This window comes from Falco peregrinus, chromosome Z (assembly GCF_023634155.1).
Source record: "Falco peregrinus isolate bFalPer1 chromosome Z, bFalPer1.pri, whole genome shotgun sequence".
Classification (NCBI taxonomy): domain Eukaryota; kingdom Metazoa; phylum Chordata; class Aves; order Falconiformes; family Falconidae; genus Falco; species Falco peregrinus.
In genome coordinates, this window is record NC_073739.1 from 85,525,705 (window position 1) to 85,795,466 (window position 269,762).

Consider the following 269,762-nt stretch of genomic DNA (forward strand, 5'->3'; position numbering starts at 1 on the left):
GATGTGTCACAGAGGAGTCCGTGGCTGTGTTGGCTGTAGTTAAATGTTTCTCCTCAAACCAAGGCCTTGTTCCCACTGTTCTAAGATTTTTACAGGGTTTATTCCCCCACCCGACTCCTCTCTCTCCCTCCATAGAGCTGCTCCCGGCTCTCTGGCTGCCTCAGCGCCAGGGGCTCACGCCGGCAGCAGGTCTCTGCCTCCGAGTCAGATGCTCAGCTTTTCCGTTTCAATTGGGTAAAGCAAAACCCTGACCGGTTCCCTCACACTGTCAGCAGCGCCGGAGCGTGACCTCCCGGGCTGAGGGAAGACAATTCCCTTTCCGAAGTGCCACAAGCCCTCCAGCAACGGGCACGGCGAGGCTTCCCTCAAGGAAGGGCGGGAAGCCGCGCGGCGCGCGAGGGGAGCAGCCGCGCCGCACCGTGCGGCTGCGCTCCGCGCGTTCTTCCGGCCAGGGGCGCCGCCCCGGGTGGGCCGTGGCGCGCCGCCGCGGAGGAGGCAGGAGGGTGGCGATGTCGGGGCCGGTGCGGAGCATGGTGGGGTCCGTGCCCCTCAGCCGCCTGGCCGAGCCGCTGCTGCGGAGGCTCAGCGAGCTGCTGGACCGGGCAGCGCCAGGCAAGGGCTGGCGGGATCTGGCGCAGCGAGTGGGGAGCCACGGCAGGGTCCGGCTGAGGTGAGGGCAGCCTGCGGGAGCGGGTGGGGAGCGCGGCAGGCGGCGGGAGCAGGCTGCGGGGCGGCCGGCGGCTTGGGGTTGACGGGGCCGCGGGGGGCCGGGCTCCTGCGGTGGGAAGCCGCGGGGCCGAGGCGGCGGAGCACGGGTGGCGAGGCCGGGCGCCTTGGCGGAGCCGAAGCCATGGTGTCCCGGCGGGGTGGAGGGCAGGGGCGCGTCGGCCTTGGGCTCCCCTCGCGGAGCCTTCCCTGAGGTTGCGGGCTAGGGCTGCTCGTGCTAAAAAGCGGGGTCGCGGGCGGCCGGCGATGTCGGTCCCGTTCAGTGGCGGGGCAATGAGGGCAGAGTAGGTCCGGGTTCGGCTCTGCCTGCCCGCTCCTTCGCGAGCCGGTACTCGAGCGAAGAGCTGAACGCTGCGGCTGTTGGGTCGCCGCTGCTCTCTGCAGTCCGCGTTACCCGGCCCGCGCCGGGCCTGCCGCGTCCTGCCAGGGAAGGGGCGGCCCCCGCCCGGGCCGCTGCGCTGCGGCAGGGGAGGTCGGGGACGCTTGGCCCGGCTCTGGGAGATGTCTGCTTAGCCACAGCGAAGAGTAGCTGAGTGCGAGTGGCGCGGCTTTTCGCTTTGCCACTTTTCTAGTTGGGGAGCACCCCTGCACCTCACCCAACTTCCCTCGGCGCCGGCTGCCTCCCCCGGGCGGGGAACACGGGGAATATTTGCTGACTCCCTGTGGCTCTTCCAGCCTATATTAGGGTAAAAGTATTGTTTTTCTTCAACTCTTTTTTCCTAGGTCGCTTTCTCTAGATTGCTTCCTGATCGTTTTACTTCCTGTGTTTTTTCAAGATTTTGTTTAGAGGAGCGTATCTCAAGAATCGGGCATTTCAAGTGCAGCACTGAATGTACATTATGCAGATGTGTCCTTTTTCTGTTATGACTGTATTTATTCATATAGAGAAATAGAGCCTGAGGACTACAACATGACGCCTCTGTAGGGCCTTCTCTTTATTATCCAATAAAATACTGTGAAGGTCTGCTTGATAAGTGAAAATATCTCACCTTTGGTTTGCACGGCACTGTAATTTAATGAAAGAAACATTGATGAAACTTTTTAGTGGGAATGCGTAAACTTGCATTCCTTTTCCATAGCTGTATTCATTTCTTTACTATCTGTGTTATTTTAATCTGTTGTGATTGAAAGTACACAAAGGCTTAACACCAGAATTTAAAACTATGTATGTTTATACCTGGAGATGAATTTATTGAAGCAGTTAACTAACCTGTAGCAGTAGATGTGTGTATCAGTTAAGCTGCAGCAGCAGTCACTTTTAACAACTACTCTGAAAATCAATGTCTTCCTGAACTTTCAAGTTAGGTTCTGACTCAGTCTTTACCGCTTCTGAATTAGGCACATGAAAATGAAAGGTGCTGTACTTGTTTTTCTGCTGAGCCTTTAAAAAGTGAAAAATAGAAGATTACTTTGTACATTTGGTCAGAATTGTTAGGTACAAGCATCGCTTGTTTTGAAGCAACTCACTGCTACCACTTTCTGTCTGTGGAGGTGTCACTGTATAACCTCTGAACTCCTGAAACTTGAAGGAAATGTTGCACATATGTCCAAATCAGCTAGGAATTTTCCATCTGTATTTTTTTTAATCTTTTTGCTTGTCTACAAGTGATTTTGAGCTCAGCTCCTTTCTGAGGAAAAAGTACTAAAGTAATGCTATGTCTTTCTCACATTATTTTGTAGCCCTCTGGATTTAGAACAGTGTTCCCTCAAGGTGCTGGAGCCAGAAGGAAGTCCCAGCTGGAGTCTCCTAAAACTACTGGGAGATCGCGGGTGCACAGTGGTAGAGCTTGTGGAGTTCTTGCAGGCCCTGGAGCATACAGAGGCTCTCCAGTGTCTCAGCCATTCAGGTCAGTTCTGGTTTGGGCTTTCACTTCGGCCATGTGTTTTACACTGGAAACACTGAGGTATTCGTTTTCTACAGTAAGTAAAAACATCTTTGATGTTTGAATGCTAATAATTTGTATTCGTACAATTACCATAGTAATTGTTTCATATGTTTCTGAGATTAAGAGTAAGCCAAGTGGATAAGCAGACTTAATGCAGTATTGTTGTAGACTTGGACTTGGCTGCATGGATATGACAGGTGCTGACCTGAGTTCTGTGTCGAACTATGCCTTTGGGAGATGCTTACAGAACTGAAATGGTTGAGTTAGAAAGACATGTAGTGTTTCCAGCCATCTGTTCAGGCTACAGGTTTCGTTAACTGCATTTCATAGCTTACCCTAATTGAAGGGGAAGGGTCCAATTAGTTCCAGTTCTGGTGCATATTGGATGCAGTCCAACTTGCTAATTGGACAGAAAAACAGACTAACAGGATAGAACTGGATTATTTTCTACTAACACATTCAGCTTGCTTCTTCACAAAAGGTGTAGGAAGTGGGGCAGCGCAAGGGAGTGCACAGGTAAGACCATGTAGACCAAGTGCTTCTTGCTATAGTACCAAAGCAGGGCCCTTTCTTACATCCTCCTCCTTCAGGATGTGGTGAAATTCAGCCTACTTGAAAGTTACAAAAGCTTCTTTTCAGATCAGGGAGTGGAGGTGAGACTAGCAGGCACCCTGCTGTACTGATAGCTGTCCTGTTGTTTGGACAGTGTGAGGAAAGAAGCCATGGGCTCAGAATCATTGTTAAGACAACCTTGGAATTTTTCAAGTAAATTATGGTAATGCTTTGCAGCTGTTTCATCTAGTTAAGGCTGCTGCTTGTTACTGTACTAGGACCACCATGGTGTGTGGAATGAGGTGTGACTGAGTTACATGATAGCTTTGTCTAGCTGAAGTATAGCACAGTAGGCTTGGCAGGGGGAGGGGAATTGGTGTTATATCAGTGTGAGCGGATTGTGCTTGTAAGGGCAAGAGTCGAGGTGGAAGCATAGGCAGTAGTATGCTGTCCTGCACTGTGAACACTTGTTCCTTTTTATTGTTCTCAATCTGGTGGTTACTGGGGGAGTACTGAAAACAAGAACATCCTGGTTCACATTTGTACTGCAGAGTGCCTGCACTGAGCCAAAATGTGCTTGCCTGATCTGTGATCATCTCAAGTATCGCTGCCGTTGCATTGAGGATTTTTTTGTGGCTGTCAGTCAAGTTAAGTTTTGAAATATGTAAAGAAAACGAAATCCTGGGTAAGCCAGGAACTTGTTAAACAGCAGAATTGTGAGATACTGGTATCAGCTAGGGAACTAGATAGATGGCTAAAATATTGGCTTGTTCTCCTCAATACAAGGATAAGTAGATTTTTGTCAAGACCCCTTGGAACTGCAGAGATGGTGTTGTTATAAATGAATCTCTTGCAGAACAGTACGGTCTGTGATAGAATGGATTCAGCCTCTAAGGACTAAGCTTAATAGAGACTGAGAAACTGGAACCAAGAGAAACCAAAGCAAAGGGTATTTGAAGACAATTTGGGTCAAAAAGAATTTTAAACTATTTAAAAAAAGTGGTAGGCCTTGGTGTGTGCAATGAATTTATATGTTCGGGGTGGCTGATGCTTCAAGTCAAAGTACAAATTCATAACTGACTGTTCTAACTCACTGATAAGAGCTTAAGTGTTGCTCATGTTCCTTTAGGAACAGATCGTTTAATGTGAGACCTCTGTAGCTGTCGTACTGTTTTGTTAGACTGTTTTCTACCAGTTAAAAAAGGCTCACAAAGCCATGAATGTACTGGTTAATGGGTGTACAGTTTTGATGCTGCTTAGTGGTCTGTTTTGGCAGTGATACTACTTCAGTACCTGTATGGCAGAGATGTATTGTTACAAGCTGGGACATCACTTTGTTTGCAACAATAAAGGATCTCTCGGAGAAGCATAGACTTTCAGAAGTTCTGCACCTTGTTTGTCTCTCAGAGCTTAGAGACTTGCCTGTCACATTGGATTTACTCTACAGAAGACTGTCTTCCTGTAAAGACACAAATTAGTAGTTATTACAAACTTTTAAATTTCTCCTTTTATGGTAGTGAGAAAGCCTAGACATCTTGTTCCTTGGGTCACCTCTTTGTCCCTTTTCTCCACTTTTTTTATATTGTCATGTGAACTTACTGGAAATGAATGAAATGCAAAGAGTTTTCTCCCAGGCTAGGGAGGAAAAAAAGGCTTTATACACAATTTGTGGTATTACAGTCTAGTCCCTAGTCCTTGTGCAACCTCACTGAGTTGTGGTGATTGAAACAAGAGCAAGGAAGTGTTTTTCCTCTGCAGGTGGGTCTCTTACTGCAGCAGTTTAGGCACTTCAGTCTGAATGTGACAACTGAGGCTGAGTTTGTAGAAATGGTGGAGAACATTTACCAGTCTGTAAATTAAGAATGGAACAGTTGGATTGTAGTTAAGATTATGAGAAATTAATTTGCACTAGGTGTTTCAAAGTCTGGTAACCATAAATGTCAGCTTGCCATCCTCAAAGGTAAAACTTAAGCTTTGCGTTTTCCAAGGAAAATCGAAGTTTTTATGTATCTTTGTAATCATTCAGAAAATTGAGCCAGAAGGTTTTGATTTTGAACCATTGAATTCTGTGATGCTTGCAGGAAGTAGCTATATAGCGCTGAGTGAATTGCAGGAAAATTAATGAGACTGTGAAGAAATTATGAATAAATTTCCTAGAACTTGTTTGTAATGCTTCCAAGGAGTGCAAAACACTAATATTTCAGATAATTTGTTTTTCTCAACTACTTTCTTAAGAGATATTGGTGATGCAAATCAGGAGAGATTTTAAGAAGAAAAGAAGAATGTGGAAGTCTTTGGAAAGAGCAAATTTTTCTGTCCTTTAAAGTGAAATATAATTCCTGTTGGCTTGGTTAATGTTAGGTGATTGTAATGCTCAAAAACTGTACTTGATGCACTGTCTGTAACTGTGAAAAACAGCAGAGGAAGTGTTAAATGACAAACTGAGGTAGCAATCTTCAGGGCTAGGGTACAGAGGGAAGTCATTTTAGAGAAGGAAAGGCTGGGAATTTACCAGTCCTGTATCTACCTTGGAGTAGCTGCCAGTGTGATCAACTATTTCAGATTGTTGAATTAAGATTGTGTGCAAAGGAAGTTAATATAGCTCACTTCCCTGCTAGACAAAGATTATGTGATTTCCAAATGTTGTCATCTCTATTTCAGTCTGTTGACCATGTGGATTTCTGCTCAGGTTTCAGCCCATTGATCAAATTGTTATGGTTTCTTTCCTCAAACATTCTCTGTTAGGAAAAAGTACTGATGTGCAGCTAAGCTGTTAAACAGGAGGGAGCAAAAAAAGCAGACAAAAAGAAAACCACTGACAGAGTGTAGTAAGAAGGCTTGGACCAAAGGATATTCTTGAGTCTTGTACTGGGGTACTTGTGATCTCTTTGCAGATACCTTTTTACACAGCTTCTGATTTACTCTATACTATTCTGTGTCTACCCACAGGAGGTGGTGAGTGATTGCCTTTGTGCCGCTTGTTTTCTACACTATTCTTCCACTCATCCTTCACTTATTAAACAATTATTTTTTGTTTGTTCATATTATCTTGACCTGCAAGTTTTCTTGGTTTTATTCTTCCTTTCTCTCTTACCCCATCCCATGGGGTTGGGGGACTGTGTGGTGCTTATCTGCCCAGGGGGTTAGCCCACAATGCTAGTATTGTAGCAGCTAGTTATTAATGTGTAGTATTGCTTATGGTCCCACTGGGGTGGTTAAATGTCTTTTACCATCCATAGCAAATAATAATTTAAACTGACAATTTTTTTGGTGGCTTATCACCTCAGTGTTGCTGAACACCTTGGTCATGGATCTGTGTATTTTTTGACAGCAATGTAAGGTTAAACTCTGTTCTACAGTTGACTCCCTGCTCCCACCCCCCCTTTCTTCTGATGACCTTGTTGTACCAGTGAATCTGGTTTTGGAGTCATGGTGTAACAAGATCTCTGGAATGGTCTAGGTTAAGAAAATAACTGGATCGTATCAGACTGGTGTCAGAATTTCGCTCATGCTATTTCCTGGCAGTTAAATTTGAAGTGGAAAATTTGACCTTGTATATTGACAAAAGAAAACCCCAGCCCTGTGTTCTACAGGAGTCAAAGGCATAAAGCTGAAACCATGTTTCAGCTAATAAGGTTGCGTGAGCAATAATAGAAAAATGCACTATGTTGTAGTTAAGGTAACTCTTGCTGTTTTGATCCATCCCTTAGGCTGTGCCTAATCTTAATCTGAAGATTAATAACTCAAAGAAATTGTTGGGAGTGAGCAAACTCTTAAAACTGGGAATACTTTTCCCAGAAGTGATGCCACTGGAAGTATTATTTGCTTTAGTGAGTAGAGAGCAAGAGGGATTGAAGTATCTAAAACTAAAATGTCTGAATAATCTACTTTAAATCTTTGATAAATCATGTAGAGTACTGATCAGTTTGAGCATGGGTTTTGTATAATGGATGACAATTTTGAATGTCTTAAAGTCATAACTAGTTGGAACTGTGTGTGTACACAGTACAAACAAATTATTTTCAAGTATATTTAATGACAGAAACCTTCTTCGCTCAAAGGACAATTCGAACCCAAATTTAAATTGTGAAATAGTATTTCTTAATAACTTTCATATGTGTAAATTCTTTTTTAAAGGTATAAAGATTGTTGTACAGCCAGACTCTCAAGCAGTGCTCTCTGGTCAGGTTGTCAAGCTGTGCTGTTGGGCAACAGGACACCCATTTGTGCAGTACCAGTGGTTCAAGCAGGAAAAAGAGGTAATAGTTGACACAGAATATAGGGGGTTTAAATGGTGAAAATAATAGGTAAAGATTTTGGATGATACTTTTTTTTTTTTAAGACTTACTCTTATTTACAATGAGGGAAGATTACTATATATACGAGTAACAGTAGAAGTTTAAGAAATGCTGCATAATGACCCTATCAGTGTGCTAAAACAATAATATTGTTACTTATATTCAGACCACTTTATCCTTGGAGGCTGATCTTGGAATGTGACAGTAAGGAAACTGTAAGTTTAGTTGTGTCTCAGCCTACCAAAAAGTTTAACACAGGCCACTGAGAAACTGCTACACTGGAACAAATGCCAGTCACTGTTGGTCTTGGACAGATGGAAACTGGTTTCCTAAGAACGGACAGTTGAAGGCCTGAACTCAGTGTTGCCACAGACTTACGTGGTAAAATATTGGCATGTGTGTGAGCTGGTATCTCTGGAATTTGAATGACAGCACTTAATGCCCATATTTCTGTTCCTGGTTATCTTTCTACAAGATGAATGCACATTTTTCTTGATGTTGTTTTATTGTAAGTACTGTTTCAAAAAATGCAGTAAGTTTGTGTATTTTAAATTGCTGGTAGGACTGAAATTTCACTCATTTCTTACACCTTCTGAAAGTTTATCTAGATCATCCAAAACATGGCTTACAAAATGTTTACAGTCATTTCCTGCTTATTACAGTTAAAGTGTAATGTAGTAAAAAAATATTTTTCTGTGTAAGAATGTTACAGTTTCCCGGTCATAGTTGAATATATCTTAAGACTAGAGCTGAATGTAACACACATGCTGGTTGGCGTAGTGCTTAAGAAATTATTCAGAGTTATTTGTGGAAAAAGGTAAAAATTACTAATTTCAGGAAGAGCTTGTCAGCTGGCTTAAAAGCTCAGAATTGTCTTAAATAGAGGCATATGAATTATTCTTGGAGGAAAGCCTATCTCTGAGCTGCTAAATACATAGAACAAAACTTCTTCATCCAAAAGTTTCAGGTAAATGAAGGAGCTGAGGCTGGTGTTTTGGACATTGAAATACATATTCTAATGTTTGATCCTGGTTTAGATTAAATCAGTCTAAATTTAAATATATCTTCGTTCACCTGTCATTCAGGTTCCCCATGGCAATTCTCCAGAGCTGGTTTTGAATCCAGTGAACGTAAATGACTCTGGCTTTTACATCTGTCGAGTGAACAGTGAATCTTCCTTTGTGTTCAGTCAGTGGGCAGAACTTGAAGTTTGTGATCTCAAGGGTACATCTCATGGTGAGTGGCAAAACCATTGTCTTCCGGAAGTCTATCTTCCCACTTGTTAGAGGAACTTTACTTCCAGTAAAAGATCAAAACCTATTGCAGTTTCATTTGAGGTGACCTTTGTACATTTTAATCTCTAACATATTTTTGGTCCTCTATCTCAGCAGTGATTTCTTCTGCTTTTCCTTTGCTCCTGCTTCAGGTTCTGTTCAATTAGAAATCTGCAGTTTTAGATCTTGCTGATTGCACCAGGTGATGAATAACATTGTAATGACTACTTTAAAAAAATAATAATCTGAGAAAAACAGCAGTATGTTGTTTCACACTTGTGGCAAAAGTTTTGGTGCCTAAAAGGCAGCAAGTGTCCATGGGCTAGTGCCTTGCTGTATGTTCCATGACTGTTGACCAACCAGTGAATTTTAGCATGTGTAGGTCTTGGTGATGGGTAAAAGGGTGAGCAATAGGATGGATTGTTCCTTCCTGTGACTTTCGCTTTCAGGGTCCTTACAAAGAAAGCTAAAAGGGGTATGTAGTGCTTGCACTGAATGAATGCTCTCTACCTCCTGTAACATGTGGCCTGGGATCTGGTGTTTCAGTTGAACTAGATGATGCTGACAGTACCATTTCTGCAAATGTTGACCAAGTATGAAATCTTCTACTTCAGCTGCTAAGTTTTTTTTCTTCCTTTCCATGTCCCTTTGTTGCTTTCTTGTTTCAGATACTTGTTTCCTCCTCTCTTTTCATTGCTTTCTGCTTGTTGAGAGATCGGCCATTCTCCATTCTGTTAAAGCTGTCTTTCATAGCTGTCGTGAACTTGTGATCAGTAAGGCAGCCAGACACAATTCTGGAGGATACTAGTACAGGTTCGTTGTTGTACCACTCACAAAATACACTAATGGACTGTACCAATGAGACCCTATAAATGAGTTGGCAGTTAAGAGGCCCCACTGGAGACAGAAACAATGTTACTGTTCAATCTTACGTTCTCTTTCACTGTCTGTAACTTCTGTATTCTTTGTCTTAAAGACCAATCCTGTTTAATTTGACTACAACAGCAGTTCCTTTCCATCTTATCTTATTTCTTTCTTTCTGCCCTGAAGGGAAATTAATTCTTTATGTTTTGTTGAAAGATTCTGATATCAAACTGGAACATTGAGAGGGAGAAAGGGGGAAGGTTCTGTAAACAGCTGAGTGAAAGCAAGTAAAGTTTATTTTGACATGTTAAAAATGTTTTCTATGATAGAAATTAAATAAAACAAATCCCCTTGTAAGAAAAAAAAACCCCAAAACCAAAACACTACCATTACAGAAGTTGATAGAGAACATGGTAAGCCAGGGTCTCTATTTTTGAAATGCCATACAGCAGTGGTCATAGAACCAGAGTATTTACTCATGCATCTGTCAGTCACAGCTTTCTTTTAAAAATGCGAGTCAACATTGATCATAAATATGAAACTTCTGTTTGTAAAATCTCTGAAATGCATGTTTATAATGCTCCAAGAAGCTCAGACACTATTAGAACAGAGATACCTGTATCATTGTCTCCCTTTATTTTACTATGCAAAGGAAAATGTCATCACCCGCTAACTGTCAGTCATGAATAGCTCTGCTGACAGAAAGTGTCTACATGTGTAATCTAAAAGTAAAGATGAGTGACCTTGCAGCTGAGATAAAAGATCACTTGCATGACCTTTACAAGTAGGTCTGTGCTGGTGTTGGTATGTGTCAGGTAATGGAACTGTTCAGTACACAGAGATTGGAAACCTTTTCAGTGTAGCACTCTTGTGTGTTTAGTGGATGTTTTAAAAATTAATTTCAATACTGTTTCAATAAATTCTATCATATATAAACTTAGATTTCATAAGCTGGACAAGTTTTTAATGTATTTAGGGTTTTCTGAATAGGTTTCTTTTCCAGTGACATTTCTATATGGGCACATGTCAGTGGCTGATATTTCTTAAGTGTTTTTAGCTTTGGTCTAGTTTACTATATTTACCCTAAGGTTTGATGCTCAGTTTACAATGAGAAGACTAGTAATATGCTAGATCTAACTGATTTCAATTTTGGAATTCTTATTCCTGTGTATATACTTGCACACAAGTTGGATCCTCAATCAGTCCTTCAGTAGCCATTTTTCTTTGTACTTGCTCTTTTCTCTGGACTGTTTATAATCCTACGGGCAGGAATAAATAACGCAAAAAGGGCTTAAGTTTGTTTTTTTTTTACTTCTGGGATATATTTAATGTCCATTGCTTTTTGCTTTTCAGCTGAAGAACTGGAAAGCTGTAGCTACTCATTTTTAGCTTACTCTTAAAAACAACTTAATCTCATTGCCATTAAAACAGTCTTGTAGTTCCAGAAAGATGTGGCCATATGTCATCAGTTCATATTAATCTATATGTGATTAGATTGTCTCACTTTCTTTTTTCTTCCCCTTTTGTTTTTTGATAAAGGGAGCTTAGTTGGTTTGCCTGAAAATAAGTTGCACATTTGTGTTCAGCCTCAGCCACAAAACCTGACAGTGGGAGATGCTTTGGTACTAGAATGTGGAGCTGTTGGAAACCCAATTCCTCGTTACCAGTGGTTCAGGAATGGATTTCCCTTGGCAAATGGGAGCAAAAATGTCTACATGGTAAGTTACTGCAAAGTGGCAGCCTTGGGGGAGCTAATGTGTAACCAACCTTAACCTTACACATAAAGCTTCTTTGAAGAAAATAACTTTTTTATAGCCCTGATAACCTCATGTGGAAATGCTCCCTGTAAGTTGTACTCCTGTTCTTGTTACTTATTTGCTCATACTGTTCTGAGGCGCTCGGGTGCATAATTTTAATCCTGAACACGTTTCAGGTAGTAGTCATGAGATGTAAGTCTATAGTGTATTTTAGATTGGTGTGACATACTGACATAACAAAGTATCAGTAAAAATTTAATCTTCTCTTTCTGTCTTGCCCTGCAAAGCACTCAGATTTGTATGAGCTGGTGCATTTGTGGATTTGTAATCTGTCTTCAATTCTTGAAAGCATTTCTAGAACACATGTGCTGTCCAGCTTACTGAAGAATGAGGGTTTCAGTAGCTTTTGGATTTGTTTAGGCTTTGCTTTTAGTTTTTACTCTTTCCTGCATGTGGGCTTAAATGAAACTGATACGGGTGCTCTTTTGGGGTCTGGTGGGTGACTATGATGATGCTTGCATAGGTAACTCATGTGAATGTGGAACATCAAGGGACATATTGGTGTCATGTATTCAATGACCAGGAAGATCAAGACAGCAAGAAGATAGAAGTTGTAATAGGTAAGGAGTTTTTCTCTGATACGGGTCATCTGATTTATCGATTTCTTATCATTAGAATTTACTTTTGAAGCGTTCAGTATTGAGCTAAGAACAGGCTTTCTGCATATTTTTTTTTTTTTTTTTAGTTTATCCAGTTGTTAAAATAGCTGTGCTTGCCTGCAGCAAATGGAATTTTAGAGCTTTATCAGTTATAAAGGGCTTTGAGGTTTTATGGTAACCAGCATAGGAATGCTATCACTTTTTGGCACTGCTAACATGTATGTGGCTTGTCAGCAGATTGCAAGCTGATCTCTTTGTGTTTTTTGACAACTAAAATATGGTTTAACCCTTGCTGGTGATGTGAACTGTGTTACGCTGAGTCCTTTAGCAATCAGAACAGGTGAGATTATTCATAGCAAGCAAAATAAATGAATATAACACAGTTTAGTGTATGTGTGTATATTTGCAATATACTAAAGAAAAGAGCTGTTTGTATAGCTTTCAGATCTAGCTGGGAATACTATTACATAATTCATATGAAAAGGTGTTTCCTATCCTAAGAAATAGTCTAGTTTAATACTCCTGAGTTGTAGTAATAATTACTATACAGTGTTGTGGTCAGTACTGATTTGTACTGCTATAAAATGAGCCAGATTGTAGAGAAGCTTGGACGTGACCTTTGTCTTCCACTTTGTATGCTAACTCTCATAACCGAGAGAAATTGTCTTCCAATTTCCCCCCCCGCCCTGTCTTAAAACCCAAGGAAGGAAAGCTATGGCAGTGGAGTGCACAGAAGGTAAAGTAAATCTTTAGTTGTGAATTGATTTTTAAAAATTAGTGATGGGGATGATAGATTGTTGAGTGTGTTACTGAAAAGCATGTGTGGGTTAAGAGCTTCAGTCTTTTTTAAAACATTGACGTGTGATACAACGTTCCTTCTGCATGTGCTTCTGTCTTCTTTGCCTTGATATCATGATCTAGAGCACATGGGAGAAAAAGCAAACTACTTCCTTCTTCTGTAGTATTCAGTTGTTTGATTTTTGCACTGATTTTTGTCCTGTGCTTGCAGTTTCTTGTGAAATGTAAAGATCTAGAGATTCCTTTGCTGGGCTCAGGAGGCAACATCCTTGCAAGAAAACCTAAAAGTGTTTAGGAACCTGGGTGACCTTAGAGAGCTGGATAGAGCTAGTTCCACTGTCAGCTCTGTGTCTGCAAGAGGTATTTCTAGCAACCTTATTAGGACAATTTCTGCTTTCCTTTGCATTGCTGCAGTGGGGAGGAAGAAGTGCATTGTGAACTTTAGTGTTGATGCCATCCCTTGATTGCTAAGCATCTCAAAGCCTGTAATATTTACATCATGGGGGGATCATGTATAAAGATGTGAGGCTGCTCATAGCAGCCTCCCCCTGCCCCACCCCCCCCAACCCCCCAGCTTATCCACCAACAATGAAAAAAACAAATGGATTTGCAAAGTACAATAAATGAGACTCTACCCAGTTTTTTCATAGAATTGTAGAATTTTCTTGGAATCAAACTGCTCTGCATCATTTCTTGTTCAGATTTTAACCAGAACTCAGAGCTGATGTTCCCCTTTAGCTCTTTTGTTAAAGGTTTAACATTGTGAGGCGACTGTATACTGTCACTTGCTGGAACATGCAAGAGAGACACATTTCGGTATCAGCCGCTTCCATGGCATAGCTTCTGTGACTGGTGGTCTCTTTGAGCCTTCACATCTTTTCTAGCTTGGGGGTGTGTGTATTACCTGGTAGAGCGCTATGCAGAAACCTCCTTGTTGCCTGTGATTCAACCACTGTTTGAAGCAGAAGGTAACCACCATATTTGTTGTTGTCTACACCCAAACTACAGTTTGCTTGGATGCAACATCATTCTGCTACTAAGCTATATTAACACCTACAGTAATATTGCCCTGGGTTACTACAGTCTCTCACGTGGATATATGAGCCTGCTTTTTGTGGCTAAGAGGTCTGCCTAGGGCTCTGCTGGATGGAGCAGGCCTGTTCTAAGAGACCTCTGGTGCTTCAGGTAAATTATTTTTCTTTTCCATAGTTTCTAATGTCTTCAGAATAAACAGGTGAAACCTGTCGTAGCTTAGAATGTTTGAAAATTTTATCTGAAGTCTTCTGAATACACATGGCTTTACAAAGTAAGATTTCTTGCTCAGGATGTTGCTTTTACAGCAGTCCTTCAAACATCTATTTTTCAATTGGGTGATTCTGCTATCTTGTTCCTTGTTCATTCCAGCTGCTTGCATGTCTGTGGGACTGGGGCATAGTATGAGTTTCTCTCTTTGATTTGATATATGCTATGTTATAATGCTGTTTCTAGGATAGCTTCGTGTACTGATACAGGATTTTCTCTTCTCTCTGAGTGAAAGATTATATGAAATATAATGAAATATATATATGAAAATATATATGAAAGATTAGATTTACAGAAATGCAAAGCCAAAAGTATTTTAGAAAGGTAGTTTGTTTTCTAACGCTCAGCTTCTATTAATAATGGCAAGACAATTATATTTTTATTAGTAAAACTGTATCTTTTTGCTTCTCATTTAAACTATGATTTTACTTGTATTTCTTCACAGAAGATCTAACTGATCTTCAAAGACCAGGTAAGTGATAAGTTTTGAAAAACTTTAATTTTGCATCTTCATCTTATGTTACAAATCACTGAAGCCTAGCAGGGTTACAATATATAGTTTAATATATAGTTACAGTATGTAGCTTAATAGAGGTTCATATCATGTTAAGAACAGCACAGCTTTCTGGTTCCAATACATTAACTTGAAGAGTATAGCGAATCATAGGGTTGCTATTATCTTTGTAAAATCACACAAGGCTGGTCTTCTATACTGCATGTATACTTGTACAAATATAGAAGGAATTATCTTTTGCATTCTTGTCTGTGGCTGCTTTGGATTCTAAGTTTTAGTATGCTGTTGCTTTTTCACATGATTAAGGTGAAAAAGATGTAAGATGACTGTCACATGATAGATTGAATTGCTATATTTCCTAAATTCATGTTGGAGTGAGCTAATGTGATTTGAAGCCTGTTTGATGTTTGTTATAGGAACACAGATCTGGAGTAGTGCTCCATAAAAGATTATCCCAGATATAGAGTTCCCAAAATCTTGAATCACAAAGGTCGTATAATTTCCTAGGTTAGATATCAAAGATATGTTTAGTTTTGCCAAGAGTTAGTTTTAGTCACTGAAATGGTACTGTCATGACACATAACATGTAACCCAAAGTGTACCACTTTGGCATATCACTTACCTGTTCCTCTTGGCACAGCATTGGCTCTACCAGCCCTCTGTGAAGTACAAAATAAAAGACTTTTCACCTACAGATGGTCATCTCTGCTAAACATCTCCCATCTTACGTGTCTGCTTTCATTTGGAGAGGATGAACTGTTTTGGAAGTTACTAAAAATGCTGATGTGCAGTTTATGAGATTCAAAATTATACTGTAATCATCTGTCATTTCTTGACTTGTAGAACTAGCTATTCATATCCTGTTAGGCTATGCTGGAAGAGGGTGACAGAAATCAGGTCAACAATGACAAAAACAACACCCTAAAACTTCACCAGAAAAAAAAGCACGCTTTTTTTTTCTTAAACTAGTAACATATTAAGCAAAGCAGTACCAATAGACTATGGCTGTATGGAACATGCAGTTCTTCTTCTGATGCTGGCAACTATGACTGTAGTTACTGATGATCTGCTCTTTCAATCTATTTCAAGCAGGCTTACAAGAACAATCAAATCACAGATCTGTTGGTAAGTAGTTTTGTGTAGCGGTAATGAACATATGTATTTCATATCTAGGTAATACATTTAGCTTCTGAATATTGCTTCTTCTGCCCCTGCTAGTGAAATAACTGTAATGCATTCAAATAGCTGCAGGGAGGGAGACTTCTGTGTATTTTTATAGTCCTTTTATAATGCTTGGCTGCCCTTTCAGTAGTAAACTGTGGTGAGGACACCCAGTATTTTTAGTGACTCAGTGGAGCGTCTACAACTTCTCATCTGTTTCAGTTTACTGTTTCAAATTCCTCTGGCCACAACCTTAGCTAGTGTGTTACTCCATTACTTTGACTACTTCGGCAGTTGGAGATAGAGGTATTAGGATGATAGGATTGAAAAGGATTGGTAGTCTGTCTGCTAAGGGTATGCTCTCCCTGCAAGCTTAGCTCTTATGCACGGTGTGAGGATGTTTTGATCCTGAACTGGAGCTCATAAAGATGGATGTGTTATGAAGAATAGTTGCTGGGGTTTAACTGCATTCTTAAATTTGCATGGTAGACTTGACTATGGTCAGGCATGTTGTCTTGTTGATGCTAAACCAGGTGGAAAGGCTGCTGGCCTCTGTCAAAATTTTACCACTCTTTCAGGTTCAGCTGTGTGAGAGGGGGTAGAAGTGCTCCCCAGTTCTGGTTCATCTTTTATAAAGCACTTCTAAAGCCTGTACTTTTAGAAGTGTTTTTCAGTGACAGTATGCCATTGTTAATCGGTCTCTGCTGTTTAAAATAGTTTACACTGTTCAAAACCTTGGAGGTTTTCCAGCTGCAAAAATGTTGGAAACATCTTGTTTGAAGGAGGTGAAATGTTAAACTTGGAAGCTATGGACAGACGTGCTCTTCTGAATCTAGCTGTGAAGGGTTACTGATTCTGAAGATGATTTTGGGCGTTCATATGACGTCATTTGCCACCAGAGCTGTGGGACTATAATACCTATTGGAGAGGAGAAGTAAGAAACCAGGGAGGAAATGCGTTGCTTTGAATAAGTGCCTTTCTGTAACTTAGTTGCAATTTTTTGCATAAAAATCAGGCTAGTGGTCTCTAAAGCATTTCTGTTCATGTGACTTTTTTTTTTCCTGTTTCATTGCTGCTTTGTTTACTTATGACAGAATTACTTTAGACTATATTAAAATCAAAATGAACATATCTCACTATGAGAGAATATACTCACAGAAGGAGTAGACTTTCCTCCAAATTTTGTAACTTTCTTATATCTCTGTATAATTGTTTTTAACCAAAGCAACAGTAAAAAGAAACCTTAACAAACAGAAAAAAGACTTAACTTCTGACCTGTAAAAGTTTCCACCTAAATGTACTGTGGTTTAGAGAGACGGGACATGTGAAAGTGTGTTTTTGTGTGTGGTGGGGTTTTTTGTTTGTTTTTACAGAACCATAAGAAAATTTGAGGCTATTGGAAAAGTATACGGGCTGTAGCTTTGGCCACTTGCCATGAGATTTTTCATGTTTATTAACTTTCTTCTTGCATGGGGGAATTCAATAATTGTACTTTCAGAAAAATGAAAGAAATGGGAGATAGCCTTAGTGACTCACTTCTTGACAGATTATCCAGCCTGAGATGCGTCACAGGTCAGATATGTGAACTGTCAGACCTTGGTGAAATGTTTTTTTGGATGAGAAGAGAGTTGACCTGTATTATTGATGTAGGATGATTTCTAAAATCGTATAAAATCTTGTGGCTGAAGTGAGATTGGATGCTATTTTCACTTTGGAAGAAATTAAATGTAAAGGTATTGAACCCATGGAATATATAAACCTGATGTGGTTTTGTTTTTCCCTTGTCTTTGCAGCAACAGATAAGGTAGCTCTGTTAATAGGAAATATGAGCTACTGGAATCACCCCCAACTCAAGGCTCCAATGGTCGATGTTTATGAATTGACCAATTTGCTAAGACAGCTGGATTTCAAAGTTGTTTCTTTGCTGGATCTTACTGAGTCTGAGATGCGAAATGCAGTGGATGAATTTTTACTTCTCCTGGACAAAGGAGTATATGGTAAGAACATGCGACATCCCTTCTGAAGTAGGTCAGTTTTATGATGCATCAAGTACACAAACATCTGGTATTTACCTCTGCCAGCTCACCATATGCAATAGCAAAACAAACTTCATGGTAAATGGCATGTATGTAGAATGGGAAAAGTGAAGAATGCACACCAGCATGCCTTTTGACTGGTTAAAGTGTTTTTCTTTCTTTATTCTTAGAACAAATACAATGTTTGAACTTTTTTCTTTAAACTGTTTTCTGCCTAAAACTGCAGTGCACTTCCTTGTTTGGTAGTACTGATGTGTTTTGTCTGCTAAAACCTGCTGCATGCTCTGCAGAAGATGCACATTTGTACTAGAAGTCATTAGTCTTTGAAGCAAGAGCAAGAATAATCTGTTCTATTACCTGTATTAGTGTATTCTGGAAATGAGCTGGTAGTTGAGAACTGTGTAACTGCAGTATACAAGACTACCTGTAGTCTTGGGCAGCAGTCCTTGGTGCCTTTAGGAGACCTTTTAAACATCTTCTTTGTAAACTTTTATTGTGTTCTTCTCTGTGCCTGCAAATGAATGATTTGATTCACACTGGCCAGTCCCTTGGCTTACTTAGACTGTTAGGTTGCACTTCTGTTGGGGAGGTGGGGAACAGCCTTAAGCACAGCATGAATGTTATGGGCTTGCCTTCTGTTTATCCCCTGTCTTTCTACTGGATGTCTGCAGAGTGCTTTTTCCTTCTGGATTTCCATCCTTCTGGTGCTCTTTGGGAGGGGCTGCTCTGTTCTCTTAGTCCTCACTTGCCAGCTCTGTAAAGAACAGAGGAAGAGGAGTGCTTTCCTTTGCCTTGACAGTGAGCTGCACTCTGATACCAGGTGTGTTGCCGGGGGAGGAGAGTGGGACATCTTTTTTGCCCTCTTTTTCGCCAGGTTTTCAGGTTCAGTAGAAATTCTTATTTTGAATTGCTGCTTCCTTTCAGTTATTGTGATACTGGCCTGGCAAGCACAGTTTTTCATAATGTCCTTGAAAGGGAATGAGAGAGAGTTATGCAAACCTGCATTTCCACTTCAAAAAGAAAATTGAAAATAAGTTTGTTTATGTGAAATGAAAATGTAGTTCTCTTATGTCTGTGCACTTTAAAGAACTAAAATAAAACAGAGGGGAATTCACATTATCCTTTGCAGAATATACCTTGCTTAAGGAAAGGCATTAATTGAGAAATTAATGAGCTGTGGACTTAAGGTTCTGACTGGCTGCAGTCGTCAATAATGAAGAACTTTTCACTGAGTTGAATACTAAGATTCCTGTTCAGGCAGAACTACAACTATTGTTTCTGAGTTCTGTGGAAGATCTGAATTTATAGTAAAAATTTACTCTTCCCGTGTGTCTTTGCACATTAGATGGAAAGCTTAATAGGGGTTATGCTGCTTAAGCAGGCAGCAGCCCTTATCTATTTTTTTGTTAAACTCTTCAGACTTAAAAATAACACCCCACAAAATTCCAAGACTCCCACCTCTAAATTGCAGCATCGCTTTCATAATTGTACTGCAGCATCTTGTTAGTATTGGTTTAAGTTATAGGAAGACAAATTAAGCAAAGTATATGTACTAAAAGATATGTGGTTAACACATTTCTCTTTTCTTTTTGTCATTTGAGTCACATCCATTTATAAGATACCTGTAATAAAATATTAATAAAAATTTTAAGCTTTCCTCCACATGCACAGGAGGTGCCTTCTGCTTGGATAATGACTAACCAATTGGGTTCGGTATGCATTGCTACTACTGATATGCATTGATTCTTAGATGGTTACTCTTGTATTGGAATACCTTGTCTTGCATAAACTTGATTTTGAGGGACAAACACAAGACAGAACTGGTGGTGTGCTAGCTCAGGGAGGGCATGGTGGAATTGATACACAGAACAGAAACTTTCATGTCTTTCACGGAAAAAGACTAGAATGACCTGGTTTGGAGTGTAAGAAACAGTTGTTCTGCTGTGGCTTTTGAGGAGTTTGCTACCGACTGCCACTGTTTTTGTCATTTTTCTAAAAGCTAAGATAGCATAAATAGCTCCAGAAATTCTTTAGAGCAGAGACCAAAAAGTTCTGCCAGTTGCCCTACTTAAATTGCAGAATGCCTATAGTAATGCCCATCCAAGAAAACATTATTTGATTCTTTTTTGGAACACAAGGTCAGGTTATTTCTTAGAATGACTTTTTTAATGGTGTGTTACCTGATGCTCTGTCTGTGCAGAACTGGCTGATCTGACATTTGCGTATTAATATCACAGCCAAAACTTGTATGACATGAAAACTAAGTATGGCAGTAAAGTTTAGTAGACTTTCTGATAGCAGTTTTCTTCTTCTGTTGTTCTCTGGGAAATAATGTGCTTATACATTTGAGAGAGCTTTTAGATTCTTGTACTTCCTCAATTTTTTTCTATAATTGTTGACATGAATTTAGAAAGTACAGTACTGAAAATCTATAAAGAGTTTCTCACCAGCACCATATGAAAGCTTTTATAAGGCTTATTTTTGAAGGTGTTTTTTTCCAGCAAGTTGATATTTCAGAAAGGTAAGCAGAGTATTCTTTCAGTGTTTGGCAATAACTACTTCAATTTAAATGGTCACTTGGTTCTTTCTGGATAGTGGCTATTAATGGCTTAAAGCATATAAAACATGCTGTCAGTGCACAAATAGATAATGATTTATTGTATTTTTAGTAGGCATAGCTCCAAATAGAAGACACACAGTGGCTACTTCTGTTTTAGTCCTTGTTACACATATTCGTGGTGCCTAATATGACATTGTGTAATTCTTGCTTGTGACCAGGAAAGTGGCATTTGAGATAGCATTCTTTAAGAGCAGAAGCAGTAAACGCAGTGATGATGTCTCCTCTGATACCTTAGTTTATGTTATTCTAGATGTAAGGTGTAATTAATATTGTATTCCACAAAAGGTAAAAGCATAGACCCATATGTTTTAAAGGCTAGAAATAGTTAGGCTGCTTTCTTTTTTTACAAAAAAAAGAGGGGGGTGGGGGCAGGGCGGGCAGATATTGCTTAAATGCTGATATCTACGAGGAACTTGAGCCTACTTAAAATTGTTGTGTCACAGTGTCTAATGAGGCACTCCAAACATGTTTACTCTGCTTACTCTGGGTATGCAGAGATTTATTTCTGGTCTTGAGCTCAACATGTTAACTGTTGCAGGTACTCATCAAATAAGCATAGCATGGTCATCTGCCAAGGATATAAAAGAAATGTGGTTGTTATTTCTGAGACATTTCTATTCATTGAGGAAATACTCTGATAAATCATGCTTTACATTAAAGAAACAGTCAGTCCAATTAGTTATCTAACATACACTCATATATATATATAATTTCAAATATGACCTTGATTTAGGTCCAGATCCAAACTCTGTGGAAATCAAATATAAGCGTTTCCTTTTAACTTAGGACCTAACATGGAGTCAGCCACTTGGCACTTCATTTTTAACTCTCTTGAAACTACCTAGTCTCAGGTAACCATAAATAGCCCAATATCTTATAAATAGCCCCATAGTACCTTTATTTGTTTAGGTTTTTAATCATACACTTTCAATTCTGTGCCCTTTAGAAATCTGACTTTTAACTGAATAAAGCTCTTGCCATTTTCCAAGACTCTGGCAGATGAATAACCGTTAGGCTCTTTGTTTAAGTGAAACCTTGTATCCTGGAGTTTACCTTGTATGCACTTGCTGTGTGCTTATCTTGACTATGCGTGTTTCCCATAAAAAGAAATTCAGCGCTGTTGATTGAATGGAGCAGTTTGCAAGGTCTTGGCATAGTTGTTAATGACTTGAGAGCTTACAAGTAAGAGAACCAAAGGCTTAATTTAAAGTGCTATATTCCCTTACAAAAAGTACAGGGCTGTGTGAGAGAAGTGTTTTCATTCGTTGTAGCTATCTGTAATGAAAAGGTAAAAACATCTAGCATACCGACCCATTCAACCTGATTTAAATATAGATCATTTTAGTATGTTAGGATGGGCCTTATTTTGTTATTTCTGAATATTCAAGTTTTCTAGTGACATAAATTTCACAGCTATTTTTAGTAAGAGTAATGACATAAGACCATTTCTCTAGCATAAATCGTCATATCTCTGTTGAATTTTATTCAGCTGCAGCACTATATATTATTTGAATATCTGATCAATAGGCTACTTTGTACAGTTAAATAAAAATTCTTTTTAGAAGATGGAACTTGCCATAGATATGCAAAATCAGTACTGGGAGCAGACAATAGGAAAATTGCATTTAATCATACAAGTGTCTCGTAACTGCATTTTACAGCAGTGGAGGTTATTAATGCTAAAATCTTAAGGCAAATTGATATGATTTTAATATTTTACATTTTTAGTCATATAAGTAAAATCTAAGCCCTAGGTTACGGTTCCCTTTTACAGGGTTAAGAAAAGCTTTTTAAAATTTCATTATTGTGTTTTCTTTATACAAAACATTGCATGTTTTATTGAGGATTTTAAATCTTAAAATACTGTAGGCCATTGTGTATTGACACCTGATGGAGGTGATTATAGGATAATCTTTTGTATATAGGTAAGCGTGCAAAGTATTTGTTTGTTTAATAGAACCTCAAGAGTCACAAGGCTGTAACTGTACAGAGATGTAGATACAATCAACTAAAAATCAGTTGTTGGTAGTTTAGTAATGGGAATGTGCTCTGGAATCCTACCAAACATGCTCATGGAATAATCTTCCCTCCCCCCTCCACCCAAATTTAAAAATCTTTCTTATCCCTTTTTACCCTCTCTATAAAAAAGACAAAAACAACTGTAGGAAGTGACGGTACAGAGGAAACAGCAAAACAAAAAACTTGCAAAATGCTCTCATAGTGCAAGCAAGGTTTTTCTCTTGATTTTTTTTCTACTTGAAGTTCTTTTAAGAACTGCCAGTGCTTAATGGTAAGTAAAAAAATGCCAAAATTTAAGGGAGAATAATTTTAAAGATGACAGCATCTCTCATCTAAAAAAAATTAAAAATCCATCTATACTGTTCAGTGTAATTTTTTTTTTTTCCATCTAGAAAATCTCCAATGACTTGCTGCTGCTCCAAGCTTTGTGATTGCACATGTGGAGAATATGTTTTACAGTTGGCACATTTCCTTGTTCGTGTCTCTGAGTTATATATCATACATAAAAGATTATTTCTGTTACAGGTTGTAATTCTACTTAAAGCATTTAAAGAGTATTTAACTTTGTGTTTGATGCCAGTATGCATGAGTGATTTTTTTAAATATTTTTTTTTTCAAAATGTGTGGTGTCTGTGTATTGTGAAGTTGATGATAACGTGGTTCCCCCACTGTCTCTCCTTTCTTCCTGTATTAGCAAAGGCATATTGATACCAAAAAAAACCCACAACTGCTTGGAGTAGCTTGAATGATCTTAATCTCCCACAGACACATAGTGTAGATGTAGTGCATTAAGTTTTTGACTCTGCTATAATTTATAGAAATGTACTCTTGAACTGTGTTTTCAGTCACGTGTATTTTGAACTCTCAGGTTTGTTATATTATGCTGGCCATGGCTACGAAAACTATGGAAACAGTTTTATGGTTCCTATTGATGCTCCAAATCCCTACCGATCTGCCAACTGTCTGTGCGTGCAGAACATCCTCAAACTAATGCAGGAAAAAGAGACGGGACTTAATATATTCCTACTGGATATGTGTCGGAAAAGGTATAATCTCATAATTCATGAATAGTGCAAACTGACATTAAATGTTTGAGGAATTATTTTGTTTCACGATAGAAGGAAAGGTATGACTGTGGTTTTGAGAACCAACTGTGAAGTTCAGTTCATTCGCTGCAGCAACAGATTGAAACTGAGCGTATCTTAAAAATGAACAAATAAAACTGAACAGCCACTTTGTGAGAATAGCAAGAGATCTTGAGAGAAAGCTGGACTTCACACTGAGGAGAAGACTTTAGTCTAGGCTGAGAATTCACTGTACTTGAAAGTTCATGGTTCTGAGAATTCACAGCCTGTACTTGAGTACTTTTAATAGGATTCATTCATAGATTTGTTTTGCCTTTGGCCTTGGATGGGAATGTGAAGCTGGCAATTAGACTTTCTGTTTCGATGGGTAGATACTTGCCTCTTGATTTGAATGACACTTATTTCTTCTTCTTCTTTTGTTTAAAAGTTATAGTTAATGTTAAAAGTTTAAAAGTTATGAAGTGTCACTCTTAGATAAAAATAAAATTAGGCATCTTAAAAAAGGAAAATGACCCTTCCCCCTTGCATCATTTATTATCTTCATCATTACAGGGAGGAAGGAGAATCCATGATGAAAGGCATGTTAATTTGAAAGAAGGGCTCAAGTGAAGTGCTTATTTTAGAACTCTTCAAAGACATGGATTTTGCAGACTGCTTTTATGCTGGGGATGTTGTATCTTTATTTGGAGCTAAAAATCAACTGGTTTACTGGATTTTTCTAAACAAACTACTGCTTTCCTTCCATGTTAAAAGATTACTATATCCAATTAAAGTTGCACTTGAAACCAACTCTTCAGTCAGCACGTCTGAAATTTGGTCACTAAGGAATCTTTCATAATAGAAAATTGCTAATGCTTTAATGTTTGTAGAGCTTCTAAACGTCACTGCTAATGAAATGCCAGTGACCCAGTTCAGTTTACAATCTGCTGTCCACATAGAAAGTACAGCTACATAAGCCTCATGTTAACTACACAGACACCATGTTGGGGGAGGGGAGGGTGACGGAATTCATACAGGTTTTGTTATAACCTCAAATGGCTAGTTATCAGAAATCGTTTTTTAAGAAATTGTAACCAAACTCTATATTGGTTAATACAGCCTGCCCTCAGCTGGGTAACATGTGACACTTGACTATGTCTGCGTTGTCTTCATGAAGACTGATGATGATGCTGGGTTTTGTCTTTTAGCAGTCAGGATTCATTCCACAATTGCAGGAGAGAATAAAATTGCTGTTTCTGAAATATGCTGTTTCAATATTTTGAACAACTCTAGAGTTTGTTACCATTGTTAGTTCTCACATTATTGTTTTTCTTTTTTGTCTTTCCATTTATTGCAGAAATGAATATGATGACACAATTCCTATCTTAGATGCTCTGAAGGTTACAGCCAACATCGTTTTTGGATATGCAACGTAAGGAAATTTTTCTTCTGCTGTGATACAGGGATTTTGAAGCCAGCATTGAGCACTGAGATTGTATAGCTAATTTTTTACAGACAAAATACTAACTGTGGTGTTAAAGGACCAATACTTCATATCCGTATCTGTGTCCTCACACTATCTTTTTTGCTTCTTTCTTTGAATCATTCCACAGTCTGACTGTGGAAATGCGTACGTAGTGATTCCCAGTATAGTAGTGTTCCCATTCATATGTGGGGTAATGGCAGAGAGAGAATTGCATTCAGCAAACCAGAAACTGCTGGACAGTGTTCCTGATCTTTTCCTAATGGTTACTTGTAGGAGTGCTCTACTCGTCAAAGTATTATTTATTAGAGATGAAAAAAAACCCAGAGAAGAAAAAAGCAAATTTTACCCTCAGACCATAGTGTTTGATTTTATTTTTTTTTTTTATGTTTATGCTGATGGGGAAGGGGGAGTTATGTCCTGTGTGTTTCTAATGGTACTTACTGCACTGTGAACTCAAGTACTGTGGAGCAGTTTATGAGCTATAACCTACATGCTGTACCCTCTTTGGTCATGTGTTAATGCAAGTTAAATTTATAGAAAAAAATAGAAATGTAAGTTAAAGAGTTATGGGAGAAGTAGCATATAGATTGGTCCCTGTGTTTGTTATTCTTGGTGTAAAGAATAAAGTTACGACTGCAATTTAAACTATTTGAAGAGACTACTTAAGCAGAAAGCTAAATAACCTCTATCAATTTTCAATTCAAATGTAAAAGCTGTTGAACAAAAGTAGTACAGCTTTAATGAAGTCTTCTATAAGAAATTTGAGCTCCTCATATAAGCAGTTTGACATCAACTCTGGTCTGTGGCTTGACTGTAAGTGAAATCTTCCCAGGATAGGTTGCTTGCAAATGAATGTGAAAAGGCAGCTGGTGTTAGACATAACCTGGTTTTCAAATTGTAGGGTTTCTTTCCCCCATTCCCAACATAACTTTACTCCTTTTGTCCTCATGTTGATGTTAATCATACAGACGTTTCAGTGGTTTTCTCTTGTCTGATATTGGTGATCTCGTAGGTGCCAAGGAGCAGAAGCTTTTGAAATTCAGCAGCTGGGGTTGGCCAATGGAATCTTCATGAAGTTCTTGAAGAACCGTTTGTTAGAAGACAAGAAGATTACTGTACTGCTTGATGAGGTTGCAGAAGGTGAACTCTAGCTTACTGTACTCACAGTCTTCACAGCTTGCATTACTAAAAAGTTCTTTAAATGTTGTTCTTCTCATGGTGAATGTGTTACATGTTTAAGCTCTTTCTTGTTGCATTTTGTTAAAATAGCAGCTTTTATCAAGAGGCAGGTGCTACTGGGCAGCACATTAACAAAGATCGTGGTATTATAAAGGGATTTTAGCTTCTTTAATAGTGATCGATTTTATACTCTCCTTTTTAAAAAGTGAGCCTCACTTGTTCTGAGTGTCCTTCTGCATGAAGCTTTGATCTGTCCATCCACAAAAACTACTCTTCTGTCTTGTGTCAGCTGCTGGTGATAGTCCAGTCATTGCCATGTTTGTTTAAGCAATTAACTGAGTCCTCAGAAGGACCTGCTTGAACTGGTTTTTGAATAACATGTGAGCATGTTGACTAGGACACGTGCAAAACTCTCAGGATTCTCTGCAGGCATCTGGCATGCTGTTTTAGCTTTAACTGAATGAATAGCTGAGCAATGAATACTTCTAAAGCTACAAGTTTCTATGGACATGCTGACACTGGCATAACCATAGCAACCACACAGCAATGCAGTGATGTACTTAATTCAGTTACAATTTCAGCAGCATTGAGTTTTGAAAGAAGCTGTATGCATCTTATTTTTAGATATGGGCAAGTGTCACCTTACCAAAGGCAAGCAAGCTTTGGAGATCCGCAGCAGTTTGTCTGAGAAAAGGGCATTAACTGATCCCATTCAACAAACGACAGCTTCTGCAGAGTCTCTGGCCCGGAACCTACAGTGGGCTAAAGCTCATGGTATAGTACAGTCTACTTTTGGATGGTCCTGCTGGCATGATGGAAAAAATTAGAGGGCATACTTCCTTAATAATCTCTAGTCTGTGGGTTGCGATATTGAATGGAAGAAATTCAAGTTTGTATTTGAATTTTCATTAGTACATTCAGGTCTTCGAAATTTTTGTGCTGGGGTTTACCTCTACATGAGATCGTCATGAACAAGGTGACATATAGAATTCACCCTGAGTAAGTGTATTTAAAACTGCTCAAACGCTGTTGGGAGACTTATATGATGTCTACCTCCTGGGATAATTTCCCAGTAGTCTGTTTGGGTCTAACAATGATGCTTTTAAGACATCGCTAATCTCATTCTAAAGCCATCACTTAAAATAGCCAGGTGAACTGTATGGTGAAAGCGCATGACAAAAAGGAGATTTCCATGTATACAAACTAAGAAAACTAAAATAGGGTGTGATTGGTTTCAGGCTTTCTAGACTTCTTTTAAGAAGGGCAGTGAGGTTATGATCTTTGTATCTTTTTCACCTAAACAGGTTGGAGTACGTTTTCAAATTTCTTAGAAAGGTTGGACAGAGGGTCAGGGGTGGCATTTTTAAGACAACTAGTCATGTAGGCAGAGTCTTTCACAGATGTGGATTTTTATTTGTGGAATCAAGCCCTTAATTCTTGGTTGTTAAATGATTGAAATGCAAAACAAAAATTATAAAGGTATAATGTTATCTTATGGTTTATTTGTTTTAAGCCATGCATAGAAGAGAATGTGTTTGGAATTTGGGAAGAGAATAACCTTTATATTTGTATAAACGTATGTCTATGATAATGTTAAACAATCCACTTCCAGTGGGAGTAGAAAAATCAGTACAAAGCATACAGACACAGAATGATGTCATTGACTCTTGAGTGCTTTCAGATATATTACTATGGATTGAGAGAGAACCAAAATATAGAGAAGAAAAATGCTGCGGGCTAGGCTTTGGGAATGTGTGCATAGGCTTCGTGAAAGGGAAAAAATGAACCTGAAACTTGTTCTGCTGTCAGATTCAGTTCTTACAATGCTATAGCTGTGTCTCATTGAATATAGACCATATTAACCTTACTGGTTGGATTACAGATATTTAAACAAGTTCTTGGGTCAGTAAGCTATACCCTAGTTAAAGTAAATGTTACCTTGCTAGTTGCAGAGATTGGAAAGAAACTGATGAAGCAGGAGTTGAGTCAGCTCTCTGGCAGTGTCTGCAGGTTACCATGTGATACTAGCAAACACTGTTGCTGCCTGATTAGCTTCCAACCTGGTTTGCCTCAGTGTAAATATGTGATAGGTAGTGGGAGGGCAACAGGAAGAGGTCTATACCTTTTAAAACGTTTGAATTTAAAACCAAAATAAAAATAATAGAAAATATATATGCTAAGTTTGATTTAGAACTTAATGATGTGTTATTTATTTGCAGAGCTTCCAGAAAGTATGTATCTTGAATTCAAATGTGGTGTTCAGATTCAGTTGGGGTTTGCAGCTGAGTTTTCAAATGTCATGATAATCTACACACGAATAGTAAAGAAGCCACCTGAAATAGTAGTTTGCAGAGCCTACGTTACAGACTTCGCACTTGTAAGTGCTTCCTATTGGTCTCAGTGATCTCCCTCCACTGAAGCTGAAAATTATCTGGTCTGTCCATGTCAGGCTGCATCTTTTGTCATAAAATAGGTCCAAATGTTGAAATCAGGTGCTTGCATATGTGTGCTGTACAAACACACACATTAAAAAAAAATGACTTTTTAAAATCATATTTTTAAATATATAAAATACATTAAAATTAATCTGGGGTCATCTCTTTCAAAGTCTCATTTCTTTTTTATCATATATTTGTTATATTTAATTAAAGAAGTTAAATGTCAGTAGCTCCTATGTGAGCTGAGGAGACATCTGCCTTGCAGAACAAGGTTTCTTAGGCTTTAGTTTTACAGTTCTTTGCACCTGGGTGATCCTGTCCAGTTCCATTGATGTTACTTAGCTGATCACAGTGAAGTGAAGGATAAGACTAAAACAGAAAGCTCCTTGGGGCAAAAAACTGTCTTTTTTGATGTCTCTGAAAGAGGACATGGGGCAGGAAACCTTTTTAGACAGAACAAACAGGACACTTCTGATGCTTTATGAATAAAATATTTGAGTTAATGTGCATAATAAACGCAGGTATTTTTAGCTCATAGAATTAGTGGTATAGTACTGTACTTCATGGTAGAAGTTAACATGCAAAAAAAGCAGCCCTGAAGCAAGCCTGACAGGAACCATCAGCAAAAGAGGGTAACCTACTCAGATGTAACCTTTGCTGCCTGTGACTAACAGCAGTTTCAGCAGCTTTTGCAAGTAATCTAAGATTGGTGTTTTATTTCCTTTTAAGAAGAAGAAAATGCTGACTTTATAAAAAGAAATACTGCTAACTATTATGATCTACAAATTCTGTACCTTCAATTGAGTTCTCATTTCTTTCTTGTAACAGGACCTGGATGTGGATCCTAAAGAGGCCAATAAAGGAACTCCTGAGGAAACCGGAAGCTATTTAGTATCAAAGGACCTTCCCAAACACTGCCTCTACACTAGGCTAAGTTCACTGCAAAAACTAAGGGTTAATATATATATTATTCCTCACAAGTTTGTTCAGATAATTTACGTCGATCGCGTTGCTTCTTTGCAGTTCTGTTGAGATAGCTGTGTATTATCTGCATAATAACATGTTCTTTGGATGGGAAAAATGGCTAGTAGTGCAACTCAGTGACTTTAGTTTCTTAATTGAATCAATGCATATGTGATGCTGATACCATCGTGCAAGATACTTTATATTTTTTAGGCCCATACTGAATTTCGACAAGATTATTATTTTTGAAAAGATCATGTATTGCACACTGTGGAGATGTGACCTGAAGCAGAGCTGCATCTTACAAAGTCATTCATAGGAGATGAAAATGTTATGTATCATCGCCTTCCATTCCAATCTGTGCTCTTGGGCATGCAGTTTCTGGAAGGTTCTCACTTCAACATACTGTGGCACCGTTGAGTTTATCGCCGTATCTGTATCACAAACATCTGTGTTGGACATTACTTGGTATCTCTTCCTTAGTGCTTTTGGCAGCAGGTATAACACAAGTGCTTCTAGAAACAGACTATCAGATGAGCAGGTATTAAGCAAGAGAGGCCTTCAGTAAACAAGTCTTCCCTAATATATGTCTTTAGCTCCTAAAAAAGATTAGTGTCTTTCTCCAGTAGACTGTGCCTCTTTAAGTGTTTCCTATATTGTTTATCTGGGGAGGAAGTGTAACTTTTCTCCACCCACCCCCTGCCCCCCTTTTCTCTTTTGCAGGAACACTTGATCTTTACTGTTTGCTTGCACTATGAGTATCCAGGAATAGAAGATAAAATGGATGAAAGAAAGGAAGTTAATGTTGGGAAGCCCCTTATTGCTAAATTAGGACTTCATCATGGATTCAAAAATAATAACTATTTCCAGACTTGCTGCATTGCTAATGATTCTTTTCATGTAGACTCAAGCCCGTTGACAACTAAATACTACATCCCTAGTCATCACCAAACAACTTCCTGTCCAGGCATTTACCATCCTAACCATATTTGCTCGGACAGCATCAGACAACCAGAAGCATGTTCTTGCAATAGGAGTTCAAGGATATTGGCTTCAAGACATGAAGTACAGAATTACTCAAGCCCTGTGGAAAAGAGCAATGTACCAGTAGAGACCACTGATGATACTGTTGAACTGGAATTCCTTCTGTCTGACAACCTCAGATTCTCTAAACAGCCATAGCTGTGATTTGTTCAGAATGGACCAGAGTATCATCCTTGAGTAGCAGACCCTCCACACTGCTTATCCATCCTCTGGAGTCTGGGGGCTTCAGGACAAAGGGATTGAAGAGTCTAGAGGTGGTACTGGAAATGAGGTTGTGATGAAAATTTTCAGATCCAAAGAGACAGAACTGGACTGACAGATTTAGGAACAAAAAAGGCATGATTGGTTCATTTTTTTCCTCCTACCATTTGATGTTTGATACGGGAAAAACCTGAACTCTGATCAGAGTTTTCTGTTTCACTCTCTGGCAGTCAAGTAGCCAACACACAGAAGCAGTCATGCATTTCTGGGAGGAAGCTGTCTATCTCCATTAGGGCGTGAATGCATGAAAGCCTGGCTATAGTGTCAGAGCTTCTCTTGAGATAGTAAAGCCTTGGATCTTCCCAGCTACTTCTCTAGTACCTACGGGAGTTACAAGATTTCCTGTAAATGCATTTTTCATACATCTTCTGTTTTCAGAGAGAAATTGCTCATCCTATACAAGACCAAGATAAACATGCATAGCTTCAGAGGAAAAAATGGTGACAGAATTAAGCAAGAAGATGAATTTCCACGTCCTCTATGATTTAACATGATTTTAAAAAATCCATTAGCCCCATACCTTTCTCTTTTCCATCTTTCAGTTTCAGTTGTTCAATATCCAGGGATTTCTTTTTACATACTACATTAAAATAAGGTTTTATGTGTTTATATATATATATTGTAACAGCCTCCTATTGAGTACATAAGATGACACATAATGTAAATTAACTGAGCAGAGAGGGAGCTTTTACAGAAGTGAAGACGCCATGGTTTAATACTCCAGTGCTTCTTCAAGCTTCACTTTATTTCCCTCCTCATGTATGCATTGGGATCAGTCACTGATATTCCGGTCCCTTGGATGTAGCTAATTATCAGCTTTGACTGCGTTCTCTCTCATGGTCAGATGTTCAGTGTCTGGCAGCAACTGACAGATGGATGGAGAGCTGTGCAAGGAAAACAAAACCTGAACTGAGCTAGTAAACTAATGTTATCCGTTTTTGGAGGGTTTTGTTTTGTTTTTTTAAGAGAACTACAAATAGTCAAGAGGGAGCAATTCAGAGATTCATACTGTGGTGCATTGTTCTTACTATGATAATCTTTCTCCTATGTAACACACGTAAGATTTTTACTGATCTGATTTCCAGCAAGGTAGTTTTTTCATGTTCTGGAAGAACACTAAATGGATGTGTGAAGAAAAATGCCTGTTCATAGCAAGCAAAGTATTGTATAGTTAGTCATGCAGTAAGGCATGCTGAAGGCTAAAAATGAATGAGCAAGATGAGTAAAAATTTGAGGATTCTTCAGGCTGAAATGTAGAATGGTTTTTCCTGGGCACCAGACACTGCTTTTCTGAGGTGATTTTAAGAAACAAAAACCCCCTACTGAGTTGTTTTTCAGGCCAAATTAATTAATATTCATGCAAATAGAAGTGCCAGAAGTCTACCATAAAACTGTGAAAATCCAAAGTAAAGCTTCCAGCACACACAAACTTATAAAAGATAAAGCAACTTTAAATGCAGTGTGCCAAAGGTGAGGGATGTTTGCCTCATGTCACAAACTGACACTTCTTATATAGCCCTGCATGTGTGTGTTTGCTCTGGAGCTCAAAAGTGGTGTTCGCCTCTCCACAGACTAGATGCCAGAAGTAAGCTGGTCTTCTAGGTCCTTTAGCCTCTGAACCCCAGAATCTTGCTGTTGGAGTTAGTGGCATAGGCATCTTCAGAAGACAGCTGATCCTCTACTGAAAGGCAAACAGCTACTTTCATATGGTGCTTTATTGCTTCATTGAACAAAGGGAATAGATAGACCTAGCTTGGGCTAACTGCCAAGCTTTTTACATGATGTACAATGTATTGATCTTGTGTTTGGGAAAGGGCAGTTTTGTTCACCAAACTGTTTTGCATATTCAGGTTGAATAGTTTGCTCAAAAAAGACACATCAGGGGTTTTTTTTAATGTTTGATTTTGGTTAAAAATGCTGAAGAATCTGTGACTTGCCTATGCATATCTGCAGATAAGTGTGAGAACGCTGATGTTTTGTTAGGTCTTTAAATGTCTTGATACTTTGAAAGCATGAAAATACTGGGGTGTGAGGTAATGAAAATTCAAGGGAGTTTTCAGATATGGGTAGTAGCCTCTCCTGCCCTGGTAATATTGATAAGCAGTATTGTTTTAAGATCCCCATCATTAAATACATTTTTATTTTAGCAAAATTATCATAATCTTTTCATGAAGCAGGTAGCAAAAAATAAAAATAAAATAACTGAATCTCATTGATGTGGCGGATAGACCAGTTTAAAACTTCAGCTGAGAGTGCTGCCTTCTGGTGGGATCTGGTAGTCTTATAGCATGTTGACTGGACACAGAAGGAGGTGCTGTATGTGGTCATAACAGATTTCAGATGGGAATGTTAACACATCATTAACTAGATCTGTTGATCTTCACATACATCTGTGCTGAAAGATGGATATATGTACATGAGTATTAATGTAGTTATTTCCAGAATGACAGCCATGCTCAAAGTAATCTGGAAATGAGCTTGAGTTTCTGATTTTCTCCTTTCTTCTGGAGGTTATTGAATAGTGAAATATTGGTGAATGAGATCTACCTGTGCGTTAACTATCCTGTGCATTTGACTTATAAATCAAAAATTATAGCTTGAGACATGGTCTAGTACTGTAACATTTAGCTAATACTTTGCAGTTTCCTGACTTGTATAAAAGCTTATTCTTTTTCTTACTGTGTAATAAATTGTCCACAAAGCAATATAGCTGTGCATACGTAGTTGCTATACTCTCCTACTCCTTCCAGTTTTAAAAAGCCCACAACTTTATTAAAGCAATATATATAGTAGAATGATTTTCTTAACAAAAAAGAAGGGGAAATCTGAATCATAAGCTTCAGCTCAAGTTAAACATATCTGCACGCTGGGCCTATACAGCTTTCTAACTATGCACTTCAAAGATTTTTATTTACTTTTTTTTCCCCACAAGTTTCACTTTGCTGCTAGCTATACCTAAGTGATCCTTCTCCATTGTCTCACAAAGATACTCAAAACAAGTTTCGGTAATATTTTGTCAGTTTCCTTGGGAAATGTGGTTAGAGAGAGAATCCCGTTATTTTATTAAACCTTAAAAGATGTCCAGAGAAAGGTAGGGGAACTTGCTAACTGTATTTGCTTGTCTATTTGTAGGTGCACTCCTTCATGGCACAGGAAGGGCTTCCAGGAGCAGCAGTGCTGATGTGTGAGTCGCTGTCTCCCAGCGTAATTTTAAATTGGCTGTTAGCAGTCAGCTGGTGCAAGTATAGCAGAATAGCTGGTCAGTGCTTAGTGGATTTAGTGCTACTAGAGAGCTCTAACGTACGTTGATTAATTCTGAAGTCTAGTATGTTGTTGGATGGTAGTCTTTGTCAGCCTAGGTAGGAACTGATTAAACTTTGTGGATCTGTACCTAAGATGCTTGAAATGTAACTGTATACGAACATGATAAAGAGAACATCACAAGAACGGTAGAGATTGGAGAAGGACTTCTTCAGAATGTCTGACAAAACTACCTGTGGCAGTAGGGTATGTGGAAGAATATTGTTCTGAGCTCTCCTTAAAAAGGGAATGGTGATGGAAAGGTACTTTCATATTTTATTGCTGCCTTCAGGAACCTCTTTAACAGTTTTAATCATTGATGTTAAGCGGAAATATTCTGGTTCTTAAGGGCAAGCTGCAAGAAGCATCCATTTCTTTTGGCCCATATGCAGTAAAGCACCTTACAAGATCAGCATGCATAAATTAAACCAACATTTAAATCCCAGTGAAATCAGTGGAATTAAAATACATGAATAAACCTAGGCATTTGTTAAAGCTTTCTTTGGCTTGTGATGCTCTTTTTGAACCAAAGCCTTGGGTTTGTTTTTTTCCTGAGGTGCAATTGTTTGGGGATAATACTTATTTTTTGCTTGAAGTATCTGCTAGGCTAAGTTACTTTGCTGTCTGCTTTATCCACAGCTGTAGGTTTTTGTATAGCTTAGGGTTTTGTTAGTTGGTTTTGGATGTTGAATAGGCTTGGAAGAAAGGTTTTGAGGTAATCCAAATAACCTTAGGCGTCTCTGGCAAAGGAAGAGTTCTTGTGCTTCCAAAAGACCAATACACTTCCATTTTCCCTCCCCACACTGCATTAAGGTGGGGTAATTTAAATGCAAGAAGATATTGTTAATGCAATGTTAGATTTCTGAGAGTGATCCCATTTCTAGCAAGTGATAGGAATAGAGGAGCATGAGAGGTTTTTAACAAAAGAGGTCTCCAAAATTAATGGCTTGAAATTCTTTTGGTCTTTTGGTTTGACATTTTGAATTTTGTGTCCTTGGCCTTGCTAACTATGCTGGCCATGCCTTTCTGTGATCTATAGAAGACAGTGCTGGGAGTTACCATAGCAGCAACTGCCACTGGCTTTTGGTAAGCATCCTTTTGTGTATTTCTGTGTTGTGGCAAACCACCAAAGGAGATCTATAACATTATAAGCAGTAAGACATTTGTATAGTCCTGTATCTTTCTCTGCCACTCCACTTTGTTCTCTGTCTTCTCCACTTTGTACAAGTTCTGTAAGGCAGAAGATTTCTCTCTTGAGGTGTTTCTGGAATAGCACTCTAAAATCATGATGCTGTTGGTAGGTTTGGTAGGAAGGATTTTACAGTCCTGCATAACTCTGTACTAGTGTGCTGTTAACCACTTGTCATGCTGTGGGAACGTCAGAACAGTTGTTACATCATGAAGGCGTCAAACAGCTAGAATATCGGCTTGGACCTAAAGTTTACCCTAGTTAGAAGTATTAAGCCATGTAATTCTCTGACCTGATTTTTGGCACAGCTGAGTTTTGAATCCTTCTTGCAGTAGAGATGATCAGCTGAATTGCACTATTTAACACCAGAGGTCACAGAAACCAGTGAACGTCATACCTAACATTGAGATTGTGGAAAGACAATAGCCAGATACCATGGGTAAAGGTTTATCCTCAGTCTGGTTCATGTAGTGCGTTGACTTAATGAAGTTTTTCAAGTTTTCCTTGCCCAGCATGAGACATGGCTATTTCTCTCAAAATGCAACTGATTGAACAGCAGGAGGTATTTGAATAGTGCCACCTTTTGACTTGCTCAAGCAATCTCCTCTTGCAATCCAGTCAAAGCACTGTTCATACTGCATCAGAGAAATACCCTCCGGAGAAATGGTAGGGTTGAATTTACTTTCTGTATCTATATAAAGCTCTGCAAGCTACCTCCTCAGTAAAACCCCCTTTTATCTTGAGAGTCCTTAAACCGTCTCTTTGGCTATGGAAGACCATCTGCACTGTGTTAACTCTTCACTAAGATTGCAAGGCTGGCTTTACTGTCATTCTAGTTACTGTTTTTCTTAATGCATCAACTACTTTCCCTCATTCTGGCAACTAATTAATAACTTTGGCAGCTCTCACATACATTAAGCTTCAGGGCTACGTTCACCTTGATATATTTTCCTGACTCCTGTAAGTATAATGCATTTCTGTATTACTCCTTCCTTGCACAGAATTTTAATTCGGCCGTAGTAAGATCTCCGTGCTTTGTGAAGTGTGGTATTTTGAGATCTATGGTGTTTGCCATGAATTGGAGATAGGTTTAGGGTATCAGGTGTGGGAGGAAGGGTTGGGAATTTGAGTTTGAAAGTTTGGTCATCCTTTTAGTTTAGTAATTGCAATAGTCTAGAAATGGAGTTAAAACACCTGTGTTGTTTGAAATTAAACAGTTACTTAATTTCTAAGGTACTACTGCTGCAATTTAGCCATACCAGGCTTATTTTAAGAGCTAATAAGAAAAAATGCTGCCTTTCATCCTTGTTGCCATACACTGTTAGCATGGGACCAGGATCCATGTGGGTGAGTGTTACCACAGTGACCAGCCTCCACACCTGCATCTGCAGCGGATGCCAGAGGACGTGACTAGGACATCCCCATCCGTTCTTTAGACAGAATCAGTCATTTGATAGCACGCTGCTTCCATTTTTCAAAGTCAATTGAAATTAGTATGAAAAGTTTTAAACCTGTTATGCAAATGACTGCACTACACATAAGATCAGACAGCTCTCAAATGTTTCCTGGGCATTCTTATGTCTTTATGTGGCAGTTAGGATTTATTTCACCTCTCTAGAGTGAGGCAGCTCTACTTTATGATATCCTGTAAAAGGGTGTACTTTGGGTGTGCATGCTAGGACAGCACAAGTTACCCTGTGGGGGCAGGTGCCTCTCCTATTGATTACCATCAGGCAGCCTAGAGACCTAGAGAAGCCTGTCTACCCTCTGCAGAGCTGAATCTGCTCAGATTAATTTCTCTCTGAATGTGGTGGTTTTCAGTGCTGTAGGTATTTAAAGTGGTCCCAGGATTCTTCTCTATTCACATCTTGTCTTCTTTATGTCTGCCAGCTTTTCTCCTTTCTTTTCCCTTCTGTTGAATGCCAGTAGTACCCATGATACTTGCCTCACAGGACCAAGTGAGGATTGGTACAGAAATTCCTAAGAACTGCTTTGAGGTGGTCAGAATGTACCAAATTTGATATTTTTTTTTCTTGTAAGAAGCATTACAGTCTTTCAAGGAAGTACAGAGTAGCTATAAAACAGTGATTTGCAGATTCTCAGAGATCTGTAGGTTTTGCTTTATGCCTGCCTTAGTGATACGCAGAAGGCTGCTGCAGACTCTTGTTTCAATGTTGTAGCTGCAAAGAAAATATTTTATTTGGAACACCTATTAGATTATCAGCTCTGCTTTTACTGGAAATAATGGGTTCATTTTAATCAGAAAATAGCTGTTTCATGCCAAGCCACTTACCTGTCCTGGCAGGTAGAGAACTGCAGCCGTTTGCACACTATGCTGTAATCATAGAAATTATTTGCTGGTTAAAGGTGGAGTGGGTTTTGCAGCACATAAATCAGAGATGGGGCTTGTTACACATTACAGTGGGAGACTCCCTGCTAATTTCTGTCATACTATCTTCACTGGCATGATCCTGGTTATAATAGGGCAGCCCCGTCATGTTAAAACACACTTTCCCCTGATGAGATATATGGGAGCAAACCATTTGCTAGCTGTGCACAATATATTTTGTTTGGCTCTTCTTTTTTGAGGAGTGTTTCTTTTTCTTGTGGGGTCAGATGAGACACTGTAAGCCCAACAGAGGTAGTTTATAAATGTTAGTGAAACCCACATTAAAATACTTTGTACTTTATGAAGTATAGAAAGAGAAAAAACCTGTGTTGCTGTAACCCTTCAGAAGCAATGGCAACACGCAGCTGGCATAAAACTGGGGATGAGCTCAGACCTGTGCAGGCTGCAATTCCTCTGGAAACTGCTCTAACCTTAGCCTGAGATCAGCGAGGCACAGCCCATTTCCTGTGCCCCTCCTGGGCTTTTCCTAGGGCAGCCTTCAGAGTGATGGAGAAACAGGTACTTAACACTTTCCCACTAGAAATGCTGACTTTGGAGGCACAAAAATTGCAAGTGCTAGAGCTTGCCTGCTTGCTGGGAGCCAGATTTTGTTAAACACAGCAGGAGAAAAATGCTGGCAGAATTGCATGATTAACAGAGGGACATAAGTGAAATAAATATTCACTTGAGTGCACAGAGCTAATTAAGTCATGAACTCTTTTACTTGGTGAGCCAAAGTGATAAATCTCCTAGTACCAACTAAAGCCATAAATTCTAAGGATGCTTTCAGAGGAGCTCTGTAGATTGTTAATAAGTTAAATTTAAAATTATGGAAATATTTTTGCATTATAACTCTTAGTTAGTGCATACCATGCTTCTTTAAAAGTATGAAGTTTATGTGCACATATATGTATGATTTTCACTGTTTTAAATGGGCCTCAACAGTACTATATTTTCCCTGAATGGAAGCATAGAAAATGTAGTATGAGATGTAGAGTATTAGAAGGGTACTGCGAACAGCCACCAAACTCTCATCGTCCTTTCCATCATGGTCTGTTTTTTTAATTTACAGAATTCACATCTGTGCACCTAAGTTTGTTTCTGCTGCCTAAGCATTCATTGATTTAGCAAGCACCAGCACCGTTCCATTTGAGAAGCCCCAGGACACTTTTAGGTGATCTGTTTATCCACTGAGTTTCCAAGTTCTTTTTGACGTTCTTTCTCCAGCCGTAATGCTTGAGTCTAGCACACTGGGCTCACATTACGGGGACTACATTCAAATTCCTGCTTGAGAGTTTGTATGTCATCTTCTGTTTGTGGTGGATGCATGAATATTTGGCAGTGCAACCACTTCTTCTAAGGCTGAGCTGGAGACAGTTTTCTGCAGTTAGTGAATAGTTACAAAATACCCTAGTCTGTCTGGTGTTTTAAACTCTGCCATTTAATTTCACAATAAATGGCACTTAGAACACTCCTTTTTCCACAAGACTTGTCTGCATAGGCTTTAGCTGAAGAAGTTTTTTTGGCTTACAGTCGTCCTGCATAAAAGAAACACTTGACTAAAGTAGTTATATTCACTAAACTTCGGATCATGGATGGATGGAAGAGGTCGCAATTCATCTGCACCTTATTCTCTAGCATCCTTTCTCAGATGTAGTGCTACTTTATATAAAGATAATAGATAAACAGATGTCCATTGCTTTTGATTTGGCCACATTCAGCTCACATCTTCAGCACCAAATAATCTACAATAAATTAAACTCTGAAATTTTTGTGGATCTGTAATTTTTCATTCACTGATGGTCCTCCAAATTTGGTCTCTAGCTTTGGACTGATGATTCTATGTGGAATTTCTTGGGGGTTTGGCTTCCATTCAACTTCACAACTGTTTGTGAGGTCATTCATTCTCTGGGATGCAAAAAGATATTTCTAGAGTGCACATTCTACTTAGCATGTAGCAGTTTTTATTTCAGTTCTCATGTGAGAAATTACTACTACTAAAACACTCCCTGAAGCAGCACCAATAAATTGGTCAGATTCAGACTGTATTACTGAGGTTGACACCAGTTACTTTGCTATTTATGAAGTTATTTATGATGAAGACAAGAGCTAGTAAAAAAAAAAATTTAGCAAGAAGCTTTTCTATCAAACAGACATTTCTGCCTACATCTGTGTTCTGCCAAAAAACATACTGCTTGTGATGAAAAATTGTCATTATCTTCAACCCAAAAGCAAATATCTGTAAAGGGAGAGAATAGTTCAGGTTGAACAAAGAAGTCTGAGTCCAGTTCTCTGAGACCTTGCTGCCTGCAAGGAGGCTTGGGCAGCTAGGGCCTACGGAGCTGCCCACTGAGGTTGTACTCACCCGAGAGTTCACGTGCTGGATTTAGCTGTGTCCAGGATACCTAGGCTGTAGAAGGGTCTTGAATGAGCATTTGGCTTGCTTACTGCTATATTAAGTAATGACACTGTGTTCTGTATCTTACATGTCCTCTCTGGAGATTAAAGTACAAAGCTGCTTTTGTTCCCATCATAGCAAGTTTTGAAGCTGCAGCACTTCACAAAAGAAAGCTCTTGGACCCTGGTCTGCACTGGTCCACAGCTCTGCTCTCTTCTACAGCTTGCATGGCAGAGGCCAGCAAATGTTGTCTTTTTGGAGAGTTTCTCACTTCTGCATTGCCCATTCATGTTGCTTTTAGTCATTTGAAGTGACTGTTAATCCTAATTGACTGATGTCTTCAGCACAGAGCCCACAAGCAGCATTCCAGCAGCCAGGCTGAAGTAACAGCAGCAAAAAGCCTCTGCCCTCACTCCCTCAACCCTGGGCATCAGAGACCAGAAACAGTGAAAAGTGGCCAGCGTGAGGCAATTAATACCACTGCAACCAGCTTGCAGAAAAATTAACCAGAACGTTTTTCCTTTTTCCTGATACACTTCTTTTAAATAAGCTTTCAAAAAGACTTGTTTTATACTGTGTCTGTGAACGTATAGTTTAATAGCCCATCATTCTTAAGAGTACATGGCATTTAAATATGCCTAAAAAATAAATGCCAAGAGATAGAGATGCCCTAAATGGTATATAAAGTAAATGCTGCTACATGTTAACTTAAAATATCACTCCATTTCACTGTGTTGCAAAATTACTCCTGCAGATTTTGATCCCTGAAACAGTCACATAATAAAATTGCCTCATAGAGCCAATTGTGAAATTATTCTGATAACATACTTGTACATCAAAAGGAAATTTCTTTCCATCTTTGCTGTTTTAAGTGTCATTGCACAGAGGTCCGTGTTCTGTCACTGTCTCTAAGAATATCAGCAAGATCCTGGTGCAAAATTTCAGGCCTGGGAGTCAGGGTACCTGCATCCACTTGAGACGGGACCAGATGTCCTAGGAAATTGTGTAGCCACTAAAACAAGAGGTGCTTTTGGTGTGTGGGTTTGTAACAGTCCCTTTCTTTTCATAGAATACACGGTGTTGCATGTCTCTGGAAAAATATGATCTTTTATGAGACTGAATTTGTTGCTGTGTGGGTTTTGTGCAGCCACATGCTCTCTAGTGGGTGAACAGAAGTATACAGCTGCTGACCAAAGGGACAGACCTGTAAGGGTCTCCTTCACCAGCTGTGATGCTAAATCCATATTTTTTGGCACCTGTTGCCAATAGCAGGCTGCAAGGGAGCTCAGCCCCTCCCCAAACCTGCCTGTTCTCTGTAGGGCATGGTTCCCAGCCAGGCGGGACTTGCTGACCCTACTGCGGGTTCAGGGTGAGAATGTGTTGTGGGGAGTAGGCTGAAGGGTGCAAGACTGAGAGGATAGAGTGAGATGTGAAGGGAAAGGTGAAAACAGAAATGAAAAAGAAATGCTGGGTCAAATTCTGCTTGTAGGCATGCCACCCGAAATGCAGGAGATCCCTTTTGTGAAGAATGAAAGAGGGCAGGGCAGCAGGTGCTCATGTCAGGTGAAGCTACTTGAGAGAAACTGCAGAGCTGGCAAAATCTGAAGAGCAGAGGATGTGGCTGTCTCCTCATGCCAGCTGACACAGCTTGACAAGACAGACTGGTCTGACAGCTCCTGAGGGGTCTAAGGGGTGCATCTGACTTTCATACGTAAGAAAATATTAATGACCTTTAGGAAAATTTAAGGGTGTGCAGGCACGCTGTTTGAGCGTACCTGGTTCTTTGTGGGTGGTAGGGTAGTAACTGCTTGGGACACAAATGTATCTTTGCTTTTGGTTGTAAAACATCAAGTCTTCTGGTACTTTCCTGGGGCAAGGAAACAAGACCAAATCCAGCCAGTGAGATGGGAAGAGTAGTGCAGGTACTTGGTGTGCAGAGGTGCAGTGCACTGGGCAGTGGGAAGGAAAAGCGGTGCTAATTAATAAATAAATAATAATTAGCTAAGGCTAATTCATTGTCTGTCTGCTGGGGCAAAATCAGGATTGGCTTGTGGTTTGGTTATATGTGTATGTGTGATAGAATTCAAGTCATGCAAGCCCTCCTGGTGTACAGGGTCATTTTTACTTGTTTAGCGGCTGTGAAGAATGAGGGGTTTTTACTCTTTGCTCAGTTGTCATCTTCCCATCAGCTTATTTTTACCTTCTGTAATCCCGATGAGATGAGGCATGTGCTGAGCAGGCCCCTGGTGCCCCATGCATGCTGGGACACCTTTATACCTCGTGGTCTCCCATTAGCTTGTTTTATAAAACAAATAATTGTGACTCTTTGTCTCTGCTGCTGGCAGTTCTTTATAAACTCTGATAAACAAAACTTATGTTTGTGTGAAACTGTAAGTTTCCACAAGTGGAAAAGCTCTGTCTGGTGTCAAGCAACAAACATTTCCCTATCTGAACAGAATACGATAAAAAAGAAGAATGAAAACCAGGTTTGCTATCTAAAGGTTCCCAAGAGAAATAATTGCCCTTTCTCAACTAATTCTATTTATTTTCCTTTTAGACTCATTAGTTGCAATATTTTCTTACTGCTATCATTTTGGTGCTAGTTCTAATAAACTTAACATATAATAATAGCTGCCTTGAGAATGATATTAGTAATATTTCCATATATACAAGTGATACTGAGTCATCAGTGACAGCAGCTTCTCAAATTAGCAGATGGTGGCTCTGTAAGAAAACATGTTTTCTTGCCTTACTCCTCAATTTATTCCCAGGCTGAGCAAAGATAACTAGGTAGTAGCATCTGTTGATGTAATAGTTCCTGTTAAACTCTATCTGCCTGCCAGATCTGAAGATGTTCAAACTATGGTGTGCATATAAGGTAGAAAAGTATAATTAGAATTTTGATGTATCAAAAACTGGAGTTGGTTTTAATCCTGTAAGACAGACATTTTTGGACAGCTCTAAGTAGAAGTAATAAAAAAAACATAATGAGTAGAGAGATGGTGCTCAGCAGTTGACTTTGCTACCTAGATTATTATTTGCGTGCATGCAGTACAAAATGTAAATTTTTGCCTTATCTGAAGCCAAGCCATTTCTCACACGTTGGGCTTGTAAAATTGTTTTGTTCCCACAGAAGGGAGGGTGGGGAAAGGCTTTCAGAATTGGGTCACGGTTTCTCTGCCTGCAGAGATTGTGCGGTGGCTTTTGAGCCTAGCTCATGGGAATGACAGACTAAACAGGGTTCAGATCAGGTTTTGCTGTTTACCATTCTGTTGTTATCACAAGTCCACAGCTCACTTACTGAATAATTTTTATCCATCTTTAATGGACAGAATGATAAAAATAAGGCTGTGAGGTTATTTTCTCTCCTGAAATTGTAAGGGGCTCTGAAGTGGACCCTGCTGCCAGCCCTGGCTCTGCCTGCCAGGGTCAGAGGTGGGATTGTGCCTGTGGATGAGGGCAGTGCCCATGCTGGGGTCCCCCACACATCCCCTCTGGCCTGAGCCCCCGGTGTGGCCAGCCCTGACCCTGCTGCACCCCAACAGCTACTTCTACAACTGCCTCCTGATGTTTGGTTTTTTTAAACCTTGCTTTACTGTGAGTGTAAACACTGGATGCCTATTGAACCTTTAGGGTGGGAATTCAGTAGACTATCTCATACTGTGTGCTTTCATATCAAACTTAAGTTTTTATTCAGCTATTTAATTTTCAGTATGATTTCAACAAGGGGTGGTTTTTTTGCCTTTATACTTCCTTCAAAGTATTCACCAGGCTCACAGTGATTGCAATGTGCCACCAGCTGCAAGAGCAGGACCCAAGGCAAAGGCCATGCCAGAGGAAGCTCCATCCTCTGCCGCGGGTTCTGCTGCAATGCTGTGGAGAGGTTGCTACAGTCTGGTGCCACTCCGTGCCTCTCCCTGACACCTGGGATGTTGCAGTGAAACCTTCTCTTCCCTTGGACTCTGTAGGCCAAGATCTGGGAGGAAGCAAGCAAAGGTCTGTTGCGTATGTAACTCTCTTGTGCATGTGTAACTGCACACAGAGGTGCAGGGCTCACCCAGGTGATGGGACCCTGGGAAGCTCTTGCTCTGCTTCTCCACCTACCCTTGCCTACAGGGCTGCTTTTAGTGCGTGCATGTTTGTTGAACACATTGTGCCTGTTGAGGCTGGGGACAAGTCCGTCAAGGCTCATTAACAGAAACTCTGGTTCTGGTGGTCCTCCAAGTGTGTACACATACACCCCTTCTGTCACACAGATACGTACAGGATAGCACATAGTTAATGCGAGTAAAGCTGTACTTCTTTCTCTAATTGTTTAATTGTTCAGTTCCCTGTTAACGGAAGCCCTCGGCAGGGCTGCAGGCCGCCACCTGAGCAGTTGGCTGGAGCAGCCACCAGGTGTCAACGTTCTTCTGCAGAGAACTTCAGTTCCACTAAAATCTTGTGAAAAGGTCTTTCTGTGCAGCCAAAACCTGAAGAGTTTCCTCAGTGTTACTGCCCCAAGGGCAACGGCATCCCCCACCCACCACTGGGTCACATTGGCCACATTGGGACATGCCGGTGGGCATGTGATGGAGGTGATGCAGAGGAGTGGCGTGGCAGCATGGTGAGGTCCAGGCTGGAACGAAGCCACAGATGCTGAGCCCCTGGTGTAGGCAGGCATCGGTGAGGGAGCAGCAGCTGCATGGGAGCATAATTTCTGAGGCAGAGGTTTTTGAGAGGTGAAGGGACAAAGAGGCAAGATACCCCAAGTCTGAAATGGTGGATTAGCCCCTGTAGACAATGTGTGCAGATGCTGGAGGAGCCAGTGCCCACGACGTGCTTGTAATCTCCCTGAGCAGCCTGCCATTAAACACAATCTAATCAAGGCTGCAGCAGGTGCAGTCAGACCCAAGTATTGTCACCAGTGACAGCAATGGTTGTCTTACCTGTGGATAATGGTTAGCCATCACGTTGCATGAGAAAAACATGCTGATTTTACGGGGAGGTGACCAGGCCAGAGCAGCTGGAGCTGGGGGGTATGCTGCCAGCCCACCTTGCATCCCAGGGGAATAATTCTCTGTCACTAGGGGACCCCTTCCCACGAGATAACTATCCTGTATCTGTTTCTTTCACATGAAACAAACCAAAAGAGCCTCACCGCCTGCCCTTTTGTACAAAAGAGGGGAAAGCCAGCAGAGATTGCTAATCTGTCTCGAGGAAGGTTTATACAGCCGTGAGCACAGGCTGCTCTGTGTTCGGCTCAAATACACTGAATTTTGAAACCCTTGCAGCTGGGTCTGTGCCTGGTCTGGGTGCTGCCCTGGTTCCTCCCCTCCCTCTTCTGTAGCACTTGATCCTCCTGCATCTCCTGCCTTCATTTGTCAAACCGCAGAGGGGTGTTTCCAGCACCAGGTACTTCAGATTAGCAGTGGGGCATGCCACAAGGTGATGCCTTGTGTGAGCAGAAGCGTTTCCCTACCCCAGATGTGTTCTAAAGCATTTTTAGTGGTTTAGATTGTTGGGTGTTTTTAAGGCTTTTGTAGGGCAGTAGCATGCTCACCAGGCAGGGAGCAGGTGGTTCCAGTGCAGAACAATTTTGTTCCCTTTTGCCATGCTAATACACACAAAGTTATCGAGAACAGAGCGTGCATATGTGGGTAATGCCAAAGCCCAGTAAACATTTACACCTTACTTTTTTTTAAAATGTAAAAATTATTTACAGTAGTCATTTACACATTACTGAAAAGTTAATTATTTTCAGTGGTGAGTTCACCATTGACTTAAGTGGCAACTGTGTAGAGAGACTCAGTTTTTTTGCTGCACCCTCCTGCTGTCAGTAATTCTTGGGACAGAAGCAGATATTGCTGAAACTCTGCGGCTTATGCTCATTCTTGATTTATTTCCCAGACAGCTGTTAGTACAGAAACCAGCTCAGTTGTTATTAAATGGTGTTCAGTGGAAGAATCACCATAGAGGCAGCAATATTTGCAGTCTAAAAAAAAATGGAAATGGTGATTATATCACCTGTCTTTTCTAGGAAGGAATCGTTTTCCCCCCTTGAGCCAAGCTGCAGGCAGTGAACTAAGTGGACCTCTCGACAGTCAGTATAGCATTTTGAGGAATTTAGATGTCTCCTAGCCATTTGTAAAATCGTATTTTCCTTAAATGATCACTAGGGAAAATTACGTATATAAGAGCAAAGCTTGCTTGTTAAGGGGTTTGGGGATTATTTGTTGTTATTATTATTAACTGTTTAACATAAATATGAGCTTGCCAATATTTTAAATATTCTGGATTTAATCCAAGGGTTTACATCAGTATATACATATTAATACTCAAATGCAAAACTATACATGCATTTCTCATGTCTTATGAAAAGCTGTGATCAAAGTTATTTTTTGGTTTGACTCATCACAGGGTCTGGGTGTCTATTACCATTTCTGGAAGGCTTTTCATCAACCTGATACACTTCTCTGCCAACAAGCTTTTCTGACGCTTGAGTTTGTTTGCTTTCCTCAACGCCAGCCCCCTCCAGCTGGCCCCTTCCCCACTGCTCCCACACTCCCTTGCAGCCCAGACCACACAAATACCCAAAAACGGTCGCACACTTTGGGTGACAGTTTGCTAATTGATGCATTTAGGGTTTTGTTCAGCAGGTATTTTTGTGGCAGCAGCAAAGGAAGTTTTCAACACAAAAAGTAGTGTTCTTACACAAGCTAAATGGAATTTGTATAATCCTGACTCATCTCCTGTAGCTTTTGGTGGCAATGAATCCAATGTCCTTCCTCCAGCAGGAGATACCAAGTACCAGCACCGAAAGTCTGAGATTGCTTGAAAGACTCCCAAGCTGTGCTAGCTGTGAATCAGCAAGCCACCTTTATTTTTATTTTTGCTTCGATTTTTGGAAGAACATCACGGGCAGCTCAAAATCAGCAACCACAGACAGGCTGAGCTGCTGCTGATGTCCTCCTCCGTGAGGACAGCGTTTCCCGAGGTAAACAGAGGAAAAGGAGCAGAAAAATCGCTGCTGCTGGAAACAACACTGCACCTGACTGAGCTTTTTCCAGCTGCAAAGGTTTCTTAATTGGCTGCTAGGGTCTTCAACTTAGTTCTTCTGATGTCTTGCTCAGAGTCCAGCTCTGGATGTTTTGGATTCCCCTTTATCCCTATTTTATTATGTGCTTATTCCATTTTACAGGGTGGGCTGTGGAAAGACAGAAGTAAAAGCACTGCTGCTGCCAGTACCAAATGCCTGGTTGAACTTTCCTACAGAGGTGCAGGTATGCCTTGCTACCAGTGACAGCGGGTGGCTGCTTGTTGCAGGGCATCACCTCTGGGTGCCCGGTCCCCAGCTGTTTCGGTGCCAGGCTGCCTGGCTGGTCCTAAGGGCACCAGCAGGAGCCCTGCCAAGCAGGCATGTATGAGCATGCTTTGTATTCTGGGTTGAATTTCTCAAGCTCATTGGCTCCGTGAGCTATGCAGCATTCCCAGTTCAATAAAGTCTTCCAACATCTGCAAAGACCTTCCCAAAGCAAGGGTGCACCTGTGCCAGTTACACCTTTCTCAGTCCACTAGCTTGGATTATCTAGTACAGTGTCTTCTTTCACTTCTTAGTTTCTAACTTTAGGAGAAAGAAATATCTGGAGCACACAGACAACATCTGCCTCTGCCCATGCAGCTGAGCCATGGCTCTGAAATGGAAGCAGTGACCAAACCTTGCAGGACATATTGGTGTAGAAAGATACATAAATGATCACAACTAGCAATGCTAGCAATTTCTTTTTATATACTTCATTGCTTGAAGTGAGGTAATCAGTAGTTTAGTAGGATATATACTCAAACTACACAGATTTTCTATTCTGAGAAAATTGTGTTAGATACTGTCTTAAAAATTTAAGCATTGCAAAAATACTTTCTCTCCCTGTCCAGTTTGTAGGATTCCAGCCTTGAGGGAAGGTGCATCCACTGTCAGAAGGTGCCCTGTGGAAATGCCACCTATAGCTCCTGTTAGGGAGTGCCTAGTGAGGCCATCCCATGGACTCTTAACAGTGAGTGAGCCAGGGAGCATTGTACATGACATGGCACTTAATGGATATTACAGTAAACAAATCATCTTCCAGCCCTGTGTTTACGTTCAGCTCCATCCTTTTGCTCACAGTGCTGCATAAATGCAGGTGAACACATAGCATTCAAATAGCTGTTGATAGCACCATCTGCAAAAGGCTAACAGCTCATTCATTAAGCAGTGGGAGCCAGCACAGCCACAGCCTAATCAGATATTGTACAAAGAATAATTCAGAAATAATCCTCATATACTTGAATAAATATCAGGAGAAGGAAGGAAAAAAAACCATACATATGGCACGTTACGGGAACAAAACAGACATTTTTCTATGTGTCCTAGGCTGATGAGCTTTGTTGTACTGGATGTTAATCACGCAGGTGGCTAATGCATGAGGAGGAAGCTGACTGAGGGGTTTCTGGCCCAGCATTTGGAAGGTGTTAGTAAGCGGAAGAGACTGTAGTGCTCATGGGAAAATCCATTAGCCTTACATGTTGCAATATGCATGTGGTCCTGTTGTGTAACTTGCTGGTGATACAGGCAGAGGATTGAGTTTGTGAGGCTGGGAAAACCCAGGTTCTGGTCTGGCTTTCTGCATTCTGTCCCGCTGAGGAACTCGTTTATCAGGTGTGTGCGGTTCCTCACACAGCTCCTGCCTGCATGCTCACACACCTTCCACCAGAGTGTTTTACCCTTAACTACTTGTTTTGCTGGCATACATGGTGTGGTACATTCACAATACTGACCAGCCACCAGACAACTGTTCAGTGGGGCTCTGTGTGGCTAGTGTAGGTGCTATAAGCAATTTCCTTTGAGGGTTATCTTAGTGTGGAACAAAACAGGACTGTGTGAGCTGGCACTGTGCACTTGCAGCCCAGAAAGCTAACTGTGTCTGGGGCTGCGTTACCAGTAGCATGGCCAGCAGATCCAAGGAGGTGATTCTCCTGCTCTGGTGAGATGCCCCCTCCCGCCCCTGGAGCACCACGTCCAGCTCTGGGATCCCCAGCACATGAAAGATACGGACCTACTGGAGCAGGTCCAGAGGAGGCCACAGATGATCTGAGGGCTGAAGCACATCTCCAATGAAGACAGGCTGAGGGAGTTAGGACTGTTCAGCGTGGAGAAGAGACAGTTTGTATATGTGCATATTTTGAACAAAACCATTTTTTCTTACTAATAATATGCTTGGGACCTCACTCTATAGTGCATGTGTAGGTGTGAGAGCGCCCAAGGTGCACGTGCTCTCCCTGTGGCAGGAAAACTGCTCTTCTGGTCTGAGTAAGATCCATGTTCCCTTCAGATCCAAAAGCAGTCTGCATCAGCTGTTAGTGAAAACAGAAGGCCTGACCATCACCAGATCACTCTGGCCAGAAGTCTGTGTCCAGTACTGACGTAACCAGGGGCTGCACCAAACCTCAGCAGCAGATGAGAAGCCAGAGCGCTACGTAGAAAGTCACACCGTGAAGGCACCAGGGCTGCTGGGGGGCACTGCCTGGATCTGGAGATCTGGGTGTCCTGTGTGGGGTACCTCTTCAATGAGGGACACCTCGCCTTTATTTTCTGCCCTTCCTCTGTGAGGACTCAGCGTTTTACAGATGCTCAGGTTCTTCTCTTTGCCCTTATTTGGGCAAAAGACCATTCCTGCCATAGAAGTGAGCATAGTGCCCGCAGGATGCCCTGGGAGGAGTGGGGTGGCCACCATGCCCGGCCCTTGTTAAGCGGGTGCTGCTGCTGGGGCTGGCAATGCAGGCATGGCTGAACCTAGCACTGCTCCAGGGCACGCACAGGCTCTGAAGAACATCTCTCCTGCTCAGTCGCACCCAGTCACACCCCACAAGGCCTCATCCCAGCGTGCCCCACCACAGGGAAGGCATGGGTCCCTGGAGGGGCGGCCAGGCTCTTCCCACCAGCTGTGGAGGCGGCCCTCCAGCACGCAGGGCCGCAGCCACGTTGGGCCTTGTCCTGCTCGCGGCTCTCGCTGCACACATCCCCTGGACGCCGCGGCAATGCTGTGCCTGCAGCTGCCTGCCCCTCAGCCTGCAGCCAGCCGGGAAGGGCCCCCAGTAGGGCACAGCAGCCCTGGCCTCGGAGGTGGGGGACACCTGCTAGAATAGCCTGGCCAGCTGGCCTGAGCAAGGTGATTGCAGCCCCTGCCTACACACAGCACATCAGAGGGGATGTGCTCAGAAAATCAGCCATGAGATACTGGTGGTACAGCAAGCTGGGGGCCACTCCCACGGGCTCCAGGCAAGCCCCAGGGTGGGGGCTGTCCCCATCGCAGGGGCTCTCCCAGGCAGGGTCCTTGGTGCCAGCATGGGTTATGGCATTGCAGACACCTCTGCTCATCTTTCCAGCTGGTGCTTGGGGCCCAAAAGGCTGTTGAGACACAACACGAAGGGCAGCCACAAAGCCTTTCCACAGCAGAGTGCCTTTGGCTACAGCAAACACACAGGGAGGGCTGCTCTGTGCCTGCAGCTGAGGCAGGGCACCCCACTGCCCACCCTAGCAGGTTAGCTGTGGCTGCCTGCGGCGGGGACAGAGCTGCTGGCACAGTGCTGCCTGGCCACTGCGGCTGCTGCCTGTGCCGACGCCTGGAGACCAAGGGCTGTGGCTGTCCCAGCTGAGGCAGGAAGAGGCCAAACTGCCCCAGCACCACGGTGGGAAGCTCTGTGCTGCTGCCGTTTTCAGAGATGCTGTTCAGAGGAGCTGTGACCTCTGCAGCACAGCATTATGCTAATACCACTCAGTGTATGTGGAAAAGCTGGGGTATTGACTGTATTGCCCACCCTTAAGGAACCATTTTAAGCCCACGATCCTTGCTAACTAACCGTGATTTCTTTGGATAATGGTTAATTTGCTCTGGCTTGTCAACAGCCGGAAAAAAAGAATTGTTAAGCCCTGTCAAATCCTCCTGGCTTTGCGTCGTATCAGAACTCAGCATCTCTTCTACAGATGATTAAAAATCTGAGTCTCTTGCTGTTCAAGACATTACCGTTTTCTGTTTTTTCCAGCATTTAACATCCTGAGAGTTACTACAGTGTCTCACTCTTCATGCTACTTGGGCATTGCAAATATTCACCATGTAGTTAGAGATTCTCTTCTGCAGATGGGTAACAAGAGTTACCAACTTCTGTGTAGCCATCAGCCTTTGTCCAACACATATTTTAAACGCAGGGGAAATTGCCTGTTAGGGAGATGTTTCGTAGCTGTGGGCAGTGTCTGCTGGAGGCACAAGCACAGATCACACAGCAGTTGTGACCTGAATGTTGTCTGCCCCACGGAGAGTGCCCTAACATTGTATTCTTGCATTCTCCCTGCCCTGAGACTATATCTGTTTATCCTGGGTTTTGTCTGCTTCTTAGGCACTCATCTTTTCCTCTTCTTTGTCTCGTTTCTCTGAAAGACAATCTTCAAAGCCAGCTCTAACAGGGAGAAAAGGCCATGGAAGACAGCTCAACACTGATGAAAAAATCTGTAGTTGGGAATGGGTTTCAACAGATTTCTCACTTTCCGACCATAAATCTAGTTCAGCACCATTTTCAAACGTGTATGCTCTACATGGGCATATATATAGAAATATTTATGGGTTACACTTGCCCTGTGCAGGTTTTAACTATAGTTTGTTGTGGCCTGCACTGAATTTAAACTGTGTGTAAAAACTGGCTTTGTTCTGAGCAAGGTGCTGGTTATTTTGGTTGGTAAGTGCCTGTATCCAGAGCAACAGTGATATAAAACTGGTTGCTAGCTGCTGAGTGTACACCCAGCCAGCAAAGGCAGCAACAGGGACCACTGAAAGAGGTACCCACCGAAGGAGGGAAGCATCCCCCACAGACTGGAGCAGCGGGAGGGACTCTCCCCGTGCCATGCCCCTCTCTTTGCTTACCTCTGTGACCGTCCACTCCAAGTCTATGGTGGCCAGTGGCTGCTGTTCCAAAACTAGCTGACAGCTTCTCAATAACTAGGAGGAAATCCTGAACAGTCATGCTTGGCAGTTTTCACAGTGTAAGCAGACCCTAGAAAAGACCAAAAATGGATCCAGTAATTAATCTTCTCCAATGGAAAAATAGCTCTAATTTTTATGTTGCAATATTGGCATTGCCACAAAATTATCCACATGGAGTTGGACAATTTTCAGATTAAACGTCCTCTTGCTTCCTAAATTAAGCAGCTATTCATACATTTATGCAAGTACATTCTTCATTAACCTCTAATGAGTAGAGTAAAAGCCATTTCACTACCCACCAGATTTAAAACTAACTTGTAAATCATATTTATTAAATAGTAAGACCTCTCTCATCAGACCATAGCTTACACTTCAAGGCTTAGGAGTTAGAATATGTCTGCACGTGTTTTCTTTCTCTGTAGTTTTGCTATCACTGACACGTCCATGCTCTTTTCCTGAGCTAATCCCAGTGGAAAATGCAAACTGCCTTGCTTCTGCAGAATATTCTGGACAAGAATTGCCAAGCAGTGCTTCAAAAGTCTGGCAGAATTGGCACACATTTTAATTTTTTCAGTTTTAAAAGATGAAAGCTAAAAAACAAGTCATCCATCCTCAGTCTGTTTACTTTTGGGTGACCGCCCAGGCTCCACCTTCCAGGGAGCAGCAAACCTTTCCGTGTAGCACAGGGGTCAGTTGTTGGTGACACCCAGCCTCAAAGAATGGTGGTTTCACCACAGACCTCAAGTGCTGCTCAGCAGGAGGGACCAGCTCACACTGCTGCTGGCAGGGTCTGGGCTCTCCCCCTCCTTCCTCTCTTTGATGCAGGATGACAAGGGCAGAAGCAAAACACCATCTACCAGAATATCCTTCCAGCCGTGTGTATCGCAGGAGGTAGGAAATGAAGGTTTGGTGATTGCAAAGGAGCAAACCTGAACCCCCCATATCCTGGGAATAACCCAGCCACCGAGTAACAGGGAGGTCTCAGCCGCTGCTGCTGCACGAGTGCCCTTCAGCCCAGATGCAGACCAGTGCCACTTCCAAGCAGTGCTGCAGCAAAGGCACAAGATGGGGTTTAATGCAGCCCCCCAAAGCTAGCTGGGGATGGTGTGGCAAATTGCAGATTAGATCCAGGCATCCAGAGCAAGAATTAGGTGAATTTTAACTCACCCATCCGCCTGTGGGTCGAGCCTTGGCTATAAATCAGAACTCCAGAGTCTACCAGATGGCCAGGTGCCACAACGCTACAGTGCTTTGATAAACACGTCGCATGACAAACGTAGGTTTTAACATGCTATTGGGCCAGAAGCTATCTGAATAGAAGAAACATGTAATTTAGAGCCTACAGATGTTGATGCAAGTTTGTGTGCATCTATTATATATTTGTCTGTCTACTAGAACGAGAGACATTTTTCATTCAAAATCTAGATTTTAATTTTTACTTGACCTCAATAGTAGTTAAGATGTATTTTGAGTCCGGTTTAGTTTCTCCTTAGCAAAGTCCTTAATCTTATATCATAAGAGATCCCTTTCTTTTAATAAATCTCATCTTTCTAAAAGCAATCCTAGAGCTTTTAGTCCAAAATATAATATGAGGCTTATTTTAATAACCAGGAAAGGAAATTGATTTTTCTTTTTTCCCCAAGAAAATATTTAGAGAATAGTAATAGAAGCATCTGAAAAGGGGAAGTTTAGTTGTAAGCTGTCTTTTTTTAATACTGAATGTAAACGTAGCAGTTAAAGAAAAGTACCATTGCATTCTAAACAGTGATAAAAAGGAAAATACAAGTATTCTGAAACAAGAAATGCAGGCTTCTGCTCTGGTCCTGTGGATAATATGAAACAGGAAATTTTAAGGTGAAAGCCTGGAAAAGCAACTGATACAATAGACAGTATTAAGGTTTTGCCAAAAGTTGTAAAGCTATTAGTCTGAAAGAGAAACTTAGGATTGGAAATATGGAATCTGTATCTTACCCTTCTTGCTTAAGCTAAGGATGTTTCACTAGCCAGGAAGAAAATGTTCTGTTACTGAGTTAAAAAACCAACAAACAAAACTGGGAGTTGACATAAAGGGCATCATTTAGTCTGACATAGAAAAAGTGAATCTAAATTCACCTTATTTTTTATGGTGTCAATCCACCTGCAAAATCATCTTTGACCTCTGGAAATGCTGGAGTAACATAAAACCACCTGTTGCCTTCCCAGCAGCTAACTGAAACAGCTTTACCTGCAGAGTCTTGAAACGCTCTTGAAATCACTTAAGGACTAAATTCTGAGATCTAAGACGTAAGGTCAACCTGCTAAAAAAATTACCAAACCCTCACAAAGCAAAAGGGACATTGTAGGGACACTTGCATTGCAATTGCCTGTCATTTTGTGTTTGAACTAAAAAGCCATTGGAGAAAAGCTATCAGCCTGGCACCACTTGTAAATGATACTTAAAATTCTCTTCATTTTAGTTTTTTAAAGTCAAATACTTAGGGTGACAGACTTTTTCTGCCATGGAGATGTCAGGGGCACCTGGCTGGAAGGCAAACAAGTAAATCTGCCTGAAAGGCAGCATGCACAAGGACCTTTATGCCACGTATAAACTGTGAAATCAATTAACATTTCAGATATTAATACCGAAGTAGTAGCAACAGCTGCCATCTTTTTTATACGATTGTGCAAGCCAACCACAGAAATGCAATGTAAGAAAACAGACTGTAGTTTTCACTTTTTAAGTCAAATTAGTTTACTAGTTAATTGGGAAGAAATAGGGTGTTACAAATATTACAGCCTCATTCTACAAGTCACTTGCAGGATGAGCCCTAGACTTGTGTGAGCTAAATTTCATGGCCCTTCTTAAACATTAAAATTGGTGCAGACCACAAATCCATTTGTTTATATATAAATTACCAAATCAATTTATTATATTCAAATTCCATAAACTTGTCAGACTCAACAATTGCCACAGTAGGCAGCAGAGCAGTTTGCCACTCTTCTGGTTAACTGGAAGCACATGGGCCTGGTCCCCAGTGCAGGCCGGGGCACTGGGGCGTAGGGAGCCGGGGTGCAGGGAGCTGACGTGTGAGCATCCGGGGCACGGGGAGCCGGGATGCGGGGAGCTGGGATGCAGGGAGCTGGGGCGCAGGGAGCTGGGATGGAGGGAGCTGGGATGCAGGGAGGTGGGGCACAGGGAGACGGGATGCGGGGAGCTGGGGCACGGGGAGCCAGGGTGCAGGCCTGCCCAGCCCATACCTGCACACGCAGCCGCTAGCAGGGCACACGCCCATGGGGGACCGTGTTAACTGCAATGCAGTAGGCCTCTGCCGCCTCACCAACAGGCTTCTAAGCAATGTGAATAAAACATCATTATTTCAACCATAATATGTAGTTATTGTCTACACGGTCTGTAAAAAAACAAGCTAATAGCATAAACTTGAGGTAGGTGTTACATATTCAAAGCCACTGATGTGAGCCAATAAAGCAATTCACATCCAAAACTCTGAATTCTAGGTATTTTGCCACACACCTATCAAATATGCTGTCTCACAGCAGAAAGGGAAGAAATTTTGTTATTAAAATTCGTGACAATGGCATTAATACCAGGTTGCTTTGCAGCACACAGAAGTCTGTTACCAAATGTAGGTTCTCACAAGAGGCAACAGCCCAAACTGCCAAAGTACCCCCAGGAAGGCCGCAGTCATGCCATGTTCATCATTCCTAGTGAGGTACAAGAGCAGCAGCAGCGGACAAAGTCCTAGGCAGTGATACTTATTTTCTTTTTAGTGCTACACTATGACTCGCACCCCTGAAGCACATGGCGGGGAAGGTGTCGGCCTGCCACGGCCCGTCTGGAGGCCAGACCGACACACCTGTGGCCGCCATAGTGTGAGCGCCCAGAGCCCGCAGCCCGCACAGAGGCCGTGCAGCACGGCCGCCCTGCCGAACCAAGTAGAGCCCCCGAGCCAGCAACGAGCGCTGCCTGCTGCCGCTGCTGATGGAGAGCTGGCGGCCGAGGGGGGGCGCGGCGGCTGCGGCGGGCCCCAAGGCGCAGGGCACCCGGGCAGGGCTTTCCCGGGCACCTGCCCCGTCTCTACCCGCAGGGCCGCGGCGAGGACCCGACGGAGGGATCGGAACCGACCCGGCGCCTTCCCGTTCTGGGCGAGATCCCCCGGCCGCCTGGGCTCGGCGAGCGCAGCCGGCTGAGCGGGGCACCACCTCCCCCGCCCCGGGATGCGGGAGGCCGCGACCTGCCCGGTCCCGGCCCCTGCCCCTGCCCGCGGAGCTCTCGGCGGCAGCGGCAGCCCTCCCCGCCCCCGGCACACTCCAGGGAACCGTTTCACACGGAATCACACGGGAGCGTCTCCCCCATCTGTGCAAGCCGAGGCACCCCCACCCCCACCTTCTCCTCAGTCCCGGCAGAGCCTCCCTGCCATTATGTTCCACCATCTCTTAGCCAGGCCGCTCCGCGGGCGGCCGAGGCAGCGCGGACCTTAGCCATGCTCGCCTGAGGCCGCCGGCCGGAGCAGCCGCGGCCGGGCCGCGGGGCCGCAGCAGGTGTGTTTGCATGGGGGTGCGGAGTTTGCATGCGGTGGGGGTCGCCTTCCTGCCGGCCCGGCACCCGCCTCGCCTGCGCGCAGGCCCCGCCGCGCCGCGGGCCGGCTGCGGCGGAGCGGCCTGCCGGGCCTGCTCGGCTCGGCGCGGCTTACTCGGCTCGGGCCGCTCCGGGGCTGGGGCGCTGCCCGGGCGGCGGCCGCCGGAGCCCCGGGGCTGGCAGGGCCCGCGGCCCGGCTCTGCGGGAAGCGGGGTGGGTGGGGGGTGTCGCTCGGACGTAGCCGTCCCGCCACCCCCCCACTCCGTTCCCCGCGCCCGGCCGCCCTTCCTGTCGCCGGCGGGGCCGCGGCCTCCCCTTCCCGGGCGCCTCCCGCGCGTAGCGGGGGCCGCTTCTCTCGCCCGCGTCTCGGCGCCTCGGCAGGGCCCGCTCGGGTAGGGCCGAGCCCGGGCCGCGGGGCTGGTGGGCCCGGCGGGGGCGGCGCGGGCGCCGCGCTGAGGGGAGGGGGCCGCGGTCCGTCAGCGAGGTGCCCGCGGCCACGGCGGCCCGCAGAGGCGGGAGCAGCCCACCCGGGCTGAGGGGCTGAGGGAGGGCCGGCCTCAGCTGCCTGTGCGGAGAAGACGTGGCTGAGGCAGCGGAATGGTCCTTTTCCCGAGAATGGGGTGGGGATGAGGGATATGGAGAAAGTGCCAGATCTCAGCTCTCTCCACAGGGGAAGGGGGGTGAAGGGTTGTGCCCAAGACCTCTGCTAACAGTTACAGGTGCAGCCCGGAGAGCAGAGGGGCTGGCTGGTGTAGCCTAGCTGGCAGCTGGCTCGGAGGAAAGCCTTGCAGAAGAGCCATCTCACGGCTGATCCTGGAGAGGATGGGGCTTGGCGCGTAGGCGGAGGTAGTTACTGGTTGTGCCAGTGTGAGGGTGAGTAGCCAAAAAAGAGCGGGGCGAACGATGTCTTGGTTTGGGGTGACTGGGCAGCCACGCAGGAGAAAGGCCCTGGGTGGCAGAGAAGAAGGAGGGGGAGTGGGCTAGGAGCAGAGCTGCCATGGCGCAGGTGGGCGCGGTCCCCTGCTCTCGAGGGACTTGGGCATTGCCAGGGAGTCGTGACCTTGCTCAGGAATCGCCCCAGAGAGAGGTGTGGGGCCGAGCAAGCGGCTGCAGCCAGCAGCCATCTTTGCAGGGTTGGAGCCGAGCAGGCTGCACAGAGCGTGTCCTGGCCTCCCCCCTCAGCAGCGGGTGTGAGAGGCAGGGGGGGCCGGTCAGGCATGGGTCTGCAGCTTTCTTCTTTTCAGTGCCTCAAGGATAGTTGAGTAGCAAAATTAAAGAGAAAGAAAAAAAATTGGAGCTCAGCAGCCAACTCGGTGCTCCGAGGAGGGGACAAGGGAACTATTTTGCAGGCATCTCGCTGCTGCGGAAATGGATTTCTTGAGGGGAGGGAAGTGTGTGGGTAATCTTTGTGGTAACGCCGTGCAGAGGAGAGAAAATGCCACCTGAGCGGCCCCAGGTGCAGCAAGGCGTGGGGAGGGCGGGTGGGAGAAGCCTCTGCTCAGCCACCCCACGGCCGTGGGCATGAGGGGGCAGATGTGACACTGAACCGCGGCCACCCCGTATGCTGTGGGGAGCAGCCCTTGGTTAGCAGCCTGTCTCCCAGTGCTGTGGCCGAGCCTGCCTGGTGCTGCAAGAGAGATCCTGTGAGGATTTTTATTGCGGTCTCTTTGTTAGCTACAGACAGGCACGCACACACTCACAGCTTTCAGCCAGGTTGTGGGAGGTAAGTGGGGGAGGAGAGGAAGGGAGCGCGTGGGCGGCACTGGGGAGCAAGGGGGCTGTGTGGGTCGGGCACCAGGGGAGCAGGGGGACAGGGCTGCGGCCGTCCCCGCAACCACAGAAAAAAGAGCCCCAGCGATTTTCAGTGACTTGTTGGCAACTCAGCGAGGGTTGCCATAGCTTTTTATGTAGGGTGACCAGAACCGGCTGGAACTGGTTTGAGGCAGATCAGCTCCTGAACACAATGCAGTCACTGAGCTACTACAGTGGGATAGCTTCCTCCCTTCATGGCAGCCAAAAGCAGAGGAGCTTGCAGAAAGATACCATCCCAAAACAGTATGTGAATGCACACTTTAGACACACAGCACTGGTATGTGGCTAATATAGTCATAAAGGATTCTGTATATAAATGTACATATTTGCAGTAACTGAGATTACTTTGGCTTTTCATGCCTTTTTATGCTTAAGGAATGGGCAAGAGCTGAGATTTATGACCCTTATTAAAATATTTTTGCTTTGCAAGGGTGGGACACTGGCTATGCAGTCTATTTTAAAACTAAACTAAATAAAATTGACTGAATGATTTGTAATTGTAGTTATGCTTGTGACTGAAGAATGCTGCTTTGCATGCTGTTTTATTTACAGGGTACTGTCTTGTGGTTTTCTTCTTTAGGAGATGTTAAGGGGGGGGGGGGGGTATGCTGTGCCTTTCTGTAAGGCCAAAAGGAAACAATGTTGTTGTAGAATTGTGTGTAAAAGCATTGCAAAGATGCTGTAAGGCATACTCGTTCCCCCCCCCCTTTTTTTTTTCTTCTCTCTCTCTCCTTGTAGGCCTATTGATTGGGGCTGCCTTTAACCCTTTCATATTTGCAGAGGTAATGCATCTGTGGCAGTAACTAAGCATTGGCTAAAAAAAAAATATCTTTCAAAGGTCAAGGTTCACAAGGTGAGATGTGGTGTTTTGGATATGAATCTTAACAATAGCATGAAGGTACATGCGGGTGAAAAGTAAATCTGCCTCCTGATTGCACACTTTGCACATCAGTAAGGAGACAATTGTTTGTGAGTGTTAGTAAAGGAATGCTATTAATGTCCTCCAGTTTTAATAGGATTAAAGCTATTATTTATAAAGACTTACTGATATCTTGGCTAAATACAGTATTTTCACTGAAATATACATCCAGGTATACCTTTTTTTTCACAATGTAGTGGTACAGGATAGGCCTCTGAGTGACAATCATAAATCGTGGACCACATGGCAGTGAACTGTTCTGTGTTGTATTACAGCATTACACATTCAGAATTTGCTGTCTAATTATTCAAAGGGTGCTTGTTTGGCCATATCTGAGCAAGCCGATACTTACTTCTGAATTAAGGTCGTCAGTGTTAAACATGTACTTAATATAGCCTACACAGGAAAAAAAAAACCCAACAAACCACCATACAAAATAAGTAGTATGGATGGTGTTTCTTAAACTGTTGTAACCCAGGGAGAATTTTGCAGCAGTCAAGTGGAAAGATGTATTTTAAAGGTTTGATGGAGGTCCAGTGGGTTATTAGTGGCATGAATTATCATATTGTGCAGTAATGAAATAAGAATAGGAAACCGGATAGGCAGTGCATCAGCTCTTGAGAGATGACTACTTTTAACTCAAAGCAATGGATAATGGATAAGATATTTTTTTCCCCTTCTCATCTAAAAAAGAAATATGTACTTAGATTTGAGCTGGCATTGGTATCTTTTAGTGAAAGCTGAAGGATTCAGAGAGATGAAGAGGGGGAGAGAGAAGAAAGCAGTAATGAATATAGCAAAGGGAAGAACAAAGGCTGTTAGAGCTTACACATTGGAACACTAAACATTTTGCCCTGGGGATTCTTTTGCTAGAACTGTTACTTCCTATAACAGGACATCAGCAACTCTAGAATCTTAACCAGTATGATTTTTTAAAAAACGTCTGACCAAACCTGGCTGTGTTAGCTCGTTTGGTAGTCTACAATCAAGATAAATATGGAGGCAAAACATTGAAAATTACCTGTTGTAGTGTGAAATGAGGGTCTTTTCCTCTGTGCTTAGCAGAATAAAGTAGACAGTCTTAAAAGCCTTGAGAGCTTGTGGACAGTGGGTAAGTTGTATGGTGGCTGATGATGATAGGCAGGGTGCCTGCATCAGAGAGTGACAGTACAAGGGAACCTTCTTATTTCTGACTGCAGTAGATTACGTAAGGTATTTAGATATTGATTGTAGAAAAGTGAAAATAGCATGCTAATGTTTAGCCTGAAATTACGGTTTTGTGGGTTTTAATGCAGCTACAATGTGTTGTTTCTCAGATTGATAGGGCAGTAAATAGCTTGCTTGGTGGAGCAAAATGCCTAACTGATCGCTGTGTTGATTTCTGTTCATATCTTTCACGATTTGGATTCAGAGGTTCTATATTTGACTATAGACATCTGTAGCAAAATTATGCTTGCAAACATGAATTCTTATTGCACGGATAGGAATATAGGAATAGTATCTATTGCTGATGATGATGATGCATGTTCTTTTCCAAGTGTCAGCTAAAATTCATATGTTATATGAGAGCACCTTTTAGATTTTTTTTCTTTTTCTGCCAGAATAGTGAGCAGATTTAAAATTGTAAGTTCTTGAATTGTCACAAAACTCAATGTATGTGTTCTGTTTGAATTTTTGAACATGAGCTGTACTATGGATTTTTATTTTTAGCAAAGGAGGTGTTGAATTTGCAGGGATTTTTATAGACTGTAAGATAAGAAACCTGACTAGATGCTGGAGTCGGCAGTGTTCTTGGTGAGTTTTATTGTTTTAGTCTAGTAATATGTATAAATGCTCTTCACCAGGAAATTTTGATTTTGCATGTAGGCCAGCTTTCCAGCAGAAAATGCTGCTTAATGCTGGGGGGTTGGTCCTCTGTATCAGCAATTGTGATCTCATTTTGCATTGAGGCTTGTTTCAGGTATTTGATCTTGAGAGGAAGGGTAATGATTTATCAAGCCTTTTTTGAATGAGTTAACTAACTTCGGTTTTCTTAGAAGTATGAATGTGTGTTAAAATATAATTATGCATACAGATTTCTGGGGATGTATGGTTAAAAAAACCACAAAAACAAAGGCCAAAAACCCCTTGATCCTAATGTTTTAGGGTCTGTTTGTTGCTAGTGTTGCACAGGTGGGCCCTGCCTGACTTCGAGTGCTCTTATCAAGACTGTCTGCAGCTGCTTCACACTGTTTTTGCACAAGAACTGCTATCCACTTAAAAAAAAAAAGTGCATTAAAGGAAATAGGCAGGAAGCAAGTGCCATTTAGAATGTGATTCAAATTTGCATTAAATTGGGAATCTCAGAATTCTGTTCATTATAGTTGTACATCTGAATTATTCACTCATTACTGTTTGAGCCCATTTTACATCCAGAAGTACAAAATTAAGCCATTTTCATAATTCATTTTTAAGTAGAGAGCAGAAAGAATGGTATAGGGATTTACCTGCTTTTCATGAATTTATCTCCGTTTTAGGAGAAATTTGGGAAGCTGCTAGGCCCAAAACCTTAATTGGATCTCTTGATAAATATAGGTAGTTTTCATTTGGCCAGCTGTAGATAGCGATGATCTGTTCTGCTCCTTATGGTGTGGGAGAGGAGATACCTTACTCGTGTTGGAAAATCCCAGTTCTTTTTGCCAGCCAAAGGCTGGTAACAGTGAACTCGGAACCAGTTGCACACGATTCTCTTGAAACTGTGCAAGAGGTAGTTCAGTGGTGGTGTGAGAAGAGGAAATCAGCAGACTTCAGAAGATTACTCCTCTCCCTTCTTGTTTTCTCCTACGCAAAGAGAACTTGAGATACCCATTTTGCCAAAAAAAAAAAAAAAAAAAAAAAAAAGCTACAAAATGGAGGAGTTAGACTGCAGAATGAGGCTTCTAAGGAGTTGTAAACTACAAGTAATTCTTTTACTGTAGAAGTAGAAGGCTGTCAAAAAAAAACCTGTGGGATTTTGAAGAAAACAAACAGAAATTCTCAAGAACTGTCTTTACTTAATTACATCATTGCAGGGGAAAGGGGCTCATCTTTTAACAGGATCCATAATCAGATGCTGGATATAATAGAAAAGAGGACAGAGACAATTACCCGCTCTTTTATAATCAGTTATAGGGATGGATATGTTTTGAAAGCGGTGGTAACATGCTTATAGTTGTAAAACAACTCGGGGGTCTTCTGGGGGTATCTTGCTTGTTGATTTGACATGGCTTGGTGATCCATAATTGCAAAACTCAGCTGAGTGATAAGCACAGAATAGCACTTTGCCATACCTCACCTTAAAGACTGAGTAAGAGACTCTTCTGCAGAGATCTTGTATTCCTAAGGCTCTAAACCTGAATCCGTGGGCAAACGTTGGAAACATTGGAAAAAGTTTTGCTTGTATGAATTAACAGCAAACAAGGCAACAAAAACACTCAAGCTTTAGTCTGGCTGCAGCGGCATCGGCATTCTGTGTGCAGAGATAAGTATAACTCTCGTGACCTCTGGGGACTCCCAAATTATTTTGTGTACTGGGAAAAGACAGTGTGCACACACCTGCACTCTAGGTCTGTATGCCAGGTTATAGCAATACACCACGAACAACAGGCAAGTGCTATTCAATAATAGCTTTGTGATTTTTTCCCATGACTTCCATCTTCTGCCATCCCAAATGTAATTTGCTACCATTGCTTTCTTTCGTGATGTATGTGACTTCGAACCACCAAAATTTGTATGGAAGACACTCCTGAACTGAAAAAAACTGTGTTTTTATTCAAATCGACAGAATACACTTGATAATGCATTGGCTGTGGTAGTTTTATTGCTTGTTTTCAGAGTTTGCTGGTTTAAAACTCAGGCAGCCAATGTGTGGATTAACAGGCTTCTGTGGTATTCTAGAACTAGATAGAATGCATGGAGGAATGGGTTTGTTAAATAATTTTTTATTGATTAGTAAATATTTTAGCAATTACTCTGAAATAATACTGTCTTTGTGCATAGCATGGAACAATATTTTGGATTAATAGTTGAGAAAGATTGGCATTCAGGTTTATTTCCTCCTTACAGCATCCAGATTTGTTTACAGCATCTTAAATGTACAGCTCGCATGACAGTAGATCAAAGTCAAATGTCAGCTGGTACCGTCTGCTGTGGAAACAGGCCGCAGAGACAGCCTCATAAATCACAGCCACTAGCTGAGCTTTGTGTACCTTCTTACCCTGCCCCAGTTCCAAAATGTTCTATTTGGCCATGGCATGGGCTGGCATTGTGCTCTGCATCAGCAGCATCTGAGCAGTGATGTGATGATCTGTCACAGCTTGCTTCCGTTTGATGGTGGACTCTGGACATGAACTCGGATATTGTCACAAGTGGGTGGAAAGGCAAGTGAATGTGGGTAGGTCTGAATGCTGATTAACAGTTTAAATTTTTTTTTTTACTGTGAGGTGGTAAAATGCTGGAACCTGTTGTCTTGAAAGAGGTTCTGGGGTCTCCATCTTTGGAAATACTCAAAACCTGACTGGACAGTGTCCTGCTGTAGCTGACCTGGCTTTGAGCAGAGAAGGTGGAGTTCCAGAGCTCCCTTTCAACCTCAGCTGTTCTGAGACTCTGTGAAATGCCTGTTGAAAGCTTGTTTGGGCTAGTAAAGAATAAATCATGAAATTCTTCTGAAACTGTCCACACATGTTAGAAAAAAAAAAAACCTAAGAATTTTAATACTTGAAATACTGGGCTAATACTTACCTTCCAAAGCTTTTTTGAGGGGGAGGAGGGAGGAAGAAAATTGGTAGAATGTCCTTTTAGAAAACCAGAAGTGCAATTTCAGATTTCTCTTACTCATTGAGGCTTGGGCATGAAGACAAATTGGAATATTCTTTTTTCCCTTCCTCCCTTCCTCCCTCCCCCCTCCTTCCTTCTTTTTTTTCCTTTTTTTCCTTTTTTCTTTTCTTCTTTAAAGGCAGATAGATACAGTGCTTAATGTTGAAATAGCAGATTGCTTGGTGTAAATTTTAACTGTAAACTGCCCCATATTTCACAAAGATGTTTACATCGGGACTGGCATAATCTTATTGGTACTATGGAAGGTAAATGAGACCTTGATCCTAATAATTCAAAATGTGCCTATTATGAAAGGATTTCCTATTATTTCTGGAAACAGGAATCTGCCTGAGGGTTTTTTTTGCAACAGTAACAAGTCATGGAAGCTTTGATAAGCAAAAAGGAACCTCTGTTATATGTGACTATGACAGGCGTTGCTGCCTGTGGTTAAAGTGGCCTCATGCATATCCTACTTGCCTGCTGAGTATTTCAGACCACACCAAGCCGTGATTTGCAATGTGGTTCTGATTTCCTGAAGGAGGTTTGGTGGTTGAATTGGCATACTGCCTTTGTTTTTCAGATACATAGCTTTCAAAGTAAATAATCAGAAGTGTTAGTCATAATTACTAATATATGTTGAATAACTGATGAACTGCTCTTAATCTGTGTATTAGGCAGTTATTTCCCTAATGTTAGGTTATATATTACTGTAATTCTGATCAAATGACTTATCTACCAGATGAAATTTCTTGGTGTAACAATACAGGAACTAAAAAAAAAAAAGGTGAGGGGAGAAAACCCCAAAACTTTTAGGCTGGTATGCTCCCTGGGTAGGCATTTTATTCCACAATGACAGAATGAGTTTGATGTTATTTAGGCATCATTACTCATATTTGGAAGTGGAGTAATTACACCAGATTATCAGAATTTTATTCTGGAATAGTGTGTCTAACTAGGAATTTATACCAGTCTTAACCATAACAGAGTGATTGTTGTATGTGGTTGTCCCAGAAGTACTCTTCCAGAATTAAGACAGTACCGTGTGCTAGACTCTGAAAAGTGGTGTCTCAGTGCTTTTGTTTTCACAGTACTGAAAAGAATGCTGATGTCTTTAAGAACATACAAGAGAAAAGGTCTCTGCCCTGAGGAGTGAACAGTCCACAACTGTACGTAGTACAAGTGGAGGTAAAAACTGTAGTAAGAGTTTAAGGAAGGTAAAGGAAATGTAGTCACAGGAATATGAATTCTATAGGTAGATGAAAATTAAAATTGGGAGGCTTCCTATTTCATTAAATAATAAGCAGACTTGCTGCCAAGGGAAGCTTGAGTTGAGCAGTTGTTTGAACAGAAGCACGGAGTTCTGTATTGTAAGTATAGATAGTTGTGGGGGATTTCAAGGCAAAGGGTAGGAATTTAAATTCTGTGCAGTAGAAAAGACAGGACTAGTACAGACAGTTAAAGAAATTGCAGTCAGTAGATTTGTGGTTGAGCAATGAAGATTTGGGTGAGCAGGAGGGTGAATGTCAAGGAGGAAAAGTTGGTCGGTTCTTTAAAGGTTTACAATGAAATACAGGAATAAAAATTGAGCGTGTAAGACCATGCTTGTGATCCAGAAACGATAGTTAGAAGCCTTCATACTTAGAGAATATTAATTGTAAAAGTATTGGAAAGGGAGGAGGGTTATTTTTTATTGCTAGGCCTGGAAACCTTGAACTTGTTCGTGTACCTGACAGACAAAAATCAGAGATCTGAGCAGTTTGGAGGCATGAGCTGTCTGGGAGCTTCTAGATGATTCTGTTTTCTTCATTAGGGCTGTTAAACTTCCCCAAAATGAGTCTGGTTTGACTGTTTAGGATTGCTTAGCTTTACACCAAAAAGTACCTTCTAATTTCAGCAGCAGTGTATAGGCAGCTTCGTTTTTCTTGTGGAGAATACTGTGACCCATCTGCAGCTGTCCAAAAGCCCAAGCTATAAGATAAGTCATACTTGGAAAGTAAGAAAAAATGTTTTATTCTGTGTGTTTCTCTGCTTTCCTCCCACCTTGGCAGAGTCCATCAAAGGGTAGGTTTGTTTGTTTTTCTTCATACGGCTGGAGTCCCTCCACCTGGAATGGGTATAGATGCAGGGCTAGAGGAGGAGTGACAAAATTTCCATGTAAGAGAAGAAAACTGTCTTCATTAATCCTTCAGAAGCAGCTATTTACTTCGAAGTTCTGGTATTTCTTTGGTTGATATTTATGTCACTGCATATTTGAGCAAGATCCTCAGATCTGCACCAATAGTTGCTGTAAGAAAGCGGTATTTCAAAATGGTCTCTGGAATTCTTGGTAACACAGCAGAAGTTCCTGGATGCACTACATCTTACAGACATTTTCCCCTTTCTCTGGAGATCAGCCTTTTAAAATCTTTGAATACATGCTCAGGCTTTCCACCTTAACAGCCAGGATATGAAGACCCCAAAAGGTTTACAAGAATTTAACTATTTCTCACAGGTGTAGTATCAAATTCTTGTCCTGCTTGCTTCTTCCACTGTCAGTAGAGAGTTCTTGTGGACTGGTTCTTGTTTTGATGTAACTACCCACGTGAGTGCTTCACTGGAATGTGTTAGCAGATGAACTGGGATATAAGGCTAACTGAGAAAAGTAAGACAGCAGAACAGTCAAGGAATTATCTTCCTTTGGCTAAAACCTGTGCCAGTTTTTTGTGCTGTTCCTAGGAAGCACTTACTTAAAGAGATGTGTTTCCAAAGAAAGGACATAGGAAGTCATGCACACACACTTTGAACAAAGTGTGAACACAAACAAAACAATCTTTTTTTATCCTCCAGAACTTAATTCACACTTTACATTTCAGTAAGGTATTGGTGCACACATAGAGGTGGATGTTGTCACCAAAGAGATTAATGGAAATCATGAAGTAAGTATATTCAGTCTGTTATCTGAAGTTTTTAAGATTCAGTGGTATCTTCCTAGGAAGTCCTATTGCCCACCATCAAAAAAGCAGAACCCAGAAGCATTGCACCTCACTGCCCCATGGCATTCTAGCTGTGTAATTTGCATTGGCCGTATTCAGAAGTTTTTCCTTTTTACTTACTTTTGTTGTTGAGTAATCAGTAAGCAAAGCAATGCTTGAATTTTTGAAGAAACTGGTTTTCTTTAGTAACTTTTCTCAAGTAATTCAAGCACTCTAAAGGTTGCACATTGTAGGAGGAAAGTGATAGGCCTTTCCTGGTGTTCTGCTGGTAAACATCCACAGGCAGCCAGGTGGAGAGGCAGGGAACAGAACTAGTCCATGAGAAGGAAAAGGAATGTTACGAAGGGAGATGTCATCTGAAAATGAAATAGTACTTTGGACAGAATCAGGAAATCTAAGAACTGACTCCTTACATGAGTATCCACAAATTTAGGGGCATCTATTGTATCATCTGACCATTGTTCTTCATAATACTTACTTCAGGTTAGCAGTCCCCTGTTCTGAGGTGAATCTTGTTTCTGGTATTTAGAAACTAAAAATGAAAAAAAATGTCTATTTTAGATGAAGTTTTGGGGGCGGGGGTCTTGCAGGTTGTTTCCTTAAATACATTTTTATTTGTTTAATCTGAGGAATGTATCCTTGATTACATACCTGTGGACTGTTTCTCAGTTTGATTCTGAAGATCATCTTAATGGCAGCCCTCTGATGCTGGTTTTTACAGCTTTGTGTGTCTCTTTGGAGACACTGAGCTTTTAAAAGCAGCTCTTGAAGAAATTCTGGTTCCTGGAAAATTGGGATTTCCTAGGGAACCAGAAACTTGCCTTGTTTCCTGGTCTGAAGTATTTACAGGCATCATGTTGGCCCAGAGAAGGAATAGACTAACAGCTTGTCTGGCAGCCAGGGTGTCAGTTGATTTTGATCTTGGGTGAAAGGCAGAGTTTTATCCTTAAGAGAATCAGTTACTGAAAGGTTTTTGGAGAAAAAAAAGAAAAGGGAGGAATGTGGCATCAGAGTCCTGATAGTTGTGGTGGAAACAAAGTTTATATACTGAATCTTAAAATGGTATACTGGAATAGTGAGGAAGAGATTAATAACATGTCCATGTTACAACTTCGCTTACTTGTTTATCAAGATTGGCCATGTCTTTTGTCCCTTTTTGTTTAACTTAGATTGCTTTAAAAATTTGAAGAACAGGAGAGATCTCTTAAGCGCAGCAGTAATTCTGGACCCCTAATGCAGAAGAAACCATTCCATTCTCTGTTGGAGCATGGGAGTTGTTCCTTCTGCATGGACTTGAAAGACAGTTGCAAATTCATGCAGTGTGCTCTCTGTGGATAAATTTATGATCTTTGGTCTACAGACCTCTGAATTATTTTGACATATTTTCCCATTTTGGAATTAATCTAATTGAGTTTCTCACTAAAGAACAAATGTGTCTAAATTCATTGCTATTGCTAAATGTTAATTAAGCTCCAGTATATGTAATTAGAGGAAGTTCTAGACTAGGAAAACTTTTTAGTTCCTATTGAGTGTATATAACAGCTGCAAAAAGACACCTATGAACAGGTGTATAATCAGAGAGCAAGTTATTATTACCTCGAATCATGGAAAACTGTGTCAGTAAGACCATGTTTCTGTGGTTTTACATGGATTTGGTGTGCTCTGGTTTCTAGAACCTTTTCTATTTAATTCTTAGAAGAATTTTCTTTGTAGTTTTGATATTATGTGTGCATGTATTTTTGTATTTATTAGGTAACTGCCTTTGTAATTGTGGCACTTTCATAGGATCTTGAAATCCTTCAGGCAGAGGATAGACTGAAGGTCCACAGCACTGTGCATAAGTGTGACACGTGTGCTGAACACAAGTCTGGCTATACTGCAAGAGAGTGGAGCGGTACTAGTTATTTGTCCAGTCTGTTTTCTTAAATCTTTATGTTCATTTTATTCCAGTTACTAGTTTTAAATGCATGAGGGCTAGAAACTTGTTTTTTGGATAAATGGGTTTAAAAAACCCAAATACACAGTAAAACCAGAATTATGAAACATTCTTATATCTCGTAAGTATATATCTAGTAAGTAAGTAGATTATAACAATTTGCTTTACTAAAGTAGTGAAGTGAAGCCTTGATGGTGAGTAGGCTACTCTATATTATCCATTAAGTAAAGGAATTATGAGTTAATCAAGAGAGTAAATTAATCAGTTGCACCGGAATATTAATATTTTGTAGAGAATCCCATGCTCAGTTCAGCTCTGCAGAAGGACTTGGTGCAACGAAAAGGAGTTAATAAGTTGGACAAAACAACAAGATTATTAAGTGGACCATGTAAACAATTCCCAAAAGCTTTATATATTTATTTGAGAGTATTACATTAAATGTTGCTGTGTATTCCAGTATCCTTGAGAAATTTTCCTCAGTTACCTTTCTTGGAGTCCATAATGACTTCCAGGTACCCAGTGTAGATGGAATACATAAATCTTTTGTATTTTTGTCAAGTAAAGGGATTATGCCATTTTAATAAACTGTATCTTTCTGAGAAAAAGTTAAGAGTGCTGCCCGTGTTGATAATGATATGCATAAAAATAGGTATTTAAAAGTGTACATTCTTGCTAGTTTTTCTTAGCACTGTTAAAGCTGAATTCATCAAGTAGTGTCTCTGCAGAGCTCAAGATAATGAGCTAAGAGGAGGAGGAGGAGACCTACTGCAGCTGTAGGATGCGTCTCTGTTGGTAAGAGGCTTCTGCCATGGGGCATGTAGCTTCCTGCTTATCTCAGCTAATATGAGGAGCTTGGAGAGCACTATTGCAGTCAGCCACACCGTTGTTCTGTGATGGCCGTTAGCTATATAATAAGGATGTTTTCCAGTCTTTTAGTGCGGTACAAAGGCAGGAGGACAGATGGGTGCTTCCTGAATGGGCACTTTCTAACAATAACACTTAACTTGATTAAATATCTTTTCATGTTGAATACTAACTTTGGCCTGGTAATTACTGAACAATGAAAGTACATTAAAAACAGCTCTGTCTCAGCAACTCAGATCATACCTGTGCATGATTATGAAAGAAAATGAAAAAAAATCTGTCTGTAATGGATTTTTGTAGATCTCTACAAGTGATTCTGCTGCACACCACAATGTTATTATTGAAATGTCTGTGAAAAAGAGGCAAATGTCATAGTGGGATCTAAATCTAGGAAGTATACTCAAAGTTAGCTTTTCTTTTTACACAGCATTTGTGTAAGTGTCAGTTACCTGTTTGGTTTGGGAATTGCAAGGAAAAAAAATACCAATAGAGGCCAGTGGCAATTTAATAATAGGATCTGGAAAATGTTATCTGTGAGGGGAAAGAAAACCCTTAAGTTCTGGTGCTGGTTAGCCTAAAAAGGAGAAGTTTGAAGGGAGATAATGGTCTCGGAGTAAAGTGCTGTTGCAAAGAGGATTGGTGCATAGAACCACATGTGATTCATTTGGATTGCATCAACAAAGATTGAGATTATGCTGTAGGAAACACACAGCAGTGAAAACTGTGATAGACTGTGTCCTGGTTTCAGCTGGGATAGAGTTAATTTTCTTCTTGGTAGCTGGTGCAGTGCTGTGTTTTGGATTTGGTGTGAGAACAATGTTGATAACACACTGAAGTTTTAGTTGTTGCTGAGTAATGTTTGTACTAAGTCAAGGACCTTTCAGTCTCTCAGACCCTGCCAACGAGAAGGCTGGACGGGCACAAGAAATTGGGAGGGGACACTGACCCGAACCAGCCAAAGGGATATTCCATACCATAGGATGCCGTGCTGGGTATATAAACTGGGGGGAGTGGGCCAGGGCCTGTTGATCGCTGCTGGGGGACTGGCTGGGCATTGGTCAGCTGGTGGTGTGTGAGCAGTTGTAGTCTGTATCACTTAGGATTTTTCTCCCTTCAATTTGGGTTTCATTTCTCTCCCCTTCTCCCTCCTTTTCATTATAACTGTTGTTTTCATTATTACTGTTACTGTTTTTATTTTAATTATTAAATTGTTCTTATCTCAACCCTTGAGTTTTACATTCCCTTCTGATTTTCCTCCCCATCCTGTTGGCCTGGGGGGAGTGAGTGAGTAGTGGCTGCATGTTAGTTACCAGCTGGGGTTAAACCACAACAGGCTGGAATAAATTACATGGGAGGTTGTAGAATCTCTTGTTACAGGAGGTCTTCAAAGTAGGTAAGACACCTGTCAGGAGTAGTGGAGATACATCCTTCATTAGAGTTGCTGAAAAAAAGCATTGCAAACATTGGGAGGCACTTACTCTGTAATTCTTACAAAGCAATTCAATTTACAGAGAACAGTGCAGTGTTTTTAAACCGTTAATAGAAACAGATTTGTTACTGTCTTCAAGAAGGCTTATCAGGTTAATGCAAATGTCAAGGAAAATCTACACGTAGAGGAATTGCAAGTACCTCACGTAATTTTCTTGAAAGTCTAGGTATCTTCCTGTAATCATAGTGTATGTGGTGGAGTGTAGGAGGTGGGACAGGAAGAAAGTCACTGAAGAGAAATTGGTGCCTCAAATGAAATGACTACATTATAGCCTGTGAAGCTGATGGACTACTGTAGCTCTTGATGTAATAATTTGACTGTACACTTGCACTGGAGCACTGTTCTGTAACAAATAATTTCTGAAAATACTATTTCAGAAGTGAAATTAACGCCTTCTTGCATGGCATATATGAACATACACTTACTTTGTGTAAGACTCTGCTATTAGAGCTTAAAATACTGAGATTATGACTTTCTGCTTATTTTACAGATTTGCTTACAATCAAATACATGACCATGGGGGATATGAAGACCCCAGATTTTGATGACCTTCTTGCAGCCTTTGACATACCAGACATGGTAGATCCAAAAGCAGCTATTGAATCTGGACATGACGACCATGAAAGCCACATAAAACAAAATGCTCACACAGATGAAGATTCTCATGCCCCATCATCGTCTGATGTTGGTGTGAGTGTCATTGTGAAAAATGTGCGTACTGTTGATTCTTCGGAGGGAGTGGACAAGGATGGCCACCATTCCACAGGCAATGGCTTGCATAATGGCTTTCTAACGTCATCAGCTCTTGATAGTTACAGTAAAGATGAAGGGAAGTCAATTAAAGGTGATGGGTCAGCTTCTGAGACTACACTGAAAGATTCGGCTTTCAACCAGTTTAGCCCAATATCAAGCGCAGAAGAATTTGATGATGATGAAAAAATTGAGGTGGATGACCCCCCAGATAAAGAGGATATGCATGCAAATTTCAGAGCAAATGTCTTGGCAGGATCTGTATCTCAGCAGGAATATGACAAACTAAAGGCACTTGGAGGAGAGAACTTGATTAAATCTGGAATCCCAGTTTCAAGTAGTATAGATAAAGTTGCTAAACGAGAGGCAGAGACAAACTCCGTGAATTTAAGTGTCTATGAGCCTTTTAAAGCTCGAAAAACAGAGGACAAATTGCTAAAAGACAATTCTGAGAAGCTTCTTGAAAACAGAGTACTTGATGGAAAACTGAGTACTGAAAAAGGTGAAACAAATCTTGCCAGCATTTCACAGTCGAAAGCAAAGTCATCAGCAAAGCTTTCTTCATGCATTGCTGCAATTGCAGCACTGAGTGCTAAAAAGGCAGCTACAGATACCAGTAAAGATTTACAGTCTAATTCAGGAGAATCTTCTCCATTACCAAAAGACATAAGCGAAAGTCCTCGGGCTATTGAAAAATCACCTGAATCTCAGAGTCTCATTGATGGTGCTAAAAAGCCATCTATCAAGCCACCTGATAGTCCCAGAAGCGTATCAAGTGAAAACAGTAGCAAAGGTTCTCCATCTTCTCCTGCAGGGTCAACACCAGCAATTCCTAAAGTTCGCATAAAAACCATCAAGACTTCTTCTGGGGAGATCAAGAGAACTGTTACTAGAGTATTGCCAGAAGTTGATTTGGAGTCTGGTAAAAAGCCAGAGCAGACTGCTTCTATGGTAACTTCCATGACTTCTCTCCTGTCCTCACCAACTTCAGCTGCTGTTCTTTCCTCTCCTCCCAGAGCTCCTCTCCAGTCCACAGTTGTCACCAATGCAGTTGCATCTGCAGAACTTGCACCAAAACAGGTCACTATCAAACCTGTGGCTACTGCCTTTCTCCCTGTTTCAGCAGTTAAAACAGCAGGTTCACAAGTTATAAATTTGAAGCTTGCGAACAATACTACAGTGAAAGCCACCGTGATATCTGCTGCTTCAGTGCAGAGTGCCAGTAGCGCCATTATAAAAGCTGCCAACGCTATACAGCAGCAGACTGTTGTGGTGCCAGCATCAAGCCTTGCCAGTGCTAAACTTGTGCCAAAGACAGTCCATCTTGCCAACCTTAATCTTCTGCCTCAAGGTGCTCAAACCACCTCTGAACTCCGCCAAGTGCTAACAAAACCTCAGCAACAAATCAAGCAGGCAATAATTTCTGCAGCAGCCTCACAGCCTTCTAAAAAAGTGTCTCGAGTCCAAGTGGTGTCATCTTTACAAAGTTCTGTAGTGGAAGCATTCAATAAGGTGCTGAGTAGCGTCAATCCCGTACCAGTTTACATCCCAAACCTTAGTCCCCCTGCCAATGCCGGAATAACATTACCAACACGAGGTTATAAGTGTTTGGAGTGTGGCGACTCATTTGCTCTTGAGAAGAGCCTGACCCAGCATTATGACAGGAGGAGTGTGCGAATTGAAGTGACATGTAATCATTGTACAAAAAATTTAGTTTTCTACAATAAGTGCAGTCTTCTTTCCCATGCTCGTGGACACAAGGAAAAAGGAGTTGTAATGCAGTGTTCACACCTGATTTTAAAACCAGTCCCAGCAGATCAAATGATAGCATCTCCTTCAAGCAATACTGCTACATCTATGCTTCAAAGCCCTGTGGGAGTTGGCACACATACTGTAACAAAGATACAGTCTGGCTTAACTGGGACAGTAATATCGGCCCCATCAAGTACTCCTGTCATCCCAGCTATGCCACTAGATGAAGATCCATCGAAACTCTGTAGACATAGTCTAAAGTGTTTGGAGTGTAATGAAGTTTTCCAAGATGAGACATCTCTTGCAACTCATTTCCAGCAGGCTGCAGACACAAGTGGACAAGTAGAGTATCATATGTTTAAATTCCAGTGTTTCATCTATAAACCTAGGAGACTTTGGATATGTTTTTACTTTCATTTAGCTGCTAATTATCTGAACCTCCGTGATTAAAATTACAAACAAAAACCACAAAAGATCTTGCAAGCACTTACATAGTGGATGTCAACATTTTTTAAATAAGAGTTTTCTTATAATTTCTTAGAGCCTGAAGTCCAAAATCGACACTTAATTTCTGCTAAAATTTAGCATTAGCTTTCTTAGAGCTGAGTATCATAATACTGAAAGTAATAATAGTCTTCACGAAGAATTTTTAATGATCCTTTCTGTGCTTTGGAACTTGAGTATCTTGTGGAATCCACTTAATTGGCACCCTCACTAACAGCCCATCTGTTCAATCTGAATGATAGTTTTAAGTGGTTCATTCTTGATTTGTTTTCAGGTTTTATTATTTTCATAAAGCACCATAAGAGAGCTAGGCATTCTTCATATCTACAGGGACTCTAGGCAATAAATAAATGGCACACTGATTCGATTGAAAGGATATGCATGCTGTTTTCTTCAGGACTTTCTTAAACAAAAGTGAAAAGTGGTGTTCACTAGCATGCACTTCTTGCTGTGTGACCATTTATTTATTTGTGTTGGTTATCCTTTCCTCTTATGATTGCTAATGAGTTAAATTTACAAACGATTTTTAAATTCTTTACTAATTTATGTAATCTGGAAGAAACATATCATTCAATAAAAAATATTAATCAGTATGCGATGTATTTTATAAACCTGTAAGAGTTAAGATCATTAATTAAATTATGTAGTTGGATTTCTTTAGGGGTGTGCCAATTAAAAGGGATTCTGGTGTGTTTCAAAGCATTCAGTTGAGCTTGGTGTTGCAGCTGCTTGCTATGTCAAAAGCTGAAAACCTGTAAACATGCTCAGACTGACCAAGACAGGAATGCCTCAGGAATATTCCTGGGAATCACACAGCAGTGTACAGGATAAAGATTTTTAAGTCCTGCAGCTAGGAAAAAATACACTAGTCATAGAAGTGCAGACAGGTTCCTGTCAGATCTGTTTGCTAAACTTAAGAGCTGTTCTGTGGCCACGAAGCAGTTACACTGCACCCACCACTACAGATAGTAATGTAAAGATATTTGAGTGTGGAAATGATCTTGACTATATGGATTGTGTGGCTCTGGCTCAGCTCCTACTTTGCTAACTGGCTAGCAGACTTAGGCCAAAATTGCCTGGATTCACAGAGAAATGATAGTGAATTTCTGTTTGTAAGATAATACAGATGTGCCTACCTAAAGCGAGTTTATGGAAGCTTTTTGTCAGAAAGAAGTTAGCAGAATGTATTCTGTCCTTGCTGCAGTTTTGGATGGCTGACCATAAGTATATTCAGCACCAGCTCTTGAGTTACTTAATACTCAGAAACTGGCTTTTAGCTAACTGCTTTGTTGGTGCTTATTGGTGTTAGATTTATCTCATTTTTTCATAATAGGTCCATTAGGTATCATTTGGTATGATAAGATCCAGTAGGCCTTGTGAAAGTCCTGTTGTTCTTGGTACTGTAAAATCAAGCAATTAAATCACCAAGGTAAAGCAAGTGGATGAGAGACAGATAAATATACTGAAAATAGGTTGGGAGGATAAGGTAAGGATAAAATGGAAAAAAAATTAATAGAGAATAACCAAAGATATAGTGATGTGCTCACTTTCGGGGGGGGGGCTTTTTTTCTGTGGACAGGTAAACTAAACAGATTAGAAACACCTTTTGCCTTTTCTGGTACTTCTGTTTGGTGCTTTTGCCCTGCTGCTGCTGAGTTTGCTCTCTATGCATGTCCTGTTAGGTACTGCTTACCCTGGGATTTTATATGGGAAAGTAAGCAAGATCTTCATAGATTGTCAAAATGTGAATGCAGTTAGGTGGAAAGATAAATGTGGGTGCACAGGTACTGCTGTTCAGGGAGGAAAGCTCATGAGGGTACAGAAAACAAGTCAGCGTTGCCTTTCTACCTGTCAGTGTGTTTGTGTCTCTTGTTGAAAGCTTGCTCTCTTTTAAGAGCTGATGTATGAATAAGGCCTTAATACCTACTTAACAGGCTATGCATTAAAAAAACCCAAATAAACACCTCGTTACTGCAAAGCACTGAATGAAAAGAAGGTATTTTCTTGTTACTCCATTTTAAAAGAACACTCTTAATAAACATAGTTTTAAATGTTCTTTCTTGAAATACCCTCTTAAAAATTAATTAAATATTTTCATAGTCCTTTTCATATATCAAGAAGCAGTTTTCGATTCTGTATTGGTTTTTTACATTGTGTTTTATTACATACTGTAGTGTTCTAGCTGTACTGAAATGCCCAGCAGAGAAACTTCAATGGAACAGTTGCTTTAGTGGGAGCAATACATCCTGCTTTCTTTATAAATTATCTTTTTGTCCATTTTTCGTCCAGAGCATTGCTGCAAGGGTAGTGTTTGCTGAAGAAAGACTCTGTATAGGCATTTATTAATAAACATTTTGGTACTTTTTTCATTGTATGTTACCCTTTGAAAAGCTTGGACGAGAAATACTCCTGACTTCTGTTTTCCTTCTTAGTGCATGGCACTGGCTTTTTGTTGTAAAACTACCATTATGGGGAGAAGGGGACAGGGAAGTTAGATCAAATTGATATTTTAACTTTGGAAGAAAGGAAGGAAATAAAAATAAATATTCAGATTTTGCAAACAAATAATAGGAAAAAAGTTGTTATTTGTAGTTTACTATTCTTTCTAGTGCCCACCTAATTGCTCTTGAAATGGAAATGGTATATACTATTCTATGTTTTCCGTGACTCTAAGCAGTAAGTAGCTGTTACTTCCTGTTCTTCTTAAACTCCTGTTATGAAGGTAGAATGTTTCTTTTAAAATAAACAGTAGTAAAACAGCCCTAGCAATTAAAATATTTTCCCTATAAAGTTGTTACCTTCCTGTAATACTTTACTTCCATCAATATTCCAGTTCAAGCAACTGGGACCACTCACTGACAGGTTTCCTGGCTGAATGAAACACTCATCTGTTAAGGGGAGGTGGGGGGAAGGGGGGGAGTAGTAAGCGTGGGATAATTAATGTTCGTCTTACTTAACAGAGACAAGTGTATAGCTCCCATGAAACCACATAGCTCATTTCCCTTCATACTCATAGTTCTTGTGTATCTTTATTTTCCACCTCCACTATTTTTCTTTTAACCCTTTTTTTTTCTGAAACTTTGACTTCAAATGCAGGCAGGTGATGATTTTCACAAACTGTGTTTTATTTTGGTGTGGGTTGGAATGAGAGAACTGGAAGTTAATGTCACCTTAAGCCCAAAATAAAATGGTAAGAAAGCACGCTGAATTTCAGAATTTCACAGTAGATTCTTCTTGTTCTATTGTAGTTAGTTAAAATATTTTACTGTACTCATCAAAATAGCAAACTCGTGGCCTTGGCAAGTAGCATTATTGGCATTTTGTGTCAGTCCAACACTCTAGCGTTACAGGTGAATCTTGCAGGTAGATAATGCTTAGCTAGCATTGGAATGTTGTATGCCTCTTCTGTGGCATAGCATCCTGGTTTCATTTTGTAGTACTACAGATGAAAGGCTTTGGAAAGACTATGGAAATCCCATACATATCTATTACTGGAATAAGAAGTTCTGTTTTGCTGTTTTCTTACGTAATCAGATAATACTCCAGATTCTCCAGTATTATATTGCTGCTTATTAATACATAAATGGCAAACGATAGATTTTAGGAATGGTACTGAAGCCAAGTAAATGTGGTAAGCACATTTTAAGTAGAGTTATGGTTAGGATTTTCCTGTAAGCTGGACTTCAAAGTTAACATCCCAAACCAGTTCTGTTCAGTTTGGAGTGCCTGAGCCGGTGGTTCCAGCCGTGGCTGTTTGGTCAATCGAGGACAAATATTTGGCATTTCAGAGTGAATATTTATATGTGTCTGAACCCAGTTTCAGACTTACTGTGTCATAAGGGCTTTAATCAGGGTGATAGTTCAAAATCCCCACAGTTAACCTCAGACAGAGCTTTCTGCAAGGGTAGTAAATGTATCCATGCTATCACTAATCTTTTAGGCTGGCAATAGTGCTAATATTGAGCCTAAATTTGAGTAATGGTAGATGTTCTTTGCCTAACTTCCTCTGTTTTGTACATTTTGCATTTTGTCATCTTGCTGTCGTCAGGACATTTGAGACGTTTGGATGGAGACTGTGTTCAAACGTATCAGGTCACCGTGTTCACGAAGTAAACATTATAAGGGAACCATATGAAATACACTTCTTGCTTCAGTGTGTCTGACCACAAGATGTTTTATGTTAACATTTCTCCTTAAAATTACTGTTTTTAAAGAAAAAGTTTTTGCATGTGCCCTCAAAAAAAGCATTTAGATTAAGTTATTTTAGAAAAAGAATAAAAATGGAGTGTACAGGTTGTGATGCAAAAATATGCTTGTTCTTAGACTATCAGTAATATTGTCAAAATGCTAAGACAGTTAAGAAGTTACTTTATACCTTGATATTAAACAGTGTTCTATTAGGAAAATAGTCCTTTTTTGTAGTGTCTATAAAGGCTTTTTCTTTCTGTCTTTGGAGTTAGTGTCTGTCTCCTGTTGATTGAATGGAAACAGGTTACTTATTTTACTGGCATAGTTGCTAATACTAGGAAGTCAGACTCCTATGGAAGCTATTCCTAACATTGTACAATTTCTTCTAGAATAGTAGCTTTGATTTTGCTATTACATGATCTGGATGTTACTGCTTTTTAGAAGAGATTTAAAGGAGAGTCTCCTAAATGGGGAAAAAGGGTTGACTTTTTGTGAAGTTCCTGTTTTTTAGTAGGAAGCTGTTTTACCATGAGGAAAGCAATTATGTCTTAATTAATTATTTCAGGATTTCTTCATATGTAGGTTAGTAAATACTTTATAATGCAGCTATGTTCTTGTTTTGTTTTATGTTCTTGCAGCATATACACATCACTACATCCATAAGACTTTTGCAGATAACATTTCTAAAAATACCATGTTAAAATCATACCCATCTCATGAGGGAGTCTTGTTTTTGTTCCTAAATCTTCATAAGTCACTGGTGAGGCTCGTAAGTCCCAAGTCATAAGAAAAAAAATAATCTGAAAAGCCTTACAAAGCAAAGTCTTGTGAAATTAAGTTGAGTTGAAGTCCTGTTCTGCAGAGAGTTGTATTTGTGCTTGACTTTGAGACCGTGAGTGTTTCTGCTGAAGTCAGTGAAGCGGCACCATGATCAAAGTTAGACAGAGGCATAGCTCCATACAGGATAGAGCTTTGAGGATGTGTTACTGTAAATAAAACATTTTCCGCAATGCTTTTGCACGTTTGGCTCTTTGTGCCCTCCAGTAATGGAAAGCAACTGTGAGCAGAAGTGAAGCCTGTTTACACCTGGGTTTTATCATTCACATTTCATCCTAAAAATGGCACAAAGCACCCAAAGAATTTCAGTGTTTCTGATTTGGCATACATTCCAACATATAGTTGGAAGATTTTTTAAAAACTATTTTTGTGTAACAAAACACAAGGAAATAATTAGTTTAGTAAGTTGTTCCTGCATGTAGAAAGATCACCCTGCAAAGAAAAGCTTTGTAAATATTTTATATATCTCTAGTTTTTACTGAGATGCACAATATATTGATATAATGCAGATAATGTGTTCTAGTTTGAGAAATATTTTTTGACATTATCAATGCACGTTCTGCCTGATAATATTCCATTTTATTGGTATTATGGAGATTACAATAAGAATCAGGAGCAAGGATCAAAAAAAGTGAAGACAGTGTTTTTGGTGGGTTTGGGTGGTTTTCTTTTTTTTACTTTTATGTGGTGCACTGAACTGAAACCATAAGGTTTGATTCTTAGGTTGTACTTAGGTCCCTTGCACTATCAAGGTAATCTTGTGAGGCACCTAAGTAAGATTTGCATAAACCAACATGCGTCTCCCGTGATGAGTGGTATATGAAAGAGCTCTGTTGTGTCAGAATGGCCCTGAATGCCAGTATGTCTAGTTACCAGTATCTGCCAGCTCTGCCCTACAAGATTTGTCAGTAGGGCCCGCGTTTAGCACTTGCCTACCTCTTCTGGTTCACATCACAGTCACAACATTTAACCTTTGATTTGATATATTACAGTGTTTGACACAAGACGTTACGTATAGCTGAACCAAACCTTTTGTTTCATCTATTTTGGTTTATCGTTTAGAAGACATGCAATATCTGCCAGATGCTGCTTCCTAACCAGTGCAGTTTTGCATCACACCAGAGAATTCATCAGCATAAATCTCCATACACGTGTCCTGAATGTGGAGCAATCTGCAGATCTGTCCACTTCCAGACTCATGTCACTAAGAACTGCCTGCATTATACCCGAAGAGTTGGTTTTCGGTCAGTATAATGATTACTTTTGTTGTCAATTTATGTATAATTTATGCTTTTAAAAGTAATTTTCCATTTTCATAAGCATTGTTTGTAGAATACAGCTTCATGGGTTTAAGGTTGTCGTGGCAACAGTGCTATGAGTACTACAAATTTTGGAATAAATATCACATTAGGATTTTGCTTTGTTTTGGGCATCCACTTCTGTATGTTACTAAATCAGAATATTAGCTAATCTCATCCAGCCATAAAATGTCGGATTCAGGACTTCACAGTTCATAAGGGCTAGAGAATGCAGATATATTTTCTTAATCTCAGATTCTTAAAAAAACCTTTTGAGTTTTTTCAAAACATTGAGTCTTAGATTGTTCTCTGCTAGAACAGTTAATTTTAAGTATTTACTGCTAGAATTTATCATCAAGATGCTGATGGGTGTACTGCGCCTGTCTGGTTGCTCTCTTTTCTGTGGGAAGTCAAGATTCCTCAGCTTTACATTACTTGAAAATTACCTTTCTCATTCAAACAGCCTGATCTTCTGGTGGTTCTTTATTACTCTTCAGTTTCCTTTTTATTCTTATGTTTCCCTGTAATGGCAACTCACTGAGAAATTGGGGATCAGAGGCATTTAATGGAAATGGTAAGTTTGGAAAAGCTTGAAAAATGGTTTTATCTTAGAATTTTACTTGCACTGAATGGCAGGCAGCACAGCAAGAGATCAAAGAAGCAACCCGTACAGCTGAGCTTTGCTCAGCTCTCCTAAAACATTTCCACTTTGTCCTGTCTGACTGGGGAAGGGCAATTTAAAAATGAGCAGTAGGCATCTTGTCCCTCCTTCAGGTGACAAAAGTTCATTTACAAGGATGGCTGTGAAATCTTCACTAGGGGAAGAAAGCATTTTTCCTGCATCAAGCCAGCTGCTGTGACAGTCTGTTTTCAGAGTGAGCACAAATCACAGCACTGTTTCTTTGGGTTCTTCTCTTTGATTCTTTTCTGCCAAGCAGTAGTCTGTCTTGTCTTACATTTCTTATTCTGCTGCTTCCACTTCCCTCTAGTCTGAGTCTCTTGGGTTTGTAAACAGAATCATCTTCAGGGATTCCTGGCCTAGCTGCACCAGTAACACCAGAAGGCTCATAAATCCTTCACTGTGAATCTAAACTGAAGTTACTGAACCTTTCAAGATGTATCATAAACATCTTATGTCACACAAAGTCAGAATTTCTCTGTATGGTGAGATTAAACAAAAAACACCTAGGCAAAGAAGAACAGTATCTGGGGAAGTTAATGTGTGCCTTCTTAGACTCCTCAGCATCTCCTTATCACTGTGGTGCCTTTGCTTGAGGAACAGCATAACCTGACTTGCCTTTCCAAAGGACCTCTGAGAGGGAGTTCAGTTTGACTACAGTGATTTCAAGCTAGTTGTCTGAACTAAAGCAGATAAAAATTTCAACCTCAAGTTTAACTACATCCTTCCAAGTTGAAAACAAGACACAGCAGTCCAAGAAAGGAAGATTTGGTCCTTAAGAACCATTTAATATACAGTAGTGGATGCTGAGGATTGTTCGTTATGTCATGTCACTTAACATCCAGACAGGATGGGATGGGGAGGCGAGAACTGCAACCCAGCTATCTTGAGGTGACACCTTAGGAGTATATCTGCTAGTGAGAGGATCGTGCTGTGTACTACTGTGAAGAAATGTTCATCTCTGTGTAAGCACAGAAGATCTTTAACAGACCCCAAAAAAGACAAGGACCATTTACTTCAGAAAATGCATCAGTAAGCAGGGACCAGATAGATAAAAACTTGATTAATAGTGTTAAGAATGTAAATGAAGTGCTCGGGGAAGAAAGGATGACATTTCATAACATTCAAAGGTGATACATTTTAAAAGGAAAATGGGACTCTTGAATGCAATGTATAACTGTACTTGCTGCTTTATTGCCATCGTCAGGGCACTGAAACAGTATCAGAAAATTATTTGATGTTTATATGACAACAATCATACTACCATGATAGATGCCAAAATTAAAATTTTGGAAGAGTAGAGGCCTTCTATGTTTAAATTGTAAAACTCTTGCTGCAAAATAGTGGTCAATAAGAAGTCTGTTCATTTGACAGGTTATTTTGTAATTGCTTATAGCAGTATGTTCTTGAACTTAATTCGTAGCATTCAGTACTGGAGATGTGTGGCACTAAAAGGGATCGTTGTGTATAGAAATTTTTATGCACTAATATTAATTCAGTTTTTTAATAATTTCATTTTAGAATAGATGCGGAAAGGTCACAAATTTTCGAACCAGCAGAAGTATGTTTTTGAAAAATATTTTCAGAATTCCAATCCGATAAATTGATTTGATTGTAGAGATTTGGTTTAGTTGTCCTGAGTTTAAATTACTCTCTTGTTTTTAAATCCAAGTGCTGATTTGATTACATGTGCAGAAAATCATTACCAGTATGTCTTCATTAAATCTAAACAAGGGAAATGGTGAAAATGGTTTCTTTACGGGTTCTCCATTTTGGTGGTAGTTTCTAAATTGCTGTGGCATACCTTATACAATCCACTGCATGTGATAAAAATGGATTTTGTAAAATCTCTCTACAAATTGGCAGAGGAGTTAAGCATTCTTTTTACAATCAATAGAATACTCCTCTGTCAACACTTCTATCTGTTTTGTTGTAATGCCATAAAAACATGTTCTGACTTCATATCTCTTAGATTTTCAAATTAAATTCAGGAAATTTCTTTTTTTCTTACTTTCTGATATGTAAATCTCTGTTCACGTTGATTCTTACTGGGTTGTTTAAATTGACGGAATGACTTAGTTTTATCCAGTTGTATATACATGTTTATCTCTTCCACTTGCTCGAAAATCAGTGTTGATTCCATTTCGTTCAGTACTGCTTTGGGCTAGGCTGAACTGACTCTTTTCCGCTCTTTTTGCAGCTGCGTGCATTGCAATGTTGTATACTCTGATGTGGCGGCACTCAAGTCTCATATTCAAGGTTGTCACTGTGAAGTCTTTTACAAGTGTCCTATCTGTCCCATGGCATTTAAATCTGCTCCCAGCACACACTCCCATGCCTATACACAACACCCGGGTATCAAGATAGGCGAACCAAAGTAAGCAAAATTAATCTTCTACTGCTCTTGCCTGCATTTTAGTAACTTGTGAAATTGCATTCTGTCTTGTGCTTGTAATCTTGAAAGTCACATGCTGTACAACCAACAGTTTGTTCTCATGTTGGTAACGTGGAGTTTGTGTAATGTTTTCATGAGTTTTTAGCTGGCAGTTTATTTGGCCGGGGTTAAATTTCCATGGACATAGTGATAGCAGTTCTTTAAACACTGTGCACTGCAAGAGAGTAATGCAGTAATTACAAAAAATATACAGACAGGCAGCTAGCGTGTTGTTTGTTCTTATTTTTTAATCAGCTCACTGTGAATTAAGATAATGGGATTCCAAAAAGAACTGCTAAGACTTACGAGCATTTGTGCAGTGATTTTCATAACATTTGGTTGAAAAGGTGGGAAAAAGTGATTTTATTTTTTTTCTATGACATGCTCACAGAGTCTCATCTGGGTGAATTCAGAAAAAGTGGTTCTTCCAGTGCCATCAGTTCACAGGGGTCAGGGTGTGTACCTGTGAGAGATGGTTTTAGAAATGACACTTGTCTTCTCTGGGCTGACCGCGGGTGATTCTTTTGGGCTACAGCTGCCTGTGGTACCCTGTTCTTCCAGTCAGGCAGCTGCTTGCTTGTCAGGTGGTAGTTTTCCTGCAGGATCTGTTTTCTTGCTGTCTGCTAGACCTTTTCCTTCATGAAAGCCATAGGTTTTGGGAGTGGTAAGCTATGTTTTTGCTTCCCTAAGATGGTCACATCTCCATGTTCTGAGAGCAGTTCTAGGGTGTTAGTGAGAGGTGCCAGCCTTTAAAGCTTTTCCAGCCTTGCATCTCCAAATCAAAATAGATGTATTTGTAGAGCTGTTTATATAAGCTTTTTTTTCCTGATACGTAATCTTTTTTTTCTAGATCAAAGCAGAACTGATTCCGTTATGTGTAGCTAAAAGAGTTGTGCAGAAATATGGTGGTTTACTGAAGATGGTGACACAGGGCACAGTTAGGAATTCAGTGTTGGAGGTTTTGTTTTAAAGACATTGGACATTAAAGGCCTCTGTTGAAGGCAGTGGGAGCTGCAGGTGCAGATGCATGTGAAGATCAGGCTTCGAATCATATCAGTCTTAGCGTGATGCCTTCTCACTGCAGACCTTTCTTCTGTTGCCATTCTCCTTTGTTGGTATGAGTGCTGTACTGAGAGTAAATATTCAAGTATTTAACTCCATGTTGTTTCTTTGGAGGGCACAGAGTACACTATTCCGTTCTAACAAGTTTCGGACTCAAGGAAATAGAAGGCAGGTGAGAGAAACAAGGTACCACCTAATGTAGTAACCAGATTTCAGAAGAATTTGATTTATCGCTGTTTCTTTTGACATAGTAACAGGAGCTTTATGCTTTAGAGTATTTAAACTTACATTAAAACAAAATGGCAACAAACCTACTGTGTCTGATACCTTGTTTTAATTCAGGATGGTATCTTCAGTGAGAGGGTTTGAAATACCAACATTTAATGGAAAACTTTCTTCAGATTCCCCTTATTTTCATTAGAGAAAACTGAAAGATTAAGATCGCTATTTATGTAAGATACTTCACATACAAAAACTGCAGAATGTTTTCTTGAATTGTGCTTGGATCTGCTGAACTGTTTCTAATCATCTTGGTGGGTTAAGTATTTTACGTTAGTTTTCTTTCCATATAGATGTGCTTATAATTGTATTTTTTATGAATTCATTTTGGTTATAAAAAGACTAAGATAAAATTTTGTGAAGTACTGTGGATGTGTCATAAATCACAGAACCCATAGTTGAATGTTCCTTGTAAGAAGTGGTATTTTCTTTAAATTTTCCAGTTTTAATCAAGATGTTATCTTAAATGCATGCAGAGTGACTAGTAGGATTTTTCCAGTCATTGCAGTGTTTGGAGTTCTTTGCTTCCATTTCACAAGCATCTGTAGGCAGTATGGTGTTGCCACCAACACTCATGATGCTCACGTTGACTGCTGTTTCACCATTTAATAAGGTCTATTTCAGACTATCAGGACCTCTGCTTTTCCTCAGATGTGTTTATACTACTTGGTAGCAATTTTAAAAGCAAGTGTTCTTGTTTAAATTAGTTGGTTTCTAAGGATCTCTCTCACATACCTTGACCAAAGTTGACATCCTGTGTTTGTCATGTTGCTGAAATTGTGTTTTATCTGCTGTGGTATATTTGGATATCTGTGTATATTTGGAAGGGACCTCGAAAGACCATCAGGTCCAGCCTTTCATGGGAAAGGGAGCTGAGGTGAGATTATCCAGCACGCTGTTCAACAGCCTCTTGAAAGCCTCCAGTGATGGAGACTCCATCATAACCGTGGGGAAGTTGGTCCAGTAAATGATTGTTCTCACTGTAGAAAGTTTCTTTCTTGTATCAGGATGAAACCTCTCCTCGTGCAACTTGTAACTGTTGCCCCTTGTCTTCTCCATGTGGCTCCTTGTGAAGCGACACCCTCTGTCCTCTTTGTAGCCAGCCGCCCTTTAAGTACTGGAACACTGTGAAGAGGTCCCCCAGAGCCTTCTCCAGGGAGAGGAGACCCAATTCCTTCAGTCTTTCCTCGTAGGACAGGTTCTCCAGCCTCTTGATCATCTCTGTGGCCCTCCTTTGGACCCTCTTCAGTCTGTCCATGTCTTTCTTGAGTTGTGGGGACCAGAAGTGGACGCAGTGGTCCAAGTGAGGCTGGACCAGTGCTGAACAGAGCTGGCAAGCACTGTTGTATTTGAGGAAATACATTCACATTTGACCAGTCTGCTGCTGGTGGTTTATCTGTATCATATTGCCTAGCATCTACATTGCATATGACTGGCATACATTTTGAAAGTTTAACAAATCCATGATTGGAAAGAAGGAATGTAAGGAGTATTTAATAATAATACAAAGTCATAAAGCTTATGACTACGTAAGCTCAGTTAAATTTTTGTTCTTTTGGAAGTAAAAATTATAAAGCTAATGAAAGGAAGGGTACAGTAGCCTTCTGTGTTGTGGAAATGTGAAGCTTTTGAGATTTCATTGAGTGTATAAAAGGTGTCTGACCCTTGAATGTGCGTTTTACACCTCACCTGGTAGGCAGATGTTGTTGAGCTTGGCTGCGGAGCCTGGCTTCTTGGTGTTCCTCTGGGTGTCACAGAGGTGTAGCCAAAACCCAGCCCCAGGTGATGAGGTGGCTGGGGAAAATTTGTTACCTCTGCCCTGTAAGCAGGCTGAGGCTGGTCCAGTCCTGAGCGTACTCTTCACTAGTTCACGCTGTTTTGTTCACAGGAATTGGGCTCACTGGGTAAATGGCTGTGTGCCTCTGGCATTTACTTGTAATTTACAATTGCATTACAAATGGTTGTTTCAGAACAGATACAGTAAACTAATTGGTGTATGAAAAATGAAGTTTATTTGCAGTGATTCTCAGTGGCATGAAATTAGATTGTGTTAATACCAGGAAATGGATGGCTGTCTTGTCTTGCAACTTTGTGAAGCTCTCTCCTGTAGCATACCTAAGATGCTACATAGTTTTTGTGGGAAACCAAAGCTTACGTGTGATTTTCTTTCTTCAGTGAACAGTGTAGCTTCATAGGAATGGCACTAAGATCTTTTTCGTGGCTGATCTCTTTTTGGATACTGGAGAAAATCTTGTTTATCCAAATGGATGATGGATATATACTGTACTATTGGTACAAAGTATATAATCCCACACATATCATTTTTTTAGAGAAAAAATTTATGGGAAGGAGAAGTACCATGCTCTCGTGCAGAAGTTTTCAAAACACTGAACGTCTTTTTTGTGATGTGGAAGTATTTTCCTGTGAGATAACATCTGTATTTATTCTAAAATAATACATGAATTTAACTGGATTTTTGAAAAATGAAAAAGTGCGTGTGCGTACCATGCCTGTTTTGGTGTGTGGTGTGGGGCAAGAGCAGCCACCCTGGCAGTGGGGTTGCAGTGAACTGCCTGCCTGATGCAAGTGTACTGTTGAATCAAGGTGGTTGTAAATTACATCCTGACTAAGAACAGCTGCCTTTAAGCTGCAGACAGGGTTCTGAGTTGTTACATGTTAAATACTGACTACTTTAGGTAAAAAAACAAACCAGCATACTCAGTTGCATGTGTTTAGGATTGAAAATCATGCTTTTGCTGTGACTGAAAGAAATAATCCTAAGTGTGTATAGTCACAATTCATACTATTACATATGTTGGTATGAATTTAACAGAGTGCAGTCTTTTCTCAGACACCTGTCTGAAATCTGGGTGTCCACTAGATAGTTCTTGTGCTTCTGAAGTCTTAGCTTACACAGAAAACACATACATTCAGCTCTTCTTAGAGAGATACAATTCATATATGTGATAAATTCAGAAAGATGTCAGATTTTTTTGTAGCAGATTCAGTTTCTCCCATCAATGCTCATGGGTGCCACATTACCTGGGAATGTGGTCATTAAGGGCTTGTGAAGAGCATTGCCAGCTGGTGGAGGGAGATGATCCCCTCCACTCGGTGCTGCTGGGGCAGCACTGCACTACTGCACCCAGAGCCGGGTCCTCAGTGTAAGAGAGACATAGTGTAGCCAGTCCAGCAAAGGGGCACCAAAATGAATAAGGGACTGGAGCATCTCTCATGTGGAGAGAGGCTGAGAGAGATCAGACTGTTCAGCCTGGAGAGGAGAGGGGTTAGGAGGACCTTATCCATGTGTATCAATATCATATGGGAAGGCATGAAGAAGAGCGAGCCAGACTCTTCTTTGTGGTGCCCAGAGACAGGAGAAGAGGCAATGGGCACAAACTGAAACACGTGAATTTCTACCTGAACACAAGTCACTTTTTTACCATGAGGGTGGTGGAACAGGTTGCCCAGAGTCCATGGAGTCTCGAGTCTGTGGAGACATTTCAAAACCCAGCTGGATGTGATCCTGGGCAGCCTGCTCTGGCTGGCCCTGCTTGAGCCAGGGCTGGACTAGATGACTTCAAGACCTCCTGTCCAACCTCAGTGATTCCATGGTCTTTTTGTTCCTTACTTTAGATACAGTAATAATCTGAAGCATATAGTAGATCATAATTTATTTGGTTAAATTATGTAACCCTGCAATAATTAATATATATACCACAGACCTGAAATCATTCCAGCTGAGATCACTGTCTAGTTCCACCACAGATGATAAAGGCAGGTTTTCTAATTTCTCATTTTAATTTTATTTGCAAGATATGACTCTAATAGAAAGTGTACATCATGAAATAATCAGAGAATTATTTTTAATTCTGCCAGTCTTTATTTACATCTTGCTAATCTGGAACAATGTAACTTTACTCCTGTCTCTCTAGCACCTAGCCATGGGATCAACTGCTCGCTTGGCAACAGGCAGCAAAACACTGGGGTTCTGGATGTTAGCTGTGGTATGTGAGCAATAAACCTGAAGGGCGAAAATTACCCTGCCAGGGCTAAGGCTGTGATACAATCTTGTGCCTCAGCTTGTCTTGCCTGCTTAGTAATCAGGCCTGATGCTTCATGACTTTTGGATGAAGTTGCTGATGGAGATGTAAGACAGGGTTATAAGAGGCAGGATGTAAGGGACAGAAGGAAAAAAACTTGGAGCCTCAGGATTAGGGAATGTGCATGGTTAGTACCAGCTCTCTGGCTTGTGGCATTACAAGCAGATTCACTGCAGAACTGCAGCAAGTACTTCTCTGAGGAAGCTGTTTTTCTTCCTGGCTGGAGTGCAGAGGGCTGACAGCAAAATCACTGCTTCAGATTATCTCTAGCTGCTCTGCTGAGATGGGACCAAGGCATTGGAGCATGCTTAGATGGTCAGTAGCCCTGGGTGCTGTGGACGAGGGAAATGAACCCTTGCACAGTGAATCCTTTGGCTCTTTGTACCCTTAAAGCTTAAGCAGTGCATCCCACAGAGTGTGCCTGTAATAGCACCGTGCCTGGCACAGTGCACATACTTTCCGTTTCTGTCTGTGTGCAGTTCAGCTGGCTTGCTGGGGTGGTGATCCATGGGTGGTTTTTCCCCAGAAGTTATCTCTTACAATCTCAGTTAAAACTATTAGTAAGATAATATGGGTTTTATATTGATGTGAGGTACATGAGGCGAAACTGCATTTTAGGAATCTGGGATTTCTTTCTTACCAATTATCAAGAAGCTTTTCCTATTTCTGGCAAGCTCTTTAACATCTCTCGTACAGGAATTACCCAAGAAATTAGGATTCTGAAGGGGTATAGATGAGTAATAATGTGACAAACTAAAATACTTGTTGTAAATAATGTTTAAAAAGCTTTTATAGAAGTAATGGGGGGGACAGAGCACGGGGAGGGGTCTTCCCTTTCGAAGGACTCCATGCTCACTAGGTGAAGCTAGCAGATGCATTCCACTCTGCCTATGCAGAGTATGTCATCCCATGCAGAGGGCTCACCATAGAAAGCACCGCAATAGTACAAGGGTTGTCAGAGGATGCCGCACAAATAGGTTTATCTGAACGTATGTGAGAAACCGGGACTACTTGATATACCAGAAAAATATTCTTTCACAGTTAATCTGATTAAGTGCACTGTTTTTCATTATTTCAAATACTTGAACTCATTGAAGGCTTGGGCATTGAAGCAATGTCCCTGTTCTTGTCATCTCAAAACACAGTGCAGAGTGATCTTTAGAGCTCTTGAACAATGTACCGTTGATGGTAATTACTTAGAGGAATATGGAAGGGACTTTGAACATTTATGTGGATAATGAGAAAATTCAGCATTCTAGCAAGCAGGGCTTGTTGGCTGGGTTTTTGTAATGGAAAGTCCTTAAGGACAGAGATCAACCTGTAGCTGATGGGATTAGGCAGACTGCTTTTGCAGAGGAAGCGCCTGCCATTGTGCTGAGCACCTGTTGTTGGGTTTATTTTATTTTAGCTGAACTTTTTTCTGAAGTGCGGCTAACGGAGTAGATTTCTCTCATCCAATGATCTATGGCAGATTTCCTTGTCACTTTTCTCTCACGTGTCATTTCCTTTCATTCATTTTTCAAGTTAGAAAGAAGTGTAATGTTTCTGAAAAACTAGAATTATTTACTATTTATAAACAGATATACTAAAGGGTTGCAGTTGGAATGCTAATCTTGTTACTCACCTTTAGTTGCCAGGGAAGTCATTCTTAAGACATTCAAACATGCAGATGGGCAAAAACAACAAGCAAACTATCAAATAAATAATTACCTAAAACCAGAATTTAAACTACACTTTTCATTATAAAATCATCTGCAAAATGAAACAACTTCAAACTATTGTCATGTAGTAGTTGCTGCAGGATTTAGATCAAAGGATTATGTTTCCAGTTTCCCCTGTGTGTTTTGTCTGTTGGACAGACGCTTGAGAAGGATTTGCTAAAAACACAGCCATTTTCAGATCATTTAATTATGGTCTTAGGATTTTGTGATACACAATTTTTTAACTATCATGCTCATTTTCAGGGACTATACTTCCTAGTGTCCAGTACTTACCTAGTTCTCTGTTAATTAGTATATCTATTTCTAAAGCACTTTTGAAATTATACTAATAGATGCATTCCTTCACCAGTTACACAGCTACTAAAACATAAATAGCTTTTATTAGCATTTAGATTAGAATATTGTAGAATGGGAGATCTAGGTAGCTAATTTAAAAAGTCGTATATGGTCCGAGAGAGGAAGCTGTGGTTTTGGTGGTGTCTCGACATGGCTTCAGTGGATTCTTAAAAGGCTTGTAATTGCAAAACAGGAAACACCATCCTGTGAAGTTTCAGCTTCAGAACATTAACAGAGTCTAGGCTTGGCATTCAGGAGGTGCAAAGCCATATACCCTGCCAAAAATAATTACCAATTATGATCAAATCAGTCACTCCCTTAAAATATGTACTGTCTTTGCAACCTGAAACAGGTATATTGTCCTTTAGTTATAATGTGAGTTCAGAAACTGAAGACATTTAACTTTCAGAGGATCCTAAGCAGATGTTGGTATTATATATGTAACTGGAATGCGCTGTTGTTTTCTGGCTTCTTGTTTGCACTTTTTTAATGATTCTTTTTTTCTATTTTTCTGGGTTTTTTACTGCTCCTGTATTTTGAAATTGGAGTATGTTTTGAATTAGTTTAATTTTAACTTTTTTCAGACAGTGCAAAATGATTACTTAAACATGTCAGATCTTACCTCTGCTGAGAAAAAAAGTTAACATCATGATTCTTGCAAATAGATCATCAACATGACTGACATTGTTTATTGTACTTCTGTTTTTAGAATAATATATAAATGCTCTATGTGTGACACTGTGTTTACTCTACAACCTTTGCTCTATCGCCACTTTGATCAGCACATTGAAAACCAGAAGGTGTCTGTTTTCAAGTGTCCAGACTGTTCTCTTCTATATGCACAGAAACAGCTTATGATGGATCATATCAAGGTGTGTAGGCATCTTCTCTTGTTTCGTTCATAGATACCATTTGTCATGCAATATATGCTGTGAGAAAATACTGTTAAGAGGCACAGAATAGCAAGAAGACTGCTGAGAGATGTTAATAATTGCAAGAGAGTAGTCCATGAATAATGTTCTCAAATGTTACATGTATGATTTCCTATGGTCTTCAGCGTATCTGTGATATACACTAACTCAGATACCACTAACTCAGATTTCTATGCAAATGTTGATTTTGGCACACTAGGAATATCTTGGTGCATTGCATTCAATACATCATTTTATCATAATAATAATGGGTATAGTGATGTAAGTCTGATCCTGTTAAGGTCTGAGCCTTATTTGCAGTATTCTAAGTATTATTCCAGTTGTTAGGAGCTGAGAATGCTGAGTACATTATAAAATCTAACCTTTGATATTCAGAATTCACTGGTAGGAACCAGCATGTTTCTTGAATAGATGTAGAGGTTATTTGTGTGTGTGTTTACATATGAACATGTACACATGCATGCTTTGAAAAATACATGAAGTGGATTTTCTCATAAATAACATTGTAACTGAAGAAGTTTTACTGTCATCCTTGCAAATCATGCTTTTTAAGAATTGACAGCCTCCTGGCTATAATTTGCTACCTGTGTATTTTAGATACACTTTGTTACTTTGTTTTATATATACCAAATCTGTTAGCAGTGCTGAATTTCTTATGCCTTATTAACATCTGGTCCTGGTAACAGTTGAAGTTATTTACACCATTGCCAAGTATTACAATCCAGAATGGTAGCACTTAGTTCAGTGGGTTTCCCTTGCAGTGACGCATAAGGCTTTGTAAAATTTGTATACAGAAGATATCTGTCTTGCCTACTAAAATGATCATTCTGCATTTCAGTCTCAACTGTGGCACTTGTAACCTCAGAAGTCTCTGAAGTTATGTTGAAAACAAGATCGCAAGTCTTGAGAAAACAGTTGGTCTTAAAGCCAATCTTAAACTTGAGGAGGATATAGGGAAGGGCTGACCCAAGATGTTCAGAAATTCAAGGACTGGATATTTTCTTTGTTTCTGAACTAGTTCATATTTACTGTAAGAACTGTCTTACCTTTATGCCAGATGTCTTTAATTATCCTGTCATGCAGCAATGCAAAGTCCTATTTTCTGTTTCCTTTGATCTCCTTGTATTGTTTCTGCATTTTAACTAAATAGGTAAATTCCATATATTGCATTATATGTCTCATTTATGTAAATAGGTTTTCTTGACTTGGGTATTATTGAAAAAGTATTGTTATATCTGTACGTAAGTATTTCTTTAAGACCTGAAAACAATTATTTTAGGAGCATGACCTGACTGTAGTTAGGGCCTGACGCTATTCTTACACAAGTTAGGGTTGCTCAGCATCTCTCATTATAAAGTTATTCTCAGTTATTTAAAATGTGGGCTCTTTTGGCTTCAGTGTGTGATGCCCGCATTTGTATGTTCAACCAGTGTTTTTTTTAGCATGTTTCACTAGAAACGATTCAAACATTTTTGGGAAGAGTAGAGGACTAGAATATACACATGCAGTAACAGTATTATTGCTTTTATTCAGAATTGCTAGTGCTTTTACATTTATCCTGTGTGTATAATAGTAGGGACAGCAGCAGAAAAGTATAAATTGGACTTCAGTTAAGGGGGAATAAAAAAGCCTATTAACAGGGTATAGATAAAAACTGAAAAGGAGACTGGGGAGAGCATGAATGCCAGACAAGGGCAGAGCTCAGCCCAGCTGCACAAAAATTAATTGTTTGGTATGGCCAGACATTAGCCATCAAGGCAGAGAAGACCTGGATGGAAATAGAACAGAAAGGGATAGAAAGAGGATCAGAAGGAGGTTATTTAAAGCTACAAAAAATAACCTAGAATAATTCCAGCAGATGTGAATGCTTGGCAAAATGTGTGTCTGGTTTTCCTGTGAGGGCTCACTACAAAAAAATTGCTAACAGCCTGTGAGAATAGGTGGTGAAGGTCTGGACTAGAGGTGTAACACTCCTGGTTCTGCTGGTGATACATGCTGTGATCACTCTGACTTGATGTTATGCTTTCATGATTTTTGTTCATTTTCAAGTAAGAAGTTAAATATCAAGTAATGCATTTAAAAGACATTTAGAAAGTTGGATACTAATATTTTACATGCTGACAAGCTAAGGTGGGATGGAATCTCCAGGTCAGTCCTCAGCTGCTGGAAAGTACAGGAACCTCCTTGCCCCCTACCCTGTGCTTCTGTCTTCATGCCCTGGTGCAATGGGATACTAAAGGCAGCCTCCTCCTTCAGTACACGACCAGCTTGTTCTTAGAGCCAGTCAGTTGGTCCTGTGGGCTTTGCTTTTTAATAACATTGTTTAACAACTGTTAAATAGAAGAACAGATTCTACAGATCAGGTTGATACTGGCTGTACAGCCAGTGGGTAGTCCCAGAGGAGCCGCAAGACTTACAAAGGAACTTGGCACTGAAGTATTACACCGGAGTATCAGATTTGTATTCTTACATTCTCAGATTCAAGAATATATTGAATGGGTTTTTGTTTCTGAGGTTACCTGTAGGAAAAATAATTATGTTTGGGATGGCTAGAGGTATCATTCAGGACGGCTGTAATAAAGGTCAGTAGATGAGATGATTAGAACACTGTCATTGTAAAGGGCAAATCTTTCAGATGTGACAGAGACCTTGATAGTGGATCCATGTTCAACAGTATGTTAAGTCTGGGCTGCAGTCATCTTTGGTGGCCCAGAACCCTGCTGACTCGTTCCTGTTGTGTCCTTGTTCATACATGGAACTCACACAGCTGAAGCCCAGGTCTTCCTGAACGAGGCATTCATTTTGGAAGGCTCGAGTATCATACCAGCTGGCTTCCAAGGAGGAGGTGAAGTTCTTCCCTTCGTACTGATTGTTTACTTAAAGTCTAGAAATAAGTCAGTGAGGAAGGATCACTACCCAAGAGCTGCAGGGTGATTGAGAACAGCTTGACACTTCTGAGCTGTCCCCTGGTCTTGGCGACCCTGTCAGCCCTGCACACCATCAGTTCTAAAGACTGTTAGTAGTGTAGCCCTAAGTTAGGGTGCTTACAGCCTGAGCATGAAGTAAGACAGGGCTTAACTCAGCCTCAACATAAAATATTAATATATCATAGTTGCCTGATCTTTCGAGAGTTGACTGTTCTTATTTACCAATGTGCCGAGTCAAAATTTGTCAGTAAAAAACTTTCCTTCTTAGAAATTTCTAGTCATATAGTTGGAAATTAGGATGCTGAACTAGTATGTTAGGGAAGTGAAGTGAGAAATAAAACTTAACATAAAGTACTTCTTAAGCCCTTTTTTCTTCCCTATTAAACAGCAATTTAAACGTGACCTAATAAGTTTGTGGGCTTGTGTGGGTTTTTTTGGCTAAGACATCTAGCCACTGAAGAAAACTTCTCTTTAGCTACAGATCATGTGTGTTAGTGTTGTTGGCTAGTTTCTCTTTATGCTAGGCCTTGCCTTTACATAATTATGTTTCTTTACGTTAGGAATGTGATCTAATAATAGTATGACAAAGAAGTAAGTGAAGACTTTTGGTTCAGAGGGTCTTTGCATTTTTTCAATACAACTGTATACGTCTATATTAGTTTTGTACTTTTTTTTTCTCTTCTATTGTAGTCTATGCATGGAACTTTGAAAAGTGTTGAGGGGCCACCAAACCTGGGGATAAACCTGCCTCTCAGTACTAAACCCACAAATCAGAACTCAGCCAGTCACAACAAAGAGGACACAAAATCTGTCAACGGAACAGAAAAGTTGGAGAAGAAATCTCCTTCTCCCATAAAGAAAGCAGAGCCTAAAAAAATCGCTAACCCTGGCTGGACATGTTGGGAGTGTGATAGACTCTTCACTCAGAGAGATGTTTACATCTCCCACATGAGGAAAGAACATGGAAAGGTAAGTGAATTAAACCTGAAATATTCTTTTTTTCCAAATTCAGTTGTGTTTTTGCAAATAGTTCCTTTAAGTTCCATTGCTATTCTTCACTGTTCTTGTATCTATTTTCTCTTCTCTCTTTGGCTGCTTAGTTTTTGTCATTTGCTGCATATTTCTACTGAGAAAATCCCCACAGTCTTACTTAGTTGTAGGCTTGTTTATCCAGTACAAAAATTTCTTCAAGATGGAAAGAGTGAAAGACGTTCCAGTGTTTCATCCAAGTCATCTAGTATGATCCAGGTTCTTTTTTTAACTTTGTGCCTTCTCAGTTTCCTCTCTCTCCTGAAAGTTCATTAACTGTTAGACTCAGGGACTATGTTTTATTGGTCCAATGACTGCCAAATGGCATTTCATTTTAAAGGCAGACACACTCTAGGGTCAAGCCATTACTCTAATCTTAGACTTGTAGGTTCAGCCAACAAGTTGACTGAATTGAACAAGTTGTACTTTGTATTTAAAGCAGCTGGATTTGGGATAGCTTACTTAAAATGGATTGGAAGTGAAATACAGGAATGCTGTATTGTCAAGTCAGCAGAAGGGCAGTTTGATGTACTCCCTGCATCCAGTAGCTTTTCCAGTTACATGAAATTAAAAAGACTGGCAGGTAAGCGATAGTGAAACTGGTCCTCGGTTGGACTCCTCTTAGCTGTGTTTGAGACAGACAGGAGCAAGCTCCAGCCTGATGCTGACACACAGCAGCCTTCTGCTATCCAGTCCTGTCCTGCACTGTGCGCTAGTGAAAACGGTCTGACTCTTTCCTCGGCTGGGAAGCAGGGAACTAAACTCATGTTCTGTGCTGTGCTGCAGAAAAAGAGCAGAACTGGAAGGGGTAATTGACCTATTTTGTCTAAGTGGAGAAGAATCATCCTGAGTGAAAAGCTGTAGTTTTCAGGATGCTAATATGCTTTAATAAATGATAGCACATTTCCAGAGGTTTCTCTGTCCCTTCAAATTACAGTGCTTATCTCTAAAGCTGTTGTGCAAATTATTTTATTCTGTTTATAAATATTTTATGGAAAAGCTCAAAATGCCAGGCTACTGAGTGTCATTTGTAGTTTTCTTGTGACAACTTCAAGCAAATAGCACCCAAGCCTGACTGACAGGACACTTATTTCCACATTCCTTAGCTGCATGGCCAGGCCTCCTTGGAACAAAACACACAAAACCAAAGGGCTATGGTTCACAAAACTACATTTTCTTTTACCTGGTTCTCCTTCCACAGCATGAGGGCATGAAAAGCAGACAAACAGCTGAGATCATGTGATCTCCACTTGATTACTCCACTTGCTTTAAAAGACCACTTTTGCATTTCTGTCCATTGAAGTCACTGAGGAGCTGTTAATTGCTATAGTTTCAAGCCTAGCAGGTATATTCCTGACACCTCTGCTAGGTAGTGTCTATAAAGAAACATGGTAAATTGTCTTACAGTCCCTGTGGCATGCAGATGCACTGAATACTTCTTTCTGATCCTGCAACACTCATACAATCATACTCTAATTTTTTGTCAAAATCAGTCTCTCTAGCAGCATGTAAATTGTTGGCCCACTCTCTTTTGCGTGTTAGTCCAAATATTGACTCATCAGTGCTTTTACCAGCAAAAAGAAGTAAGTTTTAAGGCCAGACGCATTTTGCATTGATGCAACCCTTAAAAACAAAACAACACAACCTCCCTATGAAGCTGTCACTTCAAAGTGGACTAGACAATGATATCCAGTCTGATCACATCTGCAGCAAAATGGCAGAAGACATGTAAAATAAGGTTAGTAACACATCGATAATGCTTTCTAAGTATTAGCTTTAAATATACATCTTTCTGATGTTTAGTAAGAATGTGCAATGTTACTTCAAGAGCAGCACTTACTGCGAAATATTTGATAATTTTTGCACTGAAGTACTGGCCTAAAGGTCTGTTCCTCTGCTTAGATTTACATGCTATTTCTTATCCCTATTCAAGCAGTTCCTCAAATCACACCAGAGGCATGATATATATTAAAATGGATAGAAATACAATTCCATGTCTTTCAGAAATGGGTGATAAAGACTAGTTGCTATGTTCCTTCCAGACATCTTGAAATTTTCAGTACCTGTTAACTTGCAAATGGACTATATTCAAAACCTAAACTTTTATGGATATGTTTTATTGTAGAGACTAGAAATGAGCATAAGATAACCAAGTATGTGATATAGGTCTAATAAATAATGGAATTAATGTATAGTCTGTTTTTCTTAAGAATTATAGGTGTGAGTTAAATGCTCTAAAATTATCTATGCCAAATATTTATTAAAAACTTCAATTAAGCATTTATTGAGCTGTTCACAAAGTCCTTTGTCATGTAAGGTATTTGAAGATATTTAGTTTCAAACTTCTCATTGCTGCTTTTGCAGGATCAGAGTAAATGTTTGGAGCCTGTAACCCTTCTCAGCTGATCTTAGGCTGGATTACTCAGAGGTATTCACAGGAGAGGTACTGCAGTGTGCATCCTCTTTGGACATGAGTTTCCAGACCTTATTGGGAAATGTCAGCACAGACAGACAGATTCACATTTTCTGTTTCTTCCTGAGCTGGTTGAAGGTGAGCCAGCGGTAGGGTAGGAAAACTAGTAGCCACCTTGGTGTGACTCTGCCTGATCTTAAAAGTGCTGGGCTGGGTATTTTAGGTTTAGTTTTGTTTTGTTTTTTAAAGTTATTAGCCCAGACAAAGGGTGGTTCTAACAAGTCTGTATGACTCCTGGCTTGAAACTGGATTGTGTATGTGTGCACCAAGCCAGGCAGACATATGCTGAGCTTCCTAGAACTTGCGTGTAAGTGCGTTTCTGTGAAAGGACAGATGTTTTCTAAGCAGGAGTTGCTTTACCAGTTCTGACTTGCTGGGCATCTAATTGAACATCCTCTTCACTCCCGTAGAGACAAGATGCTGTACAACAGGTCATGCTGCACCTAATTACAGAACTAATTTTTTAGTTCTTTGGGATTTGGCTGCCATTGCAGAAGCTAATGCATCCAAAATGCTATTTGGGTCTCTATCCAGAATCTTCCCAGTGAATTTTACAGTGAGTGTGTTGTCATCAATGGTTACCCCAGGTAGTGCAGCTGGTGCTCTGACAGGGACTGGGTCCTACTGAGCACAGTCCTGCGGCTTTTCTGACTACATGCTTGGTACAGCTACGCTGTGCAGTGGCCTCGGCAAAGATACGTGGGCTGCCTTGGTTGAGCTTGTATGTTTGTACAGCATGGTGCAGGGCTGTTTCTTGATAGAAGCACCAGTATGACTTCACATTTCATTTTACAAATCCTTCCCGGAACATTGCATCCATAAGCATATAAGAAAACCATACTGCAAAATGTATTGATTAATGCATTAGCATTAATGAGTATATGCACTGTGTGTGCACACTGTCAGGTTTTCACCTTTCACAATTTAAGAGCAAAATATGTTGATTTTCTTTTATTTTAATTGGCCTTTAAATGTAGAAAAGGAAGTCTAGGTTGAGCAGCACTGTGCCTCTAACAGCATTATGTTGACTAGCCCCAATAAAATCACCAGATCATGTTTCCTAATGGGCTGCTTCACATTTGCATGAACAACCTTTCAGAACTGCTTGTCTTTCCTTCCCCCACGCTCCATGTGATTTTGGTCTTGATAGCAAAAGGTCTCTCATCTCACTGTAACAGCTCTTACTCCATTAGCTGTTCCAGACATCACTTTTTCCTGTGTACAAGCTTTCTACCGTTCACTCCAAACTTTGCAATAAATGATAATTTTCAATAATGACATCACGTCTGCAGACCTCCACTGCCTTGTCTGTGGCTGTTCCTTAGCAAGGTAGCCGTTAGGGAGAATATGAACATCAGCATAAAGTTTGGCACTCAGAGCACAAATATAAGATGGATGTTTTCCAGTTCCTTAAGCATTTCTGAATGGCTTGAGCCTGTTAGTATTTAGAATTGAGAATTCTTTTTTAGTATTAGTATTGTTATTGTTGTTACTAATTAATATTGGGCACCAGAGAATTACTCATGTCATACTAAAATGTCCATGTGGATTATTGTGTATCTGCATTGTTTAGGAGTTTGTGACTTCCACAGAAGCAAAGAATAAAAGAGCTAAACTCTCCCCATTACTCTGTGAAGAAAACTTTTGCTATTGAGTGCTTTGGAAAATAGGGACAGATCTTGGGTGGATTCTCCAGAGTAGTCAGGAAGGGTCCAGGTTCAAGCATTGATTCCAGGTCTTTTACTCAGTGGCCTCGGTTGGAATAGTAGAATAAAATTTTCATTAGTTTTTTTCAGTTTCCCAATAAATGCAGCAAAGAGAACGGTATTGACACTGTGAAGGTAAACTATGATCAGTGCTAGACCAGGAAAAGTCAATCCAAGGAACATGATTTTTCTTCTAGATACTTGACTGACGGTATGAGACTGTCTGTTGCTTCACTTTCGCCTGACTAGCAGGCATGAGCCATCCCTCAGACTGGAACACTTGAAATCTGGGTCCACACAATCTGAATTCCTTTTGGAAGGTTCCAATAAAGTCCATTTCTTCTTCAGACCCAGGGCACCTTGAATCTGGCAGGAATCATACTGAATGATAAGTGTGGGATCCTGGCCCTGACTGGATTGTTGAAAAGTAAACTGAAAAATAATCTGGAGAAGTCTTCAGTTAGATTTGTTTGATCAGTGTTTGGATTTAATCTCCAAGATGTTGTTTCGATTTCCTTGTTGCTGCCAAAACAGCAAAACCTACAGCAATGAACAATCTTGTTACCTGTGAAAGGAAGCAGAAAATCTGATTGGAAATATTTCCATTTCCTTTCTAGAGCTACTCCAGTTGCTCTTTGAACTGAGTTCCGTGACTGATGGAATTCAAGGGACAGGACCATGTAATTCATTCTTGGGGCCTGTATAATCTGCAGTTTCAGAGATGTTATTTTGTCATATTCTATAGCTCCTGTGGCCATGTTCAGCTGGAATGACATAGGTGGAGACCACACCATCCTTTTCAGCTTCCTTCCTTTTCTTTCTTCTTCCACTTAACAAACTAATGTAAAACCCACAGAATTCCCCAAACAGACATCCCTCAAGTTGGCATTGGACCATTTCTTCATTACTTTTGTGAGCCCTCTTAATGTGTCCATAATGTTTTGCTTTGATCATTATTACATGCTCTTCACCCATCCCTGTACATGCCTGATTAGCACTTTCAGTCAGCAGCTGCAGGCTTAGTTTGGTGGTGGGAAGGGAAAGGTTACTTTATAGTGAAAGCAAATCTCTCACCATGCTCCCTTTACTGATCCAGAAATAATCCACTGATCTTCCTTGCGTCTTTAGTGAAAGAAACTCTCCTCATACATAGTCTGTGACACCAGTTTACAACTGGTGATAGATGTGTGTGTGTAACTCACGTTGGCCGCACTGCCTTGAAAGAAGTCCAGGTCCTCTGACTTCTGCAGTGTTGCTGTAGGAGTGGTGTGTACTTGAAGGTACAGTACCAAACGCTGGTAAGTGGTGTTTCCTTTCCTGTTATCAAAAGGTTCGACACATGCACTACTTCTACTGAGCTTTTTTTAATTAATGTATTTTTCTTCTTTTTTTAAAGCAAATGAAGAAACATCCGTGTCGGCAATGTGACAAATCTTTCAGCTCATCCCATAGTTTATGTCGTCACAATCGTATCAAGCACAAAGGCATTAGGAAGGTTTATACATGCTCGTAAGTTCTACTTTTATTTATTGAGAAATAGAGTATAAGCCAACAAAAAACATTAAATTTATTTTCTTGACTGTATAAAAGCCAGCATCCCATTCATTCAAATGAATCAGGTATTTAGATGTATATACAGGCCAAGCTATTCAGGCTGTCCTGCATGCATAAAACGTAACAGGCTACTGAGAATGCACGCACATGAAGTCTGCTGTCTTTCAGGGGCTTTGGCAAGCAAATCTGAAACTTCACTGAGCTGAGAATTTGCATGGCTGATATTTCTACAGTGGTGAACCTGGTGTTTCAATAGTCTCTCAAATGTACAACGCACTCTTCTAATCTACAAAAGCCAATAATTGTTGTATTTTTCTTGGATGTAAAATGATATGTAATGTCTAAAAATCCTTAGTGATGTTTAAGTGGCTGGAGAGATGATACATAATTTAATAGAAAAATCCATGTCAGTCAGACAAGATATATGATACAAACCTTCTGTTATATCTCTTCATTTATAGTTTTGTGTGTATTTGCATGCTGGGGAACTGAGTTTGAAGTTCTGAAAAGGAAGGTGCAAGCTGCAGCCGTTCTCTGTGTCCCTTCTCTGCTGTAGTGTGATCTCTGCTTTGTTATGGGAAGCACAAGGCCCACAGGCTCAGGGGTGTGGAAACTTGAGAGTGCCGTGCATAGCGTAGCATTCCAACAAAGTGCTTTATATCCCCTGGCTGCCTGGCAGAACCCATGCACCAGGTTGTTTCTAATGCACCCTTAATTTCTGCTTCAGTGCACATGAGCTTGCTAGCCTAGACACCATTTCTCTTGGTATATGACAAGTAGCAAGTGTCTGGTTTTTGCATACCCTTTGAGCAGAAAGCTTATTGTGGTTCTGGGGGGTTTTTTCAGAATGCCTACAGTACTGCCTCTTTGCTGTTTGGTTTGGGTTTGTTCTGGTTTGTTTTTTTTAAATAAAGTTAAATGAAACAGCATTTGAAAAGTTAAAACCTTAGGCGAGAGACTTCTCCCCTGCAGTTCTTACTTGGCCGTCCCTCCTCCAGACACCTGTACAGTATGTTACAACATTGGAGCTCAGGAGAAATACACTTCCCAAAAGCACATAAGAGGTTTAGGAGCGATGCAGCTGGTTCTGTGTGGGAGAACAAAGCACAGGTTGTTGAAGACAAGCTTGTTCTGCTGGTTAGTTTGAGGTTGGAAAGGGAGCTGAGAAGGAATTACTAGTTCCAAGGAGATAAAGTACTTGGGTTTGAATGCAGAATTGCCATTTGGAGCTAGCATTGATACTACGTGGAAGGTGTTTGCTTTTCCTTTGAAATCTGGGAAACATCTAATAGAATGTACAGTTTGGTGACACTAATAGAGGTCCAAGAAACAAACTTGGATGCTGCCAGGTTCTATTCTGACTCACACTTTATACCATTTTGGATATTATCTTCAGAGAATTTCTCATTTGCTCTGAATATAGATTGCTCAATCATTTCCAGTTTTATTTTGTAATTTTGCTCACTTTCTTATAATACTTACCTGTGCAATTGATTGGAAAAACATTGTCACTATCTTCAATAGATTGTACTCTAGCCTGGATTTATTTACTAGACCTATTTGTATTCTTCAGAATACTATGACTTTTGTTAAGCATCACATTTGAATCTGAGCATGTCTGCTTTGTGTTTATATAGGCACTGCCCAGATTCAAGACGTACTTTTACCAAGCGGTTGATGTTGGAAAAACATATTCAGTTGATGCATGGAATTAAAGACCCTGATGTGAAAGAAATGACTGAATCAACCAATATTGAAGAAAGAGAAGTAAAAGAAGACATAAAGGTAATCACTTAGAAGCTTTATTCAGTCACTGACTGAATTTTTTGTGGCTGTATTTTCAGGATCTTTAAATAGATGCAGGTATTTTGATCCCATAAATGTCTGATCTTCTGTCAGGTAGAGCCCAAAAAATGTCTTGGAAGGTTCTTGTAACACAATCTGTCATGCTTGAACTAGAACACGTTTTTGCAAAGATGATTGAGAGTGATGGTTTGATGGAGAATATAACTTACCCCTTAGTGGTTTGTTTTAAGAGCATCTTTTAAAACGTCTTACGAGGAGCAGCTGAGGGAACTCAGATTGTTTAGTCTGGAGAAATGAGGAGACTTAGGGGGGATCTTATCACTCTCTACAGCTACGTGAAAGGAAGCTGTAGCCAGGCGGGGTCAGTCTCTTCCCCCAGGCAACAAGTGACAGGATGAGAGGGAACAGCCTCAAGTTGTGCCAGAGGAGGTTTAGGTTGAGTATTAGGAAAAGTGTCTTCACTGAAAGGGCTGCTTCACTGGCACAGGCTGCGCAGGGAGCGGATGGAGTCACCAGCCCTGGGGGTGCGGTGCTCAGGGCCATGGGTTAGTGATGGGCTTGGCAGTGCTGGGTTAGCAGTTGGACTCAATGCTCTTAAAGGTCTTTTCCAACCTAAATGGCTCTGTAATTCTCTGCAACCAAGTCCTCTCATATCTGTAGAAAAGCTGCAGGTACGTAGAAGCAATGTGACCTTCTTCCAAATACCCAGCCTTGACCCTATTTGATACAAATTTTCCAGTGAAACTGCTTTCAGTCTGATGACTGAAATACAGCAGGGTCTCCTGCTGTACTTGGCATTGGTGTGGCCTCACCTTGAGCACTGTGCGCAGTTCTGGGCCCCACAATTTCAGGAAGGATGTTCAGGTACTCTGATGCCCCCGGAGAAGGGCAAAGCTGGTGAAGGGCTGGAAGGCATGTCCTGGGAGGAGCAGCTGAGGACTCTGGGCTTCTCTGGTTTGGAGAGAGAGGGAGGCTGAGGGGCAACCTCGTTGCTCTCTGCAGCTTCCCAAGGAGGGGATGTGGAGAGGGAGGTGCTGAGCTCTTCTCCCTGGGATCCAGGGACAGGGTGCCTGGGAATGGCTCAAAGCTGCGCATGGGGAGGTTCAGACTGGATGTGAGGAAGCATTTCTTTACCAAGAGGGTGCTCGAACCCTGGAACAGGCTTCCCGGAGAGGTGGTCAATGCTCCATGCCTGTCAGCGTTTAAGAGGCATTTGGACAATTCCCTTGACAATGTGCTTTAACTTTTGGTCAGCCCTGGAGGGGCCAGGCAGTTGGGCTAGATGGCCATTTAAGTCCCTTCCAGCTTAAATACTCTTTTCTAAAAGGTATGCACACAAGCTACCTTGGTTCAATATTCTATTCTGCTGCTGCTACTGAGTGTTAGGAGGAAAGCAAAAATGACAGCGCTATCCAAAGACTTGTCACATGCAGAAATTAAGAACATTTTTTAAGAGTTTTGGACTCTATATGATAAAGAATATCACCTGTGATGGCACGTCCAAAGCTGACAGCAGAGACACAAACATATCTGTCTTTTAAAATGTACTGTTGTCCTTTACATGACTCTCTTTCAGCCCAACATACTGCATTCTTTAAGTGATGAAAATACAGCAGCTGTACACGTTGTTTTCATAAACATCATGGAGCATATCAGAGCTACACAGGATGCAGAAGATTCTTGAGGAATATTCATGTCAGAAGAATAACAAGGAGAATATAAAAAGTTATTAGTTTCATTAGTTTAAAAAACTGTGCATGTTAAGCCATCCTTTGGCAATATGTTAGTTTGGTTACTAACAATCAGGAAATAATCTGTCAAGTCAAATTTCAAAGATGAAATAAGTAATTAAAGCGGAGTTCCAACAGGTAGTGCTGAAAAGTTCCTAGACTGATACGCTACATTCTGTACACAGTTGAAGTTTCATTGTGTGTGTACTTGGATGCAGTTACAGTGGCATATATTTATTCAAGTTTATACAGTGTATTAGATACTGTAGCTCTATCAGAACTGACAAAACAAATTTTACGTGCAACTCATAGTAAAAAAAAAAAAATCCCCTTTTTTTCCCAGTATGTACAACATATATTTGCTAGTAGTATTTCAAATATTGTATTTATCAGAGTTGTACTAGAATCTGCCAAGGGAAGGTTTTTAAAGTTTGCAAGTCACAAATAGTCATGAAAAGAATTGGATATTTATGCTTACATGGTATACCATTTATGGCTTTTTTTAGGTTCCCAGTCCAAAGCGTAAATTGGAAGAACCTGTACTGGAGTTCAGGCCTCCACGAGGTGCAATCACTCAGCCACTGAAGAAGCTAAAGATAAATGTTTTTAAAGTTCACAAGTGTGCTGTTTGTGGCTTTACAACAGAAAATCTTCTCCAGTTTCATGAACATATTCCTCAGCATAAATCCGATGGCTCTTCATACCAATGCAGGGAATGTGGACTCTGCTACACATCTCATGTGTCCCTCTCCAGACATCTCTTCATTGTACATAAGCTGAAGGAGCCTCAACCAGTGTCAAAACAAAATGGGTCTGGGGAGGATAATCAGCAAGAAAATAAACCCAACCATGAGGATGAATCATCTGACAGTACAGCATCAGACAGAAGATGCAAAGTGTGTGCAAAGACTTTTGAAACTGAAGCGGCCTTAAACACTCACATGAGAACACATGGCATGGCCTTCATTAAGTCAAAAAGAATGAGTTCAGCTGAAAAGTGATCAGATTACTTGGGACACAGAAATCTCTCTCCACATTGGAATACTAATGACATTTTTGCTACAAAAGTTCAAGGTATAATAGTGTTAACAGTACTGTTCAGGCTGTTGCAATATATTCTGCATAAAAGTGTCCCCTTCACCTCATTGTCTATACCCTCAAAACCATTGAAGCAGTATTTGAGTTGAAAAGAGTTTGTGTATATTTAAGGTAATAACTTTTATACTCTTTGTTATGTGTTTCTATAGGTATCTAGTGGAAAATTTGGGTTATTCTGTTTTGTTTCTGGGTTTTTTTCTAGTAAGTTTCTTTTAAACAGAGTTCTGAATGCTGGGGCAGTTCCTTAGGTTCTCTTAAACTGTTTATTTGAATGCTTCTGAAAGAAGGTTTAGCTAATGGAAGTACATCAGAAAGCAGTGCTTGGAGGGGAGTGGGGAGGGGAAGCAAGCTAAGGGGAGATTTTAAATTCTAAGAACTCGTGCTTCTAAATGTCTAAGGAAGCTTTTAAACTTTCTCTTTAAAAATGTGTATTAAAAAAAAAAAGAAGAAAAAGTGCCAGTGCATATGGAAAATGCAGTGCTGGTTTTAGGTGGCAACACCAGAACAGGTGCAGACCCCCTAGAATGATAATGTACTTTTGAAAAGTATAATTGCACAATTCTATGTATCATGAAGTGATTGATTTTTTAGGTCATCAGGTGCTTGTGATCAAAGCTCAAATTGTTACAAAAGGGCTGGGCTGCTTTGGATTTAACAAATAAGATGTAATTAGAGGAATAGGTTTATAATGATGATGGGTTTTGTCATGTAATTTATTAAACATTATATAGAATCAAGTACACAGTATTATGTATTTTCCTTTATTTCTGGTTTTTTGAAAGAAAAATTATTGAAAGAAAATGGTTAACCCTTGATACAGGGGTTGGTATTTCCCAGCTCTGTATGCTCATGCCAAATGTTCTGGTGCTCAGTCTCACATACAACCACAACTGTCAAGAAGTTAACACACCAGCCTACATAAGGATAATTGGGGCTTTCAGCTTTAGCACAGACCATATGAAGCTAGTTCAGCCATTTCAAACGTGTATCTTATATCACTACTTAACGCTTTCACAAAGTACAAAAAGGTACCATACTGTCCCTTTCATATATAGTTCTCTGTGAGAGTTATATTTTTGGGGTTTTTTTTGCATTTTATACCTTGTATGTATCCCTAAAAAAAAAAAATTTGTACCTTTTTTTTAAAAAAAATGTGTAAATATATAGATAGCTGCATGATACACAGTAGTAATTGTTTGGTTCCTTAAAAGTCTTGCTGCTGTCAGATGTTACTATACACTATGTCCATTACAACTGTATTAAACACATTTCATATGTAAATAAATGTGGAGCATTTTGCCCCTAAAGATTTGTGAGATTCTGCTATTTATCATTAAATTTTAACAGTTTTAAAAATGGAAGTGTTTGAAAAAATACAGATCCTTCTCAGCCACCTCTGTTAAATTTCTTAATCACTCTGAAAGTTGTGATTCAGATACATTAGTTCTTTCTCTCTTCATCCTCATTCTTAATTTGGTTTGTTGGTAAATGCTTGTTATCCCATTTATATTACTCACATATTGAGTGGTTATGAGGTACTTTTCCATCCTAAAACATGCAGCTGGTGTCGCAGGATCTTAGTGTGTAATGTACACTGGTTATCACTGCCCTTTCCATTAAGTGTATACCTCTTGAACACTTGTTTGTTGATGTGCACTGTCAACTGTACAACAACAGAGTTATCACTATGCAGAATGGTGTTTTGTATACAGTGAACAGATAATAAAAGTTAAATTTTCACAGCCATTTTTAATACTTCTGTTTATTTTCTCTTTTCACTCTCTTGCATCTGCAAGGGATGCTGTGAACCAGTAGCTTAGGTCACTGTTGGTACTGCCAAGAGGCAAAACTCTGAAAGTTACAGACCAGTCATCTGAAAGCTGTGGGGCACGATACGAAACCACTCCATGCTCAGCACCCGCCTCACAGGTCAGACGTGTGCAGTGCGAGGTCCCATGCTGCCTTTGTCCCCGTGACTGGCACCGTGAGTTCCCATGGCAGTTCATTTGGCCACAGCCATTGAGAGGAGCTTGGCTACTTGACAGCAGGCTCTATTCAGTTTTCATTGGAAGATTGATTTAACTCTCCTAATAATCCCTTGAAAGGTTTAAGGGATCATGGGTCTTGAGCTGCCCCATAATCTTTAGACACATACCTGTGTCAGAGCTTATTCATGCTCAGGTATGGCAAGAAAGTGTGACTTTTCCTCCATGTAAACAGTTCCTTTTCACAGGCAGAAATCTGCTCGGCTAGGTGAAGCAGGAAGCTCTTTTGAGAAACATGGCATTTTCCAAATACCAGACCAGGGGGTGGGGGGAGAGAGATTGTGGGACAATTAATACGATAATGTTTCTCACATAGTGTTCCTTGACTAGTTCTCTAGCTCCTCCAGACACAGGGGCTTTCCCTTCTATGTCTTCTGAGTAATTCAAGATTCCTAGATATTAGTAGTGAAAAAGGCCTGTTGGGTACTTCTCTCTCTTTCCAGGGGAGATTTCCAGTGATCAAGCATTACTCCAGGCTTACTTCTGCTGGTTTCCTTTTGAGATTCTTCTGCTTGGAAGTTGGTCTCGTCCAAGCAGAGGTTTCTGGTAATGACTAACCAGTTTTTTATTGCTATTTTACTTGGTCTTGGGGAAAGAATGTTTCACATTTTATTTGGTTGACCCTTTCAGAAATCATGGTTCCTTTGCTGCTCAAAACCCTGTGCTGATCTCATCTCCCTGTCTACCCCGCTCTCAGGGGAAGCACATGTGCTGATCAGACCAAAGAGCAAAAGGAAGTAGCTGCCCCAAATACAACACAGGCACATTGGAAGTGTAGTGTCTTATTAATGAACTAATTTTTTACTGACTTGGAGGGTGGCTAGTCACCCACCTTCTCTGCTGCAGGAGAGGCCAAGCAAGGGGTAATGCCACCATCCCTGCCACAAGGCATGTGTTTCAAGCATAAGGGATTTTAAGAGGCACCATGGTGCAATATAGCCAGCCAGGACAGCACTAAGAAGGGAAAGTGTAAGAGCAGGTTTTTGTGCATTTGCATACCAAAGAACCAGCAGCAAGCAGCTGGGTGCAGCTACAGCACACCAGGAACCTGAGAACTACGGTTAAAGGGAACGAAAAGAAATGAATCTGTGGCTTATCCTCCTTTCCCATCCTGGCCCTTTGGTTGTGCAGGCTGAAAAGAGAGTAGCTCTAACCTCAAAACACAGATTAGCTTCCAAGGTTTCTGCTGGGGCACAGCCTGAACAATGACATTTAGAGCTGCTGTTCAAATTAAAGCAACTTCAGCTTGGCATGCTTGCTGTTGAGTTCAGGGTGTTCCCCTCAAGAGCAGGAAGCAAGCCCTAAATTACAAATTCTCTGGAGAGGCTCCCAAAATGTGGGAATGGGAGGAAGGGCAGGAGCAATGGAAGGCAATTCTCCTTCACAGCATGGAGCAGGACCCCCAACAAAGTCAGCTCATTACAGCTGGTCCTCTGCAACAAGCAAACCCAAAGCACCAGCACCAGCTGCAGCCAGGCTCTGGCATGGAAACCAGACAGGCCCAAGCAGCAAGCAAACAATGCTGAGAGAGCTGGGGAAGCCAACACTGATGCAGCGGCCACTCACTGCTGCGAGCCTCCCAATACCAGGCATGCTCAAGGCAATGAGCCTCCTTTGCCACAGCAAATATCCCGGGGATCCCTGGAAGACAGGGCACCCTCCCAATTGCACTGTGTATGTGGAGCTACAAGCCTGTTGGGTCTTCCTAACAAGAAGATGATTTCCTGAAGACCTGGAAGTGAACAGCATGTCATAAAGCAACCCGAGACACCACTGAAAAGGCAAAAATACCAGTCTGCATGCTTAGGGGAATTACTTCCTCTTGTAAACTATAAAGAAAACATTTAAATATGTTTTTACATGAGATCTGACATTTTAATTGTTTGCTTTTAATTAATGTTGTGACACTGACAGCTTCAATGAGGACATTAATACTCTCTTCTATGCCTTCTTTCCTCTGAGGATTTACAGCAATGGATTAAACCTCATGAAACCTCTCTGTGAGGTAGGAAAGGGATCATTTAGCCTCCCCTGTTCTGCAGCCACTTTTTTGATTGAACACAGAGGTACTTAGCATTGCACATCAACTCTAGCAAGCAGATCAGAAAAGAAATACTAATTAAGGTTTCAGGGAGCATTGAGGCAGGCAGAACAAACCATTAGTGTCAGGTCTGGGGTTAACATGTGGCTGCCTCACTCTGTTCACCCTGTACAAAGGCTGGGATTGCTGATCTCCGTGGAGGCAGTGCCTGACAGGTATATATGTGTGTGTATACACACACACAGACACAGACACACACAGACACACAGACACACAGACACACAGAGACACACACACACACACACACACATGCACGCACATAGACACACACACACACACACACACAGACACACACACACACCCCCCCCACACACACCCCTCTCTCTCTGCTCCCATTGTGTGCCTTCCCATTCAATCCCTTCTGCTCTTCAACAAAGTAAGGAGCTCACTGAGACCTCTTCCCAAGTATCTAGCTGATTAGGACTGTAACCACCCATTCAGGAACGCAGTGACTATTTGGCTGGCACTGTGCTCCTTCACCAGCACAGCCGGTCCCACCTCTACTGTGCAGTTTCAGCTGCCTGAAGTGTGTGCACACACTGTGTCCCAACAGTGCCGGGCAGCACCTGCAGCCAAGCCAGGCAGCTGGGGAAGGCGGATGGCAGAGCCGGGCTGGGCAGGGAAAGGGATGCCCAGCCGGAGGGGCAGCACCCAGTCCTGCCCTGACCCGGAGCCAGCCATCAGTGCAGCCCCTGCACAACAAGGCTTGGATCCACCTGCCAGCATAGCCTAGACAAAACTGATTTTTCACCTGCTAGTATGTGTTAACACTGGCAATGCTAAATAGTTAAACATGTTCCCCGCTCAGACCCCTTTCACTCACCAAAGTGTGCTTTAGTGTTTAAAGACAAAGCTTTCAAGAGTGGTTGAGCTCTCCTCAGCTGTTCATTTCATAGTGCACAGACGTTTTGCTGACAGGTCTGTCAGGGCTGGCTGTGGTGCAGCGGCTGCCGGGTGCCACAGTGGCATGGATGCACCGTTCACCCCCGAGCAGCAGGACTCCATGCTGCCCTGCTCAGGGTGTCCTCAGGGCTGTGCATACGTGGGGTCTTTGGGAAATGGCATGGGAACAAGTCAGCAAAGCTGTAGTACATCTGGAAAAAGAAAACCACAAACCACCTGGGAAAGTTTTGAATGCACCTTCATAAAGACACACACACTCACTTATCAGTGGGAAAGTAACAGAAAGTGACAGCATGGGAGTTTACAATAGCCCAGCAAGGCAGCATAGAGCCGGCCCTTCACATTGTACACAGGGCCATACTGAGACACTTTCCAAAATGTTCAATTTGCCAGGAACAAAAATGCCCCTGAGAAAGGCTGTGAGATCAGCCAGAAGGAACAATGAGTGAGAAGTGGGACACCAGGTCAGCCACAGCTGCCTCATTCTGTGCAATCAACTCCACAGGAAGCAAAGTGCTCTGCTAGGGGAAAAACAAGCTGGCATGGCAGGCCCTGGGGTTTGGAGGTGAGCACTGTGCATCCCTCCCACTGAGCCCCACTGCCAGGCGTTCAGTTTGACAGACCCAAGGGGACGCAGCAGACCAGCTGCATGTGGCAGGCACAGCCAACTGCTGACAGGTGCCGAGAGACAAGTGCCCAGGCCCCATGTGCGTGCCATGCCGGTGTGAGCGCTGGCCACCACTGGGACACTGTGTCACATGGTGCCATGGACATGCTGGCACAGGGACAGTACATAGAGGTGATAGCATGTTCAGGCAGGTGGTGGTTTCTCTCTCCAGCTGCCTGGCATGCCCAGGCCGTCTGCCTGTGCCCAGAGGGACCAGCCCAGGGACAGCGAAGGGGACCGCTGTAGCTGGGAGCGAAGAGTGTTAAGAAGGAACAGGCTGAAGCACAGCTGTGGCAAGCAGAGCAGGGGACTCATCATGGTGTGGCAAGGGAACCATGCCCCACAAGGAGCAGAACATATAAAACTATTAAGAGTCATATTTTTCAGCTCTGTCACACAGTTAAACAGTGGAACTCAACACCACAGAAAATTATGAGTAACACCTGTGCAAGAAACCAGATTACCTCACGTCTGCCCTGTAGGATTTCTTTATTTGTTCACATTTCAAGAACCCAGAATAATGTGATCTTGAGAAAGATTGGCTCTGGCAGCAGTTACTGCACAGGGGGTAACTAGCCTACTAATTTCATGCAACTAGTCTAAGGTCAGAGGCCTTTGACTTCCATGCAGGTGGAAAACTGCTTTTCACCCTCGCATACAGCAGTGTCACAAAGTGTAATTTAGCTACAGGGTTGCAATCAAGGTTTGGTTGGGCTGTTGGCACTGTTTTGTTGTTCCAACCGAAATAAGACTTGATTTAGTCATAATACAAGAAGAAGAGAGCGAAGTGCTTCAGTGACAGGGGGCATGTACTCATACATCTTGAAGTGATGATACTTTTATTCAGTGGAGGGTAGTCTTGAATTAAACCCCAGAGGTGTCTGGGTTGAGGGCTGTACTGTTCCCAAACAGTCTGGAAAAGGGAGTCACAAGTCACAGGGTTGCCGATGACACTAAGCTATGCAGGTAGTAAAAATGAAAAATGATTGCAAAGCACTGCAAAAGGACATTGCAGTGCTGAAAAAGGTGAAAAAATGGCAGAGGACAGTCAATGCAGAAAAATGTGACATGATTCAGAAGCGAACAAACAGGACTAAGTTTACATACCAAATGACAGACCCCAAACCAGCCATTGCTAATCAGGAAAGAAGACTCAGAGTGGCAATTGCTAGTACTATAGAGTTGCCAAAAAAAGCAAATGGATTATTAAGACAGGAATATGAAACCAAATAGTTAACATAGCTATACCAATAAATAAATCCATGAATACCTGCGTAGGGAACACCTTATGCAACTTGAATTCCCCATTAGCACCTCAAAAGACAGAGCAGACCTGGGATAGGCACACGGATGGACAGATACTAGAAGGACTTGTGCATGGGAGCTGCTGAAACAGGATACGGCTCATTAGTCTGAGTAAAGGATGGCCCCAAGCAGATGTGCAAGAGGTTACTAAAGCCACTGTGATGATGAGTAGGCAATGACTGCTCCCTGGATAAGAAATGGGGGCATCCACATGGGATGCAGAGTTCAGAAGTGCTTCTTCATCAAACGTGCATTTAAGGGGAACGCTCTGCAGATGTTAACAGATCCTAAAAGTTTACATGAGTCAAAAAGTAGTTAGACAAATTAATGGAAGAAAGACCTACTCAGGGTGCTTTAAAGACAGAATCAGCTTCTCTAGCTTGGAAACTCCCTGTTCTTACAGCCTCTTCCAGGCACCCAGTGGTTTTGACTTTGTCAGAGACAGGGCTTGAGCTAGACAGACCCTTGGTCTGATCTGAGCAGGCTGGCTTTAGATTCTTATCCAAGTTGCAGCTTTTTCTTGCAAGCTGAGGTCTTCAAGTCATCTTCGCATCATGACTTCCTCTGCAGCCCTGATGGCCCTGACCCAATGGGCAGGAGATGCCTGTCCCTGCACTCCTGGGCTGTCTCTCCTCTTTCCACCCCACAGCCATGCTCGTGCTGCAATGCCAGACCCTCACCCAGTCCCATTTGTGCCTCTCCCATGTGGTATGGGTTCTCAGCGTGACAGCCACTCTTTCAGCCTAGCAGGCCACAGGGGTGTCTGCAGCCCCAATCCCTCATGCCCCCCTCACCTGGATAACAGTACACATCGGGGCAATGCAATTTGCTGTACCTCTAAACTCAGCTAGAAATATGTCTAATTAAATGAATGCATTTGTGTTGTCCAGTGCATGGCTTCTTTAACAACTCCCACGTATATCTGCCTCTTGTGCGCATAATGCCCACGCCTGCCTGATGTCCCTTGGTACCTGCCTCCATGGTACCTCTGGTATTCATGGGGCTGGTCCTGACTTGCTCAGGGAGGTATTTGGCCTAGTCTCGGCCACCAGCCTTCTTGCAGAGTAGGCACAGCAAAAGTTTAATCTGGCTGACCACAGTCACTGCATTTTTAGACTTCTCTGGTCTTTTTTATTTCTGGAGGATATTTATGGATGCACAACTTGACCTGCCAAAGGACCAAATGTTCTCAGTTCTTAACCTCTGTGTATCTGTGGGGAATTCAATACGGCAGGCCTATTTAGTTTTAAAAGGACTTTTATATAACTCTGACCTTTCCATTCTGTTAATATTACCTTTAGCATACACACGCAGCTGCCAGGCCAATAATGGGACACAGAAACACCTACTTTATTTTAAAACCTTTCTCAAATATTAGGGCAGTTCAGGAGTCAATTCTTTGTATTTGAATTTCAGATTATTAATAAAAGGTTATCTGTCTAGGCTCCCAGAAGGACAAAGGAGTAGTAACAGAGTGAAAAGGGAAATAAGTACAGAACATGGCAAACATAGAAGACACAAGCGTACCTGACCTACATCCCTGGGCTTCGCATACAAACTGGGTTCTGTAGCCAGAGGTGGATTCAGAAAGTACATGAAAGAAGGAGCACTTCTTGTCTCTTCCCCAAGCACTTTTTCCCTTTGGAAAAAAATTGTATTTTCTCCTCAACAGTGAATGTACAGAAAAAGATGGTTCTAATGGTATTTCTTTCATAGCTGGAAAAAAGACACCTTTCCTCCCTGGGAGCCAAATGGTCCATCTGAGGGCATCACAGTGAGCCACCTTGCTGTGTGGCTCAGTGGTAATGCCAAGGAGATGACCCTGTGGGCTACCAACAGGACAGGGTGACTTTGTCCTCAGAGGACAGCCCTGCACTGCATAAGATGCCAGCTGTGGCAAGCCCTCCAGCAAGCCACACAGGGACTGAGTGCAGACCTTGAAATGCCACTGTGCAATGTCCTAGCCAGCACTTTGCCTGGGATGCCTGCACCTCTGCGGCTTGTCAACCCACCAGCAGGACACCGGGCAGGCTGCAGCGTGCCTGGCAGTGCACTGCCTGGCAGGGTCTCAGGCAATGCCCACCCCAGTGCAGGGGACTGCCACTGAGCAGAGTAGCCCTGGCCTCAATACAGGTGGCTACAACCTGCCTGTCAGTGCAGTCCTTGGGGTCATCAATGAGACTGAACCCTGGCATATCTAGACATGCACAGAGATCCCCATCTCCACTGAAAGTATCATCCAGGAGGACTGATGCCAGTCAGGAGTGAGAGCAGAGTGGTGTACTGAAGCACCTTGCTCTCCTCCACTGCTGTAGGGTGTTTTGAAAAGACCTGGTAAAGCAAGGCATTGGAGATGACCCAGATTCATCTGGAAAATGAACTGGAGGCACTACAGTTTTCTTCTCTGACCCCCGGGTTTCTACTCAGAAGGAAAAGATGTATTTGAAGCAGTAATGTGACTATTAGCAAAATAATCTTAGCATTGTATCCTTCACAGATATGTCCCCTAATGCAATTTGGCAGGAGCCTTTATGCAGTTCATTTATTTTATATTCTCAGATTCTCCTATTTTGTATTCAATGATTCTAATATGATGTTGGGGATATGGATGCACTGTATTTTAAGTATTGATCTCTCTGAGTCCGTCCACCACTTGGCTAACACTGCCATAGCTCTCTGTGCCACATTAATGTTGAAGGTCAAGTACAACAATATTTCCTGGTTTAAGTGACTGTCACTTTCTCAGTTAAAATGCAGAGCAGTCCCTGGTGAATGCAATCAGGCTGTAATTGGAGGAGCTACTGTCTCCAAATATGACTTGGTCATTACATTTACATACTGTTGCTGTTAGCAAAATGAGCAGAGACCTTTATATGCAGAGAACCATCTCATCATCAAGCAGCACCAGCATTGCTCTGGATGGTTTACCTTACTGAGATGTTTCTCACACCCACTCATGATGGGCTCCGCTCATGTAATGCCCAGCACTTTCCAAACGCTCATGAAAGTCAAGGCACAAGCACCCAATAGCACAGCATATTGCCAGAGCCCAAATTCGTCTCCACTGAACTCAGTGACCAGGGGCCAGGCTGTCTTATATGGTGCTATGACTGATACCTTCAAGTGCCATCACATATATAATTTCTTTTTTGTTTTCCTAAGCAGTGTTTCAGCCTCAGTTCTTCAGTACAGGTTAAGCAAATAGTTAACAAATATCATTTCCAGCCAGCTCAGCTGCTGATGTAACAATGCTCATCTTCCCAGGTAATACAGTTACAGATAGAGAAGAGATCACAGAAAAATCATAAATAGTGCAAGACACTGAGGTAACAAGAAATTAAGAGCTGCAGATAAACTTTGGGGGGGAAAAATCAGAACCGTTTAGGAATTAAAATGTGTTGGGAAGACACAGAAGCGACATGACCTTTCCTCCACAGAGAAATTACTGTTAGCCTCTACGCTTTCCAGCACTTTACAGATGTGGCACTCTTACAGATGTGGCACTCAACAGAGTCATACCTCAATCTGGAAACACACAGAGGTTTTTAAGGTGTTCCTGTGCTCCCTCATCATCTTCACCCCTGCTTTCCCATGTTCACTTCACCTGAGTTAAGGCTGAGGGAGGTGGCTTTATGAGAGCTCACAGACCCTTCCAGAGGCAGTTTCACTTAGGCCAGAACATTTTATAAAGATGTTAGATTCAGCTGTGCTAAAAGTGAACTGACAACAGGCCAAGAAGGCAGCAGCAGAGCTCTTGATTTAACCACAGATCAAGTCTGTCTCTTTGCAACCATACGGAGTTACCTCTGGGCTCTGGGGGAGATGACAGCAAATACTGCACAGCACCAGGTCCCTGTTACAAAGAAGACACCAGCACATCAATGCCTGTGTGCATAGCCAACAGAAACATTAACCTTTATTGTTAATGCTTACTACAAACCCCCAAGACAGTGTATTTTCCTGCTTCACAGGAGATTCGTCAGGTATTACTATGACTATTGTGATTAATTAAAAAGTGGTAATCTGAGCATGCACTCAAATAAATGGCAGGTGTTTCATTCAGCGTTGCTCTGCAGAGTCCCTTCTCATGCCAGGTGTGGCAGCAGGGACTCTCTGGAGCGGTATCTTCGCAAATGCTCTGGGAGATGTGGTCATGTCTTGCCATGGCCTGCAGCCTTGGGGACAGGGCAGAGGTGGCTTGAGGCTGTCTGGCAGCACCAGCGGAGCTCGGCATGCCCTTCCCATCTGAGCCACAGGGCAGGTGAGCTGCCATGGGAAAGGTGGGAGCTGGAGGGGCACAGAGGAGGGCACTGGCACACCAGCTGCTGCTGCTGGAAGAGGTGGGGAGCAAACAGTACTGCCAAATACTACTACTGTCCCCAAAGTATCTGCCCTCGTGCCCACCCCTGCTGCTGCCTGGGCAGCAGTCTGTGGGCACTGGGAAGCAAAGCAAAGGCAAGGTTGGTGGCAGGGACATTTGGATCCCACTGCAGCAGTTGGTGCCCTTGACCTTTGCGAAGTCAACGCTGACAGGAGGGCATCAACCACTTGCAGGGCAAGACAAAGCAGCAAAGGGTCTAAACCCCAAATGCAGCCAGCACCAGAGCCCAGGGGTAGCACCGTGCTATGGCAGGAAGTGAAGAGGCAGAAGGCTGCAGCAGTGCCTTCAGGTCAGCCCCTGCATGGTGCTGTGGCTGTCCTAAACTTGCCCCAGTGCTGTGGGTCTGTTCAGATGGCTTAAGGAGGAGGAGATGGGTTGTTCCCCACTTTCAAAGGAGAGCAGATCCACAGAATGATGAGAAATCATGGACTTGAAAGATACAAATGAGGCAACTTTAGGATGAACTGTGTCAGGTATTTCCAACAGAGGCTGGTTTTGCTGTGATCATAAGCCCATCAGCCACAACACAAATGCTCTGCATCACACAGAAAAAGCGAGTAGTGCACAAGGGAATCTGCACGCAGCTCCCATAACACACCTTCCACCTTAAAGAGGACTGTATTGGAGCAACACTGGAGCCTGGAAGCTGATGAAAGACCTGCTCTTGACTTAGCATCAGGACCCCCTATAAATACCATACTGTGTAACTTGACTGAGAGGTGGCAGGACAGTGGAGTTGGACGTTTGGCAGTTACAGCTCAGGTACCATGCCATGCCTGCTGGAAGTCTATGTCTCTCCACCAGCCTCTGGACTATGAGGCTGTGCTGCTGGGTATGTGGGGCCACATGCTGCGGGGGACAGCTGAAGGGACAGACAGGTTTTGCATAAGTGTTCTGCAGGAAACCTACCAGCACAGACAACGGTATTGCCACTGGGGCATTGCTTCTGTACTGTCTCTTGACGTAATGCAGCTTTGAGAATCTGATTATGCCCCAACACTGTGTCTGTGGGCTAATACAAGGCATGACAAGAGGAAAGAACAAAATAAGTGACAATTAAGCCAGTCACCAGAGCTGAGAACCTTTGGGAAGGAGGCTGGGTAAAACCTTTCTGAGGCTGGTGAACTTTATGGACACTCCCCATCACGGAGAATGCAGAAAGCATTTCAGAGCATTTCAGATTCAAGCTAAGCTGGTTTTAGGCAAAAGCTTTAGCAGTTTTTACAGAAAAAAGAAACAAAAAATCCCGTAAGCCATGTTCAGTGTTCTCCCCCAGCAAAAAGCAAAACCTAACACATTACACACATTTTTAGTTCACCGAGAGATTGCTCTTGAATAAGGATTAAATATTTCCTTTTGTTAGAATTTTTTTAAAACCTTTTTAGGTTCCCCTCATTTACTTTTGGACACTTTTAAAAATTAAACATTTTTTTCACTTAGAAAAGCCCAAACATTTTTTTCAAGTTGTTTCTGATTTTTTTTTCTATTCCTTGGGGGAAGGGGAAGGAAAAAAACCATTATTTGCTAAATTCAGTTGAACCTTCAGATAATTTGATCCCTCCCTCCTCTTACCCTTTTCTCCCCCCCAAAAAAAGAAATTATTTTCACAGGTAAACTACTCCCTAAAACAAACCTACTTATCTGTAATCAAATTAGCTATCCAGATACTGGGTTGCAGAGCAGACTAAAAATATTGACTCATACACTCAGAAATACAATCCTCCAAAATGACGTTCTGGTTGAAAACTGTGCCTATGAATAGATCCTTGCCAGCTACCAAGACAGATAATAAGATTCATAAGAGAAGTTACACAAGACACACATGCTTTAAAGCAGTGGGCTTCAAAGTGGGGTGTGCACATGCATTGGGGTGCAGGAAGAAAGTGGTTTTTGTATCATTAAAAAATAAAATGAAATTAAATGAAATATTTTTAAAACTAATGTTTATTTCACATCTGTCTTTTTTCTTTGGTGCATATTTTATAATGTGCATAATATATTAGCACAGTAGTACATTTATGTAATTTATAAATATACAGATATTGGGGGTGCATGGTCAAAAAATTTGTACTGATAGAGGTGTGTCATCAGAAATGTTTGGAGAACACTGCTGTAAAGAAACATGTCTCCTGGCACTATAACATGAGACAAAAACCCTTTTATTGTGGACAATGGCAAGCCTGTTTTTGCAGAAAATACTTCTAGGTTAGGGACTGCCACTAGCAATGCAGAGGGGACACCAGGAGCCCTTTCCATTGGCAGCCTCAGTAACCACAGCAAGGCAGAAGCTGCACTGAGGGAAAAACCCATCACACCCCAAGGACAAGCACCAGATCCCACTTTGGGAATCACCCTCAGAAGGCATTAAGTATTTGCACTTGCTCTCAGCATACTCTGGATAAGGAAATGGTGCTTTTGAGACTGCTCAGAGAACACAGAGACCCCTTCCTTGGCTGCAGACAGAGCAGATGTAGGCAGCAGCTCCTTCCTCAGCCACCCCTCCAGGGGAAGGTGCCATCTGCCATAGCCTGCCCCAAAGGGGAGAGGAGTTCTGAAATCCTATTTCCAAAGGAATCCTTGCTGAGATGTTTTAAATTATAAACTCTTGCTGTCCAGCTAACACCCTTAAAGCAAAGAAAGGCATTTTATTGAGATAAAAGCAGGTACATTTGAATGAAATACTTAACCAAAATAAAGACACAATGGCAAAATAAGAATCCTGGTTGGAGGCATGCACTGAAAGCAATAGATAAATTAAAGCCTCCACGAAGCCCCAGGGAAATGTCTGTGCTTGGATTTTCAGTGACTGAAAGAAAAGCCTCTCAAAAGAGTGAGACTTAAGCCACAAAGGCCCACTAATAACCCCAAACATGAAGGCCTGCATTTCCGCAGTGACAAGTTGATCTGCAGGTCTTGTCTGTTGGGTGCCCAATTTTAAGGAACCTTAATGGAATTTCAAAGGCCACGCATGCAGTATTGGCTAAGACTACTTGGTGTGTGGTCTAACAGGAGTAGCTGAAACTACTTCCAAAGCCCACTTTTAAGAGCAAAGGTGTGTACTTGGGTTCATATTCCACTGTACTGTTTTTCACCCACCAAAAAAGCAACCCTTCAGCAGATCAGTGGATATTGTGTGTGTGAAAATGAATGAGACTGAAGTGCTGAAAATAAAGCAGCCAGATGTAAACCACACAAGGAGGAAAGAGGTAACTGAGATTCCCTGCTGGCTGCTGCAGGAGAGCTGTTAGCATTCCTGTCTTTGTCAGAAAGGTGATTTCATGCAGAAGGAGGCACCTGAGTCAAGGTTACATTCCCTCAGCTTTGTGGCTCAGAAAATGGTATGATGTTCAGAGATTTATTTTTCTGAGAAACTGAAGAGACAGGGTGAAAATGTGGAGGAACAAGATCTGAAGACAGGGACACCTGGTCATCCAGTTCCTCTGGCAACAAACTAAAAGTAACGGGAGGAAGTATTAGGATCATGATCCTGCTTACGGACACAGTAAAAGAAAATCAAACCGAGGCCGGCCAAGAAGTATTGCCTACTGTGTGCACATGTGCCACTGTTGCTTCCAAAGCAATGGGTTCAAAGGAGATCTGTTTAGTGACTACCCAAGTTGCCTGTTGACATTCATACTTCACTCTTTCCTCTGAAATACATCCCTTCTCTGACACATCTTTTCCCTTTCAATGCTATTTCTTGGCAGAAACAGCAGAAGCTTCTTTCAGAGCAAAGGAGGCTGCTTTCCACTTACTTGCACTCAGATGCAATTACTTATACGGGCAGCTTAGTGCTCCAAGTATTAGAAGAATCCAGAAGAGAGCGTGGTATTGGTGTAAGTGGCATCCCGTTGCTTCTGGACAGCACTGTGCATTACTGGCTGCTCTAACAGCCTGTTGATCAACAGGAACAGGAAGCAGAATAGTTCCAAATGTATTTGGAAAAAAAAGAGTGCACACTGGGGAAGTCAGTTATTGCATGTCTTCTGTGCTTTACTCTGAGTGGCTGCAAATGGACTTCTATAGCTTTCTCTGTTAACCTACATTTTTCAGCTCAGGTGCAAGGTGTTAAGTTATTTGCCCGTGACCAATCTCTTTGAAAACAAAGAGCTGTAATTCAAATATTATACAGACAGGTAGCACTAACACCTGGATGTTTGCAAAGGTCTGGCAAATCAGCCAGAATGTCAAGAGCTACATTTTTCTGTGTACTAAAAAATTAGCATAATTTTCTAGCTGCAGAGCTCCAAAAGATTTACTGTACAAATATTGAAGTCAAACATCCCAAGTATGGGAAGATTTCAAAATACATGTACCCTTTAATAATCTAAATCATCCAGATGGTAAAATACCAAAAGCTACCAACAGAAGTGTGGGTGACTCCTAGCATCTGTGGAAAAGAAAGAAAAGCACATTCCTAATATGTTTCCCTTGACTCACCAAGAAAAATGGACTAGTAAAAGTGTTTTCTGGACTTTGGAACTCTAATCAATAGCAAACTGACAGGCAAAGATACTACTGTCTCAGAATTAACTGTGCATTTGTGCCTTGGATGAAAGATGTCACATCTCTGTGAACAAAAAACTAAGCAACTTCAATCCTGCCGAGTCTCCACCCAAAGTTGCTTTCTTGCTTTTCTAAATTCTCCATACATTACCTTTGCTTTCTCCCTCCGCTTGTTACAAAACTAGATTCCATCATCCGAACTTCCACCTTTAATCCTCTCCATCAGGAATGACTGCAAGAAACTGTTCTAACACTGCCCAGTCTTTGTCATTTAGTTTCTCTTAGATACTGCCATCTCCCCGACAGATGGCTTGTCTTTCAGCTCCAAAAGTAATGTATTCCTTCCTTCACAACAGGCAAAAATAATTTTCTGCCTGTTTTGTGAATTAAAGCACTACCTACAAATAATACTCAGAGACCATTCTCCTATCACAGCCACTTGCCTTCATTCTGTGTATTGCAGCACTGCAATTCTAGTCCAGGATGCGACGGCATCCATTTATTTTCAGCCATTTGCTTTCTGACTTCTTAACTACAGTGAGACTGTACACAGCTGTGTTTGCAGGAAGATGTAGAACAGCACTAGCATCCTCAGTCTTCCTGGCTCCTTTCCATCAATAAAATCCTGCAACAGCCTCAAAATCCTCATGATTTATTCTGGGTTGCAGCAGCCACAAGAGAGCAAGGCATCAGCTAGCCCAAAGGCTTATCAGGTGTACCTTCTTGTACCAGTCCAGTCCATTTTTCATACTGTAGTAGCAATATTTGAGGATTGCAGTGTTTACAGTGGCTGAGCTAGGCCACAATCAGGTATCACAGTACTGCACTGTTCACCTGTTGAACCAGGAAAACCAGTCTGAAACAGTTTATTGGAAGATATGTTAACCCAAACTGCTTCAAACATTACAACCAGTATAAAATAACCTTGCAAACAAGGTTATAGATTTGCTTAGAAGACCTGGACAACAGAAAAGTGTCAAATATTTACTGCTGAATGTAAACATATAATTAAATATGAAGTAAGGTTTAAATCTATTCCACTTCAATAGGAATTTGGGTATGGCACACAACAGTTTGGAACAAAAGCTGGTTTGTTGTGAGGGTTTTTTATATTAAGGCAAATATAATATTCTGCATTAATATGATTAATTCTTTTAATAACCAAACTGAAACGTACATCTATAACCACAAGAAATAACATAAAGGTTTCATTTCAATGGCAAAGTAAATTTAACAGATTTAATTGTCAGATTGTTTATGATTGCTTATGAGTTACTGGTCTAAACTCAGTTCTGCTACCCTAGGATAAATTAGTGGCATATTCAATGAGGTTTTTAGATTTGTTCCAGGTACTATTATTTCTGGTGTAAATGAGAGTTTGGCCTCTTTGCCTTGAAATGCACAGTTTTATGGAAGCCAAATGCCATCAGACAATGGGTGGCTTATGTGTTACATATTTTAATTAGCTTTGTGGTCATCATTTCCTAGTTGTATAACTACCAGACATGTGGGAAATGCATTAATGGTACCAGTCAGCCATTGAAAAGCAGGATTTAGCTAGCACTGAAAAGGTTTACAGGCTCATGAACGGGCATGGATTCTCAATCATCATCACAGTATGTATCTAACAACAATACAGATGCAACTGGCACTTTATTCTTCATGAAGAGACTCCTTTGAATCAGAAGAACTTGTGAGACACTGAGTTCTTTTAAGAGAATCCACAATTAGCTGTTCTTAGAGGAGCAAATGAAAAATAAAAGACCTGAATGACTACTTACAGTAACAGCTCTCACATATGTGTCATGGGCAGAAGGTAACTAACAGGTACTTGGACTTTTCCTACAGCTCCACTGAACTATTACCTTTATCATTCCTTTTCTGTCTTCTATGGACACCTTCGTACACTCTGCAAAAGGACTCAATATGTCATAGTGTTACAGATTTGCTAATGGTTAGAATTAATTAACTTTATTTGATTTTATAAAATAATTTTAATAGAAATATAGAGGAATAAGAAATATATTTTAATGAAACTAGTAGTTGCACAACACAAGTTGCTATGAAATCCGCTGTACAGCCCTGTACCAAAGCCAAGAACTGAGAGCAACCAAATGAAACAACTTGTAGTTACCTGCCAAGAAATCGTGAACTTTAATAAGTGATATAAAGAAATTGTATGGAATAAGGACAATAAGTTAAGTGTAAATATATTTACTCAAAGAATGTAGGTATAGTAATTAGGTCATGTAACCATAGTTTGAAAGAAATAATTAATGAAATAACTAATGAAAGAAGGAGTCTGTATCTCTAACTTTCTCTAACAAGGGGCCTGTTTATAAGTTATCTAGAGGGAGCGACTAAAAGAAACAAGAAGAAACAGATGGTCGACAAGGACATAAATTAGCTCAGACCGATAAGAACACTGCAAACTTGCAAGACCATCACATACCAGGCAAAAGGTGAAAAGTACACCATGAGGAAGACCTACGGCCTTCCTCCCAAAGACCCCTGCCCACAATTTTTGGAAGAATTTGCGCAGGCGCGAAGGACTGATAAGCTGATTAACATATGAAGCGAGAGTATGTTAATGATTTTCGGGAAATACTATGTTTATGCATTAATACTTAATGAATATGTATGAATAAGTTCTATATGAGGTGTATGATTTTGAAGCTTGGTGTGCATTGATCGTAAGAGGACTCACTCACGCACCCGGCCGTCAATAAAGAACTGTCTGCTTATCTACATCATATTGGTGTTGATAAGTTTTTCATTCCGAGATTTTGGTAACAATAGAAGCTACATGAAAAACAATATGTGGCTCCAGATTTTGTGGCTAACAAGTCACCCCAAAGAGATTGTGATTTGTTAGTCTCCCTTATAGTGCCTGTACTTTCTGATCATTTTGTCCCAATCACCATTTTAATCTTTGTCATTTTTTAAAGAAAATGGTAAGCAGATTTATCCACAAAAGAGAAAACTTCTGTTTGGTTTTTTTATTCTAAGTAACACTGTATGAAAAAATCTAGTCCAGGGCAATTGCAGAAAGCCTTTTGCTGGGCAAGAATCTATCAAACATTTCAGTGGTCAGATCCCACTCTTAAAAGAATAGATAACTTTGTTCACCACCTTTTCAATTAAAATCTTAATTACACAAAGAAAATTCAGAAATCTTCTAGCCACCTTTGAGTTTGCTCTTGTGTATTTTCCTTCTCCACTTAGTAATTACTTCTGAATATTACATCTACTCAAAGAAGGATAATGGCAAGTCATATCATGTATTTTGTTGTGGCTCCAGGGACATGCATCATCCATGTTGTGTGGTAATGCTGAGGTTCCTAGTTTGAAAGGACAGCTGACTCAGGCTAAGCAGATGAGGCAGCCAGGTAATGCTATCTACAGAACCATCAGGACAAGTGCGCTTTGGCTGCAGCATGCTGCCAAAGTTTGGGCAGACGAAAATCACCTGGGTGACATAGGACTGTTGGGTGCAGCTGCTATGATCCACTGCTGCCAAGGGCTCTTGCTGACCACTGTCCCCATGACCCACAACCAGTGCCTTGTCCAGGCTGCTTTTGAGTATCTCCAAGGAGACTCCACAAACTCCTCAGGAACCTGTTCCAGTGTTTGACCACCCCTACAGTAAGAAAGGTTTTCCTTATGTTTAAATGGAATTTGCTGTGTTTCAGTTTGTGCCTATTGCCTCCCACCTCGTCACTGGGTACCAGCAAGAAGAGTTTGGCTCTTTGTTTACTCTGTCCCATCAGGTACCTGTATACACTGCTAAGATCCCGCTGGAGCCTGAGGATGAACAACCTCAGCCCTCTCAGCCTCTCCTCTTCAGATTTCCTCATATAATCTATAATAGGCACCCTGGGGACATGGTTTAACACAGAACATCAACTTCAGTATCATTTTATCTTTTGAGTATTTAAAGGATATCATAGAAAACTAACCTTAAATCATGTAAACCTAGAGGAACTCCTGTGTAGTAAGTAAATGAATACTGGTGTCACTGAAAGAATAATCAGGTGAGATGATCTTATCGAGGTAATGCCTAGCTAGCATCCTTGGAGCTTTTTTCCAGTGTCCATTTGCTGTTTCTGTCCACGATGCCATTACACATTCCTCTGTGATCTAATGCCAGTTCTGCCATTGCTAGTCACTCTTTTCCAAGCATTTGCTAACAGAAAGTCTGGAGCAATTACTGGCAAACTGAGTAAACAACTTTCCAATGCTCCTTCAGACAAACTATTTGCTTCCATTTACCTTGGCAGCACTTCCTTGCATTCTTCTTCCACTGTCATTCCCAGTCTTCATGAGCTAATTCTGAACTTGGTGAAAACCTCACTTAGTTTGGTTTACGTAATTCCCAGGGAATCACGAAGCTCTGTGCAATGACCCGCACTGATGTGGTGGGTTGCTGCTTCAGGCTTAGGCCATCACTGAAATGCAGAACTGGAAGAGCCTTCCAGAATTGCCTGGTCAGCCCTTCTGCATGGGAAGCGGTTAACTCCCACAGACATCGGTCTGTCTGTGGCAAGGAACTGCCTTTGGGAGATCATGCAGTTTAACAACGCCTCCTCTCCGCGATCCCCATCTTTTTAATCTGCAAATACTTTTACATGGATTCGTTGACAATCCAGTTCAGTGTGGAGTCACACAGTTTTGACGACTGCGATGCCTCTCGCGGCCAGCGAGGCGGGCCACTGTCCCCTGTTCCCGGGGCCTCCTACGCGGCCGGGCGCTCCGCACCGCCCCGCCCGCTCCCTTCGGCCACCGCCTCAGCGCGCGCCGCCTGCCCGCCAATGGACTGTGCACACGCAGCGCAGCCGCGCGGAGCGCCCCGGCAGCCGGCAGGTGCGGGAGGCTACCGCCGCCGCGGGCCGTTGCCGCCGCCCGGCTGCGCCACAGAGGCGTTCGGCTCCTTCCGCCGCCTCACCCCCGCCAGGCTTCACCGTCCGCCGAGAGGTCCCTCGGGCCGCGAACCGCCAGGCACCCCGGGGCCGGAGGCCGGAGGCCGGGGACGGGGGGCCTCGGCGCCAGGGGCCGCCGCCGCGGTGCGTGTCGGGAAGCGTAGTTCCGGTGGCGGCCGCGGCCGCGGTTGGGGCGGGGGCGGAGGGAGACTACGACTTCCGGGGGGCCGAGCGCGCGCCCGCGCCGCCCGTAACTGCGGCCAGCGGCCCCGCCGGGCTCCGGGCTGCCAGCGCCTGTCAGCGCGCCCCTGCGGAGGAGAGCCCGGGAGGGCGCCGCTAGCGTCCCGCCGCCGGCCGGGAGCGGCCCCGCCGGGGCCCCGCCATGGACCTCTTCGGGGACCTCCGGCGCATGAACAAGCGGCAGGTACCGGCCGGGCTGCGCCGGGCCCGGGGCGAGGGCCGGGCCGGGCCGTGGAGGCCTCTCGGCGGTGCCAGGGGTCGGGGTCGGCGCAGGCTGGGGCGGGCCGGGGCCGTGCGGCCCGGCGGGGTGGCTGTCCGCGGCCGTTCCGCTAGTGCTGCCGACGGAAGGCCCGTGGGGCCGGGCCGCGGCCGGGCTCCCGTCTGGACCTGCCCTGCGCCCCGCGGCGGGGTCCCGGTGTTTGGCGGCAGCCACCGGGGCCGGGGGGCTGCGGCTGGCCGGGGGGGGGCTTCCAGGCCTTGGGCTTGCAGCTGAGAAATTGCATTTTCACGTTCCTGTCAGTACTCGGCTTCATTTTGGAGAGACGGCATGTGGAAGCGCATGGGTGTGTTTGAACTGCCGGAGTTCCAGATGGGTGGCTTTGTTTTATCTTTACTGTGTGATTAAGCAGGTACCTCCCTGGAAGGGTCAATGTGACAAATCCACCTTCTGACTTTTAGGCTGTGAAAGCTACGTGGTTTGTTTTTCTTTAGTATCTCAATCATTTTAAAACCCAGCAATTTCAGAGCAGATTTTGAAGCTTGACCAATGCTAAGTTAAGGGGGTCACATATGTGAAAATCCCAGCATGTGTGTTTTCAAACTAGGACAATGGTCTGGGAATTTCTGGTTCCATATTTTACATCAGCAAGCCGCATGGTAAGTGGGGACAGACAGGGTCGTTTCCTGCCGGTATCTTCATGTGTTACCAAAAAGGAAAAAAAAAAAAAAAGGGAAGTAGTGTGGAGAAAGTGTAACCACTGCTGTAATGCCTGTCAAAGCGGTAGAATTTGGGACAGGTGGAAAATCTTTTATTGAGTTGATGACGTAAGAAATTTCTGTCTGACAATAGCAGGGAATGATCCCTTGTCATCTCTCTTCTGCTCCCACACCTTTTCTTTTTAACAAAAAATAACTGTTCACACTACAAAGGCAGCAATTACTGATTTTACAGTATTTCTTACGTGTGTTTTGAATACTTAAGAGCTTGGGTAGGAGTCAGGGATGTATGATCAAAATAGATTTGATCATTTGCCTTTTAGCTTCCTGTATTTTATAAGTCTTTGCTAGTGAGTTCACCAGCTCCTAGCACTAACAAATGGGAATGGGAATATTGCACAGGCAGAATAAGCCAAGATTGAGGTGCACAATGGTTTAAATCTTTATGCTGCAGTACAGTTGGATTGCCAATACAGCAATCTGTTCCATGAGGCTTCTTTTGGAATGTGATTTTAGCATAAAAGTCCACGTGCCTGTATTGTGATTCACTGGTGCTTATGGGTTGAAATTCTATATTGTGCTTCTAAATACAACGCAGTAACTTTTAAAAAACTCTTTTTTCTTGTTCCATATAGCTGTATTACCAAGTCTTAAATTTTGCTATGATAGTGTCTTCTGCCCTTATGATATGGAAAGGTCTGATCGTCATTACTGGAAGCGAAAGCCCTATTGTTGTGGTGCTCAGGTAAGTCAACGTAAAGGCCTTTTTGTCAAAGTCTGAATATTGTTTGTTCTTTGTCTCTTGCCCTTCCCTCTTGGATAGATTTAGAGTTTGAAATCTCACCTACTTAAAGAAGTACTCAAACAGTTATTTTTCTTCTAACTCTGTTTTTGGACACTTAGCAAAGGCTGCTTTTGTAATTGCAGTCTAGTTGTCATGGAAGTTTGCAGAAGTGGTAGGCATGTGAAACCTTTGAAAACCTAGGCTCGTTCACTTATTTGGTAGATAAACTAGTCAAGGCTACGTATATATATATTGCTACCTAGGGATAGTAATCCCTGGATAGGTGTTAGGATTCCAAAAAATTAATACTGTTTTAATAGAAATACATGTAATCCTATGAAGCTTCTGTTGTCTTCTGAAGAAAATGCATAAATGTGTTGCACTTCTTGAAGCCATTGAACACTTTATGGTCTATTTGTTAATTTATTTGGGTTTTTTTACCATGTGTATATTTATTTTAAAATTATATTACAGTAAAACTTCTGTGAGCTTGACATGGAGTTAAACGCATGTTCATGGAAGATTCAGCCTTACAGAAATTGAACGTGTGTCAGCAAAGAATGCAGTAAATAACAGTATTTTAATAGGAATTGCCTGTTCATGTTATTAGTTATGATACTAATAGTAAAGATACTATGTCTGGCTTTGAAAGAAGGCATGAATTTTCTCATCATTAATGGTAATCACTGATGTAAGCATAACTCTTGCTCATGTTGATTAAACTTTCCACATACTTTGTGTTGTACTGGAAAACATTTTTTGGCTTTTCACTAATAGATAGTTAACCAGAGTGGCTCATTTTGTTCCTTCTTCATAGCTACAATACTGTTACTTTCCTATGCAGCTTATCTCTTTCTTTCACTGAGGCAGTAAGGAGGTCTTCTACAGGTTGGTTCAGCCTGGGCCTTACTGAGGTTTGCGTTGTGTTAAACGCCTGTGTAGTGTTACTGAATTCGTGAAGCTACAGATTTCCGTTAAAACTGTGAGTTTATCTGCAAGAATGAAATGTTCTTTGTTTTCATGGTTCTTCTTTCATTTACCATAATGTTAATAAACACTCTTTTCTTTCTGTTTGTAGTGGCAGCATGGAACCAGCATTTCACAGGGGAGACCTGTTGTTCTTAACAAATTTCCATGATGACCCAATCAGAGCTGGTGAAATAGTTGTTTTTAAAGTTGAAGGCAGAGACATTCCAATAGTTCACAGAGTAATCAAAGTACACGAAAAGTAATGCAGCTTGGTGTTTTCCTTGTTTCTAAATATAGTTTCCTTCACCATGTATTTCAATTACATTTTAATTTGGTAGTATTTTATGAAAAAGGCTAGTGAGGATATGCTGTGAGATAAAATCATCTCTAGGATGTGATCCACTTTTGTCCCCAGTTCAGTGAGGGACAGGAGTCAGGGTCTCACAGAAGTAGCTCAGGTTCGAAGTAGGTAGACCTATGCCAAAGAGGAGTCCAATAATGCAAACTGTACATGTTATTTTTGCAAAGTACTAGCAGTATGTATGGGAGTAGAGTCCACTTCTGTACTGACTGTTCCAGAATTGGGATTTTGGTTATGAGAAATAACTACTTCTACAAGCAGATCTCTGAAAGAAGGTGAAGATTCAGAATCAGAGCTGTAGATGAAGTCTGACAAGTATGTGATCTTTGTTAATTGAATTTTTCCAGAAACAAGATTTGACTCGCAATGAGAGAAGAGATTCTTACTCTTTTTGTGTCTAGTAGTCACAATACCAACAAAAATTCATGCTGAAAAGCAACAGGTAGATTACTTGGGTTTACTGTTATTGCATATGACTGATATGATAAACAGTTCCTTCTCAAACAAGAGAGGCAACAGTGAAAAGCTAACCTGGAGGTGGCAAGCATTGACATACTTTCTCCTCAGAAGTCCTGGCCGTGAACTGAAGGGGTTTTTTTTTCAGTAATACCTGTTCTTCAGTGGTTTTTTTGAAACAAATATGCATATCTAAGAATTACCTCTTTTTTTTTTTTTCCCCTCTAATACCTAATTTGTCTTCATAACAACTCCTTGTTTCTTGGTATCATTACTTCCAATTAGCAGCTTCTTGAGCAAAATCATTCTGAAGGCTGTAAACTTAATGACTTTATTTAAATGGGAGTGTTGAACCTCTTGCATTCATCAGCTGCACATAATGCCTAATGCTTGAAAGGGAGCAGAACACAGCAGGTTTTCTAATGGATGTTCAAAACACAGTGTAAGACATCTTGTTCGTTTGAAACAGTAGGGAAAGGTTATGATTTGGGCATGTTCAGGGTTTTAAAGCTCTGTTCCTACCAAAAGGACTGAGCCTCCTCAATGATCGGAAAAGGTCAGGACATCAGCTCTGGCTCCAAGGGAGCAGCCTAGCTCCCCAAGCTCTGCAAGCATTCTTCTGTGGTGGGGAGACTGCTGTCTACAGCAGTGTTTCTCTCACCTGGGTTTCTCCATGCAGTCCCCTAAAAACCCCACATAAAGTTTTGTCCGCATTATATTATTTAAAGACTGGTTATGTGTGGTTTTTTTATTTGCCACAATAATAAAAACCAAACATAAGGGAAGTTTTGCCTGGAACTCACTATGTTGTTTAACAATTAATGGGTAAGCTAAAACTGTATTGCAGTGTTAGTGACAAAATACTGAATTTGATGCAGATTTGCAGCTACTTTAGAGGGTCTTCAATATTTATTTCTATAAAAAGAAGGACAAAGCTTGATTTGGGTGTAAATATCATTACTAAAAGTTAAAGAAGTATATAGAACTTAGAGGAAAATTGCCTAAAGCATGTAGTATTATACTGCTTTCTGTCCTAAGGGAAGATTATTTTTTTTTAGGGTAATCTACCTCATCTGAAATTCATGATTTAAATTCAGTTAAATTCATTTTCTAATGTGTGGTGACTTCACAGGGTCTTATTCCACAATTTGGGGGCATGTGACCAAACAAAAAGAGGATAAGTAGAGCAGTATTCAGTATTTCAGAGTTAAATTTCTATTCTGTTGAAAATGCAGAGGGTAGAGTGGTGGGGGTTTTTTCCCCAGATAAGCACATACTGCTTTTGTTGAGGATGTTTAGTGCCTGCTTTGGATGGACAATGTCCCTTTCTTGTCCATTGTGTAATTGCTTGCATCAAATTACAATCTAGGAGTGTTTTAAAAAACACTCATTGTTAAAATCTATTGACTCTGTCAGTAAAATCTGTAACGTTAATGATTTAATGGTGTCTGTTAAATAAGCAGGATAAGCAGGACTGGAAGCAAACATTGTTATCTAATCTTGTAGCACTTTTCATCTTCATTGTGCTTTGTAGATGTTAATTGAAGTTTTTAAATTAAGTGGTATTTAGTTTATCACCTCATTGCCTTCTAGAGAAAATGGGAACATCAAATTTCTGACTAAAGGTGATAACAATGAAGTTGATGATAGAGGCTTGTACAAAGAAGGACAGAATTGGTTAGAGAAGAAAGATGTTGTTGGAAGAGCAAGAGGGTAAGTGATGCAGAATATCTGTGTTCTTTGTAATTAAACAGAAAATGTATAACTTAAATCAGTTTGCTGTTGGTACAGGCTAGGTCTGGTGTGGTATTTTTTAAATTTCTTAAATAGAGTGGTAATTAAAAGAACGTCACCTGGAAAAGTTGCTTTCTGTAGTCAGCTGTAATGTGGAGAGTGGAATTATTTTTCTTAAAAAATGGCACATTTAACATATCATTCACCAGTAAATACAGAAGTAACTAGAAATTACTAGAAAATTATTTCCACATTTCACAGGAACTTTATGCAGGGTTTGACTTTTGACTTTGTCCCCTTCCCCACTTGAAATGGAATCTGTTAAGATTTTCTCAAGTAAGTTGCTTAGATTTTTATCTGAGGAAGAAAAGAATAATCCCATTCAGATATACTTTAGTGACAGGCATAAATGAATGGTTTACGTTAAAATATTTAAGATTGAGTAACATTGAAACATTTCCATGTAATATTTGAGGGTTAACTTTACATTAATCTGTTTTGTCAATTTTAGATTTTTGCCTTATGTTGGTATGGTAACTATAATAATGAATGACTATCCAAAATTTAAGGTATGTATACAGACATTTTAAATGCTTGACTTTAAAACTATAAAATAGCAAGTAAAGATAGTAAGCGTCTTGCAAATGAAAATACATGTTAATAAATTTGTTTCTGTGGTTTGTTAGCTAACATAAAGTGATTTGTGTTTTCTTGCTTATTTTAGCTGGTCTGTTATCCAGTAGAACTTAGCATTTGTAATAATTGGAAAACATTTAATTTATAGGAATTTCATAAGTATACAGTTTGTGATGCCTATTTATGATTAATATGATCAAGTTAAAATATTCCTGTAATTGTATAGGAACACAACTCTAATTGTGTACTCATCTAGAAGGTGTAATGTTGGAGAGAGCATACTTTGAACAATTTGTAATTTGAGAGCTGCTGTGAAGGGAAATTATAATCAGTCTTTATTTTCTTTTGCAGTACGCTCTTCTGGCAGTAATGGGAGCATATGTACTGCTGAAACGTGAATCCTAAAAAAAAAAAAAAAAATAATTTTTCCGAGAGAATAGTACAAAGTTAAATATACGGGAGGGAAAAAACGTAATATATTTCAGATGTTTTCATTTCTGTACACAGTTATAAAACCGAACAAGCTTTTGTCTGTCTAAATAAACTGCACAACTAATGACTGAAGCTTTTGGCTGTTACTTAATTGTGAAGTGTCATATTTTCTATTCTATCTTAGATCCATGCTGCTTTCAGTTAGCCTTTTGCTTGCATGGAAGATGCTGACTGTCACGTGCTAAAGCAGCTTATGGCACTCCTTGATATGCTGTGTTGTTTTTCTTAAGTGGTACTGCGTCTGAACCCACTCCCTCTCTCCTGTTTGTTTATATTTTTTTTCTTGATCATCTCTGTCAGCACCCTCCCTTTTCATGACCATATGAACTGGTTTTGTCAGTACTTCTAAGGACACAGCATATGGATTGGAACAGGTAGTGAGTTGTAAGAGTTTAGTCAGACTTCCATCTAAAGAATGTTGTCTAGATACGGCTGACAAAAATAGGCAAGAAAGGGTCTTCCATTCTGATTTAAGAATGAAGAAATGGAACTTGGGGCTTTTTCCCTGAATTTGTGTTTTGCCAATTGACAGGGTCAATGGATAGCACACAGACACCAATACAGAAAATAAGCTTGATTTACTGTTTGTTTCAAATAAATACAGAAAATAAAGCAATATGCACATACCATACAATTAGCCTATGATACCCTGATTCAAGCAGTAGACCAGATAAGTAAGGCGATGCACCTAATCATTACTACTCCAGGTTAGCTATGGTGATTAAGAAAGATTGATATTCCAGTTGTCCTAATACATCACCATCCTCCAGATGCGCAGGTGCTGGGGAGCACCTCTTACGGCAAGGTTTTGGAGAGCCTCTCCCGGCAATGGGTAAGTGCTGTGCAGGGTGTCCCCTCGTAGCTGAGGTTTCCAAAGTTGCTGCAAGAGGGTCCAGCTTTTTTGTGCTATGGAATAAACAAGGTCACCTAATCGCAAATGTGGAAACATCTGGTTTCACTCGCCTCTCAGATCCCACCAAAGCCTGGCCAGGGCTCAGGGAGGACCTGAGGGAGTTTCCTTGATCTACTGCATTTTGACCACCTGGTTCCAAACAGGACCAAACAACTGGATCCACAGCCTCAGCCACCTGCCTCTAAGCAAGGAAAGTTGTGCTGTCTCTTCACTACTGATTATACTTTATCTAAGCTACATCTTTTGCTAAGGATCATACATAGTTCAATAACGATCATGTGCATTTTGCTAATGATGATATATATATATATATGTATTTGTAAATATATATAACGTTTGGCTGGTGGGTTCATCTAGAGGCCAGCTTTGGCTCAAGGCTTGTTGCTCAGGCCTCAGCACTTAGATTTGAAACTTGCACCTTTGTGGTCTAGGGACAAAAACCCCTGACGGCCTGATTTTTTGAGGCCTGATTTTTAGGGACTGTTCATGTTTCTAGAACTGAGGTTGTTAAATGTTCTGCCTTTGTGTTTCTAGCTATAAAACAAACCTAAAAAAAAGATTTTATGGGGCTTTTATCAACATTTGTAAATTACTGAATGAATAGCACAGCAGTATACTTAAGTAATATTACCAATAAGGGTCAGACATAACTCATATTCTGGTTTTGAGAATGCATTGTTCTCTCCTATCATACGACATCTGAATGGTGTTAAACATAAAATTGATTTTTTCACTTGAAAATTTACTTGATAACTCTCTTACATGAAATTCTGGACTTTTCTCTTCTTGGATTCAAATGTCAGTGTTATACCTTCAACAAAACAGAACTTGTTTTCCTCACTTGCTTTGGGGTTTTGTAGCTTTGATAAGGAACAGCATGATGCTTTTTTCCTGTGGAGTTTTGTTTCTTCTTTAATCCCCCACCTCTACAAAAATATACTATTATACAATAATGGCACCTGTTCTGTTGTAACAACCAGTGCTGAAAGGCAGACAACTGCTGAATTTTCCCGAGTAATATTACTTCTTTTGTGTCCTGCTAAGCAGTCTTCATGACAAACTGCATTATAAAAATTAGTTATTTTGTGTCAAATTGTGTAGAAGTAAGTATAATTAATGGCATGTCAGAATAATTTAGGTATCTTTAATGCAGTCTCCCTGGAAGTGTTACTATCACTCTCCAGGAAAAAAAAACCTTAATTTTTGGAGACAGTGTGTGTGTAGTAAGAAATTTTTTTTATATACCACCTCTCTACCCCACCACCCCCCTCCCATATTGCTGAAATTAGAATCATGTCTATCCACCTAACCCAATGCAATCACAGTCAGCTCTAACTTTGAGAGTGGGGTTTTGGACATAACCCAAATGACAAATTTGACACATTATTGTGGGAATTTATTCTTGTGCTGAGGAAACACGGATTAGTAAAAAAGATGCAAGGATAACATCTAAATATGTGGGTTCATGCTCAGAAAAAGAAGCTGTATTTCTTGGGTATGATATCCTGTGTCTTGTTTGAATTTCTCTTGATAAATCTTAACCTGCAGGATTGACTTGCACAGTGGCGCGACGTGGTTGTCAGTGTTGCCATATCTACACTTTTAGTGGAATGCTGGATGACAGTGCGGGCCCAGTTTACCTTCCTGGCTTTAGCTGGATGCCTGAAGATCTGCTGACTGCATCCACCAAAGCCACTTTGGTCAGCACATACAATAACCTGTTCAATCATACAGGCAATCTGCTTTCTCTTTTGTGAGAAACAGTAGTTTTTCTTTTTTCTCAGCTAGTAGAACCAGATGCGGTAATGATAAATCTCATATAAATATGAAAAGTTCTTGCTTGCATGGGAAGGGTATAAAGAAGATGGAGCTAGACTTCTCAGTGGTGCCTGGTGACGAGGCAAGAAGCAAATTCATCTGAACATTAAAAATGTTTACTCTGCAGGTGGTTGGCTAAAAACTAAAACAGGCTAAAAAACACGGTGAAACCACTAAAACATGGTACAGCTATTCTTTTATGTGGGATAAAAGATTTTTATGTTGTTTCCAAATTTAGGAATCTCAGGGTCATTTCTAAAAATTCTCACAGTATTTCTGTTGATCACTTGAAGAAATCTGAAGAAATATGTAAGTTTGCTGACTGGTGGCTACTTTGTTCATGCTGGTTTGGTTGGGCATCTGTGAATGCTTAAGAGATTACTCCTGACCAACTGGATTGGGTTGCTCTTGATTCTGTTCTTTACTTTCATTCCTGTAATTGTCTGAGCTACTTTTAACAAACTATTTTCATTTCTGATGATATTAGATAGTGCTGCTTATTCATTTCTGTAGAGTAGAAGTCAGAGGGGAAGGAGCGCCAAAAGTTTTGCCCAGAACCTAGATTTCTGGTATAAACCCTTTCTTTCTGTTAGATAACAGTACAGAATCTTTTAGTTCTTAAGCTGATAAGCAATGATAAATGAGGTTCTATGGTGAAATGCATCTCAGGAGGATGTTTTCTTTCTACTGTGAGTAAATTGCTCTCTGTGATGCTTGAATGATTTAATGTCTGCTGAATATTAATAGCATTTGCAGCAGAGAGAATGCAGTTTGCTCTTTGATCTCTTTTATAGTTGAATGTTACCAGCTTTTCCTGCTAGTCTTGCTGAGAACAAGTTTGAAGGTGTCTTTACGTATTGCAGCTGAACTTACCAATAAGCTCTGGTTGCTGAGATCAGATGATTCTCCTGCTGCAGACAGCATGGTCATATATCTGTTTTTGTGTAAGCTTCTTGTTCAGTGGGGACAATGCAACTTCTAAACCTAGGAAGAACTTGGTAGTTCTCTGCTGGGTTTATGAGTAGAGCAGGCTCAGCAAAGCACATGGAGAGAAAAAAAAAAAAAAAGGAGCATGATAGAGGCAAAGGGGGAGGAACAGATTTAGCCTTTGGGAACAGTGAGCTGTTAGATGTTTAGTGTTTAAAATCTAAGAAGGGTGTTCAGGTACTTGGATGCCTCCAGAGGAGGGCAAAGCTGGTGAAGGGCTGGAAGGCATTTCTTGCGAGGAGCAGCTGAGGACTCTGGGCTTGTCTAGTTTGGAGAGAGGGAGGCTGAGGGGCAACCTCGTTGCTCTCTGCAGCTTCCCAAGGAGGGGATGTGGAGAGGGAGGTGCTGAGCTCTTCTCCCTGGGATCCAGGGACAGGGTGCCTGGGAATGGCTCAAAGCTGCGCATGGGGAGGTTCAGACTGGATGTGAGGAAGCATTTCTTTACCAAGAGGGTGCTCAAACCCTGGGACAGGCTTCCTGGAGAGGTGGTCCATGCCCCATGCCTGTCAGCGTTTAAGAGGCATTTGGACAATTCCCTTGACAATGTGCTTTAACTTTTGGTCAGCCCTGGAGGGGCCAGGCAGTTGGGCTAGATGACCATTGTAGGTCCCTTCCAGCTGAACTTTGCTCTTCTATTCTAATCCTATTCATCTGTTTGTCACCTCTAGAGTAACTTACAGCAAGGGCACAGACCAGCCCCAAATTAAATTTATGTATTTTGCTGCTCTTTGTGCTTCAAGCAGAATTTTACATACACTCTTCAGACTAAGGGACAGACTGTTTGTGCAGGTGTTTTGGCAGCTTATAGATGGGGCTGACTGATACGAAGAAGTGGGTTAAGGGCCTATGTATTTGATGCATCAAGGTGCTTTCCCTTTTCTACAGATACAACTTTTTTTCAGTTGCCCACTCTGCTTCTAATCTGCAGATTCCCTTTGAAGTCAGGACAGATCAAGATATAATTGGTGGATCTACTGACTTATTAACTGGAGGCAGAGTGCTCTTGTTGATCCTTGAAGCTGTGGTAACTGGTTCACCTCAGCTCACGTGCTGCTTTGATATTAATACCCTCTGGGAAGGAGGGCTAGCTTGACTATTGGTGTGAAATACAGTGCATTTGTGAGACTGGAGAAAAGAAAAGAGCATTTTAAAGCAAAATGCCTCCATACTAGTAATGGATGATTCTTTCTGTGGGTTTTTGGGGGTTTGTTTGTGGGTGTTTTTGAGGAAGATCAAGAAGCTACAGGCACAAGTACTATGTTTTTAACTGAGGAGTGGGGAGCAGGAGAAACTCAGACGTTGGTTTGAAGCCGTTTGTTTTTTCTAGGTAGCTGCATTTTCACAGCTTGGCTAAAACCTGCACCCAGAGCTGTGCAGGCTGCAGTGTGTATGGCTGGGGGCTGTGGGCATCATGGGATCCCCTAGGCTGGGGCCATGAAAGAGGGGTGGGCACTAGCACAGACCCTTGGGGTGATGACTGGTCCCCATGGCTATGAACAGTGTTGTGCTCGTGAGAAACGGCCAAGCGGGAGGTTGGGCTGTGTTTGGTCTCCTCCACTTCACTTCAGTGTTCAACGATGGGGTCGCGAAGGCTGGGGCTGTGAGGGGCAGCCCTGGCGCTGCTGGCTGTGTGCCCACCTGCTCCTCACAGCCCTTCTGGGAGGGCAGTGCTGGAGGCATCAGAGTCCTGGCTGCCAGCCATCCAGGCTGCACTGCTGCCTGTGTTGGTAGGGGTAAAATGGGAACATGGAGTAACTGGAGAGAGAACTCCAGCTGAAGCCTTGTTTAGCAAGTAATTTCTCTGTTTAATCAAGATGGTGAGCAGCAGTGATGAAAATGACATTTTGCTCTGCATGCATGGACATCTTGGGGGGCCAAAAGCAAACAAAATGTAAGCCGCCTACATGGCAAAAATTCAGTATCTTTCTCTGCTACACAGCTTGGCTTAAATAAGTGTATTCCATCTCTTCTGTCATCATGTATGCCCCAGTGTACTGCTTTTGTATATAGAATCAGCTCTGCTTCTCCAGCATTTCTGTGTGAACATGCTATCAGCAGAAGCTATATATACTATATATATAATTACATATATATACACACATTATATGTAGTCTGTGTCCATATGTTGGTATAAGGAAATCTGACATGGACATGACCATCACCTGAATTTTGAAGCTGTTTGAAATATGAACCACTTGTCTGCATTTGAGTTTTACAAATAAAGCAGCTGTGGACAAAGCTTCGCTTCTGTTGCAATGCAGTGCCAAGTGGCAATGACCACCTTTGCTAGAACTAGAACAAAAGGTAGATGTGAAACATCTGACTGCAGGAAGGCCTGGGGAGCAGGGTGCTGGTGCACCAGCCCTCTGAAAGCCCGTGGGACCTGGGGGCTGCGTTTCTGCTGCGTGCTGGAGTGCAAGCAAGGAGGAGAGGCAGGTGCCTGGAGTTTTTGTTCTCTGGGAAGGATCACTGCATCTCTGCCCCAGGGATGCCTGAAGCCTTGGCTGTCCTTCCCAGCCAGCTCGGTGCTCCAGCAATCGCAGCACAGCCAGGGCTGTGTTGGGCACCTGGCTGTGTCGCAGGGGCTCGGGGCTGGCCTGGGCACCTCCCAGCTTCCAAGGGACAGTGGCTGTGGATGCCTCATCACTGGCTGTGCCCAAGGCCGGGTTGTATGGGGCTTGGAGCAACCTGGTCTAGTGGAAGGTGTCCTGGCCCACTGCAGGGAGTTGCACTGGATGACCTTTGAAGGTCCCTTCCAACCCAAATTGTTCCATGAATCCGTGGCTCTCTGAAGATGACCTCTCCCAGCCCTGCTGCTCCCTGCCTGGAGTTTGCACCCCCACCACTCTGTGCTCCCCGGGACCACAGTCACAGCAGCGTCGCTTGAAGCATTTTGTATTCTCCAGGAAGGCTCATCTGGGACTGCCTCTGTCCAGCCAGCAATAGTTCCTGAGAATTCAGAGACATAAATGCTTCCCATTTAAATTCTCAAAATATTGGACCCTTCCACCACAAAAATTACAAAACAAAAAAAAATGTGATGCCTAACGCAGCATACTAACATACACTAAATGCACAATAAACGATTGGTTAAGCTTTAACTGTTTAGGTCTAGGACTTCCTAAAATGCAGTGCAAACAGTATTAAATATCTTAAACTGTGCCTTATTAAATGTTTATTTTTTCATATTGTTCAGCCTCTGTAAAGTTGTGGAGCTCTTTTTCTGAAAAATGTCTTCAGTTCTTCAGGGAACTGTTACTGCAGAGAGTCAATTTTCAGGTTATTTGCAGAACGCCTGCCCTGACTACAGGTTTGGAGTGCTGCAGATCAGTCTGTTCAGCATCTTCAACATTTACAAAGTTTTCCTCAGTGATGGTGCCTTGTTATTACATTGCTGATAACGCTTAAACCATTGTTTGTTCTGTACATATATTATAGCTGTCTCTAATGTCAGGGTCACTACATTACAAAGAAAATGATGAAAGGCATACAGTTTTTCTTTTATCCCTTTTTATTTACATAAAATCTGCCTCGATAGAACAATCATAGCTGTCTAAAATGTAAAGGAAGCAAATTAAAGTGTTATTGTGGTAATTGCATTGAAAAAAACATTAATGTTTTCCTTACTGTTGCAGTGCAACAATAGTTCACTTTGCCACAGGATATATGAAAATTAGAAAGGTATTTTAAAATGAAGAGAACTGTTTCTTGATGTTCAAAAACAGATTTGTTACTGGATTTCATCTTCAAGAAAGAAAGACTGTCTCAAATGAGTGAGTCAGTCACAGCTGATAACTTGCATTTATTGCCCTTGAATTCTTTTCTGTTGGGGGGGGGTACAGTATGTTATTTCTGTACATTATCAAATTATTATTTTTCTGAAAACGTTAATAAAACTTAAGAACTAGAATAAATCCATATTACCTTTTTTATCCTTATGAACAGGTAAATAAAGAAATGCTAATAATGCACAACTGTATTCAAAGAGTGGGCTGGATCCACAGCGGGGCAGAGGAAGAGGTCATGAGGCCAAAGAGACAGGATGGGTCTTTGTGCCTATCCCTGCCTGTTCACATCTGCCTGCCCAGTGCCCACATAACGTCCTGAGCACAGACCAGGCGTCCATCAGCCTATGTGTGGTCTGAGTCCTGGGAGCCTTGACAGCCTCTGCTGTGCCCATGCCCACCTTAGTACCGCCAGCTCCCTGGCGACGACTGGGATCCCTCCGTGCAGCGCAGCCCAGCTGCTGCCTTAGCAGAGGTTTTCCTGCATGAGCCTCCTCATCCAAGAGAGCACTGCTGATGGAGGCGCACAAGACCGTGCATCAATCTGCCTGCTTTGTTTGCTCTTTGTTCCCAGGGAAGGGACAGGGTATGGGATGCTGTTGCTCATGCCCTCTGCCCTGCCTGGTGCATGCCACACTTGTGGCTGCACTGCGAGTGAGGCTGGGCTCGGGTCCTGTGCTCCCAGCATCGCAGGTGGCACGTCTCCACTCTGTTCTGGCTGGAGGTTTGTTGCAGCTGCAGTTTTCCCTGGTTTCTCATTGCTGTGTCCGTAGGGCTGTCAGCTACCACTGTGTTAGATTTACTGCTCTTGATACTTTCTGCATATACATACTGGAATGTTTCAGCACCTTTGCAGTGGTTTGGCTTAGTTTTAAGTAGATGTCCTGGTTTTATTTATTAGGGATAAGGTTGTGCTGCTTCAGTGCCACATTTGTGTTCCAGTCAGTTTTCCCTTTTACTGAACTGTTTGCAGCCCATGCTCTAGTTGTGATCCCACAAGAGAGATGCCAGGGTACATAATGCACAAGTTCCTGCCCTGTTGGCCCAAATGTGCTAGCACTTAGGGAAAGGCACGCAATACAAGAGCGACTGCCAGCCTGGGCCAAGCAAATCCCTGGAGCTGGAGGGGACATGAGCCATGCTGTGCGGATGATAATCCTGCCTATGAAGTCATCAAGCCCTCCAATTCCCAGTGATCATGGCATAATAAATATGTCAAGGAGCGGCTTCTTCCTTCACAGCTCAACCTGCTCCCAAGGTCCATTGGCCACAGCAAGCAGGGGACACCTGTGGGGCAGGCAGTGAGGTCGGGACGGTACCAGATGGCCCCAGGGGTTTCACTGGGGGAGCTGTGGGCAAAGACCTGGTTCCATCACCCTCATCACAGGCCAAGGAGTGTGGCTGTACTACTGCCCATTAAAAAAGCAAATTACACATTTTGTCCTGCTCAACAAAAGCCACCAAGGGCCTAAAGGGGGAGCAGGGGCAGTCCCAAGCCACAAGGGTATTTGTTGAAGAGATTCAGTTATTTCATAAAATTAACATAGCTACCCGATTTCCCTAAGGCCATGAGTGAGAAGCATTGCTCAAGCACATACTCCACCACAATTAAGGCACTCTTCTCTCAGCAATGAAGCTGATGGCACTCAGCATCATGCACAGGACCAAGCGCACGCTGCAGGCATGGTCCCCCTCTGCAAACAGTGGCGGGCAGTCTGCGATAGCTAGTGATGACTGTGGTAGCATTCTGGTGGCAGGCTGGGCCGATGCCCCTGCCTCTCCCTGCCTCAGCACATCCAGCCTCAAGACTCTGCATTGCGGTTTGGGTACAACCACTCCAGCACCACCTTTCCTTCAGCCTGCTGCGCACAATCTGCCACCATGGGATGTGGAAGAGTGGGTCAGTTCAGCGCAGCCCCCTGGACACATTAATTTTGATTGCACAACTGATTTCCAGTCATTCTGACAGAGGAAGGTCCTAAGAATGTCCTGAGAGACATTTTGATCCTAAAACCCACACAAGTATTCCACCAGGCAGAAGAAAGCCCCAGCTGTATCTCACAGATAAGTGAAGCAGAGTGTGTGATGGGTCCAGCACACATTACAGCAAAATACAGCAAAGTATTTTGGGGAAAGTGTTAAGTCGCACAGCCTAGGCTGCTATGGAAAAATACAAGCTCACCTCTAAAACTCCCTACAGACACGTTTTGGAGCCTGCTGAGGGCTCAGTATTTCAGGTCCATTATTGCAGGTGTCAGTTCTGTGTACGCATGACTCAAGACACACGTGCAAATTATGGGATTAAAGATCTTACTAGGGTCTGTTTCTTTTGAAAATGGTAAGACTAAACTTCCATGGGAAATACTCAATGAAGAGAGAAGGCTCTCACGATGGCTGTCAATCTGAGAGCAAAGGTAAAACTAAAAGAGACAAACAGGCCTGTAGGGTTGCTTTAATTTGGGGAATTTTTTTTTTATTTTTTAGAAAAACAGAAAATCCCCAGACTGAGTTTTTGTTGGTGGTTTGCTTCAAATAACTCAGTTTTATTGTTTGGAGAAGTTAAACAGATTATTATGTTTGTCTTATGACAAAACCCTGGAAATGTGATTTTCCTGGCAAAAAAATCCTCCACCTAAAGACCTAATCTTAATTATAAAAAAAATTTAAACTCAGATTTGATCAACTCTCTAAATCAGTATTTTTCACTGTAACTTTAAGCATCAAAAGGGCAAACTGACTTAAACTTTCATTAAGTCCATAATACAAGGTAAAAAATGGGAGTATATAAGGAACAATCTCAAATTAAAGCAGCTCAAGACAGTGTAAAATGAGACTTAGTGTGAAGGCATAGCCTTTAACACATGAAGTGTAGGAAAACATAGTATATACACAAAACATGAGAAGGGTTTATTTGTTTGCATTGCATTTGTGGTAAAAGAGACTTAGGACTAACGGGCAATGAGGAACTGAGTAAGAATTCATGGTTTGGCACCACTAGCCAAAGCTTACTAACAGCACAGGTGTTACATGCAGCTATATACAACTTACTGACCAGAATTTGACTTTATGTTGTTAATCCTCACTGAGCCCTATGTAAAGCAACAAAGGCAAAACCACTGGCAACAGCTGAAAGCAACAAAAGTACTGTGCTGAGCCTAGTACCAGGAAACAACCAACTTCCTAAGTTAATTTGTGCAAACATGGTAGTTCTGGGGAGACCTGAGCCATCAGGCTTCCCCTTGGCTCAGCGGGCTGGTGGAGTGGGGTCTGAGGGAACCATGTCGGTGGCTTATGGATCGACCAACCAGGGCTGAAACAAGGGGTACCAGGAACCACGCTGTGCAGAGGGCATGCTGCGCTGGACACCATGGTCCCAGGGGCCACAGCAGGGCTGGTGGCTGCAGCCCAGGGCTGAGGCCCCAGTGCCAAGGTGAGTCAGGTCCAGCACAACAGCCTGGGGAGGCCTGGACAGTCAGAGCACTTCCAGTACAGCTGCTGTAGCTTAGGAAAGCCAAATATTTTGCTTTGTATGTTGGGTTGGGGTTTTTTGCCTGAAAACGCAGTTTCCTGAATTTTCGATTTCCTGTCCTGAATTGCAATGATATGGCTTTCTCACAGATGGCAATATGGTATTTGATCAGCTGCACTCAGCACAGAGCACACATTGGCTGTAGCTGTACTGCAGGCTGCACAGTGAAACTCATTGTTGAGGCATGGGAATACTATTGCAAATTAAACAAGAATGCATAATTAATAACCAAAATAAAAGAATGAATCACATTAATCAGTAAAAGAAGATGCAACAAACTAAGACTAAACAAGGGAACAATGTAGCTCATACAGTAGGATACACAACTGACTACAAAAGACATTGTACTAGACACTTTGCCCAGTAATTATGTTAATTCACTTCCACGGTAGTTTCCACTGGGTATAGTTTGGTTCCATGTCATGCAGGGTTAGCTGAAGGATCTGGCAAGTTCCTTAGTCAGCTCTGTTAACTGTGTGTCCTACCTCCTGACACAGATCTCTAGACAGCAAAATCATCAGAATCTATACTGTACTGATTCCACATGACTCCAGCCCTGCCTCTGTCGTTCTCCTCCAGGATACACAGCACACCGGGGCTTAATATCCCCTTACCACTCATCCACCTTGACTTCGGTGATGCTACTTACCTCCCCAAAGCTGAGAACATGTTCAAGTGTTCCGCTGCTTCCAGGCCTTTGCAGTTGTACATCTCCTTCGGTGATGCATCCGCCCCTTCCTCGCACTGCTCTTCAGGGCAGACACCCTGTCATCCGCTGTCACAGACTGGGCTGGTTCCAGGCACCTTCGGGTGCTGGGGAGGTTACAGGGTCTCTGTGCAAGGGAAGAAGAAAGTCCTGTACATGTGAGAGCCGCATTACTGACGCCTGTGACAGTGAATTTGTGTGATGTCGGAAATTAACATAAACTCTCCGCACAAGATCTATTTCAAAGAGCTTCAAGTGATGTTGTCCTTTGAGTTTGGTCTTTTTACAGCCATTCCTCCCACCGAAAAAACGCTGGAGCTTCCCCCCAACCCCATAAGCTCTCGTAAAAACGTTACAACCTGTTCGGTCCCTGCAGCCCGAGCCGCCAGCCGAACCTTGCGTCCCGCAGGGAGATCGCCTCACTTTAGCCGAAACTTCTTTAAACAGCTCCAGCGGCAGCAGCGTGACCGGGCGGCGGCGGGCACCTCCCGGCCCCGGCTCCCAGGGGCGCCCGCCGCCGCCTGGGAAAGGGGCCCGGGGGCGGCCCCGGGCGGGCTGGGCACCGCTGGCAGCACCCGGCCCGGGCGCTCTGAGGCCCCTCGTGGCCGGCCCCGGGCACCGGCACCACCTGCGGCGGCGGGAGGCGAGGGGTGGCCCGGGTGCGGAGCGGAGCCTCTGGTCTCCCAGTGTAATGCCTGGAACGGCCCCGAGGGAGTGTCGGCCGGCCCCTGCCCAGGCTGGAAGCGGCCGCCGCGGGAACCGGCAGGCCCGGCCGCCGGCCCACGCACGCCCCCCGGGGCAGCACGCCGGGCGGGGCCGGGCGGCGCGAAGGGGGCCCCACACCGGCCGGCCGGGAGCAGCGCGGCCCCGGGTGAGCCTGCCCAGCGGATGGCGGCCCGGGGCTCGGCGACGGCGGCCGGGGGCGGTGAACCTGGCTAGGCCCAGCCCGGCGCGGCAGAGCGGAGCGGCGGGGCTGAGCCCCGGGGCAGGCACACCCTCGGCTCCCCCTGCCGCGAGCCCGCCGGGGCGGGGAGGCAGCCAGGGCGGGCCGGGACTGCCGGCAATGGCCCCCGCCCCCACAGGAGGTACGGGCGGCCGGGGGCGGCCGCAGCCCCGGCGCCGTGAGGAGGCGTCAGGCGTGGGAACTCCGCTCGCTCCCGGTCCTGGGTCCGTATAAATGGGGGGCGGCGGCAGCGGCGGCAGCGCTTCGCCCAGACGGAGCCAGAGCCGGCGGCAGCACCGGCGGCAGCACCGGCGGCAGCACCGGCGGCAGCACCGGCGGCAGCACCGGCGGCAACGGCACGATGGGCGGCGGCGGCACGATGGGCGGCGGCGGCCCGCGGCGGCCCGGGGTGCTGCCTCTGCTGGCGCTGGCGCTGCTGGCGGCGCAGGGCGGCGCGGCTCCCCTCCAGCCCGGCGGCTCCCCCGTGCTCCCCAAGATCTACCCCCGCGGCAGCCACTGGGCTGTGGGTAAGTCCGTCCCGCCCGGCAGCGCCCGGCGGCGTGGAGCCAGCGTGGCTGCCGTACCGGAGCGCAGCGCGCTGCCCCGGGCCGGCAGCTCCCGTGCGAGGGCGGGCCGGCCACCGCGGAGAGCCGAGCGCCGGGAGCGGACAGCACTGCCGCGGGGGCCGGCCAGGACGTCGCCGCGCCCTCGCCGCTGCGCCCCTGCGGCCGCTGCGTCTCCCGCCGCCGCCTTTCCGCAAAAGTGCGGGGGGCCAGATCCCAGCCCGAGGGCAGCGGCCCGGGACCCGCCGGCACCCAGGGGCGCAGCCAGCAATCGGCGGCATCCCGGGGCGCCCGGCCTGGGAGAGCGTTCGCCGGCGCTGCCGCTCCCCTGCCCGCAGCAGCCTCCTTCGCCGCCCGAGGCCACCTGCGATCTCCCTCCGATGACAGCAAAGCGCTGGTTAGCAGAAGCGTGTTCCGCTTAGCCCCTAGAAGGGTACTGGAGCGCGGGCTTACGCTAGAGTTCCCGTGCCAAAGCAGGAGAAGTCCAAGTCCTACAGCTTCTCCATCCACTTCTCATTCCAGCAAATCTTGCCAGGTGCCTCTTCCCAGCTCCAGGCAAAATACTGGGTTATTCCTGCCCGTTCTCAGCAGCGTCTTCTCTGACAACATGGCATAAGAGGCAGAGGAAATTAATTGTGTGTGACACTGTGACAACATCTCGTCCCAGTTGCCCTTCCCTTCCCTTCCCATCCCTCCATACTACCAGTCAATAACAACTTTGATGTTTGAACAGCCAAATCGATAGGTCTTTTGGTTAATTTCGTGCCACTGACATTGTTGTTACAGGACATTTAATGGGGAAAAAGAGTGCTGGAGATTTTCCTTATGTTTATGAAGAAGAAAACAAGACACCGTTTTTGGCATTACGTGAAAATATCAAGCAGCTGGAAGACTATCTGCAGTGGGAAGAAATCTCAAAATATTTGCTGCGGCTGCTGGAAGGGAATGAAAATAGAAGTGCTGACTTTTTGAAAGGAGGGCTTCCCTGGTATAACAGGAACACCTGGGAGACAGATGACAATAGCAGTTGGAAAGATGTAAGTAAGATAAAACCCATAAAAAGCCACCATATATCCACATTTCGTTTTACAGTAACATATCAGCTGCTTCTAACTTGTGGGTTGTCCAGAAAGCAGCAGAAATGCATCTCTGGCACTAGCCATTCAGTACAGTAAGACTCTACTTTTGATTACAGATTGTCACTCACAGATTGTATTTTTTAATGAATTTATTTGCTACTGGTTATAACTCAGCAAGCATCGAGCAGATTTTAGTGTCTGTATTCCCTTCAAGTTCCTTGGTCCTTCCATTCTTTTCTTCTTTAGCACTTCATGCTCAGGTGACTGTGGCAACACCAAGTTCTGTACTAACCCAGCAAAACCAAGCTAGCGTGGGACACAGGAGTGACTACAGAGGGCAGGAAGAAGGCAAAGCCTTCTGTATATAAAGCCACATCGTATTGACTCTGTGGCTATTCTGGCTGTCATGTCTGGCTCGCGAGGCACTGCCAGTCAGTGAATAGAGTGGCTGGGTGGGAGAGTTTTTTTTGTTTTCCCAGCTTTGGCTTTGCCTCGTGCAAGTCTCTTCCCCCAGCTAATGGTGCTGGTCACTGCTGGGGTCATTTGTGGTCTTGCAGAATCGGGCTGTGGCTACTGATAAGCTGTAATATGTGCCTAGGAGCCACCTCTCCATCCCTCAAGTCGATGTACTTACTAGCACTATTTCACAAGATAACAAGACTTTGGAACAGATTCACCCCTGTTCTTCTGGAAAATCCTGTAAAATGCACTTGGGAGGGTATCAGTAAGGCTTTACTGAAAGTCACCAGGGTCTAAATGACATAATGGAAATAGCAGAATTTGCTAGGAAACTCCTTTGTCAGGTACAGTAATACCATTATTACTCTGTGTGTGTGTGTGTATATATATATATATGCACACTACTGACATAGCTGCAGAATTCTTTTGGGTGACATTGAAACAGAATAAACAGATTCATGCACACACCTCCTAAAAACATTACTGGAAAGATTTTTTTTTCCTTAGGGTATTCTACTGTAATGTGTTGTAATTTAATATTCCTGGGCTAACTTCAGCCCAGTCTCCTTCCTGAACTGGTGCAGGGATGTCAGTGAATACTTCAGGTTTTGACTTGAATTCAAGTTAAAATGTACCTGTTAAATTAAGCCATGATTTAAGTATCTTACACCACTGGTATGAATGTTGTCCATAGGTTTCTTTCTGGCCATGGCTTTATGATGGTGATTAATACTATCTAAAAAGGAAACCATTTATCTCATCTTCAGCTCTGCCTTGTGCATCTTTGTAATGGAATTTGATAAAGAAATTCCATTATGCTATGTAAACAGGGAAATATTTTGGCTTCTAAAAGTATCTGGTATCTACTTTATCTAATGATTTACTAAATCATACTTTAAAAGGCTGAAAGTTGCCTCTGGTAAGGTGAATCACATCCACATGTGTGTACTTTTACCCTAAATTAATATCCACTTTTTTGTGGTCTGACATTGAACATATATGTGAAATAATGAGATTATTGCCTTAAATATACAGATTTCTCCAATGATTAGTAAAAAAAAAAATAACGATAATAGTTGTTTTTAAGAAAGGAGGCCTTTTTTATAAAGGTGGAATTGTGGTGTTGGTATGAAATTCAGTCATACATGTATACAGTGATACAAGAGCGCAAATGACCTTTGGATTTTGATTCCATAGATTTTTCTGGATGTGAGGGGTTCCATGTTGCACAAACCTTGGTTAGACAACACCCTTGTTTAAGGTGCTGCTGCACCACAGCTAATGAAGGTGTCCGTGTCCAGGAATGGTGAGTGTAGCTATCTGCCCTGGTGGAGGATGGCCAGGTAGAGTAAGCTGACAGCCATGGTGCAATGCATATGAGAACTTTGTACTTGGCATTAGATACTTTTCCAGACATACTGTGCTGGACTTTGAAATAGAACCTGATCCAAGGAGGAATGGGACACCGTATTTACGGTGGGTTACTGTTCCTTGTGAAATGGCCCATTGGACTAAGATATTGAAATGTGACCAACAAAAGGTAAAGCATGAACCCTACTGTCAGTGGATGGAATAGCTGTCCCAAGACCATGTCGCCGTCGAGGCGGCTATAATTAATTCTCATAGGCTGAGTGTGCACTTGCAGAGATGCTAACCATGGAGTCTGTGGCTGTGTGTGTGCAACCCTATGTTCCCATATACTGAACATAAGCGAAGGCAGGCTGTGTTTCAAACTTGAATTTTAAGATCAGAAATCCCCAAAGCTGAAGGCTGCAGAAGTAAATACAGATGCATACTTTGGTCAGGGTCTTGCTTATTAGCTCAAGTTAATTCTGTGCATTACTCCCCACTAGCGCTCATGCTGTGCTGTACGTAATTGTTCCAGGAACTGGACTTAGGGTCATGCACTGAGCTGTTTTCTTCTGTTTTCAGTTAGTACCAGGCAATGGAAGACCTTGCCTGCTCTCTATTCTGTAAATAAATTACAGTTAAAGTAGTTAAAAATCAGAAGGGAAGTCTCTTCTGCAAGTTGGCCTAAGTGTAAAGTGGGGTGTGGGGGGGTGTGGGAGGGGAAGCTTTAAATTGTTTCTGTGGCTTAGCTTTTCAACACTGGTGAGACACTATATAAATAAGAAGGCAGACAGAATGATTTGGGAGAATGGCTTTCCTCCTACTTGGGCAGTTGGGTCTTATGCTAACTAAGACAGATGAGGTCTGTTTTGAAAAGATTATTAGGAATATGTTATGTGAACACACAGAGCAGGTATATATTAGGCTTATTATCTTAGTGAATGACTTTTTTCAGCGCTGGTCTATAAATAACGTTTTTCTCTTTTTATTAGATGATGGACCATCTGCTTCAAGTTGGGAATATGAAAAAGAGCACTCCAAGCTGAAAGGTCGTCTCTAAACTAAATCATGAAGAAACGGAATACTTTCCCTAAGAGACTGCATTTCACAAGCACTTGATTGTATCAGATAATCAACAAGGTCTCTTTTCTGTAGACAAGATTTCCTTTGTGTAAAATACCTAAATATATGTATTCTTGTATGTTTCAGCAGTGACTAAACTCTACTTCACTTTCAAGGTTGCATTTTCTCACTTGAATGGCTTTAATATATATATATAGATAGATAGATACAAAATTGTCATGGAAGGGTCTTCCAATCAATTACATGACTTACCTATCTAATCAGTTCATCTCATAGTTCAAATAGTACTAATAAAAAGGCCGAGTTTATACTTTTTTTCGAGTGAATACAATAGAAATCGGCTGTGCCACAGCTGGTAACAAAGGAAGAACAGAGTGATTCCTTTTCCACCGAAGGTCGCTGGCGGCGTGGGGAGCTGGCGGCCCGCCCGTGGCGGGGCCGTGCCCGCCGGGAGGGGCGGCCCTGGGGCTGCGGAGGCTCGGCCGCACGCCGCCCCCGCCAGCCGTCCGCGGCTCAGTGGCACAGCGTGGCTGCGTGAGACCGGAGAAAGATGCTGCCTCTGGGCGTGACACCGTTTGGGGCTGCGGCCGAGTGGTGCCCCTGGTCGCTGTCCCTCCCCGGCCGGCCGCGCCGTCGGAGGCCCCGGCGAGGAGGGGGAGCCTCTCCCCCATGGCCAGCACTGGCAGCGCAGCGTGAGGGCGGCGGTGAACTGCTGTCCGAGCGCAGCAGGCCTGCGTGGCGGTGACGCTGCCCGACGCTGCTGAGGCCGCCCCTGCGGCACCGCGTCCGGTTCCCGGCGCCCCAGTACAAGAGGGACCTGGACGAGCTGGAGAGGACCCAGCACTGGGCCGGAGGGGCGGTCACGGGGCTGGAGCCCCTCAGCCAGGAGCGGCTGCGGCCGAGCGGGCTGAAGGGGAGCAGACTCGGGAGCCCTGCCGATGTGCACGGGATACCCGAGGGGCGTACAGAGGGCCGGGCCCTTCCCCGCCATACCCGGTGAGGGGGGCGGAGGCAGTGGGCATCCCGGAACTTCAGGGGACCCGTTCTCGCCGTGAAGGTGGCCGGGCACGGGCACAGGCACAGGCTGCCGGGGGCGCGGTGCAGCCTCCGGCCTCGGAGCTGCTCAAACGGCGCTCGGGCACAGCCCCGGGCAGCCGCTCCCGGGCCACCTGCAGGAGCCGGCGCTGAGCGGGGCGCCCCCAGGGCCCCCGACCCCGCCGTCGGGGGAAGGGCACGGAGACGGAACCGCCAGCTGCCCGGCTTCGCTCGGGCGGCCGGAGCCGCCTGCCTCCAGCAGGCGGCGCCCTCGCCACACGGATGGGCGCGCGGGGCGGGCCGGGCGGGGGCGGGGCGGGGCGGTGCTCTGCGGGCTGCCCGGCCAGATCGGTCCCGTCTCGGTGCCTCCGGTGTCGGGGCCGGCCCGACGCTGCGCCCATTTGTTGCGGTTCCCGGCGCGTCCCGCGCGGTGCCGGTGACCCCAGCCGCGGGGGGAGCGGGGCGTCCGGCTGCTTTCCAGGGGCCGCCACGGGCACGGCCGGTTCCAAACTCCATCGCGCGTGTCTTTGCGCGGCCGAGGCGGCAGCGCCTGGCGGGGGGCCGCTGCCCGGTGCGGCCCCGGTGTGTGACGCGTGTTCCCGCGGCCCCCCTCGCGGCGGGTGCCGTGCCGGCGCGCTCCCGGAGCCGCGAGGGGCGGGGGGGGGCGGCCACTTCCCCGCCCCGGCGCGCGCCGCGCAGCCCCGCGGGCCTCGGAACGGTGGCGGGCGCGACGGTGCCGTGGCCGCCGGGCTGCCTGCGCGCCTCAGCGCTGACACCCCGGCTCCCGGGGCAGCGCTCGGTCGTCTCGGCGGACATCCCGGCCTGTGCCGGCCAGAGGGAGCACCCAGCATGTTCGGGTGCTGTCCCGGGCCTTTTAGAACTTAAAAATGCTTCCCCGTTTCAGGGGAACTTAAAAATGCTGTCTTTCTCCCTCTGTCCCCGTTGCCACTTGCCCAAAGGCGATGCAAAGTCTTGCCAGGGGTGCACGTAAGCATGGGGAAGTTTCCTGATGTGGGGTGCCGGTCTGTCCTCCCCCCACCTCCGAGGCCACCGGCCCTCCTGGCAGGCAGGACCTGTGAGAAGGCTTCTCTGCAGCCTGGCTTCTGCCGCCAAGCGATTTGATTTTGGCTCCGTGCGGGGCCAGATTGGGCCAGCAGTGCCTACACACTTTGCCCAGACACCCAGAGGGAACGCTGCTCAGAAAGACACGAGGTAGGAGGAATCCCTAGCAGAGCAGGAGAAGCAGGAAGCAGCCTGCTCTGGGGCAGTGGAGGGCAAACCCTTGAGACCCTAGCACATTACGCACATTAAACAAAGTGGGCTGCAGCTTAGCTAGTGCCAGGTACCCTTGGGGATGCTAGGCCGTCCCTGGAAAGCTTTGGTCACACGTTCCAGCCAACCTTCCCCTGCCCAGCCTTTGCAGGGATAAAGGCAGAGTGGAGGAAGGAGTTGAGCAAAATAAGAGGGGCACCACAAGAACGTGCTTGGGAACCTGGCTTTAGTCTTCATGTGGCCAAGGTCACTGGAGTGAATATGTGTGTGTGTTGTACACCCAAGAAATAAAAGAGAAGAAGCCTGGCACAGAAGACAAAGCACTGTCTGAAGACTTAAGAGATCTTTGTACAGGCTCCAGGTGGGATGCTAAGCACAGGCACCTGCTGTTGTTAGCATCCTTGGCCTCCAGCTATGGAACTGAAAGAACAGGGGGGTCTCTTGCAGAGCTGGTGCCATAAGTGCCAGGCAGGCTTACGATACCCAAAGAGCCCTCAAATGGCACTAGAGCTATGAGGTAACTCAGTTGTGCCATCCCTGTCTGAGCTTGGTTGAATCGTGTTTCTCTGTGCCTCAGTTTCTCTGCATGTAAAATGGGACTCCCCTGTCCCACAGAGGCAGCATAAAATAAACTGGAAGGGTATTTTTTAGGATGTCGTGGGGAAGGGATGAGGAAGCAGCATGTTCATGACCAGTTCATGATAAACTGTGAAGCCATGAACAATAGCAGGTTTTCCTGCCATACAGGCTCTCCTGGTTTTGAGTCATGCTGCAGTCGGTGAGGCCTTTGAGCAAGAACAAGCTGCTGGTGAGCCAGTCTTCCTGAGGAGCCCTTGGTTTAAAAGCATTCCTTAAAACTAGCATCCCCCTTGCTGACAATCTGGATTCACCCAGAGGCCCGCCTTATACTCCCTGCCCCTGCCTCTTCACTGAGATGGAATCAAAGGAGAAAGATCTGACCTACCTGCACTGGTCAGCAGCTGGAACACCACCTATCCTCTTTATTTATTCCAACACTCTCTCCTGTATCAGCAGCCAAAGCTTCAGTTCTTACCTCTTCTTGCCTCCACCCAAATTTCTGCTGCCTCCATTTAAACTCTCTTCTGAATGTTTTGCCTAGCTGACTTTAACTGCATTTCTACACAGAACCAAACATTTCAGAGCTGATTTCACAGTTCTTAGTGGGGCAGAAATGTCATATGACAGAGGGATGACTGCCAAATGTCAGCCAGTTTTCACATCATGCATTGGCAGAACACAGAGATGCTCACAGAGAGGAGAGAAAATACTCATTCTACCAGAAAAACTGGTAATGTTATCAGAGCCACCAGTGTCCTGGTCAAACTAGCTTCTTGCTCTGCTCTCTTTTTGTTTGTTTCATTCCAACATTTTCTTCTGTGGTAGGATTTTTTAAATGGGTACTCTGTGATTGACAAACTGCTGAAGGAAGTTGATAAAGAAGTCCCAAGGTTTATAACCCGTGGCATTGGTGACACAGGAAGATGCTTGACTGCATAGGAGAAAGAACCTGAGTGTCCAGCCCAAAAACACTGTAGCTGAAGGGAAGCCCCTTGAATTAATGCCTGTTGGGAGCTGGACTTCATTATATGTCCCAACAGACTGAACTGATGAAAGGTGTAGCCAGGAGCTTTGAACAGGTAAGTGAGATTTTTCAACAGTAAGTAACTAAATGTTCTTACTTGAAACCCCTGTCAGGTGCAGCTGAGGCAGACAGAAAGAAGATCCTTCAACTCTCCATCTCACCTGCAGACATTGGCATGTCCTCAACAGAGGAGGAGGACAGAATTGCCCTCAATCCCAACAGCTCACAACAGATATTTAAATTGTGACTGAGCTCTCTGTGTTTCCCTCTCACAGGGGCTGTGATCCAAGGTGGCTGACGAGCAAACATGATGGCCAGCCTGCTGCTCCGGGGGGATGACAGCTTCTCCTGACCCCATCCAGCAGGGATTGAGGACCAGGCCTGGACAAAGCACCAGTCTTACTCCACTGGAAAGCAACTGAGCTAAAGTTCACGTCAAAACTCTCCTTGTCTTATGTAGGTCAGGTGTCTTTGCTAGTTTTCTTGAATACTGACAAGATTCTGACCAGGGGTGGGAAGGAAGAAAGGTAAGTTCAACCCAGTGAGACACAAATGGGGAAGGAAGGGAAAGAGGAAGGAGCTCCTTGGCTTCTGACATCAGCTGCCCTCCCCAAGGCCCCTTTGACAATGTGAGAGTCCAGTCTGACCAGTAGCAGACACATCTTGTCTTGCCTCCTGTTCCCGGTGAGGGGTGAGGTTCGTGCCTCCTCAGTAGTTATTTGCCCCATGCTGAGAAGGGAGGTGCAGTACTCCCAGAAGCAGGGATCTGTGCCATGGTAGGCTAGCAAGGATTCCTCGCCATGGAGCAATCCCTCCAAGGAGTCTCTCAGGGCAGCCCTTGCCAACTGCCTCATATCCAGGACACTGAGTGAAAACCAAGGTTTTTTGGGGAAAACTCTTAAGAAGTATTTACAGCTTCACCCGCCAAAGCCTACACACTTCCATAACTACGACCGCTGACAGACCCTGTCCTATGAGTCGACCTCTCCCTCCAAAAGGTGGTGTGCTGTGGTTTGCGAAAGAACATTCACTGTCTGCGACTGTCTCATTGCAAAGGAGTAAATTTCATAGTATTTTCACCGGCAGTCTTTTATCAGTATTCTTCTTCTTAGAACTTCAGATGTTGCAAAGTAGTCAAATATAGGCACTAAATCTGCTATCTTGGTAATACAGTTTAAGCAAAAGAAGAAATAGATCACTCAGAAAAGGCCAGGCTAATAGCCTTAGCAAAGTTAGAGTAAAGAAGTGGTTAAGGATCTAGATGATTTAATCCAGTTTTAAGAAAAGGTTTTACAGTGAGCAATTAGATGCTGTTTAAGGAATTAATCACTAATGGGTCATTAACTCTGACTGCTATTGTACACTTAACAAGCTGAGGCAGGATTATTAGACTCGGCACCCAATTAAGAAGGAGAAGATATTTACAACAAAATGAACAAATGGGCTTTTAAAATGGAATGGGACAATTTGAAAGAAAGTGTAGGAACACAGGAAACTAGACAGGGTACAGGAAAGATACAAGTTTGCATATGCCTCTGTCCCTTTATTTGTTTAGGCACAGACAGGTAAATATTTTTCACTTATGTTTAGCTGCTTAAAATACTTATTTTTAGCAATAAACTCATAGCTTTCCTTGAAAGACATAACTGCACACAGTTCATTCATTACAGGGTTCACATGTACAGTGTATAACAAAAGACCCGCTTTAATGTGTCAGTAAAAGAACAAACACACAAACACCATAGCCTGGCATAACCTTTCTTTTTTTGCTTGCAGGTGTTGGATCAGGTGCTTAATAGAAGTGAAAAGGTTTCTTCAGCTGCTGTTTCTGCTGTCCTGTCACTGTGTTTCTATCTACTGTTAGTTTTTAACTAACTTCGATCTCAAGTAACCAGGCATCAGTGCTAGTTACAGCACTGATCAGAACCCCGGGGTGGTGGTGGTGGTGGTGTCATCTTTCCAATGGCTTTGCAGGATACAGAAGAGCTGGAGAGGGCAGTAGTGTCAAAATGTGGAAAAGCATCACTGGAATCTTGGGGAATTGCCTGTTAATCACGAGCAGTAAGGACAGGTAAAAACTGTTGGGCAACAGTCAGATGTACTCACAGACAGGAGGGTTTTCAGCACCAGAGCCACAGTTGGACTGCAGCCAACAAAGATAAGTGGAGTTGTTCCTGCCCCCAGGGAGGAAGAGTGTGCACAGCCTGTGCCATCGTTTGTTAGTGTGCATGCACTACTGATACCGGCCAGGGTGTGCAGGCACTTCTCAAGCACACCAAAAAACATCCTTCCGTTGTGGCCACTGCCTGGCAAACTCTGCATCCTTGGTAATGCAAACAAAGCTCACCTGTGAAAGGACCACTGGAGTAAGGCCTGAAAACTGAAGTGGGTACTGCTTCTGCTCTCCTCCCCTCACCCCAGCAGCTGACTCAGGTCTCCTTACCAGAAGTTAGCAAAATATCTCCTTGGTCCCGACAGCAACAGCGCTTTCTTTTCTTGACAGCATGGTACTTTCTTTGATGAGGCAGCACCGATCTGTGGGCTGGGAAGACTGGGCACCACCACGGATACACAAACACTGACAGGTCCAGAGCCCAGCAGGAAGGTCCTGCCCACATAGGGCCACATTGCCTTGGAACTTGGCAGGGACCACTCGCTGGGCCTCCCTGGCAACCCCGGGACCAACACAGCTCAGGGAAAGAAGGCCTGGGGCCCTGGTGCAGCATGCACTCCAGTCTGGAGAGGTGGGTTGGATCCGCAGGGAGGCCAGGGAGAGAGGAAAAGGCATTGCAAAATAGAGGGATTCCCATTATCATCTGTAAAAGCAGCTCTCCAGACAATAGACGGGGGCTGCTGTGGAGAAGGCTGTGAAGGGATGTTTAGAAACTGCTGTCTAAGGTTAAAAAGCTCTCTGAAGTGAAGCTGAACAAAGCTGACATACTTGTTTCTGACAGGACTCTTAAAAGATACGCACAGATTGTGAAAATATAATTAGACGCCAGCCTTTGTCTGGCCACAACGAGTGGGAAATGGTGAAAGGAGAGGTCTCCCAGTCTGCATTGAATCATCCCAGGACACAATGAGGGCACTTGTGCATCCTTCTCTCTTCCCTAATGAGAAACGTTAATTGCCACAACCTCCAGAGTGTGTAGAGCACCCCGTGCCCAGTGGAGGAGAAGGGGTGTTTCGTTACAGCTTCTCAGCCCCATTACAGGCAGTAACAGAGATAATGGAAAATAAAGATGCTGCAGTTTTAGTTTCGGCAGCTTGGCAGTGGGCGCTGGGTGGGTGGGAGAATGAGCATGGCCCTGCGCTGTGCCAACCTCGGGGGCTGCACTGGGCAGGATGCACCCAGCAGTTTCCCACTTGCTGCTCCAGCCACACAGCCAGGCAGCCAGCACCCAGTCAGCTACTGCCTGTCTCCCCCTGTTGGCGGCTGGGCTGCGGGGGCATGGGGCCTGGCAGCACCCATGAGTCCCCTTCCCCGAAGAGGCAGCAAGGGCCAGGGGACTGCCGCCAACCCCAGCCTGCTGGGGTGGGGGTGGACAAAGCCCACCAAAACGCAGGGCTGCCCCAGTAGGGCAGCTGTGGGAGTGTTGCGCCCGGCCCGTGGGCTACCAGAGCCCTGGCCCCTCCTTGTCGAGCAGGCAGCCAGAGCCAGGTGCGCTCCCCACCACGGGTCTGCAGGCCCCAGCACTCACAGCCAGTGGGGCAGGGTCCTGCTGCCACAGCAGGAGGGAGGAGGGCCCACCGCCTGGCCTGTCCCACCTCTCTGTGCGTCACAGGCAGCGGAGGGTCTGGCCCAAGCAGCCTGTTCAGGTGCAGAATCACAATGTGCAGCCCTCATGCAGGTCATGCCATTTAATGGTGCAAAAGCAGAAAACCCTCCCTTGGTAACGCAGGCCTCGGTTCCCAGCCACCTTACTTACACAGCTCTTCACCCTACTGCAGCTTTTATTGCAACTAAAGCGTCCAGCCAAGGAGGGAGAGCAAAAGAGACTTTTTTTTTTTTTCCTAAGCTATGATCAGGCCCCTAATTCTGCAGGGCATGTGGAAAAGGGAAGTAAAAGGACCACAAAATACAAAGCAAGTCAAGGTGTGGGGGAAAGGCTGGCGCAAAGGACAGCCCTCCCTTGCCTGGCTGTCTGGAGGAGCCAGAACGGGTCAGGGGCATCCCTTGGCTGTCCCAGGACCGGTCTCCCCCATGGGCTTGTCCCAGGCGCTGAAGAGGGAGTTCAGATTGTCTGCCAGGGTTTGCCGATGGACTGGATGTGCTCCTTGGCCTTCAGCCGTAAGGCGGCAATGCTGGTGTTGCGCGGGTCTGCCTCGTCCAAGGGGAACTTGTCCACAAAGGTGGCCCCACACTGGTAAGGCGGCGGTGGCCCCATTGCCCCCAGAGGTTGCAGCGCATGGGTCACGGCCGGAGAGTTCAGGAAGGGCGGTGGTGTGTAGCTGCCAGGCAGGCTCTGCGGTGAGGCCACAAAGCCGGGCAGGGTCTGCAGGGCCGTGCTGCTGGCCACAGGTGGGCTGAGCCACGTCTCAAGGGGCAGGTTGCTGCTGAGAGGACCCATGGGTGTTGCCTGGGGGGAGCGGTTGAAGGAGAGAATAGGCGAGTCCTGCAGCTTCATGGAGGTCACCTCCAGCTTCTCCTGCCGCCTCCACTTGGCCCGTCTGTTCTGAAACCACACCTGCAAGCACAGCCACATCAGCCAGGCCACAGGGCTGTCCCTGCCGAGGCAGAGGCTCTTCCCAGGGTGAGCAGCACGCAACGGAGCGAGGGAAACGCAAAGGAGCTGCAGGCGCCACCGTGCTGAGCTAGGGCAGCAGGAGGTCCGGCCGCGCTCCCCCACGGCCCGACAGCCCTGCGCTCGGCAGGGAGCTGCGTTGCGGGAAAGCAGCCCAGCAACAGCCCCGCGCCAGAGCCAGCTCGGCTGCCCACAAGCCACCTGCTGGCCTACCGCTAGCTGCTGCCCCGCTGCACCGCGGCTTCAGCTGCCCAGGCCGGGCCGCACCAGGCAAGGGGCAGCGGCGGGCCGGGCGGAGGCCCGACCCCGCGGCCGCTGAACGGAAAACGACCCCGCGCTCACCCTGTCCCGCCGGCCGCCGCGAAGGACAGCGCCATCTCCAGAAGCGGCCGGCGGCGCTGGTGCCGGGCCGGGTACCGGGCCCGCGGGCCGGCGCTGCTCCGACCGCCAGGGCTGCGGGTCCACGCCGGGCCGGGGGTCCCGGCGCCGGAAACGCTGGGCCGCGCCGAGCCCTGTCCAGCCCTGCCCTGCCGTGCCGCGCCGTGCCGGGCTGTGCGGGGCTTCCCGGCGCGGGGCTATGCCGGAGGCCGGCGGGGCGGAGGCGAGCGTTACCTGAACGCGGACCTCGGGGAGGTTGACCTTCATGGCGAGCTCCTCGCGGCTGTACACGTCTGGGTAGTGGGACTTCTCGAAGGCGCGCTCCAGCTCGTGGAGCTGGTACGTGGTGAAGGTGGTGCGGTTCCGTCGGTGCTTCTTCTTGGGCTGCTCCTCGTCCGACGGCTTCCCTTCGCCGCTGCTGCCAGCGGGCAGCTCGGGGCTGGCACTGCCTGGGCAGTACGGCTCTGCGAGGGAAAGACGGGCGGGTCACGGGGAGCGCGATCTCCCCGCCGGGCCCGCCGAGGGCGCGGAGGAGAGGCGCCCGGAGGAGAGGCGCCCACCCACCCCCCGGCGCCTCTCGCCCGCCGCACTCACCTTGGAAGCGCTCGGCGCGGCCCTGGGGCTCGATCGGCGGCGGCTCGACGGGCATCTTGGGCAGGCAGTGTCGGGGACCCCGCCTGTCCGCCTCCTTGGCGCTGCCGGCGCTGCCGTCGGGGGGGAAGGGGCCCAGCAGGCCGTCCTCCTTGGTGAACCCCAGGATGGCCTCGATGCTGTGCAGCCTCGACGGGTTCCCCCCGGGGCTCCGCGCCGCCTGCGCGGACAGCGAGAAGGCGCCCTCGGCCATAGCGAGCGGGGCGCCGGGCGGGTGCATGGGGCGGCCGGCCCGGGGCCCCGGCGCGGCGTTGCGGTCCTAGTCCGGCCCCGGGGCGGCGCGGGCAGCTCTGGCACGGCACCGCCCGGCGGGCTGGCCTCCTTGGGGCGGGGGAGGAGTGCCGGGGGGCGGTGGGCGACGGGGAAGGCGAGGCCCCCGCGCCGCTCCGGCACGGCGGGGGAGGCAAGGCATCCCCAGGGCCCCGCCGGCAGCGCCCGCCACCGCCCCCCCCTCCCCGCGCCGGCCGCCCCCGCCCCGCCGGCCCCGGCCCCGGCCCCAGACGGCGCCGGGCGATGCCATCCGGGGCCCTCGAGGCGGGGCGGGCCGGCCCCCGCTGCTGCCGGGGGCTGGCCCAGGCCGGGCGCCCCGCCGAGTCCCGCAATTGGAGCCCCGGGGCCAGGGCCAGGCCGAGCGCCGTCGGAAACCGCCGTGGGGCCGGCGGCCGCAGGGCGCGGGGGAGCGGTCCGGCCCGGCGGGGGCCGCAGGCCGGGCCGCGCCGGACGGGCCCGGGAGCGGGGGCTCCGCGGAGGGGGAGGGGGCCTGGCCGGCAAGCCAACGGGTGTCCGGGGCAGTGCCCGGGGCCGTGCTGCAGGCTCTCCGCGCCTCCCCGAACCGCCTTCCCTCGGCAGCCCCAGCCGTCGGCCGGCCCTGGCGTTCTTCAGGTGCCGGTGTCACAGGTGATCTTTCCAGAGGTGACAGCCAGGAGGGTGCCGCGGCGCCGCGCGGTGTCACGTGCGGAGGGTGAAGAGCAGGGGGTGGGTAACAGCGCCGGGGCCGTGGTCCCCGGCCGGGCCAGGTGCCAGGCGTCTGGCTGCCCTCGGGCCGGTCCTGCGGCCCGGGGGGCAGCCGGGCTCTGCAGAGCTCTGCGGGAGGGGCTCAGCCTCTCGACCCTCGCAAGTCCGGGGAAGGTGCTGGACATGGTTTCTGAAGGAAGTTGCCCAAGGTGTTGCTATAGGACAGGCCCCGGGAGAAGCGCGGGCCCCGGGACACGATCCTCTACGGGGCAAGCGGGGCTGGGCGGCCAGAGGCAGGGCCAGGCCCCGGGGGGAGCTGCGGGATGCTGCGGGAGGGCAGGCAGCCCCCACCTTGCTGGGGACTTGGCTTGGCGGAGGGCACGGGCTGGCCAGGCAACGGCATTGTGTCCTCTGCCTCCAACTTACTCCTTCCTGCATCAGTATTTTTCCAGCTTTTCTCTTTCTGTCACTTTGTCCCTTTTTATGCTAGCACTTGCCAGTTCCTCTCAGGCACCAGCCGTCCTTCGTCCCAGCTGCCATGGTGAGCACAGCAACATCCAGAGCGGTTTTCAGCCTGCACTAAGCTTTGAAGATGCTTCCGTGTCAAGCCTGTGGAGTCTGTATGTGAATGAAAAACAGCACTGCTGCTGCTTCTTCCAGATATATTAGCTACTCTAATAAAAGGTATGACCTCACCCTCAACAAATCTTCAGTTTTGCTACCCCCCCACACCCCAAGAGGAGATATTTTGTGTAGACTTTTCCAGAGGAATCGCTTCAAAACGAAGATTGGCAGCGCTTGCCCCTGCCAGTGCCTGCGCCTTTATAAAGTTTATGGCCTGATGTCCCAAAGTTAATCCCCTGTAGAAGCGCTCAGTTTTTCCTAGCTCCAGGTGAGGTTTGCTTTCACTGACTGCTTTCGGGCAGGGGCAGGGGCCAGGGGAGCGGGTTGGGGCCTAAAGAACTCAGCCATCCATTGGCAAAGGGGGAAGAGGCTGACAGGAGAGACAAGAAGAGGTTAGTGTGGCTTTTGTGCTCAATATGAAAAGCAAGTCAATACCATTGTAGGGGCATTGGAGGGTACTCAAAGCAATCAGCCAGGGGCCATTGTGTTCCTTTAATCTACATGTGTATTTCCCAAGAACTCTATTAGTGAAGATGAATGAACTGTGCAATGTCCCTAATTTCTTCTAATTTGGAGCTGGGGTTTTACAGCACTCACAACCAGCACAAAACATGCCTGTCCCTCCAGAAGCCCTGGGGAAACTTGGGAATCGTTTCTGCTTGTTGTGGCCAAAAAAATGATAGCAAGGTGAGACACAAGAGCAACAACCCTTTAGCCAGGCTCTGGTCTGGCAGTTGTGCTGTAAAGGACATTGGGTCCTGGCACAGATGCTGCTTTTAGGGCACCTGTCAAAATTGTCAAATGCAGGGACAAGACTCAGATTTTTTGCTGTTATAATCACAATACAAATGTACAGCAAAAAAACTTCCAGCCCTAAAGACAGGTACATAACCCACAAAGTACATGAGGCACACCTTCCTCCCAAATAGAGAAGAACCCTCTTTCCTCGGCAGTAGATTATTACAGTTGTATTTGCTGTACAGAACTGCATCTACCACTATAGCACCCTTCTTGCAGGGGAATGGAGTTGTACAGAGAGGAAGCGACTTCCTTGGTCCCAATCTGCAAAAATCTGAAACAAGCCTACAATCCTGTCGTGGAACAGAGAGCAGCTCTGACTCTTCTGGCTCCAGATGTCTCTTTTTCTCTCCTCCCATGTTTCAGGCACAGACTGTGATGCCCTGACACACACATGAGGCATCGCGCTGCTTTGGGGAGGGGAGGGAAGGCTTAATGGTTCCTCTGATAATTGAGAGACTAACACAGAGGGTTTAGGATGGCAAAGAAAGGTAACTGTCTGAACATTTCCCTTTTGAGTCTAACGTACTGGCTGTTGGCTAAATCCCTCGCTGCCACAGAGACCCTGGGATGTGTGTCATACTAGTATGAAGTCTCAAAAATTGATAGTGTGGTATATCACAGCTTCACAAAGACCGTTTACCTTTGGAAATTTGCAGGGGCACTCAGGATCAATATTCAGTATCTGATGAAAAAAGTGGGATTTCTTACCTGCCTTTCAAAAAGCTACCCCCTCTTCCAGCACCTTTTTTAGGTTTTTTGCAATGTATTATTAGAACAATCACTGCTGAACTTGAATTTGGAAGGTAGCAAAAATTCTCAAGATTGACAATCTCTAAAGTGCAGCTGCGTGCTATAACCCCCTTCCTGTGCATGCCCAGTGAAGACTACATGGAATAGTTTTGATCCTGTTTGTGCTGTTGAGACATACGTATGGGATGTGGCTTTACACAATGAAATCAGCAGCATAAAATGCCACAGATTCTTGCTTCCTTTCCTCCTGTCTTTTCTTTATGTCAAGCTGAAATAATTACTGCCTTGCAGAGCAGACATTTGAAGCTGAAGTCACTCTGCAGGTGGGACATTGCTTTCCAGAGCAGTGATGTGCAGCAGGGAGTGCCTCCCAGAAAGATAAACAGGACTTTCAAGGTCAGACGGCAAATCGAAGGGGTCGGGGGGTGGGGGGGGTGGGGGTGGGGGGGTCAGGGGTGGGGGAGTGCGTCAAGGGGAAGGGGGAGTACTCACTCAAGGGAAACAAGGGGAAGAGGGAGTACTCACTCAGCAGGAACCTGTACCATACTGCAGTTTGCATGCTCTGTATCATCCAGCAGATGTTGTTAAAACCCAGAAAAACTGGCTTTGCTTTTTTTTTTCTCCCAAGAAGTTCTTAAGCATGCAGTTTAAGAACTCTGAAAGCTTCATGTATGAGGAAGCTGCTGCTGTACCTTGACAGTCACCTCGTGCTTTTTTTCTGGTGAGAATTTTCTTTATCCACCCCTTGGAGAGCAGTTGTGTTTTCTCCATCACTTACAGGGTGCTCTGTGGCATGCAGGAATCACAGAGAAAGCACTGAGCAGCCCCCGGTGCAGTGCAGTGCCTGAGCCGCTGTGGAGCTGGGGTGCTGTGAGTGTGGGACCAGCTGTGGGTGCTCTGGGAGCAGGGCGGCATGGGCCTGGTGCGTGGGCTCTGACAGTTAGGCTCACCGCGCTCAGCCATTCCCCCTGAGGGAGGGAGTGGCGATTCATGCTATAAGGCTATATTAATGCAATCCTTCTTTACTTGTTTTCCAATTAGCTTAATTGAATTCAGATTGCTTAAAAGTGGGCACTAGAGACATTTATCTTGATGGGATGATGGCCTTGAGCTCCAGCGATCCTATTAACTGTAAGAACCCAAATCCCAGGTAGGGTCTGTGCAGCAGTAGCTCCCATGTGACCTAATGCCTTAATCTGCTCCTCTTCCGTGCAGCGCGCACACACATGCACACAGAGGCACACACACACATGTACAGGCACATACACGTACGTGCACACATGTGCATATATGTACATGTGCATTTGTGCACACCTGCACGCAAGTGCATCCCCACACACAGAGCCCAGCACACATGCACACACATGCAAGTGTCTGCCCCTTAAGATTTCAGCGGCCTTAGGCAGAAGGCTGTTTAGTGCAAGACACTGGAGAAACACTTTCCTCTCTCTTAAGAGTTGGACTGGAGTCAGTGCACTGCCTGCCAGCCTGGCCCGCTCTGCTCCAGACTTCCCCATGGTCTGTCCCCTGGGCTAAGCATCTAGGGAAGTGCATGCCTGGTGACGTGTGGCTCCACCACCTCCTATCAGCATGCCTCCCCAGGCCTGCAGCTGCAGTCTGAGGACAGGGACAGGCAGGGCTGAGGGGCTGCACCTTGCTGGTGCTGGCAGGGAGCAGGGCAGCCACCTCCAGTGGGGTGAGAATCAGACTCCTGCTGAGGGCAGCTGTGCCCTGGCAATCACAGCACGCTGTGCAGGGGGCTCTTAGGGGCGTTTGGGGCAACAGTTCTGCCCCCCCCCCCCCCCAGCACGGGGCCAGGACCCACTTTGCCCCATCACTCCTGTGCACAGCCTGATGATAGCCACAAGGCAGATGCAAGCCCTAGCCGCAGCACGCCAAGGAAACTGTATGCAAGCTCAGGGCAGAAACCAGCTCCTCGTGCAAAGTAGCCCAGCTCTGCCACTCCAGACCGAGAGCTTTTAAGTCTCTGGCTCTAAAAATGGTGCCTAGGGCAGCCTGCTCCCTTCCCAGCAGCAGACCAGCAGGGCTGTGGCCAGTGCCAGGGCTGGGGAGCATCCCACACTGTGGATGGGGAGGGCCCCTGTCCTGCACCAGCTTGCAGCCGCCTCCCAGCCCCGCTCACCTCTGCCAGCTCTGACATGTTTTTGGAATCTCATTAATCGCTTGTTTGGTGATTCTGACTGTACTTTCTTCTCTGACCCTTTAAACCATGAAAATGCTGATCCTATATGTGCTGATGAATTTAATTAGCTCCTTTAAACCACCAGATGCTTTCAATAAGATTTTCAGGATGTCCCAGGCACATTTTAATTCAAAGGTCAAAAGCCTGAGGCTTGTTTACTTTTGTGTTTTATAGGTAAGACAATGCAGTCTGTAAAGTAACAGAACAGTACAGAGACACCTACAAATATTTATACAGATACAGAGGGAAACTGATTGATTCCCACAAGTCAAAGGCCGCTTGAACTGAGCTGGCAACTATTTTAACTACTTTATATAAAGACCACCTAAAAGAGCCCACTTGTCTTTCTACACAGATAATGAAATTCTCTGGTGACATGAGAGAAGGATCCCAAGAGACAGAAATAGGATCAGAAGTCTCTTGGTTTTAGGCAGTGTTTGAGTCAGCGTTAGTATTTGCTAGCTCTGATGCTTGATGAATGTGCTGAAGATAGGTCTTCTCTAAAGAAATGACCTATTACAACGGGAGAGTGGCTGACATCCTTTTCTGAGTGGAGGAGGGCATCCTCTGGGAAAAACAAGGAAGGTAAACTTGACAACTTGTATGATTCTTAAGCAAGAAAGAAGTAAGCGAGAAGAAAAGGCCTGTTTTCTTGGGACTACAACAGGGAAAATATTTGATAATTTTTCAAATGACTCTATGCCGCTTATATTTGAATAGTGATTGCTGAAGGAGCCTTCCTAAGATGATCTCTTGCATCCAAGAGCGGTCCCACAGAGGACAGGAACAACAGCTGCCACCTCGGCCTGTCCCTGAGCCGGTAGCTCCCACATCGCTGCCAGGAGCGGTGAGACTGCCACAGTACCCAGGCAGTGGGGCAGGGCTCAGCCCCATGCTGCCCCAGAGAGGTGCGAGGGAGGACCAAGGCAGGTGGCTGGGCACACCGGCAGCTCCGGGAGGCCAAGCAGGGCTGTGGCAGGGAGGCAGGTCCAAGGCCAAGCTGGGAAGTCGGGATTTGGCTCAGTGATCACCAGGCAGGTCCCAGGTCCAGCTGGCAAGCCTGTTTGCAGGGACTGTGTTGCAGCCAGGCACAGATGTGGCTGTGACAGACACCAGGTACAGCATGGTTTGGGCAGGGGCTGGGAGGAGGCCCAGGGCCATGGACCTTGCGGACAGCCAGTTCTCCGGACTGCCCAGCATCTCTTAAAGCACTGCAACTTGCTGGGGCTTGGCAGCCACCACTGCTCTGTGGGGCTGGATGGCGTGGGCCAACCCCAGCAAAGCAGGCTCAGTACAAAGCAGCCATCACAGCTGGAGTGTGTTGCAATTTTATCTTTAGCACTTCACAGACCAGTATGGGAGGCCAGGATTAAGGAAAGAAGAGAGAGAGAAAAGAGGGGAGGGAAGGTAAAAGGCAGAAAAGAAGAAAGGGAGAGACAAAAGTGAAAAGACAGAGGGAGAAAGGAAGGAAGGGAAAGAGAGAAAGAAGAGACAAACCATACTTTGTGCATTTATTCATTTTAAATGAATGTTTTTACTTGATTGGGTGGAGACAGAGGAGAGGGGAGGGGAGAGAGAGAAAGAGAGACTTATAAACCTGTAGGAAGGTGCTACATATATTCATTCACAAATTTCATTCACAGGCTAGCTCTTGGACAGCTTACAGAGTCCTTAATTTTATACAATATCCAAGCCCCTCAGGAGCAGCATTGCATACACTGTCCATGTACAAGGGCCGTACAACTTTTGTATGGGTTATCATGCATGATAACTGCCAGGGCTATGCAAGTGCAGAGACAGGCTGGTGCTCCCACCTGCCTTAACCACCATGGGGCTGTGGGGCCATAACCTCTGCCAGCCCCCCTGGCCTGCCCAGGCTGCATGGGCCCAGCTGGCAGCCCCAACAGCGCTGCAGGCTGCAGCACAGAGCCGTTCCTCCACTAGCCGCCAGCTGCTAACCGGCATCAGCTCTGCTTCTGGAGGAGCTGGAGGCAGTCGTGCCAGCACCTGCTTGGGTTCTCCCCAGAAAAAAACTGCACAGCAGCAAAGATAATCTTGCTTGGTCCTGAATCTAAAGCCGTTGAATCAGATCCTGCCTGTCCCACAGACTCAGATTTAGCACTAGTGAAAGCCATGCTTTTTCTCAGCGTTTAGGTGACCTACCCTGGCAAATCCTTCAGGTGGCCCAGATTTCTGTTTAGCCTTGTATAGAGATAACTCCTAGCTTATTTTAGCCTATACAAGTTATTTGCTGGTACCGCAGGCCCCAGCATTTGGCACACATAGCAGCCAGGCAGAGGGACACTGCTGCCACTTCATGTTTGACCTGCATTTGAAGACCACGAGGCTGTGAACTTAGAGCAGCCTGGAGAAGTCTGCATTGCAGACTGACCAGGTATTGCTGATAGCTACCCAGCCTTGGTTCCCTACAAGTCCCCACTAGTTCTGTATATGCTGACATTTTTGTCCCAAGCTGTAAAGTCATACACTTCGCTTTTAGCTTCTTGCTATATTTAGTACAGAGATGGTCAAAGCCTTGTTTTTTAAGTTTTTGCAGAAAACATCAACATTTGAGTACTGGGTTTGTTTCATATTTTTTGAAACAGACATTTTTTTATTAGAAATATATGTGTTTATTTCTGAAAGGGTTATTAAATGAGTGGTTACCTATATGTTATATATAAGAAGCACAATTTTGCTAAAAAATACACATTTAATAGCATCTTGATGGCTCTGAAAACATGGGAAAAGGCACAATTTCCCCCCAATATTAGCTTTTCTAATTCCGTTTTTTTCCATGGGGAAAAATGTTATGTTAAAAAATTAGGATCTGTTCTAACTTCACACTAAGCAGTCACAGCATGTAAATTTTGACATCCCCCCTCGGGGTTTAAGTTTCTCTTTCTCACTTTTCTATATTTACATGTAATGCTATAGAGCTAAATGCATTCCTCTGCCTGCCTGCATTCTGCAGCCCATGTGAGACAAGACTGAATTTACAGCCCTTGGATAGTGGTATCTCTTCTACATCACAGAACATTTCTGCTCAGCTGCCTGTTTTATTTCGGTGAAGGTGGCTTGTGCCTTTTCTTTGATTGCATCCATGTCCATATTCTGGATGTTCTGCAGCTGTCCCAGGATAGAGTCCTTGTCCTCTTCCTCCACCTGATCTTCTGCCACCATCTTCTGAAGGTCTTCTGGCAAACCCACATCATCTCCAGCCATCTGTATTTGATTCTCATCCAGTTCACTCTGATACAAGAAGCAGAAAATAGATACAGTACATGAGAGTATGTCTGCTATCCCAGGGTCTATGATGAGTCTTGCTTTTGTTTGTTTGTTTGTTTGTTTGTTTGTTTGTTTGTTTGTTTGTTTGTTTGTTTGTTTTAGGGAGAACTGAAACATATGCAGGGGTTTTTCAGAGTTTTTAGATGCCACTCAGGAATTCAGGCACTCAGTCAGCCCCCATACCAGTGCTAGAATTTTTCAGAAAACGCCAATTATATTTCTTTGAAGGGTTTCAGTAGTGTCAAAACCAAAGTCCTCAGTGTCATTTGGCATTTTAGAAACTTCTGCCACATGTGTTAATTGTGGTAACATGCTGATGCTGCAGGAAGTCCACCACAAGTTACTTGTATCCACCAAAGACCTGCTGCAATCTACTGCCTAGGCTATCAGCTGTTCTGCGATTTGGTTGGTGAAGCCATAGCTTTAGAAAAACTATATGGCTACCCTTCCCCTGTTCATTTGTGGTGGGCATTTTTAGGTATCAGCACTAAACTGACACCTTCTTGAAGAAAGATGCATTAAACTTAGTAAAGAATTACCGGAAAGAAGGTCCCCATCTTCCCTGAACCATGTCTAAACTATATCTAAGTCTTTGGTTGGCATCTTGGAATTGTGACGAAGAGCAAGGGCTGCCTGACACATAATCAGAGCAGTGCTGGTAAGTGGGGTAATGGGAGGACTTGGACAACAAAAGAGAGGATAGAAGGTTGGGTGTGAGTCTGAGAGAGCAAAAGGAGACAGGAGAAGGAGCTGGTTAAGCAATTAAAAGGGCTGAGATGCCATAAGTGCTACACACACTTGCTTCCTGCCTGCCCGCTGAAACGCTGGGGCTGTGTCTATGTTTCAAACAATGGTGATTTTGTTCACATTTTACGGTGGATTGTGATAGATCCAGAGCTCAGAAGAACAGGGTATTTTGACACAGTTCACACATCAAAGATAAGCATTAATGCCTCGTTACATCTCCAAAATGAAGCATGACAGCAGCAAGGGCCTGATATGAATAAGCAGCAACGCTGTCAGCAGGAGGTGTTTTTGAGAGTGAGAGCGGTCTTGGGTTTGCATGAATGAATGAATGCAACAATGAATGGAAGGACAGATATGAGCAATGTCTGCATCGTCTCAGGCCTTAGCAAGGACAGGCAGACTGGGATGCCTGACAACATAGCCACTATTTACTGTTACATATATTTGGAAAATGATGTTTGCAATAACTGTACTTCCCTTGAACTTGATTCTTCCCCATACCTCTTAGGCAAATATGGAGAGTGTATCATGATTGTTACTACCATGTGGCTAAAATGGGTGAGGACATTTCTTGACCTGTTTGGGTAAGAGTTGCTGCTACCAGATCTGTGGGAGCTAGAAACAATATCCCAATTGGCAGAAGTGTTCTTTATTGGTTGTGTGGCAGGAAAAAAATGTGTTAAACTTTTAATCAGCGAGTGCTGGATGTCAGAGGAGCTAACCCTTTTGAAATTCTCCCAAGTAGCAGTAGAGGATGATACGTGAACAATTGTTTGATGCCTTCTTGCACCAAAGCCCACTGTCCTACTGAAGTCTGAGATGTGATGCACAACACAGCCTGGGGATTCAGAATGTTCTCTGACCAAAGAAGAATGTATTCAGATGTAGTCTAAAGCAGTACAATTCTGCCAAAGTCACCTGCCTCTAGTCACTTGGCATTTACGCTGTCCTTGAACAGACCTAGTATGAGCTTCTGCAGGGTAGGGTTGCTCAACAACAAGCAAAGCAACACGTAAGAAATGTATGGCCTTTTCTCCTTCTTCCAAAATTTGACAGATCTGATTCCATTACTTTGCTTTGAAATGGAGATGTAGGATTAAGTTTCTGATTTTACCTGTTGTTTTGTTTGTTTGTTTTTTAAAAAAGTCTGGTGGAATTGGGTTAAAGCTTGTTTTCTCTCAAGGAGAGACCCAAAGATTTTTCCCACAGGATGCTGTTAAAGTCAGGCTAATGCTGCAAGTGCCCAACTACACAGTGAGCCTGCAGCTCCAAGCACTCACTTCTGAAAGCTGGGATCAGAAATGTGGTGCTGGAAATGCACCACGTCGTTGTCAAACAGCAGCGTGCAGTCTGAGCATGAGCAGGGTGTGCAGATCCCTGCTATCCCAGCATGCACACGCGTAGGGACTGTCACCTGGCCAGATACACTACCCTGCATCAGAATACACTCAGCTTGAACCACAGAGAGCACCTAAAACAGGCAGACCTCATGGACAGGACAGCTGGGGCCATGGGCTCTACAAACCTATACAGAAAGCCCCTCTGGACCCTGGCAAGCAAGCACTGGATGGGATGGCCTCTCTCCTGATGACTTTTAATCTCCATAGTCTCCAGGTCTCTGCAAGTGCTTAGACACCCTTTTAGCATCTCTGAGAACACAGAAGCAACATCTATTCTAGTAAATTAAATATGCCTGGCAGTGGTCTCTTGCCCCAAGGCCAGCTGGCCTGGAACAACCCACCGTGATGCTATTGAACTCTCTTGCCCTACCAGACAGGGTGGTCCCATCTAACTGCCTATTGGGAATGCCAGTCCTAACTCCCAAACTGGCTCTGGGAACTGCTTGGGAGAGCGCCCAGGCCAGAACTGGGTCAGACACTAGTCTGACAACTCGACAGCACAGGCAATAGAGCCTTAGTGCCTGGTGATCCTGGGTTTGCATCTGACGTAGTCAGGCTCAGGTCCATTTTGTTACAGGTGCAACACGGAGTTCTTTATACATACATGGTACAGAGGTGTACAGAAAACAGACAGTCTAAACACCTGTTTATATGAAGTCTGATTGTAAACAAAAGAGATCAAAGCTCACAGACAGAATAATCCACAGGGGAGCCACACTTTTCCAGCATTGCTGTGTGGTGTACTGCTTTCCCTAGGCCTAACTTACCCTGTCATAAAGTTTAGCTCTGCCTATGTGCAGAGATCCTTAGGCAGGCAGACCTGGTCCTGTGATTCATCAGGTCTGGACTGCACCAATTACATACAAAATCAGAGTTCATCTTGCCTTGTCCTGCAAGTGGGCTTTTTGATAAGCAATGCAGCAGGGCTGCAGGTACCTTGCAAGTAGGGACAAGGAGACATGGGTTGGAACCACCAGCCTTGTCCCCCCCCATAAGCACCCCCTTGCACCATCCCCACACAGGGATCACAGTCTGGAGTGCGAGGGTGGGGGGTGGGGGAGGCTGTTCAACATCCCAGCTGTCGGGCCCTTGTGGGCGCCAGCATGTTGCCCAAGCTGATGTCATTGAGAGCCCCCTTACCCCTGGGGCCTAGAAACCCCACTTCAGCTCATGCCTGGCCCCCAGCCCTGCCCTAAGCTACGTCACTGCTGTGCCCATGCCACAGTGGTCCCCTGCTGAGCCTGGCCTCTTAACTGCTTCTCCAGGAGAGACCATGCCTTTTTTCCTGGACAGCCACTGGGCACTTGCTGGACCCTGCTGCCAGCCCCAGCTCTTCCCACTGCATTCGGAGCCTGTGGGACCATGCCAGTGGGCAGGGGCACTGCTTGTGTTGGGGTCCCCTGGCTCCCTGGCCTTAACCTTCCCGGGGAGCAAAATCCTGATCCCACTGCTCTGACAACCACACTGTGGCTCCGTTTTTCTCACAGGAGATCCACAGCTGTTTCACTCTGGCCCATTAAGAAAACATTCAGATCAGCAAAAGAATTCTTCAAGCTTAGCAAATACTTGTTTTCAGATACTTGTCTAAAGCCTGTATGCACTGAAGAGCTTCTCCTGAAACAAGTTTCTCTTTCTGCCTGGCTGGTGCATCCCCTGGGGCACAGCTAGAGCTTATGTAATGGCTGCATACAAGTAAAAAATCCCTTAATTCTAGAACAGCGCTATTCATTAAATCAAGTCTTAACAATATTCCCATCAGAGCACAACAGAGCAAGAGCTGTTTGAGATTACATGACTGCATGTCCCTTTCATGGTGAGAAGCTTTCCTTTTCAATGTCTTTAGCAGCACTTGTTGAGAAGACACCTGATTGCATCTGAATACTCTTTCCCTCTAAATATCAGTGAACAAAAAAACATCCTGCTGTTCCGTAGCAGAGAATCTTGTAGAGCGGTGCCCACAGAAGTGCTTTGATGAGGGGAGGGGATCCACCTGCTTGGGGCAGATGACATAGTCCCTTCCTGAGGTGCTTTTCATGCATCATATATTCACATAGCACAACACAACCCCCAGCACGTGGACAGAAGAACAGCATTTGTGTGACAACACTCTGACAGAGAGCAGTGGCATTTGAGGTGACATGGTGGATATATGTGCAGACCAGCAATGTGAAGGGCACGGTGGGGCCCATGGGGAGAGGTTGCTGTGCTGCAGACAAGGTCTTTGGACAGGCTGGATGTGCCTCTGGTCAGATGTGCCTCTCCTGCATCACAGGCACTAGCACCTCAAGCCTCTTTGTTTAAACCTTGCAGAAGTTAATTGGTTACTGTATCCCAGTTCAGGAAAAAGGCAGTAAGTGAATAAAAGGGTTTTGTGTGGGTTTTATTTTTATCAATATATTTATTTATCTGTATATCTCATTTAAAAAAATGTTTTGTATGGAGGTAATGCATTGGGTACTCCAAAGATTAAAAAGTTGCCCACAGATCAAATGTCTCATGGCTAAAAACATCTTTCTGGTGACAAACCTAAGTTGACAATTCTGTTAATAGGATTAGGTTCATTAAGGGACTGCTTTCTCTTATAAATCTGGCCCAGATAGCATGGAGCTTTAGATTTTGCACTGAAAATGGGGCCCTCCTTGGTCCTGAATGTCATGCTTTTATTTACAATATGTGCTAGTGATTGATACTGGTGATTTTCAGGGTTTCTGTCCCATACTACAGGCTACCTGAAATGACTTTCATTTTTCAAAATAATTAATGCATTATCACAGGTCTGAGAGCATTTTTCTGCCATGATGTTGCATCATGGAGTTGAATTTTTTTCAGGGACATATAGCATGCATGTAATAATTTCATTTTCTTCCTGATATATGTTTTCGTAAGGGCTGACGAAAAGAAAGCAGACCTTCAACCAAGAAATGCTAAATAGGTAGACACAAGTGCAGAAAAGCATATCCTGCAAAATTTACTTGCAACTGCCACAAATCAGCAAAGCTAAGTACATGCTTAATATCTTCTTTGCCAGCTTAGAGCTCCTGCCCTACCTTGGAGGCAAGCCTTCTACTCTTATTACTGAAATTTGGCCCCAAAGAGGACCTAATGTGTACCAAAGCCAAGATACTGCTGGAGATGGGGCAGATCACCATTGCCTGCCCCTGGGTGCTATGAGGTGGCAGCATGTTCATGGGGGGTCAGCCAAAGGTAGCTGTGGAGACCTGAACACCACCTCAGAACTGAAATAAACACTGCAGAAGGGAGACTTTCAAAATCACAGCAAGACACCCAGCTCCACTGACTTTTAGTTGAGAGCCAGGCTCATAAGCATCCTGAAGCCTTTGAAATTAGCCCTTCTTGGGATTTAAAGCTGGGGCCTCTCAGAACATGGTAAGGCCATGGGGAAGTGTTCAGTAGCTGGCTTGGCATATGCCTCCAAAAGGAAAACAAAGCCTAATGATATTTTACTACTCAACTGCTAATTAAAATGCTGGTGTTTAGAGATTTAGGCTTACAATCCAATCAACCACTTAAAATCTTGTACTTTTTTTTTTTTTCATAATTAATCTTTCTGTAATTAAACTCGCCCTCAGGATATGTTTTCCTCTTTCTTGTCACTATGCTGAGCACTCACGGCCCAGAACAAACGGTATATTGCAGCTGATGAACACAGAAGAGCATAGCGGATAATCTGCCGTTGCTCCTTCTGCCCCTATATATGACGCCAGTCATGCAATAATGTATATACATGTTTCTCCAGGCCTACCCCTTTCTCTTCCAGGTGGATATTCTGTCTGGAGGGAATCTGAAGATGAGGTGCATTTCTCTAGCCTTTTTGATGCCAGGCTATAGGTATGAGAGAGTGCCAACAATCCCCTAATGCATCTGCTGTGGTAACAAATATCAGCTTTACACAGGTGGAGCAGATCCCGTGCTTATACCAGGCCCTGTTGGTTGTGTGGGCCTTATGCCGTAAGCAGGCAGCACACACAGCCTGTCTGGTTCACAGGAGACTGCAATGTTGAGCCAAAAGAGCTCAGCACTGTTGATTCCTCCCAGGCCAGCAGGTTGCCTTGCAGATGACCTGTGCGGTTGGCAGGAGGTACGCAGGTTTGGTAACGCCTGGAGATGTTCAGCTGCTCAGTGCAGACCTGTGTTTCTATAGAGAGGCCTGCAGCTGGAATAGCAACGCCTCTAGGAGTGAAAAAGGGATCAAGGTTCAGGTACAGGCAAGCGTGTGACCTCGATAACCATCTGCGAAAGACTGAGAGGCTAATAACACTTCCATGTAAAGGGATCATTTGAATGAGAAGCTATAGGTGCAGCAATATGCCTTCACTCCTGAAGATGATGAACTGTACCTTCAGATGATTTTAAAAGTCAAACGTCCTTATAGAGAGTCTGTTGATCTGAAATGAGTTGTTAAATAGAACTGTATTCACTTCAAATTTGCTTACAAAAGCTCTGTTCAACACCGACACATTGGCAGGGCAAATAGAGAGGCAGCTTAACTGAGCTTTCTTCACATCATTTTTTCCCTTGCTTTTTTCGGCCCCAGTACCTGTCTCAAAACATTGTGCCATAGATTTTTAAGACAGCACTTCCCTTTCTTGGAAAGTCAGTTAGCAAGGTTTTGGTTGCAAAACCCATGTTTTCAAAGTTAGAGAAAAATAAATTTTTCATCCCCGATTATGAATGAGGTGAGTCCTGCCCGACTGGGAAAACACAGATGATATAATTGTATCTAAGTCACAAGGTCGATTCACTTTTAAGCCAAACTGTAATTTGTCCTTAGGGCTCAATCGAGTGTTTTAAGAGCTGTGCAATTTTATGAACATGACACTAGAGGGCCTATGACGGCTCAGGGCTAGAAGCGGCATCAAACTGATGCTGCAGAAAAAATGCATGATTTACAATTCGTGTTTCCATCGTGTAATCACTTTCTGATCCTAGACGACCTTGTCAATTTGTAGTTGCTTGACTGCTGGGTCCTCTCCTTCCAGCATTTCTGATGTTTCAGTGGGCAAGTCTTTAAACACTTCAGTGACTGTTGCAAATGTTGTAGTGTTTAGTTGCGCTTGGCGCAGAAAATGCATAAACATTCAATCCTATTACTTGCAGGTTCTAAGACAGGCTTTTAAATTCCTCGGTCACATTTGCCTTTGCTCCCAATTCATGCCAGGTGATGGACCCTAAAGGGCTAGCTGGCTCAGACCAAAACTGTGTTAGGGACTGTCCGGTAGCTTAGCAATGGGGTAATGGCACTCGAGCACCAGAAAGCATGCCCCAGCACTGACTCATTTAGGAGTGCAGATTTAGCACGAGATCCACAGAGCACTGAGGAAACTACAAAACTCCTCTCACTGGCAAACGGTAGACTTCCTTGGAATGTGTCCTCCACGAGGAACCCTTCGCATCTGGCTCCTCTGTCAGGATAGCAGGATTGTACTAACCACTGGCCAAAAGCACCACCAGTAGCCACTGACAGGAGGAGGGAAAAGCTTAACCATTAGGCCCACTGCTCACAGACTTGTGTCCCTGCAGATCTGAAGGTAGATGAAAGTGATTGACTGAGCCCTCTGTTAAGGTAGTAATTTACTCTGAGGAGAAGGAAAAATGGCAGCTGGTGGAGCCATCTGAAAAAGTTCAGCCCTGTGGGAGAAGGCAGCGGAGATGATATATAGAGAGGTGGCTATAAAGTAAAAGATCAGTCCTTGGAGACAGTGGGAGTATGTGACGGGTTTAAATAATCTGCTGGGAAAGCCCGGCTGACTGGCAGGCTCTTGAATCTGGTATCTGTGGGCAAGAGTCCAGAGGGCTAGACCAGGAAACCCGATACATGTCATTTTCCGAACAAGGCTTGATGAATTTGAGTGGTGCCAACACACTGCTTGAATGGCCTTCAGGGCTCTCTTGTAATGAACATCACAGAAGCATTTTTCATAGTGAAACTTTCATTGGCCTTAAGTCATCCCAGGCTTTCTGCTTCGATTCCAGAGTTGCATTGGGCTGTTCGTCTCAGTCTCAAAACTCCACCTCAACCAACATAATATATTTCAGTTCATCTAAAATGCAAATTAGGTACAAGAAGATGGCGTAGGTCACCTCACTGAAGGAAATACTTTTGAACTGAATGCCATTGACCTAAGTTTCACTGAAACGCAGGCAGACTTCAGTGAGGCACATTTGGACAGCAAACACCAAGCCACAAAAACCAGACCGCTAAGAACCCTTGGCTGACATTCCCACTCCTTTTCTCAAATTCTTTCAGATCAAGGACAAGAAAGGATGCAAAGTATCTCTGGTGTCTTTAATACTTTCGGCCAGGTTAAATCCTTCCCACTCAGTTCAGAAAGGCAAGCACAAATCATTTGTGCGAGGGAGGCTAGTATTGCTAGCCAGGTGTGATAGAAACATTACACACAAAACCCTGTTTCTGTGCAAAAACATCTGTGTGACATTTTAGCACATCAGAATTTTGATAACATCAAAAAGATCCAACAATTTTAAAATCATAATTCCTTTTCTGTCTTTACAGTCACTACTGGAAATTTTTGTTTCCAGAAAAGCACACCTTTTTATGAAGCGGTGGGGGTTTTTTTAACGGACTTGTTACAAACTTCTCATTAAACATATTCTGAATAACTTCCCAAAGAAATCCAAGGGAAAAGGCGGCTGCTTCTGAACCCTGCCAACTAGTACAGGAAAAAGCAACGTCTGCGAAGCTCTCCCTCAGCGCCGGCTGCCCCGCCGTGGGCTCCGGCCACGGGCCGGCTTCGCAGCGCAGCTGGCTTCCGGCGGCGGGGCCCGCGCAGCGAGGGCAGCAGGAGGGCTTCGGCCGCGCGGCGCAGGGCGGGGGCGGCCGGCGGGCCCCGGGCCTACCCGGACCGGCGGCCTTGCGCCCCCCGGCCCACAGCGCCCGGCGCGGGACAGCCCGGGCGGGTGCCCTCAGCCCCGCGCAGTGCTCGTGCTTTCTCGGAGCTGAACCCCGGAGGCTCTGCAGCGGCTGGGAGGGCCTTTCCCTCGGCTTCTCCCCGGGCTGGGCCCTAACCAGGTAGGTGCCCGCAGGCCTCGGGCGGATTCCTGGCTCCTGTTGTTCCCTCATCTCTGTGACAGAACCCTGAGCCGTATGAATGAAGTACCCTGAGGCATTATGAATTTGTTGTCTGCATGTATTTTGAATGTGTTGAACTCCCTGTCGATAGTTAATTTCATTACTGCTGCTTAATTAATATAGACCAAAAAAGGGGCAGGGATAGTTCTGGAAGCATGAGCCATATACTGCCTTGACTCCAGCGTTTTTGTACAGTAACTTTTCTCTAAAAGAATTTGTGAATATTTTAATCACACTGATACAGTAATCAGGCTTCTGTCTGCCTGGGCCGGCACCCGCAGGGGCATGGAGGCTCTTAATTTCCTTGAAATCCCTTGGAGCCCAGCACCTGAATACCTTTGTGGTTCTGTGCCGCAGAGCAGGAGCCTGGGGCTTCAGTTAAACATATCTCGGTTCATTCTATTTGGAAGCTGGTGATACAAAACAGGCCACCAAAACATGAAGAAGTCCATATCTGCATGTGACCAATGAACCAGCAAGCCCCAAGCTCTGCTGACTGCAGGAGATGGAATGAGAAACAGAGAGAGCACAGATCACATGGTCGTAACACTGTCTGCAGAGGGAAAAGCAACCAGAGGACTCCAGAAAAGAGCCATTATTGCCAGGGCATTTGCTCAAATTTTAGATTTGCAGCAAGTCACTGAAGTCATATTTGACATAACTGTATGTGAAGGGTATCTTAAATGAAGCTGGGAAAACAAATCTCATTAGAAATCTTTTATAAGCAATGAAGGAGTGACCAGGCTAAGTGCAGTTTAATAGCATATAAACTACTGCCATTCTAAGATTTGGAGAGAACTCACGTGATCTTTTAATGATCTGTGAATAAAGTCCCTATGTAAACCTGTCCAAAGTCCAAAGACTTTCCAGAAATAAGCTTTTTTCACTACCTGTATAGAGGCTCAAGTTCAGGGATGGAAGCAACCCAGGTTTTAGCAGAGGGAAGGCTCTCATTGGTATCATAAGCTATGGGAACACACGTTCTACTTCTGTGTGTCAGGGTGGAAAGCAACAGCTCTTAAGCTTTCCCCCTTTCCCAGTAAATCTACCAAGTCAGCAACAGCAACTGGAGATCCTGCATCATGATGCTAACTGCAGAGTAACACAGCATATTAGGCTAAACCAAAGAAACGTGAGAGACCAGAACATGAAGTCAATAAATATTATGCACATACATAATAGAATAATCCAGTAAGTCCAAGAAACAGATCCTGCTCTCAGAAGCATCTGAACCATATTACACAGTCTGTGGACCTATGTAGGTCTCTGGGATCTATGTGCAACTCTGCCTAAGGCTGAGTTCAGATTCAAGTTCAAGTTTGTGAGCACAAAAACAAAGATCAGGTTGTTCTGCTAATTCTAGCTACAGCATTGCAAGAACCAGTGTCTTGGGAGTGGAATACATGTCACCTGATTTCAGCTGTCTGGTCTAAGGTAGCAACCTCACCTCCCTCTGCAAGAGGCATGAGCCACTGGAAGGTGACCCAACTCTGCCTTAAATGCTTATGTGAAAGTTCGGATAGATGAGGCTAGAAGTGCTGGTCTCTTTCCATTGATGACAGTGTCCCTAAATGACTTGCTTGGGTTAAATACTACAGTTTTTCTAAAAACTAAATTAGCTAAATTTACACAAGATGGATTCTTTACTTTCCTCCATTTTAATTAATCAGAAAAGCACTGGAAGGTACCGATCAGAAAACAAATGGTAATGACTCAGAGCTGGCAGGTGAGTGCTAGTGGTATAAACAAGGTCCCAAATTGCTAAGAATCACCAAATACTTCCTTGTGGAACATAAACAAAATCTTAAAAAATGCTAACATCTTTACTGTAGGTGGTGGTGGTGGTGGTGGTAGTAGTAGTAGTAGTTCAGAGCAGATGCATGATCCAAACCCCTACAGAGACTACTCTGTCCCATATTACCTCTCTCCTGCCTATGGAAGAAGTTTACAAAATGACAACTTTTCCAAGCACAGAACCCTGAGTTACTTTCTCTGGGCTGCATCTAACACTGCAACCCACTCTGGACAAAACTGGAAAGCACAAGTGGTCTGCACCCACATACCACAACCAGGTGCTGGAAAGTCACAGACAGACACAAAGCCTTTCAATTCCGCGGCCCAGAGCAGAGTCTCTAATTTCAGGGAGCCTTTAAATGCACAGTGGTAAAGGCCCTGGTACTAATTTGCACAAACAAGTCTTCAGTCACTTCTTCAGAATGAATGGAAAATAATATTCAATACTTAATGGACTTTCATTCACACCCTACAACAGTTTGTTTTCTTTTAACAAGTCTTTGGGGAAGGAAATTGTCCAACATTTTTGTTTGGTTGGTTGTTTTTTGAAAACTAGAACTAATTGTTTTCACCCTTATGATCAGTCATCCCTTCAAAGCATGCTAACAGGTTCGAAAGGCTGGCCTGTCTGGTACAAAAGTCTTACTTCTCTTTTCCCCATCATATCATTCTTGCCCATATATCTGCTAGCTATCTTTAGTAGTTTTCCTTCATTTCCCTTACAGAAGTCAACTACTGATTTGTTGTTCCCTGTGTGTCTCTTGGAGCCTTTTTTTGAAAATGTATTCACATTTCCCATCTTTTGAGGTTAAACAACAGACTACATGCCTTGGTAAGTTTGGCAATTCGTAATTTGAAATCTTTTAGAATTCTTGGGTATTCTTGCCCTTCACTGTTCAATAACCTCCTCTGATAACACTGAGCTGAGAAAATTCCTCTGATTCACCCCCATAAAAGAGACTGTCATAGGGAAACCTATCTAGGGACATTCATAGTGACCCTGCAGTTAAAATGAGTGCCAAGTATTCACTTAACGTTTTCTGCTGTGGGCTTATCTTCCTTGATTCTTTTGCAGAATCCTTCTCTGGCTTTCACTCCCTTAGCTCACCTCAATTTCAGCCCACAGTCCTACAAGAGATACCAGCTTTCTTCATTACAGAACCATCACCTTCTTGTGACAGGAAATTGTCTCCAGAATATTCACGTTTCTAATCTTTTTTTTGAAGTTTTATTTATTTAAAATTTTTTAAGAAGGCAAGATCTGTGGATGTTTATTACAAGCTTAGTGCTGAATCCTGTACTTTGATAAACCTTTGAGTTCTACAGTTAAATCCCTGAAAAACTGGAAGGTGATCAGAAAATAAACAGAGGAGCAAGTCTTCCTTCTAAACCAGGAAAACACGTTTAAATACAGAAGAGAGCTATCCTTGTTTGTATCCATGTGTTTTTATGTCAGGAAAACACTATCAACCTAAATGCTAACTATGCTTTCTGTCATGATCCAGCAACTATTGCAGCTGCTGCCTGCTTTTAACAAACCTCCATATTTCTCTGTTGCTTGAAGTTTCTGTTTATATTTTGGTTTTCCTGGGAACATTTGACAGCTAGTGTCAGGAGCACTAAAGAAAAAAAAATGGACAGTTTGCTTGTGCTTCTTGGAAGAAGATAGTAAAAATGAGCCTTCAGAAGTTTAGCAAAACTCAAGCATACAGCTTGTAGAGGAGTTTTCAGGGACTTCGTGTATTTGCTTATAGCTTTTTTTAAACTGTTGCATGTTGCTAAGTTAAGAACGTATACTAACTGTGAAACCTGATCAGATAACTCAACTTGCCTAGTCATCTGTTTCAGATCTGACAGTATAGAGAGGGATTATAAGAATCTTTCCACTAGATTCATCTACTGAGCAGAGAAAAAAGGGTCTAAAAGAAGCAGTCACTACAGGAAACCATAGCTCCTGCCTCCTCCATTTCTGTACTGAGCTGCAGTGGAGCTCCCACTAATGAAGGTGATTTGCCATTTTCAGAACTCTGCACTGGAAGTCAGTTTGTCTTAAAATTGGCCACTGCACCAGATGACATGGTGAACTACAGGCTTACCTTAGGGAGTCTGTACTTTTCTCTCAGATGAACCCTCAGACAGGCTCGCTCTGCTTTTTTGTGTGCAAATGCTGCATCTCTTTCCATCCTGGAAATCAGAAAAAACATTTCTTCAAGATGCTAATAAAATACAGCCTTTTACATGGAACCAGTTGCTTGGCTGCAAAAGGCTACATGCAGGTATTGTTCCCAGAGTGCTGTAACTTGTCCAAAGGCACAAAAAGGAACAGTATCAATGAAGTGATGCTAAGGAGCCAGGCTTCCTGTACCCTAAGCTGTTCTCAGAACAGTTCCCTTGAGTCCTGTGAAGAACTAAGGATAAGCCAATTCTACCTGTCTGGACTTTGTGCCTGTACTAGCTGTGGTTGCTCATTATAACAATGAACAATTCTAATAAGCAGAACAAAGTTACACTTCATGCTTTGCTTATTCCATCAGAGCACATATAGTGATGGGGCTGCCTGCCAATGCTCCTGTTCTATGAATGTGACATTCTTATAGGATAACAACACACACAATGGCAGAACGGTCTTCCTGGGTCAGACCAAAAATTTACCTACCCTAGAGTCCAATCGCCAACAGTAGACAATTGTGGACACTTACAGAAGAAAATCAAGAGCATAAGCACCCTGTATCAAAACTGCCCACCTTCCAAAAATCAGTAGTGTAGGGTACTAGAGCTGGAAATTGGCTCTACAGCACTGTCCTTCACAGCCCTGGATGGCCTCTGTCACCTATGAATTTTCCTGGTCTTTTCCTTCAGAAAATCCTATGGCAATGAATTCCACAGCTTCCCTGCATGGAAAAGTACTTCTTTTGTTTGTGATTTTATAAAAAGCTTTCATTAGATTTAAGAACTCTTCAGCACACTTTTTGGTTAGATTACTTATATATTTATTTGCAAAATGTGTCTCCTCAAAGATTTTTGGTAACATGTGGTAACATTCACCTTCCCCACCCCCTGCACCCCCCCCCCTTCAGTTTTTTTCCCCAGAAGCATTGTCATGGAAATTCTACAGCAACATTGATTTTCTTCTGTATTTTGTCACATAAAAGCTACATGCAAGGTGAAATGTTATTTTTTCTTTGCTTCCACAAATCACAAATGAGTTTCTGGGTTTCTCTCTCTCATATTCACATTAACTGGAAGCCATCTTAAACTTCTTTCAGACAGCCATTGATGGGAAGCTTGGAAAGAGATTTTTTTAGCCTTTCTGGAATATTTCCCCTCTCTCTCTCCACCTTCCTCTTCTGTTGCTGACTCCTCCAGTCAAGCAATTAGCAGCCATAGTCAGTACTGGGATATGCTTCCACAGGGCAGCATGCACAGCATGACTACACATCCCTTTAGGTGTCCTGTGGGGCTAAGGGTCAGGAGGGGATTTTCTGCTCAGGTGAATTTGAGCTTTTCAGTTGTCCTGGCATCATGGGAAGACATGGCAAAACTCACTCAGCCCATCTCCCACCATTGCCTCGGCCCTAGTGTCTGGCCTAATCTTAACACCTTTTTGTTCTGGAGGATCTAATTATTCCCTGGAACATGAAGCTTTGTGGGAACAGGGAACAGATGTGGGAGTAGTTACGTGACAGTCAAGAGCCTGTGATATACAGCACAAACTGGTGGTCCCCTCTTGCTTAAACTCTTGCAGTGCTGGAAGCAAATTCTATGCAAGCGTGCTGGAGACTGCCAGTGCAGGTCACTTGTTTGTTCCTGCGTATTACACATTTTCCTGAGAAACAGTGATCTGTGCATTTTTGTGTGTTTTATCACCAAAAACCCCCCACCCAAACCTGAGGAGAACCCAAGGCCTGAATGGTCGTGCAAAGGCCAAACCCTGCCCGAGTGTGACTCCACTGAGGCACTTCTCTGATCTCCACTCTTGTACAGCTGAAAACTGGGTAAAATCCAGTGCCCTGAAAACAGACATTCTGTCCATGACAGAGGTTTCTGACACACATTTACAGCAATGCATCAGTGTGCACTGTCCTGAGCTAATTTTTGCTCTCTGAAAGTACATCAGATACTCCTATTATTGTTCCAAACGGTACTTTCCTGAGCATTCCTGCACCCATTTCTCGGTACAGTTCAGCATGTAATGAACTCATGCCACACTGGAAAACATTGTAAAAATAATTATTTTTCCAAGCATTTTCCCTATTCTCAGGAATCCCGTTTTGCTTCTCAGTCTCAATAAAGCATCCTCCTGCTGGCAGGTGGTTATTTATCTTTTAAATATCCCTTGACAAACTGCAGAGCAAAACATTCTGTATTTTATTCCAAATGAAATGATACCTGTTCAAGGTTTTATGATATAAATGGCTGCTGCTAAATACAGACCTGGATACCTCAAATTCCGTCAGTGATTAACCTTTCACCTATAATCATCTTACAGAAGGATTTACACAACCATTATGTAATTGACCATTAGAGGAACAGATGCATTTGAGATTTAGAAGTCAATCGTTTTATTTATAATTATGCATGATTTGAACTCCTACATGTTAAGTCCTTTATTTTGCTTCTGTTTTGATATTTAAACACAGCAAGTGGTAAAGATCAAAATTACAGAAAAAATAAAAGTGAGATTTAATCAGCTGAAAAGTTCTGCTTTATTTAATAGATTTTAGAAAAAGTAACTGAAAATGCAACTACAAAATATAACCATCTTAAAGCTTTTCTCTAGATGAAAAACATCCATTTAAGATGGCACTCCTTACTTTTTCATTTTTGCCATAATAAACTTGCACAAAGAAAAGATTATGTATTGAAAGTGTACTCCAGATGGAGTTCTAGGAGAACAAATCATAATACATTTTAGAATTAACCCCTGCATTACAAACAGCTTTATACCCATGGAAAAAACTTACAGATAAAGTAACATCAACTAGGAATGAGTTCAGCATGTCAAGGTGTGGAGATCACAGGAAAGTGTAAGAGAGAGTTGTAGGATGGGTTGGAGGGGGAGGATAATATTTTATCATTTCCAGTTGGTGAACTTTTTATTTTGGAAAGCCTCTCTAGCAAAGATTGGTCTGCTTTAGAAAAAAGGGGAGAGCTGGATGTTTGGCTTTTTCTTGGGATGTTTTTATCTGCACAAAGTTACCAAGAATCAACCCCATACTGATAACAAGGGAACAGGTACTCACTTCTCCTCAACCATTTGCTTTTGATATTCCTCATACTCCTCTCTGGTCATTCCTGCAGCTGCTGCTGGATCAGAAGGAGTGCTTTCTTCTTTGCTTTCTTCCCCTCCACCTCCAAGTCCCAAATTCTTTACCTGGTTGCTCAACATACTTTTCATTAAAAAGGCCATCTTCTTAAGAAAAAAGGAGCTATAAGCAAACAACTACAAGGAAGTCAAACCAAACCAAAAATGTTTTCAAAACCAACAATTGTAAGCAAGAGAGTTTCTACAGCTACATCAGCTCTTCAAGGGCACAATGCTAGTGAAATGTGAATGCCAAAATCAGTTTGTCAGCCATAATCTGGATTAAAGAGTGACTCCTTAATATCTAGAGGCAGATGGTTCAGATTACTCCAAAAAAATCATTAGATGCACCTACCTACTTTTTATATTAATACCTTAAGCTAATTGTAGACATACACAAAAAATCAATTATAGTATGTGAAGGCATTTTGACTTCTTCAGTCTTGAAACTCTCACTTCCACAGAGATGAAAACATTCCCTGGAACACAATAGACCTGAATTAAAAACCTGGTTGACTAAATGGCCACAATAAAATTGTAAAATTGAGGCTACTGAGCAGAAAACCCTTTTAGATTTACACAATTAAATGAGATTTGAAAACTGGAATTCTTAATTAAGCAAAAAACCCAATCCTTTTTATCCATTAACATTTTATCGCATTGGACAGAAGTACATTGAATGATTTTTCTTCATCCACTTTTCATGTGGTTGGTTTGTCTCACAGATGAATGGGTCATTACTGCTAGCATTACTATTTTTTTCAAGAAAGTAATCACGAAAAAAGCAAATCACATCTTGCTATTTTGCATTCCTTAGGGTTTGTTTAAACTCTTCCCCAGGCTCTCTCCATCTAGATCACCCTTTGGTGCTGCAGAGAACACCTAGTGCTTTTAATCTTGTTAGTAGAGAAATTAATCTGACTGATTTTGTATGCTATAATGCAGCCTTGGTATCTGTTGTGTTTGGGTTGCTTGTGTAGGTCCTTATCCTTCGAACTTTTATTCACATCATTAACCTCACTGGGTCTATTCAGTTGAAGATTTGAGGGATCTGCCACCTAGATCATAGACTATTTTGGGAAAGAAAATCTGCTACATCTTAAAAGTTCGTGAATTTGGGTTGTGAGCATTTATCCTACTATGACTGGCTGCGCATGCCTTAATGAAACATTCTGTAATTTTGATTATCTAAATGCTTCTCCCAGCACTCATAATTTCACTGAGAGATGGGAGGATTCCCCTTTGCCTAATGCCTTAATCTGTATTAGAGCCTTTCTAATTAAAGCAGACCTGTTACTATTAAAAAAGAAACAAACAAAAAACCAAAAAACCAGGACGTTCTGTAATCCTGGATTATTAGTGATTATACAGGAAACTATTTTTGAAACAGAGTATCACTCAGCAGCACAAATTCCAAATCACAACAAAACTACTTTGATACACTACAGATACCTAGAAAGCATTTTCCTTAAATAAAACTTTATTTTTACCATCACTGTGCACTTTCAGAACTAGGCATAAATTGCAAGAATTTGTGGGAAGAATCAGCTTCTTACCTTTGACCATCTCTGACCTTGATTACCGAAACTGTACTGCGCTTGTCCAAATGGCTAACAAAACTGAGAACGCAGGCATTAGACAGCTAATCCCAATTTAAGCAGAGAATGCTAAACTTGAGCATGTATTAAGTCTGCAGTTGAATGCATAAAATCAAGTGAAGTTTGTGATCTGGAAAATGTAAACCCCACAACCCCAGCATTAAGTTTATACACAAGGTATCACTGCTCCTGCTTCAGAGTTACTTCAGAATGGACCTGGCAAAGTTACCCTGTTACACCCAAAGACTTCCCTGGTTCAGTTCGCTGCCTCGCTGAGGCATCCCACAGGCAGTCCTGCTGCATTTTGAAGGCTGTGTTTGTTCAAGAGCTCACATCTAGCTAGCTAGTGCTGTGGGCCCACTGCAGGACAGCTGTAGCTGTGCAGGCATGCCAGCTCCAGCAGAGCGTGGCATCGCCATTACTACTTCCCTTATCCTTGTGTAACACTATCACCTGGTAAGTGCTGTCCGACCCTGCCCAATGGTACTTCTCTGTTATTTTCCCAACCCGAAGACAATATGGACAAGCAGGGATGGTTCTGACCTGCAACCCTTTTTGCCTTCTGCTAAAACCAAAACCTTGCTCACTTTGCTGGTATTTGAGAGTCCTGTAAACAGGCCTAACCTAACATCTCTTTCAGGAGGAGGGTCAGTCTTTGGATGAAGCACTGACAGCTGAGCAGTAGTGGCAACCCCACGACCTAGAACAGAAGAGCACCTCTGTTACACAGCCAACTTTAAAAGGAAGAAATGAAAACAAAGGGTTAAATTCTAGAAAATTATTGGTGTTTTAAATACTGCTGTGAGAGCAAGCCCCTGAAAAAAGGTCCTTAGCTCCTAAACTACAGCCTGACTTATGTAAGTGACTTGCCCCACACTGCTCAGAGCACAGTGGATCTCAAGAGTGGGAGACAGAAGATCCAAAGTGAGGGGAAGAAGGCACTTGGTCAGTTCAGGCATCTCTAGAAACAGATGGTGGCTAGAGAAAGAGGGCATCACAACGCTGCATAAAAGTTTTGGTCTTGCTCACCTTTGCACCTACTGTTTACAGCACAAAGCTAACAACAGAAACTGGCAACACAGACAGCAGCAGCTGGAAGATTATCTTCTCGATCTGCTTCAGCTCCACAGCCAAGCTGTATCTTAACACAAGTATGTGGCACAAAAGGGGCCAAGAAACACTGCATGAACCATGTACAGATCACAAAGAGGTTTTCAGCAGCTTGCAAAAGCCATTGAACAGGTTAAACTAACATATTGCCACCGTTTACATGCCTGATCCTAAAGCACAGATGAGTTCAGTAACAGTACAGGACACATCACAGAAAAGCATGCTATGACACAAGTTTAAGAGCAGATAAATCTAACTTTTGATGGTTAGTATTTCCTCTAAATAAATGTGTTTTGACAGCTACTTGATGAAATGCTAGAATGTTGTCCTGCGACATCACTACTCAGTGCCAAATGCCTCGAGTCCACTTGCAGCAGCTGGCTCATCTTTATGTAAAATTCTCCTGACCAGAACAGGGAGCACCACTGGGCACTTCACAAATACAACATGCAGCACTGATTTTTCCAGTATTATGTTTCAGTCTTCTCTAAGAGTACAGGGAGTGTATCTGTAAACTTTGTGCTGTTTGTCTTTACTGAAGAGAAGCTTTGCTAACTTTGGGCACAAGTCTTGGCTGTAGAGACTTTGATCCCTACAGAAGTGTTAACACCACCTTCTGCCTAGAAGAGATGCTTTCACAGAATTGACTGGGAAGGCAAGAAAGCTGAAAACTGGCTTGAGAAGGGATTGCTGAGAACCTGAGAGATCTTGCCTACCAGGTCTTGAGAGGTCTTATGAATGTTCCTAACAGCAAAAGGCTTTTCAATGTTAGATTTGAAATTCAAGACAGCAAAAAGCGCTTGAAAAGTTACTGGCCCTATTGGCACTGGAAACTGATGAGAAACACATACACAAAAAAAAAGCCTAGTGACTGAACTTCTGAAGACATCACATAGCTTGCTAGTGAATTGCTCATTTCGTTGTGGGTTTAGATATTTAACACAAATCTGTGTACAGAAATAATGAATAAACACTGATAAGGAACTAATTGCTTACAGATTACCTAAAGCATCAAGTTTTAAACCTTGGGTATCAACAGGGACCAGTACCTCCAGAATAATTCCCATTCCTGGCAGGTGCTTTACCTGTTGCCTGGAAGTCAGTAACCACTTGCTGCTTTTTGCTGATCACAGGCTTAATGACAACATACAGACAGCTGCTGAACAAATACTCATGTTGTTGCTTCCTTTGCTTTAAATCAGCCTCCTTTCCCTCTAGCTTAAGTGAAATAAAAATTAAAGGCTCAGTTTCTGTTTTATCTGATGGACATGGGTACTATGAAAAGAGTCTGCATTCCATACCTGAAGAATGCAGGCATCTCCAACACCAGAATAGAATTCAGACTCTCGTAACAGGCAAATCACAAAGAGCAAAACCTAAAAGCCTCATAGGGAGGCCAGCACAAAAATGTTACAGGCAGGCAAGCATCCAGCTCCCAGCCTTCTCTACAGACTGTGTTCCCAAAACACAAGTCACAGCAGACAACTCCAACCACATTGATTTAGAAGTATCTTAAGTGTTCTTTGAGAGGACCAAGACTCTCCCGCACTGCTTCACCCCTCTAGAAGAGGATGTCACCTTTTATCTAAGTCAGAACATTAGATCACTTGCACAGAAAGACAGAAGCAAGGATTTTAGGGCTTTCTCAGCTTGAACAGATTCAATTAAAGACTCCTCTCCTCCACCTATTAGAGAAACTGCTCCTGGCTGGGGGAAAGTGATGATCCATGAGGGAATTTGTAATCTTCCTGTGGGAGGTTACCACAGACACACACTGGATAGAACACACAAAACAAAACAACCACAAGGAGACAGACTGACTTGTTTTGGGTAGGCACACTGTATTCCAACAAACAGGAGCAGAGCACCCAGGTGACAGCAGAGCAGTTTGGGGAATCTGAAGAACAAACTTCAGAGATACAAGCAGTCTTCAATTCACAAAAATGTGGTACTCTGTATTCTCAAAGCAGCCAGCAAGCAACTCAATTTGCTGTTAAGACACAGAAGGAAATGTACTACTTTACATTTTGACCCAAGTGTCTACTACTGAAGGCAAGTCCAATATGCAACACAAGCTTTTCAGCAAATCTTTTAGGTTAGATTCACTCTTGCATTAGACTGCAATGCAGAGGATATAATCCCTTCACACAGAATGAACCCAGGCTGGATTCAGCATACCTTTGTAACCATCAGCAGTCATGTCTCTTCAATACAGGTGCAGCCTCAGCCTCTGAATGCCATCAGCTCTCCAGTATCAGGTAGGATTGAACCCAGATCTCAAAGCGTTCAAACTTTCTGAACAACACAGGGTAAAGAATGCTTCAAATACACTTGCTTGGATTTCATGGACATGTACCAAATTAAAAGAAAAAAACTTACTAAAAATATGCATCTTTATTCAGATAAGGTTATCTCTGAACTCCCAAGTGTCAATTTACATTAGTCAGAAACAAACATGAAAATGTCAGCTGTTTGAATTTAAAAAAAAACCACCACCACCAACAGTAGACAGTCTGGTATTACAGTAATTGATGCATTGATAAATGTCAGCTTTTCTTGAAACAGGAAGTTAGTTAATTTACAAACCATAATGTAAGTTTTACTTCTGAAAGATTCAGCTATGACCATGTATTTAATACACCCTGATGAGTACAATGAGATTCTCTTGTCACTGCCAAATATTCGCTACTTGTCATCCACACTTCAAATACAATTATTAGACTTGTTCTCCCCTGTATTATCAAACTGGATTCCAATGCGTCTTCTCCTCCTAGTCCTGAAATCTTAGTTCATAAGAATCAAACACAGTGTTGAAACTTCTAGTAGCCAGCCGTAACAGGAGGCTACACTGACTGACACATTCTTAAAGTCCAAATTTGTTGCTATCACTTCCAAAACAGACAGGACAAAATTTAAGCTGGGCAATTGGGAGCTTTCCTTTGATCCAGTGAGTGACGAAGCAATATGAAAGTTCCAAGGAGAGATGACTGTGAAATGAAGCATGAAGCAAAGTTACCACTTTTGGGATATTAACACTTTAGACCTTCTGCTCCCTAATACAAAAGTTTCCTAGTTGCACGTGGGAGGTATGTCAGATCTATTAGCAGCATAACACACAAGCTGAGCCTCACACTGAAGATACAATTGCAGGCCTAGACACCATCCCCAGCCTTCTAACAAAACAGACAAAAATACGGGCTGCTACAGCTTTAAAACAAAATTATGGTTGGATAAATTCACAGTAACAAAAAATACAGGCTTCCTCCAGCTGACACATTAGAGCTGTTCCTCATTACGTCAGATATATGCACCGACTTACCAAAATACAATTGTTAGCCTTTCTGTATAAAGGGTCTCACAAAACCTGCTGTGAGAGAGTTCTGTTTAGGTGTTGCACTGACACAGGAAGGCTTGCAATTGAAAGGAACAACAGTGTACATTTTCAGAACAATTTAAGAAAATATATTAAGTTCAGTATAGAAGAGTCAGAGTTGTAATAGCTTAGACTCAAGGCACCTGTAAATATTTGCTGGTGTTGAAAGAACTGAATGGATAAATTCCTACTCCTGTTATTCTGGCTTATCTGAAAAGTTTGTGGGTCCCCCCCATCCCCCCCCCCCCCTTTATTTATCCAGCAAGATTAGCTTGAGGCAGTAGTTTCTCCAATTAGTACAGCAAAATCTTCTCCAATTTAGAAATGAATCTATACCAATTACAGTATACTACATACTGTACACCTGTAAATAGGTGGTGCAGGTAGTATAATTTTATTGCCATAGCACAGACATGCACTTTTTGGAGACAGTATTTTAAGTAACAAAATATATTGCATAGATTTATCATTTCTCCAAACTGACAGGCACAATACTGAAGTGTTCTTCATTACAGTGAATTTGGCAGTATGTGTTACACTCCAAGGGAGTAGACTGTAGAATACAGTAGCAGTATGCTAGATTCCAGATAATTTTTGCAGATTCAGACAAACAATAATTAGAAGTGAAAATATCTTGATGCATTTGTGTATTTCATAGAATTAAAAAAGCCAACCAAACAAATCAAAACCCCCCTATTCTAACTCCACACACACACCCCATTCAAGGACAAAGTTACCACAGATGTATAAACAAGGCAAAATTAATTAATTTCACATTCCTAATTTGGGCTCTCTGCTTTCTTTCTTTCCTGAAGCAAACGTTCACCTGATAAACAATATCAAAAGCACATGTTCAGTCTTATGCTTTTGATATTAAAGCAGGAATTGACACACAATATTGGTTCTACAGTAGCTTTCAGATTAACAAACACGTCTGAAGCAACAGCTTGTGAAGAAGTGGGTTAACACTCAATCAATACCTGTAGTTTAGAATACTTGCCATGTCAAGATGTAAATCAAAGCATCTGTATTTGACACATGAAAGACAAGACAGCTTTATAAAAGTAAAGACATATTAATACACTAAATACATCATTAATAAAACCAGAATTGAAGAGGTACAAAGCAATAATATCTTTGCTCAGAAAGTTCCACAGATATCCACAGAAAATTACAGACAGACTTGAAGCTAGAAGAAAGAAATCAGTTCCACAATATACTTGAACTGTTTTATCATGTTTTCTCTCACTGCCCAAAACCAAAACCCAAAATAAGGAGATAAGCCTTTGTTTGCTGGTTCTGTCTAGTTTGTTTTCTATGTCAGGTATCAGCAGTCAGACTGTTGAAGGCCTGTCTTTGTGTCCACACTTTTAAAAGTATCTATATTTAACAAAGAGTTAGGATTAACCAATTCTTACTAAATCCAAGGTAAACAAATGAAATGTTTGTAACAGGTTCTGACCCCCATCCCAAAAAAACCCCAAAACAACCAGTTATTGAGGGAGGGTTTTTTGCTGATGTTTTTGTTTTGTTTTTCTTTTTGGTTTGGTTTGTTTTTTTTAAAGGTGGTGGTTCGCTTTTTTTGGGGGGTGGGGTGGTGTTTGTTTGCTTGTTTTGTTTTTTTTTAAACTGGTATGTCACAACACTTAGAGGCAAGCTTTCTGCATAGATCATCACCTGCAATTCTCATAATTAATTATCACCAAATCTGGGTGTTTCAATTCCTTCCCCTGAAATCTTAACAAAAGAGGAATATGGCATCTGCCTCCCAGTATTTATGAGAAAGTTAGCTGAAAACACAGACTTAGATAGGATCCACAGTCTTCTCCTATCTCGTGTTTGCTCCACTGCTCCCCAGTCTGTTTTTAACTTTGAGTGAACAAACAAAATGAGTTCTCATTTAAACTAACAAAATTCAATAATTTACAATATTGAAATATATCAAACACTAAAATTTCCCTCATTTACAAAAGTGTATAATTTTCTGTGCATACATACTGCTGTTATGTACACACAAAAGGAACAGGTCATCAAAAGAATTTTTTGGCTGCTGCTTCCTGTTGACTTCTGAAAGAAAAAGCAGAAGAGAGTTCCTTAAGTACCTATACTATAAAACTAGCTGACTGATTTAAATAAATAAATATTTCCTTTATTTGGGAATTAAAAATATTCCATCCTTTGTCAACATACACTTAGGGAAATCAAATATAAGTCACATCACAAAAACAGGACATAACTTTTTCTATTTACAAGGACATTGGCAGCATCACTGTAGTTCCAATTTTGCAACAGACACAGAAGGAAACAAATCATTCTGGAAAGAAGCCAGAAAATGTGAAAGAAAAGAAAAGAAAAAAGTACAAACTGATTTTTAATTTTCTACAGCTTCTCAGTATCCAATTAGCCTCAAAAAAGAAACATGCAATCAAGCAGTGAAAGAATTTACTTGACATGGGATTGCCTTTTCCTTCTGGCATGGAATATACTTAATTCTCTTTATGGAGAGAGATATATATATATATAGATATATATATATATATAGTGTGAATCGAGCACACAGACACTAATGCGGCAAGGGCATCACAAAGAACTGGAGGACCAGTTCCTCACTTGTCTTAGAAGCCATCTTTCCAGTTGATGGCATAACATGACATACATAAGAAATGCACTCTCTCCACTCCGTAGAGAAGCAGACACACAATAGAAGTTGGTGCAATCAGCAGCACTGGCCTTATACTGATACCAATTATCCTTCCATAGATGTAGCAAACCACATTTTCTCCTTGAAGGGCAATGCAGCTATTTTGGTCCCTACTCCTTATCCTGATAGTGTGTGTAAGAATCAGGAGGGAAGATGACCAAGTAAGTCTTTACTCTCAATAGGGTTTCCTTTCCATCAGCACAAATTTAATTTTAATACTACAACCATTGCAAGAAGGAGGAAGAGAGCAAACATCCCAATTAGTTTTAGTTTAGGAAGAAAAAAAAAAGTCCATACACTATCAGTTTCATATGCAGGAAAGGGATGAAAGGATATGTATCGCAAAAAAAGTTCCCTAAGGAATCTGTAAGAGGGGATAAATAGCTTGTAGATACACATAGCAAAAAAAAAATAATTAAAAAAAAATAAAATCACATCAGATTTTGTTAGAATTATTAATAAACTTCAGTAAGTCCAGCACAGGACCACAAAGATACTGGTCCAGAGCTGAAGAACATGCCTCAAAGAGAAGAAAAGCGAGGGAACCGGGTGAGCTTGTTCACCCTGGACAGAAGGCAGCTTCAAGCAGTCTAACAGCAGTTTTCTAACACCCACAAGATGCTACTGAGGAGACAAGGACCATTTCTTTACGGATACAACAGTCAAACTGAAACCAGACAGGTTCACTCTAGATAAACCATGGGGATGGGGGGAGAATAAAAACTTCGCTATGGTAATTTAACATTTCCGATGGGGTCCATAACTGGTAAAATTTCCATTCTTGGGAGGTTTGTAAGACCTGACCAGTCTGAACACTAAGTGACCCAGTCTGAATTCAGTGCTGACCCAGCTTCTAGGAAGGGGTTGAACTACAGACCTCCCACAATCTCTTCCAATCTAAATGTTTTAAAGATTAATGTAACATATCATTGTAATTGCATTTCCAGTCAGAAGTTTTAAAAAACATTTGCCCTGTTGTCTTTAAACAAAAACATACTCACCTATACATGATATAACCAATGAATAACACTGTTTGCACTGCTACAAATATGAGGAAGTGCACTGTAGATAAGCACGATGGAAAAGGTGGCAAGTCTGGACACCTCAATTTCTCACTAGATGGCTAAAAACCAGGAAAAACAGTATTTGAGAAAAGAGCAAACAAGACATGCATGCCATCAAAAGACTTAAATGTAAGAAATGAAACAAAAGGCCTTTGCAACATGATTGAAAAATTGGAACACAAGCAGAAAACAAGACAGAAATGACACTACTCTGAAAAATCAAACCTACTCCTGGTCTCATTTTCCCCTTTTCACCTTTATGTTTCTCAGATAAACTGACCAATGTTAATTTGAGGTTACAGGGGAAAGAACAAATCATTAGTAAATTAACCCAGAAATCAAGAACCTTCTATGGGACCACAAGCTAATTCAGCTTAATTGCTACTCAGGCTAGACTAAGGTGCACCTGAACATGAATGCAGTCACCTGTCACACTTGGAGATCTTAAGCAGAATCTGCAAGAGCTTCCCCTGATTAAAGCTCTCCCTTCTGTGCAAAAGCAACATAGAATCTCCTCTGCACAGAGCTGTCAAAGTAGGGGGCCAAACACAAAAAAGAGCATGCAGAAAACCTAATTGCTTGACCTTGTTTCCACAGGAAATTACACTAAAAGTCATGCTCTTTGTGCAAAACTTCTCATCAAGACACAGATCATGCAGGTAGGTCAAGGCAGTGCAGTTTTAGCGAAGCAGCTTAATGAAGGATTAATTGCTCTGTAAATTGCATGCTGGCTCATCTTAGCTTTTCACTAACAGCCAAATAAGGAAGCATTACAGTCACGCTTTACACTACCAGCACATAAATTACCATATTTCGTTGTACTAAATGCTCAATGTCCCTCTTCACTACATGGAGGTGTTCTTTGATGTCATTGAAGTGCTGAGCTGTTTCATAGACTCCTGCAGCTGAGCCAGGATGTTGAGCTCCACTGATCAACTTCAGAGTATCAGCCATGGAATTTCTGAAACAAACCACAAAACATCTTTCAGCACAGAACAGCTTTTCCACAAACAGCAATTATTCTGGACACCTTTTAGTCCTTTAAAATTAGTTTGAAATGCATAGTTGCCCCAAAAAGCAGAAGACATTTTTTCTAGCTTCGAAGAACACCTTCAAGAAATAATTCCTTAAGCTATTATTTTTAAAAAATAATTAATTCTGCACACAGTTTCCATTTGTACAGTGCACCACCTCCCAAAGTCATGCTGAAAACAAGATCTGGCAAATATTCTATTGCTAGACATCTGCTTTGCCTGACTGATGAAGTCTAAGACAAGTAGTTTTATCTGAGGCTCTTGCCAAGGCTTTAGGATAAGCAGAGTTTAATGCAATCTTTGAAGAAAACCAAAAGCTGTTTGAAAAATAAATAAATAAAAGCAGTCATGTAAGAAATAAAAATAAGGAAGAGGCTTTAGGGATAAGAAAAGATTTAGATACATCCTTGTTTCATGATTATCATTTATATGAGAAACTCATTTCTGAATATGCACTGTCATAATACTTAATATTGTGTTCATGTGAATTAATTTTGCTTCTACAACAAATCAAATTAAATCCATAAAAAGTTGAGGCTCCATAACTAATTTTGTTTGAGGTAAACTAGTCAATGAGAGAAAAAAACCACCCTTAATCTCTAATCAATGTTTATATAATTTTCCCCTACAGTGATGTTTCTTTTCAGTAGCAAAGAGGATTATTCTACAGCTAAAATACTTATCATATGAATGTTAAACTCTCCATTATTAACAGACTAAATAAAAATGTATTTGGATTTCTTTTTAATTTACTTAAAACTTTATATTTTGTTCAGATGAGAGCTTACTTCAATGCCTTCAAGGTGCAGTCCTAACCCTCTGTACAGTGGTCAGCAATTTACCATAGAATGGTAACTCTCCAGAAGTAAAAATTGCAAGCATAGGTATACTGTATTAGTATTACAGCAACTTTTGCTCCATTATAAGAACTAGGCCGCTTGTTTAAATCACTTGAAGCAATCACATAACTAAGTCAAAGCCACACACTAAATTCATCTACACAATTATATCAAGTTGGAGATACACCACTTTAAAAATAAGGCTTTTAGTAATTATGGCCCCTACTAAATGCTGGATTAACAATATACTTTTCTTCACACTAAAGACTACCATTTTTTCTTAAAAATATCACTTTAATCACACAAATCAACTTAATATACTAGACTAACAGGATTCTGCACACTTCCCACATAACCAAAAAAATATTTTCTTTTCACCTTCAGTAACAAAAAGATCAAAGAATTCACCCTTTCCTGTCAAACCTAGTTCCAAGCACACATTAGATCAATCACTTTCCACTGTTACGTGTTTGGGTATTCTGGATAATATACTGCACTCTAGGCCAGATGGAGTTACCCATGGACTTCTGCAAAACTCTCAATGTTTACCTCAATAAGCTCAGTTTTAATATTGCAAAGTTATCAAAAGAAGTTACCAAAACCCAGCTGCTTGCTTCTGTAAGCCTCTTCAAACAAAACTAATCAAAGCAGCTCTCTCACCTCTCATTCTACATTTCTGGTTTGGAACACAAACTGAACGCAAAAAAACCCTCCTCTGTATCCGACTTAAATTAGCATATAAATTACCCAGAAATTATTTTATTTTTTGTATTGTTGTTTTATTAATTATTTATTAATATTTACCTGTACTTGGAATTAGTGTTACAATAACTTATTTTAGAAGTAGGTTTTTCACCAGAAGGTTTTTTTTCTTAAAAGACCCATGCAAACCCATGCAACCACCATCATGACCACTGCCTAATAAATGCTGACACCAATTCTGCCTGTCCACATCCATCATATTGTTTATCTTGCCCTGCTATTTTCTGTGCTAGAACATGTGTGACACTCATTTTGTTCCTCTCCCTCCTAATACCACCACCCTATGCAATTAACAGAAATCTGCACACCCACCTTCCCCCAGACTGATCCACTGTTTGTTAAAGGCAAAATAACTTCTTAAATAGACATGGTCTATATCAAATTTAATTTACATTTACATTTGCACAAACAATACCATGCTGATAGCTTCTACTCTATTTTCATGCAAGATTCTTCTATAATCAGATGATTAAGAAATCCACAAATCTTGACAAGAAAATTACTTAGTAAGTCCTTTTCCTCCAAGATGACCAGCAATGCAACAGCAGGCTGTTTATCTATAAATAAAACATTTCTTTAATCTAAGAAAAGTATGAAGATGATGTTATGCAAACTCATACCTAGTAAGTCACTAAAAGGACAGACTGCCAATGCTAACAAGAAAATCTAATTTGCTTGCAAGGCATAAAGATTTGTCAAGAATATTAACATTAAAAGCTTTCATGGAAGAACAAGTGCAAAATTGGAGCACTCTAATCTTCATTCTACAAAAAACCTGACCTACTTAGATAAATCACTCAGAGCTGCCCAGGAAAAAAACAGCTGTAGTAATTGTTTTTCTCTTTTTTTTAAGCCCAAGGTAAGGAATGTTTTAACTATTATAAATGAAGAGTTAAACCAACTTAAAGCCATTCCTGCTAAAGAAAGCAATTGTAGAATGTCTTAGAAGCAGTACTCAGGCACCTCTACCAAACACAGGAATTTTCTCAAATACATTTTAGCAGTATAGTACCTAGAAGATAAGATTTTCACTTCATTTGGTAACATAGTTTGAAAAGCTACAGCATACCTCTCCATCAGTTTTAAAAACTGCATCTTAAAAAGCACCATTATTAATCACTTGGGAACTTGTAAGCATCCCTGCAGATACAGGATTTCCTGAGGAAGTTCGCTGGCAGAAACTCCTCTGACAAAAGAACCAATCAACACACTCAAATTTTCTCTAACCTACAAGAAATGGGGATAAGATTACTAAAACAGTCTACACAATACACTGGGACGTGAAAAACACATTTGTGTGTTTACTACACAATCTAAGTGTAAGTTACAGTAATTTAGTATTAGTGTCCTTTTTTTTTTTTCTTTTCCCCTTAAGTGCTGTATGACAGTGTGTCTTAGCACCTAACAAACCACAGAATTTTTAGTCAAGTTGGGTTTCCGGTATCTACGGGGATGGAGACTGCAAAACCTCTCTGGGCAACCAACCTATTCCAGCGTTCCATCACTCTCACAAGTTTCTCAGGTCTACACAGAATTTCCTGTATTTGAGTTTGTGCCTGTTGCTTTTCATTCTGTCATTGGGTACCAGTGAGAAGAGTCTGCCTGTTTCTATCACCCTCACCACATCCAAGGTCATGTATTTATACCCACTGATGAGATACCCCCAAGCCTTTTCTCCAGGCTATACAATCCTAGCTCCCTCAGCCTCTCCTTATACAACAAATGCTCCAACCCTTCAATCATTTTCATGATCCTTCACGTGACTCCTTCCAGTATGTCCATGCCCCTTCTGTACCAGGGTGCCCAGGACTGGGCACAGGACTCTGGATGTGGTGTCACCAGTGCTGAGTAGAGAGGAAGAATCATCCCCCTCAACCCAACGGCAATACTCAGCCTAGGATGCTGCTAGTTGTCTTTCCTGTACAAGTGCATTGCTGCCCAACATCCAACTTCTTGTCCACCAGGATTCTCAAGTTCTTTTCTGCAAAACCACTTTCCAGCTGATCAGTCCCCTGACTGTACTGATGGGCTAAGTTACTCCTTCACTGGTGCAGGACTGTGGAAACTGCACTTTTTGTCCCTTTATTATTCAAAGTTCAGGCCAAGAAAGGACATTAAATGTTTTCCATATCTGACCCTTGTTTCAGCTGCCATCAAGAAGCAACACTCTCTCAAGGCCTAGCCCTACTCCTACTGATAGAAAAAGGTTAATCTACAAGGGAAAGGAAAAAGAAGAAAAAAAAAAAAAGAAGAGGCCTCTCCAATGCTTATACACACTGGAATTCTGAGAGACTCGACATAAAACTATACATACTTTTTGCGATACACAAATCACTAACACTTAAAGAGACCCCTATGGAGCAATAATCAATATATGAGCTTTAGGCAGTCACAACAGAATAAGGGAAAAAACTCAAAAGACAAAATATATGTGTATATTGAAGAAAGAACTACTTTAACGCCCCCCCCAAAAATGTAATTAGAGGAATAAGCAATAAATCTCAACAATTCTTATTAAATGCATATACAATTTCATTTGTACAGAACTACTTCTCACAATTACTTACATGCCTTTACAGGTTGTTTACATTAAGCAAAACTTCAAATATATCTCATATAATATTGTCCAAGTATAATATTATAGACTAATAATATTATATAATAATAAAAAATAAAATCAGGATATCAGGAGTAGATTGAGTATATCAACAAGATACTCCAATACACTTTTTTCTGGTTCACTAGCTCTAAGTTGAAGGCATTTATGCTCATTGTGTTATCAATACTTCAAAATCAGAGCAACAACCTTTCATGAGGTAGCAGGTTATCACATTAGCAGAAATCGATTTTTTTTAGAGGGACTGGACTTACTTGTTCAACTAGAATCTTACAATAAAAAATAAATAATAATTAAAAAAGGCAAATTAGGGGGCTTAGCCACCCTAGGGACATGAACTTAATTATATTATTTGAGTTCATTTAGTTATAGAAATTAAATGTATGCAGAAATTTATCACTACAGAACTGACAGAAATTTCAATTTCACAGAGAAGTTTGTCAGTATTCTCCTACTGAAATAATAAATAGGATTTAAAAGGTGGAAAATAACATAAAATTCAAAACACAGCCTTAATATTTAGGAAGTATTTACCTCATTTCATTTACTTGTCTAATGACCTCTTCTTGAGTTTTCACAACTGTCTCAATCTCTTGCTGCGAAACCTGGAGGGTGTAAAGGGTGGGTGAGAAAAAGATCAGTATATCTCAGAAAAAGCAAATCAATCATGCTGTTGAAATTAGGCTGAGCTGTCAATCACAGTGTTTTTTGGGTTTGGTTTTTTTGTTTGTTTGTTGTTGTTTTTCTAATTTACCTGTCCTTGTTGACCTGGAAAACCAGCTCCTCTTTTAGCAATCTCATCTGTGACTGCAGAGACGTATCTCCTCTGCTCATCCAGAATCATGTCCAATTGCCTATTAAGCTGTTTGATTTCAAGATGAATTCGATTCTGCCCCTCAAAGATTTGTCTCAGCTCACGATCACTTACAGTTTCAAAAAGATCATCTGCTGTTAAGGAAAAAGTACAGGTAGTTCTTAACATACATGCATTCCTCTTAAGTTGCACTGTATCATTTTTCTTGCACCCTTCAAGTTACCACACGGATTACTTTTTTTCTGATAATTTCATGTATTTGATGTTTATTTATCACCATTGCCACGGCAAAGGATACCCAAATGGGATCACAACAAATGAACAGAGATAACCACACATTCAAACCCAGACTCCATCTCAGAGTTCCTATTTTAATACAGTGGCAACGTGCAAAATAATGGAAACAAGATGCTGTTATTACTAGGAGGCATAATTTTTTGCATAAGCTAGCACTGCATTACCAACTACCCTTCAGAGGAGATTTGCAGATATTAAGTAACAGCTACTTTTTACAAAAAGTAAGGTGTAAAATGTAGCTTGAAATAGACAAGTGACTGCACATTTTGAGCAAGTTCCTCTACAGCTTCAACATCCAGAAAGAAAGGCCAAAAGACTATGTGGCAAAAAGATTGTTCTTTCTTCTCAATGGAAGGCTGGACAATATTCCAAAAGCACAGATGAAGATAAAATGGTGTAGGACCCTTGGAACAGTCACAACTTACCACTGTGCAAAAAAAATGACAACCTGAAATTTCAGGTCCAGATGCCCACATTCCTGATATGTATGCATTCAAATACAGCCAATTCAATCCACAAAAGCAAGATACAGACTGGCTTCCATTACATTTTCAGATCAGTAGATTTTTTTTGCCTAGCTCTAAAATATAAATAAACCTATCCAAGCAAACAAACAAAACCCCCACCATGTTCCATAGGAGAACAAAGTCTAAGCACTTTAGCTAAACACTCAAAAAAAGTGGGCAAGAGTCATTATTGCAATCTTCCTAAATTAAGTATAATTTGAAAACAGTGTAAAAAAGTGTTCCAGTGTGAAATATCTTTAAACCAGTATTTGCTGAGAGCTGCAAGTGGAAAGGGCAATTCTGCCTTACCCAGCCAACATTAAATTTCTTATCAATAGCTTAAAATGTAAAAATAACAGCCACAGTTTTTAAGAATTTCAAGCTTGAAATGTCATTACTAGCCAACATGAATAAACACTGTATTCCAGCTAATGCTGTGGTCCTGAAATTGACCGAACTCACTATATATCCAGTATTAGGCAAACATTAAGATTTTCCAAGGAAGGACATTTCAGCATATCCACTAGCCCACCTTTAATAACCATCCATAAAACAAGATGGAAAAAACCATTTTGCTATGAATGTGCAGAAACAGACCAAAAAGATGACCTTTCAAATAAATTTTCAAATAACCAAAGAAGCTGTGCTTCCTTAATCATCACTTTACAGCCAGGGATGCATGACCTTCTCTCTCTTCCACTGTTCCATACAGATTCTCATTGTTCCCATCATGTTTCTGTGGTTTGTTTTGTTCTCAATCCAGGCATGACAAAAGGGACTTTGTATTTCAGAAAACACTTTGCAAACGAAAGACCAAAGATTCTTAAATAAAGTAAGTAAGATCAGAAGGAGCTTAGTAAGATCAGAGTATCAGGCCCTAGCTCTGAATATCCCAGAAAGTAAACATTTTTCTTGTCAACTGAAAAATTGCTCAAATAACTTGCCTGGCTGCCCTTGCACATCAGGATGTTCCTTTTGAAACTCTTCTTTCTTTTTATCCAGTTCTTGTTGAAAGTGTTCAAACTCTTCTTGATACTTCTCTTTATCTTTTTGAGGAATTTCTGCATCTGGTGTTGACTTTAAAACATTATCAAGGGGTGGGGGAGAGATTTTTTCATGTTCTCCACCACTCCTACGTAACTTATTCTCCAGCAAGGCTGTTCAGATTTCAGATTTGAAACACAATTAGTGGAGCACATTAATATATTAAGTTGAAGTGAGAAACCAGACACTCCTACGTAACTTATTCTCCAGCAAGGCTGTTCAGATTTCTGATTTGAAACACAATTAGTGGAGCACATTAATATATTAAGTTGAAGTGAGAAACCAGACATTCCTAGGGAGACCCACAGCTTTTTCCCCTGATACATTTGTACTTTCTGCGATTAAAAAGAAACTAAGTTTTACAAGGATAGATCCTGTTTAGCAGTACAGAACTGTTCTAGAGGTATGCAAAATTGAAAGCAAGAACATTATTTGTCTGCTTTCAAACAAAGTGTATTTTTTAGTTTGTTTTCTCTGCATGTTTTGATTAAATACCAGGATTTTTGTTGATTCAGTGTTGCTTCAAGAATTCTTGTCTTGCAAATGTCTATTACAATATTACCAAAACATTACAGCATTAGTCTCATTTTTCTAAAACAGATGACAGCACAACTAGATGCAAAAATCCCTGAAACAGGGATGCCAAATACGACTTCCAAGAAAATATTGTTATATGGTGCTATATACAAAACACATATAATAACACTGTATTATGCACAAAAATGCTTACTACTGCCTTCCCGGGCTCAGTCAACTGGAAGGTCAGAAAAGACAGGACATCATGATCATCTGTATTCAACAAACAGAACAAAAAAACCCACTGTTAATTGCTACTGCTAAACATTACAAATTCCCAAGTCAACCCTGCACTTCCAAGGATCTTCAGGCAACAACATCCTCCCAAAGTCCTCCCAAAAGTTTATCTAGTGGAGAATGAGACTACACAGTATCTTTGTCGGGACACATTGAAAGTCCTTCTGCTCCAGCTAGGAAAAGGCCTACACATATCAGTAATTCGGGAATAGGAGAGGATTAAGTACATCATTGTGGTAAAAAGCTGGTATAACGGATTAACACTAGCAGTAAAAAACTCTCTCATCAGCCCTGCAAGTTCCCACATCATTTGTCACAATTTTTAGCATTTGCTACCTGCAAGGCCCCCTGTTGCTGCAGATATTCCAAAATATCCTTGTGACGGCAATACTATATCTTGCACTTCTGCACAAAATTCATAGTCTTCTTTATCCGGAGTAAACCCGTTGTTAATTAATACCTAAAAGGATAAACACTTACAATGTTTACTACATAAATCTGTGTTACTTGCTTTGTCAGATTACAGTAATGCTCATAACTACAACTTTTCAGGTAACTCGGCATCTGATACTAGAAACCAGAACTTACTTCTTTTCTGAAAAGACACATTATACAAAGAAAAAGCGTAAGCTTTCTACTTTAAAAAGGAAAAAAAGGCCTGATTCAACGTTCAGCACCTAGGAGGACACACTGCACAGAACTGAGACATATAAAAATGTATTCATTTCAGTTAAAAGAAGCAGCAAGGCAAATTAGTGCATGGGAAGGAACATATGGGGAAAGGGATACTATCAGGAGAGGTGAACGTAAGCCAAGGGATGGCACAGCACTGCCTGAGGGTGCCAATGGGAACATTTATGCTGTTAACTATCTTATTTAAAAAAAAAAAAGCCATCAATTTAAGATGTGCTCCTAAACCAGGGAACACTGAGGGTTTAGGACCACATCTGAGATGCTCATACACCAGCACACTCAATATAAGACAAATGGGACAAACTGGAAGTCCTGGTCTGTTCCCAGAGCTACAATGTCATTGGTATTAGTAAGACTTGGGAGAATGAGTCCCACAGCTGGAGCGCTGGGATGGAGGGCACAGGCTGTTCAGGATGCACAGGCAGGGCAAGCAAGGTGGAAAAGCTGCACATATACATAACTGACAAGTTAGACTGTACAGCCCTTACAGTTAAGAGATGATGTGATTGAGAGCCTCTGGGTGAGGATTAGAGAGATGGAGAACAGCAGATGTCATTGCGGGCATCCACTACTCATCACCTAGCCAGGATGTTAGCACTGATGTTACCACTGATGTTAGCACTATAGGCAATTAGGAGAAATCCCTGGATCAGCAGTCCTTGTCTTTATGGGAGATTTCAACTTTCCAGACATCAACTCGGAATACCACGGTGCTGTGACAAGCACATCTAGGAAATTCCTGAAGATGAAGATAATTTCTTGTCACATGTACTCAGTGAGGCAACTAGGAAAGGCACCCTCCTACACTTGTTATTTGTGAACACAGGATGACTCATGGGAGGTGTGATGGTAGATGGCTGTCTTAGCCACAGCAATTACTAAATGGTAGATTTTAATATTTGTTGGAATGAGAAAAAACATCACCAGAGTTGCTAACCTGGATTTCAAGAGAGCAAAGTTTAAGCTACCCAAGAAGCAGTTAGCAGAGAAACTGCTTTTGAGGGCTTAGGGGTCCATGACTGTTGGTCAGTTTTTAGCCACTTTTTTTTTTTTTCTTTTCCTCTTCTTTTAAGAACCTTGCTTGCACAGCAGCAGGCAATCCCATTGTGTCAGAAGTCAAGCAAGCAGGGCTTGGCTGAACACAGAATCCTCTTGGAACTCAAGAGGAAAAAGAAATTGTATGATCTCTGGAAGCAAGTTCATACTTCACAGGCAGATTACAGAGTCATGGTTTGCACATGCAGGGAGAAGACACAAAAGGCAAAAGCTCAACAAGGGTTGAAACTGGCTGGTCAACGCAACTGTCAAACAACAAGAAAGGCTTTTTGAAGTACGTTAATAGTAAGAGGAGGTTCAAGGAAAACATTAGACCAACACTTGTTGAAGATAGTCACCTGACAAACAGGGATGAACAAGAGGCAGAAGCATTCAACTCTTTTTGCCTTAGTCTGTACCAATATAGACCTTGGGCTGCCTGGTCCTCCCAGACGACCACGGCTGCAGGAGCGGTGACCTTTCCATTTGTGGACATTAAAATTGTAAGGGACGAGATGTACCCGCTGAATGTTCCCAAGTGCACAGGGCCAGATGGTATTCATCACAGAGTGTGGAAGGAGCTAGTGGATGTTGCAGCAGGACCCTTCTCAACCATCTAGCAAAGGTCTTAGGAGTCTGGGGAGGTCCCCACTGACTGGAAGCTAGCAAACATTATTCCAATTTACAAGAAGGGCATGAGGGAAGACCCAGGAAACTACACACTTGTTAGATTAACCTCAGTGACTGGAAAAATATGGAGAAGATCATACTGAGTGCTACCGAAAAGCATCTAAAGAACAATGCAATCACCAGGCACAGTGAACACGGGCTCATGAAGTGGAAGTCCTGCTTAACTACTTTGGTATCCCACAGGAAGGCCATCCACCCAGTGGGTGAAGGGAAGGTGGTGGAGGTAGTTCTTTTGGATTTCAGTAAGGCTTTTGATACTATCGCTCACAGTATCCTTCTGGACATGCTGTCCAGCTGTGAGATACGCAGGTTCATGGTGCACTGGGTGAAGAACTGGCTGGATGGCAGGGCTCAAAGGCTTGACCTGAACTGGGGTACATCTGGCTGGTGACTAGTCACCAGCTGCGTTCCTCAGGGCTCAATTCTAGAGGCAGTGCTGTTCAGCATTTTTATCAGTGATCTGGATGCAGGAGTTGAATTACCATTAGCAAGTCTTCTGATAATACTAAACTGGGAGGTGCTGTTGACTCAAGGGACAAGAGGCCCTGCAGAGGGATCTAGACAGACTGGAGCATTGGGCATCATCAATGGCATGAAACTGAATAAGAAACACTGGATCCTGCACCTGGGACAGAGTAATGCCAGAGTGGAGAGCAGTCCTACAGAAAGGGACCTGGGGGTGTTGGATGATGGCAGGCTCAATATGATCCAGCAATGAGGGCAAACTGCATTTTAGGGTGCACCAAACACAGCAGAACCAGTGGCTCAAGAGGGGTGATTCTGTAGCTGTATTTATCGTCGGTATGGCCTCACCTTGAGCAGTGTGCGCAGTTCTGGGCCCCACAATTTCAGGAAGGATGTTCAGGTACTCACATGCCTCCAGAGAAGGGCAAAGCTGGTGAAGGGCTGGAAGGCATGTCCTGTGAGGAGAGGCTGAGGACTCTGGGCTTGTCTAGTTTGGAGAGAGGGAGGCTGAGGGGCAACCTTGTTGCTCTCTGCAGCTTCCCAAGGAGGGGATGTGGAGAGGGAGGTGCTGAGCTCTTCTCCCTGGGATCCAGGGACAGGGTGCCTGGGAATGGCTCAAAGCTGCGCATGGGGAGGTTCAGACTGGATGTGAGGAAGCATTTCTTTACCAAGAGGGTGCTCAAACCCTGGGACAGGCTTCCTGGAAAGGTGGTCAATGCCCCACGCCTGTCAGCGTTTAAGAGGCATTTGGACAATTCCCTTGACAATGTGCTTTAACTTTTGGTCAGCCCTGGAGAGGCCAGGCAGTTGGGCTAGATGACCATTCCAAGTCCCTTCCAAACAGAATTAATCTATTCTATAACTGATCATGGCGCGGTAACATCAACTGTGTTTCAAGAAATCCCTGCCTTGGGGATAATTAAAGCCCAGTCTATCAAAAGTATGCATCCCAGTAAAGGCAACACAGATTTTTGGTATGATCTAGAAGACTCATCCCTTATTGTTCTTAGGCTGACTCTAAGCTTAGGGAGTTTCTCTCCTTCTCTATGGATGCATTTACTGAACTGCTAATGTTAGCAGTTTGGGCCAGAGGAGCTCCTAGATAAGAAAGGACCAGGCACATTCAAAAAGAAAGCAGCCTTGGAGTCTGAAATTTTATTTTCATTGAAGAGTAACAGATGGCCTTTATCATTACAACACAGTGCAAGGTCTACCCTCTTTTAGGTGCATTCATGTTTACTTTTAGAAAAAGTTCTACTACAAAATGACAGCTGTGTGACTTACGGCTAATACCTATCGGCACCTTTTCTGAAGAAATCAGAAGCCAAGAAACACACGCTTTATAGCCATCGCAACCAACACCACATCAATGTTTTTCTTTCCTTATCTAGAAGGAATTCATAGTCATGTGAACAGTATTCAAGAACCCTTGAATGCTCCCTTGTACCAATGGGTTTCTATCTTCTTTAAAGTCCTGTTATTTCTGGAAGGTGGGAAGCCTCAAGCAGCAAATCTAAATCTACTGTCAAAGAGTGAGCCTCAGATTTTAGTCACATTTCAAGAACCTCTTACAATCAGCTATGAAGCCCTCTGCAGCTCTCAGATCAGCTTGAGAAATACCGTTCAAGTTAAGGAGCTGCTCAACCACCGGGAAGCTGAGGAACAGATGCTGGTTTTGGGACACCTCTACAGGCAAATAAAAGCAACAGGAGGGTGTGAGCAGATATGAGTATGTCAGCAAGATGACACCTAAGTAACATCAGAAAAAACCAGTAATACCTGCTAAGTCAGCTCAGGAAATTAGATGCACTAAGGTAGCTAAAAGAACTCATCTAGGATTTGAACATACTGTACCTCCTTCGAACTTCTGCTACCAAGCTCAACATTTTTAAGAATATTAGAATTAACACATGGGGTCTTTGGGTTTTCATAACAATCTCTCACTTAACCTGAAAGACATGAGCAATTATGTTATTTCAGAGTACTTACAGTTAACGTTTTTTGGTAGTATGTTGTCTTTACTCGAACAGGATAGGGCTTGTTACGAAAGTCCCTCTGACAGGATGCCAATGCTTGCGTGGAACCATCACTATGCAAGAAGACAACTTGCATAAAACTATATCTTATGATTTATCAGCTAAGACAAAAAAGCATCAGTGTATCACTAAGCAACATCACGATAGTTTTTCAATATGCAAGTTTTTCAGAAACTGTCCCACAACTGCACTGAGCTTTTTTGAAGCCTGGGGTCAACAGGACTAGATGCTCTACACAGGACAAATTATAGACAGAATGCAGTAATGGGGAATATTGCCGTCCCTGTGAACTGAGATGGAAATAAGCTACAGTCCAGGCTGTACCAACTAAGCTAAACACCTCTCTTCTCAGAGAATCCAAAAAGGTGGCAAGTGTGTTGCCGACAATAAAAAAACAGAAATCAAATAATTTCAGTAACGGGCAATTAGCTTTCAGCTAGTCACTTCCATCAGTTATTAGCTGTGTGTGGAAAATATCCTTAAGCAATGAAGAGGTAAAAAGTCTGTACCTCCATTTATGAGTTCACCCACCCCAAAGGACACAGGCCATTTAAATATCCATCAGTTGCCAGTTTCTGTGCTGTTACTAACAAAACAGTGTTTTAGCAAACAGAAAAATTCAAATGTAAAGGAAACAACAAAGTTTCATATGAAAGAAACCTTTATAAAGTTTCTCAAAGAATTTCATGCAAAATTTCATCACTGAAAAGCAACCATTTATCATTACCACTGAAAATAAACTTACTTCTGATGGTCATACAGAAGTTTTCCATTGTTGCCTACCACGATCACTGCAGGATTGTTTTTCTAAAAAAAAACAGCAAACAAATACAATAGTTTAATTTGAAGTGAAACTTAAATAACATCACTGATAGACTTTCTGTGATGAAACACTTAAAGTCATTACAAGTAAAGCACAGATGTTTTTATTCTTTCTATACTTCAGGATTACAAAAGCAAAATGACTGAGTCACAGCGTCACACTGTGTGCTTTGCAAGGGACTGCTATATTCTTTGAATAGTTAGGGGTGAAAAAACTCATACAAATTAAGTTCCTGTATATGCTAACAATTACAGTAATTTGACAAATATAGAAATGCAAAAGCCACAGACAGTAGAAATTTGTATGTAGTGAAGATACAGATCTTGAAACTAATAGGCGACTTATACATTCAACTTTGGCAACATAACACTGGGAAAACCATCCAAACAGACACTATGTTGACAACCTGCTGACCTTGCCACAGTCATGACAAAAACCTCAGGAACTATCTGTCAGAGACTAAACAAAGTCTGTTGAACACATCCCCAGTTATTTAAACTGCTACAGGATGAGGACAAGCTAACATAGGGCAGAACAGATTTGCAGTGCTATCCCAGTGGCTTCCAGGAGTTTATTCACAAACTCCAGTTTCTAAAAGAGCACAAGATTTCAACAGTTAACCTCCCTTCCCCCTTCAATGTTTCAATTCATCATCTCCTCAAGCGTAGTGGTTTTGGCTGGGATAGAGTGAAATTTCTTCCTAGTAGATTTTAAGGGACTACATTTTGGCTTTATGATGTAAACAGTCTTGATAACACAGCCACATTTCAGCTACTGCTTACACAGCCCTCAAGGCCTTTTCTGCTTCTCACAGTTCCCCACCAGTAAGCAGGCTTGGGGGCGTAAGCTCTGAGGGGCCACAGCCAGGACAGCTGACCCAAACTGGCCAAAGGGATAACCTGGAGCATATGGCATCATGCTCAGCCATAAAAGCTGGGGAAGACAGAGGAAGCAGGGCACACAGAATTACGGCATTTGTCTTTGTAAGTCATCATTATGCATGATGGAGTCCTGCTCTTCCTGGAGCCTAACACCTGCCTGATGATGGAAAACAGTGAATTCTTTGTTTCGCTTTGCTGGAGCACACCGCTTTACCTGTTAAGCCATGTTTATCTCAACCCACAAGTTTTCCTCACTTTTACCCTTCCAATTTTCTCCCCCATCCCATGAGAGGGGGAGTGAGCACGCAGCTGTGTGGTGCTCAGCTGCCTACCAGGGTTAAAACACAACATAAAGGAATATACCGTCCTGCTAGACAGATTGTTAGCTCTTAAGAAAAAAGCCTCAAGACTTCCAAGACTTCAAGAAATAATGTCCTTCCCAGTTCACAGTAGTGAGGCAGGTGGTCCTTTGTCTTCACAGAAAACCACAACCACCAAATGATCTGTTTCTTTTGCTTTATCACATAGATCACAACCACTGAACAAAACACTGGTATACAGAAATATATCAGTGTTTCTACTTCTCAAGCAATGGAGTTTGGTTACCTTCATTATTACATCATTAGTATTACCTATTCAGTACCACTGGAATACTTCATTCTAATCATCTTACCATTTATTTCAGTTTAACAACAGTAATACTGAATTAGTTCAGAGCATATCTGCATATAGTGTTAGTACATATAGTATAGTATTCAATCCTAGTGGTCAACAGGCAGACCAATTTCCACTGGGGATCATGTCTAGATGCAAGCACATACAAGAACTTGAAAGACAGTAGAGAATCCAAAGCAGGGAATAACTTCTAATTTTTTTGCCTCCAAAGGTCACAGGAAAGATGTGCTGTAAACTCTTGTGATACTTAGTGCGGTTTGTACAATTTCAGGTGTTCACAACTATGAAAGTTTATTTATTTTTTGAAGAAGCTCTTGTCACTACTTCTACAGAGAAAAAAAAAATCAACTCTAGTATTATCTACAGTCTTAGAAGGAAGAGAAAAAAGGCTTTGGAGTTTTTAATCAGCTTCATAAGCAGGGTGCTTTGAATTGGCAGTACTAGATGAAGTCTAGTTCTGGATGCTAGCATATTAAGCTGAGGACCAGTTACAGCACCAAACATCTTCCAGCAAACACACTGAAACAGCAACAAGAATTACTCCATACTGGCACCGAAGAAAGTTAACAGGTTGTCATTAAAATGAGTCTTACAAACTCCAGTATTTAAGACACGTCAGACCAGAGGACTTTTATTTTGACTGGAAGTGACATATCATCACTTTCTGAAAAAGGGTTTCACACCACACCAACTAAACTTGTCACAATCAAGAGCCCCAGTGCTATCAAAGTTCTGGTGAACAGTGTTGTCCACATGAGTTTTTGGTAGAAGGCATCCTCTGCCAGTTAAACTTTGCAAGTGCCCATATGTATGCCAGAAGTCAGAAAAAAAAAGAAAAAAAAAAAAAAGATTAAAAAATTCTTCATTACTTGAACAATACTCTAATTCTAGGTCTTGTCCTTGAAGATCAGAAACAATTGTCACCTTCAGCCTTCTAGCTTTGATATATGAAGAAGTCTGCTGTATATCAAAAGCCATCTGTAGGAATAAAGCTTGTACACCTAAAAAAATACATCTAAAAGGAAGCTGAAGTAGTGCAGGAAGTACAAAAAAAAGCAAAGCAAACATACTATGTATTGTTAAAGTTTCCCAGGATCATTCTGGACTGGAAAACTGGAAATTCAAAACAGCAACTGCCACCCCCATCTGCTACAGAATTTTTGCTGCTGAACTACTCAAAGCAGATCTGCTCCAGGAAAAGGAGCATCTCTGAAGACAAACACAGAAATTTGTGTTCCCACAGTGTCATATTTTTGTACAATATGCCTCTTCAAAACCACACATCTTCAGATATATCAACATTTCAAATTGCGTATGGACATTCTGAATTTCAGCTTTTATGTATGTATTTAATTTAACACACAAACCAATTAGTTATGTGTTATGCTTCAAGTTTCAAGCTTAAAAAAAAAAAGGAAAGAAAAAAGAAAAGAGTGTGAAAAAGTCTAGTAGAAATTCTGCAAGACAAACCTGACTATTCTAAATTATCCCTTCAAAGTGAAAAGGGGGAAGGAGGAAAATTACGCCTTCTCCTGCTCCCACCCCATTCCCTGCCCCCCCCCCCCCCCCCCCCCCCCCCGCCCCGAGGTTATATGTACAAAACAGGCAGGAAATTAATTTATAACCTTTACTCCCAACTAACCTTTCCATCATTGTCAAAGGAATCAAAGAAAATTCCAACACCATTCCATTTATCAGCTGCCCCAAAAACAGGACCTTCCAAGCCTTGCTCTTCTGTAAACCAGATTGCCTATTACAGAAAGCAAGTAAGAGCTGTAAGTCAAGAATAACTTTTTAAAGCATGCCAAATTTTTTTCTTTTTGTTAGCTCGAATTTTTAATACCAATCCATCAGCTCCAATGCGGCCTCTTCCTGTAACTCGAAAGGTCACTTTGACTTCCCAATATTCAAATATTGACTTGTTTTTTGTCCACGCTGACCCTCTTTGGCTTTTCAAAGATGTCGTTACACGAATCTGATCTGTACTTGGTATAGCATCTAGAAAGGAAAGAAACCAACAATGAATATATGAAAGAGAAAGTATTGCAAGTGCTTAACTAGCCAATTAACAAATCTTCAAAACTCAAATTTTCTGCTCTCCTCAATTAGCAAACAGTTTTCAAAACAAACTTTTCAGTGAAGTACTCAACTGCTTTGGGGGGGGGGGGGGGGGGGGGAGGGGACGGGACCCAAATCCCCACACCTTTACTTTCAATAACTTCCTTACTACTGCTTAATCACCTTCGATTTGGGACCACAACATAAAACTTCAGGAGAATGCTGGTCCTGCTGTTAGGATACATATTAATTAAAAAAACAAACACAACAAAAAAACCTCAGGCTTAGCTTTCTGCTGTATCCCACATACTGTTTAACAAGTGACAAATTTTTGTTCTGCTTTTTAAAGACAGAGGTTCTGATTCTCTAATTAAAAGAATAATTAGTCACACATTTAGATAAATTAATTAACTTACGTTAAATAACATCTACTTTTGTGATTATCTGATTAAAAAAGCAGGAAAAATCTGTCTATAGACAGTTTCCTCCACATTGCTTGTGGCATAATGTCAAATAAGGTCAAAAGTCGGCACTCGTGAATTAACCAATATAAACTAAAGTCCACCAAACAATAAAACCACGACATAAGTTACTTCAGAGGAACTGTGCTGCGGCGGAACCCAGTGCACGGGTCAGCACCCATACGTCTTAAAAAGCGGGTGGCCTGAGGGATGACCCGGTGCCTCCCGAGCCAGGCCAGGCCCGCACGGCGCCTACGGACGACGCAGCCGTGTCTGCCACGTCGCGCTGCGCGAGCACCACGCGCTGCTGTGCCGCGGGGACCGGCAGCCGGCCCCGGGCGCACCGCAGCGGCGAACCCCCTCCCTCCCGGCCCGGCCCGGCGCCACACCGCCGCCGCCACGACGGCCGCGCGGGAGGCGCCGCGGGGGGAACTCGGGGGCGTCGCACAGCCACCGCGGTACGTGCCCCGCGGCGCGCCGCCGGGCTGGGCCCGCTCGCCCTGGCCCTCCTCCCGCAAGACGCCCGCCGGAACCGCTGGCGCCTGCCCCCGCGTCCCTCGGCTCCCGGCCAGAGCGGCTCCTTCCCGCACCTTCCCTTCAGGCCACGAGGGCTGCGCACCCGCCGCCGCGGCGCGGCACTTACTGCCCATATGCACCCAGAACGGCACCGTCCCGTCCGCCTGCACTAGGTGCGGCCCCTTGAAGCTGTACTTGTACTCGAAGCGGCGGTGTGGCACAGGGGCCGCCGGGCGCTCCGCTGCCAGCCCGAGGGCAAGCAGGGTAGCGGCGAGGAGGGTCGCAGCCAGGCCACCCCGCTGCGCGCACACCGCCATCTTGGCCCGTGCCGCGGGACGCCGGGCACAGCCAACAGGGCGCCACACGATTGGCCGCGCGCGGAGGCGGGGCAAGGGGCGGGCCAGGCTGCCTCCCTCCGGCGCGCCGGGGGGCCCCGCCCTGCAGGCGGCGGGGTCCGGGAGCCCGAGAGGTGGTGCGTGTGAGGGAGCCTGGCCTGTAGCAGTGGCGAGCAGCCACGGAGGCGTGCGCGCTGCCGGGGGAGAGCTGCCCGTCCCCTCGGGCGTTCACGCGGGGGCCGCGGCTGCAGGGAGCCGGCTCGGCCGACGGCGCGCCTCTCCGCCGGCAGCCGGGGCGTCGCGGAGCCCTCGCGGCCGTGCGGCCTGTCGTACCTCGGCCTGTCGTACCTCGGCCTCTCGCACGGCTGCGTGCCACCCACCGTCTCCAGAGTGCCGGGGGCGGGGGGATGGCCTGCGGTCCCCATCGGCGCGGCCGCCTCCCTCGGCAGGGACCTGCTGCGCGGGCTCTGTCCGTCGGGAAGCCTGCAGCAGCACCGGTGCTGTTCTTCGCATCGCAGGGGTCCAGCCTTCCTCCGCGGAAGGGAGCAGAGCGAACCCTGGGTGCCGCCCGCGCGGGCAGAGCCGGGGGGGCGGCCGGCAGCCACAGGGGCGGGGGCGCGGCCCGGCGCAGGCCGTCCTCACAGCGCCGCAGGCCGCGGCTGGGCCGCGCAGCCCGCACCGCCACCTCTCCCGTTCCGGCCGCCTCACGCTAGAGAACAGTTAGCAGGGGAGCGGGTTTTTTCTGTTTCTTTCCCGCCTTGTGTTTTGTGCTACCTTTTTTCATGCCCATTTATTTCTGACATCCCTTCCCATACCAATCTGCCAGTATGAGCAATTTAAGAGTAAGTAGGTTCAGAGCCTGCTAAAGAGGGGGAGGATCCTGGGAGCTGCTGAGGGCACATTAAGTTCTTTTTTTTAAGATTGCACACATCTACTCCGGCATCGATGAAAGTAAAACCTTTACATGTTCACTGGGAGAGGCACAGTCTTTTGGTTACAGAAAAAATTAAACAAATGTACTGTTCGGATGAGACATGGAAGCAAAATATTTTTGAGATAAATTTTAGAAGAACTTCTGTAAGTATCGACTATTCTTGCTAAGTTAATACTTGTTAACACAGGGGAAGAAGTAGTTGATGTTTTGTATAGTGTCTTCTACCCAGCTATATTCTAAAATATCTCCAAATAATTGGAGAATATATCTTGGGTTTTTAGACTACATCTGTGGGCAATGTCAAGGGAATTGGGAGCCTCTTCATGGCAGCTAACTAGACACAGAAAACACAACTGTTTTGCTGTTCTTCAAAACTCCAGAAAGTCATTTTTCAAGTAAAATTCTAGAATGCTGGAGTAATACAGTGTGCTGCAGTTACTTCAGGAGGATAAAATGCGTCAGAATCCAAACAGAACAGCGTGAAGCCCTGTCCTGTCCACTTCATACATTTGGCAGTAATCTTGGAACTTAGCATGCCAATAAAATAATTTAACCACACTGAAAGAGACGAGAAAACCAAAAGCACTAGCCTTGAAACAAATCTCTCTCTTACCCATACACACATATAAGCAGGTCTGAAATTCTGCCACTTAGAGGCACTAGCATAGAAGCAATGAATGATTTAAATAGAACAGATGCTGTACTGCGTAACTTTATGATTTTATATTAAATTGTCTCAACTTAATAGGTAAAGTAGAACATCCTGTGGCCACTTTTGCTTACGTCGTTCTTGCTATCAACTCTTCTTTCATTTGATGATTGTGCCCCTTTATTTTATGTAATACTTCATAGTTGTTTCATAATTGTCACAGAGCATGCAAGACTCTGGAGTACTTAACAGCAGTCTGTAATCAAGTAACATGATTTCCCAGGTCACGATACGGTTATTTCTTGATTACCATACTTCCAAAAAGGAAAATTCCACTTTGTTTGTATAGTCACTTTGTACTGAATGGCTATTCTGTGCTGCAATAACTATCTCAGCTACTCATTTCCCTCAGCTGAAGAAGAAAATGAAGTAATCAAACTGTATGCCCATGTATATGCGCACATACAAACTTGCATATGTATAAATAGATATTTTAAACATACAATGGCTAAGTGGCAGAAAGTCTAGGGATATCAAACTTCAAAATACTGGAATTTAAAAGATGGCAAATGACCAATTTTCTGCATCTCTTCCCTTTGTGGCCCTTGCACTTACACTGTCAAACTCTTATCCCTCTTGGTGCGCAGGAAGTTTGACCCACCCACCATGCAGCCCCCTCAGCAGCGCAAACTGCATGAAAAATCTTCATTAAAGCCCACATTGTTTGCAGTGCCTACTGTCAGGATCACTGTGGTCTCACTGAGGTAACTTCTATCTCAGAAAAGATTCTCTCTGCCAGAGATGTCTCTCAGCAGGCTAGCTCGACGAGTATATACTGCAGTTTGTGCAATGTTCTGTTAATGTGGACCTAATTGTCATCAAGTCTGCTATTGCATTCACAGTTTTTCTGTAGAATGAACAATACAACACACAGTTCATACCAGCACAAAGATTCTTACCAATGCATGTAAGCCATCATCTTCAACAGCGTAAACTATATAAACTTGCCAAAAGAGGTTTTTGCAGGCTAAAATTGCACATATGTGGGAAGGTGGGCCAGTATAACCGTTTGCTGAGGACACGACCCTATCATGTGTTGCAGTTCTGGAGTGTGGTCATAACTTAAGATTGGTAGCAAGTAGCTTGTCTGTAGTTACACAGTAGATTAATCTCACCTCACTTTTTAGACAGCTACATCTGCTTGTTTTCATATTCTTTCTTTTCTGAACTATTCTGTTAACTTTTGCCACAGGAAACTGAAAAGTTTTTCCATCGCAACCCAGAGCTGTAACTATTGCTATGTATCTTCTTATTTACCTTTTGTTAGGATCCTGAAATGGAATATGCCACGGACTACGGCATTCATTGTGAAACTATTACTTATTTTTCTTGTTCCAAGGTAGAGATCAAAAGGATATAAAACAAAGAAATAAAAAAGGGATAAAGATTAAGTAGCTCAAGAGCAGCTGGAGACAAATCTCAAGTGTTTGGGATCTCCAGAATTGTTTTCAAACTGATTATCGTCATTCCATGTGACAATGTCAGTCTAATGGTACAAAAAAGTCAGTTTCTTAGAAGAGGTCTCTTATTCAGATGCCTTCATTTCCCCCATTGGTTTTGCTATGAGAGAAACTAATCACAGCTTGCTGCAACCTAGCAGCTTAGCATTCTTTTAGATGGTAAAATATTCTCCCTTTCTACTCCTCGTACCTACACAAAGGAAGAATAGAGGACACATCACTGGAGTGAGAGATAAAGATAATTGTCTCTTTCCTTCATTCCCAAGGGAATCTGTGTCAGGCCTCTCTCTGGCCACCAGACACCATGATCTCCATTTCTCTCTGTCTTTTCAGCATGCTTCTAATTGTTTTTTTGTCTGATTTCTTATGGTATTGATGAGGTTCCCACAATGACTGTGAAGATCAGGCCCATGTTTCCAAACTGACCCTTCTCCAAAGTGTACCCTTTGGAAAAAGGAAGCTCTTCTCCTTGTTCCCAGTGTTCTAGGAGGCTGGAAGGGAGAGGGCAGACAGTTGTACATCAGTAATCCTGTTTTCCATCCCTGCAATTCCCTGTATCTTGAAAGTAGAGACTGAAGTAAGGGAAGGGTGGATATCTGGGGTCAATGTCTGAAAATGCTTTCTATGTTCTTACAAAAATCAAAACTCTTGGAAAAAATACGCAAAATGCTTGGAAAGCCACCTCCCACCCTAGATGTCATAGGGCTCACCAGTCCTGATAATAAAGTGTTTCTCTCAGTGAAGTTGAAATGTATGAAGTCTAGTACTTTACTGGAGGGAGAAAGGGTATATGCTTATTTGTGTATGTCTGCTCACATGAAAACCTAGGTGGCTTTCAGGAATCTGGATGGCATCCAAAGATTTTATCATGGTTACTAGGCTGTATTAACAATTGTGCATGGAGGACTTTTAAAACCTCATTTGAAAATGTAAACTCACTCCTTTAAGTCTTCTTTCCAAGCATGGAAAGCTGCCTTACAATCCACTGTGACACAGGAAAACATCCAGAGATTCCCAAATTATAGAAACTAGCAGCTGAGACAGGGAACTGTTCCTTCAGGTTATTTTGACTACATGACCTCACTACAGGAAACAAAAAACATTTCCTGTTTGTAAGAACTTTCTTGAATTCTGTCCTGAAAATTACATTTGAAGTCAAATACAGTAATGGGGAAATGATGGTGTTTCAAAGAACGTCTTCAGAATTTCTTAGTGATTAAGTATTCTTTATTGTTGGCGCCGGGTGTACGGGGGATCCTTCCACCAATCATACACACCCAGAGGGGCAGATTATCTTATATTTATATAATGAAACAATGAATATTCCATTAACGCCTATACATATTCATCACCTGAACCCGCCTACCCTCGCTTCGTATGCTAATTAGCTTATCAGTCTTTCACGCTTGCGCAGATTCTTCCAAAAATTGTGGGCCGGGGTCTTTAGAATGTGGGCAGTGGTCTATGGGAGGAAGGCCGTAGGTCTTCCTCATGGTGTACTTTTCACCTTAGTTCTCAAAAGTGATGAGTTGGCAGACTTGTAGAAATCTTTCCCAGGGTTTTTACAATACTCCTTGTTAATTTTACTCAAGGCCATCCTGCTGTCCCGTTATCTCCTTGGTAGGGCAGCTTGCTTTGCAGGTAAGGAGGACAGCTCCCCTTTCAGAGATTTGCAACTTTCTTGCCAGAACAGTCTATATGATCTTTCAGACATTTTAACCCCTTTGTCGCTATACAATTACAAGCTTATTTATGCATTAAAATGAATATTGGTTTATGAATACAAACTTGACCATATTATTTACAGCTTATTCACATCAATGGTTCAGCAAAGAGAGAACAGAAAATGGCTTATTGGCCTGAATTAGCAGGGACTGACATTTTTCTCTGTCCAAGATAGTATTTGCCACCATGAGTCCAGTTACCAATGGATAGATGCTACGTAGAAAAGTATAATCATATTTGCTGGAAGTTTTAGCAGAAACACCAAAGATGCAAGTATGTTCTTGCTTAGCGCTTGCTGATCTCTCATGCATCTAGAATGCATCTTTGTAAAATAACTTCCTTGGGCAGGGACCCATTGGCAGGATGATGAATTCTGTATAACCATAACAAATTAAATACCTTAACTGTCTCATATCCTACCAAGCAATAAATGATATATTGCTTTTCAGTCATTATTCATAGAAAAATCGTATTTTCCAGAGGTCTCAGCAGGGAAGTCAGAGACCCTGTGGGTATGCAGTACCTACAAATCTGTCCTTCAGCCTCCAATGCTGTGAGCATTTGGACCCGTTAACCAAGACCACATTGAAAGGTGAGAGAGGAAAGAAAAGGGAGAAAACAAATGAGGCCACAGTGAAGTCTTTCTAAACGGTAGGGTGGGGGAACCATTGCATATCATGCTGACAAACTGCTGAGGTATCTTGTGTTGAGCTTAGGAATTCTAGGCAGAAACGAGGTGACTATATCTGTAACTAAAGTGTAAAATACAAGTATGTCTTGTACCAAGAGAAATCTGCAGTACAGCTGGTAGACTACTTACTTGTCTAGTCTCTTCCCACCTTAATGATTAGTCTGTGCATTTTATGTATATCCATGAAAGCAAGCATTTGTACACAGACCCAAGTTATTTTGTTTCACAGTAGATAGGGACATGCTGAAACAGACTCTGGTTTTTGCATTGGCTGTGCTTAAACTTTTGTGTAGTGAATGAGACGCTGGGTGGAAAGAAACTGTGTCTAGCTAGGAGAAACCTCTAACTGCTAAACCAGACATTAGCCTCCTGGTGAAAATGCTACATCAGTAATGATATAGATGTTGACATCTCCAGAACACAGAACCCAGGGATTCTATCACTACCCAAAAAGGTCAGAAGCATGAACTTTTGGAGGACCTGAGGAAGACAGCAGCTTGTTCCAGGGCTAATGTTTTTGCCAACCTCAAGCTGCCTTTATCCTCCTTTTCTGTGACATCTGTATGGGAAAATGGATCTGCAAGGGCCCAAGCGTGCTGCAGCTCAGCAGAGAGGCAGTATATATGTCAGATGGAAAAGAACCATTAAATCATATTGTTCCAGTGAGCTTTGTGAAACCGTGGCATTCCACTGACTTATGACACAGAATGCTGTTCCCTGGAGAAGGAAGCCCTGCACAAGGAAAGGTATTTCCACAAGGCGATTGTGGTGAACAGCTGACCAGGCACCACGTTTGCCCAAATACACAGCATGAAGGGGAACCACAGAGATAGGCACAGATAGGCAGCACAGACTGTGTTTGTCCGAAGGGCGCATTTCTGTTACCGTCAGATGGTGATTAAGGATCCATTCCTGCTAGGGTCTTGCCTGCAGGATTTCCTGGGCAGGCTGCAAGCTTGACACAGACCACTGTAAAGGCAGCAAAGTAAACAGTATTGCGTCCTCGGAGCAGGTTGAGATCCAGAGCACATTGAGAGGTGAGTGATAAAGTACTGACACATCCGTAGACTATTTATTTTCAGAAATATGATAGTGCCCTGCATGTAAGGTAGTAAAGAGAGCAATTACAGATTTAGGTGACAGTATAAAAAAATACAAAATTTACCTTGTGCTATGTCAATAAAAGATGGAGCACAAGTGAGCAACTTGTAAGTGCTGCTTTTGAATGGCTCAGTGTTGGTCTGTCAAGACAGATGTATGCCCTAAACTGTGTCTGTAACGCCGGAGTGCCTCCCCTGGGAAAGTCACCCTCAGAGCACCTCTGCAAACAAGATGGTGTGGTTAAGTCCAGCTTGGACTGATGCAGAAGTGCCGAGGGCTGGGCCAGCTGCGCACAGTGAGGAGACTAGTCTGGTTTTTGGCTCTACCAAGGAGTTTCTTCAGCCTGGCCTATGTTCTCCAGTTGGGATACACGGAGGTTTTATTTTTTTCTGAGACCATGTGATAGGATTTTAGCCTTAGCACAGCATTATAAAGCTGTTCTCACAAGCAAAAGACACAGTCTCCTTTAAGTAATGTGAAACTGTAAAAAATGGAGAGGAAAACCACTGGACATCCTAGAAAGCATCACCTTTTCTCACAATTTCCATTTATCAAAGCAGTGAAGGAAAGGTGTATTTTCAGAAATTGTAAGCAATATTCTGACAAACCAATGTGATTTCATCTCTACTCCAAGAAATCTGGAAGTAATAGAGTAATTTTTCTTTTTGGCTGAAGAGTTTCTTAAAATGTACCTCAATTTCCAAAGAGACAATTAATATTTTGACCCCTGTTATTGTTTTCTTAATTTCCCTGTTCCAGCCTTGAGGATTCTTTCTTGTTCCTCCTCCTAGTCCAGAAATCTGTCTGTGAAGTGTATTACTTAATTTCAATTACAATGTTAATTGCAGAAGACAAGTGGTTACTGAATCTTGCACCATAATTAGTCAACCTGATATTTACTTACTACATTGTTCATACTGGATTAAGCTGTAGCTGGACAAGCAGGGTAAGGAAAGTGAGTGACAGGAGCATTATCATGGCACACTGCCTCCCATTGGGAAAGTTCATCTTCCTTCTGAAAGAGACGCCTTCAGGGATCATGTAATTTGAATTCCCTGTGAATTTAGTGTCATCTTAGCTTGACCAGCTCTGGAAGAACATATTAACCTCCTCTTGTGATTTTCAGAAAACCATTCTAATTTAGCAAGTAATTAAGGGTCACATGTAGGATAAAGAGCTAGATAAGCTTGGATTACGCACAGGAAGCTTTGTTTCCAAGGCAACCCTAGCAGAGGGGGTGTTAATGCTGAGGTCAGTCAGTTAATGAACTGGGAATGGTTACTGGCTGCAAAATGTATTAGAACCAAAACGAAACTAACAATTGCATTACCATTTAATGATTTGATGATGGAAAACAAGTGCCTACAAAGCTAGTTATCACTGAAAATACTGGAGACAAAGGTTACAGGCAGGGGGACTATTCTGCTAAGTGAGGTCAGGAGAAGTCCAAAACAATGACGCTTGACAAACCTCTTTTTTTTAAAAAAGCTAAAATTACTTAAGTCATCATTCATGGATTTCTCAGCTTCTCGGTGTGAAGCTGTCAATGTTTACGTAAACTGCCATTGCTAACACATGCTGGACACTCATTTCTTCCTGAGGTTAGTCCTGGCAGAGGTTACTACCTGTGTAAAGCTGTCAGAACAGAATCAGCCTGATGGATTTAGCACACTGAAAAGCAAGACACTAGGCTTCCAGGAGCTCAGGATGAAATGCACCCTCTCTCAGGGCTGTAGGCTCTGTGAACTAATCTCATGGAAGATTTGCCAGGGCAAACACAAACATCATGGACATGGCTAAGTGTCCAAGCAGTTCACACATAGCAAACATAAGCTGATTTACTAAAACGTTAGTATTTTAAAAATTGAATCTTTTTTTTTTTCCCCCTACAAATCTCATAAACTTGATTTTGATGCTTTGCAAATAGCATGTAGGTGCAGTCTTCATCCACTCTTGCTGATAATCAGCAGGCTTTGACAAATAAAGGGTTTGCTCCCATAAATCCATGATGGCATACAGCTGGCACCAGGAAGAATTTCTTGGCTTTTCTTCCTGCTCTGTTTAAAGACTCCCAGATGCGCACCTCCAAACCGGGGGTCTACAATAACAAGTTTCAGAGCTAATCAAGTGAGGTGTATTTCTCATCGACTTATCCAGAAGTCATACCTGAATTTGCAGGGACTTGAGTGTATTTCTTAAGATGTCTAACCACCTGTAAGCCTGTGCAGCTTGCAGCATTGGATATAAATTTTTAATTTGTTTTCAATACTTAACGACCAATCTGTCTCTGAAGATAGCTAAGCTGAGGGAGCAATGGTCCTGTGTACAAACATGGCAATAGACTTAGGGCAAGCAAAATGTTTCCCACTGAAGGTAATTGGAGTATTTCAAAACAGGATTTATGTGGGGGGAAAAAAAAAGGTTGTGTTACCAAAATTGAGTATTTTTTAAGGTAATTTATTTCAGCTATAGTTTGGATGATAGGAAGAACATTCTGACTTATTTCACTAGACGGCAAAACATCCTTTTTTTATCTCAGCACCGTAACATTTTGAAATAGGGTTTCATTTCATGAGTTTCATTTTGGTATAATACCCTCTATATGCATAAGATTCTAATGTAATTTATTAACCAAAAGATCATTACAGAAATTGCGTATTTTGAACCTTATGAAAACAAAGAAAAGTTTTTCTTTTTAATTCCATAGAAATTTTCAGTTTCTGTTTAATCTAAAATTAATCCCCCTAATTTCAGAAATTCCTTTTCACACTAGCTGTTATTCCTATAAAAATGTACAAAATTTCCAGTGGAAGAGGCTTTTTAACAAACAAAGAAGTTAACATTTTCTGTTAATATGCAGGTATTACATAATGCCAGAAACATTTGGGAATCAGATTATTGTGCTATAAAGCAGTGTAATAGAAATATTACAGAGTATAAAGAGTAGGAATGACCCATGAGATATTAAATGCTTTCTCAGTTAACTTGTACCATGGCTATCCCTTGTGACCTGTGAAAGAATTGCACGGGCTATTTTCAAAGCTTTCTTTAAAACAAACAAACATTCTCTACTTTTTACTACAATCAGATTACATCAATGTCATGCAATATACTGTAATGGTTGGGTCATTGTTACATCTAGAATACAAGTACCTCTAACTTTGTGCCATGCTTTTTGGAATATAAATTAGGACAAATTTTGATGCCACCTATTTTTTGTATGTGCAGCCTTGGCATAAAAGCAGGCCATTTCGTGTTAGACCAACTCCACTTGCATGGGGGAATTTAGACACCCCCTCTGTCAAACATACACTGTAAAACTTTCAGTAAAAATAAGACTGTGCTGAAGGTAAACTGACTACCTGTGATGACAGCTGTTTGAACCCCCAGGGGATTAGCAGAGTGGCATGACAGCTCATGGGATTCATCCCATGGTACTGAAAGAGCTGGCTGATGTTATCATGGGAACTCTCTCCTGTTGCAACGGAGGGAAGACACAGTCCCTCAATATGAGTGATCAGCAGACTTCGTTTATTGTCTCTTACAGTCACCTTTTATGCCTTCTTATAATTAGCTCCTACATATTACAAAAGTTAAGCTCATTATTGGTTAGTTGCCTAAATACCAAGCCCGCCCCTAGTTTCTCTTCTGTAGTTACCTGTTCCCACCTGCAACATTCTTTTCCCACCGAAATCTTCCTGTTACTGTGTAACAAGGACAGCCAAAGACAGTGTATTTTTGCTTTACTTCAGATAAGCTGAGAGCGATGTGCATTTTTGTCCAGCCAGCTGGACTATGTCTATGTGACCCTTTTCAGCTAGCCAGTTATCCACAATTCCCCCATTTTTATTTTGGGCGACATAGGCTTGGTTGACCATTTTCAATAACAGCGTTTTAACACAGGAAAATACACAGCCAACTTATAAAATCTCAGTTCAGAAGTATAATTCCTGAAATACTTGAAAAATAAAGTTAGCTTGAAGCTTTAATTTAGATGCTCTTTCTGTTCCAGTGATACAAAAAGTTTAAAAAATTCAAAGGTAATTTTAAAGTTCTGAACATGGACTAATGCAAGCTCAAAACCCAAAAAGAAACCAAACTGATGTTTGACTAGGAATATTTGCAAATATTTTAGTGGAAAATCCCTGACCATTAACAATTTTCTGTCCAAATAACAACTGCCCCTATGCAACCAACCAGTCCATACATTTTCTGAAGAATACCTCATTGATATCAAAGAATTAACAAAGGGGAAAAATTAGTTCTAAGCTATATACATTCATAAGTGTTTTTTTCAATAGTTACATACAGATTTACACACTAAGCCATAATGGCTTGTAGGTGATACACACAAGAAGAGTACGTTGCTTATCTGTCTGAATGTCTATGCTAAATTTGACAACTGTGCCACAAGCCAAGCCTACATGGGTGCTGTGTGTTATGCACGTTCCTTAACAAACAGAAGTATCATAGACAAATTCCCAAGATCTAGTCCCCAACCTAATTATATTATTTTGTAGCCAATTAAGGAAAATAACACAAATGTGCATATCTACATGTGCACACACCTTTTAGTTCAGAACCAATCTGTGATAAAAGGCCTTAGCCTTATGGCATCATCGAATCTTAACGAGTACAGTAATTAAAAATGCAGTCTTAATGTAAGTGCGATTTATGCTGACATTCCCTCAAATGCTACACGTATTTCTCACTCAACTGCCTCAAGTTAAAATAGTAGTATTTGTTAATATGTATTAAAAAATCATTAATTCTCTACAATAGCAGTTGACTTCCATAACACTATGTAAGCAAAAGAGGCTTAAGATGGGTTTTCTGAATACTAACAACTTACTTTAGACTGTCTAAACTCAGGTCTTGAAAGATTTCACTCTGCCAGACATAGAAACACTGTTGCACTCCAGTTGTGATATCCCTTTTCCCAAGTTGTCACATGCACATCTCGCTCAAGCAACATTATTGTCAAAGTTTCTCTCTGCTACATAAAAGCATATTGCACTTGTAGACATAAAAGACAGCACCCTTACTTAGATTATTACCTTATTACCTCATAACTCTTAGTATCTCTGATTTCATCACTTCAAAAATCCACCAGAAGCAGATAAAACCACAGCATCAGACTAAACTACACCTTAACTGCTGATTCAAATAAAGGCATTCTCTTCCACATATGCCTAATGCTTACAAATAATTTTGGCTGGTTTTGATCAAGAAGCTATTATTACAATAATGATAAAAAATAATAATCCCGTTTGCAAAATGCCTTTAAGCCAGCCTCCTAGTCCCAACCAATTTCCACATTCAGAATACAGCATAAATACAGAATACAGAATAAATTATCTCCATCAAGGCAAAAAGGCTTCTTTTTAAACACAGAGATGTTTGCTAGTTCAAAGCAGAAACCCATTTCTTGTAGGTGACATCTGAAGCACTTTTTTTTTTTGGGGGGGGGGGGTGTTGGTGGGTTTGTAATGAATTCCGTATTTTTCCTTGAGAAGCTTAAGCTGTTCCACTTGTTTCAGGAGTGTTTCCAACTCTGATTTGTCGAATAGGTCCGTATTTCCCAAATAAATCATACATTTCCTCCGCTGTGATTTTATACGGCAGGTTCCGAATATAAAGGATCCGATTGACCTCTGGGGGCAGCCAGATGTTAGCTCGCTTGGCCGCTTGCATCGCCATGGCGCCGATCGGAGGGGGGGGGGTGGAGGGGGGGTGCCGCCTTGGAGAGAAACCGCGGCCGGGAAGGGGCCTGCCGGGCTGCGCGCCGCCGCTCGCCCCTGCCGCGGGGGTCCCGGATGCTATCCCATACGCTAATAACCCGAGTAATTCCTTTTTACAATCTATGTCCTGAACGCTCCGCTTTTCTAAAAAGCATATGAGCGAATCATACGTCGCTTGTCTCTCCATACCTTCGTCAGCGCTGTTGCAGCCTTTGCGAGACTTCGGCGACGCGTGGCCGGCGGGACCCTCTGTAGGTGCTCCCGGGCGCGGGGACTGTGCCCTTCCGCCTCCTGCGCTGCTTTCAGGACCGGTACCCGAATCTCCGTCGAACCGTGGCTCGCAGGTTCAGCCCTCTCTAGGGTCCCTGTTCGGGCGCCATTTGTCGCAACGGAGGGAAGACACAGTCCCTCAATATGAGTGATCAGCAGACTTCGTTTATTGTACCTTACAGTCACCTTTTATGCCTTCTTATAATTAGCTCCTACATATTACAAAAGTTAAGCTCATTATTGGTTAGTTGCCTAAATACCAAGCCCGCCCCTAGTTTCTCTTCTATAGTTATCTGTTCCCACCTGCAACATTCTTTTCCCACCGAAATCTTCCTGTTACTGTGTAACAAGAACAGCCAAAGACAGTGTATTTTTGCTTTACTTCAGATAAACTGAGAACGATGTGCATTTTTGTCCAGCCAGTGTCTATGTGAACTTTTTCAGCTAGCCAGTTATCCACACTCTCCATTATTTTTCAACCGTCTTCCAGTGCCTGCTAAAATTATGGGGAAGCTTATTCTTGGAGTTACCAAAGAACACTTGAGAGACAATGCAGTCATTGGTCGTGGCCAGCACAGGCTCACGAGGGGAAAGTCCTGCTCAAGCAACTTAATTTCCTTTTATGACATGGTCATCCATCTAGTTGACCAAGGGAAGCCAGTAGGTGGTTTTGGATTTTAGCAAAGCTTTCAATACTCTCACTGTATCCTTCTGGATAAACTGTCCAGTGTGCAGCCAGACAAGTCTGTAACATGCTGGGTGAGCAGCTGGCTGACAGGTCAGCCTCGAAGGGTTCAGTAAATGGGCTCACATCAGGCTGGCCACCAGTCACCAGTGGGGTTCCCCAGGGCTCAGCTTTAGGGCCAGTTCCCTTCAATGTTTTTATAAATGATCTGTACACAGGAATCAAATGTGCGTGAAGAAAGTTTGCTAACAATACTAAACTAGGAGGAGACATGGACTCCCTCATGGTAGCAAAGCCGTACAGAGAGACTTGGAAAGGCTAGAGAGCTGGGCAATCACCAGCCATATGACATCTAACAAGAGCAAGTGCCAAAGCCTGAAGCTGGGACAGGCAATTGAGGGCAATTGAGGTTATACATACAAACAAAGGGATGAGAGGCTGGACAGCAGCCCCATGGAAAGAGATCTGGGGATCTGGGTTCGAGACAAGTATAACAGGAGCCGATAGTGTGCCCTGCCGGCCAAAGGGGCCAGCCGTGCCCTGGGGTGCATCAAGCACAGCATTGCTGGGTGGTGGAGGGAGGTGATTGTTTCACCCTACCAGTGTGGCCCCACCTCAGGTTCTGTGTGCAGCTTTGGGTGCCTCAGCACAAGAAGGACATGTGCCCAGAGGAGAATGACCAAGATGGTGAAAGGTCTCGACGGCAAGACTTAGGAGGAGCGGCTGAGGTCACTAAGCTTGTTCAGCCTGGAGAAGGGGAGGCTGAGCAGTGCCCTAATTGCACCTTCAGCTTCCTCAAGGGGGCCAGCAGAGGGGGAGGCACTGATCTCCTCTCTCTGGTGACCAGCGGACAGGGCACAAGGCAATGGAATGAAGCTGCAGAAGTTCAGAACTTCAGAACCGGTGGAAGTTCAGATGGGACATTAGGAAAAAGTTCTTCACTGGGGGAGTGGTTGGCCCCTGAAACAGGCTCCCCAGGAAAGTGGCCAGGGCAGTAAGCCTGTCAGAGTTCAAGGAGTGTCTGGATGATGCTCCTTAGTCATATGGTTTAATTTTAGATAGTCCTGTGAGGAGCAGGGAATTGGACTTGATGATCTGTATGGGTCCCTTCCAACTTGAGATATTGTGTCACTCTATGATTCATCCTCTGTCTCATACTTACCTTCTTGTAGGCTTTACTCAGCTCTAGGGCTGCAGAGTGACAACATTCAGCCAGCCTTTCCCTGATTTTATGAAACTTTTAAAAAACTGAACCTCACTTCCCTCTTTAGTGAGAGACCTCCTGCTAACACCCTTCAGTGGCTCTGAATGGCTATTTCTGAGCTGAGTTTTATTAAAATGAATAATTGTTTTCATGTTTATCTCAAGCAGGGATGAACTGAATGGATTTTAAAATGTCTGAGCCCCTTTGAACATTAGAAGTTGTCAAATTTGGAATCTTTTCAATGAAATGACCTGGAACTGAACCATGAAAAACATGGAAGCATCCCTGGCTTTGAACTTTGGCTTCCTGAATGCAGCCTCTGGGGGAACTGCTCATGTGATCCTCAGCACAGCACAGCTCGAATCACCAATTTTCTCGCTGCTATCTCCTTTCTGTCTGTGTGACGAATCCCTTTTGCTTGTTAGATATCTACCCCAGACTTTGAGCCTTGCCTCTGCCTCTTCCATTCTCTCATCTGCTTTCCCTTAGCTCCCTTATCTTTCTTTTTTACTTTCTCCAGTGTATTTATCTGCCTCCTGACAACAGGCCTTCCCTCAGCAGCTGAACTTGTGTTCAGATACTTAATTGTTTCTCCAATGTAATACCACTGTCAGTCTCAATGGGGAGGACAATATAAGGAATGACCCTTAAAGCATCAGCTGATGGATGGAGAACCACCCAGAAAATTTTCAACACAAGTATGTGTACTGCATGCTTTTCCCATTTAATTTTTATATGTGAGCGGGAAGGAGTTCTCAATGATTTTAGTACCCAAAGAAATAACCAGTCAGATAAAAGCTCCCTTTAATTTAGTTTTATTGGGAACAATAGCCCATAGAAGGAAGAAATGTTCATAATTCAAGGGAAACACACTCATACCATCCTGGTCAACTGACTGGCCAGGTCCAAGGATTTAGGATGTTAGGGCTCCCAACACAGAAAACACACAGCATGGCCGACTGGGCTGCCCCAGCCTTCCCCATTGCTGCACCGGCCTGCCACATGAGTCCCCACGGGAAGATTCCAGAGTCCATCCCCAACTTTCCTTGGCCAGCCACACTTGTACACCCTACCCCTGCTCAGCTGATCCCACTTAGACTCAGGCTGTATTTTTCCTGATTGCATTCAAAGCCCACATCTTCCATTTGCAGCTGATTCCCACTGACCTTGGCTACGTGTCCCTGATCTTTCTTCAGTCACACTGAAAGCTACAAAGCCTGTTTCAGCCTACATAGCAACTATTTCAATATGGGTTCACACAGCTCATATTTTTAGCATCAAGTATGGCCTAAAGGATGAAAGATGTCTTAGTTCTTTCAGCATTAAAAAAAGAAAGGTCACACGCATTTCCCAACATTGCATTTTTATTCTCTGTTAGCCAGAATCGTTTTAGTGAACATAACTGATCTTGCATCAAAGGAGCCCTTTCTCGCCTTTCTCTCAGATGCTGCTTGCTCCTTCTAGAGTGCCAAGCTTGTGACTAGTGGTACCTGCAGTATCCCATAGAACTGGACCCCTAAGCTGTCAAGCATGTTCCTTATTAGTAGTATGCACATTAGTTTCCAACCATCACAACCCAAAGGAGTAGTAGGCTCTAACAGTAGTGCCCTGCCTGATGCTGTACTTGAACTCTGGAGAAGGCAGTAGCCCACACGCAAGCACTGCCTCAGTTTATGAAGTACAGCCCTGCTGGGCATAGCCAATGAGTATGAACAGAAGGTGGGGCCAGAAAAATCAGGTGTCTTTTGCTTTGTGCACTCTGCTGACATTATGCTGTTTCTCTTGCTTTCATCAATTTCAGGCCACGCGATCCCTATGCCTTCCTTTAAATCCAGTGAGTCTGGCTCACTGCATTGCCATTGCCACCAGTCCTGTAGCTTTTCCAGTTGCTCGCTGTGCTTGTGGTGTCTCGGGCCACAGCACGCGGCATGCAGCTGGTGGCCTAATGCACCTGCAGCCTAGACAGAACAGGGGCCTGAAAGGACAGGGGTGAAAACCTGTCCACCCTTCCCCAGGAAGGATTCTTTCCAACCTTCGTGTATTTTCAGAGCCTTCAGTGATACTTTTAAGGTATTTCTTCTGGAAACAGCAATTTTTCACTTTCAGAGGTTGCAGGTGAGATGAGGAGGGTGTTTAAGGCACCTTTAGTCCTCTTATTAGCAGGGCTGATGAGATATGCCATCCCATGGGCTCAGGTAACTGGTTCCTCCCTTTCCCCCTTCTCAGGTGTGGAAGGGCTGCATTCATTCCCTGCATGTGCCCCTAAGCTGTAGCTGATGAAGCAGCAGACAGCATCATGAAGCCACCACTCAGCTGTGAACACGAGGAGCTGGGAAGGACCCCAGCCCTCTTGCCTCTTTGTTCTTTAATAATAGGATCACCTTCACCTTCAGAAAATGAAGGTCACACCTATTTAAGCTGGTGCACAATTGGCTGTGCTCGTTAGGAAGGGAGGGCGCCTGGGAAGCATCATTCCCAACAGCAGCAAGGCAAAAAGTGGAGGGGAAAGTGGAAAGAGGGTAGAACCTGTTTAAGGATTACATCTGAGCATGCACGGCATGCAATTTCACAACTCTTGTCACGCTGGCTTGTGGTAAACCAGAAGCTGTTAATCCCATGGGAAACAAAGGAAACCCGAGGGACTACCTCCTGCAAGCATTCTGTGAGAGCATAGCAGGCAGCAGGAACAGGAGTGCAGATCTCTGTGGGCACAATAATACCTGCCTTGGAAAACACATGAAGATTTTCGAGTGCATGAATCACAAAAGGAAAAAAAAAAAAAAAAATATATATATATATTTGCTCAATTAGCCTTAAGGGATCCAAGGTTGATTTTTTTTTCAGCTCTGCATCTTTTGGGACTTCTTAAAGCAGGGAGCTCTGCTTTGTTGCCTATTTTATGGGTGGATGGCTCTCGGAACACGTTTAGAGGAATTAATTGTAACTACGTTAACTTGGAAATTTCTTTCTACCAGCCAGCAAGAAATCCCTCGTTTTCATGGCAACGGAAAGAAAAGCAAGTGACCATGCATTACAGTGAAAAGAATCCGGTTTAGAATGTGAATGGGGGTACAAATTACCAAGCGTAAACACATAGCCAAGTAATTGGCTGTTTGCCAACTAATAAATTTTGTCATGAAAGGAAAGGGAAAAAAAAAACCCACAACCAGAAGTGAGGGACTATTTCTCTTCAGCATCAACAGACCATCTGAGTTCTTTTGATAAAAGGTGTATTGCCTTTTTGAGCTGACTGTAGATTTTAATAGTTTCAGCTCCACTTTCTTCTTTTTGTCCACTATGAAACTGCTCAGCAGAGAAGTCTTGGAATAATTTTGAGTATTGCCTGGTAGTACTGTGTCCGTGACAGGACAAATTTGTCATCATTGGGCAAGCTCTTCCTGGAGCCACGAAGGTATCACTTGTAAAACACGCAGCCTAGCAGGTACTGAAAAAGCATTCTGTGCCCACATGCCTGGGTAGACTATGCATAAACAAATTCAGAAACGGCAGGAGACTGTTTAACACAGGCATTTGCAGTGTCATTTTCAAAAAGCTTGCAGGTCTGTTTTTGTGTATTGCCAGGGAACATCAACAACAGACCAGATACTCTCTGTACTCCCCCTAGTAGGGCTCTAAGTACTTTCAGTATAGCAGGGAACTTCAGCGGTGGTGCAGGAATGCGCGAGGGAGGCAGCCCACCTACAGAGCGTGGGTGATGTCCAGAGAGAGTACCTGATGTCACTCCAAACCTTTTTTAGGAAATGGATACGGGTATGGCAAAACTAGGACTTCTGGATCCAGTTGTAGTAGCAGCAGGTTTAAGGCTATATACGCTAATCACAATAATTTGCATAAAAGCCGGCAAAAAAAAAAAAAAAAAAAAGTCGAACTATGAAAGCATTTTAAAAACAGTCATCCTTTTCTTTTCTTCATGGGCTTCAAAATATTCAGGGTGTTTCTGCATCCGAGTTCTAATTGAAAACATTGTGAAAGTTATTAATTACATACCCAAAATAAGTACCTATACTAAGAACATTTTCAAAACACAAAATTACCAAAAGACTAAGCATTCTGACACTTTCAAAGGCAGTGCTTTACAGGTCTGTTTTTCAGCGCAGGCCCGTGTGTTGGAAACGGGGCCACCGAGGAGCGTCCCCCGATACCCGCCAGTGCCTTCAGGCCGGCCATGGCCGTAGTCGCCGGAGCGCTGTGGCAGACGCCTCACCGATGGTCTCGGTGCTCCCCCCCGCCGCCGCGGCGCGCTGCCGGTGCCAGCCCCTGCCTGGCACCGAGCGCGCGTGCGGGCGATGGCTGCCGGCCGGGCCAGGGCCCGGTGCCGCCGCACAGCGCTTCTCCCGCCGGGGGTGGCGGCTGCGGGACCGGCGCCCGTGGTCGGTCTGCGTGCGACCAGCGCGCACCTCGATTTAAAAGCAAAGGTACTAAATTGCTGGCGAGGAGACACCTCCCCGGGCCCGCGCCCGGGAGCGGGTATAGGCCTCGCCTCGGCCGCCTCCGTGTGGAGCGGAAACCGGAGCCGGGCCGGCTTCGCGCCCGCACCGCCCCCCACGGGCCGGGCCGGGGGCAGGCACCGTTGCCCAGGCGGAGCGCAGAGGTCTTGAACCCTGCCGGCTGCCGGTGTACGGCAGCACGGCTGCGGGCAGCGGCCGCAGCAGAGCGCCCCGTGACTCCCGGCGCAGCCCCTCTTGCCACAGAACTCAGCCCCGCACTGCCGTTCACCGGCATCCAGCCATCTCCCCTCACGGTTTCGCTCGCACCCAGCGCTGGGCACGCCTGCCTGCGGGCGGGCTGGGTTTGGTTTTGTGAGGTGGGGAGATAGGTAGGCAGGCTTCCCCCCAAGTCCTCATTAACTCCACTCACGCTGTCTTACTCTGTTTGCTAGTGCTTAAATAGTGCTTTTTTAAAAAAGCAACCAATTAGCACCTCATCAGCTCCAATTAGAGGAGACAAAAGCAGTGTAAAGATAACTCAATGAGAGGGAGTGGCATAACACCGTGTAATCACTTAAGACAGCAGTGAGCATTTACTGTGTTGGCTGTGCCGGGCCTATTCACCTTCTTTTCTTCTCTGTGGATGCATTTAAGACTTTTTTTTTTTTTTTTTTCCCTCCCCTTTCTTCTTCTTCTTTTTCTTCTTCTTCTTCTTCCCTCCTGGGAAGCTGGGCCTCCCAGGAGTCTCAAGAGTCCCTCATTCAGGGCTACCTGTTTACAGCTCACGGAACAGAAGGACCTAAACAATCCTATATTGTATGCCTAGTGCTTCCTTAAACTTAGGCCTCCACAATGGCGTGTTTTCAGAAGCTGTGCAGAGTAAGTTAAAGGCTGGCTTTATACTCATTAAGTGTTCTGCTTGTACTGTCTTCTAATTACATGGCAGGGCAACAATGTATTTTTTTTTTTCAATGGAGTTCTTTGGAGCAGTTAATTTGGTGCCTGTACTAAATGCCCCAAAACATTAATTAGTGTGGAAGGAACCCTAATTTCCTCGGTGGCTTTCCTCTCCATTTACTTCCCTTGTTTTCACATAGGCTTGGATGAGCCTCTATAATGAAATTACCTCATTAATGCCTTTATTCTTGCAGAGTAACTCATTCAAGATCTACCATTTAGTTTTGATTTAATGCTGTCAAAAGCAAAAGGTGCATTCATGTCTTTGATTAGTGATTTTTTTTTTCTCTCTAAAGAGTGGACAGATTTAAATTATTAAGATGGCAAGTAGTGAGTTATAATTGGATACAAGCAGCTCTTCAGTGAATATTAAATGCTTTCAAAGCCTGGCCTATGTGGTCTGTTGACTATTAACTGTGTCCAGTGAGTTATTCTGTGGGTTTTGAATTAACGGCACATTAGCTACTGTGAAGCAAATTAAGTTTAATTTTGTTTATAAAACCCGTGCAGTTGCATTTATCAACATGACATTTAGTTGTAGCAGAGTTCATTTTTTCCCCATTATCCTATATTGACCTCATTGCCTGGTTAGTACCGCTAACGCAGGGTCTCATCTTGTACTTCACAAAGTCTAGCTGGGGACTTGCCTATGTATTACCAGTAGGATAAGGACTTTTATTTGCAAGAACTACTACTATCAAATGGGAACAACCTTAGCTGCTTTTGACCATGCTGATTATTTGCTTGCAGAGTACACTGGCACAAAGTATGTCTGCTGTTAAGGGTGAATATGCAGTTACAAATCATTCTGATACCAGCAACTGAGCAGGCAGGATTTAACATCTGATCCTTGATATTTAACTCTTGCTCTTCTCCTTCATTTGCAACTTACATCACAAAATATGAGAGGTATTGTGGCGAAACATGTATGTCAGAAGACTTGAGCAGCCTCTAGTCTGCTTGGCATGTACGTGTTGCAGTTTATTGTGTGGCTGCAGTGCTGGCAGAGTCAAAAATCAGTCACATAACATGGGGACAGGACTTCTGGAGGGCTTTAATGTAACCCTCAACTCAAAGCAGGCACGTTCACACCAGCTTGCTCACAGTCTTCTCCAGCTGCCCAGGATGTTTAAGTTTTGAGCATCTCCAAGGATGGAGATCCTACAACCTCTGCCCTCTGTTCCAGTGTTTACCCACATCCATGGTGAAGTTATCCTTATGTAATTATAAGGAAATTATTATATTTTCAATGAAGGTATTAAATATGATAATTTGATATGATAATGTTTTATAAATAACAAATCATAACTTTGTATTACATATTATACAATAAATATTTTATATATTTAGTGCATATTATATATACTTGTACAATATATTATACACTTAAGTGATTATTTCATTATGTTAACTTAAATAATACAATAAGATTATATTTTATAAATCTGTTATAAGAGTGTGCAGGTTACCTTTCCCAGGTTACTCTATACTTTCCTTATAGAGTATGTATACTCAGGTCTCGCCTTGTGTGGAATGAAGACGTGGCTGGGATGGCTGTTGGCAGCTCAGGAAAGGGAGAAAGGAAGCACAGGTATGAACCCTGCACTGTCATGCAAAAAAATCCCTTCTGTTGCCATGCTTTGCAGCACTTTGGTATTGTATTGTTTGAGCTTTTGGTTCAGATCGACTACGTCTGTAGTCCAAATGGAACAGTGCAAGGAACTGCTTTTTGCCATGAGTCCATGCAGCACAGACTGGACATGTCCCCATTATCTGACTCCTAACTCTGGGTTTTGCTGGGTTTCATGTGAGGACCATCTGGCCCTAAGATGTGAAAGACACCACAGCTTTTTTGGCATGTGTGTTTTTCCAATTCAGAGCGCCTGAGATGGAGAAAGCACTGTAAGCTTCAAGAGTGTGTGTTGCCTTTTGCGCAGCATGATGTTAGGGTGTATACTGTGTTTTGAAGTGTAGAACCCACAGGGAAGGCTGTAAAGGGTTCAGGGAACCAGTTCTGATACTGTCTCATCTGTCCTGTTTGTTGTCAGTGATCCCCAGTGTGTGCTATTGCTCCATGGTACGCCAAAGCCCTCATAAATTGCTACATAGCAGGGGCCAACCTGTGCTAGCAGTTACACAAGTATGAGTGACTGGGGACCAAATGCTGAGCTAGCTCTCTGGCTTTAGCTTATTTTGCAGTGAGAACATGCCATAAAGTCCTATTTCTGTTCTAGGTCAGGTAAGAATAGTGTGGGTGGCTTGTGAAGAGCTGGCTTCAGTCCAATCATTATCTGGATACTAACTGTTTCTTTGTGCCATATGCATAGCCTGGTCCAGGGAGTTTTCTCAGTGTAATGTGCACTGTCAAACCTGGGCTTCTCCTAACATCCAACAGCATTCTTCCCCAGGTGCCTCTCAGTTCAGTGACTGAAATGTATGCTCAAGAAGTGAGGTAGCCTGTCCAATTCTTTCGTCTTCAGGAAGTAGGAACTTTTCAAATCACAACACCATGTCTTTCTAGGAGAAAGGGGAAGGAACAGTTCTTGCTGTCTACTTCTTTCCCTCTGAAACATGGCATTGTGCAGAAAAGAAACATCAGAGAGAGCAGACAAGACCCTCAGGCTGGGAGCTAGAGCTGTGTTTGGTTTCTGCTCCAAGAACTGTCCCCGTATTCTATGCTTGTGTGATTATTTAGCAAATTAATAAGGTAGTGGGAACAGAGACAAGGAACCAGGAGTCCTCCAAGGTGACCATCCTTGCTGCAGGGCATCATGATCATAGGAGTCACTAAAGAGCTCAACTTCTGCTCCTTCTATTCTGGGGAGTATCAGATTGTGGAGAGCAGTTAGAGAGCCAGTTCACCAAAAGAGCAAGTTGTATGTGGTGAACCCGGGGCAAAACTGAGTGGCTACAGATAGTGGCTCAGTGAAAAACTGGGCTTGGTCTGGGTGGTGATCCCAAGCCTTATTTTCCCTAGCCTGAAGACACTGTAGGACACAGGGGTGTAACCTCTGGTGGATGCCCGTTCTTATGCTTAGGCAGACGAAAGGAAGCACTAGGTACAAGCAGCAAGAATCACAACCAAAAAACCGCAAGGATCAGTTGAGGTAACAGTTCAAACACATTTTCATTCCTCAGTGAGTATGGAACAAAAAGAAACAGTAGCATCTGGGTTTATGGGCCAGACTTAAGGAGAGAAATGAGGGAGAGGTGTATACAGGGTAAGAGGCCAGCAGAGCTCTCAGGCCACAGGCTGGGCACAGGGGTCTTTGGGAAACTTGTGCTGCCCAGGAGAGATGAAAGCATAGCAGAGTTGGCCTGGGCCTGTCCTTGGTGGCCCACAGCACACACACTTTGAGAGAAATATGCAGGCATCGCTTCGCTCCACAGACGTGGTGTGTTTGGCAGCAGTGGCATGCTTCTTGACAGCTGCCATTTGCTCCCACCACCTTTGCAGCATTAAACTGATTGTGGGACCAGGAAATGAGTTAGGTTAAAAATAGCACCCCGGACTCCCCCTTTCATTGACAGGTTAGTTTTAAATTCCTTGTAGGAGTTCATTGCACTTTCCCCTATCCATTTACTGGCATGGCTGGGCAGAGGGAAGCAGAAAGAGCGGCAGAGAAGGATGAGACAGGCTGAACGCATCTTAGCCATTGATGGAAATGCTAATCTCTCCTTGAGTAGGAGACAGTGTAAACCTGCTTTAAGGAAGGACACACACCCGAGGAGCATGTCTTTGCCATCCATTTATCAAGAAGGATTCTTAGCATAGGCAGTCAGTTGCAAACCAGAGAATTAACTGCCTGCTGATGAGTGATTACTGGTCAGAGGTCTTAAACTCCAGACGGGTATTTGTTGAACTAGCATAGCTCGCGCAGATGAGTCTGTGGTGCAAGAGTGCCCCCTTTTGCTCTGATACTTTGAGAACTGTAAGGGACTTGTACACGGAAGAAAGGCTTCACAGCACTGAAAGATGACTTTTACAGTGGAGAAAAGCGGCATGTAGCAGGCGAGGCCGAAGAAGCCAGAAGGGCAAGTTACAAAGCACTGACACTGGAAGAACAGCCCAAGGATAGTCAAGAGACACGTACAACCATAGGACAGGAAGGTGAACAGGCAGAACCTCTTTCTGCATTACTCTGGCCATAAAAATGGCCGAAGTGTAATAGCAGGCTGTAGGGTAATGCATTGCTCAGGTGTAGCAGAGTCTGAGAAGAGATGAAAGATTTATCTCGCACAGTGTAAGAACGCAAGAAATATCACCGGGTCTGATGAAGCTAGGCACTCTGTCTGATGGGATAACTGGCAATTCTGCCTGTGGGAGCACATACTGCTCTCTACAGCCCAGTTCCTTGTCTTCCCCATCCTCCAGATTAAGGTGTTGGGAAGTGGGCAGGGATAGCTGCTCCCTGCGGGAAGGGAGCAAGGAGCTGTGAGGACAGTGATGTGTAGGACGGCTGGGGATCCTATCACTGAGGTATCTCACCACTGCGGTGGGCAATGGGAGTTCAATACACCACCAAATTTCTGTACGGTCCTCAGGAAAGGGGAAAAACCCCAAACATCCACAATGAATGAATAACTGTGTGCAGTCTGCTCTTCACTCTCTGGATCATAAGAACAGTTCTGCTTGGATACATTTCATCTACCTCTCCCTGCCTTCCACTTACTTAGATGGTGCCCTTAAAGGCTTCTAAAGTCAGATCAATTTCTGCCCTGGCCAAATCCTTCCTTCTTGCCTGTTGGAACCCTGGGTACAATTTATGCTGCATCCTGCATGTGGTCCCTGCACTGGTGAGCTCCTTTGTATGACCTGGGGCTATGCAGAATACCTGGTCAAGTCTTTAATTCAGTTTGATCAAAAGAGTGAACGGCCATGCATTTGCTGTGAATAGCACAAATATTTGAATTCAAGTATGTCAACAGCAATTGATTGAAACCTTCCTAATGAAGGTCTGTGGGAACTAAAGGTAGATGAAAAGAAGAGGGAAGGAGTCTTTGTAGGGCTAAGTTAGGGCATTAAGACAACCCTGCTTCTTGTAAGTGGGTCAGCTGTGTTCTACAAAGGGCCAGCACTGTGCATACACTAGTATTCTGCTCAGCCCCTGCATCACAGTAACAGTGAGTGGTTGTGGTGAGATACCTGTTATCTATATCCTGATATCTCTATCTATATCCCGTTTTCCTTGTCACATGCTGGTGTTTTCCTCCTTGCCACCACCGCTGTGCTCCAGAGCTCTCCCTGCCTTTTCACAGCCTGTGCATCCTGGAATGCTCCCTTGTGCTTTTGGCAAGATGCCCGCAGGGCATGCCTCTGCTGTCCCAGCAGCCCAAGTTCTCTGTGGGATGCAGCTGTGGACCAAAGGCCTGGGGCTGACAAGTTTCTGGAGTGTGCCCAGCAGGACTATTGGTGATGATGCCCATGTCCCAGGGGCTGCAGCTGTGGGCCAGGGGCTGCTAAGCTGAGCCACCACAAGCCCGACAGTCACATTGCTGCAGTGGGGTAATGTGGTGACGCAAGTCAAGGCGGACTGAAAAAAACACTATGTCTGCATGGCTGGGTTCTGGCAAAATGGCCTTTATTGTTTTTACAAACTATTTATATATCTTAGACAGTGCAGGTGTCAGACCCTGATAGGTTTTTGTGTTCTTCTTCTTGCTCGCTATTTGCTGTTGCTGTAGGTGCCCGTATGCTGCGGTTCAAAGTTCCGGTTCTTCACATCCTGTTTACATATCTGACAATTTGTGGCTGTCTTAAAGATACACGGCTAAGTCTTTGAAGTTAACTAACTTGTCTGCAGACCTGCTGCAGACCCCAACAGGGTAAGGCAAGACCAGGCCAGTGCTGAGCATCACATGCTGAAACTGGGGCGGTGAGTGGGGGTCAGTAGGGCCAGGGGGGTCCCTGCAGCCAGAAGCATCCCATGGAAGGTGACACAGAGGGGAAGCGGGAGGCTCGGGCATGCAGCAGTGGGGTCCAGGAGGACCTGGAAGGGCTGATAAGGGGTGTGTGTGGCGTTGGGGTTACAGGTGGCCTAGAACCTGAGGGGATGGGGGAAGGTGGATGCAGAGAGACAGTGGGAAGGCTGCAGGCTGACGTGTGGGGCTGCCTGCATGCTGGAGCTTGTCATCACCTGTGAGCGGTGCTGGGGAGGTGCCGGGGCAGTGGTGGGCCTTGCCAAAGGGTGTCCCAGGGAAAGTCCCGCTGTGTGTGTGTGGGGTGGGGTGTGTGGGGTGGGGGTGGGGTGGGGCTGGATGGCTCCTAGGAGAGAATGAATCCAGAAGGAATAGAGGTAAATGAGTACGGACAAACTGCTGCAAAGGTAAATGGAATTCTATTTGATTTATTATCACAAGAAAAAAGTTACTGCTAAAGAGGTAGTAGGCAAGGAGGTGAAATACCTTTTTGACACCCCTTCCAATTGTTTTAGCTGGGAAAATTGCATGGGGAAGATTCGTAATTTCTCCTAATTCATCTATATCATTATTAGGGAGAGACCTGTTGCAGGAATGTAGTACTCTGGTATCTCTAGCACCTGATGGGATTTGCTTAATCCTTATGGGTTCTGAAACTGTGCATGTTTTAAAAAATAAAAAACCTCATTTTGAAATACCATTAGGATTGGAAGCACTTCCCTGGGAATTGTGGAGTACCTCAAGTGAGGATGTGAGCTTATTGCTGAGCCAGTGGTAATGAAAACAAAAGGAGGGACTCCCCCTCCATTAAACAGTATCCTATTGTTGCAGAAACAATCCCAAGCATTCAAAAACAACTTGAGTTTTTCCTGAAAAAAGAGGAGTTCTCAGAGAATGCCAAAGCCTTTATAATACCCCAAATTTACCTGTAAGTAAGCACAGAATAGATGAAGATGGGGATCCAGAGTATAGATTTGCTTAGGATCTCTGTGTGGTGAATGAGCATGTTACCTCACCCAATAATTCCAGAGCCTAATTTAATACTTACTCAGATACCACCATGGGCAAACCCTTCTAATGATCTTAAAGACTTCAATTTTCCGGGACATTCTTCTTTGGTTCAATATGTGGACAATCTTTCTAGCTAGTCATACAGAAGAAGAATGTGTGAGAGACACTGAATACCTATGTATACGACTTGCAAAAAAGGAGTGCCATGCATCAATATCCAAATGACAACTTTGTCTACGACAGCTTATTGTTCTTGTACTCTAGATCCAGTAATTAAAGGAACTCCCCTTTTGTATACAGGCTATAGCAACTGCTGCTGAGTTAGTGGAAAGAACTCAGACTACTGTCCTGTGACACCCCGTGACAGTATGTGTACCCCATGAAGTGAAAATACTTCTGAAACAATGTACAGAAAAAGCGCTTTCTCCATAAAGGGCACATCAATATGAAGTAGTGCTTTTACCTGCAGACAATGTGAGACTTGAAAGATGTAATAGCCTCCATCCAGCTACCTTAATGCCACTGGCTACAGAGGGAGAAAAAGATGATCACGATTGTGAACAAGGGGTAACCGCAATAAGTAAGCAGCAAGACAATTTAACAAATCAATCTTTAGGTAATCCAGATTTGAGTTTTTTTACAGATGGATCATCATACTGTGAAAACGGCTGGTGCTGTACTGGATACACAGTTACCTACAGAGATTCAAGTTTTATTGGCTGGACCTTTACCTCCCAATCTAGGTGCACAAGGTGCAGAAGTTGTTTGCTGTCATTGAGGCTGCAAAATTTGCACTTGGACTGCAAGTTAACTCTTTACACAGACTCTCAGTATGCATTTGGAGCTTGTCATGCTACAGGTATGCTATGGAAGGAGTGTGGGTTTCTTACCTCCTCAGCACATGGAACTTCAACTGAAGAATTATTAGAGGCAATGCAAGTGCCCAGGGCACAAATTCGCAGTGATTTATGTAAAGGCTCATACCAACTGCCAAGACAATGTATCTCGAGGAAATGCATTGGCTGATCAAGCAGCAAAAGCTGCTGCATGGCAAGTGATTTGAGCAGTGACTCGATTCTGACTGAACAGGATAAGGCTGAACTCCCAGATGTAACTCGTCTCTACGAAGATCTACCCAAAGAAGAAACACAAACCTGGGAGAAACTGGGAGCAGAACAATGCAAGGGACAGTGGCTATTAGGAAGTAAACCACTACTTCCAAAGAGGTATTTATTACCTATCACTTGCTGGCAGCATGATAGATTTCAGAGAGGACCAGTATTGCTCTTAAAATCCAATGATTGTGGGCAACCCCTGGAATTTATGCAGCAGCCAAATTTGTGAGAGCGGCTGGCTATGTAAAGAATCTGTCTCTTTAAGAATGAAGACACTGCTGGGAAAGCCACCTCCAGCAACGAAGTATCCTTTACAAAACCTTCAGACTGATTATGCTGAAATACCTAAAGTAATGGGGTTCACATTTTGTTGTTGTTGATCAGTTGTCAGGGTGGGTGGAGATAACGATGACCCCACTTTATTGAGACGAAGGATGGCTGATGCTAACTAGTCATGTCCAGTGGAAGCCTGCGGGAGTTAACATGGCTATAGAGAGTTCTTTAATCCAACGCTTGGTGGCACCAACTGCTTTAATTTTGATTTAAATGAGACCAGGCACTTGGAATGCAAACTGCAGAGATGTTCCATTTACAAGCAAAGCATCTGGCGTTTTCACTTTTTAAAAAAACTGAACAGGCAGTATAAATAAAGTAAGCAAGCTGAATTGTAAAAAAAATAAAATAAAAAAAAGTCAGTGAAGCTATCAAGGAACTATGTGTATCCTCTAGAACAGGTGTCCTCAAACTATGGCCCACAGGCTGGATACGGCCCCCCAGGGTCCTCAATCCGGCCCCCAGTATTTACAGAACCCCCGCCCGTCCCCCCACCTCCCACCCCCCGCTGGGGGTTGGGGGGGGAAACCAAGCAGCCACAGATAACTTCCTTCCACTTAATCCGCGCACCAGCCCTTGTTTAAAAATTTTGAGGACCTCTGCTCTAGAAATTCAGCTAGCTAACATACCAATGGGTGAGATCTGTACATTTTTCTTGGTGGAAGAATATTTCTGCCCTGTGAGCCCTGAGAATGGCTTTGATAGCAGGGAGAGGCAGTTTCTGTCACTGTGCAGAAGGGTGATGCTTCTGCTTTCCTTGCTGGGTTTGGAAGTGCTGTCAGTGGTGATTGTATGGCTCTACTAAGATCAGTCATTCGAAATGTTGCCACTTGTTATGTATAATTGGTGGCTCTGGTCTGGTGGGAAGCTAGATAGATCTGCCCTTCACACCATGTGACAGGCCATCAAGAATGTGTGTCCAACTGGTTATGCCTTTACTGGTGGCTATAGACAGAAATAGAAAATCAGAGGGCAAGTGCTGCTCCTCACATTTGCTTTTTCCACCTTTTTATAGACTCTGTGAGAGAGAACCTAGACATGTTGGAAGCATCTGAGAATGAAGCAGACATGGCTTTGCCACCTCCGTCAGGATCTCGGAAGGGGAAAATAGCAAGAGAAGCTACCAGAGCCCCAGCAGAATTGGGACAGGGGAGATGGGAGCTCCCAATAGGGTTGGACATTTGGGAATTGTGTGCCAGACAAGTACAGAATAAATGCTACATGTGAAGCAAAGACACTGTAAGGTGAGGACTGTGTTAAGGGCGTGTTTGTATGGGAAAGAGCAGCCTGAGAGCACAACAGGAAAAATGGTTGAACACAAGGATGAAATAAATGAAAGCATAAAGCAAAAGCAAGAAAACAAAAGTAGTAGCTAATGTTTATTTGGAGGGGAGTGTGTGTGTGTAAATCCCAAGCCTTAGGAATAACCTGCAATTTCTGAAAAAACACCCCCAAAAAGGGCAGGATGGGGGGAGAGAAAAAGACTGTGGTCTAGGAGAAACACATAAGAACAGGGAAAGAACCTGGAAAGGGGATGAGGTTTAATGAAACTGAGTTGCCACTAGCAGCAGGGATGTTCAGTGCTAGCCTGTATAAATGTGTGATCTAGTAGTGACACGGCCTCTTCTTCTCATCTCGGTCCCTGTGCTCCCCTAATACATCTGCCTAGTCTAGGCTCTGGTCCTGCCCCATCGCCAGGGTGTTTGTGCTGTGGCCAGGCTGAAGGGTCCCTAGTTTCTGTTGTGCTTGTGGCAGTTCACTATGGTACAAATAATGGATATAAGCTAATCATTAATGTAAGCTATGTTGTCATAGGGACGCTGAGTGGGAGAGGAAATTGACTTATAAAGTAAAGGTTTTCAAAGAAAATATTTACCAAAGAGCTTTCTCTGTTGATGTATTCCATGCCTTGGAAATGGAGAATGACTGTTAAAGAAAAACTAGAATAAAACAAGAATAAGAGAAAAACAACTAAGTGGTTATTGTGCCACATGCACACTATTGCCAAACAAAGAACTTCAAACTTGATGACAAAGCTGTATATAAGCTTGCATGATGAAATCCGAAGCTGGTTAAACACAACTTGGTTTTCATTTATAGTTTAATGCCCGTAATCTGTCCAGCATCATGAAGATCTTGGAGCTGAGCCAAGTTTTATGAGACCGTGGGTGAGTTATAATTTCTGATGGAAACTATGCAAAAAGGGATAGGCTTTCATGCCAAAGCAGACAAAAGTTATGGTTTTGACTGTGTTATGCTTCAAGTTTTGGAATTAAAGTCTAAGCTCAAAGTAAAATAAAACTCGGAGACTTCTGGCCAACAAAAGAAAAAGTTAACTGGAGCCGCTGCTTGCTTGCTTTTGGGTTTGGGTTTTTTTGGGGTTTTTTTGGTGACAGCCTGTAGTCTGCCTTTTGTGGGTTTTTTTTTGTATTTACCATGTTGTCATAAATGAAAATGGAATACAGATTCTGTTCTGCCTTTTGTTTTCTTGTGAACATACATCTGGAGACTTGGCTTCTATAATAAATAAGCCTTAGCAAGTAGGTCTTGCTCTTGGGAATGGTTATATTAATACTGGCTCTGCTCTGGAGGAGGAAGACAGCTCAACTTTTGTTTTCCCGTTGCAGATGTTGTCCTGGAGAAGGCCATGCGTAAGTGCATTTTGAAGCCACTGAAGAGCCATACCGAAGTGATGTTGAAAGAGTTTCATGCTGCAAATGGTGAAGGAAAACCTTCAGCTGGTGCAGCAGAGGAATCCTCAGGAACTGGATGTGTTTGTTCCAACACCAGACTATGTGGATGTTGAAAGTTTGTGACCATGCAGAAAATGTATTCACCTGAAAAGAAAGTCACGCTGCTGCTGAGAGTATGAAAACTGATTTATACTGTTATGGAGAATAACTCAGGTATGGTGCTTCTTGTGGTTCAAGGTCACTGTTTTTCTAAACCTCGGGTTGTGTTTTGCTGGAGGAAATGAGACCGCCTGATTCTGCAGCTTTGTCTCCTTCTCCTGGAGCTCTTGTAGCATCTCCTTGCCCTTTTGAGAGGGATTCTTCCTTTCTGCTTCCTTCCTGATATCTCTGCATCTGGCAGCACATCTTACAAATTCAGTGTGAAGCAGAGTTGTGAAGCAGCTTAAAAAAAACTCCAAACCACCAGCTTTGCTTAACTGTAGGCATTTGAAGTTGGCGTCAGAAAGGCTGTCCTGTAAGCCTAGAATTTGACACTGTTTCTAAATTAGTATTTTCCCTGGAAATCGTAATAAAGGATACACCCAGTATTTAGCTATAGTAATTCAGCAGTGTGTATGCAATATGACAATTACAAGGGCTCTGTGTTAATGGCTGGAGGAAAGCAGCCCCTGATCCAGTGTTTTTGGTTTGCTGTGCCTCTGAATGTTCTCATTTGGACAATTTCTTTGTGTTTTTGCATGAGAAATAACATCTACTTCTACACTGTAGCAGGAGTCCCAAAGTGACCTCGAAACCTAGATGGTGAAATGGAACCACAGACCAGTTAAGACCTGCTTGATTAGTCAGTGTCACAGTTAAAACGCTGTGCTGGATGGCATGAATTCATAGGTGCAGCTCTGTTGCCTGACATCTTATCATACACTGCTGTGGTAGGTCACGAGCTAAGTTGAAGCCATGCTGGTGGTAGTGGGAGATTTTTTTTCTCTAAGCAAATATAAGTTGCTGCACATGGTTGGCAGTTTTCTTTCGAGCACTGAATCTGCAGCTGGCCTCTGTGCCAATCAGGATGCTTGCTTTCTTTTGAGATTTGAGGTGAATGGTGAAAGCTTGTGGCTGTAAAAGACCCCCAGGCACTTTAGCAAGATTTGGGCAGGAGCTTAGACCTGGCTTATTTCAGTGCAAAATCCTGCATTTTAAAATGGATATAGGAATCTTTGCCCAAAGTGCTGTAAACTTTTTTTTTCTCTCCATACTGTACTATCACATTGAGTAAGATATTCCCAACATGCAAAAGAAAAGTACTGAGAGGCTGCTGGTGAACCATTGTACTGAGGGGCTTGAGCTAAGATGCAGCAAATGCTCCTTGGGTTGTCTTGCTTTGTCATGTAAAGTTTTAAAACGTGGCATTGAGTCAGCACCAGTTTCCAGTACCTCCTTTGTCCTGCTGTCTCAGCCAGATAATAGTGTAATACCTGGAGGGTATGCCTTAGCTGATCTAACTTTCAGTATCAGCCCTTCAGTCCTCTGGAGTTTGGCCACAGTTTAAAGTGGCTCCCGATCTTGGTGTTTCAAGTGACCATCACACCACTTCTGCAATGAGCACTGTTTGGCAAGACCCAGAGATCTAGCCACATCGTGTTTTCTAAAGAGAAAGTTTAAATGCGATAAAAGTTAAAGGAACACATAAGGCCTGGGTACAGCAGAGCCTCTGTGTGTTGCGTGCTGTCGTTACTGATGATGCTTCACCAGCTAGTTGGGAATTACGTGAGGCTTTGCTCACTGGTGTTTTTAACCATGCTCCGTCAAGGAAATGTGCAGAGTTTTCATGTAAAATCTAATAGGCTTTTATATGCAGGCTTCTCTGCTGGGTTTCAGACTCAGAAGCTGGTACTTGTGGCTGGATCCTTTCAGAAAGGGGACGTTGTCCATGCACGTATAAAGAAAATGCCCATTGATTTTTCTCTTAGCCAGTGACAGAAGTGTGGGTGGAGGTCAGGCCAGACTGGCGTGGCTGCCTTTTGTGAGTTCACCAGTTGAGCTGACGCCAAGGTGAGCCAAGTCTTTAAATTCCCTTGTGTGCCTCAAGGTCTGCACCATCTGATTTGTGCTCGTTAGAAGTACAGAATGAAGCTGGACCCTGCCCACCAAGTGTCAGATGATGTTCTCTTTGCTGCACATCTGTAACAAGAGGCTCTAGAGTAATACAAACATTCTGGTCAGTAAAGGCAGCAAAATAACACTTTCCTTTCAAACACCGAAACTGGTAAAAAGGTTTGATTTGTCTATCGCTGCCTGTGTTCTCTTTGACCCAGGGAGGCTGTATGGAACTGACTTCTTGCCTGTGTTGACATATGTGCTGGCCCAGGGTGATATGGTGGAGCTGGATACTGAAACTGAATACACGATGGAATTGCTGGATCCATCTTTGCTGCATGGAGAAGGTTATCAACTCACTTCTATTAAAACTGAGTGGAGGGCTGGGGAAGAGGGATTCTTCCTCACCTCGTTTGAGTAGAAACCCTTTTGACAGAGTCCTATAGTCAGCAATGTCGGTAGTGTAACAAAAGAACTTCGCAATTATTTTCACCTTAAAATAAGAGAAGGCTGGTTAGCTTGCAGAGTTACAGCCCCAAGTGACCTGGGAATCTACTGACATATATACTACCTTAGGAGGGAGTATATTGTTTTCAGCCAAGAACGAGGAGACGTCATGACTTAGCAAGCAAACATACGCTGTGCAGGTGCCAAATGTGGTTATCCTTGTGTGCCTGAAAATGTCCTGAGAGTATGTATGGGTCTGCAGCATTCAATTGAGGTGAGACCTGGAATGGGACCTGGGTTAGGTGCTTTGTAAAAACTTCTGGGGGAATTCTTTGCCCCTTTGGGGGAAGTGCTTTTGAGAATGTTGCCCCCCTTAATGATCCTGGCTTATACACAATACTTGCTTCTCACAGAGTATTTTTATGAGGCCTAGGAATATGTTTCTTAAGGCAGTCTTGAACGATGGCTGAAGTCTGCTAAAGGCAAGGAAATCTCCCTCCTTTCTGTCTTCACGGTGGTGGTTTTAACAAAGAGGTATTCTGCAAGCCCTTGGTAGGTCCCCGAATCTATCCGTTTATGAGGAAGTTTCAGAAGTTCTTGTGACCAAGCTCAGCTGTGAGTTTTAAGTATATGTCCCATTTCTGCAATCTCTTGGGTTGCTGAAATTGCTGTATCCTTTTACATGCTGATATGCGTGACAGAACTGTGCCAGGTTTCCTCCGGTTCAGTACTAGTCTGTTCCCTGCTTTGTGTGCAGAGTGCATCGTTCAGGAATCTTAGAACAGAAAATACTTGATGTTGCGACGGAGGGAAGACACAGTCATTCAATATGAGTGATCAGCAGACTTCGTTTATTGTACCTTACAGTCACCTTTTATGCCTTCTTATAATTAGCTCCTACATATTACAAAAGTTAAGCTCATTATTGGTTAGTTGCCTAAATACCAAGCCCGCCCCTAGTTTCTCTTCTGTAGTTACCTGTTCCCACCTGCAACATTCTTTTCCCACCGAAATCTTCCTGTTACTGTGTAACAAGGACAGCCAAAGACAGTGTATTTTTGCTTTACTTCAGATAAGCTGAGAGCGATGTGCATTTTTGTCCAGCCAGCTGGACTATGTCTATGTGACCCTTTTCAGCTAGCCAGTTATCCACAATTCCCCCATTTTTATTTTGGGCGACATAGGCTTGGTTGACCATTTTCAATAACAGCGTTTTAACACAGGAAAATACACAGCCAACTTATAAAATCTCAGTTCAGAAGTATAATTCCTGAAATACTTGAAAAATAAAGTTAGCTTGAAGCTTTAATTTAGATGCTCTTTCTGTTCCAGTGATACAAAAAGTTTAAAAAATTCAAAGGTAATTTTAAAGTTCTGAACATGGACTAATGCAAGCTCAAAACCCAAAAAGAAACCAAACTGATGTTTGACTAGGAATATTTGCAAATATTTTAGTGGAAAATCCCTGACCATTAACAATTTTCTGTCCAAATAACAACTGCCCCTATGCAACCAACCAGTCCATACATTTTCTGAAGAATACCTCATTGATATCAAAGAATTAACAAAGGGGAAAAATTAGTTCTAAGCTATATACATTCATAAGTGTTTTTTTCAATAGTTACATACAGATTTACACACTAAGCCATAATGGCTTGTAGGTGATACACACAAGAAGAGTACGTTGCTTATCTGTCTGAATGTCTATGCTAAATTTGACAACTGTGCCACAAGCCAAGCCTACATGGGTGCTGTGTGTTATGCACGTTCCTTAACAAACAGAAGTATCATAGACAAATTCCCAAGATCTAGTCCCCAACCTAATTATATTATTTTGTAGCCAATTAAGGAAAATAACACAAATGTGCATATCTACATGTGCACACACCTTTTAGTTCAGAACCAATCTGTGATAAAAGGCCTTAGCCTTATGGCATCATCGAATCTTAACGAGTACAGTAATTAAAAATGCAGTCTTAATGTAAGTGCGATTTATGCTGACATTCCCTCAAATGCTACACGTATTTCTCACTCAACTGCCTCAAGTTAAAATAGTAGTATTTGTTAATATGTATTAAAAAATCATTAATTCTCTACAATAGCAGTTGACTTCCATAACACTATGTAAGCAAAAGAGGCTTAAGATGGGTTTTCTGAATACTAACAACTTACTTTAGACTGTCTAAACTCAGGTCTTGAAAGATTTCACTCTGCCAGACATAGAAACACTGTTGCACTCCAGTTGTGATATCCCTTTTCCCAAGTTGTCACATGCACATCTCGCTCAAGCAACATTATTGTCAAAGTTTCTCTCTGCTACATAAAAGCATATTGCACTTGTAGACATAAAAGACAGCACCCTTACTTAGATTATTACCTTATTACCTCATAACTCTTAGTATCTCTGATTTCATCACTTCAAAAATTCACCAGAAGCAGATAAAACCACAGCATCAGACTAAACTACACCTTAACTGCTGATTCAAATAAAGGCATTCTCTTCCACATATGCCTAATGCTTACAAATAATTTTGGCTGGTTTTGATCAAGAAGCTATTATTACAATAATGATAAAAAATAATAATCCCGTTTGCAAAATGCCTTTAAGCCAGCCTCCTAGTCCCAACCAATTTCCACATTCAGAATACAGCATAAATACAGAATACAGAATAAATTATCTCCATCAAGGCAAAAAGGCTTCTTTTTAAACACAGAGATGTTTGCTAGTTCAAAGCAGAAACCCATTTCTTGTAGGTGACATCTGAAGCACTTTTTTTTTTTGGGGGGGGGGGTGTTGGTGGGTTTGTAATGAATTCCGTATTTTTCCTTGAGAAGCTTAAGCTGTTCCACTTGTTTCAGGAGTGTTTCCAACTCTGATTTGTCGAATAGGTCCGTATTTCCCAAATAAATCATACATTTCCTCCGCTGTGATTTTATACGGCAGGTTCCGAATATAAAGGATCCGATTGACCTCTGGGGGCAGCCAGATGTTAGCTCGCTTGGCCGCTTGCATCGCCATGGCGCCGATCGGAGGGGGGGGGGGTGGAGGGGGGGTGCCGCCTTGGAGAGAAACCGCGGCCGGGAAGGGGCCTGCCGGGCTGCGCGCCGCCGCTCGCCCCTGCCGCGGGGGTCCCGGATGCTATCCCATACGCTAATAACCCGAGTAATTCCTTTTTACAATCTATGTCCTGAACGCTCCGCTTTTCTAAAAAGCATATGAGCGAATCATACGTCGCTTGTCTCTCCATACCTTCGTCAGCGCTGTTGCAGCCTTTGCGAGACTTCGGCGACGCGTGGCCGGCGGGACCCTCTGTAGGTGCTCCCGGGCGCGGGGACTGTGCCCTTCCGCCTCCTGCGCTGCTTTCAGGACCGGTACCCGAATCTCCGTCGAACCGTGGCTCGCAGGTTCAGCCCTCTCTAGGGTCCCTGTTCGGGCGCCATTTGTCGCAACGGAGGGAAGACACAGTCCCTCAATATGAGTGATCAGCAGACTTCGTTTATTGTACCTTACAGTCACCTTTTATGCCTTCTTATAATTAGCTCCTACATATTACAAAAGTTAAGCTCATTATTGGTTAGTTGCCTAAATACCAAGCCCGCCCCTAGTTTCTCTTCTATAGTTATCTGTTCCCACCTGCAACATTCTTTTCCCACCGAAATCTTCCTGTTACTGTGTAACAAGAACAGCCAAAGACAGTGTATTTTTGCTTTACTTCAGATAAACTGAGAGCGATGTGCATTTTTGTCCAGCCAGCTGGACTATGTCTATGTGAACCTTTTCAGCTAGCCAGTTATCCACAACTTGAGATGTGAAGCTGGAGATCATTAACACACTTGAAAGGCAGAAATATTTACTGTACTGTTAAGTCGTGCTGTTTTTAATGTAGCAAAAGTAATTCATCTATTGGCTGGCCCTGTCTGTGGCACTAGCTATACTGTACGGTGCAGGAAAAATTGTTTAGTGCTTTGGGGTTGTGTGGTTCAAATGTAAATGTATTGTCCAGTTTGTCTGGTGGGTCTTGCCTGTCTTCCACATACTGAACTTGTCGCAGGGCTGAAAGCAAGAGGATGCTGTCGGTAATACAGAAAACACTACTGTGAGCAAGCATAGAATGCATCTCTGAATGACTCCACAAATAGACTGTGCTGCCTCTTAATTGAGCGCTCCCACTCAAATAGTTTACTTAAAGAGCAAGAGAAATAAATGATAGCATGTCTTTTGTTTCTCCTGGTTGCTGAGGACTGTTGCCTCCTGTTGAGGCTCCTTTTCCTTTGTGAGCTGCAGCTCCTTTTGTACATCGGCAACTGTTGTGGCTGTAATTTGTTCTCCGCTCGTGTAATAAAGGTGAAGTCTGGAGAGCTGTACACACTGCCTCCTGAACTAGTTGGACGTAATGCTGGACATAGGTGAACAAACACAGCCTGCCTTTTAAAAACAAAAGCAAAACCTTTGGGATGCTTCCAGGTATAAATCACACGCTCGCTCATTGCTTTGTTGACACTAAGGGAGTCGCTTTTAAGTTCCTGAAGAGTGGTAGATGGTCTTTTATGTCGTTTAAACAGCTATGTTTATTTGATCCCCACTTGCAGCTCAGGAAGAAAACAAATCACTGTTTGGAAACTGTTTAGAAGAAAACTCATGTTCCAGCTTTGTAAAAACACTCAGGAGTAAAGGAGCGACACTGGTCATTTAAATAACCGGCCACTAACGGGCCCAGAGTTAGGTATTATTGCACCACTTTGATAATATGGAGCCCATGCAACCACTGCATGTCTCTTAGCAGCTGAGAACACACCGTCCAGTATTTTGCAGGCCAGTAAGCTGTTTTTCTTTATATATAAATATTTTGGCCATAGAATGCAGGCACTTTCACGTGTGTATATTTATTAAAAAAAATAATAATAAAGAAATAATTCTTTGTCCTTTTTGACTGTGACCAGTTGGAACTGACATGGTGTTTGTGACCACTCTGAGAAGTTCTTCCCCTGCTGTCCTTCACAGGAGGCTATTACTTGGCAAGCGCTTATGGAGCACTCTTTCTGATCAAGAACTTCCAGGAAGACCAGGCTGCCCAACTGCTGAGTTCAGAAGCTAGGGATACTCTCCGGCAGTGGCACAAGAGGAGGACAACTAACAGAACAATACCTTCAGTTGGTGATTTTCAGGTAGAACTTAGGGCTGAAGAGAAAAAAAACCACAGGGGATGATTGGTTTGTTGGAAATCTCTGTTTGAGTAGTATGATTTGTAATGATTTCCTTGGGTCCGCAAGTGGTGTGAAGCAGTGCTGACAATATGTCTGGCAAATCTGCCTCTGTTTTGAAGTCTTTGCACTTCATAACAGAGTGTGGTTATGATGGTATAAAGGAAACAGTAAATAACAGAGCTTTCCCACTGTCCTTTGTATTTAAGTCGTGCAGAGTGAGGACAGACCGAATCGTATTTTTAGGTTCAGCTTCTTTGTAACATCTTTGAAAACATTTTTGTTGGCTGCCTGCCTTATGAGCTAAACCAAGTCTTAAACCACAAATACCTAGTTAAACATGCACATTGCATAAAAACCCCCATGTAAACCATGCATATGGCCAGTTATACAGCGTGTTCCACCAGTGTGTTTGAGCCAACAGCCCATGAGGCTGAATTTCTTGTACCACACTATTTTGAAGCATATTATATGGTGGCCCTTTGCAGGTCTCTTGCTGTAGCATGCAAAAATGTATTTTCTTGCTCTCACCCTATAGCTGAATGTCATTTTGATTCAAGTATATTTATGCTAAGACAAGTATTTCAGTAAACTGGCTGATATGAGCTCAGTTTCACCAGCATGAGTTTGACAAGACTGTCTGATGCAGTGTATCAGTTAACTTACCATTATTTGGATGATTGCATGCTTTCCTAATTTTGTTAATTACAGAGAATCGCCATGTTTTTGCATATATATAATTGTTCCTTCCAATTGGTTTTTTTCCCCCTCTTTTGGGGGGTTTGGGAAGGTGGGCACAAAATGAGTCTTTGTGGGCACCAGGAAATTATGTGTTTAACTGTAAAGCTTAAAGCGTTTGCTGTACGGAAGGTTTCTCTGTACCCACTGCATCAGTTGCTTATTTAGCAGTGCCTGATGTTTATAAGAGTGCACTGCGGAAGTCTGCGTATTCATTAATGAGCTAACAGTAGCTTGGCTCTGTGTAGAAAGGAGAGGAACTATGAAGAACACACACTCATCCCTGCTTTTATTTTTATTTTCCCTTAAACATCCAGTGTTTCCAGGGCCTTTGCTTTCTCTTGCCATATTGGCAAAGCTTCCCAACCTCTATTCCCCCATAGTCACGAAAAGTCTTCAGTAATTGCTGTGATGGTGAGTTTTGGGCTTCTAGCCCTCCATTCCTTCAGTCGTGAATTCCACCCAGTTAAAAGACTCACGAGAATTGCTTCAAACTTGCATTTGGAAGTCACGCCTCAAACAATGAATTTGTGGAAATCCATTTATTTATTTACACTAACGAAGAAAAAACTGTAATACTGCATCAAAATGAAACTTAGTGGCTGCTGAATCACTGAGTAATAGTGTAGAATCGCTGCTTAAGCCTTTACCATGATCATTGCAATGTTTGTTTGTAGACTGCTTGTTTTTTTGTAAAGTCATGTGGCTGCGTGTGGTGCATTATTGCCAAGGTGCTCCTTAGTGCTCTGATGCTCTGTATGTTCTCAGTAATGGGTAAAGCGGAAGGCTCTGTGGCTGGGGAAGAGTGGCATGGACGTGTTACTGCTCTCTCTGTTGCACCAAATTTCAGCAGCTGGGTTTGGCTGCTAAATTGATGGAACTACTGGGAGAAATTTCAGAAAACTGAGTACCATGCTTATCTTTAATCTTCTAAAAGTAACGTTTCAACTGACATGGCTTGGGTATTTGACTTGCATGAAAGAGACCCAGAATTTTGCTTTAAGTAGTGTTCTGATTCACTGAGGATTCCCTGTAATTAGAGAACAAGACTAAAAATGTCGTGTGGTGGTGTAAGATCTCAGGCTTTCTATGAAAGCTAACTTGCCAGAATGAGTAGGGCGTAGCCTGAATTCCAATGGAGATACTGTATAAAAAAAGGTCCTTGTCTTGACAGCAAAAGAGTTTCATGGAATGTCAACACTTTCCCATAGGGCCTCCAGCATGCTTGTTCAGTAATCGTGGGCCTTTTTGCAGTTCCTGCAAGCAGCCTTGGGACCAATTCTGTATGGCAGACAGTACCTTAGCTTACTTTCTATGTCATGCTTGGCTGCTTGTACCTGCTGAAAATTTAATTGAGCATCAAATGAACACACAGGGAAATGTCCTGAACTCATGGTGGTAGGGCAACCCCATTCTAATTAGTAAAACTGGAAAATAGTACATTTTGAAGAATCTGCCTTGTGAGAAGGGCTGCCTTGTGTTAGCCAACTAAACTTTGTGACCCATTCTGCCACTGCCCCCACCACACACGTTGAAGGAGGCAGTCCCTAAGCCAATGCAATCAAAAACGTGGATTGTTAATTTTTTTTTTAAATAAAAAAAGTTTTTTACGTATATGAGACCTGTATGAGAGCTTAGCTTGGCCTGTTTGAATTTCTCTTCAGAAGTCTGAACCCACGGGCTAGTATAAAAGGATGGTTATGTGACAAAAATTGAATAAAATCTGAGTTTATAGTGGATTTCTCCCTTGGGAAAGAAGTGCATCTGTTACTGCAGTGTGAAAGGTGTTTAATTAGCATATAACATCATCAGACCTGCTCTTGGTCTGATTACAAGTTATTGGTTATTTAGCAATACATTCACTTGCTGTTTCTTACTGTGTTTTTTGTTTGGTTTTATGTTTCCAAAGAAAGGGTGGATTTTTCATCAATTTCTTTGAGAGAGTATCAAATCAGGTTGCAGTAAATATGTATAAGCAGCTCGGCTACAGTGTGTACCAGACAGTATTGGAGCGTTACTCTGCTAGCAGTGGAGAGCCAGATGAAGATGCTTACAGTAAGTGGTTGTTGTGCCTTAAGTTGAATGGAAAGGTTCTTGTGTTGAGGGTTCCTGGGCCTGTTTGTATTTTTTTTAAATATGAAACAAGTTCAGATAGCCATTGATGAATGGGATTCTGTATACTGCTTTAGATAGCTTTTCCTACTGAAAAGTACATCAGTTATGAAACTTAATTGCAGGAAACAGAATGAATCTGTGTGAGGTGAAGTTCAGGTTGGATGTTAGGAAAATCTTATCCACTGACAGGGCGTTCCATCAGGGCACCAAACCTGTCAAGAGCTCAGGAAGCATCTGGATGATGCTTTTAGTCATATGGTTTAGTTTTAGGTAGTCCTGCGAGAAGCATGGAGTTGGACTTGGTGATCCTTATGGGTCACTTGCAACTCAAGATATTCTAGGAATCTAGGAAATCCTCTCAAAAAATGATCTTAATGTAACAGAGAAGTCACTTAATATGGCTTTGTGCAATGACTGTCTTCTATAATAGCATTATTTTCTTTTGCCATAGATATGAGGAAAGCTCTTTCCAGAGATATAGAGAAGAAATCAATTATACCTCTGCCTCATCCTGTGAGACCAGAAGACACTGAGTAACTGAAAACTGATTCTCAGACAACCTAGTAAGAGTGTTGGTTTCCTTCTCCCCAAAGCCCCCAAGAACTTACAGATGACAAATATTAGGCTCAATGTTTTTCACCATGAAATACCAAAAAGCAATATTGAGAAGCTTACCAGCGCTGCTTCTGTTGGTATTGGCTGCATATTCGTGCTCTTACCCTATTGTTCTTCCTTTCAAACCATGACACTTTGGAGACTATTAAAATGGAATTGCCTCCTGTATGGTGTTGTCATGGTTTTCCTTCTTGTCCACAAAACAGTCCCCTCGCTTTGTCACTCTCACGGAGCCCTGCTCCCAAACTGAAAATGTCTGGCCACTGCTCCCACACAGAAGGTGCCAGGAAGGAGTTCTGTTGCTGGCTCTCACCTTCCCTTTGTGGCCATATAACTGCTGCACCAAAACTTGGGCTATGTTCTTCCTGAGCCACAAAACCAGAAATCGGGTATATCAAAATATATTCTCCAGAACTCAAGAGGTCTCCCTTTCTCCGTGCCTTTTACTTACCTCATTCCCTAATTTAATTCTTGGATCCATCTATCCCTTCACTGTCTGTCTGGACGTCATGGATGCTGTTACTTGGAGGCATTGACCAGGCACTTAGTTCCAACACAGGTTTCTGTCACTGTCTTCCCTGGAATTTCTTGGAGAAGAGTGTAGAGGAGTGAAGGCAGAGGGTTGATGAGCATTGATAATATGCAGCTATGGCCTTGCCACCAAGGCAGTGGGTTGATTGACACGGACAATGTGTAGCTGTAGCTCGTTCCTGCTAAGTAGTTAAATAGCCCTGAGGAGTGTGGGAGAGGGGGTTGGATGGGGGTGGAGTGGTGTGAGCTCTGGAGGAAGGACAAACAGCATGGACAGTAGAATCTGTCTGACCATAAAAGCCTTGTTGCAGCCTGATAGCTTGCTTGTGCTGCAACAGTGGGTGCCCTGTGTGAGGCTGACTGAGTTGGGCTCTGACTACAACAACCGGCGCCCAATGTAGCTGAGACAAGTGGGAGAAACTGCACCCCATAACAGACATGGTGAGAGGTGAGCCCTTGCAACTAATCAATATGGGTGTATTGCGAGATTTGTTTTACATCTTAACTCAAATCACAACTGAAGAGGATGTGTATTACTTGGGCTTGTAACAATCTCCAGCCAGGGTTTTTTGTTTTATTTCAGTCCTGGACATGCAGGGTTTTACTGCTATTCTGGTTTTGCCCTTCTCCTTAAGTGCCCAGTGAAGTTTGCTCTAGCATCAGTCAAGGCAGTTAATGTTCTCTTGTTCATCTGTTGTGTTTTTAGCACCAGTTTCTATAGGCAGAAGGGGTCCATCTGAGATCTTTGAGTCACTGTGTCATGCCATTCTGGTTTTTCCATTGGCAAACTGCTGCTGTAATTCCCTAAGGGGCTTCCTTGGGTCAGGAGGTAGTGGATGGGAGCAGGTTGCCACCCTGGGTCCGTGGTGAGTGTGGGCATGTATCATCTGACCTAGAGTTGATGTCTGTCACCACTTTAGCTCTAGAATTACTCAGAGACCAGGGACCCATGAATCACCTGGGACAGAGTCAGGTGATGGATTTGCAGAACTGACAGGACCAAAGGAAACTCCTAAAAACTTCAGACATTGACTAATGATCTGATAAGCATATATAAGCTGTGCAGTATCGCTTGGTTCTCTGCCATTCACTGTGGTGGTGGCCCAGCTCTGAGTTGTGACTAAAGCAAGCCCAGTGGTACCCGCATCTGTGTAAATTTCTCCTTTAACAACAGCAATTGCTGGGGCTTATCTGTAGGACCACACCATCCACCGCCCTCCCCTGCACCTTGTGCCCTGAGTTCCCCATGCTGCTGGCTCTTCCTCGGTAAATGGGGTGGGGGCAGGGACAAAAAGAACCACCCGACTGTTAAAGCTGTCAGATGCAAATTATTTAACCGCTCGAGCCACGCGGGTGCTTTTTGGTACGGAGGCAACGGGTAATAGTGGCTGGGCTGCGAGTGGGCAAAGGGCAGAACGAAGTGAACCTGAACCCTGCAGCCGCAGCAAGCAGTTCCCGTGGCCGGCTGGTGCGAACTAGGCCGAGATCCCGGCCGGTGCTCAGCACACGGTTGGTGGAGCGCTGCTGCCACCTGGAGGCCACGTGTCGGTGCTGCAGCCCCGGGACAAACGCAGCCTGAGGGTGCTCGCTGCTGCAACAGCCCCACCCCTAGCGAGAAGCCCCCCAACCTGGAGACCGCGGGGGTGTGGAGCGGCTGCGCCCCTCTACGGTTTCAATTCCCTCTCGCTTGGCAATGACACGGGTCTGCCCTTGCAGGCCTCAAAGCTGCATGCCTCTGCGCCGGGCTGCTTCTGCACATGCGGGGCTCGAGCCCCCTACGCGAAGGCATCAGGCCAGTTCTGTGCATGCGCTGCCCTTAGGTTGCCCGTAATGCTACTGCGCATCCGCCATGAAGGGAGTAACAGCGGGCCTGCAGAAAGGGACTTGGGGGTACCGGTGGGTCAAAAAATGGACACGAGCCAGCAACCTGTGCTCGTAGGGCAGAAAGCTGACCATATCCTGGGCTGCATCCACAGAAGCATGACCAGCATGTCGAGGGAAGCGATTCTGTCCCTCTGATCTCGTGAGACCCACCTGGAGTACTGCATCTGGCTCTGGAGTCCTTGGCAAAGCAGGTCCAGAGGAGAGCCACAAAAATGATGAGAGGGCTGGAACATCTTTCCTAAGACAGGCTGAGAGAATTGGGGTTGTGCAGCCCGGAGAAGAGGCTCTGGGGAGACCTTATTGTGGTCTTTCAGTACTTAAAGGGGGCTTATAAGAAAGATGGGGACAAACGTTTTAGTGGGGCCTGCAGCAATAGGACAAGGCTTAGTGGTTTTAAACTGAAAGAGGGTAGATTCAGACTAGACAGAAGAAATTTTTTGTGATGAGGGTGGTGAAACACTGGTAGAAGTTGCCCAGAGACGTGGCAGATGCCTCGTGCCAGGGAACATTCAAGGTCAGGTTGGACAGGGCTGTAAGCAGCCTGATCTACTTGAAGATGCCCCTGCTTCCTGCAGTGGGGCTGGACTAGGGGGCCTTTAAAGGTCCCTTCTGACACAAACCATTCCGTGATTCTGTAAACTGCCAGTGTCATTCTGGCCGCTGTGTGTTTATATATACTTGAAGAAGTCAAAGTCCTTCACAACTGAAATTTTACTCTGAGAGTTCTGAATTGCCTTGAAATTCTCAAGAGCTTTTCTCCAAAATATCCCTTCCAGAGATACTGATATTCAGATCCTGGACCGAACACCGTACCTGAGATTGTTTTACAGCAGGGCAGCAAAGTTTTGTAGAACAAGTGAGGCCGAGAGACTGCCCAGACACATTCTCCTCCATGTTCTCCCACACCCATGTGGCAGCACCTTCAGAAAACACTTTTCTATTCGTTCCCGATAGTTCCAAACCTCTCTAACAAGATTTTACCAATGTCCTCCCCCCTGAAGCAGTGCTGCTGTTACCACAGATAGCAATGCAAAGATGTTCAAAGGAAATGGTCAGAAACACTTGGAAGCTAAAGGTCACAATAAGCAGGAAAAGAAAATATTTTACCATGTACATGAGACTGTTGGAAACTTTTTGCCGGTGCAAAGTGGGAATTTTCAGCTACCTGCAGGAGACAGTAATCTTTCATTAAAAGGCCTGAATCTATATAAACAAAGCAGTCATACCGGCGGTTGGATTTTCAAATTTTTGTTTGAATAAGAGAGACAATAAGCAACTCATTGTCATGGGTGACAATACCAGCAAATATTGTCCTAAAAGAGATATGAATTTCCCCTCTTCCTCACAGGCAGTCATGTGGAAAGCCATAATCACATACCGATGTTGACAGTAACTGTTTTATGCAGAGTATTTTAGCGGACATAAAAATGGGAAGAAGAAGGAATAAAGTCTACTGGGAGAGAACTAACTGCTCCTGTAGGAAATATCAAAAGGTATCACAAGGTATCACAGAAACGGAGTGGAGAAAGTAACTGGGAGGGTGAGCAGGCAGGGTAAGAAAACCCTTAATACAATAAACAAGAGTGGTCCTATGTATGCATCCATGAAAACAAGCTGTGTTCAAAAATAAAGCACTAAACCCACCTACCACCAAAAAAACCCCCGCACTCCAAAATCCCCCAAAAGACAAAGGTTATTAAAATTTTAACCTTGAACATGAAAAGGATATGGATATTAGATGCCAGCCCTCCATGACACTCGCTAGCAATCATACACACCCTCCCCTGGAAGATTTCAATGCATCAAGCTCACATGCTACATTACACCTTTGAATGTCTGTGCAAACCTATCGCATATGTTAACTGTGGATGCGATGAGAATGGAGATGTGCAAAAGTCCAAGTGCCTAACAAGGCCCCCAGAAATTTCCCTAGTGACACCCACCCTTGGACCCTTGCTACCCACAGCACTCCCCTTTGAATCTTTCCTGCTCACCACACTTTGTGGCAAAGGGTCCTATAATGGTTCAGCACCCATGATGATGCTCAAGACACGATGTCTGGCTTCATGAGCGAAATGGTGGGGTGTGTTTGGTTTTGGGTTTGTTTTTCAGAAATAAAGAATGTTGTCTCCAGGAATAGTACACAAAGATGTAAAAAACCCTCCAGATTTTGAAATAAAGTAGTAAAAAAAATTACCCTGGGCCTGACTGCTAGAATGTACTTGGGTACGTAACCTGCACATCCCAGTGTTTTGAGCTCGGTAACCTGCCAAATGACAGGGTAGTTACATAGTCATCTGGCGTATCTTGTACTACATTTTCATACACCAGTTGCAAACAACATCTCTTTAAGCATCTTCAACCTTGACAACTCCAATAGTCTTGCTTCCACTGGTTTTCTAAAGAAGGGAACATTTCACTCCCTCCAGCACCTCTGCTGACAAGTTGTTGGTTACTGTTATCTCCAGCACCCACCGGTGGTCTGTTTTGAGACTAGAAGGGCAGGTGGGACTACCTCGCCGCAAAGAAGCTGCCTCTTCCCCTCCAGAAACCTCGGTAAAAAGACTCACTAGCTAGATGGTAGAAAAAGCTAAGCTTCTCCAGCCAGCCCATGTCATGAAACAGGGAATTTGCCCCTTCCCACCCTTTTCCTGACCCTCCTACTGAACCCCTCTACAGGCACAAGTACCTTGCTGAGCCCAGGGGTTATTACAGTCCTGTGAACACTTAAAGTTGGAAAAAAGAGCAGAGTGCCCCGACTGTGCCTTCTGACGCTCATCACCACCATGCAGCAGGCTCACGGCAAAACCCATCTCTCACCTTGTTGACCTCCAGGAAACCGTACGCTCGGCAGCCCTCGTTCTTCTGCTCTTCCATTTTCTGGCTAAATCCTTCCCTCTTGCACTGCTCTACGCTATCCGGGTTCTCAAAGGCCCAGCCTCGTCACCTGTATGCTTCTCTGACATCGTCACAAGTATTGCAGCACCTGCAAGAGCACAAACATCATCTTTACAGCGATAAAGAGACACTCCAGCTCAGGACCCAAATCCCCAGTGGATTTTGTTTCAAAGCGGCAAACTTCAGGAACTGGACACTGAAAGGTGGTCTAATGCTCCTGAAGGAGCTTGAGTTTCCTGATGTACTTTTTGAGATTTTGGCACGAGGACGCAAGCTGTTTTAATGCAGCGCTTAATTCTGAAGAGGGCTTTAGCTGTCCATTCAGACAGCCAAGTCCATCCTTGGCAAATAAATTTGCCGCAGAAATGACATTTGTTTCTGTGGGAAGTCTCCCACAGTTCTGAGCAGCTTGGAACTTCCCCATGTGAACACAGCATCTACCTGTTTCTATTCCTCCCTTCCTCCGTTTTTAGGGAAAGACTGCCAACATCGGAGGCAAGGTTAATGGCAAACTTTCTTCATTCCTCTTCTACCTCTGGACTCACCAGAGTCTCTGTCACGCTCACCAGAAAAAACAATTGTCTGTCTCTGTTCCATGTTGTGCTGGACAAAACAAAAAGTTGAAGGCTGGAATTATGAATCCCTCAAGATGGAAACATCTCTGGGGAAGGATGCAACTCGACAGATGTGACAAACTAAATTACTACAGAGACAATAATAGCAAAGGATAGTCCAGAACCTGTGGACTATCACGAATCCATTCTTACACAAATTTGCAGGTAGAAGGAATGAGAAACACCGAATGACACCCATCATTTGTCTGAGTGATGGGTGTCTGGTCTTTGCTCCCATAAGGATGCAAAGCCTGCAGCAGAAACGAGAAGGCAAAGCCATAACTGGGTTTTATTCCGAGACAGCTCACAGAACAGTGAAATAATTTACACAGCTCCCCTCTGGACACCAAATAATCCCAGAAAAGGTTCTGTTTGCTAAGATACAATCTTTGTGCTACTGCCCTTAAACAGGCACGCAGACAAAACAGACAACCTAACTGTGCACGCTCTTAACAATCGTGAGCGCAGCACAGGCGTACGATAACACAACAGCTCTCACCATTCTCTGAACAGGTGCTCAGGAGGATTTCACTGTACGGACCTTCACAGACATTTTGGAAAAAAACCTCCAACACATATGCCACATTAACTGTATCGATTCAAGCACTAAGAAGATGTGAAGGTTACCGAATGTCCTCTGACTCTGCCCCGTAACAGCTTTCACAGCGATCGGCATCCAAAGCATTTGGACCAAACACCTTTTCTTCTTCTTTCCCCAGTTCTAAGACAAAAGAGGATTCATAGTGACGAGGCACGTCTAGAAACACCACCTTGTACTTCTGCTCTACGCACAGAAACTGTTGTACACGTTAAGGAAATGATTTTGTATCAGAATCTGCGCATCCTGCACCCGAAGCTCACCTGAAAGAATGCACAGGGCGTGTTGAGCTGCAAAATAAGATCAACAAGCAGAGTAGCGTTTGCCATCTGAAGAACATCCTCCATAGAAAGAACCAGCCACCTGTAAGCCTTGCCAGAGTGCCAATCAGATGTTACTTGCACAAAGGCTTTGTTTAAACTTTGTCTAAAGCAGACCCAAACAGCAAATTGCGACCGATACAGGACCTGTTACACAAATAACATTTTAAATAGCAGACAGCAGCGCATAGCACATAATCCTGTCCCAAGATATGTAGGGAACACAGTTATATATTGCTGTGAAACTAAATCACATTGGGAATCTCCCAAGTGGAAAACTGACACTCAGCTCTCCAGTACAACGATGCTGACAATGCACACACATTAACCACTGGCTTACTAGAAATCTCCAAGGAATTTCTATCTTTGTCATGATTTTACAATTCTGCAAGTGTCTGTGCCACCTGTGTGTCGAATGCGCAGCCACAGTACAGCTGGGGCACAAACTCAGAGTTTTATGTTCTTAAATGCAGAAGGCTGCAGAGGGACTCTTAACAGAGGAGATGAGAGCTGGTGACAGCTGAAACCTGCCAAAGGGCAAGACATGCCTCCAGGAAACTCAAACAGGACCTTTGTTTTCCCAAAACCCAAAACAAATGCGAAAGGTCTGTAAACTTTGGAGTTTGGAATAAGTGAGCCAAGGAACTGCATGTCTAAAATTTCCAGAAACATGGGTTCTTATTGGAAGAGGCCCCTTAAAACCAGGCTGTTTCACTCACAAACCCTGAAGGACAGGACCAAGTCTGCTGGATTACAAAAGCCCTCTAATGATCACTGTCTAGGCACCGCTGCACTACCCTCTTACGAGCCTCGAAAAGGTGGCTTCTTGGATAACTAAGGCCGGGGCAGGTGATAAGTCAGACACTGCTGAGGGGACAAAATGTTATCGGGACCCTCTTTGTTGAGATTGGGAGGTATAACAGGTGGACAGAAGTGAGTATTTAAGACATCTGTATTAGCCACAGAAAAAAAGAGATTTTAATTAGGAAGTATGAAATATGCATGAAAATCAATCGTTAACCTCACTTTATGGTAGTTATGATCAAACAAATAAAAAATTTTAGAAAAATATACCCATTCTTAAACCACTGTATGAGACTTACTTTCTACAGCTTACAGCATTCAAACAAGTTGAGAGTACAATTAAGAATTCAACCAGTACGGGTTTTGATCCTGTAATTACACTAAAGGTTAGCGTCAGGAAGAATGCAGCTTAATAATTCCTACGCTTTGTCAAAGCCATGATTCCTGCCATTTGAAGAACACCTGTACAACACACGGAGTCTTTCAAGATACAGCAGCTAGTAACAGCGTTCTGAATGTAATCGGTAGCTGCCTGTCGAGCTGTCTCAGAGAGCACCCAGAGGTACTGCACACAGCTTAGATACTATAAAGAAACTGCAGTACATAAAACCCCACATGCAAAGTTTTGTGCTGTTAACATGGTCCTCGACTTGCATGCAGATATGACACATGACGCTGGAAAACTCGGTCCATGTTAAAAGGAAACGAAACAGTAAATAAAAATAAAAAAAATTCAATCCTCTATCGCCATCCAGTGGAAATTAATGAGATGACATCCCAGCACAGAATGCAACCTACCATAGAAATCATTAAGCTATTAACTATTTGAATGTAACTATGATCAGGAAAAGCCTCCACATACTACTCCATAATATTTAGGTATGCTTTACTAAATTTAAGGTTAATGTTAAATAAAATGTATTTTTAACTAAGAAATTTAAAGTGCCGAAGCAGCTAAGTGGCAGAACCAGGCCCCGTCCCTGGCATAGCCCTAATCCAAGGCTGGTTTAAAACCCAGTCCAGTTAATCAGTGGGAGAACAGAGAAGCAACAGATGATCAATCTGTGGACACAGGTGCTTTCAGAAACACAGGCGGTTTTGGAAAAATTGGTGCATGTGAATAGGAACTGCTCTTTCAAAGACTAAGCGCGCTTGAAGGAGCGTGTGAGTTAAAGCAGGCAGAAAGAAGATCACGATCCAAGGAGGAGCTTGGAACCGAGGCAGAGACTGGAACCAAGCAGGTGAATCAACTGGGACATAGTCAGGTGATGGATTCACAGAACTCACAGGACCAAAAGAAACTCCTAAAAACTTCAGACATTGACTAATGATCTGATAAGCATATCTAACCTACGCTGTATCCCTTGGTTCTCTGTCACCCACTGGGGTGGTGGCCCAGCTCTGAGTCATGACTAAAGCAAGCCCAGCGGTAACCACGTCTGTGTGGATTTTTCCTTTACCAGACAATACTGCTATGGTTGCCATTTAAATAACTGACTGAACATCAAGTGTTACTAACAGAAACTGATAATCATAGAGTTTCACAAAGGTGGGTGGACACTTCCAATCTAACTTGCCACACATGTGGTGGAAATCAAACTAGCCATATCCTTTTTCCAGACAGCAGAAGAAATTGCTCGTTGCATGCAATGCAATGTGATCGCTTTCAAAATGCCTCTCGTGGATGAGACTGTTTGCTCCCTGCAAGTTTCTCTTCCTCTCCATTGATAATATAATGAGCGAGAGCAACCGGTTCAGACCTAGTAATCCCAGTGGAGGCTGGCAACACAAGTAAGGCAGAAGGCCCATATGTGGAAACAGAGAATTGGGTACAAAAAAGCGGGGTTTGACCCCAGACATTACATTTGTCACGCCACAGCCTCCGAATACAGAAAGGCTGCTAAATGACACAACAGTAAGAATGCTATCACCTCACTTCTGTGACACCAGGAGAAGGTCTCATACCTACTCACTGTTCAGTTCTTGGCTTAGTTTAGCCTTTCAGCTTTAAGAACAGAAAAGCTAAATCTGAGTTACAACAAATCAGCAAGTTTAGTTCATGCCAATACACAAAACGACACTATCTCCCAGAACAGATAACAAGGACCTCACGTTTTAGAAAGACCAAGTCTTGCAGTATTACCGTTAGACTGCAACACTACCAGAATTGTTCCCGGTTTGTATTGAACTAGAACAGTAAGCCATAACACGTCAAAAAATACAGAGGAGAGGTTTATGTAGCCAAGGACCACTTACTCCAACTTGTAACTGATAAATCAACTGAAATCTATTAATCAGGTATGCATTAACACACACAAAGCAAACATAGTAAGACACAAGTTTAGGCTTAAGGGTCAAGTCAGCGGAGCCTTCCCTGGAGAGAGGCTCTTTCCTCTAACCAGCTCGTCCCGTTTCTCAGCCTCCTAGGATTTAAAAATGCAACCAAAGTCAAGTTTTGCCAGAGCAGCTGCTTGATTTCTAGTAGAAAAAGCCTATTCACTCAGCAGCTTTGCTCCTGAAATGCATCAATGAGTCCTTGTCCCAATTTCAGAGGGACCAGGCAAAGACTTGCCTCGCAAAAGTACCGAGTATAATGTATATACACACACCCAGAAGCTTGTCTGATCTGCCAGTGTAATACTTGCGTCCTATAAACTTTTCAATAGTTTGTGGTGTTTAAAACGCTGTGAATTCAGCCGTCCCTTGTTCCCATGAATCTCATAGCAGGCATTCGGTAATGGAAAGACTATGAGAGCATCCATCCAAGAATGGCAGAATAGCATCTTACCGTGTCTCTCTGCTTCTGGAGTCACACGATTGGCAGCTTTATCCAAGCGTTGTTTAAACGGCTTGTGCTCTACGTCCTGCTGAGGCTCTCCTGCTCCGTCCATGGCATCGATGCTCAAATCTGAAAGCAGCGAGCAAGGAAAGCGGTCTATGAACACACGTTTGTTATGGCCTGTGGCAAGCTGAGGAAGTGAAAAGACAGAATCTTTCAGCCAGCAGGGCAAGAAAGTGCCAAACCGAGAGAGCATGTACAGCTAGTGTCAAGTGACCGACAGGGAATAAAACACACGGTGCAGCACGCTAAACGGCCCTCCCAGGTACGGGGTCTGGTTTGGTGTTCAAGAAGGACAGTTTCCAACTTCCAAGAAAGCGTTACCCTGAAAGGTAGACGCGTTTAAGGCAAAAAGCCAAAAGCAAACCCCTCAAAGCCCAGAACCATTCTCAGGAACACAGGAGTTAAGCCTAAAATTGGTTGAAAACTGCCTCCTACCTCTTCCCCTACCACCTTTCCCCCTTCAACATCAGCACATTTCCTGGTGATCCCTTTTCACAAAAAACATTGAGGTCTGTCATATCAGCTTGGTACCAAAGCACCACGATGCGCTTGCCGGCTGCATGCTCTCTCACAAGGCTGACAGCTTCTCTGCACGCAACAGCCGAGGCCCTGTGAAAGGGGAGGAAGGCAAACACCGATAACATCTCGCAGGGGTAAGGAGGAAGTCAGGATGCACTTCAGTCAGAGCCCAACGCCTTACCCAAAGGAATTACCACAGCAGAACAAGAGGCAGGAGCGATCAGTAGAAAGGCAGAAAACACGCACGGCAGCGATACCCACGTCAGACTTGCAGGACGCTTCCAGTCGCTTCACCCCGCAGCTTTGTTTTGAATTTAGTTAAAAGGTAATCACACTCTTAACGCTCATTCTGCTTTTAATAGCTGCTGGAGAAAGGCTAACACGTGGCATTGGCATTACAGTCGAAATTCCAGTATAAAAATCACGGCAAAGCTGTGCTTTGTCAAGCGACTTTCAAAGCAGGCTCTGGAGCCTTTCAACGAGACAGTCAAATCTGGAGTCCCAAGGGAACTCTGTGCCAGCTCCATCAGTACATCTGAGCTCTCTGACAAAGTACACCGCCATACAGAAACGTAAGTGGGTTTATACCTCGGGCTCATTTACAATCTAGAAAAATAATACTGCCCGACCGGACGCGCTGCTTCAAGCGCCTAGCAGGCCTGGCTGCGTAACCACGAGGGACCGACAATTCCTCCCCGGCCATTGCCCGAGCCGCAGCGCAGCACTCGGAAGCAGCGGGCACACGGAGCCTCGCGGGCCCTCGGCAAGTACAAAGGTTATCCCTCCGTAGTCAGCAGTCCAACTCACAAGCACAAGGCACACGTGGAAAAGTAACATCTCGACCGACCTTCGGTTCCGCTCCCCTTGATTTGTCAATGTACAATTCCAGACGAACCTAGGGACAAAGGAAAAGCAAAAGACCCGTGTTTCACTGGGAAGCAAATCAAATGGCCTCTTCCCCTCGGCTGCTCCGGACCCGGAGCTGACTGTCACGACACAAGATCAGCCAGACACCTGAGTAGCTGCTGCCTCCCAGCCCATCCCGGTGGTTAAACGCTTGCGGAGAAATCAGCAGTTGGGGGCGACGGGTGGGGATTCTGCTACCGGCTTTCTTTTCTTGCCTTTGCCCGCTCCCAGGGGCGGGAAGAGGCTCCTGAGCCACCCCCCCCCGCGACAGCGTTACCGCAGGCCCCGAGGCAGCCTCTGCGGCCCGCGGGGGCCGGCAGCCCCA

General features: G+C 43.2%; 7 protein-coding genes, 4 long non-coding RNA genes, 1 other non-coding gene and 1 pseudogene across 34 annotated transcripts; 7 read left to right on the top strand and 6 right to left on the bottom strand.

Annotated features, from left to right (window-relative positions):
* The first annotated feature begins 444 nt into the window (after positions 1 to 444).
* MALT1 (MALT1 paracaspase) lies at positions 445 to 33,606 on the top strand. 6 transcript variants are annotated; one of them, XM_055791675.1, is made up of 17 exons: positions 445 to 670; positions 2,407 to 2,573; positions 7,302 to 7,423; positions 8,548 to 8,698; positions 11,140 to 11,318; positions 11,881 to 11,977; positions 12,720 to 12,752; positions 14,562 to 14,588; positions 15,720 to 15,755; positions 17,585 to 17,788; positions 23,335 to 23,512; positions 24,888 to 24,962; positions 26,029 to 26,156; positions 26,820 to 26,969; positions 28,415 to 28,572; positions 29,462 to 29,587; positions 30,320 to 33,606. In XM_055791675.1, the coding sequence occupies exons 1-17, from the start codon at positions 510 to 512 to the stop codon at positions 30,776 to 30,778; spliced, it is 2,451 nt and encodes an 816-aa protein (XP_055647650.1). In that variant the 5' UTR covers positions 445 to 509; the 3' UTR covers positions 30,779 to 33,606. The 6 variants fall into 6 exon arrangements, with proteins under 6 accessions (XP_055647650.1, XP_055647651.1, XP_055647648.1 ...); XM_055791676.1 differs by having other exon boundaries at positions 15,723 to 15,755; XM_055791673.1 differs by lacking the exon at positions 12,720 to 12,752 and adding an exon at positions 13,699 to 13,782.
* A 152-nt stretch (positions 33,607 to 33,758) lies between these two features.
* On the top strand, positions 33,759 to 108,509 carry ZNF532 (zinc finger protein 532). 9 transcript variants are annotated; one of them, XM_027794485.2, is made up of 11 exons: positions 57,140 to 57,613; positions 58,625 to 58,795; positions 59,291 to 59,405; positions 72,056 to 74,409; positions 80,659 to 80,840; positions 83,774 to 83,950; positions 92,218 to 92,380; positions 96,058 to 96,336; positions 101,972 to 102,084; positions 103,767 to 103,914; positions 106,172 to 108,509. In XM_027794485.2, the coding sequence occupies exons 4-11, from the start codon at positions 72,076 to 72,078 to the stop codon at positions 106,664 to 106,666; spliced, it is 3,891 nt and encodes a 1,296-aa protein (XP_027650286.1). In that variant the 5' UTR covers positions 57,140 to 57,613; positions 58,625 to 58,795; positions 59,291 to 59,405; positions 72,056 to 72,075; the 3' UTR covers positions 106,667 to 108,509. The 9 variants fall into 9 exon arrangements, with proteins under 9 accessions (XP_055647642.1, XP_055647646.1, XP_055647645.1 ...); XM_055791670.1 differs by lacking the exons at positions 58,625 to 58,795; positions 59,291 to 59,405 and adding an exon at positions 56,572 to 56,703 and having other exon boundaries at positions 57,454 to 57,613; XM_055791669.1 differs by lacking the exons at positions 58,625 to 58,795; positions 59,291 to 59,405 and adding an exon at positions 56,732 to 57,132 and having other exon boundaries at positions 57,454 to 57,613.
* On the bottom strand, positions 44,660 to 56,685 carry LOC129782810 (uncharacterized). Of its 2 annotated transcripts, none has more exons than XR_008744937.1 (3): positions 56,549 to 56,685; positions 52,105 to 52,234; positions 44,660 to 45,019 (listed from the first exon to the last, which is right to left on the bottom strand). It is a non-coding gene; the product is annotated as an uncharacterized LOC129782810 (long non-coding RNA). The 2 variants fall into 2 exon arrangements; XR_008744936.1 differs by having other exon boundaries at positions 44,672 to 47,850.
* Positions 108,510 to 127,160: 18,651 nt separating the features above from the next.
* SEC11C (SEC11 homolog C, signal peptidase complex subunit) lies at positions 127,161 to 134,270 on the top strand. Of its 2 annotated transcripts, none has more exons than XM_055790663.1 (6): positions 127,161 to 127,734; positions 129,402 to 129,511; positions 130,629 to 130,778; positions 132,930 to 133,049; positions 133,582 to 133,639; positions 134,058 to 134,270. In XM_055790663.1, exons 1-6 carry the CDS (start codon positions 127,300 to 127,302, stop codon positions 134,109 to 134,111), a joined length of 927 nt encoding a protein of 308 aa, XP_055646638.1. In that variant the 5' UTR covers positions 127,161 to 127,299; the 3' UTR covers positions 134,112 to 134,270. The 2 variants fall into 2 exon arrangements, with proteins under 2 accessions (XP_055646638.1, XP_055646639.1); XM_055790664.1 differs by lacking the exon at positions 127,161 to 127,734 and adding an exon at positions 127,795 to 128,014.
* A 12,364-nt stretch (positions 134,271 to 146,634) lies between these two features.
* GRP (gastrin releasing peptide) lies at positions 146,635 to 151,689 on the top strand. The gene is made up of 3 exons (XM_055790665.1): positions 146,635 to 147,406; positions 148,229 to 148,479; positions 151,323 to 151,689. Exons 1-3 carry the CDS (start codon positions 147,241 to 147,243, stop codon positions 151,374 to 151,376), a joined length of 471 nt encoding a protein of 156 aa, XP_055646640.1. The 5' UTR covers positions 146,635 to 147,240; the 3' UTR covers positions 151,377 to 151,689.
* A 7,480-nt stretch (positions 151,690 to 159,169) lies between these two features.
* On the bottom strand, positions 159,170 to 161,547 carry RAX (retina and anterior neural fold homeobox). 2 transcript variants are annotated; one of them, XM_055791655.1, is made up of 3 exons: positions 161,041 to 161,547; positions 160,693 to 160,910; positions 159,170 to 160,011 (listed from the first exon to the last, which is right to left on the bottom strand). In XM_055791655.1, exons 1-3 carry the CDS (start codon positions 161,315 to 161,317, stop codon positions 159,559 to 159,561), a joined length of 948 nt encoding a protein of 315 aa, XP_055647630.1. In that variant the 5' UTR covers positions 161,318 to 161,547; the 3' UTR covers positions 159,170 to 159,558. The 2 variants fall into 2 exon arrangements, with proteins under 2 accessions (XP_055647630.1, XP_055647629.1); XM_055791654.1 differs by having other exon boundaries at positions 160,681 to 160,910.
* Positions 161,548 to 167,926: 6,379 nt separating this feature from the next.
* On the bottom strand, positions 167,927 to 188,313 carry CPLX4 (complexin 4). The gene is made up of 3 exons (XM_055790423.1): positions 186,013 to 188,313; positions 182,866 to 182,953; positions 167,927 to 169,681 (listed from the first exon to the last, which is right to left on the bottom strand). The coding sequence occupies exons 1-3, from the start codon at positions 186,177 to 186,179 to the stop codon at positions 169,454 to 169,456; spliced, it is 483 nt and encodes a 160-aa protein (XP_055646398.1). The 5' UTR covers positions 186,180 to 188,313; the 3' UTR covers positions 167,927 to 169,453.
* LOC129782700 (uncharacterized) lies at positions 178,721 to 189,085 on the top strand. The gene is made up of 3 exons (XR_008744724.1): positions 178,721 to 178,915; positions 181,495 to 181,601; positions 188,313 to 189,085. It is a non-coding gene; the product is annotated as an uncharacterized LOC129782700 (long non-coding RNA).
* A 2,072-nt stretch (positions 189,086 to 191,157) lies between these two features.
* Positions 191,158 to 215,842, bottom strand: LMAN1 (lectin, mannose binding 1). Of its 7 annotated transcripts, XR_008744722.1 has the most exons (15): positions 215,107 to 215,328; positions 213,788 to 213,942; positions 213,587 to 213,694; positions 210,311 to 210,372; positions 209,519 to 209,618; positions 204,983 to 205,106; positions 204,564 to 204,622; positions 203,734 to 203,866; positions 201,927 to 202,120; positions 201,707 to 201,777; positions 196,728 to 196,881; positions 195,858 to 195,979; positions 194,154 to 194,222; positions 193,136 to 193,180; positions 191,158 to 191,769 (listed from the first exon to the last, which is right to left on the bottom strand). XR_008744722.1 is itself a non-coding variant. In XM_055790420.1 (14 exons), exons 1-13 carry the CDS (start codon positions 215,294 to 215,296, stop codon positions 194,186 to 194,188), a joined length of 1,509 nt encoding a protein of 502 aa, XP_055646395.1. In that variant the 5' UTR covers positions 215,297 to 215,328; the 3' UTR covers positions 191,158 to 191,769; positions 194,154 to 194,185. The 7 variants fall into 7 exon arrangements, 5 of the variants coding, with proteins under 5 accessions (XP_055646395.1, XP_055646393.1, XP_055646397.1 ...); XR_008744721.1 differs by having other exon boundaries at positions 193,136 to 194,222; XM_055790420.1 differs by lacking the exon at positions 193,136 to 193,180.
* LOC129782699 (uncharacterized) lies at positions 208,652 to 209,511 on the bottom strand. The gene is made up of 2 exons (XR_008744723.1): positions 209,384 to 209,511; positions 208,652 to 209,278 (listed from the first exon to the last, which is right to left on the bottom strand). It is a non-coding gene; the product is annotated as an uncharacterized LOC129782699 (long non-coding RNA).
* A 29,732-nt stretch (positions 215,843 to 245,574) lies between the features above and the next one.
* LOC114013710 (endoplasmic reticulum-Golgi intermediate compartment protein 3-like) overlaps positions 245,575 to 269,762 on the bottom strand; it is a 24,832-nt pseudogene continuing 644 nt past the window's right edge.
* On the top strand, positions 255,589 to 257,689 carry LOC114013709 (uncharacterized). The gene is made up of 2 exons (XR_008744727.1): positions 255,589 to 255,698; positions 256,705 to 257,689. It is a non-coding gene; the product is annotated as an uncharacterized LOC114013709 (long non-coding RNA).
* LOC114013719 (small nucleolar RNA SNORD45) lies at positions 258,911 to 258,995 on the top strand. Its single transcript, XR_003556866.1, has one exon. It is a non-coding gene; the product is annotated as a small nucleolar RNA SNORD45 (small nucleolar RNA).

Excerpts from the sequence above, each read along its gene's own strand:
- MALT1 (XM_055791673.1), top strand. The coding sequence starts at position 510 with ATGTCGGGGCCGGTGCGGAGCATGGTGGGGTCCGTGCCCCTCAGCCGC. Across the intron at positions 671-2,406 it reads CACGGCAGGGTCCGGCTGAG|CCCTCTGGATTTAGAACAGT; the intron begins GTGAGGGCAGCC and ends ATTATTTTGTAG. Across the intron at positions 2,574-7,301 it reads CCAGTGTCTCAGCCATTCAG|GTATAAAGATTGTTGTACAG; the intron begins GTCAGTTCTGGT and ends TCTTTTTTAAAG.
- ZNF532 (XM_055791667.1), top strand. The coding sequence starts at position 34,046 with ATGGCACAGGAAGGGCTTCCAGGAGCAGCAGTGCTGATGT. Across the intron at positions 74,410-80,658 it reads CTGCAGACACAAGTGGACAA|AAGACATGCAATATCTGCCA; the intron begins GTAGAGTATCAT and ends TTTATCGTTTAG. Across the intron at positions 103,915-106,171 it reads AAGTAAAAGAAGACATAAAG|GTTCCCAGTCCAAAGCGTAA; the intron begins GTAATCACTTAG and ends GGCTTTTTTTAG.
- SEC11C (XM_055790663.1), top strand. The coding sequence starts at position 127,300 with ATGGATTCGTTGACAATCCAGTTCAGTGTGGAGTCACACAGTTTTGAC. Across the intron at positions 129,512-130,628 it reads CCTATTGTTGTGGTGCTCAG|TGGCAGCATGGAACCAGCAT; the intron begins GTAAGTCAACGT and ends TTCTGTTTGTAG. Across the intron at positions 130,779-132,929 it reads GTAATCAAAGTACACGAAAA|AGAAAATGGGAACATCAAAT; the intron begins GTAATGCAGCTT and ends ATTGCCTTCTAG.
- GRP (XM_055790665.1), top strand. The coding sequence starts at position 147,241 with ATGGGCGGCGGCGGCACGATGGGCGGCGGCGGCCCGCGGCGGCCCGGG. Across the intron at positions 147,407-148,228 it reads CGGCAGCCACTGGGCTGTGG|GACATTTAATGGGGAAAAAG; the intron begins GTAAGTCCGTCC and ends TTGTTGTTACAG. Across the intron at positions 148,480-151,322 it reads ACAATAGCAGTTGGAAAGAT|ATGATGGACCATCTGCTTCA; the intron begins GTAAGTAAGATA and ends TCTTTTTATTAG.
- RAX (XM_055791654.1), bottom strand. The coding sequence starts at position 161,317 with ATGCACCCGCCCGGCGCCCCGCTCGCTATGGCCGAGGGCGCCTTCTCG. Across the intron at positions 160,911-161,040 it reads CCGCGCCGAGCGCTTCCAAG|AGCCGTACTGCCCAGGCAGT; the intron begins GTGAGTGCGGCG and ends TTTCCCTCGCAG. Across the intron at positions 160,012-160,680 it reads TCCCCGAGGTCCGCGTTCAG|GTGTGGTTTCAGAACAGACG; the intron begins GTAACGCTCGCC and ends CTGTGCTTGCAG.
- CPLX4 (XM_055790423.1), bottom strand. The coding sequence starts at position 186,179 with ATGGCCTTTTTAATGAAAAGTATGTTGAGCAACCAGGTAAAGAATTTG. Across the intron at positions 182,954-186,012 it reads AAGCAAATGGTTGAGGAGAA|GATGGAAAGAGATGCAGCAT; the intron begins GTGAGTACCTGT and ends TCTGATTTCCAG. Across the intron at positions 169,682-182,865 it reads AAAAGTACAGACTCCCTAAG|AGTGAACTGGATGAGAATCA; the intron begins GTAAGCCTGTAG and ends TTCTTGTATCAG.
- LMAN1 (XM_055790420.1), bottom strand. The coding sequence starts at position 215,296 with ATGGCGGTGTGCGCGCAGCGGGGTGGCCTGGCTGCGACCCTCCTCGCC. Across the intron at positions 209,619-210,310 it reads CTTCTGTATGACCATCAGAA|TGATGGTTCCACGCAAGCAT; the intron begins GTAAGTTTATTT and ends CTTCTTGCATAG. Across the intron at positions 203,867-204,563 it reads CTGAGCCCGGGAAGGCAGTA|TCAACACCAGATGCAGAAAT; the intron begins GTAAGCATTTTT and ends AATGTTTTAAAG.